Source organism: Melopsittacus undulatus, chromosome 13 (genome assembly GCF_012275295.1).
Source record: "Melopsittacus undulatus isolate bMelUnd1 chromosome 13, bMelUnd1.mat.Z, whole genome shotgun sequence".
NCBI classification, from domain to species: Eukaryota; Metazoa; Chordata; class Aves; order Psittaciformes; family Psittaculidae; genus Melopsittacus; species Melopsittacus undulatus.
The window spans coordinates 1,045,119-1,326,807 of record NC_047539.1 but is presented as its reverse complement, the minus strand read 5'-3'; the positions used below and the strand labels follow the sequence as shown (position 1 = coordinate 1,326,807).

Genomic DNA, 281,689 nt, shown 5'->3' with positions numbered 1-281,689 from the left:
TCCCACTGCCTGTGTTAGAGCAAAGCACAGTCACCTGTAATTTCAGAGCACTGAACGCTCTGTAGTGCTGTGACAGAGCATTTGATACGGCTCCGTGATGCTCCCAAAGAGACAGAAAACCACTTGAAGTCTTTTAAGCAGCTTTTAGCAGCCCTGCTCCCACCGACCCAGCTGGCTCCTAGAACCCCTGTCACTCACCAGGCCTGATCCTGCCCATGTGAAGTCAGAGTCGTTCCAAAGCCATCAGAGTTAGCACGAAGGAAGAAAGAAGGTGTTTGATTCACACTCTGCGGCTGCCTGGCCTCCAACTGGGGTTCAGTAGAGCAAGTTTTCCACAGTGGGAGTAAGGACCAGCCTATCTGCATCAAAAGGTGGGTGTCAGTCCTGCTTCTGCTCCTCCAATGCAGCCACTTCTTTCGAGCTGTGCCTTAGTTTCCCTCTCTGCAAATCAGAGCCCATTCATTGAGTATCGCTCCAGCTCCCTGGTGTGGCTGTGGTCCAGAGCCAAAGCACAGGCTCCAGGGCCTCTTTTCCCACTCCTCCTGAGAGCCCAAGTGGAGAGGCATGGCACGATGCTGGGCACACTGCCACACGTTAGAGCTTCTACCACATTTCCTCTCCAGCAAAGGTCAAACTGGGCTGTCAGGAGCTGGCTGGACTGGGGTGATGGCGTGAAAAGCTTTGCTAAGAACAAACAGGATAATAAACCCACCTTAATGCCTACAGAGGAACACAATCTGACCTTATCTATATGCAAATTGTGGTGCCTTCCTCCTCTTTGAGGGCAAGTGAGCTGCCTATAATGTGCTTGATAAGAGCAGTGCATTTGCATTCCACCAGACTGTCAGGAACTTCTCTTTGCTTTGTTCCTTGGCTTAGGCTGTATTTAAAATACATAAAATCCCTTCTGATTAGAAAGCAGCTCCATTTGGCTACCACCTGTTAGAGAATCACCAGAGCCTCAGGAAACTTTCAGACACCAGCTCCCATTCCCTTTGTCAGCACTGTTTGCCTCCTTGTTCTTTCTCATCAGGCTTTATTGGCATGGAAACCAGCCTCTGGTGCTGAGGAATCCATCTGTTCCTGCTGTTCCCTCCTCACCTGACATCACACAGTCTTACTTACAGCGGTCTGGGTGCCTGGGAGTTGAAAGGAACTAAGAAGTTAGAGACTGGGAGGAAAAGTGCAAGTGAAGAGCTGATGTTCTTCCATCACACAGTGAGCTCAGGATGGTACCATGCAGGACATCCCGAGTAGCCCAAAGGCAGTGTGCCACACTACTTTTCTTTCCAAACATAGAGGTGAAATCCAGCAGGAACTCAGTAGGATCTGCCCATATAAACTGTTCTCCAAGGTTTTGCAGAAAACAGATGCTCCTACAGGCAGATACACCCGAACCACAGTCAAATCCATACCCACCATAAATCTACACAACTCCTTTGTCCACTATCTCTTTCCTCATTTCCTTGGAGCTACTGCAGCTCCTGCTGAGGACCAGTTCCCCTGCCCAAAGGCCACCAGCAGTGTAATCCTTCTTGCTCCTATCTCAGCCAGTCTGCAGTTAGATGAAGTTGGGATGAACTTCCCAATCTGAGGCATTCTGCTCCCACATGGTCTGCTATTAGCCTTACACTCTGGTCCCCATCTTCCAGGGGGAGTAAGTAAGGAGAAAAATAAGTTGTATTTTTACAGGAAAAAAGAAAATTACCATCATATTTTTATGCAAATAGCCCTAAAATTTGGGTAGGGGCAAGGAAACAGACGGGGGAAGAAATACATTTAAAAAAAACCTTTTTACTTCTTTTCTCCTTTATGTTTTCAGTGTGGCTTTAGTGGCTCTTTAAAGATGCACTACAAAGCTTTTAATAAAAGCCAGAATGAAAGGCAGAATCCTCTTTAAGATCCTAAATCAGCCTTGCAATACGTGTCTAGACTCACACGTTACTAATACATTAACTTTTTAGAAGTGAGATATTGTAACACCCAGTAAGCCATTCAGCTCCTGCTAAATTCCCTGCCAAGGAGCCTGTGTGCTTCTGTTTAGATGGGAAGCAGCAACATTAACAATGACCCCTTCCGGAGAACGTTTAATAGGCAAGTAGAACACTCACAACACTTTGCATTCCTGCCTCTCATCCAGCCAGGAGTCCTTCCCACCTCAAGGTGAGCACTGAGGGTGTGATTGCTTTGCATTACACAGCTGCAGCACACACTGAATCCAATGAGGCAGGACTTAGGTCCTGGTGCTGAGTAATGTGCTGAGTTGGGCACTGAGCCCACCAATCTTTCAGCAATAGTCACCTCATCTCCACCCAGCAGCAGCAGTTTCCTCTGGCCACAACAACCGGTTTCTCTGCCCCAAGAATTCCATTTTCAGTGCTGCTGGCTTTCAAAAATGGAAGTTTTTATCAGTCACCAGGAGCATATTCTCCCATAATTCACAGTTCTGAGACATGGGATAATTTCTAGTTTGCTTCCAGGCCGAAATGCAGCATCTCTATCTATTGAGGCAAGGTAACTAGCAGCGTCTAAATGAAGTGTGGATTTGATTTTGTTTCAGTCACAAGCAGGGGCTATACTGCATCTGCTGCCAGTGCTGATGCTAACCTGCTGATTCTTTTGCTGGGGAATGCCAAGGGCAAAACAACAGGGCACAAACAAATCACCTGGTTTATCTGGAGCTCCAGAATGAAACTGGTTTGAAGTCAGAGCCCCTGAGAACCCAGCTCCATACCTGGCCTCCTCATACAACCACAGGCAAATCACTTCATCTCACCGAACTCCAGCTACCCAGCTGCGAAGAGAGGATAAGAAGAGCTTTGTTCATCCAGGCCCTTGTCTGAGTTCCCCGTGTAGCCTGCGAGCTCTGTGGGGCACACACAGACTCTTGCTCTTACTATGTAGAACAGCTTTGGTTTCACAACAACCACCAACAGCACAGTGTGAAGCCACGAGCCCCAAAGCCTGAAGTACCTGGAAACACAACAGAGCGAGCGCATTGCTCTCCTGCTCTGCCGCCAGCTTTTGGCTGCAGATTCAACTTCTAAGCTACACAATGCTTAGCACAATGCTCAGAGCCCCGGCAGCGACAAACCTCAGGAGCCCCAAGCAGGCTGCAGCTAAATTCAGCCCCTCTCTTCCGTGCTTCAGCTGGGATTTTGAGATTGATTTCCTTTCCAGTGCAGTCAGAGCTGCTCAGAGGGATCCCTTGTTTCTCTAGTCAGTTATTACCCTCCTGCAGGGAGAAGGGGTCCTGTTTGAACACCAGACAAGCTGTTCTGAGCAAAATGGGAAATGATGAGTCCCGTCATCAAAGCATCAAGGCTAGAAACACCCCTGTGTGACAGTGACTACAAGGAACCACATGAAACCATCACTTGTGCAGCTGCTGCCAAGGCAGCCTCCATGCCAAGCAACGTCAGGGCCTGAGAGGGCAAAACTCCCGATCCAGCAGTGAGAGAACGCCTCAGGAGCGCTGGGAAGCTTTGTGCCAAGTCCTGCTGTCTCCCATCCCTAAGGTCACACAAGCCATTCCTAACCCTCCACACACAAAACTCCAACGCTCCTCGAGGTTTGCCTGCAGCATCACTTTCTGTAGGACTCCAAATCATCAAACCAAACACTTGTCCCTTGCCAGATCAAAAGAAAGCTCAATGAAACTGAAACATCTTTGCCCTGGGGCCTCTTGATGCTTGCTTTAACTGCATCACTCCATTAAGGATGATACAATTTAAGTCTGACTGTCTGGTTTGCATTAAGATTAATAGCAGTTGGTTAGCCATATTCCTTGGATATTAACGGCAGAGCTTTTTCCTGGTGATTTCTCATTGCTCCTAACAAGATGAAGGACTCAGCCTCAGCAAGCAGCAAACTGAGCCTAACTATTCCCAGCAATTAAATGGTCAAAAAGCAGGAAAGATACCCCTGCCTCACTGTTAAGCAGGCAGATATCCGTTAGAGGCATCACCGTGCGCATCACTTTACCCAGGTTTCAACCTCAGCTGTGAAACAACATTTCAAAGGCAATTAAAACATCATAAGCAATCATGTGTGAATATTCCTGAATGCAGCTACTAAATAAGAAACAATGACAGATCAGCAAAGGAAGAAATCATGGTTTAATCTAACCTTTAATGGGTGTTTATTAACTAAATGATTCCCCCAATTTAGAACCAGCCACTTGTTACTGACTGAAGCTCTATCACAGCTTTTCCATGTGGAATCCAAGGCTCAATGGAGAGAGTGATCAACAGGTTTATGGGCAGTGAAAATGAGAACACTTCCAGCCTGAACACACTGATCCTGCTAGACCATCCTGTGTTGAGTAAGTGATCTGGACAGGGGGCCACTGTGCATACTGGAAACTGGGGCAGCAAAGCAAGGAGTCACTGTAAAAAGTGTGATTAATACCAGAGCACAGAAGGGAAGAAGCATCATCCAGCCCCAGGATGGCTGCAGAACAGGCAGAAGCATTTAAAGCAGCACTCCCTGCAGGAAGAACAGTGGCTGCCTCTGAGAAAAGACCAAGGGAACCACAGTCTCATGGATTGCTGGTGACAGGTTCAAGTTGCTCAGGCTGAGCAGAGTGGGGCAAGAACAAGTGGATGGAAGCTGGGCACATTCACTATGAGAAACAGTGACAAATGTTAACTGGTCATGGTTACCACCAGCACGAGCTGGTTTGGCTCTTCCCTGCAGCCTTCCCTTGCCCACCAAGCTCCAGGCTGGAAGAGCTGCAAACCCACATTGACCAGCACCAGCCAAGCATCTCTGACACACTCTTCCAGCCCCTGAGACAGCCATGGTAGCCTTCTTTGCCCTCAGATCTGTAAGCCCAAGGTCCTACTCAGCAATGGAGTTGATTAGCTTCAGTTTACGTGCAGCGAAGCCGTAAGCAGAGGAGCACAGCAACAGCTCCAGGAGGTCTGGCCAGCTCTGATTCTGCTCTCTAATTGTGGCCATGAGCACAGGGCTGGGAGAGAGGATACACAGCAATGCTTAACTTTGTATTAGGGTGGGTAAGAGCTGAACAGGAACGCTTCTGATCTTACATCCAAACACTGCAGTTTGGGGAGGAATTTAACTGAAGAGAAAGGGCAACGTTCAGCCACCTTTCACCCTCCTCTAATATGCTGTCTTCCCAAACAAGTAATTCTGTTCTCTCAGGGATAAGCCAACATGTTGCTCAGCTGTTTTTTCTCTCCTCAGCTGCCAGGGTGGACTCCTGGCTCTGCAGCCAGCTCCCCAGCAGCCTCAAACTCACTCAATTACTGAATGCTCAGGGCTGGGACTCTGTCACCTGCTTCTTCAGAGCTAACCCCATGGCTGCTCCCTCAGGGCCTCTGACCTAACACACACTTCTCCCTGCTGGAGCTCACTTCATTAACAGAGCAGTACCTCACTCTCATCACATCGCTTCAGTCTTCGCTTCTTTGGGTGTAAGCTTTTCTAGTGCTAAGGGTTTTATCAAAGCAGAGAGTCGCAGCTGATGCTAGTGCTACGACCAAACAGCCTACTAATTGCCCAGCCATCTGCAATTAAGCTTTTGGTCTCAGACCTGTCCAACAGTGTCTCTGCACAAGGCAAAGTCAGTTCCTTTGTGTCATTGTCTTGACATTGGCCCACGGTCTGAGATGGGGGGGCTCAGTCCTGTCCTCTGCTGATGGAAGAAAGGTAGAAAGGAGACACATCTCATTTGCATGAGTAACCACCCACCATGCCAGGCCAAATATTGTCTTTGTTTTCATTAGAAGATTAATCCGTGCTTGGGAAGAAAAGATTAAAGTGAGTTGTCTTTACTGCATAGACAGAGCAGGACAATTACATCTGCTGTGTCTTCAGCAATGGATTCACCCTCTTCATATCCCACTGGTACACCACTAATTCATGGTACTTGGCCACAAACAGGACACCCTGAGATAACAAACAGTCCCAGATGGTCTGCTGCTGCAATATAGCTCATGTCACAACTCCATGGCTTGTCTTCACATTTGTCTCCGAAAAGGACAATGGATGAAATACAGTATTTGGGGGCATTTTTTTACTTGAAGAAAAAATGGGTGATTTATATTAAGGGGAAAAGTCTGGAAGGGCACCAGCTTCTTTTTACAGTTCTCAGGGTCTTCCTGGAAGTGTTAGATGTGTGCTAAATAGCCCAGATGTTAACCCGGACAACAGCAAGCTCAGGATGTGAACTTGATTCAACTCACACGGGAAGTCAGCCTTGGAAGTAGAGGGAGATAAAGCAAAAGAGCCAATGAACTCTGAGCAGCTTGTGTTGCTAAGGAGACAAATTACAGCATCCTTCAGCTGGAATTTCCTAAGTGATGAAGGGCTCCCATGGCCAGGAACACCACTACACTACAGCTCAGCCCAAAGGGGATGGAGACACCAGTAACCAAGGTTGGGTCAGGCTGGGAGCTTTCCCATGGCCCCAGATCCAATCAGAAACATGAGTTTGTTACAGTCCCTCTGTGAGATGGCTTCAGAGAAGGATTTAGTGATATTACATCCTTTCAGCACTGAAGGTCAGGAGTTCAGTCCTCAGCACCTTGCTTACCTCACCTGGAGACAGAATAGAGATGATGGTAGCAGAAGGGGTGTGAAAAAGGCAGTGCTGGCCAGATGGTGGGCTGCTTTATGTGACATTTCTCCTGGCACAGCAAACTGAGGCTGTAAGGCTTCTTCCACCTCCTTAATGGCTATACAGGGCTGGTTATTAGTGCTGCTGCCAGACTGGCTTCTCAGAGGATTTGCTTATCCCCTGCAGTGGGTGCTTTGTGAAAGGCTGACAGCTCTTCGGATTGCTACTGGAGACTTCCAGGGAGAAGGCAAAAGGCAGAATCAAGCTAAGCCAAAGGGCATGAAGACTTCATCCCTTCCAGTTTCATCCCTCTCCCATATGCCTCTATCACTAACTTGCACAAGTAAAGAGAACTCAGCAACCCATGGGGCTCCCAGCTGCTGGGATCAGGGGGATCCCACATAAATGACTTTGGAAAAACAGTTTTAATGAGAAAAACCACACTCAGCATTCACCAGCATCAGTATTGCTGTGCTATTGGTTCCTGCTTCATCCATTATTCACAGGAAAAGATCTATTTGTGAAAAAAAAGAAGCCTTCTTCTGAACTCTTTCCAGGACTGACTCAGCAACTTCATCTTTGTGTGGCTACTTTTTGCTTCTCTTTATGGCTAATATTCTTAATTTTCCACTTAAAATCCTTATTGCATGACAGGTCTGTCCAGCCTTCAGCAGGTATTTCTTGTATCCTCTCTTATTTTTCTTAATTAAACCCCAGCTTTGAGTTCTTTCACTGAAGTATTCATCTCCCCATCATCCTCTCCCCCCAGAGATGCTCCCTCACTAATCCTGCCGGAGCTTTCTGCGATCTCAGCACATTGTGAGCACGAGAGGAAGCCTTCAGCATGGCAAAGCTGAGGCACACTCAGCCCTGGATGTCAACTGCTGACTTCCAAGCAGATCCTAGCAGCACACTGCCCACTCCCAGGGAAACCCTGCTTTGGCTGTGGACCTGCCCCAGGTCTCACTCCAGAGGGAGCAGTAGTTGTAGAGCGCTGGAGTAAACCACTTCAACATGCAACAAAATGAGCATTTCATGCTTGGAAAGCATTTTTTCCCTCTGCAGGATTAGGCAGGATGAGACCCTCTACACTTTACAGAGGAACAATTCGAACAGAAGGCAGGAGCCTGTCTGTTTGCACTATACATTCTGCCCTGGAACAGCCTTTTAGATGACTGGGAGGAAAGAAACCGCTGTCAAGATGCCTCACTTGGCATTTGCTAAGATCCTAATGAGACCCAGTTTCACACCTCCTCTGACACGGCCTTAAGCGTTGCTACAGAGACTGTTTGCAGAAGGGAGAGTGCAAATGCCTGGTGAAAACACGTGCAAGTGGAGATGCCAGCAGCTATGAATCAAACTGGCATGGATCTGGGTAATGTTCCTTATTGAGCGAGTTGCTCCCTGTTCACATTACAGTGAGTCACCCCAGGAGACAACTTGGAGAATTTTCCAGGGACTTACAGGAAAATGCAGACAGCATCTCCATTGCTAACTGCTTTCTTTGCTTAATTCTGTATTGCTCTAGAGCCCCACTGGAGCTTGGGGAAAGAAAGGGACAAATGGGTTACATTTCTCATGCACCAACTGAAGTATCAGTGGTGCTCCCTGCTCCTGCTCTTGAAATAGCTACTGTTTAGCAGTAACAGCAATAGTTTTCAGCTCAATTTACTGCTGGCAGGGCTATGCATGCATTGAGGTTACAGAATAACTGCAGTGTGGTGGGGAGGGAGACCCATGTTGGCTTCTATTATCTGTCATCTGTACCTTTATCATCCCAGACACACAGCCACGCAGGATAAACCTGAGCTTGCTTTTCCCAAGGAGCTCTGTAATTCCCCTGCTGCTGCAGTGAGACTTATTTCCATTAGAACACAGCAACAGGAAAACACACAGACATAAAGAGCAGTTGGGCCAGCCTAAACATCTGTGTAGCTATGTCTGACAGCAGCCAAAACCATGTACCTGGGGAAAGCACAAGGATTAAAAGCAAACATAGAATCTTTCCCCAGAGAGTCTCTCAGACTCCAATCCTGGTGTCTTAGGACAGTGCCTAGGACGTACTATCCCATAGCAGATTTCCATAATCCATGTCCCCTTGACATTGGATAAGCCATCCTGCAGCAAGGAGTTCCTCAGTTGAACTGCCACTGCAAGCACAACCTCCTTTGGTTTCTTCTGATCCTGCCACCTACAATAGGATGCTTTACCTGGTGCTTCCCACTTCCAGTGCACAACCAGGCCCTGCCCATCCTCTGCCAGTCTCTCACAACTCCATAGCCCTCTCATAGACACTTGCAAGCAGTGCTCTTTCAGATGGAGGAGTCAGAGCTGGGAAGACCAGAACTGTATAATGCAGGTGGGCTTGGACTTGGCAATACTTCCCACATCCCTGCTGTACACTGTGATCGTTTCTAGGGCACTGCTACAGCTCCTGACACAGAAGGGATGGAAGTGGAAGATGTATTTGATCTCTGCCAGTTGCTGCTATTCAGGAAAAGGGGGTTGGCAAGATCTTCCTTAGGCAAAGGCTAAAAAAACTGCCCCAGACGCTGCAATCCCAGGCCCATCCCCAGTCTCCATTATTTTGGGGCAGGAGAAAAGACAGAAAAGGATTAGCTATGCTTCACAGGGTAACTGCTGTGATCCAATTAGTGGCCTGTTCTAGGGACATGGCCACAGCTAAGAAGAGGTGAAGCCAATTGAATCCTGTCATCACTCTCCTTTTGCACTGGATGCCAAGTCTGGCCTGCTCAGCACAGCTGTCCATCACTTAGCTCCCCACCAGGCACATCCAAGCGTAAAATCTTGGCTAGGAGAACAGGAAGCTCCATCCCTCACCAAGGACCACAGGCAGCAAGAAGCAGATGGACAAAACCAAACCGTTCCCCCATCCCCTTTCCACAGGAGACTATTGAACACATCCTGACAGAGCCCATCACCTCCAGCTCCCCATTAGCACCGAGCCACCTTCGCAGCACTCTGGAAAGCTGGTTTATGGCCAACCAGAAGCGGCTCTCAGAAAGGAAGCAGCCCCACAGCATTATCAGCTGACATCCACAGTCTTATCTAGTCTCTTTGGAAAGCTCCTCAACGCAGGGCAGCCCCCACCTTTTTCATTTCTAAAAGGCTGATGCTAAGTAATTGTTTAATATCTCTGCAGCATTTGCTCCCCTTTATCTCGGGATCCCTGCTGTAATTCACTGACGGAGCCGTCTTTTCTCTTTCTCTATTCCACCGTGTACACACTTGAAAATGCTTCATTGGAGGCACAGATACTTGCTGCTAATTGATGCTTATTATTCCTTTTAAGCCTGTAATTGCTTTTTCTTGTCTAAATTTACTTCTTTCTCCTTTGCCCCAACTCGTCCTCAAATTGCTTTGGTTTTTTCTTCTGATCAACCCAAATCCTGGTGTTCCAAAGACGATCTGAACACGTGCCAGAGGTTTTGATGCGCTGGCTCTTCACATCTGGTGAGTTTACTTCAACTTCTCATGTATTTGCAGGCAAATTGGGTGGCCCTCAACTGTAATCTCTCAGCTGTCTTAATGAGGACAGATTTTAGGTGTCAGCTTCCACGCAGACTTTTGATTAGAAGGCTCCTCAGCTTATCTCATTTCTCTCTTACACAACACAGGATTTCCGAGTCAATTCTCTCTGTGGATAATGAAGCAAATGGAACAAGTGGAACCAAATGCAATGTTATTTGTAACTGAAAGAGAACCTGTTCTTTCTGATGCTTTTATTTCTTCCACAGGCCTTGACTGGACTGACACAAAGGAGCTTCCAACCCATCATTACAGCACTCCCCCTCACTGACACCTCCCCATCATATCCACCTTCACATTCACCAGGACCACAGCCTGGCTTGGGCACTAACCCCACACAGGGATGAAACCTGATCAGCCAGGAAACACGCCATGGACTCTGCCGTCTTGTGTCACTGCTGGCAGCTGATCCAAGGCACCACACGAAACAAACTCCTGCCAGCTGGAACCCACCTCCGCTGGGGAAGGCCTGTCACAGTTGGTTTGCTCAGCGCCAAGCAGCAGGGACTCATCCGAACCTGGCTGCATTGCCAAGGGAATACCTCACTTCAAGCTGTGATGCTGGGAACTTGAGAGGTCTTCTCACTTCTCAGCTGCATCCTGTGATGTCCAGAGAGGCCAAGCGGCCTCAGGATGGGGTGGCTGTAACACCAGCTCTGGTACTGACCATTGGTGTCATTCCTAGGAAGCATCTGTGCCTTCACTTCCTCTTTCCCTTCTGTCCTGCTGTGACTGCTCCAGATATGTTTATGCTCACTGACTTCTCTAAAGTTTTACAAACCCTATGGAGGTCTCCAGTTTCATTCCCCAGCACAGTTGTCATCCTGTATCTGCCTGATGTTTAAGGCTGACCTCAGCAGATGCTTTGAGGCACACAAGCCGCTCTTCCCAGCCTGTCTGATTCCCTGCAGCCAGCACAAGAGCTGTCCAGGCTGCCTGGACTGCCCATGAAGCAGAGCTTTCCCAGCAATGAGTCTCTGCTCTTCATCTGCGCTTCCCTCCAGGAACTGGAATAAGAGGAGGGGATGCAGAAGAGCCAGAAGGAACAGTGGAGCTGATAAGCACAGGAAACCTTCACTGGGTTTACAGGGATGAGTAAGCTCTAAACAACTCTCAACATGAATCTGGGACACAGCTAAACTCAGACACATTCAGGATTGCTTGCAGCTGCAATGAGAATGACTCCTGAGCACCTTCAATACTTCCACCTTGGAAACATCATCCATCACTTAGCTTATGTCCACACTGCAATCTGATGGCCAGTACAGCACAGCCCACCAGGTCTCCATGGCAGAGAAGCAGAGGGAACCACAGACTCATGCAGAACCTAGTGAGCAGCTGGATCTGTGCCATTTGAGACACTCAGCCATGAGCTAACACATCACATCAACATCCCCTGCACTGCAAGGTACCAAGGCAGAGCACAGAGGAACAGGAACAATTACTACCATACAGGAACATTTACTGTTGGGAGTTGGCTGCATTTCATTTAAACAAGTTTCTTTTGCAGCTCCAGTGACCTGAGGAACCAGGAATATGAACATTAACAAAAGCAACAAATAAATTACCTATTCCAATTACAGCTCTAATAAGATGCAGTGTGTTAGAAGTCCATGTGGATGCAACAGCAATTCCTAATTAAAAACATGCAATTAATTATTAACCTAAAAAAGTTCCAGTATTATACCAGTGTGTTCAAATCAGAGCGTGCTCTCAGAGTGAACTCAGGATTATGATTGTTAATGCTCAAGGTGTTCTTCTGTTTGCTTGTTTCTAATCTTAGCAAGGGAAAAGGCAGTTTTCCAGGCAGCAAATCTGTGCAGCCGATAGGAGACAATGAGAAGCTGTTCTGATGCTGCATCATCCTCACCCTTCTTTAAAGGACTAAGTCTGGCCTCTGCTTTCTTTAATCCTTCTCCAACACCTTTGTGAGCTGCAGTCAATGGCTCAAAGTCCCTGCTGGTGGAGGAAGCCCATTCAGTCTGAAGCATCCATTGACTGTATCAGAAGATGGACTCCAAAGTGTTGCTTGGGAACAGGAGCTCTTCCATACAGCAAAATGTAGGTCCAGCCTACAGCACCACGAACTAGGAGTTCATAAGAAGAGTGCATGGCAAGAGAGGTTGTTAACGGCATTGTGGGTCTGTTCTGCATCTCTAAGAGTTTCCTTGTTTCGGGAATGAGTGAGGAAATCTGTGGCCATTTACCACCAGAGTGAACTGGGCACACATCCAGCATGATCAACTTGCCACCTTCCAGCTGCCTTTGCATGGAACAGAATGATGCCACCAAATATAAACCAACCCAAATCCAGTACGATACAAACACCAGAGGTAAGGAAGAGGATCAGTTATGTAAGAGCACATAAATCTGTGATTTAGACACTTCCATGAAGCCTGCCCTTCCGTGAAGCCCAACAGTAATTAGAGTGTTTGCCCTTGGAGCAGGAATTTGACAGCAGACAAGCAAGTAGATACTCCTGACCATGTATAAAATGTGGTGCAAAAAATTAAACCCTAGTGGCTCTGGTCTGCTGGAATAGAAAGCACCCTCAGGAGAGGCCTGAGGCTCTAAAAGTTAGGAGCCAGACATCAAGAACTTCCAATGTCACTGCAGGGGGGCAGATTCAGCCCTCATGGCAGTGAGCAATTTCAAACTAGCAGACAGAATAGCTTGATGGATCAAAGATTCAGCTGAAGCTTAGGAAACCAAAGCTGATTTTTCAGCTCTCCCAAGTAATCTGGGCTTCGCTCTGTGCTTTTGCTTAAAGCTCAATGGAACAATAGTCCTCCTCCCTATGCACAAAGCAGAGCACCTGGCAGCTTGGCCCTACCATAACGCAGAGGATATTAATAGAGGAGCTGCACTTTCTGTATTTAGCTCCCTGTTTTGGATGAAGATGAAAATGAGCTGAACTGTGAATCCAGCTAACAATGGCCAAAAGCTCCCTGGGTGGAACAGAGTGATGACAATCCTCCAAACGCCTGGAGAGATCTCCTGCCAGCTGAACGGCTTTCCTGCAACTAAAAAGGACAGCTTTAGGGGAAAAAAGAGAAGCCTTAACAGGAAGAAAGGCTGGCAGCAAAGAGGTTGGAGAAGTAACTGAAGGAAGCACGGACAGAGACCAGCACGAGTCAATCAACAGCAACCAAGTCCCTGAATGTTCTCCCACATCACATGGAGTCCCAGGAGGACCAAACATGGAGTCAGCCTGGGAGGGTTGTGCCTCACTCAGGCTCATTCCTCAGTGAAGCCCCTGTAACACACAATGGATTGTACCAACTTCTCCATAGATTTGGCTGCTTTTCAATCATACTGTATATGTAGTATGGAATGTGGTCTGCACTTCCTGGGGACAGAAAGTTGTTATGGAGTTGGGAAGGCAAGTTTGAGTCCTGCTATCAATACTGGCTCTTGTACACACGTTTACTTGGGAATTCTCCTCTGAGTCACTCTATGCAGGGCACAAAAAATTATTTCCACACTCAATGGAAATAAATACACTTCAAGAAGTAGAATTATACAAGAAACTTGCCCTTTTGAGTATTTAAGAGCATGTAGAAACTTCTCCATTTCCATGAGACACACTAATAACCAGCAGTGCAGCACAGAACCTTGCAGCATCTCTAATGCGTTTTCCCCTCTCTGCCCCAGCCCTTTTCATTATGACCCATTTTCTTGCTTTTTCCTTCTCTTCTTCCAAGTCAAAGCGTTTCGACACCCTGCCCTTTGTGAACATTGTGTGTCAGAACATCTACAAGGATGGCAAATCGTGTTTTCCTCTGTCTAATCCATGCCGGCAGCTGGACCACTTTCATCCCTAACTGGGCGCCTCTGGGGTAGCACACCAGTGCTGGGTACCGCTGTAATGCAGCAAGGCCAGCACAACTAGTAGGCACATGCAGCTGTGACAGAGGAGCTGAACCTAGACCTTGGTGTATACATACCTAAAAAATAGGTAGAGATCAACGTGCACAGGCTGATTTAGCACCCGGGAGAGGCAAAATAAACCCCCCTTTGCTTTGAAGCCAGCAAACAAAAATCAGACTCTGTCAAAGAAGATGTAGAGATGCTGCAGGAGAGCAAAGCTAGATTTACAACCACAGGACAGAGTCTGTGCCCCTGCAATGTGTGTTTGCAGCAGGGCTATAGGTGTTAAATAGCAACTGGTTTGGTTGCTTGTTTTAAACATGTGTGTAATCACCTGCACAATTCTAATGTGGCAAATGAGACAAATCCAGATGTTTCCCCCTGTAAAAAGGGGAACACATGAAGCAAAGCACACACTGGCTTATATAAATCCTTCTCTTTAGATGCCTCAGATCTACACATTTGGGTTCTTTTTTTAAAGATAGTTTTCTTATTTAAAAAACCAGGTTTCTCCTCCCCATCCTTTCTCACCACAATGTAGCAACTGCTCAAAACCACGAGGGGAAAAAGCAGCTTTGTTGAACACAAAACAAACAAGCATTAGCATTTGCCAGTTCCCTTTGTACAAACCACGGTCTGTGTGGGATTTCAGAGGCAGGCAGGCGCTCAAAGCAGCACTAACGTGTTCTGACACCCTCGCTTCTGTCTCCCATATGACAGTCTTGTTTTACACTGAGATTTAAGCCATTCAGGCCTTCCCCCGCATGAAGGGACAGAAGCATCCATGGCTTCAGGGCTTCTCAAAGGCACCCGAGGTCCCTGCATAGAGGCAGCTCAACCACAATCAGGTCACTTGGGATCTACCACCCCAATCCAGGCAGGATGGGCTAAGTGGAAAGCAGTCCACATGTGCTGTGAGGGTGATGCAAACCAGGGGTTGAGCTTTGTTCCAGGTCCCCTTAGCTGGGGCATGAACCAAGGAGAAAATGATGGGAAGAAAGACAGGAAGGGCAGATTCCCACCTTGCTTTCCACCCCTAACATCTGCTCATCTTCTTGAGTTTGCTCCTGAATAGGACTGAAGGAGGCAGAAAGTAATCACAACCCACATGCATCAGAGCAAGAGGAACGCACAAGTCCAGGGTAAACTCATTACAACAGCCCTCATCACACAGCAGAGTTTTGTATTGCAAGTGCATAGATATATGAAATAAAAGCCTTTCTTCATACCTGCAGGCTCCATCATCCAATCAATCCCTCTTTTCCTGAGTACAGTGTTCTTAAGGCAGTTTAAACCCTTGTTATTTGTTATGCACCATAATAATTCCCTTCTTTAACTCTGCATTATTGGCAAGGATTTGAAGTCTGAACACGCAGCACAGACCTTGATGCCTTGCTGAGGCGTGTTGCTGCTTTCTAAGTAAAGAGGGCAGAGCTGCAGGGCCCAGAGCTGTCTGCGAGGATCCAGTCTGGTGCCCAGGACAGGAGACAGAGACCTGGAACCACATGTGATCCAAAGCAGCTGGAGACAACCCTTCCCATGGGACCACAGTGTCACCTCTCCTAGGAGATGATGTGGGCCCAGCTCTTAAGAGAGAATCCTGTTTGGTTATTAGTGAAAGTAAGGAATTTTTCCCAAGGAAGGACAAGCAAATTCCAGGGAGAAAACTGTTATTTTTTACCAAAAAAAGCCAAAACACAACACAAACAACACGAAACTTGGCTAAAGCCAAGCAAAATTTAGCTTTAAGAAAGCAAAACAGTCTGTGAAATTCTAAACATGTACAGGCAGAGGTGGAAGGATGGCATTTCTTCAACCAGGAGGTTTTTATAGAGGAATGTGTGAGAGCCTGCTCCTTGTCCCTGCTCACCCAACACTGGAACAAAACCCACTGACAAGCTGCCCTCTTGGGGTGAAAGAGGCCAGTTTCTCAAGGTAATGATGAGTGCAGGGCAAGTGTAGGAAGGGAACAGAGACCTGGCTGGTGCCCTGGGAGTGCACAGGAGCCTGCAGGGAGGCACTGTGGGAGGCTGACCTCCTCCTCAGCTGATCTGCTTTTGTGCTGCAGATAAAGGAGCAGGCATTGAGAGGTTTCAAAGGCCAAATGCTTGGAGCCCACGTCCTTCCCTGGCCTACAAGACTATTAATCTATTTCCATGTGTTGAAGAGTGCAGCCAGAGCCCCAGCTGCTGAAGATGTGCGTGCAGGGAGAGCTGTGGCCACCACACACTGCTGCACAGAAACAACAGAGAGCAAGTAAGAGACACAGCAGCCTTAGAGGAAGGAGAAAAGAGCCTGAGGTACCTCCAAGGAGTGTTTTTGAGCTCACCCCACTTTGTGTGCTCAGTAACAAGCCTCAGATGATTTTGGGCTAGATCCTTCTTTGTGATGGCCAACAAACTGCATGTCCCTGCTGGCTCCCACTGCAGAGATCATCAGAACATGGGAGAAAGGGCTGCAGGTTCCCTGTCCCTTGCCACTATAGCACTGCTTACCTCAGTACAGGGGTGCTCTGGACTCTAATGAGGAAGCAGCAAAAGGTCAGCTCAGCCAGCAGTGCGCCAGGGTTTTGGCTGCCAGCACTTAGAGATGCTCAGGTTTCTGGGGATCTGAGCAGGAAGAAGATACTGGCAATGGATGTGCAGTGAGCTCACCCACCATCCATCTCATCCCACCCCAACAAAACAAGCAATAAACCCACAATCCCTGTCAATCACAGGCGTTCCAGCCTGATGATGGGCACCAAACTACCAAACTCATAAGGAATTTGCACCTTGATCTGGAAACCCCACAGGAAATCTGTGCTCAGAAGGAGCACAGGACCAAGACGGGAGCTCCATTGCAGCACAGTGATGTCTGTGCCTCCCTTCTAGGCCTGAGGGGCCAAGAAAGGACAAACGCCAAAGGGATCTTAGTGCATTCCCACCCATCCTGATCTGATCTGGAAACTTGTGAAAGTCATTAATGGACAAACAGCAACGGTGAGTGTACCTGTGCAGACTGGCACAGGAAACAAACCACTGCTTCATTTTATTAGTAGCCTTTTTCCTTTTAATGAAAGCAAATACTCAGCACACACAAGCCCAAACAAACATCACGCTGGGCTCCCTGAGCCTTCAGAGACATGTGCACAGTCAGACTCACACTGTTGGCAGAGATGTTGGAATAGGAGTTTCCCCAAGAAGCTGCATGTGTTGTCTTTGATTCTGCATTTATGATCTATCCTCAAATTATCTATATGCTTTGCTAGGAAGAACTCAACCAACCTGCCACTGGTTATTTCTTGCTACCCTGATACTGTGATATGAGTGGATCTGACTCTGTAATCTCAGCACTGCTAATACTGATTAAAACCAAATTATTACATATTTATATCAACCCTGGCAGCAGAGTCTCCCTTGTCCTTCAGCATTAGCAAGTGCAGCTCTGAAGCAGCTGATGCCAAGAAAAGCAGATGATGTCCCTGGAGAACTGAAAGCAAAGCAGCCCCTTGAGAGGAGAGGGGAGAATCGCTCCTCAAGTCAGTGCTGTTTACAGGGTGGGCAGGGTCTGAACTTTTGCAGAGCTTATCCGTGCCTGTTGCTCACTCCTCTCCCAAGATGCTTTATCCTTTCGATGCAGACATCACTGGAGCACCCCAGGATCATGCACAGCGGATTACAGTCATTAAAAAGCCTGCCACACTCTTTGCTGGAGTAGGTGGCAAGGCACAGGGATGCTGTCACAGGCAATTCGGTCTCGAGCAAAGTGATTGCTGTCTACAAAACTAATAGAACAAGATGAAAGGTGCTTTGTACAGGCTGAGGATTATCTCCTGCCACCCAAATCCAGCACAAATTGTTCAAATCCCCTGCCCTTCTCTCCTTAGCATATCCTCAGCTATGTACATTATGCTCAGAAAAAGAACACATTCTTGGGAAAGCCAAATAAAATCCCAACTCTCCTGTAATTCCCAAAGTAGGTTGAAAACATAAATAAGGTTTATAGTTGTATCAGTGTGCCCTGGCCTTGACCACAGCCCTGTGGAGCCATGTGCTATTAAAACATGGAGTAAGACATCCTCTGCCTCAATGACACAGATGTCTCTCAGGTCTTCTAATCCTCTCTTTGATGAGACATGGTGCAGCCTGACAGGAAGCCTGATGATTTCAAGTCCTGCAGAGGGATCCAGGCAGTGAGAGGCAAGACAAGGCCCACAGATCTCTTCTAAGGTATTTTATTACTGAGGAAAGGCTGCTAAATTGGTTTCTTGAACTCATTTAAGATATTTCAAGTTTACAAAGGAAAAACAATTTTCAAAGACTAAAACTGCTGGGAAGTGATTTAATTGTTATTTTCCCAACCCAAAAGAGTCTGAGGAACCATCCAGACACATTGAATCCTACAGAAAAGGGTCATTTCTGCAGAACCATCATTTTTCTCCCTTGTGAAAGTCAGCATCTCCTGGGTAGTCACCATCTCCTGTCAATTGTTCACCAGTGAGATAAGAAGCATCAGAACTGATTGAAAGGTCAGAAACTGTGCTGCCAAGGGTTCCCCTGTCTTCCAGTGAATCTGTTTTAGGTTTCACACACTTCAAAGCTGGGAGCAGTTCTAATAACTTTTCCCCTGCTCTGTTTTGTTAAGTAGGTAATTCTTCAAGCCACTGACTCTTTTAGTCTATGTGTGGACTTTATCACAACAGAATCCCAATTTCCAACAGTGAGTTAATGTTCTGGAAGTAATTAGAAAAAGTCTTGTTTTCTAAAGCCCTGATTTAGTGTCGTGTGGTGCTGGAGATGTTTGAACTCCACCGAGAACTAACTCTGCATCTTATCCCTCAAAAAAAGCCCAATAGAAGTTTTTGTCCAACCCCAGGTCAATGCCTCTCACAGTACCAAAACCAGCAAGCCATGCAGTGATACAGCCAACCCACCCTACCACCACCCAAACGGCCTTGATGCTGACCAAAGGCACTGGTAGCCACCCCTTTCTGCAGCTGTGGAGAGAGAACTTCAATGCAAAATGCAAAGATAGCCTGTTCCACACTTATTCCTGACACAAACAGGAGACCTGCGCAGGACACTGCTCTTTTCCATGCTCTACCCACCCCGTGCCTCTCGCTTCTCCCCCTGGAGAGGGTTTTGCATCAATGGAAACACAACCTATGCTCCAGGTGAAATTGGAAGGTCTCATGCTCAGGTGGAACAAGAGCCAGCCCTCAAGATGCTTCTCTGCCATCAGGTCCTGTGAAGCAGCTCTCAGGCTGGCAAGGCACTTAGGACTCACAGGAGCAACACAGTTGATCAAGAACAAAGCAGCAACTGTTCTGAGAGGGATGGGAGATGAAGGGATCACTTTGTCTCCTAGTCCCTGGTGTTGTCAGCTCCGTGTTGGTACAGGGGCAGAGAGAAGGCTGCTCGGACACCATGACCTGGTGCTTTTGCTCATTCCCAGCCTTGCTGGCAGCTTTCCCAGCGAGCAGCACTCAGAGGTAGCACAGAAGAAAAGTGTAACTCAAAAACCAGGGAAAGGGCAGGGAAATCTAGTGGAAATGAAGAGGTCTGAGGAGGTGCCACGTTACTGACTCCTGTCGTGCCCACTCCAGGCAGAACAGCCTTTGACACATGATCTCTGGGCACCTCACTTGGTTGCCTTGACAAATGGCTCTCTGCGATTCTTAGAGGGGAAGAAAAAATACTACTCCCCCTTACCCTTGGGTCACGCTCCCCATCTGACTCACAGAAATCATTTATCACTTATCTGATAGCTTAAGCATATCTGCATAATGTCTTACACGCAGCTGAGAAGCTCTCTATATTTCACAAATCCTTAGCAATGCATTTTTAAATAGGAAACATCAATCCCAAGTAGCCCGAAGGAAGGATCCCTCTTTATCATTCACCACACTGAGGACTTTTAGACAAAGGCTCCACACTCCAAGTCACCTGTACCACGTAATAACACAGATGATTCCTGGATTCACAGGGAAAGGTGCAGTCTCCTTTTCAAAGCTGGACTGCAGATCCTGTGGTAATTGCTACAGGAAATTCCAGCTCCAGGAATACTCAGCCAGCCTTTACAATAAATGCTGTCTGATCTATTCCTGCTCAGCACTGAACTCTTTGTGGAGTATTTGTAAATGTAATGGGTACTTCATTTCCACCACTGCTCCTGAATAATTCATGCAGTGGAAGATCCTTCTATGGTTCTGTGAATGGAGAGACTTGGGGTATTTTGTTCTCTGTAGTTAATGGATTAAAAGAGGGTTTTTTTCAGCTATGAAACCAGGTAGTTTATCACCACAGAAAGAAGCCTGGCTCATACATCAGCAGCTCAACCTAGAAACACATCTGGGAGTACGGATAGCAGGACTTAACAACCCACAATTGCTAAATCATCCCATGTTATCTGAAAAGCCAACGGAGCTGCAAAAGGAAACACTGAAGAACTGCTTTGGAGCAATCACAATATTTGCCTTCCCTTTTCTCAGGCGTTTCCTTCAGACTGCACCATTTTTTCCCCCCCACAAAACAGTTCATTTGAAACATGAAAAAGAAATAAATCAAAACTCCTTCCCATTCACAAAATGTCATCACTGGGAGCTGCAGCACTTTCAAGCTATTCCTCCCCAGCTCCCTTCCAAGCAGAATTGTCAGACATGCTGAGACTTCTTGAGCACTTCCTATTGCATCAAAATGACATTTTTCAAGACAAAACTGTTGTGACAAAAAAAAAATCAAACCCAAATCTCAAGGAACTTGAACATCTCTGATCCAAGCATTTCCGACTAAAACAAGATGTCTCCAAGATGCCAAACCTTGCTTGCTTGCATCACCATTAAACACCCAGAGCAGCCTAAAGCCCACTGCAAGGTGGCCCCTCCACATGTCTGCACAATGAGACTGCTGCTAAGGAAAACATGCCAGGGCCAAAGGGATATCTCAGTCGCTGGAGTTCCCACCTGTGGCTGAACATCCACATCTGCTTCATCATGAACGAGAAACTGAAGATCTCTGCATACAAATGGCAAAGAATTCACTTTGGAAGCATGTGCTTCCTCGTGGTTGACAATTAGCCAAAAAGCAGAGTCATAAATAAAAATACCATAAACGTGTTGTTTCCTTATTGCAACTTAAAGTAGAAACTGTGTGGCACTCAACTCAAAACACAAGCATTTGTTGTGACACCTCCCGGTTCCGAGGGATGCTGGAGGAGACGTGTTTGCAGTCAATGTTTTGATTTTGACAAAAATGTTCAAGAAAAAAAAAGGAAAGAAAAGTTTTCCTGCAGTTTTCTCTGCCAGCTCCCAGAGGGATCAGGAAAAGCTTCCTGCAGCTCCAAGTCATTAGCAAGCTGTCACGGAGCTCAGACCCTAACATGCATCTGACACGTCAGATCACAGTTCTATCAGACCTGGCAAGCATGCCACTGCTGGATTTTCATGTGTAACTGTTGGATCAGACTCCTTTAGGATTCACTCACTTTTCTGGTTGAGCAAGAGAAAGGAAATTGGCCAAGTTCATCCTCCAGCCAAAAGGCTGGGTTCATCTGCTGTGCAGAAAGAGGAGTTTAAGGAGGATCTTGTTCCATTCCCACTGCATAAAAAGCACAGTTGCATATAGATATTCAGCATGATCATAGAATCCCAGACCGGCTTGGGTTGGAAGGGACCTTAAAGTTCATCCAGTTCCAACCCCCTGCCACCAGCAGGGGCACCTTCCACTAGAGCAGCTTGCTCCAAGTCTCATCCAACCTGGCCTTGAACACTGCCAGGGATGAGGCTGCCACAAAGAACTAAAACGCTTCTTGTTTTCAAGGTATAATTCACATAAATGATGCTTCTAAAGAGACAGGCTATCAGGGATCTCGTGGGCACATGCCTAAAGGGCCTCTACCTGATAATGTTGCCTCCTGAAGATCCTAAGTAGAAGCTGCAAAGTGCAAAACATGCTGGTTTAGGCAGAGCAAAGGCCTGGAGCTGACCCACCTGGCAGTTGACCTTGCACTTCCTACAGAGCTGAGCTATTTTCAGATCACAAACCTCTCCTGGCTCTTCCCTGAGTATCAAGATAATGACTTCCTGGGAAAAAGATTGTTCCTGCTCCAATAAGCAAACCCAAGCAAACCAGAACATGACCCCACACTCAGTTTTCTTGTTGCAGTTGAAATAAACATATGTTCCAACAGCCCTGATGCAAGCCGAAGTGCAGGTGGTCACACCAAGCTCCTGGTGCAGGCAGATGTCCCCATTTACACACAGGCAGGTTTAGGACATGTTTGCCTTGTTCAAAGTAACCCCAGCAGTGCTTTGTGTGGACTTCTCACTGCTCTCTTGGCTGTGATACGGAGCTTATCTGCACATAATGGAACTTTTGCCTGTATCTACCCCAGAACAGCACACACCTTATCCCAGCTTTTCTTTGCCTTCACTGATGGGCACAGGGATTCTCCCAAATGACAGTGGCCTCGCAGAGATCCATCCCCATGATATGCAAAAGGAAAAGCCTTCCAATTGCTGTGAAGTGGCACAACCCCCATGGCACATTTGCAGTGCTCAGGAGCATTGGGAGTCCAGCTAGATCCCCCTTTTATTGTTACTGCTGTGATCATCACAGAAAAGAGATTGGGGTTCTCAGACAGGAAGCATCCTAAGGGCATAATGTCCTATACCTGGGCCATTAGACTAAAAGCTCAGAGCTCCATCTCCCTGCACCAACCTTGCCCTCAGTGTGCTGGGGAAATCTGGGCTTTTTAGGGTGTAGGCTCCTGCATCCTCCCTGGAAGCATCCCACCTCCTTGTGTCCCACACTCAACTGAGACTGAAGCGTCTCATCCCAGACCTGACTAAAGCTCCTTCTTTTCCTGCAAGGACACTTACACTTTTCTTCCCTCCTAAAGAAACTTGTTCTCTATGAAGAAAACATGGAGTAAAACACAGAACTGACAAGCAGCAATACTAAAACATGCAGTGGAATCACCCAGACCCTCTGGATCATCATTAGCTATGAGAGTATTTCAGTCAAGTTTGCAAGGTGCTTTGTATCAGCCAGGAGAGACTTTCTAATCAGCAGAGCTTAAAGCCTTTTGGATTGGGAAGCACGTCCGTAGGAACCTGAGCCCAAGCCTAGATGTATAAAATTGTAGGTGATCAAAGGTAGAGCATCCAAGGCAGGATTAAAAGACGTTTAATACAGCTTTTCCCAATAAGCCTCAGAGATGAAAGAACTGCCACAAGGCCTTGCTGGAGGCTTAGAAATTGCTCTGTGAAATCAGCTGCAATTGGTAATTAAATGGAAACCTTGGGGGTGTTCTGAAGACTTTTTTCATAACCTGGTATAAGGGAACTCATCTTTAAATTACATAGACTTTTACCTTCACAGAGGTGAAAGTAAAACACCATCCTGCTGTTCCTACACATCCTGCCTGGCTTTATGCATGAGCAGAGGTGGCTCCTCAGACCTCTGTGTGAGAGGGCCAGGGTGCAGGATGCTCAGGAGCCCCTCAGGACACGCAGCTGTGAAGTGCATAACTCACCACTCACACCCACTCTGTAGTTGTGGTTTGGTGCTGCAATGACTGTGCCCCTGCCTCATACACACAATCAGCTGTGCTATGGAACACTCCCACTGGGTCCCAGAATCTCCTCCTTCTTGGAAGTACACACGGCTTCAACACAACTTCTTACAGCCTAAGTCTTTGCTCTCCTACAGGGAGAGCCCAAGGCTGGCAGGAGGTCCCCTGGAGATGTGGGGAGAGAAAGGAAAAGATTAAAGACAGCAGAATGACCGAAATGTTCTGAGCATGCACAATAAGATGAGGGAGGGAAACCAGACAGAGCACAGCCCTGTGAGCAGAGCATCCAAATGGACCTCAGCAGATTTTGCCTGGACTCTCAGCTCTGCTGTCACTTCCCTCACTTTGGCTGAGGCACAGCCCTTCTCATGGCCCACTTCCCTTCTCTGATAATAAAAAGAGGTCAGTCCTTTTTGATGTACTTGCAAGAATGGATTATTTACTGTTCACTTGCAGAGTTCCTCGGGTAACAAGAGCCATAAACAAAGTGAACCTTGCACTTTGGACTGTAGTTCCAGTGTTTTAAAATGCCTGGTTGATGCAAAGTGCTTTGTTTTTTTGTTGTAGCCTTTCCTTTCTATATGGCATCACACTGTGGCAAAGTACTAGAGAAAGCTGAACGTGCTGAGAAGCAGCCCTGGATATCCCATTCTCAGCAGAACAAGCAGCAGCAGGTGAGGGCAGCTCAACTCCAGACACTGCTCAGCTGCTGGGAAACAAACTAGGAGAAAACCTGTTTAAAACAGAACTAAAAGAAGGTTTCAATTTCAAAACAAAGTGCTAAATCTCCACTGAACACAAGTAGCCAGAAATAGCTGCCCTGGGAGAGACCGACAGCTGATATAAATAGGAGTGAGTCATTGTGTAATGGGGAGCCAGTTCAGGGGGAAACAAACTCCTATCAGATGCTCAGACAAAGCCCCCCCTACAGCAAACAACCCTGAAGGTGCAGGCCTAACTACTGCCAGGCATCTGGAAATACCGAGCTCAGGATAATATTGCACAGGCAGACAGGCCTTTGTGCTGGGGATGGCTTTGGTTGCTGGGGATGTTTTGGTTTGTGGTCCAGGACAGAAGGATTTATACAGAGTATCCCAGACAGATGTCCATGTATCAACTGTGTTCAGCTGCTGCTGCAACCTCTCCCCTGAGAGTTCCTCCTTGAGGACTTCACACACACATTCTTTTAGGTGAATGTGACCCACACACATATACAGGGTTTGGGAAACAAATAACTGTCATTTCCTAAGGACTACAGCTGGGAAGCAGAGCTCCAGGCCTTGCCACCCACTGGTTTGCAGGAGCTGCCTATCTTACACCAGCTAGCAAATGGCACTCACACACAGTGATTCTCAGTGCTGCCCACCTGCAGTCAGAGCCCATGCACAAAGTCAGACCAACCAGAGAGGAGGGAGATAACAGGGAAAGGTAGAATTATTCACAGAATCCCAGCCTGGTTTGTGCTGGAAGGGACCTTGAAGCTCATCCAGCTCCAACCCCTGCCATGGGCAGGGACCCCTTCCACTGGAGCAGCTGCTCCAAGCCCCTGTGTCCAACCTGGCCTTGAACACTGCCAGGGATGGGGCAGCCACAGCTTCTCTGGGCACCCTGTGCCAGCGCCTCAGCATCCTCACAGGGAACAGCTTCTGCCTAATATCTAATCTAAATCTACTGTCTTTGACTTTAAAGCCATTCCCCCCTGTCCTGTCACTACCTGCCCTTGTGAAAAGCCCCTCTCCAGCTTTTTTGTCTGCCACTTTAGGTATTGGAAGGCTGCTCTAAGGTCATCAAGAGCAGAAGACCATTCACACCTGGAAGGCATCCCCAGGATACCGGTGAAATGTTGACTATGTGGTACTTGTAATCCTTTACCTTCCTTTTACTTTCAGGACCCCAGTAGCTAGGCCTGGAGGAGATGCCAGCTCTCTGCATCCAGCACTTCCAGCCTCTGAAATTGCTTCTTGCCCTGTGCTGATGTTGAAGTCTATCCCACAGGCAGAGCAAGCCTGAGGAATAAGGGAGTAGGAGCCAGCGCAGGCAAGTCAGCAGCTGGGATATTGCACAGAAATGGCAGTCCCTGCAACACAGAGATGCTTTTAGTTCAGCTGCTTTAGTTTTTTTGCCCCTCCATATAATTCTGTAATAATCACCCTATTAACAATGTTCCATTTGCCACACAGCTCGGGATATTAATCCTATTAGTTCGTGCTAATCCTCTGCAAAACAAAATAGAAATATTCATTTTCTCAGGGTAAAAAAAAGAGGAGAGAAGGAGGTGGGGAAAGAGAAGACAAATTTGCTTGCAGAGCTTTGCTGTTCTGTAAGGAAATTGAATGGTACTAGGTCTCCTGTAGTCTTCATATAGGATTCCATTATCACATAATGGGGTGTCACATACAGCCTGTTGATAAGAGACAGTCTGTCAGATTATGCATTAACTATCATACTCGGAAACCAGGCCTTTTTCTACCCACTGGGGCATCAAAACACAATATCCCATTCCCTTTCCTTCCCCAACCCCTTCTTCCTTTATTACCCACTAATTAAAGAGCAGGGGGGAGACTGGGCTGTGCTGTGAGCCCAAGATAAACTTTGCTGAGGAGGGAAAAGAACTGAAGTGAGCATCCCAAAGAACAGAGGTTTTTCCTATAGGCTTTTGCTTTCCCTCCCACCCCCTCTGGTGCTGTATTCCTATCGCCATGCAGGATTGCTGGCAGCTTCCATTCTCCCCTGCTCCACAAGGTGAGACTGGCACCTACTGGAACCCGCCTGGAAAGGCTGAGCTATTTTCATCACCAGCTCCACATTATTTTCCCCCTCCATCAGACAAACAAGCAGCGCAGCAGACACAGCACCAGACAGCACACGCTGCATTAAGGGTTTGACACAGCTCTAGCTTTTTAAAGGTGCTCAATTTTTAAGCTGTTTTGTGGTATTCGGGGGTAACCATCATTAGTCCCTTCATTTGTGTCAGCCCATACGGAGGGAACCGCAGGCACAGGTCCTGATAAAGCTCCCAAGGTTATTCTGGGTCTTTGAGGCTATTCAACTCTGCTATGTCTGAGTACCTAATGGAAGCAAGAGCAAATATCCCTCCAGGTACAACATCCGGAGAACACATCCTGACTCCACCAGGATCATGCGAGGGAGCAGCTCTTTCACAACGGTTCCCTGCCAGTTTTGCTCTGTACTACACTGTGTATTTTATCATTTGCTTCAGTACACGGAGCAATGTGCCTCCCAAGTCACAGATCATCACACCAAAAGCCACAAGATAGGTGCCACAGATTACGCAAAGGCACGTGAAACAGGGGGAGGAAGGGCTGATGCCACAGCATGATCAAGGAAGAGTAAGAGAAGAGAAGTTGGAGAACAGAGCAAATCCAGCAGATTTTTACCCAGAGGCTTGCAACATCTCATGGACTGAAGGTGCCTCCATTATAGGGCTGCAGCTCTTGTTAAGGGGTGGTCCTCTCTCTGTTTACACTCTGTCTACCCTAAGGCTGCCAACCTGAGCACACACGACTTACTGCTATGAATAAAGCTGTCCCAGCACAGGGCACCAGACACCTCCTGATCAGTGAGGGCAATCCTCCCTCTCCAAACCCTGCATTAGGGAGCTCTGGCTCAACAGACTCCCCTTTTGTTTGAGAAGCAGGGGCCTTGTCAGAGACGTGTCAACACCGAGGGCTGAGACCTGACTCATATCCCCCAGCTGGGGATGTTTCAAATCCTCTGTCCTCAGGAGCACTGTGCCCTGCTTTGAAAAACACAGAGTTCAGGTGTGGTAATTGTTGTGGGCTGCACAAACACACACACAAACAGACGTTTGTTTGCACAACAGCTCTCCAGAGCAGCCTCCACAGTTGTGTGTGCACAAGGCAGGCTGAGATGCTCTTCCTCACCTCCCAAATTGATCTGCTCTCCGCTGGGAAGGAACCAGAGGTGCACAGCATGGAGCTGCTCAGCAGCCTCCTCCTGGGTGCAGCAGAAAGGAATAGAGACAACTCCTTCCAACAGAGCTTCAGTGTCCTGCTGCCTTCAGCAGCATACTGCACAATGACCAGGGATCAGACACATGCCAAAGAAAGGGCTCCATTACTCCGATGCAAGCTTGAAAGGGCTGTTAGAGCATCTGTGAAATTCCTCTGGATTTACAGGGGGGTAAACCACAGTCAGCACTCAGCTGCAGTGACCATTAGCACCTACAGCCACTGATGGGAACTGGACAAAGAGAAGGATTGGGTCTAGGAAAGTACATAAGTGTTCAGGCACCAGGCAGCTCATTGCCTGGCAGCAATTCATAGCCTGGTTCCGAGATCAATAGATGCTGAGAGTGCTCAGCAGACAGGCGAAGCCAGGTCTGTAATTTACTGCAATTCTCAGCTGCTAGATTACTTTCTTCAGGTTTTCCAAGAGGAACAGTTAGTCACAGTCCTGAGTTACTCTCCTTTGGAGGCTCAGTCTTCCTGACTGTCAGACCCCAACTTCCTTTCCACTCCTGGAAAGTAGAGTGTTTTCCAGCCTCCCATCGTGGCCTCTGTTACCTCAGTGCTGTCAGTCTGGGGGAAGTGAGAAGGCTTTGCTGGATATTAGAGTACAACTTACTCCCCAGCTTCATGGATGTCATTCCTTACACCATTCCTTACTCCAGCAGCTACACAGATCTCTGAAGAGGAGCCAGCTTTACTGATGCTTCCAGGAACAACTACATCCCAACCACTACCAGGCTTCCTGCAAGATCCCACAGCAGATAACACCAGAGGACCAAATACTCAAGCAGAGCATGTAGCGTCTTGGATTATCTCCTCACCTGTGTGTGACAGCACACACTTAAGAGACTCACCCATGTGTCCTGCGGCTTACGATAGACTCAATGGGACAATGGCATTCCCTTTCCAAATTCGGCATTTATTACTCCAAACACCAACCTATGTCACAGGCCCTCTCCTTTGCAAAAGACAATGTTTTATTCTCCTGAGAAGACTTTTCCACCAACTACCAGTACTGAGCTGTGACTCTCATTGCTTTAAAGATACTGCTTTGTGTAGCTGGTGACGGAGCCCACTGGGCTTCTTCTAGGAAGGAGAGCTATCCCCAGCACATCTATGAACTTGCACTGCCAGAAAACTGTAGCTGGCTCTCTCACTGTTAGGAACAGCCTGGGAAAGAGAGATTTTGACCTCTTTCATCTTGACTGGGTCAAGGGAACACTGACTCTGGTGATGGATGGTTTGACTGTAATTCCTGCCTACCCATTTAATCAGCGTGAGCAGACAGGAGCACGACCATGCTCAACAGGAAGCAGCAGGCAATGGTGGAAATCCCAGAGGCTCTGCAGTGCAGGGAGGTGTGAAGGGGAGGTGCTGGCAGGGGAGCAAGGAACTGGGGTATAGCTCTGAGACAAGAGACCACAGGGAAGGAACCTGGGGCTTCTCCTTGGATGAGCCCTGTAAACCTAAAATCCCCTCTGCTGGCTGTGCCACTTCAGAGGCTGAAACCATGCTGCAGTGAAAGAACAGCCCCGAGAGCAGCATAAACCACAGCATGGCTGCATCCTGCCTGCCCACGGGCAGCCTGCCTGCCATAAATACATGGGGGCACTCAAACATGGAGGAGAAAGGAGGGGGTTCAGCCATAACCAAAGCTACTTTTACACTCTCACGACATGAAAGGCAAATAAATCTGCTCTTAAGGGAGCCTCCCACCTATCAACAGCCAACACACAGAGTTCAAGGCCAGAACAGACCATGTGCTCTGATCTCCTGACTAAAAACGGATGACCAGTAAATTTTCTCTGTTTCCTGACCCCAGTAACACGCCCCAAAACCAAGAGCTCCCCACCTCCACCCTCAGCTGAGCAGCAGTGTGTCTGCAGGACCATGGAGCCATTAGAGCACGTTCAAATCAAACCCAGTGGTGTGGGGTAGGGGAACCTCCATGTGCTCCATGAAGCTGGCACTAACCTCAGCCCCCAGCCTGAGGGCCAGTGGGTCAGACACATTGGAGCACAGTGCTGGGTAGCCAATGAGGTGGAGAGAGGAGAGGCCAAAATGGCATTACTGCATTTCTGGCCCCCTGCACAAGCAGCAACAGTGAAGCAGCCACAGCCACTGAAGCAGGGGAGCAGCACGATGAACACATCCAGGTTGTGCTGTCTATGAACAGCCTGCTCGGAAAGAAGAGGGACGCATTGCGAAGGAAGGAAAGCCAGCCCTGAATGTCTACTTGTGATGTAGCAGGAGTACCCTCTAGTGGGAGAACAGCTCGGAGAAAGCCTTGAAAATCATTACATGCACACACAAATGCAGGATTTTACATCTCAAAGAAAAAAAATGCACTCAGATTGAGCACAAGACAAACAGAATGGGCTTGAAAACTGAGGGGAACACAGTATCATGGGAAACACAGGCATAAAGTCTGATTATCACAGTGTTATTTTTTACTTTGCAAGGAAAGACAGCTAAAAACATAGACAAAACCACTCCTGCAAGGATTTCTATGCCAGGAGAGCACTGGCTTGGAAACTAGATAGAAGAGTACTCATATTCATGAAGCCAGGCCAAGCCTATTTAAATACCCAAAGGTCACAGAAAAGCCCACGGCTGTGTGTCTTAATCCTGCTTACTGCCTGAAAGCTTCTGGGGGTGGAAGCAGTCTCTGTACTCGTGGCAGAAACCCAACACATTTCCTGAGGACATCAGAGCTGGTGAAGCTGCTTTACTTTGGCTCCTGGATGAAAGATGTTGCTGTTAGAGCAGGGGAGGAACCGGGCAATGACTGATGCATTGGACATAAAGAATGCAGAGGATGCTGTAAACTGTACACAGATGGGATCAATATGCTCCCTCCTGTGCCCTCTCTAATACCACACTGACACCACAGTGACAGGTGAGTATTAGAATCTCAGTAGAGTGGAATTATGTGGTATCTCCAGCACCCTTGCCATGCAAAAGCCTATCTACCCTCAATGGTATATATCTAGACATCCCTTCATCCACTATTGAAATGCACCTACCTCTAGGGAGACATTTGTGGTGTCTAAACCTCCAAATCTTCTGATTTGGGCAAAGAGAAATACAGCTGAGACTTCTGAGCTCTTGTTTTCAGATTCAAGATCTAAACATTGTTTTCTGCAAGACAGCAGTTGTAAAGGATTTAAAGAAACATAGCCCACTTTAGCAGCCAGGGATAGAAGGAAACTAAAGTCCATCCCAGACTCCACATAGTCTTTTCTATAGAAAGGTCAGTCACCCAGTTAAGCATCCCACAGAAACCTGTGCTGGCAGAAGTGCCATCAGGTGAAGCAGGAGTGAGAGCAGGGCATGGGGATGCTTCACAGGTCAATTTAGAAATGGTGGGAGAGGTGACAGGCGCAGGAAAGTCATGGGTTAAGCCCAGGATCCCTCCTGAGAGACATCACTGTGCTCCCTCTGCAGGGTGAGCCATGTGCAGCCCACAAGTTCCCTACTTCCTCCAAGCTTCAGTTACTCACAGAAAACATGGCTAAGTCAGAACCCCAGTTTCTGGTTGTAAGTATGAAATTCCCTTTTGGGCCCACCTTCAGTTCAAAGAGCCTCCTCTCTAAGAGGAGCTGCCCCACAGCAGAGCTCACTGCCACCTTCCTGCGCCAGATTCAACACCCACTTGGCTGCTTCAGCCCACCAGGACTTCCCAACCAAGCACTGACACAGCAAGGTACAATGTGACAACCACAGGAGCAGGAAAAGATGCCAGTCCTAGACACTGACTCCAGCTGGATCCTTCTTATTTCACTGGAAGCATCTGGGAAAAGATAATTACTCATCATAGAGAAGGGAGGAGCCTTGCCCAAGGTGACAGAGCTGCAGAGCTGGACCAAAGCCCAGACCTCTCCCAGAGGTTTTCCTCTTCCAGAGGCAGAGGGAGGGTTTGGCTCTGTGGAGGGTTACTTTGCCCTCCAGAGCAGAAGGCTGTGAATTCCCCATTCCCCACACTGCACACTCAGTTAAAGTGACAGATGACTCTGTGTGTGTGTGCATGAGCCTCCATCACTGTAGCAAGGAGAGTGCAGATGATTGCTCAGGGAGAATGGAAGAGAAAAAGAAAACAGATGAGAGAAATTTGATGGAGACTTCTGAAGAAAGAAGTGGAAGAGATCCCCTGGATGCAGAAGGTGCCACTGCAGAGCCAGGGACATGCAGTGGAAGAGAACCTCTGGATGCAGAAGGTGCCACTGCAGAGCCAGGGACATGCAGTGGAAGAGAACCTCTGGATGCAGAAGATGCATCTGCAGAGCCAGGGACATGCCAAGGAAAATCCATGAAAAGTTTAAACTTTAAAGGAAAAGCAAAGCAAAAAAAAAAAGGAAGAGAAAGGATCCTATTAAGATTAATGCTTTTTGGCTTTCCATCTCCCTCCAGCATGGCTCTTCCATTTCCATAAACCCATTATCCTCACTGCTGTTTCACTTAATTGGAAAATGCCTATTGCAACCGAGCATGTTCCAAGACAAACCTTGGATGTATATAGAACAGGCACTTAAAAGCTTTCAAATATTTCAGATTTGCTCAACACAATTATGTTAACAAAAGCCCTGTGGGACTTTGGTTTGGGTTTTTTTAAGCAAAACAAAACCCACCAAAAAGAACAACCCCCACAACAGTCATAAAGCATGTGTTCACAGGGCTACAAACACCATTACACTGCTCCTGATTAGCATTCACTAAGCTTTTATGTGCACACACAGTTATTGCCAGGGTAGGGAAGAGGGGAAAGGAGGAAATGACAGTAAATTATTTGGCTGGTGAAGGTCAGGGAACTCAAACAAGGATATTAGTTTCACAGCAGTGGCACGGTGTCAGCACAGGGAGGTCATGCTCCAAGTCCCCTTTGAGCTGTACCCTCATGGGAAGGCCCCAGGCTGAGCCTGGGGAAGGCAGAAGGGAACTGGGCAGCGTTAGGGGCAGTGAGTAGAGCTCCAAGTGGCTGCTTAGGAGCTAATTTGGAGGAACTGGGCCTTCCTGGTGGTTCCTGTCAGTTCCACAACTCTCATCAGAAGCAGATAAACTCCTTTACCCCCCACTCCTCCTGATGTCTTCCTTCCCCCCATCCCCACCAACCTCTCACAGCAGCACTACTTTGGGGCGAGCAAGGCATCAAGACACTTTACATGCATTCAGATGTTCACTGTGGGAGCTGGTACAACGCATTACCTGGCTGCATGACAGAGGAGTTGTAGGAATCAGGTCAAGAATGCAGTATTTTCCTACCCTGTAAATAGTGGCTCTACTGGTTTTTAGCTGGTAAGGACCTCAGCAGAATATTCTGAAGCAGACTTGTGTGCACATATGCATGGAACAAGCTTAGGGCTTCCTTTAGAAGATAATGGCTAATTTTTCTATTGTCACATGTCCAGCTAGTCTCATCATGGTCGTATTACTTTGAAAATGAATAAACTCTTGCTACCCTTGTTTTGTACAACCGCCTCCATCCCATCACACCACAAGTGCACATCACTATTTAAGTGACAAGAATGACACAGATTTCAGTGAGTTTTATAGAGCCCTTTGGGGTTTGAACCCCACAGTACTCAAGGTAAGTGCCAGCCCTGGCCTCAAGAGCTGGGTTAGGGAACAAATCTCTCCGATATTTGCTCTGCTCTCCTCTCCAACACATCCAGGCTGCTGTCCACAGACATTATTCTCCTGCTGACATGCCCACTGTGTAATGATATTACACCATTTCAAAGTATGAGATTTCCCCTCGCTATCTGTGCATCTGGCTCAGCCCAGCAATACTGTGAAGAGAATGCCAGAAATGTTTCCCATCTACACGAACTGCAGAAAATCCCCTTGACAGTGTCCCTGATTGCACCAAGAGTGATGCTCCTGGCTCTGCACCTTCATCCTGCCCATTATACAGAGCTGAACATGCCAGGGTTTCTACTAAGTATATCACAGCATCTTCACCTCCAGCCTTCTCCCTCCTCATCCACACCAATCAACACCTCTCCTCAGACCTACCTTTGCCTTTTTGGGGAATACCAAGAGCTATGGCACAGGCTGAAAGTGGAGGCAAACCGTTATCTGGCAGCAGCATAGAGGCAGCAGTAACCAAGCTGCACGCTGCAGAATGGCATTGCCTGTGCCAGGGCTGGGCTCTGTGTCCTCAGCTGGACATTTCCTGAGACAGAGCTGCTCCTCTTCCCACACTGTTTGACAGGCACTAATCCTGCCTGTACAAAGTGTCTGTGCTGTGTTTTGGGCTTTGCAACATGGGGAATCTGCAAGCTCCTAAAGTCTTTTTGCAAGAGTTATTAGGCCCAGTGAATGAATGAATGAAATAGCAGCAGCAGTGATGGAGATGGTGGTGGAGGCCACTCAAAGCAGTACCTTTAAGGTGGCTGCAGTTGGGTTTGTAAATGAAACAACTGCACACCTTAGGTCTGTTGCACTGCAACTGAGTGAGAGGTTTGAGGTGAAGAGGTGACTACCCATTCTTGAGGTGTCCATGCTGAACTGGGAACCCCTCTTCTGTAAGAAAACAAAAAAATGAGGGTTGTCAAATGTAACTGTTGCTTTGGACTATTTCCAAGGCAGCACAACACCTGGAACTGGATGGTCTTAAGGTCCTTTCCAACCTAAACCATTCTGTGAGTCTATGATTCTATGAACCTAAGAAACAAGGATGTGTGCTTTAGAGGACCCAGTCCCAACTTCCATTCAGCCACAGCTATATGATCCTTTTTCTCCAGCTTTATTCTTGGCTAACACTGAGGCCTGATATGGCTGGTAGAAAGATAAACTCAGTGCCCGGCTAAGGAAATGCTCCTCTAACTTCTGCAGAGAACACAGGGCCACACTTCCTGTGGGAAGACCACAATTACTCAGCAGCCCTGTCATTCTGTGCCAACAGAAAGCACATGCAGGGTGATGGAAGGTACATACCAAAGGTAGTACAGAGACTGAAATATTGTCCCATTTTCCCTCCCCAAGCATCAGGTGCTGGCTAAAATCTGCCCCAGACAAGCAGGACACAGGAAAAAGGCACTTTGGGTTTATTGCTAATTCACACAGGGAAGAAGAGGTCTCAGTGACTCCCCAAAAAGCCAGGAAGGGAGGTGTAGAGAAGAGCAGCAAATCAAGAGAAGACAAACACGTATCTCCCCACAATTCAGAAACTCACCTCTTCCTTTCCCTCCACTGAAGTTCTGCTTAACCCAAGAGACAAATTTATTGCTCAGCACAAACGTCCAGACAGTCCAATTTATTGTGTCCAGACAGAGGCCAGAGATGACAGGTCACTACACCTACGTATTTATTTTAACGGCCAAGACAAAGGGTTATGCTACAGTCGTGCTGAGAGCATGAGGAGAGAGCAGGAAGAAACAGACATTTTGGAACACAACCAGAGAAAGCAGCAACTTCACTGACATCTGATGCTGCAGCATTAATGCTCTGCAGGGCTTTGCACTACAGCAGCAACTAATTTCCTCATTTAGCTACCTCTAACTCTTAGTCATACCTTCTCTTCTGCTAGTTTCAAAATCACTGCCCCACCTAACTGGTTTTCAAACATCTATTTCAGATACAAACATAACTGGGTTTCTTTTTAAGGCCAACACTACATTTTTCTGTGCAGAGATCCTATGCAGGTCTCCAGAATGACTAAGAGGAAGTGGAGGCTGACCTGCCTTGCTGCTGCACAGTGCAACATGCCTACAGCATATGAGGGCCCAAATTCAGTTGTGTTAGCTCAGCTGTTCTGCACTGCCTCCTCTAAGCCTGCTGGCCCATCACACTGACAGAACAGCAGCTCCACTGTCTCTTGCCCTCAGGCTGTTCTTCCCTTCCCTACCCTCCTCTGGGCCCAAACACCATTTTCCCGACATGATTTCCTCCACCACAAGAAGAAAAAAGCTTCCTCACTTTCTCCTCTAATGGAGGCTGCACTTGATGAAGCAGAGTTGTTATTAGGGGAATGGACTGTTAACAGCATTTGGGCATTTCTTGGTAATAGGGGTAGTGAGATGGAAGGGGGGAAGTAATCCAAAGACACGTACCAGATGAGCTATTTCAGGCACAGTTTTCTCCCTTAGCACCTGTGAAGGGCATTGGCTTTCAGCAGGGACACTTTCTGTAATGAAGTTAAACCCACAGAGCATGGTGGGACAATTCATGTCTCACACGGGAGGAGGGAAGGAAAAGCACTGTTCTCAGAGGAGTCTTCTGGCACTAAAGGGATTGTCCCCTGGCAAAACCCAAAGGGGCTGAGAGCCCCATTTCTCTATCTATTCCCACCACAAGCAGAGGCTGATTCAGTCTCCCCAACCTTGTCAATGCTTTTTCTGTTATGGGCAACCATTAAGGGGGACAAGAGAACAGATGGAAAAGCTCTAGGCAGCTGAACAACACAAAGCTGTACTGCATCTCAAGGCTGAGGGGCCAAAACCACAGCCCTAACACCAGGACATCACCTGCTGCATTAGTTCTAGTCCCACCATTCCCTCAGACTTTGCAGTGGAGAAACACATCCTTAGGACAGAATAGGGAAGAACTCTCCTTCACTTCAGAGAGGCTCAGAAGTGTAAACACAGGCCAGACCAAAGCCTTTCAATGTCTCCAGGAAGCCCACACACTGCTCTGGCAAAGCCACAGCTCCAACCACTTGTAGGGGATTGGAGGCCCTGTAAGGAGCTACTTAAGGGAAGTTGCTTCAGACAGCGAGAAGGGATGTCAGAACAGCAATGGATGCCTCTGAATATGGAGAGGGTTTGCAAAAAGATGCTTGCAAAAGGATGGAAAGTCCTGGGTGTGAGATGAGGATAGAATGCAGTGGGTTTCACAAGCAAAGATGTTCCATTATCTTTAAGCTGACACAGTGAAGATGGAACTTTAACATGTCTTCCATATATTGTGCTGCAACAACTCTTCCCCTGCCCAGATCTGTTTGAAAACCATCTCACAGAAGACAGAGGGTCTAAAGTAAAACAACAAAACCCAGCTCTCAGTGCACTATTTGTATGAAAGAGACAGCAGGAAATGGTAGGTAAAACCTGCCCAAGGCATTTGGCTTTGCAGGACAGCAAAAAATCCCAACCAACCGTGCTTGCATTCAGAGCAGGACGCAGCCACAGGCTGTCAGCACACAACTGATCACCAGAGGACTGCTGTATTGCTCAGCTTGTTTTGCATTCATACCGTGATAAATTAGCAGGAAATGGTGGTATCAGCTCTACCTCTTTTTAAAGGGGAATTTAAGGTGAAACTTGGGAAAAGGTTGGGGGTTGCTTTATTTATTTATTTGTATCCCCTCCCTGGTCCTGTTTGCTTTCTAGTCAAGAGCTCTGCTTCTTCAAGTGTGCATTCAATATTAAATTGCCTCTTAGTGTACTAACAGGCAGACTTCTCTTGAAGAATATGCTCCAGCATCAAGAACTCACAGCATTCGTCAAGGAGAAAAGGATTAAGTGAACAGGGACTCCAGCCAAGTTTGCTTGAGGTGTTTTTTTCCCCAGGTACTGGTAGATAAAACCCCCACACTGCCTGGATTGTTCATTTGTTTCTTTATCCTAAGCTACACAAGCACTTTTTTTGTGGACAAAACCACCTCAAGCTTTAATGTCAGCCACCCACAACACCAGCAGGACTCACCCAAGGTCACAGAGTCACAGGCAGGGAATCAGACTCCCTCTCCCAGATTTTAGCCTTACAGATCTGGCAAGGGACAGATTCATTGTCAGGAATATGTTGAGCTCACAGTCCTAAAGCTGAACTGGAAAGGAATGAGACACCACCCCGATGTTCAGAAACAAAGGGCTTTGCTCCTGGACTTCAGTTACAAGTACACGTCCAGGAGGGGCACCAGGATGGGCACTGCTGACAGCACCTCCAGTACTCAGCAGCACAAAGCCAGTTCTCAGCATGGAAGAAACTCATTTCTGATAGGGAAGGGAAGCGCCTCCCAAGCCTACAAAGACTGTCATCTCTGGGTGCACCTTGTGATAAAGAGGATATTTTCCTCCCTGTATTTCAGAGTCAGCAGTTGGGAACAGCTACCTTCAAACTAAGTTTTTAGACACACATGAGCACATCCAGAGGGAGGGATAATATGTGAATTCAGAAATACAACTCATCCTCTGCAATCACTCTTCATGGCCTTGACTCCTTAAAACACCACAGGCTCCAGCAGTGTTCCATGGACAATTCAATTGCTCTCCTGCAGCGCTCCACCGCCCACTTCCTGAGTTATGGAAGGGCTTAGCTATATTTCTAATGAGAGCTACATTAGCCAGTGGAATGATCATAGCTATAAGGATCCGCATTAATACTGCTCATTGTCCAAGAGGTCAAGATTCTCGGGATGAGGGCAGAAGAAGGTGAATCTTCCTCTAAAACCAATGCTGAAGGAAAAGATCTGGCAAGCTAGATACCGAATATCAAAGCAGAAATGGAGGAAGGATCTCCCTGCTCTGCAAAGCAGGCTCCTGCTTCCTTATCCATCCACAGAGTAAGGTTACCTGGAGGGCTGCAGAAGTCTGCAGAGGGAGAGGGACTGGTATTATGAAGACAAAACACCTGCTTAAAGCACACTGTTCCTCTGAACTAGGTCCCTCTTTTTTACCCAGGGATTTCTGCCCTCCCTGAGAGGGCAAAAACAATGAGAGGGCTCCGTTTGGAAACCCTAAAACTGCCTGCATGGAGAAACGGCACTGGAAAAGTCCAGATACGTTTATCCTCCCACATGTCATGTGGCTGCCCCTCAGGCAGGATAACAGCTAATCCTAGGTATGAATCCCCTTTCCCACTGATCCAACAACACTGTGCCAAAAGCCTCCCTGTTCCTATCCTCAGAGTAAGGAAAGCTTTAATCCTGATTAAAAAGCCTCCAAGGCAGCCCAGTTTCCCACCCAGCTTTTCCAGCAGCTACGCAAATCCCAAGTGCTTTTAACTCCATTGCACTATAAACATGCAAGCACTAAACAGTCCTGAGAAGCACATTTCTGAGTGAGCCTCAGGGACCTTGGGCAAAGCAAATAAAGTGGCAGAAAGCCTTTCCAGAGGTTTCATAGCCTCTGATTTCCTCACCCAAAGGTCACAAGTACAGCAGCTGTCACTTAAGGCTCTCAGCAATTCACACATCCCAATCCAGCTCTTGCTGTTCAGTGTTTGAGAAACACTCAAAGCCATCTCCTCAATGGTCTCCAGAGTAAATAACATAGCAGTGTGACAAGAAAATCAGAAGCTGCAAAGTCCCAAGAAGCAGTGGTAAGGTAAACTGCCTTGCCCAGTGCAAGGTGCATTAACTTACAGCCCCTTGTAAGTCATTTTGCCCTGCCTAGAGTTTTTGCTCAGAGCAGCTACCAGCTGAACAAAGCAAAGCGGATGGTGCTGCACTCCAAGGACAGAGCACTCAAGGGTCTAATAAGGGGATTTCTCCAGCCCAGAGAGAAGGAAAACAGAGGTGGCTCAAAGCGGAGTGCTGGAATGAAGGTCTGGACAGATGCTTAACTGGTGGGATGTGCCTATGGAAGGAGAGACTTTCAGACAAGTGGATAAACAATGCAAAAACCCACAAGCACAGAGATGGAGGAAGAGCATTAGTACTGAGACAAGGCCTTGATATACAGTAGAGGTAAAATGGGAAGAGGGACTACAAAGTTGTAGGAAGGGATAAAGGAGCAAATCAAGTGAAACAAAGGAAACAAGCAACACAGAGTGCCTGATCTCCACCATCATGGGCTGGGGGCCGGGAGTGATACTGCTTTTCAGGAGATCTAACCTGCTATTCTGTGCAGCACTCTTTCTTTGAGGGAAAGAAAGAAAGAAAAGTGAAGATGGAGAGGAATAAAGACAAGAAGTGAAGGAAGCCAAAGAAGGCAAGGAACCAGAAGCAAAAGGCTCCCAGGCATGCAGTGCTGTAAGGGAGCAGCCAGGCTGGAGGCAGGCAGCTGGGAGGGCTCCTGCCAGCAGCCCTGTGATCCACATGGGATCAAACAAAGATCGTTCTGTGGTATCAGAGGTGGTTTGCATTTCAGTTGTCACAATAGCACAAACAGGGCAGAAATAACTGGGTGACCCTGAGCACCCAAGACACAGAAATAAGATCAAATAGCCTAGAATGGAAGAGGTTTTGGCACACACTCACAGCCTGCAAACAACAGAGGATCTAGATGGGTTTGGAGACCCAGTCCTTCCAAGACCAGCCAAATGATGTGACAGGAGAAAGTGTGAGAGAGGCATTTCCACTAGAGAACGAGCAGCAGAGGACTCTCATCTCCTGCAGCCCTGTTGAAAGCCACAACATGCAGGCACAGAGGACCACCACGAGGATGTGCAGTAGAACAGAAGGCTGAACAAATGGAGGCTGAACTTTGCAGCATTTACAGGTAACTGCACACATTGCCCCGAGCTCCTCCACTCTCTCCCAGCCAGGCTGCCCAGGACCTGGAAAGCTGCACTGGCACAGTGCGAGGCCTGGCTCAACACACCTGCCCAGCAAATGGGCAAGAGGCTGAACTCTGGCAAAAGAGATGTGCCTTCAGTCATGCTTTGTGCCTGAGAAGCTTCTGGGCTCCTTTCCTAATGCAGAGACATGGCAGAAAAAATTGCAGCGTAAAAGTTGGGCTTTTAAAGGAAAAAGCTTTCTCTGCTATATCCATCATTACCCAACAATACAGAGTAGCTACTTAGAGTATCTCTAGGTTTGTTAAGAGACCTGATTTAAAAAGCCAGCCGCTCTATCCATGGTGCAATGTATCAAGTGCAAGCGGAATTGACACTTATGCAAGTCAAAGCAAATGTTTTTAAGATGTGACAGCAGAGCCATTACTAGCTTCATATATTTCATTCTACTTTTGTGCACACAACCAAGCATATTATTGGCTTTTTATTTCCCTTCTTGTTTGCTTCAGGATTCTGATTAAAGCAGGAACATATTTCATGAACTGCCAGGTTGTACTTAAACCATTAGGTCCATCTATGAGAAATATTTATTGTTTTAGGAAACGGGAGAAAAGGAAAGCTGCAGCCCTGGTGATACATCTCGTCCACTTAGAAAACAGAGCAAAAAGCTTTTCAGATCCTTGCTAGCCAAAGCTCGAGTTTGGGAGAGGCTGAACTTGGCTGCATATCAGAAGCTGTAATGGACAGATGATACAGAGCCCTGATCTGGTCTAAAGCTCCTGGATTTCTTCAGCTTTGCACTGAAAATGGTAATGATGATAACAGAATTTATGCTTGGTTAATGGCTTGTAATACAATCCCACAGGCTTCTGCGACAGTCCTTTTTACACTCTTCCCACTCCTGATGCTGTTTGGGGTCACTGTGCATGACTGCATGGCCGCTTAACCTTCAGACTGAAGCGCAGATTCTTCTCTGGCATGAGCCAGTGGTGTTTTACTGCTAGCACTGCTGAAAAATGCTTGCTTTACCTGACATGAGATGGCAGGAGGGCAAGCAAGGTCCCAGAGCCACAACCATCTGTGGTTTGTAGTACAAACACAAGCAGATTTGGGTGCAAGTGCTTGACCTGAAGGAGCTCCAGGGAAGAAGAGAGCAGGCAGTGCAGCAGTCCAGGACCAAATGACACTTGCACAGCAGCCCATCCCATGCTGGTACCACCAAGATCTTGTGCAGTGCTGTTCTGAAGCTCTGAAGAGGGGTCACCTGTGAACCAGGGACTCCCAGCAGGCACTAGGCAGTGCCAGAGCAATGTGCTCCACCTCCAAGAGCACTATTGCAGGCAGTCAAAATAGAGCAGGAAAGCAAAAGGCATGACCAGTAGATACTGTCCCAAGAAGTCCTACCATGCAAAGTTATCCAGTATGATTCAAGATGGAATGAGGTGCAGCATGCCAAAGGCTTGTGTTAGCACACAGTCACTACTGTACCACCTTGCAGTGGCTGTGCAACTGCTTTATTTGTACCCACATTCAGATTAACTGTGACATTACAACCTGAAGGACTTGTCCTCTAGACAGCTTAGCTAAACAGAAGTGGGGAATATGCACATTCTCTCATTGCCAGATATGAAATAAAGCAGAGAAGGGAGGCATATCATTTCTAGACTTGCTTGCGATAACAAGACATTCTGCTGGGTTCTTTTCCAGCCATGCTCTAATAAGAACCTGCAGAGTTTCACTGCATCTTAAAGTTGGGTGCAGTTTAAAACCTGAATAGCCACAATCAGCATAACCAGCTCAAGGGCAGGCAAAACCTACCCTTCCCTTTTCATTCTATAGGGCACAGCAGGAGCTGTTCTGCAATGAAGCTGGTGGACATCAATGCATGAAGTTTCTGTTGTTCAAGCTTCCCCAGGAGTGAGGGGGGAGTTAAGGGCTGAGGTTCCAGCATCTCCAGGGCAGGTACAGAGCTGAATGAGAAATGGACGGGGGGCAGAAGAGGAGGTGATTTATTTCAGAGGTTTCTAAACCAGTTCCTTGACCTTCTGACAGTGACTTAATCAGCACAAAACATTGTCTTGATTTGTCACCAGGGAACAGCAAAATATTCTCGGAAGAGCTTCATATTTTATCTTACGAATTATTTACATCAAGGAGGTTAAGACACAGCTTTAACAGCTCATATAGTGCAACCTTCGGAGCACAATCTGATTTGCTGTTCTTAACAAATGCTAACTGGGAACAAAGTCTTTCTTGTCTTGACTTGTATCTGCTTATCCACAAAGCAAAAAGTTCTGTGTTGCATCATTTTTATTCATAAAGATAAATCCATTGTGTATTTTTCTAACGATCTCTTAAGTCTGCAATTTGCACCATTTTACAGCACTAAAAGTTAGAGATGCAGTAAGCCATGTATTTAATGCTGGTAACTTAATAGAAATGGCATTAGCTACTATTTCAGATTTTTAGTTATGTCCCCTCCCCATCCTTTGTAATTACCTTGTTACTTACCAGCAGCATCAGCAATTTTATTGATGTGCTTTTAGCACAGGGCACTACCAGAGGACAAGCATGCTGGAGTATGGTACAGACTCCAGAGGAAGTTTTATCTCCTCTTCCTAAAAATATGAATTACCAGCCTTACATATCTGCGTGCACCACCCAGGCCTGCTTCACAGGCAGTCTTAGCCAGGCATTTTCTAAAAGATAAAAGATCCCTTTTATCCCCCAAATCAGAACCCATGTTATCACAAGAGATAGATTCATTGATTGATTGATGGCTTGGCTTTAGGAGCGAAGATTTGGGAAGGGCTTTAACCACGCTTACTACAAGCACGACGACCAAGGGCAAGTGGGATAGGCAAATCTGGTTGGAAAAATGATGCAACAGCACAACATCAAGTGTCTAGGTGGGATTCTGACTTAGAGGCGTTCAGTCATAAGCCCGCAGATGGTAGCCTTGCACCAGTGGCTCCTCAGCCAAGCACACGCACGAGGGTTCTGAACCTGCAGTTCCTCTCATACTGAGCAGGATTATTATTGCAACAACACATCATCAGTAGGGTGAATCTAACCTGCCTCACGACGGTCTAATCCCAGCACACGTTCCCTATTAGTGGGGTGAACAATCCAACGCTTGGTGAATTCTGCTTCACAATGATAGGAAGAGCTGACATGGAAGGATCAAAAAGCGACATTGCTATGAATGCTTGGCCTTGTGGCAGTCACAAGAGACAGTGTCCTTTAATAACCTGGCTTTCTCATTTCTCTGGCAACCTTTTGAGTTGAGGGATGGGGGAACTATGCAACCCCATTACGAGCAAGACTAATTCAGGATGTAAGTCCTTTTGACTAGATGAAAAAAAAAGTGAAGAAAGGCTTAACAAAAAGATCACGGTGATCCTTCACTTATATCTGGCCTGGGTGATAGGTGCCTGTGAACCCCAAAATGGCCCATGCTCACGTGCCCTGCTCCTCAGATGAAGGCTCGTGGGACTCCACATGAGCCTCCCACCCAGTGGCTAGGCCTCTTAACCAAGGAGACACCATGCCCACCAACAGCCCATGCCTGTCAGCACATGCTAGCACTCCTGCTCTGCTCATTTGCCTTCTCAGCCTGATGAGGCTGTCTTATAAACCAAATAATTCCACATCTGGCAGTGTTCAACCAGCATCCACCTTCATTACTGCATTTTCTGTACATCCCTACAGCTGCTAGGGAGAGCAAACACTGTCATCTAACAGGCTTTATATGACTGGCAACAGATCTGGGGAGCTGTATCCACTGTTCTATTGTGCACTTTGTCCTGTACACATGCAGCAGGAGAAGACAAAAGGTCTAGCACAGAGCTTATCAGCATATGGCAGGCATTTGAAGCCATCTAGCAAAGAATAAAACACCATTGTACATGTAAAAGAAGGAAATCCCTAATTGGAAACACAATTGTCTTGTAAGAAAGACTCCAAAATCAACAGCCACTCCAATCTATGTGGTGTTTTTATCAAGCCAAATAGCCCCAAGAGCTTTGCAAGATGAGACTCTAATAAGGCTTATAAAACTAACCCTCTATTATAGAGGCTGGGGTGTGGAAGGAGGGAGTTAAAGGCCTGGGAATTGTAACAAGAATGTAAGCCTGTCAAATCTTCAGCTAATAGAAGCTGAAGGAAGCTCAGTGGGGATATGCAATAGTTTCAAGTGCAGAAGTTCACAGGAACCGGCAGAGCAGCTGGGATCCAGCCACCTGGACTGGGCAGCCAGCGCAGGCTCTGACATGGGACCAGGCACCGCTCTCAGCTGTGTGACAGTCACTGGGTGGATCAATGCCACGTGTGCAGGACACTCACAGTCCACAGGTCATAGCATTGCTGGATCAGCTCAGAAGACACCCCTGTGAGGGGGTGAGAGATGTCCTGCCTCAACAGCACCAGCCTTCCCCCATGGTCTCTAAAAAGAAGCCATGGCCTTCATCCCAGGCACCAAGACATTTCACAAGAGAATGCAATTTTGTCTTTTTTATTTCCTCTTTCCCTCTCCACCCATGTAATAGAAGAGAGGGTGAAGGAAAAAGAGGGGACATTTTTATGTGAGCCTTTATGGTGCATTTGAAGGCAATGAAATATTGCAGCAGTGAGTGTGTGCTAAGGAACATGAACAAGACGAGGAGCACCAACTCTGAAATGTGCATGTATCATCAACCGCAGGAGCACGTCCTTTGAGTAGCATTGCTCCATCATCACTGTCCTATCCAAGTGATAATACACAAGTCAAACAAAGCAAAACCAGGCTGCATACAAGTCACACTCCACTGCACACTTCTGCAAACGACACTAAAAAACCCTCAGAGGAGAGAACCATTGCACAAGTAGTTTCAAGTCTAGTTTGAGTTGCACACTGGGGTTGTCAATACCTTGGTTTCTGGCAGGTCTACAGTGTTTACAGAAACACATAAATTAGCCATAGAAAGCCAAGACATATATTTGTTACAGAAAGAAACATCTCCATTTTGCAACAGAGAGGACAAGTGCTTTAATTCGGGTTACATTTTCTGGTTAATGCTGTTTTGTGAGCAAGTCTGTAATGGCAGCCCTGTGTTTTGTGGTGATGACTGAGGAAGGATGTACCCTGCCTGCTGTGAAGGTTGCACATGGCCTGGTTCCTAACCAACACATGCGTGTCTGCCACTCAGCTAACAGATTGACTGAGGCTGTCACTAGTTTCAGTGTCTTTAAGATCATTTTTCTGAAGTCAGTGGGGAGGGAAGGGGAATCTGCTTTAACATTGCCTTATACTTATAAAGAAGTGCTATATGAATATCACTGTGGTTCCAAGGCTACAAAGCATACCCATCCATAGGGAGATATCTGTATTACAGGAGCCACATGTCTGGGCTTCAAACTGCATCAACAGGCTCTACAGTCTTTCCCACACGTGCCTTTAGGAGTCCCCACAGCTCAAGACTGACTTCCAGACCTTGGCAGAGACTCTGACCAGCTGATAGAAGCAACAGGTATCACCACACCTGCCCAGCTGTTCTTGCTGAGGTACTGTGAGATTGCATTGCATGGCCGGAAGGCCATAGCCTCTGCTTGTCCCGCTCTCACCCTCAGCTCCTTGTTCATTCTCCCTTGTTGCTCCCTGACAAGAGAAGCCTGCAGTTATGCCTGGAGTTAGTAACATCAGCATTAGAAAGGAACAGAAGCAGCCAGACAGACAAGTAACTGGCCTAAATAGGAGACCAGCTTCCTCTGAAAAACACAACTCAGGTATGGCTAATGCACCAGAAAGCTCATGTCTCAAGTAATCCCCTGCTTAAGACTTTATCAATAATGCAAAATTGGATTGTGGAATACAAACCCCCTGAAACTTAACAGAAGAACTGGCTTAAGCACCACATTAACATCATTGAAATTGATGACTAAGGAGTGACAGTTACAAACAAATTACACCTTAGAGCCAGATAAGACCTAATCTCCAGGTGACTGGATGAAAGACAAGGAGCTCAGAATAGCTGTTCTCACATCCAGAGTGAAGAGGCTCTGAGTGGAAAACAACGGGTATACAAGTTAAACACACTTCCCAACCAGATCCTTCAGAACTGAAGGGTTATATAATTTGAAGGAGGGGGTGGTGTCTGTCTAATGCTGTTTTAGACATTCCAGTAATTGGCAAATATTCACCCAAACACAGGGGTGGGGATGTTGGTGCTGTGCTTGCATTGTGAAAGTCCCTGGAAGGGCCACAAATGTGGATGTCTTGCACTCAGGTCAGTTTCTCTTCACATCCGTAGATGCCTGTGCTAAAGTGTTTCTGCACAAACACCATGGGGCTGTCCTGGCACAGGCATGTGCTCAGTGTTGTTATGAGGGCAGCAATAGGGTCAGCCACAGCCCCACACGCGGACCCCAGACAGGCTTAGTCTGGCCCTGGAATGGACAAAGCTGCTGTAGGAGAACAGACTCTGGGGAAAACTGGGTAAAATCATCACAATGTAGCACACAGATAGGAACAGTAGCCACATGGGCTGAGAGAACAGGGAATGGACACCTGGAGCCAGAACTTCTGGACCAGCTGTGCATGGTGCAGAAGGGAGGGAAGAAAAGTTTAAGACCAGCTTACAAAAAGCTGAGAGAAACACAAGCCATCGATTCATGCAGACTGTGCAAGCAGTGAACTGCAGAGGTAAAGTGTGCATACTTACACTGCAAGACCTGCCAGCCAAAATCACAGTTTCTAAGGCTTATCCTGATCCTGACCTTCGGATTAAGGCTGTGCTGGATTCTCTGCTGTCATTTCAGTGAGAGGCTTCTTCAGTGAATATCAGCCTCCCTGGCTCACTGAAGCCCAGGCTAGAGTCTGGGTTGCCAACCCTGTACCCTTCCTTCTGACTCACAGAGCCCCTCCTGAAGTTGTACAGTGTTCTACAGTGTCCTCAGAAGACAGTGAAGGCATCAGCACTTCACATCAGCACCTACAGCTGGCATGCAGCAAGCTCCAACAGTACAAGCAGAGCACCAGAAGAGCCTGTCAGGAGGAATTAGCCCCACACGCCTCCCCCTGCTCAGGCACAGGCTAACAGGACAGCACGGACAAGCCCAGCACTTCTCATGAACACTTTACACATTGCAATCCAGGGAGAGAACATCTAGTCTGGAGCCAGGCTCCAACCCAGCTCCAAGTACCAACCACAGGGAGTAGCTGAAATTAACAGGAACACAATTTCAATATCCTCATAGAGGTAAATGTGCTCAGTTGCCTCAAGGCCTCTCTAATCATTAATTATTAACTTAATGTCTGTCTTCCCTGAGGTATCCATTATCCTGTGTATTAATGGCCCTTCCAATACGGCAGGGGGTAAACAGCTTTCAGATTACCTGAGAGTATTAATGAAAGCTTGCAAATTGATTTGGTTGGATTAGAAAGTGCTTGGCAGTTAACTGATCCCAGAATTTGGAAAAACAACACTGTACAATGCAAGATGTTTTCTTTCCTCTCAGCTTTTATCTGCTCAGAAAAGAAGAGGAGCCAGGAACGGCAGTGTTGGCTGTTCTTTTGGATGCTTCTCTTTCCAAAGTGTAATTAAGGGAAGCCTCAGGCAGAAAACTCAGCTGTAGCAAAAGGTAACACTAATGCTGCCATGTTCTAAACGCCCCTTCACAAAAGTCAGTCTTATTCCTAGGACCCAGGCATTTTCTCCAGGCTGCCATATTTCCACTGCCAAGCTACGGGATAGGCCTGAGGGGTCAGATTCACAATAGGATTTTAGTGAACAAACTCCAATCCAGTCCAACACAGATCCTCAAAGCTGCCTAATTCTTTAAATACCTCCAGATCCACAAACACAGAGGGCGACAGGCTGAGTGTACAGACAGTCACAATTCGCACTTTTTTCTTGCATAAGCTGCTGCTCAGCTTATTTCTGACTCCCAGAAAGCTGCTTTTATAACCCCCTGAAACATCTCATTTAACCAAAGGAGTATTTGTTCATTAGCGTTCCTTGCAGCGGGAGGCACATGTCAGCGTGGGAGTTCAATCCCTGAGGATATGACAATTCATACGCACAGACTCTTGAGATGCTTCTGTTCCAAGTTCACAGCTCAGCTCTCACCCCAGTTCCATGGGCTGCCACCTCCACCCTGGTCAAGGTATCACAGTCAATTCACAAGTAGGACAACCACATCTGCAGGCTGGTCAAGATAAGACTGACCAGCATCACGCCTTCAAAAGATAAGGCAAGCCTGAGCTGATTACCAGTGCTGTTTGTCATCCAGAATACCATATGCTTTTAACAGCCACATGCACAACAAGCAGCAGGCATATTTTCAATCTGCCATGCACATTGCTGGGCCCCTTCTGCTTGAAGAGAGATCTGGATTCTCTGATTCTATCTGAATGTCAGGGAGTAATTTAAAGTGAGAGCAAGTAATTGACTGCCATTATAGATTTTTGGATACGTTGCAGTTTGCTGGTTAGTCAGGTAGCATCTGTTTTCAAGCAGAGAAACATGATACTGCTCTTTCATGTAAATTTATGGAAGAAGATATGATTTTATCCTATATCCTAATAAGGATTCAGACTCAGTTTTTAAAAGGAGAACCTTGTTTGTGCTGGAGTTTTGTGCCTGTTATTTTATCATAATTTAAAATCAAACTAGTCAGACACTAAATTATTTCCTGCTGAGAAATGTGCAAAAACTCCTTTTATTCCTATATCCTCTTTACCGCTGGCATCTTGTATTTATAGAGTGTAGATGGAGAACTTAACATCCATGTTTTCTCCTTTTAAAGTCTCTCCTTTGATCTAGCCATCCATCCAGGAGATTGCTTTGATCCTTGCAGTTTTTGCTAATTCCAAATATGCAATTATGCTTATCTCATCCTGGAGGATCTGGGTGTTTAAAGCTGTTCCTCATACAGTGCAGTTTACCAATACACCACAGCTGTAATCAAAAAGAACCTGTTCTTGCCCAGAGCACTGCAGGCTACAGACTGCTCATGTGCCACCCTGGAAAATCTGGGAGAGCAGGTTCCTCCTTGCCTGCCTACATCACAGGGTAACAGGCCTCTTTATGGAAAGCACAATGGAGAACTGGCTGACCTACTGCCCATGAGAAAGGCATCTCATCGTGCTGAAAACTGAGGTTGGTGAGCAAGAAGAAGAGTTCCAAAATAAATGGTCATCATAAGGAACGGAGTTCTCGGCTCTCCAGACAGCTGCACCAGCAGGAAGCCTGTAAGGTCACGGGATCACACTGTCTTTCCCTCTCTCTTCCATCACTTTTCAGTCATTCAAAAGTCATTGCTTACATCTGAGGCCAGGAACCAGGGGTATGTGAGGAACTGGACATCATAGCCCATGAATGAACTGAAGTTAGCAGGGAAGGCAGCAAAAATGGCACAGAAGCAGTTCTCCAAAAGACAACCATACTCCCCCTCCTATCAACCACAATGAGAGTGGGCTGAGGCTCTGATTCCAGCCTGTTTATTGCTTGTTTCTAAGTATCTTCTCTCTTACAGTATCATTATGCCACATGAATGAAAACTATGGTTATCTAAAACTGCCTGATCTCTCCCCGGGGGAGCAGGGACGGAAGCAGAAGAGAAGGAATGCCATTATTTCATGATGGGATTTGAAGCAGTAGGAGATTTTGTTTCAGGTTCCAGAGGACTGAAACAAATTGAGATGTATCATCCTAATGCTTCATTGCTCACTTCATTTTGACTCTACATTGTTGCTTAACACCTGAAACTGATCTGATGGCAGAGGTGACCACAGCCATGCTTCCCTCTACCACTAACTTCTTACATGCCATTCCCCATTCTCCAAAAGAAACAAAAATATTTTCTAACATGTTAAAAAGTGATAGGAAAAACCTAAAAAAAGGAAGGAGAAGACAATGTGAAGAGACAGCGAGTGGCCACAACCGAGGTATAGCATTTAAATAATCTTCTTATGTGGGCCCAGCCAAGCCTGCTGGAACTGCATATTCCTCCCATCGGAAGATAAATGCAGGTTCCCTTCTCTTTTCTCCTTACACAAAGATTGACATTTCTGTTCTTGCAAACTGAAGGTTGAAATGGCAGTTTCTGTGCAAAGATTTCTCCTACCAACAGCACACGGAAGGAAAATTACCTCCTATGGCTTAGCACCACCCTGGTGCTACCAGCAGCTTTTTCAAGCGGCAGATAACACATGGAACGTAGGGAGGCAAGCTTCTAAATCACCCTCTTCTATCCAGCAACTCCATCAGCAGCAAGGCAAAACACATTTTTCAGGCTTTGCTTCAAAGACTGACAACACCAGAGTAGCCCCCACAACACCCTGTGTTTAATAAATCATCTGGGAGAGTAAAGAGGACTTTATTTTGCCAGTCAGCCCTAATGAGAACTACTTCTCAGCAGCTCTAGGTAGTTCAGACAGGTACACGACTGAGGACCAGTGTCTGCCCTTGCAGAGTGAATCCTGATGCCACAACAGAGTGCACAAAAGAGGCTTGCAAGTGGGAGAAGACAACTGTTAAGTGATGCCGCGTGCCCCATCCTGATACACTGCTCTAAAGAAAACCCTTCCAGGCAAGTTGGAGCAGTGGAAAATGAAAGTGGGTGGCTGACGATGGAGCTCTTCTGAAGTCATCTTTCCTTGCACACTGCAAAGCTCTCATGCAGGCAGTTTGCTGCCTCCAGAACTTCAGCAGCCACCAACACCTGAAGCTCCAGGCAGGGTCACTGAAATCACTCAGCAGAGTTGTGTTTTGCAGACTCACCACTTCAAACTGCAGCCTTCTTAACCAGCTCTTTCAAGCTCAATTTCCTGCCTGACATTTGATAAATCTCAGTGAACTCCCTTTCTTTGTAACGGAAAACCTCTAAAACTCATTCTTCCTTTTTCTTACAGAAATTCCCATCTAGTCCTCCTCCAGAAAAGCTTGACACTGTTTATGCTGCAACAGGGCTTCCTACCCCAACAGATTTTAGACTATCAGGTTCATCTTACTCTGAAGAAAAACCACTCACTAGGTGACTCCACAGACATTGAGCTCAAACATATTTAAAACCTGGAATTCTAGTACCTCACTTTTCTGTCCTCAAGACATCTGTCTGCATAGGTGGTTCACCTCTGGTGGCATGGGGTGAAAACAGAGAGAAAAATGGGAGTACGTGGAGGTCATGCATCTTGGAAAGAGGAAGGAGAAGAAAGTTCAAATCTCATTAATTTGCATTTAATATAACCATCAGCTATGTAACATAGCATGGTCCCAACTAAATGCAGGCACCTAACACACTCCATCTGCACATGCAGCAAACAATCCAACTGTAGCTTAGACGATAGATGTAGGATTGGCACGTATTTATCACTTCACTATCTGGAGATTGATCATAAGATAAGCAAGGAGACTGTTAAACAGCATCTGCTTCACAGCACAGAAATTTAGACACTCATACTCGGGAAGCTGCCCAGATTTGAAACCTGCTCTATTTGATTTTCATGCCTGTTTTAGCCATAAAAGATAGAAGGCTCAAAGACACCTGACATTTGTACTAGGAAGCCAGAGCAAACAAAGCTGGATTAGGGCTCCTCTGCTATGTGTGCTAACAAAGGAATGGACAAATATGTCAAGTCAAAAGCCAGAAACTCTGGGAAGACTGTTGGACAAGGCTGCATCTCTTCACAGATCCAGAGCGAAGGGCTGTAATAGTTTGATGTGCAGTGTGACAGTAGCAGTGAAGCAATTCTCATGGTTGCAGATGGCATTGGTTAAGACACCTCCTGTTTTAAGAAGGGATGTCTCTGGGGGATGAGGGATGGCTCTGAAGGAAAAGGACCATACAATAATAGAGAGAAAACTGGAAACTCGGCCTCCCACAGCATCTGCCTGCCCTGTGAGGATGAGATGTGATCCACACAGCTGCTCTACGCACAGTTACCCACCTACCAGCTCAGCAGCTTCCAAGCTTGGTTAGACTGCAGAGCTGGATAGCTTGGGGTTTACATTACACATCAGAGGCTTCTCACAGCTGGTTTAAAAATCAGTCTGACCTCTGTTCTAAAGCACTTTAGGGAATCTTTGTCCCAGAGCTTGAGAAAAAGGTTGAGCTATAAATTAAAATTGCATTAGGAGCTGCTTTGGTGGTGGCAGAGCAGGAAGGAGAGCAGGAGGGAAATACTTTTTGCATTTATAAAAAGTTATACCCCAAAATTAGACACAGTGCTTCAGCACAGCATCACAAACCTGCTCAACGGCAAAAATAAAGCATTGTATTGCTCAACAGAGGGGAAACGGCACCACTGAATGACCGAGAGCATTCACTGCCCTGTCTAACGTTCTCATAACCTTCTGTGTCTTTGATATCTACATAAAAACACAAACTCTGAAATAATTCTTTCTGTGCAGTTTCATATACATGAAATGTACAAAATTTGGACACTTTTACTTGCAGTTTGCACTATTTCCAGGTGATTTCTTGTTAGCTCTTAAAGAACTTTGATCTACCTTTAGCTAAACCTCGAGTTAGATTCCACACATTGATTTTATAGTTAAAGGGAGTCAGAAATTAATCCACAGACATACTATTTTATTGCTTTTGTACTGTATTTCCTGTTTTAATGCTAGATTTTTCTGATGGAAGGTGGCAATCATTTAAACATTAAGAACAGTCATCTTGGGGACACAGTTGTCAGATTTAAGGATCAGAAATTATACAGGCAGCTATAAAAGGGTAGGAAGTGAATAGATCAATATTATGAGGTCCAGTAATTCTTTGAAGTATTAAAATGAAATGGGAGAACTGTTTGCAAGGACAAGTTAATGATTTAAGTTATGCAGTAACTCCAGGGGCAAGTGAGAAAGCAGCAAGCAACCTCTGTAGGGTGTCCTGAAAGAGTTAAGGACATCTTTATCAGAAAGACTTTTGTGCTGAAGCAAGGGCAGGCTAAGTCAGACTTACAGTGTGACCCCACTTGGAAGGCTGGAAAACAGAAAGCCTTGACAATTTTAGTGCACACAACAGTGCTGGCAGCCACTCTATCTGCTGGAGAGTCACTGAGGGGGCATTTATAAAGAACAGATCTCTGCCATTACACACACCCTTTAGAGCATCCTCTCAGCACCCTCCAGATCACTATTTACATGCAGAAAGCAAGCAAGCCATCACTGAATTAACCTTCCATTTCCATCACAGAGACAGTGAAGCATGTTTATGAGGAAAGCCCTGAGCATGTAGTAACATACTGCTTGGTGCTGCCAATCCTAAGAGAACCTGGCATTGTTTGGAAGCATTTGGTCAATGAATTTTTAGTGCTGATTCTGCATGCATAGGAGGAATGTCCCATCATATTAACTAGAACGCAGGATCCCTCTAAGGATGCGGGTATTTGACAGAAAGGTAGGATACAGCAACCCCACCACTTTGAAGATCTACTCACATTAATTCAGGAAGAGTTACACAGCTCACATGGAAATGCACAGAGTCAGAGGAAACCAAAGCTCAGTTAAAAAGCTACACACAAAGCTGGGTATCCTATTCCACTCTGAATTTCAACCAGATACTTCTAAGTGTCATTTATCGTGCGGGAAAAGTGATCCAAGTCAGTCATTATTCATCCCATCTGAGTCTAAGCATGCAGTACAGGTGAGTTAAACTCTTAATCTAAAATGACTTGATGCATTTCAGTGGGATTTCAAAATTCACCCTGCACGCCTAAGCACTTCAGACGGGTCCAAAAAGCAGTTACTTGGTTTAGTGATTTTTCTAGGACACACACATTTAAGGCTGCAGCATGAAAGTTTGGAGCCTTTAGTAGTTTGGTGGTTCTCTGAACATCACAAAGCAATTCCCTCTTGCTGTGCAAGTCCAAACCAACAATCCAGATGTCTCTTCCAATCCCACCTGAGGATAAATCTAGGGGAACTCCCCTTTTTTCTGCCTTTAGAAGGTAACTTTCTATTAGGAAAAAAAAAAGAAAAGATTATGACAAAAGTAACTGCCTGTGGATCATTTTCCTGGTCCTGTTATTCCCAAACCTTTTCAAGTAAGTCTTTGTTGACACATCATAGCAGGGTTTGGCTTTGAAGAAGAAGCCAAAGTTTCAGCTCAGAGCACTCCTAAAAGAGGTGTTCCCAACCTGGCTCATTTGTACTGAGTAATGAGAGAGTACGCTGGCAGGTGGAGACCACTTTAAGTAACACACTTCCAGAGCAACAGTCACCCTGGTTATCCCACTCTAGTACAAAGGCAGAATCATTCACCTCCTGTGTTTAGGCATTCTCCCTTTCAGGCACATCTGAGATTCAAATTGGAAGCCTCTGATTTCAAGGTTTTGCCAATGACTTGGTCTGCAGTGGCATTAGCCCAGGCTTAAACAAAGATTAGCTACTCAAAATCTCTCAAAGGACATAATCCTTACAGGGAGTGGAAATTCTCCTATATTTTCTAGCAGCAAAATGGCAGAACCCTAAATCAGCAAAAGCAGGGCAAAGTGTGGAAGGTTCCCATGGGAGAAAGGTTAAGCCCCCTGTTTCAGATTGCAGCACCAGGCTAACCTCAGTGCCTGTACTTTCTACACAGTGAACTCAGCAACCATACCTGAACGACTCATTTCCAGTAATAACTCTGCTCATACACTGCATAATGAGGTTCCATCTATAGACCCAGAAGTTGTTTAACCCTCAAAAGTGACTTATTCCAGGCTATCAGCCAAGCAAATGCTTAAGTAGAATATATGTAGTGATGATCTTCACGGGCTGGTATTCATCTTGTCCCAGAAACTGTTTAGGGCAGAGAGGTTAAGAAGAATAGAGTGCAGGTTTGAAAAAGATTTGTTTCTAAGAGACACTTCACTAGATTCATTCAATTTAGTGAGGAAACTAAGGTTAGGAGAATGCCTTTTAGAAACTATTGTCTCAGTAATTTAATACATAGGTTTTCAGAAGCAGACAGAAAGCAGTTAAGAAATGGTGTTCTGTTTGGTAAGAAGCTATTTCACTAGTATGGATTAGATCTAAACACCTTAAGAATAGCTGTCAGCCCCCACACACAGCAAATCCTATACCACATCCTTTTAGACTCTACAGGCCAATCTACACAGAGAATTTAACGGGTCCTGTCATATCACAGACCAGTCTAAAAATAGTCTGGAAATTAAGGAGAAAAAGATACTGATCTAGATAAAGCAATTACACCTGCTTTAAGGAAAATTCACAGATCAGACAGGCATCTTTCTCAACTAGTGTTATAAAGCACAGCATCTCCTATCATAAGGGGAAGGACTCTTTAGAAAGACAGAAGAGGGAGTAAAACTCCTAGCTCCGAGCCTGAATGCAGCCCACACATCTCTCCCCAGGCAAAGAACTAGCAGAGCTGCTGCCTGGGGTTTTTGTAACAGTGTGAGGCCAGTTAATTGGGTTTCATCTGCAGCAGGTGGGTGCTTTCAAAACTGGGGGCATCTGCTCAGACAGTTAATGTGACCTTGTGTGTAAAGATAATGGTGGAATGGCAAGCCTACTCGCTTTCTCCACAATACCAACAGCAGATGATAAATAGAGATTTTTTATTTATTTATTTAGGTTTATTTATTTATTTATTTTATTTATTTATTTTTATTTATTTTTATAAATATATATTTATAAATAATAAATATATATATTTATTTTTTATTTATTTATTTAAATAGGTTTTTTTAATGTTGTTTTAAATGTATTTGCTTCAGTGTGCAGGTGTTTTCACTCTGTTTATTTCAATGAGATTCTAGATTTCAGGGAATGAAGGGGGCAAAAGTGGGAGCCAGGAAGGGACAGGATGAGACAGAGGGACAGGCCAAGCCTGTCCCTGATTTTCCAGGCCCCAGCCCTGCAGAGAAGGACCTGTGGCTCAGACAGCAAAAAAGAGAATGTGGAGTTATTTGGCAGGAGAGACATAGAAGCTAAATGAAAGCTCCTCAGCTCATCTTAAGTCATTTGCAAAGCCCTTCAGAAAGAAAGAAGAGTTGTGTTTCATTGAACGGGGAGGGATAAGATATCCCAGGCAGCAATAAACCCACATTCCCCAACATGCTCTGCAGATACACACAAACAAATAGCCCCAGAAGCAGCATTTGCAGATAGTTCAGAGGTTTTCCATTTGCTCTGCCTTTGTTTTTATCCCATTTCCCATGCCCCAGGGTTCTGTAAGTGAGGCAGAGGTACTGTGACAACACATCCCCTCTCCAGAGGGAAAATGAGGCTTTTGGCAATCATTACAATTCCCACTGTTCGGGCAGGAACCCCAAACCCCAAGTTCCAGCACTGACATCTGGGTGCAGAATCTATGCAGCAGAAGCAGCAGCAAACAGCCCATCCCTAGAGGACTATTCTCCCCATAAACAGCTGCATAAACAGCTCTGCAGTGGTAGTCACAGTCTGGCTCAGGAGACTTTTATGTCTCCAGTTTCTAATGAGGATCAGTTTAATACTTTTTTTAACATCCTGACTCCCTACTGAAAGTCAGCTCCAGTGTGGAACTGCCTTTAAGAATTGCAGTCCCCTGATCATAAATGCTTTCAAGAGATGTGGCATGGTGATCAAGACGAAGGTTGGATTAAGGTTTGGACTGCAGCTTTGGGGACTGATACAAGTCACTAAATACACATCCAGCCCTCAGCACAGCAATGTGTAACACCACATACTACTTTAGGGAAGATTCAAAGAGAAATAAAGCAGTTTAGCATTAAAGTAAGAAAGTTCCTTCTAACATTAAACACCAGAATTTCCCTCCAAGCAGAGGTCTGTCTATGCCTCCTTAGCAGGAGGCATCCTGAGGCCCTATTAAAGCCCAGAGATAACAACTCCTACACTTGCTGAACAGCAGAAGCCAAGAGCTGGCCTTTGTCACTTTGTACCTGAATTTCCATTTGCCTTCTGAAACATGGTCTTGTTTCAGAAGACCTAAAGAAAGCCTGAAGAGTGCTAATACTTCATATAGCTGAAGATATCCCACAGCCTCCTTGGGCAGGACAAAATGAAGCAACTCATTATTGCTACTCAGGTGTCAGAGTGAGATTAGATCTGCAGTCAGGCGTACTTCAGTCCCACATTGCTGGCAGCAGGGCACAATCTATACTGAATTTGTTTAGGAGTTTCTTTCATTTAACTGACTTGGCTTTGAATGTACAACACCCATACAGACCGGCTGTCAACTACAGACTTGACAGATGTGGCTTGAAAGAGCACAGGAAAGTGCACAGCAGCCTTGAGACTACTTTGTATTAAAGCAGAGAACACAGATTACCTGAGATGCAAAGAGAAGTTAAAACTGCCTTGGCCAAACCTGTTCTCTACTCGTACACAACTGCCACTTAGTATAATGAAGAAACGGAGAAGAGAAATTGGGAATGGGAAACCTGCAAGATTCCTGGCTTTTAAGATAATGAGTACACGTATGCTTTTAACACAACCAGCGCAGCTCTGATGGGGACAATGAAAGGGAGGCACCGATTAAATTGCACCATTCTCTTTCTGGTCACAAGTGTTACTTTGCAGGAGAACTATTCAGAAGTGTTTTAATAAAAAGTTGTTTGCATTCAAAACCAGCCTTTTTACCAGCAGCCTTAAAGACTTTTCAAATGAAAAAATAAAAAAGAAGTTTGAACTTTTCCAGCCTTTCTTAAAAACATTCCTGGTTTTCTAAACTCAACTGGAGATGTCTCAAAGAATGCAATCTAAATGATCTCCAGGTTTTAGCAACACTGATTCCCTAAGCAGATCAACTGCAACACCTTTCCACCATGGCTTCAATCTCAGTCTCAAGGATTTAAAACTAAAATTTTCCATTAAAATTTTGGGAAAAAAAAACCCTCCTCCAAGCATGCAGGAATGACAAAGGAATCTGGGAAAGGCTTTGAAACAAACAAACAAGCATCTGTCAAGAGATCTCCTTTCAGCTTTCCTTTGTTTTCCAAAAGTAGGTATCATCTTTCAATCAGCGCCAACATGTAGCATGAGATTTGTGTTCGCTATACCTGCATGGCTAATGATGCTGGTATAATTTGCAGCAGATGCACATTTGGGGAGAAATCATTTTCCTCAGATTCTATTTGTGTGGGAGGATGAAGTATGGTTGTAATGAAGGTGCTGTGGGAGCTGAATGACTTTGCATCTCAAGTACAGGTGCACTTGGGTGTAACTTAAACATAGTTTACAATCTCTCTAAATGGAGCATTTATAGCCAATTACACTTGTCATTCACCTTGCAAATACCTCTATCTAATTTAACAGCATATACAGTAAGCAGAAAAATAAAGGATATTCTATTAGCTGACAGCAGAATAGAGGTGTAGATATCAGCATCTGTATCTATCGCACATTTGGCAGATTTCTGAACCAAAATACGATGGATTCAAATAGTGCCTCCAATGCCCCTGTTCTCTCCGCATCAGAAGCCTCCTGTCAAATGTAATTTCCTCCAGGAAGACATGTATCTAGCTGAGACTTTCCAAAACCCATCCAAGTGATTTGGATGCTCACTTCTCATTAGCATTAACAGCAAATGGCCATAAACAGCCTTTGGAAATCTCTGACATGTTTTTTGTGGCCGTTAAATGACTCTTCTGGGCAACCTGCACAAGACATGACAAATCCCACATTTGTTTCCCTGTACTCACATATTCATAATGCCCATGTACCAAATGTCAAGATTTTCCCACAAAAAGACAGCTGAGATGGGATAAGACAGAGGGAAGAGTCAGACTTTCACTGTCTGGATTAAAGGACGAAGTTCACATTCCAGAACTGTCTCCTCATCAGAGGGCTGTATATACTCATTTCAGGACACTACCACAGTCCATGGCATCTTTTTGTCACTGCCCGAGGCAGGCACGTCACTGCAATGGGAACAGGGTTGCAGAGGAGTTACATGGCTGCATGTGTCATATGCACTGAATCACAAGCATCACCCTGGAGCACGCTGACGTGGAAGCAAAGGAAAGGTGAACTCCATCTGTACACCTGATAGTATGTCCCAAAGAAGGGAACAGCTACTCTTTTGAGGAACAAATTGTTAGCATTACACCTTAGGTCATATTAAGTCCCATTTACTGTTCCAGGAAGTACTCTCCCTGTCCATAAGAAGGAAACATGAACTGAAATTAACCAAACCCACTTGTAAACTAGTAAGAGATTATATTCTTCCCTTTCCCCACCAAACCAAGTGTCAGAAAGAGGCTTGTAAGAGATTTTATTCCTGTTATATCCGGCTTCCACTTTTCACACTCTAAGAAGCCAGAACGCCTTGTAAGCCACTTCTCAAACCAATCCTTTCAGACTGAACTGCCATCTACCACTCTACGCTTTACTTCACCATTAAGCTTGTGGTAGCTTTTCCTATCAAAACCCTAACAAAAGAAGTCTAACCAACAAATATATATGCAAATACATGAGAAATATTGAGCTTTACAACTCCCTTCCCGGCTTCTTGATGTTATTTAGCTGACATCACTTCCCCTTTTTTCTAATGTATTTCATGTATATATGTCTGTTTTCTATAATCTTCTGCATTTCTCTTATCTCTTCTATTTTAATAACCACATGTCCAGATTCAGTATCTTCTTTAGTAGCCAGGCAGGGAGATGGATTTGTTCATGGCAGTTATTAAAATTCTAAGTATCTCCCTCCCTTTATTTGATTTTACTGAGATTCTGGACATTTCCTCAACACCATGATGTGATTCATTGGAATCTAACTCTGAAATATGTCTTGCATCAAAACTTCAATTTTGGCTCAAAGCCCCAGCTATTTAAGATATCCCCAGATCTGAACAAGGTGAACCTTTTCATCTGGACTATTTGCAACACTATTTTAAGGAGAAGCAAAAAAGCATATTTAGTTTCATAACACTGAGAAAAAACCCACAAAGAAATCTTGAGATCATTATTCAGCTTTAATGTATATTTTAACTCCTGACAGGGCTCCAGATGACCACTTTGCTTAAGCACAGACTCAAACCTTTAAATCTGACTTTGGGGGCATTATCTTCCATGTATTAGTGGAATAAACTACTTAAATCACAGTTCTGCACCCATCTCTCATTGATGACTTTTACACACAGAGAGCATTATATTAAGAGGCTCATCTCAGCAATGCCAGTATTAGCTACCAAAAGAGACACCAGCAGTGATTCCTTGTTGATCCTTTGAGAAACAGCAGTGACTTGTCTCCTCATTTTCTCTCAGCTTTCTGTGAACCCAGTGTCCTGAGTTTTGTGGAGAGCCACTTGCTGCATATATCACTCTATTCACAGCTGTTTAAAGGTACATCTTGACTAAAGTGGGAGTTGGAGGAGTTTGTTCAAATAACACTGTAAAACCCACAGTAATTTTCATTCCTCCCCTTGCAAGCATACCTTCCCACCCAGAATAGGAAGTCCCACACTCACTGAAACTTCCCTATCACTTCCTAATGTACGCTAAAACCTGCCAGCTTCAAAAAGACCACAAGATGCAGTTTCAACTTTCCACCCATTCCCTTGAGGCCATAGTGGAAGGAAAGCAAAATAAATGCTCCAGGCTGAAGAGTCTTCAGTTACATTGCTCAAGAGAGCTGGCACTATGAGTGCCCCAGCTTTGCTGCTGTTACTACCAGACCTTTCAAAAGCAACCATCACTTGTGTCAGTCTCTCACTGAAAAAAAACAACCTGAAACGCACAGGTGCATTCTGCAACCACGACATCAAGTGATCAATCTCAGGCCTCAGCACAAGAGGCCCTTCATTTACCTGCCCATTTTAACACCCCCGCATCGAAGAGAGCCAAAAAGCAATTCAGCTCAGCGTAAGAGAAGCCTCTGAAACGCCCTCTGCAGGTTCACAGAGGCATTACCACAGATTATAACAGCCTCATCTAGATGATTTTGCTGACGTTTACCCAGTAAAAGTTAGGGAAGCAAATCCTACCGCTGCTCAGCTGCCTCATTTAAATCCAATAACGACGCACTGCAATGGGGGTAAGCCCTCCAGTCTATCTTTCCATCTCTTTTACCAGGCTCAAACATAGAATGAATGAGAGATCTCACCAAAGGCATGCTGTGAACACCGGGCTCTGCTCCCAGAGAGCTCTCCCTCAACATGACATCTTTTCCCGGATTTCATCATTTTCTTCCCCTGTAAGACGTCAGTGCTCATGCAAACTGGTGCCCCGGGCACTGCTGGTTCTGTAAATAACCTCCTCAGTGGGACATCTTCTCCAAAGCAATCTGAACGATTAAGAATGTAACCGCATTAAACGCGTACACTTACCTTTACGCCGCACATGTCAGATGCATGGTTTTGGAGCTGGATGTACACAGCCTCTTGGATCAGCGTTTTAAAACCGGAGCATAGGGCTGGTCCGGATACCTTCCACATGAAGTCAACAGCAGCCAAGAAATCCCTCATGAACCCCCTGAATCCTGCAGTTCCTCTTCTGTGACTCAAAGTCCCAGTTGGATTTGGCTGGGGGAGTTTGTTTCTGTTGTTCTGGGGTTTCCACTGCTTCTGCACCACGAGGGACAGGAAAGTGTGCTTCTGTTCTGGGACCATGGATTATTCAACTGTCCAAGAGCAAAGTACCACAATGTAAAGTACTGCAAACAAATGCAGACATGCTACTTTACAGCCAAATCCTATTGATCACAAATGCTTATCTCGTCGCCTTCATCCCAGTTTTGTGACCGGATGTGGCTGTGCTGCTCATCCACAGCTCCAAATACTGCGGCTTGTGTAGCTGGAGTTTGATGTGCTGACAAAAGGCACTGTAGCTTGCCTTACAACTAGTAGGTCAAAAACAGGTACACACCTGGTGAAGCAAATCCTATACGTTGTGCTTCATTCTGTATCTTATGCCTCATGCCCTTCCTCTGAGGTAGAGCAAAGCAGCTCAGGGACAGCCTGGCCATTACCACTCACAGCATCCTTTTGTTGGCCAAAGGCAGGAACCACTGCAGCTCCCTCAGCAGCCTCCTGGCACGGCACAAGCACACGTTCAGCCGAGGAACAGGGCAGACAGCACAGCTGCAGCACTGAGCCCACCTGCACTGATGAAGGGCTGGTTTGGGTGGGGGCTGAGGCACCTGAAGGGCCTGTGTGGGGAGGCCGCAGTGTGAAGCTCTGGTCAGGAGGCAGCGCACCCCTCAGTGCCTCAGACCCGCACTAACCCAGCTCCGCTGCCTCGGAAGGGCCGGTGCGGGAAGCCGGGGTCAGGATCACCCATCCCCGGCCCTGTCTGCCCTCACCAGCCCGGCTCCGGAGCCCGGACCGCGGCCTCGCCTCAGCCTCGGCAACGGGGCGTCGTCATCACCTCACGCATGCCGAAGGCGGGAAAGCGCTGCCCGGCGCCTGCGCACAGGCTTACGAGGCGGGCGCCAGCGTGGGGCGGAAGGGGCGGGGAGCGGGCCGGAAGCTCCGCGAGCCGCGTTTGAAGGCGCCGCGGCTGCGGCCTAACGGGGGGGCTGGGGGGGGGAGTGGGGGAACCAGCGGTGGTGGGGCCGGAACCGAGAGCGGGATGGCCGCGGTGTGAGCTCGGTGAGAGCCGGATGGCTGCGGTGTGAGCTCGGTGAGAGCCGGATGGCTGCGGTGTGAGAGAGAGCTCGGTGAGCGCTCCCTTCACCATGGGGCGGGCGTGGAGGTGGAAAGGGACCGGGGCCCGAGTGTGCTGAGGGAGACCGGGGCCTGAGGGTGCTGAGGGCTGTGGGGAGGCCGCCATGGGGCGGGTGTGGAGGGGGGTCGGGGCCTGAGGGTGCTGAGGGCTGTGGGGAGGCCGTTATGGGGTCGGTGTGGAGGGGGATTGGGGCCTGAGGGTGCTGAGGGCTGTGGGGAGGCCGCCATGGGGCGGGTGTGGAGGGGGGTCGGGGCCTGAGGGTGCTGAGGGCTGTGGGGAGGCCGCCATGGGGTGGGTCCGGGTGAGAGGGTGAGGGTCGGGGCTCCTCCGGGAGCCCTCAGTGTGGGCTCTCTCGTTTGCAGCACTCCCGGGGCAGGCTGCATGCCCACCGGCAGCAGGACGCTATCGCAGGCTGTGCGGGCGCTCGGCAGGGGCACGGAGCTGTTCTTCCACACACAGGTCTCCTTGGCAAGACCCTTCCTCTGCTGTGCGGGGCTCCCCGGGGCCAGCCTCAGGTGCTGGTACCAGCTGCTGTTACAGCCTGGATCCCTCCGCTCTGCAGGCAGAAACCAGCGTGGTGGTGCTGGGGCTTTCCACTTGTCCTTGCTTGTGAACACTTGGCCTCGGCAGGCCTGCACAGCTGTGGAAGCCATGGCAGAGCAGAGGTACTGCGTGGACTATGCCAAGCGCGGCACGGCAGGCTGCAAGAAGTGCAAGGAGAAGATCGTGAAGGGAATGGTGCGCATTGGGAAGATTGTTCCCAATCCTTTCACGGAGTCTGGCGGGGACATGAAGGAGTGGTACCATGTGAAGTGCATGTTTGAGAAGCTGGATAAGGCTCGGGCCACCACCAAGAAAATCGAAGACATCACGGATTTGGAAGGGTGGGAAGAGCTGCAAGATGTGGAGAAAGACTTAATCAACAAGCACATCTCAGGTGAGGTACAATCAGCACCTTACTCATTCTCAAGGTGTGGGCACCAATTGCCATGCTTTTACCATGAAATCCTTGCTGATGTGATGACAGCGGTATGACAGAGTGCTGCTCAAATATGTGTTTCACATAAGAATACTCAATTCTAAATTAATTTGTCACAACTTATTAAATCACTCAGACATTCTCCATAATTCCTAGGGAGATAAATCCCAGGAGGGCACGTCAGTTATTTCTTATTTTCCCTTTCAGCTTTTTTTCTGTGATCTTTACTTTTAACTTGAGATCTGAAAAAACATGTTCACTTTTTATCCTTCCTCACCAGCTCTTTTATGACTTACTTGTTGTAGTATCTCTTATGTAGTTTATTGAGTGATATATAAGGTTATTTGTGACTGCTGGTTTGAACCTTGCTGTTTTACAGAAGCGAATTCCAAGGCTGGAAGTACACCGAAGAAAAAAGTGATAGTCCAAGCTAAGCTCACTGCCACAGGACAACTAACTACAAAAGATCCGTTAGGTCTCAGCAATCCATCACCAAAGAAGTTCTCTGGCTTCACAGGTAAAAAGAATGCGATTCTGGGAAATCCTTCTCTTCTAATACCAGCATCAGAGGTGTTTAACTTGGCTCAGATAAGTAGTTTTTATCTAGCGAAGGCAGTTTAGTTTTAATACTGTTCTAAAATCTGTTTTGCAGAGATGGTTTGTGAGTTTGCTAGTCTTGAGTATGTAGTATTCCCAAGGGAACAAAGTTTATGCAGTAACCCACATTTTCAGGCTTAGTCCATTGGTCAGACTGTGAAAGTCCAGACTAAAGATACACCACACGGAGCTCAAAATCTGTAAAAACTTGGTTGTGAGGGTTCCCCAGCGGTGGTGTTCATGGAAGGAAAACCTATTATTCCTCAGCAGCTTGTCCTAAGAAACCGCTGTCAGCAGGACTATTGGTGTGTGAGCACTGCCTGACCTGACACAGACGTGTAGCTCTGAACCACCCACTTATCTCCCTGTACACAGCCAGAGCTGGGAACGTGCAAGGGTTTTGGTATTGTAACAGAAGAGGGGATGGGGACATTTTTTTTCCCCATTTAAGAAATACCTTGGAAAACACCTTGCTGTGAAGGGCAGAGGCCTATAAAACAGAAAGAAGACAAGCATCTGCCAGCAGGAATTCCTTTTCACCAAGGATTAATCATATTAGTTCAGTGGAGTTACAGTCCCAAAGATTCTGGTATACTGTGAAGATCAAACCTAATATAAAAATAGGTTAGGATATGTTTAAAGTCACAAATTTTGGCATATCAGAGGTCATTCTTCAGCTCTGAAGCTTTGCCAGCACACTGGGGTTGTTCTTTTCAGCTTGCCAAGCAGAGGTAGCTACAACTGCAAACTTTACACCATACTGTGCTTGTTAAAAAGGCAACTTCTCTTCTTGTCTTTGCAGCCAAGCCAAAGAATTCAGATGATATCTCTGCAAACTCTTCCCACAAGTCCAGCCTATCTGCAAAACAATGTGACCCAAAGCACAAAGACTGCTTGCTGCGTGAGTTCAGGAAGCTCTGTGCCATGGTAGCTGAAAAGCCCAGCTATAATGTGAAAACACAGATCATCCAGGATTTTCTGAAGAAGGGATCTGGAGGAGGTAGGATTCCTGCTTGGTGTTTTCAGCATATGAAAACCTCAAAATGAACCTCAAAGTATTACTTCAAAAGCAAGGATGACATAAAACCTGCTTGCTGTGTGTTGTGATCATTTCTGACCTATGGAGATAACATTTGCAAAGTGAACTGTTTATCTCCATAGCAAATGCAGACAAGAATGTCTCAGTCTGGAATTGCTGAGAACATTCTTCGGTGCTGCCAAACTTAGCACTGGGGTCATATCTGGAGGGCAGTTGTGAGTATGTCCCTTAAGGAATCTCTTAGGTGAAGCAGAGCAGCGTGGTGAAAAGAGGAAGCCCTGGCTGCAGGGTTTTAATCCCAGTGCCATCCTAATGGGCACAAACAGCCAGAGCCTGTGTGTGAAAACAAACTGCCAGTTTCCAATGCTGTGTGCTGGGTTCTTTTCCAGATGGCTTTCATGGTGATGTGTACCTGACCATTAAGCTGCTGTTACCAGGTGTCATTAAGGTTGTTTACAACCTGAACGATAAGCAGATTGTAAAGCTCTTCAGTAGAATTTTCAACTGCAACCAAGAAGAAATGATCCGTGACCTGGAGCAGGTGAGTCCAGACACCAGTTCTCTTCACTCCCTCAGTATGGCAGTGCTGTCATGGGGTTTTTAACGCCTACTTGAAGCACAGTTAGCTTGGCTGTTAGAATGGGAGTTAGCAATTTTGTGGTTTTGTCCCCTTGCATAGCACTTTTTGCCATTTGGAACCTTTAGAAAAGAATGCTTGAACAGGAAACAACATGAATTTACTTGCCCAACTTTAGAGAGCAAGACTGAAATATTTGGGCAATTTGGGCTGCATCTGCTTTGTCCAAACTGCTTTGTCGAGCATATTCCTGCATAACTGATTTATAGTACACTTTTTGTAACATCACTTATCAAAACCTATGATTCAACTAACAGATCTGTTCCTGTGAGCTTAATGTGGTTCATACAATTAATCTGCACTCATACAATTGCAAGTGCTCATGTGTGCATTTAATGCCTGTGCACAGGAGTTGGCAATGGACTCTGCACACTTCTGATTCATTGCAAGATGAAGAAAATGGGTGAATTAATGAAGTTAGTATTACACCTCTTTACTGGCGTGGTATATACTGTCTTCTAGTGACATCACTACACTGTTTCAGATCCTTGGATTTACAAGTGGATTCATCCTGAGGAAATAAATGGTCTGTGATGCCGCAGCAGTGAAAAATAGAGCAATGAGATAATACTGGTACTCTTACTTACCTTTCTTTTGCAAATGAAACAGCTGAGCAGCTTTATTCTGTGTCATGGCAGCTTTCTTCTAATGTTTGATTTAATTCCTTCATGCAATCCTAGCATCATTCTTGTGGTTTGTCCTACTTGTTGGAGCCATATTGAATCCCCAGTGACATCCCCATTCTGTAGCCATAGCCCTGATCCACACCCTTTCTTTCTGGAGACAGGGAGATGTTTCCGAGACCATACGCCTCTTCTTTGAACAGAGCAAGTGTTGTCCTCCAGCAGCCAAAAGTCTCCTGACCATCCAAGAGGTAGATGAATTCCTCATCCAGCTATCAAAGCTCACTAAGGAAGATGACCAGCAAAGTGTGCTGCAACATATCACCCGCAGGTGAGCAGAGTAATTGGCCTCTGAAGGTTTGCCCTAAAACTGGGAGTAGTTATCAACATATCACAAGCTGGAACAGGTGGAAAACTAATCATAGCCACAGAGACTGCACTTCATGTCTTCAAGCTGCTATTAGTGGTTTGATTAAGACACCCTGACTGCTGACCAGCAGTGGAGAACATGTTCGGCTCCTGTTCATGCCAGAGAATTTCATCCTGGCCTGACAAGCCACTGTTCAGTCAATACTAAACAAATAGCTTGCAAAACTACCTTAATGGGACTTCGCTGTTAATGAAGTTGCTGTACTTAATTTAGGTTGGAAAAAGCCTTCAAGCCATTTAGACAGATTGAAGGTTCTTGGTGTGGCTCAGTCTGTGTTGATCTGATTTGAGGATGTTCCTGTTGCTTCCTTCTGATGCATTCATTAAGTGAATGTTGGAAAGTGTGTCACCACTGAGGCAGAATTAATACAGGCATTCAAACATAGAGATGTTAAGAAGTTTTTTGGATATTTTGTGCCTCTGAGGTGTCACTGGTAACGTGTCCTTATTTAATTTGAAACCCTGCAGAAGGGGGGGACCTTTTTTGTCACTTTCCAGCTGGCAAGTAATTCAGTTAAATGTCTGCCACTTCTGAATCTTCTCTCCCATTTCAGATGTACAGGCAACGACCTGAAATGCATCATCAGGCTGATTAAGCATGACTTGAAAATGAATGCTGGAGCAAAGCATGTGTAAGTCTTACCATTCATTGTGAGAAACCCACCAGAAGTGAGCATTAGCCTCATAAGCCAGGAGCAGCAGAGCTGAGGTTAATCCATGCTTCCCCCTCTCCTCAATCTGTTGAAGGTTGGATGCTTTGGATCCCAATGCTTACGAGGCGTTCAAAGCATCGCGCAACCTCCAGGATGTGGTAGAGCGAGTCCTGAAGAACAAGCAGGAGGCTGAGAAGATGCCAGGTCTGAAGAGGACCCTCAGTGTGCAGGCCTCCCTGATGACCCCTGTGCAGCCCATGCTGGTAAGGTTGGCTTCCCTGCAATGAGCACCTTCAGCTGCTTGAGAGATGGGGTTCTCAAATGCACTGTCAGACCCCTCACCTTTAACAAGCAGTAGATGGATAAATGACTGTAGTGTGAGCTAATAGAGCATGCAGTGCTGATTTAATACTACTTTAGAAAGGTTTTCTACCAGGAGGCCAATATTCAGTGTACTTGCATCTTCAGTGCTGCTGCAGAAGTGAATATGTTGACTTGCTTTCAGTCCAGAAGTGACTTTTGTGTTTGCTGTCATTCCAGAAGTCCACTCTTTCTATAGAAATAGTGTAAGCTTTCAACTGCATTAGAGATTCAAATAAGTTTGAGGTTTTATTTGAACAGATTGAGTTAAATATTTACGTATGGGCTAAGCACACTCCTGCTAAAGACACAGTACTTACACCTTTAAGTATTTGGAGGAGATAAGCACTGAAAAGCTGTAATTATCTGGGTATGTGTAGATGATTCGAAGTAAATGAGTAATTAAGAAAAGGAAAACTTGGACTGGATATTAGAGATCCTGGACAAAAAGAGCTACAAAGCATTGTTAGTTCATGAACTTGACTAAAAGGAACTTCATCTGTTAACATATAATCTGAGTGAGTTTGGAATTTGTCTCTCTCCACCTTCCTAAGGCTGAAGCCTGCAAGTCTATTGAGTATGCCATGAAGAAGTGCCCCAATGGCATGTATGCAGAGATCAAATACGATGGTGAGCGGGTGCAGGTCCATAAAAATGGAGATCATTTCAGCTACTTCAGCAGAAGCCTCAAGCCTGTCCTCCCACATAAAGTAAGCACCTATTGACCCCTTGTCCTCTTGCACCGGCTCCTCTAGAAACATGACTGCATCTCACAACCGTGTCTGTAAGCAAGGGGAATACCTCTTGTTGTAGACCTTCCTAATTTATGTAGACATATGGAATCTGGAAAAGCAACCCTTAATAGAGTTGTAATTAATTAGTTCTGATGGGCATCCAGAGCTTGAGACTAAAGTTAAGCTCTCTGCTTTAGAGTCCTCTTACACAGTGCATTTCGGGAGGCCTGATACCAGCTGGGTGACTTGGTTATATTTGTTCAAGGCTCATTTTTCTCTTTGTGCACTGTACAGCGTATACCATAGTGGAAAGCAAAGCTAGTGTAGCTATACCTACACATGCCTCAGACGTGCTTCTGGGAGAACCATCTGCACTGGGGTGAGTCCCTCTCTTCAGCCAGTAGATCTGTTTTTCCTTCCTTTTCTCCAAGGTGGCCCATTTTAAGGACTTCATCCCTCAGGCTTTCCCTGGTGGGCAAAGCATGATCCTGGATTCAGAAGTTCTTCTGATTGACAACAAAACTGGCAAGCCCCTTCCTTTTGGGACTCTTGGCGTGCACAAGGTAAAGAAACTTTGCTGTGGTCGGAGGCTGCTGCTCTGCTGCCTTCAACCCACCAGCATGCGATCTGTTATCACAGGGAAGAGATCTGGGGAAAAAATCAGATCCCTGAGAAGGCTGATACTAAAGAAAAGGGACTGCTCTAATACAGCAGATTTGATATTAATCTTGCAGGACAGTAAGAACATTTCAGCTCAAGATAAACATTAAAACCCCTTCGAAAACCCTGCAGTTCTGTCATTGTTTGAGCAATGTGTGGCAGACTAGAACACCACAGTATGTCAAGAGCGTTTAGTCCATGTGAATGTTGTATAGTGTCTATATCTAGACTAAATGGTGGTGAGGAAGAGGACAGTAACGTGAAAATTAAGCTCTAAGGGCTTTAAGTTAAAGTAGCCATTCATCTGAAGTCTGGAATGGTGGTTGGGTTTTTGTTGCAGCAGTAGTGATGGATGGATGTTACACTGCCTGAAGTCATTACTGTTTGTAGTGATGTTTCCCTGTCACTAGGAAATGAGCATGTTTTAGTTTCTTTCTCTGTGCTTTGACATGTTCAGTCTAAATCTTAATTCTTAGAATAATTCTGTCTTTTAGAAGAGGCCTAAGCTGCTTATAACTAAAAGATTATGGAGATAAAAATACATCCTTTTGTTTCTGTCATCTTTCTAAACCTGCCTATTGCTGCTTGCTATGACTGCAGCTTTCTTTTAATTGCTCTTGATTGTCTTACAGAAAGCTGCTTTCCAAGATGCCAACGTTTGCTTGTTTGTGTTTGACTGTATCTACTTCAATGATGTCAGCCTGATGGACAGGTATGTGTCTGGCACAGTGTGAGAGTAGCCTGACCAGTTTCCCAGCATGAACTTGCCACAGGAGGAGAGGTTTATGTGGGCTGTTGAGCCTAGAAAATGCAGGCAGCATGGGAGGATCCTTGCTGTGCTGAGGAGTTTCACTGTGGAGCTCCAGCTTGCTTTGGAGTTCCAAAATACCAGGTTTGACTGTTTCAGTGAGCGTGGTTCAGTGCCCAGCTCATCTTCTGTCTGAAACAAAATGTCTGCTTAACATGGACCCTCTGTTTTATAACTCACTCCCTGGAGGAAAGTAAGAATTGATTGTCCTTTCTGGAACTGTAGGACACATCATTTAATTCTCTAAGTAGCTTTTCTCTATGTTCATATGTCTGCTACTTGCTTGTCCTTCATTCTCCAACCCTTCCTTCAGGCCTCTGTGTGAGCGTCGCAAGTTCCTCCACGATAACATGGTTGAAATCCCCAACCGGATCCTGTTCTCGGAGATGAAGCACGTCACGGTGAGTTCAGTGTTCACACTGCCTGGCTGGTGATCTCAGTGCTTGCACTCTGGACACCCCATTGCTCCTTTACCACAGGGCCTTCTGACTAAGGCTGCAAAGCCAGCAATCCCCTGCCTGTCAGGATGGCTCTGCTCTCTGCACAGGACTCCTTGAGCGGGTGGTGTTCTAGAGCACTGTGCCTGTGCTCCCATCTTGAGCAATGCAACCACTTTACATAGTTGAAACTTGCACATCTTTTTTTCCCTCTTGGCTTCTTAATGGTTTTGTATCCATCGTAACTTTATTGCTAGGAGGAGCTAAATCCTCTTGTAACTTGGTCTTTACTGGGCAATGCTGAGCTGTGGAGAAAGACTGGAATATGATTGAAGGGAGCTAGACTGCTTCTGGCAACTTCGAGTGCCACACAGCCCACGTACATCCCACGTGCTGAAAGGTGCATTTCCATAGCAGCACGCTTGGTTTCTCCTTTCATTGCTATGCACAAGGCCTATCTCCCATTATTTTTCCCCACTGCTACTGATTTCAGTAGCATCTTGGTTTTGGTGGAGAATGCTTGGGCATTTGGGGCAGAGGAAGCATTTTGGGAAGGAGCAAAGACGATGGGAACCAAGGCAGCTGGATAGAGCATTAAGCAGGCTGAGAAAATCTCATCTTGCAGATATAGGACATACCTGGGACACAACCAATGTGTGTCCTCATCTCTGAGGAGTATGTTTAACTAAGCACCCCTTCTCTTCCTGGGACATATTCCCATATTAGTTACTGGATGTGCAGCAAAGAGAACATGGTTTAGTGCACCACTGCTCCACACAGAAAGCCTGAAGACCGCAGCCCTTTGACACTCTTGAGCTAACCAGTGATGCCTTTTTATTTCAGAAAGCTTCAGATCTGGCAGATATGATCACCCGAGTCATTCGTGAGGGACTGGAAGGACTGGTGTTGAAAGATATAAAGGTAGGTTCATATTTACTCTTCACTGGGTATGCTGGGAGTTGGGGAATAACAGCGAACAGATCTGTGGATGAAGGACACAAAGCTGAGCATCCCTGAAACGTGTGGGTTCATGCTGATGCTGACATCCAATCCAAGTTGCTCCTTATAGATCTGAGCACTGCTGTGCTCTTACAGTGTTAAGCTGGATAAAAGCAAGGGCTGTTTGAGGGGACAGCTGTCCCCCAGATGATCTTTCTGACTGGGGGTCTTACCTTGTTCTGCACAGGGTAATTATGAACCAGGAAAGAGGCACTGGCTGAAAGTGAAGAAGGATTACCTAAATGAGGGTGCCATGGCTGACACGGCAGACCTGGTGGTGCTGGGAGCTTTCTATGGACAAGGCAGTAAAGGTGAGTCTGGGGTTGGCTTATGCTGATGCTGTGAAGCATCGCAAGTCCTTTGACACCCCAAGATGCAAAAGGGTTTTGGTTCATTACTTTGCTTTTGAAAAGCTGTGGCATGTCCTATGGAAGCTGTGAACCACCCTGCTCTCCCCCCTCCTGCAGGTGGGATGATGTCCATCTTCCTCATGGGCTGCTATGATCCCAAGAGTGAGAAATGGTGCACTGTGACCAAGTGTTCTGGTGGCCATGATGATGCCACCCTGGCACGTCTGCAAACGGAGCTGGATATGGTGAAGATCAGCAAGGTGAGAGGGGCTGTGGCATGGGGGTGATCAAGGACTGCTCAGCAAAGGGCTTGTAAATGCCACCTTCCTGCTGAGCTTACAGCTGGGTGCTGGCTTCCTGCAGAGCTCAAGTGCTCTGCTGGGAAGAGGCTCCATTAGTGGTAAAGCAGATAAATACCTCTGACAGCAGTGAGATGGAGGTGCAGCCACCTCCTGAGATGAGCCACTGCCTGAGATTAGACACTGAGTGGGAAGCCAGACACCATCTGTTTTCCTCCCAGGACCGAGTTTTATCAGGAGGAGCAGAGCAAGTGCCTTGCCTTTACTGCATATTGCATTGGCGAAGACAGTCACTAGATGGGGCTGCGGGAGCAATGCAGGTCAGGCTGGTTTGTGGCTGGACAACCTGACATGTTGGAGTGAGGAATCTTTATCTTTCAAGACTTAACAAATAGCTGAATTTTAGTATTTACTTGACATCCTGAAGGCCATTTGAATGTTAAAAAAGGGTGGGTTTATATGAATGACAGTTGGAGCACCAGTGTTAACATTCCCATATGGAATGTCAGCAATCAAGAGCTGCTACAGATAGTCTGTGTGATTCTCTGCATAAGATAAACTGCTGTAGATCAGTGCACCCTGCACTGCAGGCTGACAGGTTTTCTCCATACAAAGGTAATGTAATACCTGTGATAGACTAATCTACTTCTGGGTTATCTTTCAGCAAGTTCTGTAGAAGTAGGTTCATACATGCTCATCAATGCTGTCATTTTGGGTTTGTGCTTTTCGTTAATAGGATCCCAGTAAAATTCCAAAGTGGCTAAAAATTAACAAAATCTACTACCCAGACTTCATTGTCCCGGATCCAAAGGTAAGTCACAGCCATTTAACTGTTTTCCAGCCCTGATGCAGCAATTGCTACACGTGATTTCAATGTCCAAACTGTCTCTGTTACAATTAGTCTGCATAGCTGGAACAGGAAATTAAGTGTTTATTTCTGAATCTTGCAGGTGTATTTGAGGCTAAGAGCTCCCTGAAGAGATCGTACCTGCAGCACTTCTGGTACTTTTATGCATTAAATCCCTTCCAGAAGTGAACTCCCTTTAAATTTGAGGCATGAAAAATCTGACTTAAAACATTTGAAGCACAACTGTACCCCAAAAGTTGCTGGTTTACAGAATTCATCAGTGCAGCTGATTGATAGAAAAGCTGCTGTTTAGAAGTTGGCATTCTGTGTTATGACTATAGTGATAGGACCAGGGGTAATGGGTTAAAACTTAAACAGGGAAGATTTAGGTTAAGGCAGAAGCTGTTCCCTGTGAGGGTGCTGAGGCGCTGGCACAGGGTGCCCAGAGAAGCTGTGGCTGCCCCATCCCTGGCAGTGCTCAAGGCCAGGTTGGACACAGGGGCTTGGAGCAGCTGCTCCAGTGGAAGGGGTCCCTGCCCGTGGCAGGGGTTGGAGCTGGAGGAGCTTTAAGGTCCCTTCCAACCCAAACTACTCTGTCATTAGTTGAGGATCTTTGACTCACTGACAAAAGTTTGTCAAATGAAGGTGGCCAAGGTGAGTTTGTGGGTGTATGGAACTGGGTGCTGGGGTGGGGAAGTGGGCTTGTGGCAGGGGTAGAGGAATACAGACACATGGAGTTAGTCCATGAGAGCACAGCAATGTGACATGGCTTCCTCAATCCTGTGTTTAGAAAGCCCCAGTGTGGGAGATCACAGGGGCCGAGTTCTCTAAAGCTGAAGCCCACACTGCAGACGGGATCTCCATTCGCTTCCCTCGCTGTACCCGCATTCGAGATGACAAAGACTGGAAGACAGCCACCAACCTCCAGCAGCTCAAGGTGAGTTCCTGCACTGTCTGCAACGTGTTGGAGAAGAAGTTCTGACAAAGACAAATTTGGATAGCAGGGTATGCACTGAAGATGTCTGCTGGCTGGTGCCTGTTTAATCTAGGCTCAAGCTGCTTGCTGGGTTATGTTGATGTGAAGTTTAGTCTTTCATGGGGCCTCTTGAGTTGTGTTGTGCACTGTCAGGGAAGTCAGTGCTGGCAGGTGGTTGTATCAGCTCTTGTAACAGCCTTCATGGTGAGGCAGTTTCTTCCTGAAAGAGGTGCCCTTTATTCTCTTGTTTATGGTTATTCAGTCTCCCATTGCTGAGATTGCAGGAGGCATCTGGGAAGTGACATGGGGGAACCTGGCCATGTGGCAGGCAGCCAGGACCCCTGCACTGCATCCACCCCAGGCAGCTTCTGTACCTCCCGCACTGGGAAGCAGGCTGGCCTGCTGCCACCAGCTGCTCCTGAGCTCTCGTCTTAGGTCTCAGCCTAGTTATTGTCATTTGGGCTGTCTTCACACCGCCTACAGGCTTCCTGGCAGCAGACAGAAGCACTTGTTATGCCACTAAAGCAAGGAGGGATTCTGGCTCCCTATGCAGGTGAAGGAGAGAAAGGTGAAATACCTTCTTCAGACAGACTGTTCCTTGTGTGAGCAGTGGTGTTCCTTTCTCAGGCTAGGAAGCAGGCTCTGAAGAGGTAGTCTGTCTTGCTCTGTAGCAGATGTGAATGGCTTTTGGTAGCATGACTTCCCTTAACGCCAAGTGGCTGGGTGCAAAGCAGAGAGCTTGGACAGAGTAGGCAAGAAAATGGCTACAAAGAGGAAGAAAAAGTATTTGAACAAACACATTGGGGGAAACAAACTAGAGACGACTCCACATTACAGCTCTGATCTAATGCCAGAGGTTTCCCTGTGGTTAAAGGCAATGCTTTGTTTCTGATGGGCCAGGAGCTGTACCAACTCTCCAAAGAGAAGGCTGATTTCAATGTTACTGCTGGGGAGGAAGATGAGTCCACAGCTGGCAGCAGTGGAGAGAATGAGGGGGAATTCCAGGTCTTCCACACCACACAGCTCTATTAAAACTCCCCCAAGCAAGTCACCTGCAAAAGCCCCGAAGCCAGAAGGTAAGATGGTGCTTTTGGGAGGTGTGCTCTGTGCCTTTGGAAAGGCTGGCTCTGGATCTTTGCCTTCTGTCGAGTGCTTGAAGATCCTGTGGCAGCTTCCATGTGTATGTCAGGGATCAGGAGCAAAGCTGTGTTTACACCCTTGGTTTGGCCTGTGTTGCTTGAGCACAGACTCAACAGCCACAGCTCTGAGCTGGGAGTGAGAACAGATGGGAACAGCACTTGACGATGCTTTTTAGGCAACTCACTTGGACAATGAAAGCTCTCTGGGATTATATGCTGCTTGGAAGTGGGTATCTTGAACCTAGCAATCTGTTAGAATTCACACCAAAATGGCTTTGGAGTGATTCCTCTGGGGCTGCAATCCCTTTAATCTGACTAGCTCAGGGTCCTTAGCAGAAGGATTAAGACTGATCTGAACAGCAGATCTCATGTTCTCTGGTTAGGTGACCAGTATTTAGTTTCATTGGCTGAAATTCATGCATGTAACAGGGCACCTGGATGCAGGGGATTTCCAGATTGCAGAGCTGTGACATGAGTTTGCCTCAGCAGCACTTTGTCACTGGGGCAGAACTGAGGCAGTGCAGTGACAGCCAGGAAGGAAGCTCAACAGCTCAATGAGGGCAGGAACATGCCCCACAACCATTTTCAGTACAAAGGTCTTATTTAGTTACATTCTAATACCCAGGTTTTCCAGAAAGGGGGGGGGTGGGTGATGGAAATATTCCTTCTCTTCATTCCTCCCCCCTTTTTAATGCACAACCAGTATGTGGACAGAGCACAAATGAGACTTGGGTTTCGTTTCTAGAGAGCAAAGCAGTCATTGGATCCCCTCAAAAATCAGAAGAGAAACGAGGTGAGAAGAGGAAAGCATCTGAGATGGAAGACAATGGCAAAAAGGTATGGTCAGCTGGGCAGCAGCACTGGGTGGGAAGGAGCTGAGGCACCTTTGGTTGTCTCTTCACTTTTGCCTTCCACCAGGGAAGTTTGAAACCCTCCTAGAGCAGCACCCTAAGTTCAAATGCCACGTAAAGGCAGAAATAGCAGCAAGTCCCCTGTAAAGGCAGCAGATGGCTGAGCTCTCCTGTCTGCAGAGCTGATGTAACTGGGTTTGTCATGCTAAAGACCAACGTTCTCCTCACCCACCGACAGTGTCCTGCTCCATGAAGCATTGAGACTGCTGCATACGGCAGAGCTGGGAGGTGTAGAAGGGGAGAACTGTCCTTTCTAGCCCATTGGGCAGCAAATTGTGGGAGTGGAATAAGAGTCACTGAGCTGTAAATTTCCTGATGAGCCTGGAGTAGTTATTTTGATCTAAACAGCAAGTTCTTCCCCAGGGTTCTTATGTTCTCCTACTTTAAGAAGCATCAGCTTGTAAAGATGGAGACATTAAGATCATGTTTACTGGACCACATCAGCATCATCACTATGGGGAGTAATGGGATAATAATTCTCCTTAGCTGGGACAGTGCTGTTCAGCTGGAACATCTGGCTTGCAGAGGAAGCATGGGGGTGCTGCTCCTGTGTATGATTTAGGAGCAGTCCCATTATTAGGTGTGGGATTAGAATGAGGACTGTGGGAACTGCAAAGAGACTCGCTCATGCCTTCCAAGATCTTTAGTGTCATTTCCAGACCAGTTTAATGGCTTTTCCAACCTGTGCTTCTCTCTCACACTCTGCAGATACTGCTGGACATATTCACTGGTGTGAGGCTCTATCTGTCGCCCTCTGTGAAGGACTTTGACAAAATCCAGCGGTACTTTATAGCATATGATGGGGACCTTGTGACAGAGTCTGACACAGCCTCAGCAACCCACGTTATAGGGGACATTGATGACAATCCTGGTGCTAAGCGTGTGTCTCCCAAGTGGATCTGGGAGTGCATCCGGAAGCAGAGGCTGGTAGCCCCATGCTAGCAATGGGGGGCAGATGAGCAGTCCCCGACACAAGCTGAGAAGTAGGTGGAAGAAATAGTGAGGTTCCTCTGTGGAGACGTGGATAGAAATAAAGTGCCCAGGACCATCCGAGGTAGTTTTAAAGATCCATATGGCATCAATTAAAAGAGCTCTCTGAGGAAGTGTCACTGCTGGCTCTGTTTTTCTGCCCGTACTGTAGGCTGCTGCACTTCCCCTGGTGCTGCTTTAGTCTCTGGGTTTTTAAAGGTTGCCTATTTTTATAGATAAATAAAACTGAAGCAGTTGCTCCTTTGCTGTCAGGACTTATTTCCCAAAAGTTACTCTCTGCCAGGCCAGGAACACAGCCCATGAGTTCTGTGAAACCACCAGCTGTGAACTGCTGCATGGCTACAGCTCATGAAGGACACGTGTCCTTCTGCTTTGATGTTGCTTTCCTACCACTCAGCACAGGTCAGTATCTGGTGGCAGTGTGCACCTCTGCGGTGGGTTTCATACCAAAACTGGGGCACCAAATAATCTTCCATTGCAGCAACTGCTGTAGCATTGTCTGAGCATCCCCTTGGAGGGTTTGTTCTCTAGAATCTGCTGCTCTTGTTTCACCAAGTAAAAGCTGAGGCAAGAATTCTACCATCTGAGTAGTTGCGACACCTCCTTCTCTGAAGCTGTTCAAAACTACTGCAAGTACTTGAATATGAAGGAAATAAGGAAGATGGGGTTTAGGAACAGGGGTTCATTTTAATTATTATGCAAATACCACTGTGACTCTGCATGACATACTCATGACTGCGTGAGCAGGGCGGGTGCATGTGTACATGATGGAAGGAAAATCAAATTGACAAGTTTACTGGTCTCTTTAACCTCAAGGGTGCTCTCCCCTTTGTAATCTCCACACCATTAAGACTGCACTGCTGAAAGTTAGTGTGTGTTTGTTACCTTCAGTCCTTCAACCTCTCCTGTACTTGTCCCCCACCTCCTGCTGCTATTTAAGCGCCTGCTCTCCCAGGCCTTTCCAGGTGGAGGTTCAGAAGTAGCTGTAGCATCTCTGCTTTCTCCTGGCCTGTTGGTAACAGTCAGAAACCAAGGTTAACTAAATCACAGTTCAACTTTATTATAAAATTATAAACCAAACTTCTGTACCAAAAACTCGGAAGTTTCACCATCATCGTACCAGGATTTAACATGCCATTTCAAGTAGAATATGAACTTCTAAAGTATTTAAAGTATGTACAGTGGACATAAAGCACATAAATATTACCATTTATTAGTTCAGATCATTATATTCCTTTGGATCTTTAATCAGTTTCCTCCAGATTTGATTTTCCTTTACAAACAACTCAGCCATAAGTAGAAAATGATTTTTGCAAGGGAAACACTGGAGCCAGGAGACAAAAACGGAACCTCCTCCCTTCAGAAAGCACATTCCAGAGTCATGGGGAGGGGGGATCTTCTCATTCCTAAGGTTTCAAGCATTGATCCACAATTCGATTGATCTGCTGTAGAAAATAAGCCTACCCTCTCCAGGTACATCTGTCTGCAGGGGAATCATCATCTTCCTGCTTCCCCCCAGCCCTGAGTTTATTGAAAGCTATGACAACATGAATTTTCACAGTGAGTTTATGAATGAGGCTGTTCAGCACTTTGCATGTGTATTCCTGTACCTCTGAGAGGTCCCTGTGAACCTCCTGAAGAGTAAATACAGTGACTGCTTACCTGCCCTTTCTTTAACATGATACACGGAATCGTACCAGTGCTCACCTCCTGCTGGAAGCTGTTAAACCTTAAGCCAAATACTAAAGAACAACCTGAACAGAGAAAGAGGTAAAACTCTGAATTCTTAGTTCAGTAAACCTCAGTAGTGCAGCAGTTCTGCTACCAACTGAGACTTCTTTAGCTTAAGTGCTTTGCTAATAGTCAGAGAGACCCTCCACTCCATGCCAGTTGAGAAGCGAATTGCTACTCCTGCACTGCTCCATGGTAAAGATGACCCAAGTTTAACTCCCTGTTAACATACATAACCACTTACTGCAAAAGCAGATGTCTTTGGTGATGGTTTCTGTAACTGCACTTCTGCTGCTCCAGGAGCTGTAAGTGGACACTTGGGTTTGTGCTGTTCCTCTGCTGGCAGCTGTGCAGAGATGCAGCCTGAACACTTGAGTGATCTCTCCCCATGAAGGGAAAAGCTAGATGGGAAAGAACCTGCAGCAGAAGATACTCAGCAAATGACTTAAAATGAGCATACAGTCCTACGGTGGCTGAAAACTTAAGGCATCAAGATTCTGAAACTCAGGGAGAAATACGCCAGCTACAGCTCTCTCTAGCAAGGCTTCCAAATGACCATCCTGCTCCTGAGGGCTTGCATTTGTCATGAATCAGACCAGAGCCCCCTGTCCACCCTCACAAGCAGAAGGAGTGAAAATTGATTGCTTTGATAAGCAGTCTGCACGTACAGGAGTAAGGGTGAGTAAAGGGGAGGATGAGGGATGCCGTTTACTAAGCAGAAGCATCTGTAATGATTTGAGGGAGATAAAGCTTCCCTTCTTTCATGTCTCCTCTCTAAAAAGAAAGTCACCTGTACTTAAGTCTGACTGTGTAACAGTAGAACCCTTACTGCTCTGCAGCTGTGTCTTGGCCTCACTAAACCCTCTAAAAGACTCAAGCCTTAGATTCATAGCTCCTTAATCAAGTGAAATGAGTTCAGGTTTAAAACTGAAAGTCAAAGGGATCTCCCTGGTGTGTAAACCAACCCCACCACACGAGGTCAGGCTCCATGGGCCCCAGTCCTCACTCCTGTTCTGGTTTTCAATACTACAAAGCCCACCTTCAAATGAAAGCATACAATTGTCCACTGTTGCACTAGGCTAGACGTGTTTATTGTGCTGTGGAAGGGGGAGGCTGGCTGCCTGTCCTGCAAGCATAGGAACTGAACATTAAATTAAAGGTAAAAATTAACAAGTACAATAAGTTTTCATCTTTGAAAATAAAAGTTGTTGCTGAGCATTGAGCCTAAGCAGCAAAACAAAGGTCACTCTTTGAGATCCCACTGCGCTTCTGTTTACCAGTCAGGGGGGAAATATGAAGCCTCTGCATCTGAGCTTGGTGGTGGGAACCAAACATCCCTGGATCCCCACCTCTAATGGATCAAGTTATCCTAAAACATAGGTTAATAGTTTGTGTGTTTGCTGCTGGCAATGAGCTCCAAGGAGTCCAGGCACTGTGGTGTAAAGCACTATCATGGGAAGAGCACAGCCAGGCATGGCTTGGGTAAGAACAAGTTTTCTCAGGCTCCATCCTTCCCTCACCTTCAGCTTCCAGTGGGGTCCGTGTGCTAATCTCTGACCTAACTAGTAGCTATTTTGACCATTTTTCTCACAGCAGATGAGGCTTTAAGGCATTCCCAGTCTTCCTTCCACACACTTAGGACTTAAAGACATGGACAGCCCTTATCACATACTGCCGGCAGATGGGACACTCGCTCATCCGCTTCCCACACTTGGTACAAGTGACCATGTGGCCACATTCCAGCAGGACACAGTCAATGGGTGCATCCATGCAGATTTTGCAGAGGTTTTCCTCCATGCCTGGGAGCCCAGCACCACCTGTGGAAACAAGAGACCAGGGTTGGCAGGAGACAAGGAAACAGAAGGCAGGTACGTTATCTCTGACCAGTGTGTGAGTTGGCTTTATCCAGCTTCTCTGATGGACTGGTGCACACTGAAGGTCTGAAAAAGAAATGCTTGTGTCTGACTAAACTGATGTGGAGGTATCTGCTCCATCAAGGAGCAGGAAGTTTTAGCTTTTAGAGTCATTTGTGCAATGAAAACAGAACTACCACTGAGATTCTTAGCAACGAGGCAACGTGGATCTCTCTTCACTAAGTGACAAGTGATAGGACAAGAGAAAATGGCCTCAAGTTGTGCCAGGGGAGGTTTAAATTGGATGTTAGGAAAACTGTCTTCCCCAGAAGGGTTGCCAAGCACTGGAACAGGCTGCTAGGGAAATGATGGAGCCACCGTCCCTGGAGGTATTTGCCAGATGTGTAGATGTGGCACATGGGGACATGGTTCTGGCAGTGCTGGGTTAACAGTGGGACTTGATCTGAAAGGTCTTTTGCAACTCACGCAATTCTAGGATTAAGAATATCACTTACCAGTTTGATCATCAGTGTCAGAAACTGCAACAGAAGAAGAGAAAGTTACTTGGTGAGAATAAGGGAAGCTGGGGAAAAAACATGTTTCTCAAGCAGTATTATTAACAGGGAAGGAAAGCCTTGAAGGGAGATTACTCAAACCAAGACTGCCTTTTGCTGATCCCCATGCAGGGACTCAAGCCGAGGCTATGATCAAGATAGGTTCAACTGACAAGAACTTTCTCTTCTGCTGCGCTTGCACAACAGCCAACACTTCACAAAGCTCAGCAGCCACCTACAGTGATGTGTCAAAGCTTAACACAGAATCCATGTGGTGCTTGGTTTCCAAGAACTACACTTTCAGTTTCTTTGCTGTTTCACCATCTCACCAACATTGCTGAGCACAGCCGAGACAGGCAACAGGGACTGAGAGAAAAGGGCAGGTGCTGTCAAAAGCACAAGATCCAATGGAAGAAGAATATAAACCCAAAGCAGTTGTCTTAAATCTTGTTACCATGCAGAGAGGACAAAGCTTAGTTTTTAAGAAAACAAAGCTACAGGGACAAACAGTGAGAAATAAACCCCTCTATGAAATCAAAGTGTCCCAGTCCATTTCTCTTGGAAACCATTTACAAGTGTATGGCTCTTTTAACCCTAGAATTGCAGACTGGCACCTGCAAGTCAAGCAGGCACATTATGACCTCTAGCACATCACCATCCCTCCCTGGTCAGTGTGCAGGCCTGGCAGTGCACTGGAGGAATGCTCTTGTGACCAAGAGTCAAAGCACAGCTCCCTGTGGCTGGGCAGGAGTGGGAGCCAGCATCACCAGGCACATGCTCTGAAGTGCCTGGCTGCTTTTGGGTGGCATTTTCCTGCTCCCTTTGCCAGTCACCATGAATCGACAGATCAGAGCTCACCCAGAGCTTCCAGTCACCCCTCTGCAGTCACACATCAGCTGTTCTGTGGGTGATGCAGTGACTGCACGATCCGCCACAGATAAAGGGTGCAGAGCTCTCCTTTGTTGCTAACAGAGCTACCATAATGCTCTCCTCTTAAACAAGTACAAGCAGTGGTGAATTAAAGTTTAGCTACTTTCACTCCAACACATGTAACACTTTCTGCTCCCTTGCACAAAACAGAGACGTTAAGTTCCAGTTCCTTCTGCAACTGTCTGTAAAAAGGGAAAACCTGGGAAATGGGCACATGTTTGCTCAGTGCCTTACCTAGATGCTGAAGGTCCTTCTCTTTATAAAGCCGGGTCACCCTCTCCAGCAGCTCCCACTTTTCACAGCAGCCTTTGTAGTTGACAAAGTTGCGAGCAAGGATTTCCTTCAGCTGTCGCACAGAGAGCGCATTGATGTCTCCAATGCTTGTCAGATCAGACAGAGAAGCCTTCCTCCCCTGCACCAGGTTGTCTTCGGAGTCCGTAGACTGAAAGGGAACAAAGATGGAGTGATTCTTGCCCTCCACATGTAATACTACAGCTTAAATCAGCTTTCAGTGGGTGCGAGCAGGAATTCATGTTTGGATATAAATACATCCCTGATTCCTCTGTGAATTCATCTATCAGAAACACAAGTTCTAAGATAGAAATAAATCATTTCTATTAGCACAGTGACCAAGAACACCAGCTCTTTCCACATGTGGAGGACACGATGGTGCCAAAGAAAGGGGTTGAATGGGTCTGCCAGTGGGCAGCTTGAGTTACTGGTTAGCCCCCCCCCCCCTCTCTGTAGTAATGATTCTATGGCAGCAAATACAGCCTAGAAAACCTGGTATTCCTGGTTACTAATTCCAGGACACACAAACCTGAGTCTCCTCCTCTGTTGGCGCTTCAGCTGCAATCTCGACTCCTGTCAAACCAACTTGGCTTGGAGGCACATAACCATTTGCCTAGAAGAGGAAATAAAGCTTTCACTAACAGCATATCTGTGTGTCCAAAGTGAAATAAACTCAGTATTCATCATGACCCTGCCCATGGCCAGGGGTTGGAACCAGATGTTCTTTAAGGTCCCTTCCAACCCAAACCATTCAGTGATTCTATGATCATTCAGTAACTGCAAACCCTGCCCACTGGGAGCACAAACTGCAGCACAAGGTACAAGTGAGGCACACTCACAGGAAGCTCCTATGCCCCTGCCATGGTTCATTACAGACTGCAGAGGGAATAACACCCTCAGCTTTGTCTTCTGTTGGTCTGAGTGCAGAAGGCACCAAAAACCTCACCCCTACTGCAATCATCTCTCATCAGTGTCAGTTCCAAAATGGCTTTAAACTGTGCCTGTGTCTTGCACATGAATTAAACAAAAATAGTACCCAGTTCTTCTAACACTACAGACAACTGTCAGATCTGTGCACTGACACAGCCATCGGGTACCAAAGCAACCAGCCATGGAGGATCTAGTGGCAATGGCACATTTGGACCAGAGCACCAGAGGAAATGCATCTCAAAATAGTGGTGGAGTTCTCCAAGTGAAGGTTCAATATATTCAGCACTGCCCATCAAATTCCATAGTGTAGAATGGGAATAGCACATCAAAGCTGGTGGTGGCATGCTGAGGTTTTGGCTGGGATGGAGTTAATTTTCTTCCCAACAGTTGGTGCAGTGTTGTGGTTTGGATTTAGTGTGAGAACAATGCTGATAACACACTGATGTTTTAGTTGTTGCTAAGTAGCTCTTACCCAAAATCAATGACTTTAGTCTCCCCTGCTCTGCCAGTGAGGAGCTGCACACGAAGCCAGAAGGGAGCAGAGCCAGGACTGCTGACTTGAACTAGCCAAAGGGATATTCCATACTATAGAACATCAAACTCAGTATAGAAACTGTGGGGAGTTGGCTGGGGGCTGATCACTGCTTGGGGACAAGGTGGGCATCAGTCAGCGTGTGGTAAGCAATCATATTGCTCATCACTTGTCTGTCTTGAGTTTTATGCCTCTCTTTCTTATTATCATTGTTATTACATTCTACTTTATTTCAACCATTAAACTGTGCTTATCTCAACCCACAGGTTTTACCTTGCTCCCATTCCACTCCCCATCCCACCAGTGAGGGGCAGGGGCAGTCAGTGAGCAGCTGCTGGTACCTGATTGCCAGCTGGGGTTAAACCACGTCACAGCAATTCAGTTTACACACAGCAAGGCAGTGTAAACTAACTCATCGTGCTTCCTAATCACTCTGTGAGAAAGGGAGGCTCTCACTGAAAGCCAAAAACAAACCTAAGAAGAGCAAGGATAAAACACAGCTGAAGTATTTTGTCCTCTGTTCTATACAGAACCCTCCTTGTTTTTTAAGCAGGTATAACATAACACTTTTTCTAAGGTAACACTTTTCTTGGCACACACTTGGAAAACCTCATGCACCCTCAATAGCTAATCCAAAAATAGAGAGGAATGAGTTTGCAAAAGATGCTTCTGGCTGGAGACTGTACCTGTTCGTGTTCCTGAGCTAGTGAGCTTGAGACAGGATCTGCAGACCCTGGAGACGCATCATGTGAGGTAGAAGATGCTGGGCCGGTGGGTGGGAGAATCACAAAGTCTTGCTGTCCAGAGGCACTAGTATGAAATGAATTTGTTCTTATCTGATCCTCCTGGGTAATTACAGGCTGCTGGCCAAGAATGAGCAGGACCAGGTCCTCCTTTTCACGACACAACTCTGTGGATACCTCGTGGAGTGCCAAATAGTCTCGCAGATCCTTCACCTTCATCTTTATCAACTCCTCCCGCTGGAAAGCTGTGGCTCGGAACCGCTGGCAGAGGTGGCAGAGGAGGGGAGCACCGTCAGCCTGGCTGGAGCAGGACGTACAGAAGTTCTTCTTGCAGTCCAAGCAGACGTGCTGGTAATGAGAAGGGAACAAAATCAAACCCATCCGTGACCTGCAGCAGAGGCGCTCAACGCTCCCCTACCACCTGAAAGGCAAAGGAAGCAACAGCCGCTGATAAAGCATCACCAAAACCCTCCTGCTTTATGGAAAAGTGTCAAGTTTGTTACTCATGTTCCTAGATCAGGAAAACCCCCATTTACCCAGAATGAAAAGTTAGATTCTTAGCCTCTTCCCTCACATGACAGGCATGTTCTGTACCTTATTCAGGACCTGTTCATGCAGTTTAAACCACAGGTGAAAACAGGAGATACCTGTGAGGCAGCAGACTTTGAAGTAAATCACACCTAGTTGTGCACTGCTTCATAAAACAACCAAACCTCTGTGAACTGAGAAAGCCCTGGCACTGGAGGGAACTACTGAAAAACCCTTTCTCCATTTCATCAATGTAATACTTGCTATGAGTGACCTTCCCCCTTTTTCATCCTTCCTCAGCTTGCTGCAGTCACTGAATGAATGTTTTTTTGCCATAAGAGGGAAAGGAAACAGCAATGCTGAGTGTCTGACAGACATCAAAGAATCCAACATTTATTTATGCAACAAAAATAGCCAGCTTCTGTTGAAAATACCAGGCAGGCCATGGGCCAGCTAGGTGCCAGGCAGAAAGCGTTGGAAGGTTTGGAAACAGCAGGCCCCAGATGTTTAAATCTCTACAGATTCAGTTCTGTTGGTCAATGTCTGTTTTATCCTGTTCTGGTCTCCTCACTCAGAACTCCATTTCCAAGCACTCCCAGGCCATGGTGACTTCTGCAGACACTTGGCTGTTCAAGTGGGAAGTCAAAACCTCTGTTTTCCAATAGGAAGAGCAGCAGAACAGCCCCATTGCGTGCCTTTTAAAAAGTCCAGAGGGAAGCAAGAACTGTTTCAGTGCTGGTTAAAAATGCTAATTCACAGCCTTGGAGAAGGCAAGCACCTCTATGAAATGCTGACATCCTGAGCCATGCAAGGAAAACCACACATGTGTATTGTATGTGAGCGGAGAAGCAACAAATACAAACTCAGAGGCAAAAATACTGCTTCATGAATTGCTTCTCCTGATGAAAGAACATTTTGAACTTCACTGTCCAAAGCAAGCAGATGTTCCTAATGGTGGAAATAAGCTCCCTGTTTACATAAGCTCCTTCTGATCCCCTAACCCTAACCCTTGTCCCACACACCCCTTACAATTATAACCAACAGGCTTCTCCTTTAGACCCTGTAATAAACTTACAGTGACAGTGGAAAGAATCCCCATTTCCTGCCTCAGCACTTTAAGACATGCAAGTTTCTACCACAAAGAGAACCTCTGGTCAGGCAAGCTTGAAACCTCATCTCCAAATTGCTGTTTGGGGGCCTGCCAAGTAAAAGTGACACAGCAGGAAAGGAAGGGCAATTTCCACATACCCGTTTTGGGAAGTTTTCCATCACTTGGTCATTAGAATAAAACCCCATTAGTATCTGCCTGTCTTCTTTTGACCTGCAGGAGCACTCCAGCTTCTCAGGGTAGAGACAAGAACTACTGTCTAGAGCAGGGGAACAAACATTCCCCAAAGGCAGAGGAATGGGAATTAACCCCATTGACAACACTCACCCTCTCTCAACCATCCATCTGTGACAAGGGAGCTGAGGAAGAAAACAACCAAACCCCAAACAGCCCCGCTTTGGGCAGGGGGAAGCCTTCACCACACTCCAAAAGGAATCATTGTATGGCCAAGGACCTTCCAGCCAGATAACTCCTACTTATTTACACGGTTAGACATCACATAAGCAAGCCCAGCACAAGGGCTGCATTATCCAGCAGGGGGTTTGGAAGCAATTAACAGTAATAGCACATGTCTGCTTTAGTTATCAAATGATACAGTTGAGGAGTCAAAATAAAGCCAGGCCTGGCTCTGGCTTATCAGTTCACCACTAGGATTTATCTTCAGAGAAAAAAAAGCCTGTATCTAAGCATCAAGCATTTAAACGTGCACAGAAGCTGTTTGTAACCGTGTCAGCATTAAGCTGCTTTTACAGCTCTGAGATATTTGCTGCACTTTAAAGACATCAGTCTCTTCAGAATGATTACTTTCAAATGTTGCTGTAAATGAAAACCTGCTCTGAAAAGGTCAGGCCACTTCTGACTGATGCTCACCAACAGTCACAGAGTGGGCAAACACAAGTACAATACTTCAGCAGCCTGCCCAGAGTGGAAGCTGCTCCTGGTTGTTTGCTCTCACAGCCAGTCTCCCAGATACCAGGCTGGGGCTTTGATACACTTGGCTCTTGTCTGTAATGCAGAATAAAATGAAGGAATGCCAACATTCAAGCTCTCACTACAGCTCCTGTTGTTCAAGGGGTTTTTAACCTTACAGTCCAGCTTGCCAGAGCTTTTCCTGTAAGTATGCAAAGAAAAGCATCTTCCTGAAAATGTCAGCCAATTGAAGGCACTGAAATCAGAAAATGGGGGAGGAAGGACTAACAATGTGACATATCCACGGAGAATTCCTGCCACAGCCCTCTATCAGCAGAGAGGGAAGTGAAGGATGCTCGGTTTACATTGGAAAGATTTTGGGGAATCGGTTTGCTGCAGAAAACTAAGACCAAAAGTCAACAAAGAGAAGGAAAAGACCAAAAAAATAAGGGATTTTTGCCCCCACAATTAAGTTTACATCCTTTAACAATGCTCCAACAGTTACTTGAGAGTGTCTCATCAGTACATTCAACCGTCCCCTACCCTGACCCTTTTAGTAGGTGCCATGTTGTACAATAATTCCAATACAATTAGGATAAAAGGCCAGGTTCTCCACATGCCACCATCCTGCTTTGGGGCTGCAGGTTGGTTGTTGGTTTGGGTTTATTTTTAAGGGAATCTAGGTTATCCTTATGGTCACCAGAGCAGAAAGAATTCATTTTTATCCATTGTATTCCAGTAGAAACATTAACTGGACATTAGAGTTCAAAGTTATTGACTCTTCCTGGGACAGAATGCAGAGTTTTCAATGCTCTTGTTGCAGCAGAGTGAGATTTCATACACTTCTCAGTCCCGATCAACAGCATTAAAGAATTAACATGGCTACAAGCATGGCAGTGTTCTCTAAGTCCTGTATTCAGTTCCCTGCTGGAGACCAGGAAGGGGTGGATGAGCTTTAGCAGACTTCCCAGCAGCTGTTTAAGCTTTGCCACCCAGCTCAAGTCAGTCCCAGAGATCACTGCTCTGTGGTTGCGGTGGCACAAGGAAGGTGGAATGAAGGTTCAGGAGCCCCTCTTCACAATACTGAACCTAAGCCTCAAACTCATTTTCACTGATAGCCTGCCCTGAATGGGAGCAGCTGAGACACAAGCACACATTGTGCTCTGCTGCCCCAGTTATGCTGACAGCCAAGCTGCACAGAAGAACAGCGTCTGCTGGGGGCAGAATGTCTTGAACTGCTCCAGCAGATCCTCTACAATGCACATTTGTGCACCAGAGCTTTAGCTAGCCCCAGTCAGTCAGAATGTTCTCACATATCTGGAGCAGCAGTGATTGCTCCTACACAAGACATAGCTTCACAGACAGCTTACACAGAACATAGAATTTAGAAGATACAAGTCAAAATGGGACTATGGTTCCAGCACTGCTGCTGTATAATTCATACTTAACTGGGTGAATTGTTTGCATTCCAAAAGCAGAATCATCTACATCCACTATTTGCTGCTTTAACTATGCCTGCTAAGGGTGAAAGAATGAGTAAAGAGAAGCAAAGGCAAGCTGTCTTTTCCCATATGGAATGTCCTCGAATCAGAGGCTACTAATGTGTTAAGTGCAAGTCATATATCATACTGCCAGGGAAGACATTTGCAACTCACCTTCCTGGAGGAGCTGTCGAAGCGCATCCCGCAGGCTTTGCAGCTCTGTTCCAAAGCGGTTGGAGATGGGTAGGAGCTGTACCCAGGGTTGGAATAGGCTTGGGCTCTGGCTCCCTGCTCTGGCTGCGGCTGCATCTCTTCAGGTGAGCCATCCAGACAAAACCAATTACAGCAGCTTGCCCACATAGTAACTGAAAGAGGGAAAGAGTCACATTAGAAGGGACATGGGAAACAACCTGTCAGCTAAAGGGAGAGCAAAGCATAGAATGCCTGTTTGAATTTGCCACCATCAATTCGTTTCTGACAGTGTGTTTTTAAGTTTTGATCTTTAGCTTTCAAGCACATGCAAAAACCACACACCCAGTCCAGTATGGAAAGCCTTTGGTGAGAAAGGACAAATAAAGTTCAGGAATTATCACTGGAATTCCTTAGAGTTAAGAGATTACAGTGAAGATATGATCAATTTTATGTTCCAATTGGCTGTATGAGACTATGATCCAGTTTGCTGTAACAGGCTGTGTCTATTCCACATAAACCTTATACACTGACTTTGGTTTCTGTGCATTGGGAAAAGCAAGCAGAAGTTGTGTCTCATCCATTGTTTAAATAAGATCAGCAGCAAGATCGTGGGCAGTGTTCAGTTTTATTCTGAATCCTCTCCAGATTTACAGATACAAACCTAAAAGGATAAGAGACAAGGACAGTGGAGCCGCTGATTTAACATATGCCAGTTCTCAACTGAATTTGCAGCATTACAAGGCTAAACCCTCAGATAGTGAGTAAATGTCAGTAACATAAGAAAATCAAACATCAGCTTCTGGTAATTTACTTGGGAAAACAATTGCATTTGAGATAGAATCACTTGGGGGTTTATTGCAAGTCAAATAATGAGAGAGACAGAGAAAAGATACACACTTACCTAGAACCCTAACAGTCCAGTGCAAACTGCAGCTCTGGAGTCTTGGAAGACCACCCATGCAGCAGTATTCCAGAAATACACTGCTGCAAACTTGCTTTTGGGAGTTTGCACAGAAATGGGAATGCATCTGGGCATTCAGTTTCTAGAGCATACCCCATGTGTCATCACTTACTGGTAAAGAGAATACAAATTGCCTCCTCTGCGTTTCTGTGTTCACACTGGTGTTCCTGGACCATGTTTCTTTTATGTCTTAAAAATGAGCTCCATCACTGATAGCGTTCAGCAACTGCTTCGTTTTATAAGCTTCTGGAAATGAAATATCTCTCAGCTACACAGCCAATTCATTTCCTTCCCCTCAGTATTGCCACTGTAAAACTCCAGCTTCCTAAGGGATTGGGGCCGGTATGAGTCCTAAAGGTTATTTGGTATAATACAGCAACACACTGTTCTGTTGATTTCTCTTTTTTAAGCTGTGTTAAGTCTTTTGGGTTGATGGAGTTGAACTGGGAAGGGTCTGCAGTTTGGTGCTGTTCCAGTGTCTGCAGCTTTAGTGGCATCTTTAATCCTTTCAAAATGTAGCTGAATTTGGCTTGTCAAAGTTGCTGCTGTCATGGGAGTGGACATATGCCTTTGAAAGCCCACAGTGATGAGCTTACCAATGAACCTTACCCTGCAGGCTCAGCACATTTGAATGTTGAAGTGAAACTCTACAGATTCATTACATGACCAACAATTCCTCATGTAACTGATGTGCGCAGTGCTGCAGTCTAATCTGCACTTAGACTGGCAACTAGAGCTTAATACATGGAGAGAAGCCTTCCACAAACAGAAATAACCTCCCATGCATTTGTTCTCATTCTGCACTGCACCCAAAACACATACTTTAGATATTGTACAGAAAAGAATGACTCCTTTTCCTTCTGCACATTCATTTTCAAGCTCTCGGTCCCTACTCAGAACTTAATACGCCCTTTTCTATTGCAGAGATCCCGAATTTCTATTTAAAACTATGCTGTTTGGAGGTTTAACTTGTTCCTAGGAACTGCAAATCTAAACAACACGAAAGCTGCACAGTCAAGTATTCCCAACCTCCCCAGCAGTGGAAAACTGCATCCACAGTGAAGCTGCCTTCCTGTTTCAAGGACCCCTACAAACTGAAGGCCACCCACGATAACCGAATACGTAAATGCTGCTGCCTGCCCCTAAAACTTTGTTTTCCTAAAAAAAACAGCCCACTAATTCACTCTGGAACATTTCAACATGACAAACGTTGGGAAGAAAAACACAAGGGAGCACACAGACCAGCATAAAAGAAGCCAGAGCTCAGCATTCAGCTGGAGCTGTAGTTTTGTGTAATTGCCAGGAAATGAAAAGGTTGACAAAAGGCTCAGATGTTGCTTTAGAAGAACCTTAATCCTGCCCAGCTACAAAGACATGGAAGCGAAATGTCCATAAACAAACAACGAATAACCAGGTCAGGCCTCTGCTCTGTAATGCTTTCCCAAAGGTATCTCCCATCTTTAAGGGAAAGGAGCACCTGGAAACACGAACAGCCACTCACACAACTCAAACACCCCACTTCAGCCTGTGCCTGGGTGCACCACTTCTGGTCGTTTGAGGACCTCTGCATACAGGTGCAAGCTTCGGTTAGGGCTTATCTACATGCAGCATTTACACCAACAAAGATGCTCCACTGACAACTGCTTTGTGTTGATGCTGACAGACACACAGAAGCAGAGAGCTCTCGCTTCTCTTGCAGCATCTCAGGATGCTGGGCTCCTGCTGAGCATCCTTGCGCTGGGAGCAGGCATCCCACACTCCTTCTGTGCTACCACCAGCTCTTACACAAAGTGGGAATCTCTTCCAGGCACATGGAAAGGTGAGTGACCATCACCTCTCACCATGGCACACAGTGTGCTCCATAGCTTAGACTGTTCCAAGTGCAAGAAAAGCACTGCTAGGGTGGAATTTCCGAGACATCTCGACAATGTTTGCTACGGCCTAAATATTCCCTTATTTCTTTTGTTACCCATTCAGAGCTATGTGGGCAGCATCATCCAGAAGCTGGTAACTGCTGTAAGCAATGCTTTGACAGATGCGTGGTGGTTGTTACAGATACAGCAGAGTTTGAGCATCATGAGAAAGCACCTCCCTGTGTAAAGCCCGTCAGTCTTCTGCAGATGAACAGAGCCAGGAGCTCCATAGTTATGCTGAAGTGACAAATAAATGCCCAGCCAAAACAGTTCATCAGCAGACAGAGCTACTTCTTTGTTGTGCTCCAAGAGTTACCTGACTATTACTAACATGTTGGTTTGGAAAAGTTAACACCACCAGAGATTTCAGGAATTTTCAAGCAACTTCCTGAATAGAAGATGTTGACTTAGTGGTATGACTTAATGTTACAGGCATTACTGGTATCAGAAGTCTTCATTATTCTTGGACATCCTGCTCATACTGGCCAACAGCAGCCACAGAAAATCACTGTTCTCACTCTGAATGTGGGTTTGGGAAGCTGAAAGCTCAACGGCAGGCACTCAGCAGATAACTTCTGGCAGCCAAAGAGTACCTGCCCTAAATCCTAACTGCATGTTGTGCTTGCAGCATCTGCAAGAGCAAAGGGAGAAGGAGCTTCACCAAGGGTGGAGAGAGGAGATCAAACGCATCCACCCACATGGCAATCATCACACTGGGCTGGGGTTGGAGAAGCAAGACTTTTATCTTCTTATCGAGTCTCTTTAAGGAAAAGCCAGAAGAAATCCCATAAATACTTGGAGAGGCAGGGAGCTGCTTGCCACAGTCTGTGGGCAAAGCAGTGCTAGCTCTCTATCAAGCTCTGTGGCACTGCATTTTTCCCCTTTATTTCCAGTAAGAAGCTTGGAATGCTGTAACTCTCTTAGTGATTTTAACAGAAGAGTGAAAGTCTTTTTACCACCCATTTATTACCATCTATACATCACCTAGAGCTTTGTATCAATTTGCAAGTATGATTTCATTCTGCAGTGATATCAAAGTTCTCCTGTTGAAGATGGTATTCATAATGCAAGCCTGGAGCTTTAGACTTCCCATCTCCACTTTAAAAAGTCTTTGAGCTCAGCTTCTCACTGCATATGCAATATACAGTGAGAATAGCTGGAGTACCAAAGATTGCTGTCTACATACAGGATTTATTACATGTGCTTTGTGCACTTCTATCAAAGGGAAGGCTTTGGCTCTATAGGAAAACTGTGGCTTAGGTTTGAATATAAAATTTCCCTTGATTTTCCCAAGAGTACAAACAATCAGGGACTACAGCAAGCAAAAGAACATCTCTCAATCATGGAGCTTTCAGCTCTGCCTAACAAAGCTCTCAAGGACTGTGTCTGGCTTCTTTTCGTGACTGCTCAGGCATCTGGGGGCTGGAATGCAGTAGCACCAACAAGACACTTGAGTTAAGGGATCAAAAGGAACTGAGCTCCCACAGGCAGCTGACTTTGCTCCTACATGAGGACAACCCACAACAAGTTCTCCTCCTCCTCCTCCTGAGAGGCCTTCAACCACTGGAACACCAGGGCTGATGACCCTTGAGGCTACTGCAAATGGAGAAGGGTGCCAAAAAGGGAGGGAGATGCAAGACAAACAGCAGCTGTGCTAGGGCATGCTCCCCTACAAGAACACTTGCTCATTGGCTCCATCAGCTGCCCTTGCACCTCCCAGTTCGGAGGAAGACTGTTCACCACAAAGAGCTTCTTTTCTATTATCTCCCTGAACCATCACATTCCTCTTTCCAGATCATTCCACTGGCCATCCTCTTTGACTACCTTCTTACATTTCAGAACACCCCAATGATCCCAAACTGTCTTCTCCTTTTTCTCAGCAGTTTCCACATTACTGCAGAATGTCTCAGTCTTCTCTCCTTTTTCAAACACCAGGCAACCGCCAACCTGCAGACTCCAGGGAGGTTTGTGTGCTTCACATACAGATGCTACACAACAGCCCTTACCCAACCTGGTACCCACTGGGTGGCCTCCACATGAGCATGTTTGGTCAGAAATTAGTATTTACTCAATAACAGAGCTATAATCTGCTCCAATGACATCTATGCATGCAGCATTATTTGTATCAGCCCATGCCACAGGCACACAGACCTGAGCTGTGATAAATGGGAATAACCATATGTTGGGACAGGTGGAAGGCAGGAGGCAAGAGGAAGGAGGCAGGTTGCCAGTCTGAGCAGGACATTGGCACAGGTGGTGTCTGAACCAGATCAATGCATGAGAAAATGATGAGCAGGAACAAGCCCTGGCTGTCACAAAGCACATAAACCTTGCTTGCTGTATTGAGCACATAAGGATTTTATCTAGGGATAGAAAAAACAATGTGCTTATGATACTAGTTCACATGTGCCTAAGGTGACAGCACGCACAGACTGAAAACAGTAAATGAATAAATACCAGCACTGTATCACAGCTGGAAACACAAGTGAACAGGGGGGAAAAGAGAGGCTGACATTTTCCTTTGGAAAGAGGAGACATTTTGCCACTTTGTTTTGTGCCTTTGAGACATTTCTTGTCTCTCATCATCTAAGGATGCAATACCAGTAATCTCTACAAAGACAAATACATGATTGCTCACCAGTCTGATCAGCAACTTAGATGCCAGTCTAAAGATTTTCAGGCGAGAAACTGGCCAGCTATGAAGGCAGAGGACAGGGCATCCAGATAACCTGCACTGAGCTTAGTGAGAACCAGATATCCAAGTTAGCTTCTGTGGCTTCGGAGCATCCAGAAGTGCCTATGCTATCAGGCACATCAGGGCGAGCAGCTGTACTTGAATAGCATCTCCAAGCTCACATCCACTGGCTCCTTCCAATGGACAGGGGAGGCTGACACTGGCATCCCATGACCATACACTGCCTTAGACCTTCCCTGTTGCATGAAGACACTACGTGGCTCATAGTTCAGCTTGTGCCTTCCTGTAATCCATCTTCAGACCCTCTTTAACAGCATTACATAGTTGCATATGTGCTTCTCCACCTCAGAGATGCCTTCAAAAGCCTCTACGTGCAGGCACCAGGCATCCCAGAAGCCAGGAGTCGCAGTACATCCCAACACATCCAGATGCAGGAGCGTGACACACAGCTGGATTCAGCAGTGCGTGTGCTGCTCCTCCAATCGTGCGAGCTCAAAAGGGAGAGGATTTGGCTGCACACCAGCATTTTAATCAAGGAAGTGACATCCATTTCCCACAGAGCAGAAAGTAAACAGCATGGTCCGATGGGGCAGGGTGCAAAGCAGCGCAGGGAAAAGCTGGAATGGGGCCACAGCAGTTCAGCCACACACCACTGAACTGCTCTCGCCTTAAATCACTGCTGATTCCAAGAGGAGTACCAAGAGTAACTTTAGTTACATGCTAGAGAGGAAAGCATCATACAGACAAAGATCCTTTTATATTGCTGGAACCTGGTTGACATTGGAGTAAATCATTTACAAGGTAAGCCTTTAGAAAATGTGCTTAAATAAGAGGAAAATTAAGAACTGGAGTTCTTGAATACATGGAAAAAAATACAGTGAGTATTCCAGAACACTCTGCAGCTTTATCAGTGCTTATCAGCACACTGTTACAGTCATTTGCAAGCTTACTCACAGTTACACAGCATTACACTTGCTGATGTTCTGTTAGCTGGAAGATTTACACACAGATCTTCAGGGAACTCAGCCCATCAGCAAATCCCACCAATGTTACAAGCACAAAGGATCTAAACTTCAACTCTTCTTTAAAACCAGAGAGCTGCAGTTTTCATTGTAAACTGGAGACAGTGGTCTCAGAAAGTGATGTGATTATAGAGCATTGGAAGGGAAGCTCATTCCAAAGGCAGAGATCCTCGCACCTGAACTCAACACTCACCCACTTTGTCCTCTGTAGCACAAGTAAAACCAAGTGATTTTCCCCAGTTTCAACAAGAGAAGCTTGGACAGTTCTGTTTCAAACGGCGCTGGGTACCTGGCGTGTGCATTAGCTCAATACAAACTGTTTGTTTTGACCCCAAATTGCACTTTATATATTGAGAGATATTTAGATATCAGATTCTTCTGGCTACTAACTGTAATGAGGTCTGCAGGCATCTGCATTTTATTCCTATTCCCACCCTCCTAGCACCCTGCATGGATGTGTGAGTGTCTCTGTCTCACATCCCACACACCAAGTGGCAATACTTTAGCAATGAGCGATGCAGGAACCCTGGACTATCACTGTCCATTTCAATCCATCCCTTCCATTATGGGGAAAAAGGTCAATGCTGGCTTGCACCCAGGATTTCTTTCCTCTGTGCGTTCACACCATCACAAGTCTTGCTGGGATTTACTTTCAGCCAGATTATTCTGTCAGGCACAAGGCAGCTGCTAAAATTATCATTTGATAGGTGGCAATAAACTGCTAAATTAAAACCTGAAAGTGAAATCAGGATTTAAATAACATGTCACTTCCTTAACCAGCTCTACTCCAGGGAGGCCGTCACTCCATCCTCTCCAGACTTCATCTCAAACCCCACCTAGAACACCCTACTGTGACAGCTACGTGGCAATAGCTGGGGGAGGTTAGCTGGATCCGTGCCCACCTGAAAGCCAGAAATGGTCTCCAAAGGCTCAACATAAGCTTTTCAGTGAGTCCTCCTCCTCGTAACGACACAAATACCTCACTTTATTTGCAAGTTCTACATTGCCCAGAATAGAAGGTTGCTCAAACTGAGTTTCTGCTCTGCTGCAAAGAGCTGCTATGAAGTAAATGACTTCAGTATTCAGATATTACAAGCAAGCAGGAGCAGTTCCACAATTCCAGCAGGGACATCAGGGAACAGCTTTGAATTGCCTCAGTTTTCACCATGGAAGAAGGTAACCACTGTCAGATGGCTTTAATGATGCTTTTCACCTAAATGAGGGGAATGCAGGGAGCTGGAGAGAAAAGGGGAGGAGAAAGGATGTCAATTTGACATCACCTCGCTAGAGTTACCATTTCAGGTGGAAAGAGATCAAGATATTTCCATTTAAATCCTTGGCCCAAGAGGCCTATGAGCCAGCTGCACATCTTGTTTCATTGTGACAGAAGGTTTCTCTCCAACTGGATAACTTACATATTCAACAGTTCATCTTTGGAATGAAGCACAAGCATATGGGGCAGGTGAATGGAGGAGAAAGAGGCATTATCCCAGATACAGTTCCTCAAGCTTACAAAAACCCTTACCCTCAATCTACGGACTCAGGAAACAGGAGGCACCTCAACACAAATTGCAGCAACGGGCACAGAAACTCCTTATCCCACCTGGTGTACAAGGATTCAGGGAGATGAAGCACTCTAAAGCATTTATTCCTAAAATAGAGGCAGTTCTAAGTACAATCTTCAGTCTTGCAGTGTTACTCATCCAACAGCTGAGCTTGGGTTGGAGGTGGTACAGCATCAGTCAGAACCGCATTCAGTTTGGATGCGATGAGGACTGCAGTTGGCACTAATGCTTTAAAGCTATCGCTGTGTCTCAGACACCCAGAATTGAGTGTTTGCTGATAAGCTACAACACCAGTTGGAAATCCCATGGACTACTTTTTACGCCAAGCTTCAGGTTTATTTTTAACCAGTAAACGTCTCCTTTTTCTGTTTCCTTCTATTTTCCCCCAGAAATCAAAGACAGCCTCAAAATTCCTCACGCACAAAGCCTGTTCTTCCCTCCCTTATTTCAGGAGTTAATCTAAAATTCAACCTAAACCCCACGGAATTCATGCACATGGGAAAGTGCACGTGCAGCAAGACTGCACGCCACAAGGATGTGTGCAGACTGGTAGGCAACCTCTAACCTATTTAACTGCAGCCTGAAAAAAGGAGTGTTTTTATTTGGCTAGACTGAAAAGAGGTCTGAATGTATATAATTGAGGCACATCATAACAAGTACAAACACTGCAGACTCATTTCCTAGCTATGCCTATTCCAAATTAACCTGAATTCAAATCCAAACTCGGTGCTGAAATAGAATCAAATGCGACTGCATATCATCTCCTTTGGTAGACATGTACAAAGACCAGCACATACGTCACATCTGAACCAGCATGGAAAGCTCTCCTCTCCCAGACCACAGAAATACTTGGGAGTTTGTCAGCAGCTAAAGAAAGGTCTGAGATATTGAGTACAGCACTGAAAAGCAACAAACCTGAATAGCAGTTTTCTTACTGAGACAACAAAAGATACAGGAATAGAAAAGTCTGTTCATTCATGGCTTAGTCACATCATCTGAGGATGAGGAAAAATACCCCACCCTCATTTGAGGTAAGTTGGTACAGGTGAAACATTAAGAGACACTTTGAAGTTGCACTCCTAAAGCATTTCCATAAATATTAACTATTACTTTTATGCCAATCTCAATTTAGCACAAAAGCATTTGAAATTCAAAATCACTTGCATGGAAAAGAGCTGGAAAACTGAGGGAAAGTTCAAGCTTTGCCTTCTAGTGTCTGTCAGTAGGACTGGCATGAGCTACTTACAACATTCACAGGCTATGTTGTGGAAAAGCTCACTCCCGACCATCTACAGCAGTTGTTTCTAGGGAAGAAAGACTCAATGAATTGGTGATTTTACCACCACCTATGTTCGGTTGCCATGCCTCTTCTTCCAGCCTCAATCTCTACAGAACATCAAGGACCAGTAAACCCAAGCCAGTGCAGACTGGAATTTGGGCTGGGAATTTAAACTGGGACATGAACAAACCCAACAGCCATCTTGTCCCAGATTTTTGGCTATCAAGTTGAAGGGTAAGATACCGAGGAGATGCTGCAGGAGCTTACCTACATCATCAGTACAAACCAGACAAGTAAACATCTGTCTCTTGGAACAAAAACCAGGACCTCCCACAAAGGTAATTTTCCTTTATTGCCACATCTCTATACATATATTATGGCTGAATATTAGAATCCTTTGTCAATCATTTTAAGCACATGTGTGAATTGCCAACAGAGGCACAACAAGACACCGTTGAAGGCACAACTCACCTAAAACTGCTGCAGTTTATGGTGATCAAAGCAGAAAGTCAGGATTGATGAACATGGAGTCATTGTTGAGTCAACCTGTACAAAACAGTTAATGTTTAAAGACTGAGAGGATACAGGGTAAGGAAAGCTTCAAACAGCCCTTAAGGACCCACACCTTCTGGATTCCTCACTTTTGTCATGAAGAGGAAATTTCCCATATATGGCCCAAGCCAACAAGCAGAGCAGGGTCACATTTCAGTTCACGGCTGTTGGCAAGCCCAAGCATTCAGACATGGTGAGTCAGTGCTCCAGAATCATTGGGGTTTATAAACCAGTAAACCTGTTTCATTTGGGGTGCTTTTAGTTTGTTGGGTTTGCTGATTGTTTTCTCTCAATGTCTGCCATACAGCAGCAGCATCACCTTCTCATAAGGTATGAAGGAGGCAGCACACTATCACACTGCTGGTTAGAAAAGCATCTTGGATTATAGACGTCAAGTCTTTGGTGAATGTTGGAAAAATTCCCTTCTTTCAAAGCTCAGAAGGTTCAGTAAGTATGTTTGGACTGTTTCCTCCATCACCAAGGATTGAAGCTGATCACTCAAGCAGACAGTAACAGTTTACACCTTTCCCTCACATTTGCTTTGACTGGGGGAAGTTTTAGGAAATACTACCACATATCACAGATCTCATTTCAAGCTTGCATCTGTTATTCCAGACAGAGCAAGAAAAGCCTGAACTTGCATTATAAAGAGCCACATCCAGAGTAAGAAAACAAGCTTAGGCCTCCCTAACAATACCTTTCCAAGTTACTTAGGTTTAGAGCAGAACGCCAATTGGAAAATACTGATGAAGAGACAGGCCTCGTTCCAAGAATGATCATCTTACTCCACTTAGACAAAGTAAAGCCTTTCACGAGCTCAGCTTAGGTTTGGCCTATGCTCTGTTGCATGAAAAGGCTTCATTATATGCAGCTGAGCATGTTGTTTGAAAACGTGATCCAAATGGTATTTAACGCAGCAAAAGGTGAACAAGCTAAAAATGGTAAAACTGCATTAAATGGGGTACATATTACCTCTGAAATAGACACATTTGGAATATCCTGAAATAGGTTTTCACCCACAGAAGAGCTCAGAGATGGTAACAGCACCATTCCTGACTATCAGATAAAGCTATTTGCAGGTTTAAGTAGTCTCAGAAGGCAGCTAACAAGAAATGCTGCAAGTACTTTGTTTTTAACTGCTTTACGTTGCTAGATACAAGCAGTCACTTACTGGTGCTTTGAATTCCAACTGCATTCTTTAAGCACACTTTGTGGGCATTGCAATGCACTCCTGAAGCTCCAGCAGCAAGCTGAGCAACATATTTCAATTCATATCAGGAATGTCTTCCTTCACTTAGGGTGACATTCCTGATGTAGTTATTTCCATTGCACACTCTGTCTGTGATCTGTCTTCACATCAGAGAAGCAAGTTATAAATAACAACAGGAATAGAAAGAACAAGAAGTTTGTCAACAGGAAGGCTGAGGTTTGGGGCTTTTTAATCAAATACCTGCATTAACTCCCTCTCACTTCTGCGTAAGAGACAAGATCTAAACCGTCTCACCCAAGAGCCCTTTGCACAGAAGGATGCACAAGGACAGGCTCAATCTGACTAAGCCAACAAGGAAACACACATTCACACGCAACAACTGATAAACCTTTCAATCTGAGAAACAGAAGGTAGGAATTATGCAAGTTATCAGCCTCTGACTGGAAGAAACCTGCATTTCCGAGAGCATAAATCAGCCTCTATAGAAACACCAGCTTCAGTCCAAAGGGACTTTGAAATCTACGTGGAATCTGACAAATAAACTGTTTCCAAACTCTTCTGCAATGCTTGTGTAAGGGCCTCAAGGCAGGCAGTCATTAGACAGCTGTGCAACTGGCCACAGAAGCTGCATTCTAGAAATGCCCCCTCCTTGGAACAATTCAAACTCTCTCCAGGACGGAGGCTGCACACAGGGAGCAGTGTTTCCCTGCAAGCATACAACAGCTTCATTATTGTTTAACCCCCCCCAAAACCAGCTCCAACTATCTATCAAGCTTGATATTTTATCCGTCTCTGCTGCTAGCCAAGAATACAGGACACGTATAGGAAGAGGGTGCATGGATGCAGTTGGAAAAGTTAGTTTGTTAATCTAAACACGGAAACATTTTCCTTCTTTTAATGCTTAAGTTGCCATTTTAAAACCTGCTCAGCAAACCACAGGCCTGTTTGTCCTCCAGGTTATCAAATCCAAGGATCTATAAACAAATCTATGCCACCAGATGAATCACACTCCATTTTAACTCTAAGGCAACCCTATGGAGAAGGGATTCCTCACTGCACCAGAGCAGCAGCACCAGTTGCCCTTCCAGCTTAGCCATGGTTATTGTAACACCAGACTAGAGCAGAGGATGAACTTGCTGCTGTCCAACCCTCCATTCCCGGGAATGCCACTGCTCAGCAGTTTTCCAAGTAACTGAGAAGCACCAACACGTTCATGGAAGAAAACAGCTCAAAGCAATGGGTGAGTAAAACATGGAAGCCAGTAGTAACTGCATTCTGAGCAGTGTATTTTGACATCAACAAAGAGCAGAGGCACCTCAGTTTCAGTCTGGAATTCCATGGGGTGCAATATTACTGCTTCCAACTCATTTGGGGAACAAGCCAAACCAAAACAAGCTCAGGCACACTGTAAGTGGCACTGATTCAATGATGCCACTTGCCATACTGCAATTTGAAGTTACCCATGTGTACATGTAGAATACATAATGCCCAAAGGATATCCTTCTGTAGTAGAGGTTACTATGCAACAAGCTACTCCCATAAGAGACTACTGTAAATTTGCCTGTTTAAAGTCTCACTTAACATCTGTCTAGAGGCTAAACTGAAAGATCCAAAGCACATGATGCTTAGATTTATTCTTACAAGCATATCCCACAATCTCCTGAATGGAAACGAAAAGGTGGCAGCATAAAAAGAGCTGATGTTAGATTAATATTCTAGTCTCCACTGCAATACAATGTGGAAATTCCTATTCCAAGACTATGTGGCAGAGAAGCCGGAGGGCATTCAAGGAAGAAGCCTAATTAATATTGTGGAGTAAAGTGAAAACCTCAAGAGCAATTAACATGGAGAATTTGTAGATTTTATGGACACTCCGAGGAACAAACAGTGTCCCAGAAAACAACAATTCCTTTTTAAAGGGAGTCCCTTATGGGAACATAAATTGAGAAAGCCGAAAAGGGCTTTCAGAGCCATCTCTGTTCTGAGCTCTGGCTGAGAAAGAAGGGAGAAACTAATAGAGCATGTGAACTCTGGATCTGACAGACACACTCTTGCTTCTGAAAGACAAGCTTCGGTTTTCAACCTTGCAATGTTCTTTGGAGACTGCACAATAAACGTGGAGGGCCTGTACCATCAGGTGGGTTAGAAGACTTGGCACGCAGGTGAGTTCTGTTTCTGACATCAATTCAGTGCTGATGTAATTCTCCCCACCTGGGAAACAGAGACTGCACTTATTCACCCCTGCAAAGCATCCCATGCTTCCTGAATGCCAGTTAGTGGGAGTTCAAAGTACTAATTTCTGGCTTCTCATCATGACAGTCTCTGGGAAGCGGAGGAAAAACGAGCTCAATATGGGGAGACACTGATAGGTGCTACTATGAATAATGACTGGAATAACCCTGAGGAGCAGGAGACTGGCTGGAATTCTGCAATGGAAGTGGGCAGTCACAGGAGGGCTGGAGAAGCACTGGCACTGCGTGAATACCTATGGTGTACGCAAATCACAGCAGCACAGACCTTACCATAGCACTGACTCTAACACTTAGATCAATACTCAAGTATTTAGACCACACCAGCAGTATTCAGGTAGTTTAAAGCCATGCTATGCTCGTAGTCAGGGCTCAGCCTATGGAGAAGTAGTGAATTCCCTCAGGTTTTACTACCACATACCAAAAGGTCCTCTTGTCCTGGTCAGCATGGATTCATTCACACACAGTTGTGTCCAAACCAGTGCACACAACTAGCTGCATCTCACCTTATGCTTCTGCTGCAAAGGGGTTTGTTAAGCCCTGAGTTCTTGGTTGAATGTACTTTCTAATTCCTTATCTTTGGAACAGGCTCTGTATCCCTCAGGACTGGTCAAAGGCTTTAGAGAAGAGACACTGTGTATGAAAACTCACTCTTCCTGTAAGGGACAGGAAAGTCACCTAAACCTAATTAAACCCAGTTTTCCCTCTGTGTATTCCAGCAAACCCAACACACAGTAGCTGAAGACAGCATTTTACCTGGCTGGATGTGAGGACACAGAGCTGCAGTACCAGCTCTCACACAGCTTGTCCAGCTCCACAGCCTGCCTCCAACACAGGTCTAGGCTATTCAGGGGCAGACACACTGCTATAGGAACACCAGAGCAGATGACTGGGTGAAAATCTGCTTACACCCTTTCACCATTCAAAAGCTGGTTCAAAGTCTAAAGCACAGGTTTTAATAACCCTGCTATATATAGAACTGACAATTCAGCTCAAATCCTGCTCTACCAGGACGGAAGACTTTACAGTGCCAGTTGTTAGAAACAACAAACCCTGTATAGAAACAAAGGAAAATGACACAAGCTAAAAGCCGAATTAAAACACAACACTAAAGTCAACCCCAATAAAGACAAAACTGAAGGCCTGGAGAAAAGGGATTTCAGTCAGAAACACAACTGGTGACCACCAGCCCCACAATATAACTTCAATATACTGTTCCTTTGTGCTCTCACTGCAGAGTATTGCATTCAGCTGTGTTTGACTCCCAAGAGCCCAACCACATGTACCTGCCAACAAGAATGATGAAGCCTCACTGAAAGCCTACTTCTTCTACAATTAAACACAATACTTAAGTGATGGCTTTAAAGCTAATCCAATCCAGCATAAACTTGAGTAATGAAGCATTAAGCCATGAACGGCAATTTCAAGGCAATCAGCTTTTAATTAAAAGCTCCATTGCCACCAGCTGAGTGGATGTGCAAACACCATTGCTGCAGCCAGGAACCCTCCACCAGAGCTCCCACAGGCACAGAATTGTCCATAATGGAAAACACAGCAGTCACAGGAGATTATTTTGTTTCCTTAGACCCAAATGTCCTACCAAAAGCAATTATGTTTCCAAAGAATGAAAACAAGAGCCTGCTCCCCACCACTGGGAACACAAAATGTGCTGAGGAGATAAGAGGGTTTCCAGAGAATCCCAGACTGGTTCGGGTTGGAAGGGACCCTAAAGCTCATCCAGCTCTAACCACCTTCCCCCAGAGCAGATTGCTCCAAGCCCCTGTGTCCAACCTGGCTTTTTATGTGAGAGGTAGGTAAATACAAGGATCTGGAATTCATAAGAAGCTTTCCAAGATCCCAGCTTTCCGCTTGGCTTCTCAGCTCTGGAAAAACAAGGTAACAATGGAAACAACAAAAGGTTAATACTCTTTTGGGCTTTTTTCCATGTGCCTTAATGACCACTGATCTTAAAACGTGGGCTTCCGAGTTTTGAAATACAACCCACTATGATGTAAACACACCAAACCCACTGACTTACAGCACTGTCACTTCCCATCCTAGTGAATGGAGAACTTAACAAGCATTCTGCAAATCCACTAAGCTCTTTACCAACTCTGTAATCAGGTTAGAAAGGGCAGAAAGCTGCCACAAAACAGCTCTCCCAAGGCTGTGCTACCCATGGCAGACACGTTCTGCACCACAGAGGAGGAAGTGAGCTCAAACAAAACACATCCTTTCACATCTCACATTAAACATTGCTGAACATAACCAAAGAACCATACACCTCAAACATGCCTATCAATGCTTTAGTGTTACACTCACCTCCATGGTATCTCAGCAAGCCAGACCAGCCTCACAGTGCTTGAAACACCTGAAACTCCCAAGTGCAACACTTCATTTATCACACAGCCACTACATCAAGCACATTCACCCTTAGCTGGTTTGCCTGGGTATGAAAGCTCACCCTTCCTATAAGGGATAGGAAAGTCACCTAAACCTAATTAAACCCAGATTTCCCCCCGTGCATTCCAGCAACCCCAACACACCACACCTGAGGCCAGCACTGTACCTGGCTGGCCGTGAGGACACAGCTGCGGTACCAGCTCACACACAGCCTGTCTCACCCTGCAGAGGCTCAGCCTGCACCGTGTGCGGAGCTCACAGTTACCAACCTGCAGCCACACACTGAGCTCCCGGCCAGGCACCCGATGCGGCTGCGGCAGCCCCTGCTCCACGGGAAGCACCTTGCCCAGCTCCCAGGACAGTGTCCCACAGCACACCGCAGTGCTCCGGTGTTCCCAGCTCCTTTAGCCTTGCTCGGCGCAGGGAGGGCCGGCACATTAGGGACACCAAGGACTCACTACCCGCTGCCACCAAGGCACAGCACTTCAGACAGGCTGACACGCCAAGAGACAAGGATTTCAGCACAGAGCTCTGCCGAGGGCTGCTGCTTATCCAACCCCTCCGTCCTCAGAGCACTTCCAGCAGAACAACCTACTAAACCTCAGTGCCTTTGGGAGCGTTACTGGGAGAAGGAAGGAGTTTCTCAACCCCGCTCCTACATCAGAGGAAACAAGCTGCACCTGAGGCTCACTGGCCTCCATAGGGACCCCCTGCAAGCGCTTCCCATCAGGGAGCTCCTTCACCTCACCTCCCCCCCACCAAACCCCACTGCCTGCAGCCCCTTCCAGCCTTTCCCGGTCCAAGCGGCCCCATTCTCCCCCAAAACCCTGGCAACCCCCTTACCAACACCCCCAATCCACAGCCGTTACCCACAGCCCCCTCATAGCCCTCAGGGGCAACGCCATCACCTCACGGGCCCCACACCGGGGCAGCCCCACAGAGGCCTCACCCCACACACAACGGGCAGCCCCCCACAAGCCCCTCACCTGCAGCCCCGTCCCGGTAGAGGCCGATGGGGCCGGGTCGGGCCGCGGGTCAGCCCCGAGCCCCCCGCTCGGCACGGCGGCGGCGGCGGAGCTATGGCAACGGCCCACGGCGGCGGCGGGCGGCGGCCATAGAGCCGCGAGCTAGACAGCACCCGGCGGCCCGCCCCCGGAGGCCTCACTAGCGCCATCAGGAGGCCCAGAGGGTGGCGCTCACCCAGGGACCGCGGGTTCGAGACCCGGTCGGGGCAGGGATGTGGGGTGCGCTGTTCTCCGTAGGGTTTCTGCTGTGTGCACGGGGGCTTAGCGATATTAAACGGGAAACATACACAAGTACACCTATACAGAGAGATATACACACAGGCATATATGCATAGACCCCCATACATGCATACCTATAATAACATGGTAGGTATAAACATACACTTGTATATGTACACATACAAGTCTTCAGTGCCAAAAGGCATCCCCATTCCTTGGGACAAGGGGTGCCCTGTCAGCCCCAAGATGGGTTTTATCACACCTTTCCGGGCCTTTCCAGCTGATTTAGGCAATGGGAAGGAGCCAGGCCCCAGCTTACAAGGCTGCAGAAGTGCCTGCCTGGGCACAGGGAAAGGCTGGATGAGGACATTTAGGTCTAAAACTCTTTCCAGGCTCATTGTACTATGCAAATTTAGGGCAAATCAGCTGGGATCAACAGTCAAGTTCTTCCAGATCAGGTAATGGATTCTCACAGCCCAAACCCTTCTGCTGCACCCACACTGAGCCATGACCAGCACCCACAGCAGCACCTTCCCAGCGCCAGCACAGCCAGAATCCATCAGGACATCACTGTCACCATGCACGCTGCCTCTCTGCCTACCTCTGCAGCAAACCCAGGAGCCAACAGCCACTGCATGAGGCCCTGCCCCATATCACAGCATCCTCCCCAACCTGTCCCAAGAGGACACAAACCTGCAGCCACAACCAGCTGATTGCCAAGGAGAAAATGCCCCCGGGTCATGGCTGTGCCCCAGAGCTTGGGATGGGTGGCTCTAGAGGAGCACAGCCCACAAGGCAGTGACTTTCCCCAGTCTCTTGCCCACAGACCAGCACCATCCCCATTGAATCACAGCCCCATGACTCCCCCCTGATGACTAAGAGCATGAGTAAGTGATGCCTGTCACTTCCTGAGGCCATGGCAAAGATGCATGCTGGGCATGAAGCAGGGTTCAGAGCAGGCTGCTCCACTTCTCATCCTCTTGCTAGCTAGGGGAAGGAAACAACAAGAAATGCCCCTTGGTTCAAATCAAAGAGGTTTCTAGTTGGCTCTTCCCCTGCTCCATGCTCCACCACAAAGCTTTGCCTCCCCTACAGAACCTCAGGCAGAGAGGGGAAGTAGCAGCACAGTTTTGGTTGAAATTGGTGTGGACCAGCTCTTTATACACAGCTTCAAGAGACATAAAGTACATTCTGTGCTGGTGAGGACCAGCCGCATCAGCTCCAGCAGATGGGAAAGCCATCCTCCTCCTCCTCCTCACCCCAGCCAGGCTGCAACGGCTGCAGCCAAGCTTCCCCTCCCAAGCTCATAAACACAAACCAATGCACAGCTTTAAAATACATTTAATTTTACTGAAGCCTGTTGAATGGCACAGCCCACAGCTCACATTGCTTTGGCACTTTCCCCTCCTCAGACAGCCCTTTGAGCTGCCTCTTCGCTCCAGGAGCCATGTGCTCAGGAGCACAAGGCTGTCCACTGTTATATCTATCTCTGGAGAAATTAGCACCCAAACTGTGCCTAAATCAGCCTCCTCTTTGCCCAGCAGAGCCTTAGAAAGCTCCAGGAGCTCTACTGCTGTGTCAGTAGCTTGATGAGCATGCCCGGATGAGTCTCAGCCCCCACAGTGTACATCAGCAACCTTGGAAGTGCAAACCAGAGCTCAGCTCATCTGCCAAAGAGGCTTCTTATTAAGCAGTGAGATAAGGGTGTCTAAGATACCTGGGATCAAGAGGCCACATTCCATCACATCCTCCTGTCTCCTCCCCAGCACTGCACAAGCACCCACGAGGTTGCCCAGAGCAGGCAAGAGCAGCTGGAAAGCACTGGAGCAAAGAGAGATTGAACTTCACATGCAATTGAGTAGGAGCTTGAGCATGAGACAGGGCCAGCTGGTGCAGGCAGGACTCATCCACCCCAGCTGATGCAGACCATAAGCTTCAGCAGTTAACAGCAGTGCCCCCAAAACACCAGCAGCTCCCTCCAGGGCCTGGTGTTAGCCTGGGGAGAAGGTCAGATGAAGCATCTGGTTATGTCCCTGCCTGTCCCACCTTAGTCCTGCTGGGGACTAACCCTAATTGTACTGGTAACTGCTGTTAACTTCATTAACTGAACTCCAGCTCTCAACCACCACAGCAGTGTGCAACATCTTTCATTTGAGCCCAGACCACTGTGGGCTGCTCCCAAGGATGATCAGAGCTCTGGGACCAGAAGGCAGGGAGTTATGGGGGAAACAAAACCACCAGGAGCAGCCATGGGTTTGTGTAGGAACACGCCAGCTGGTCCCAAGCCAATACCTGAGGACAGGGCTGCAGCAGAAGAGACAACCTGGTTGTTGTGCTGCCCACACAGCCCAGCCACTGCAGGCAGCATCTGTTGAGGCAAGATCTCCAGGAAGCCTCACACTCTTTCTCCCCAGTGCAGAAGAGCTTCTTCACATTGGTCCTTCCCGGGGCTGCAGGCCTCAGTCAGTCTGTAAAGCCTCCAGTTTTGCAGCTCTTCTGGAACTTGTCATTTGGTTTTCCACCCACATTAGAGCCTCTCTGTGGGTGTCACATCAGCGCTTCCAATATCCAGCTCTGCCTGTATCCCAACTGGCTGCAAGGAGAAACAGAGAGGGCCTTAACCTCACTCTATCCATCACTGGCCCCAGAGCCAAGATCCCCAAATACATCCCCTTAAGCATTTCTCTCTGCTGGTGCCCTTCATTGGGTCTGCTGAATGCAGAGATACAGAGAATGCAATTTAGTAAAGAAAGAACAATTTGGCCTGAAATATCCCTAGACACACTTATTTAGCACATCCAGGATGCATTTCTCCAGATGCTCTTCTCTTCCACAGCACACAACCAGGCTGCATTTGCTCCCCTCCCATTGCCATGGGTCACCCATGAGACCTGATGCTGCCTGAGCCGCAGCAGGAGCCTCACCCTGCTCCAAAGCCAGGTCCAAGGCACACAGCATCACCTCCATACCTGAGGGACCAGCCCGGGGAGCCTCACCTGCCGGGGTGACTTAGCCAAGGAAGCGATGCGCTGAGTGGTGGCTTTCTGCAAGGTGACTTCTTTGCTCTCCAGCAACACCCGGGTGCTGGGCACGAAACTCCAGGAGCGGCCAAGGGCTGGCTTTGGTGGAGCGCTGCTGCTGTCCCTTGTCACCTGGTTGGTCACCTGCAGCACAACCAGGCTTATCAGTGCCCAGGATAAGCAGTGCCATGCAGTGTAATGAAACACCAGAGATTTCCAGGAGATAACGGCAGGTCTGCTACTTCTGTAGTGTTTTTAATTCTCCATCCTGTGCCCTCCCTTCTTGGCACACCCATGCTATCCCCTTTAAACACAGCCCAGGCAACTGCCCCAGGTGTACTGAGGTAGGAACTCACTTGTATCTGCAAGCTGCAGGGACTCCAGGTGCTGAAGGCACCTGCAAAGTTTAAACTTGGAGCTTCCCAGCATCCTTCCAGACAGCCCATCCTTGTCACTTCATTGCTGATCAAAGGGCAGGACTGTCTCAACACCTTCTAGTGCCAGGTTTAGCAGAACACTGCTTTCTGTTGTGGCCTTCCCAGTTCAAACACATTAACTGTGGTCCCAGCAACCTGTCTGGGTGCACTGAAGCAAATGTAATTGCTGGGCCAAGTGCTGGGGAAGACTACAGCAGGGCCCTTTCCAGTCCCTAGCTCCTTCTGGATGATGCAATGCCCTGCAGTTTCTCTAAGGTAACTGAGCAAGAGGTTACTTAGAAGCTGGCCAGTCTCTTAAATGAATAGTGTTATATCAAAAATAAATACAAACAACCTTTCAATCCATCTGTACTTCACTTTGCCTTGCTCAATCAAGTTAATGCCTTGCTGGCTGAGGACAGCAATATGAGCAGGCAGTAAATCAGCCCCATTGTTGCTCCACACTTGCTGGAACAAGCTGCAGAACACTGTGGGCACAGGCCTTTTTCTCCTGCTTATCTGGGACTGGGGTCCCCCCCTTCCCAGGACCCCTCACCATGGCACATGTCAGCATGTGAAGGACAGAGCACAGCAACACTCACCACAACAGCAAGGCTGAACTCCCTGGCCAGTGTCTTCAGCTCCCTGGCTAGCTGCATCATGATGGCCAAACCTGGAGGAGGACACAAAGGATTTGGGTGTTTCAGGACCAGCCCTCAAAGTGCTTCTTGGAAGCAGGTGACATCTATATTTGCATGAGCACAAGATTTAGTGCCAGTGCTGGTGCTCATAGACACAGCCTATTGCCATTACTAGCAACCACTGCACCTGCAAATACCAAGGCACTCTGGCCCAATGGATGTGACATGGACAGACCAATCCCAAAGTTGTCCCACCACCTCCTTTCCCACCCTAGAAGCCCTGAGGTCAAAAAATCCTATGAAAGCACCAGGAGCTCCAAAGCTGGCCAGGCTGATTTAACAGGTACAGGGCCCATCTCTCCAGCTCACAGCTTTATTTCCTACAGCCCACAGCTCCTGTGGTAGCACTGGCTGCCACCCAGGTCTGCAATACCCTCTGGAAGGTGTATGAGGGGTCTCCTTGGCACCTCAGCCAGCAGGAAGCCCCTCAATTCCTGATTTATGGTCCTTTCTGCAGAAAGGGCCCCAGGGAAGCATTGCAAACCATGCCAGCAACCACAATGTACTTGCGACACCGTAAGCAGAGGTTTCAATCCGTGGGCAAACAGCTCAGTGCCTCCTCTGTCCCCTGGTTGGGTTTCAGACCACCCACATGAGCTTGCATGGCCACAGCCAGCTGGAATGTTTGCTGATAGCACTGCAGACAGACTCCCCTTTCTATGCAGTAGCAAAGGAAAAGCTGGGAGCTGTGGCACCCGCATCCATCCTGCCCCAGCACAAGTGGAAGATGCTCTTCAGGATGAGCAGAGATCTGCAAGCCTATTGCACATCCCAATGAAGCAGCTCACCCTCTGACTGCTTCCCACCCAGCAGTGGGTAAATCACAGCCGAGACAGAGTCAATCACCACGATCTTGAGAGGATCCATGGAGCTCACAACCTGAAAGAAGGAGGCACCGTGTGCAATGTGCAATAACACATCCAGCAGCTCTGGAGCTCAGGAGCTGCACTCAGATGCCCCCAGCGCAGGGTGATGTGGTGTCACCAAGCACACAAGCCCTGCTGCTCCCAGTGCAGCTCTGGGGAAGGGAGAGGGGTCCAGTCCCTTGCTCCTACCTGCTGGGAGAGGCGCTCCCGCAGCTCCTGCAAGGCGCTCAGCATCTCATAGATGTCAAACACACGGACCACCTGGATCCGCTGCAGAGCCTCCAGCTGCAGCACAAAGCAGCATCACCAACAGCCTCATCCCACCAGGATTTGTTATATTCCTTCTGCCCCAGCTGCTACCAGCTCTTTGCATTTATACCATGGAGCCAGGAACCCTTATTTCTTCCACATCTGCCTCCACCCTATGAATACTCTTGTCCCCATTGCACCGATGGAAGAAGCAACATGGATTATGCTCAGGGAGTAAAAGTGTGAGCAACTACAGCAAGTTCTCTCCTTCTCCCCAAGAAAAGCACCTAAACTGCAGTGTCTGCCTGAGCACAGCACCCACTAAACCACAGGAAGAAGACTGTGGACCCAAAAAAGCCCATGGGGATGACAAAAGTAGAGCTGGACAGACAAACCATCTCTGGAAATTGTCTGCAAGCAAGAGCCAAGTGCGAGTGCAGGGCTCAGCTCAGGGGAACTTGCCTGCTCTTCCTCTTCCTCTGCCTGGGCTCGAAGCATCTGGTAGAGTCGAGAGGCAGTGAACCCCCCCGTGGAGTCGAGAAACAGGACGTGCTGCTTGAGGCCAAGAGACACACTGGCTGCAATGCCCAGGCACACCTGGAAAGGCAGGGAGCTCAGCCAGCCCTCCCAGGCCCCTCTGCTTCATGTGCCTGAAGGCATCATCTTCATCCTACAAGTCCTCTCCTCCATCCCACTCACCTGCGTCTTCCCACTGCCCGGTGCCCCCATGAGCTCCGTCACTTCCCCCGTGTACAGCCCGGAATCCAGCAGCTGGTCCAGGCTATGGGATAAAGGCAAGGTGGGATTATCAACTCCCCTTCAGCCACAATGGCAGAAGCAGCAGTCTCTGGGTGGTTGTCCCTAGAGCCTCCTTCCCAAATGCAGACAAGTGCCTCAGCCCCTGCTCCTTCCCAGGACATCACCACATTGAGATTCAAAGCCTGTGCTGGGGAACCTGTGCCTTCTGCAGCAAGCCCAGCCCTGGACAGACCCCCTGACCCACCAAGCAATGACCCACCTCGGGCTCCCAGTGGGCAGGATGGCCGTGGAGCTCTTGAGCTCCTCATAGAGGTCTGCTCCGTTGGTGGGGAAGGCAGAGAACTGGGCCAGGAGCACCCGTCTCACCGCAACCAGCGCCTGGTGGGCAGAGAGATGCCTGGAAACAGGACTAAAGAAGTCCAGGGACAACACCATGCTGCAGGAGGTGTCCCCAGGAAAACCCATCCAAGTAGGAGCTGAACAGCTCTGAGCTCCCCAGCAAACATACCAGCACTCAGGAATCACCCTTTACCTTGTAAGACAGGGAACACTTCTGGGCAATGTACTCCAGGTCTGATGCCACAAAGTCCACCACTGCAAGAACATGAGGAATGAGAAGCTGGCAGCCAAACCTGGACAGATTATGGACACTAGAAGATGGACAGCTTAGACAAACCTGCCTGCACCAACAGGCAAAACGTCTGCACCCTCTGGCAACGCTTCAAGTGGGCAAGTAGGATGCCCCCCACAATGTAAAACTGGAGACAGCCCACTGCCCATTGCAAAGCAGATAAGGGAGAGAAGGTGGTCAAAATCCTCCCTGTTCTGCTCAAGAGCTGCCCAGCACCATTTGATAGCTGGGGCCAACCAAAAGACTCCCCTTCTGCCAGTGTACCACAGCTGCAAGGGGCTACTGACTGACCCAAAGCACCAGGAAAGGCTAAAGCCACAGGGATTAGAACTGGTGCCCCCATCTCTGCTCTCAGGAGCCACTCTAATATCCCTTTTTTCCAGATAAATATGTTTTGCTATTGGTTTAGAACAAGTCAAAAGCAATTAGAGGAAAAGCAAGGATTACAGCATCCAGGGAGGCAGCAGCCATGGGAGCTCCCAGGCTCCAAATAACAAGAACAAAATGGTGTTTTCCCCAGCTCTAATGCAGTCAGAACAAGTAAAGAACTCACCCCAAATCTCTTCCTTCCCCTAAGGGCAGGAGGTGCCCAGGGTGCAGCCTGCCAGGAGATTGGCATTTTCCAGGGGGAAAAACACAAACCCTCCCAAAATACCTTCCAAAAGCCTCTACAAGAGCCCTACCACATCCTAACGCTCTCCTGCTTCTATGGAGAGGTCCTGAGTGCCCTGGCAGATGGGTCCTGCACAGAGGGAGAGCCCCGTGCCACCCCAGACGTGCTGGGGGTGACATTCCCCAACCCGAGACCCCACTGCCCCCCCTTGTTACCCGTTTGGATGCTGTTTGCCCTGAGAAGCTGGATCATCTCCTCGGTGAGACCAGGGCAGAGCCCGGCCCGCAGGACCACCATGTCCTCAGTCAGCCCAGCGGGGCCAGGAAAGGAGAGACCTGCGGAGGAGATGGGAGAGCAGATTTAGCACCTGAGCATAGCCGCTCCTGCAGCCGCAGGCGCTGGGGAGATGCTGCCTAGGCTGTGTCTGGGATGGGTGAGCACAATGAGTCTTCAGCATCCCTAAACACGGAGGAGGGCGAGCTCCTCCGCACCCCAAAGTACCTCCCGAACAGGGCTCCCGGTCCCTGCCCGTTCCCCTTCCTGCTTCCTGCCGGCAGCGGAAGAAGCCCCGTTGGCTTCTCCATATGGCGGCTGTGACCCACAGCTCCCCCGGCCCCGCACCGGGGTCCGGTCCCCTAAAAGCCAGCGGGTCTCCCGGTCCTTCGGCGCTGGTACCCAGGGATGCTCATAGAAGCGCACAGAAGGGTTTCTGCTCCTACCAGCGGGGAGCAGAACGCACCCAGAAGCTGAAAGAGCAGGAAACAGGAATATCCCCTTATCTATTGCAGTTCCCCCCTCCCCAGCTGCCTTTAAATGACCCTCAGCACAGGTGCCAGCAATGCTGCAGCCCCCCAGGCTCTATAAATAACAGCCCCACAGGCTGGGCTGGGTTATTTGGGGGAGGTGGTGCTGCTGGAGGAGGTAAAGTAAGTTAGTTTATGAATTGAGTAAGGCAGAAGTAGGAGGTAGAGGTGAAGCTGCTTCAGCTTTCTCTTACGGAGCTCTCAGTGTGGTTCATTTCACTTCTAAAGCTGTAGTTTGCGATTGGAGCTGGGTTCTCTGCAACTGGTGTGGCTGAGCAGAGCCATGAGCCCTGCAGAGCTGGTAGGGACCAAGTCCTTTAGGAGAATTGCTGATGTGAATAGGGGGAAAAGCTTTCATTACCATTTCAGCAGTTATTTCAGGCCTGAACCTGAGCTCTGTGCAAGCCACGAGTGGGGTTTCCAGTGGGATGGGCTCCCAAAGGCCCCATGAGGAGGCAGCAGTGCTGGGTGAGAGCTGGTTTTTCATCCCAGGGTGTTCTGGAAGGTGCTGGTGCTGCTGCAGCTGCTGGCATGGGGCCACTTGTTCTCAAGGCTCAGCTGTCTCATGCTTCCCTAAATAGAAAGGGAGAAGGGTCTGAGCACTGTGGTGGGGGTCAGCCCCTCCAGCTGTGGGTTTCTATGGCATGAACCCCCTATTCCTGCTCCCCACACTCTGTGCAGCTCTGCAGCTAGAGGGAAGCTGGGTTTGCTTGCAGAGATGGCAGAGGATCCCCTCTTTAGAGAGGGGCTGCCTGCTTGCATGCAGGGCTCCCCCCCCCCCCGAGCAGGGCTGCTGACAGGGGCCATTCCCAGGCAATATATAGCACAGGGGGACAGGCTGTGGTGACAGGTGACAGTGACAGGCAGCAGGAGCTGCCAGGTCCTGCCCAAACTCGGAGCAGGAGGCGAGCTCTTTGCTGGGACACACAGGCTCTCTGTGGCACTGGTGGATTACAGTTCTTTTTCTCTTATTAACTGAATCCTGAGGATCTACAACCTTCTGTGAAGCTACAGCCTTGACCTTAGGTCTTCACTTTCAAAGCTCTTCAGCCTGGTAAGCTGCTTTTATTAATGGGAGTGTTCATTATATGTCTGTCTTATGGTGGGGTCAGCAGGTAGCCCTGGTGACACAGGCAGTTGGAATGGGACACAAATCGATGTTTTTCCTTAGAGCTCTCCAAATGGAGGATCCCATCCAGCTGAAAGAGGAGGGCAATAAGTACTTTCAGGCCAATGACTACGAGAAAGCTGCTCAGAGCTACACTCAAGCCATAAAGCTCAACAAGGACAAGGCGCTGCAGGCGGTGCTGTACAGGAACAGGGCAGCGTGTTTCCTCAAGAAGGTGAGGAGAGCTCCTGGTTTGCCTGGGCTGTGCTCAAGGGGAGAAGAGCAGGGAGGCAGCCCAGGGTGCTCCCATGCTGTGAGCTGTGTGTTTTGTTCATTGATTGAATAGTGTGCTTCAACTGGCCTGAAGGGATTTGTTCTGGGCTTGGCCTGGGACTGTAAAGCTGCCTCCTTGCTTCAGTCCTGATGCTTGAGGTCAGAGATGGTCTCACATAATCACTTTGAAGCAAAAGCTTTTGGCAGCCGTGAGAGCATTGCTCTTGCCATCTGTCCCAGCACAAAAGAAGCACAAGTTGGTATTGAGCAAACTGAGTTATTGGTATCTGTACCAAAACTGTCTTGGCTCCCTGCAGTCAGCTTGTAGTGAGTGACCTGCTGTGGGTTTTTAGCACATCTCTTGCATGTGCTTGAGTTTATACTATCCCAGAAGAAACACCAACCCAGAACAAGCTGCAGACAGGCTGTTGTGAGTATCCCCTCTGCCCTCACTGCCCACTGTCTGCTGCAGCAGCATATGTTGTCTCACCCGCATCAGACCTTTTCTCTTCCATCAGTGATGAAAAGGTATCCAAGCCCCCATCTTTCCTGCTGTAACTGCTGCTGGCTTCACTGAGATGTCCTATAGGAACAGAGAGGTCACAGTGTGTCAGCAATAGGGACATGCCCTGCTATTCCACTGCTAACAGATCTCTCTCTTGCTGGTTTAACAGGAGGAATATGCCAAGGCAGCCTCAGATGCATCTAGAGGTAAGGAGGGGGCTGTTTTGAGAAGGAAGAGCTGCATTGCTGGCTGTGCATGCTTCAGCCTGCTCTCATATCTGCCTTTGGGGTGCTGTGGTGTTATTCCTTCATGTCCAGTAACATCCAAGTGCTGAGGCCACAAGGGAACTAAAGCAGGGGGTTGAAAAGAAGATGCACCAATTTGTTGTATTGGTGCTAATCCACAATAACTACATCTCAAAGAGCTATAGTCACTGTAAAGCAAATCACAGTTTACACAGGTTATTTCCAAGCAGCAGACTCTGATGACTGGTGTTTTGGATCATTCTCCCAGCTATTGACATCAATTCCTCGGATATCAAAGCCTTGTACCGGCGCAGTCAAGCTCTGGAGAAACTGGGAAAATTGGACCAAGCATTCAAAGATGCTCAGAAATGTGCCACCATTGAACCCCGCAACAAAAACTTCCAGGAGACCCTGAGGCGACTGGGAGCCAACATCCAGGAGAAGGTAAATGCCAGGGAAGCAGTCCTGGGTTCGCAGACCAGGCACGGAATGTTCTTTCTCTGGGTTACATTAATAGAGTATTGATCATACTGGAAACTCCTAACAACATACAGGCATAAATAGGCTGCATTTACTGGGAGTTCATATTTGGTACATGTAAATCTGAGGGTCAGATTGAGTTGTTAAGTTAAAAAGCAGCTCACTCCTCAGACTGGCCTGGTCCTGAGTGTTGTGGTAAGGTCCTGGCAAGGAACTGGAGCAGCTTTGGGCTGGATCTGGCAGTTGCCACTCTGACATCTTTACAGGATGCTGTGAAGAAGTCCCTGCATCACTAGGGATGGTTAGGTCTCAGAAATGATGGGTATGGGCTGGCTCTGCTTGTGCCTGCAAGTCTGAGATGGACAATAGGTGCCGGTTGCTGAGAAGTGATGCCTGTCTTAAACTGTCTGTGGTTTGAGAGGCTGTGCTGTCCTTGAAGTGATAAAGGCAAACAAACCTGCACCTCAGGCTTCTGCCTCTGATGCTCCATGCACTCTCTGTTGGCACAGCTGCGCATTCAGTTCTCCACGGACTTGAGGGTGCAGAAGATGTTTGAAATCCTGCTGGATGAGAACAGCGACAAAGAAAAACGGGAAAAGGTGAGAAGTGTCCTGGACTTGCCACAGTTGCTGTTTAATGTCAGAGCCTGTTCTGAGGAGCAGGAAAATGCATTCCCTTTCCCTCCTGCCCTAGGTGGAGGATGAGGAAAGGAGCTGGGAGGTGAACTGTGCTTGGAGAGGGGAAGTGTCCCAATGAGACATCACCCCTATGCTGAGGGGGAAGGTGGACTCGCCTCCCAGTATACCAAAGGTGGGATCGGACTGGACTTATTAGGCCCATCTCTGCCACCTTCCCCTATGTTCCTCTCCAACCCGTGACCCCTTTTAATGGGGCAGAGTGAAGCCAATCCCTCCATGTACCCGGAGAACTGTGTGGTGTGGTCTGAGCTCATTGTCTGTGTCTGCCACTGTGGGATGGCCACCAGAGATGTTCTGCAGGGCTGTGCCACTGACCCCTGGTCTGTCTCCCTGCCAGGCTGCAAACAACCTCATCATCCTGGGACGGGAGGAAGCGGGTGCTGAGAGGATCTTCCAGAACAACGGGGTCAGCCTCCTGCTGCAGCTGATAGAAACAAAAACCCAGAGCTGGTCCTGGCAGCCGTGAGGACGCTCTCAGAAATGTGCACAGGGCACAAGGCTCGGGTAAGCAGCCTTCGCTGCTACTGCCTGGCACTGGGGGGAGTGGAAAACTGCCATGGTTGGATGCTTGTGAGCAGTGGGCATTAAATCCTACAAGGAAGATTTGTTACACAATTGAAAATGCCCCTGATCTCTAGGGGTGAAAGCTGTACCTGTTCCCTTGGGTGCCTTCATGTGTGCTGGTGAAGTAGAGCTTAGGATGAGTTGTTCTCACAGGAGTTGTGAGCACGGTTGGGTCAAATCCATGTCCTTCATCACAGGCCTCAGAAAAGCAACAAGGAATAACTAACTTTAGGAAAGCTTTGTCTAAGGCTTCCAAGCCTAGCAATGCTCTTGACATCCTCTTTGGAAATAGACTGTTCATTACTGGCAACTCTAGATGTTAGCTGTTGCCTTATCAGACATGAAAATAAGGCTGAAAAGCAAAACTCTGCTTTCTACTGACTTGGGATTCACCCAGGAAAAGAGTTCCTTTGTACAAGCTGAGCCTGACCTTTCTAAAGCGTGCAGGAAGGAAAGGCCTTTGCTAATAGCTGCCCTGCTCTCTCCTTTCTGGTGCCAGGCCACTGCCATTCTCCATTACCTGGGTATTGACAGCATTTGTATGTGGATGTCTGTGGACAATGAGGAGATCTCCCTGGCTGTCTGCAGCCTCCTGCAAGCCATCACCGACTGCTTGCTGGGCCAGGGGAAAGAGGAGCATCACGGGAAGGAGGAGGCTGTAGTGCTCGGTAACACTGCATAACCTGGTGGTCCTGTGCTCTTGCTGTCAAAGAGGGGTGAGCAGAGAGGACTCTGCTCCTGGGATGCCCACCTTATTCCTTGTTCTTTGGGGAAGTGAGGACTTTACCCTCCAGCTGTCCAGGATGACAGCCTGCACGCAGCTCTTATGGTGTTAAACACCAAGATTCCATGCCTTTGAATGGGTTTCACTGAGTTCATCTGCTTTTGAAGATAATGTCTTGTAACTGGCTGCTGTTGTCTTGCTTCTGCATAGATACTAAGAAAGATTTGAGGATGATCACAATGCGTTTGCTGGATATGTTGGTCAGCAAGAAAGTGTCTGGGCAAGGACGAGACAGAGCTCTCAACCTCCTCAACAAGAATATACCAAGGAAGGAACTGAAAGACCATGACAACAGCAGGACCATCTTTGTCATCGACAATGGTACGTCATTCCCTTCCACCCTCTTCTGGTCTGGGAGATGTGGAGCTGTGTATTCTTGCCTGAGTACCTGTAGAACTGATCCTCTGTAGCTTTCTTTGGTGCATGCAAGCCTGGAGCAAGGTTAGATGTATTAGCAGGTAGCAGTATTAAGAGAGAAAAAAGTTGTGTATGAGAACAAGACTTTTACAGTTTCTAGAGGACTGATTTATCTGCTTCATTTATTCCAATGTATTTGCTAATGTTAGGAGGATTTGGCTTGGATAACCTGTGTACCTTCAGATGAGATGAGCACCTGATGAGCTTGCTGGATCCTTAATCTGGTCATTTCTAAAACTGGAAGGGGATAAGAAATTGGGGTGGGATGTGTTTTTATACTAATTCCAATGTGGTACCATTTTGGAAGGTATTAAATAACACTTCAGCAAAAGGAGGGTTAAGACATTGAGGATCCCTTGGAAGTCACTGACTTTTCCTTGGTCGGAGGCTCCAGCCTTGGAAGTCAGTAGGTTTAAAGCCTCCTGACAAAAATAACTGATCCAGGCAGGGACCAGATGCAGTTTTGCTTATCTCACTCTGAGAGCTGGATAAAAGCCTGATGCTGCAAACCTGCAGTCTCAGGAGCAGAAGCTCCTCTTCAATAAATATCTGAGCATCTTCTTTAAGACTTATGTGATTAAGCTGCAAAGTAATTGAAAACCATCCAAAGTGTCTATTTCACTGCAAGAAACTAAGAAATGGTATCTTGAGCTGTGTACAGACCCCTCCCCTCTAACAGCCACATGACCCCATTGTTTCCAGGCTTAAAGAAGATACTGAAAGTGGCAGGGCAGATTCCTGAGCTGCCTGACTGCCTGCCGCTGACAGAGAACACCCAGCTCAGTGCCTCTGTGCTCCTAAATAAGCTCTATGATGACCTGCGCTGCGACCCGGAGCGTGACAACTACCGGGTGATCTGTGAGGAGTACATCAAGTGAGTTGGGGCTGAGCTGGCACAGGAGGGGGAGGTCTTAAGGATGAGGTGGGGTTCTTGGAGTCCACTTAGATGCCAAACTGAGGACCTGGGAGATAATGATTGGGTTGAGATCCTCCTGGATCCTTCAGCTGGGATCCTCAGATCCTGGTATTGTACCTGCTGGATCACAGCCTTTGCCTGAGTTTAGGCTCAGTTTAGGCTCAGCTGTGTCCCATGTACCTACTGTCAGAGGAGCTCAGCTCCTGATCTGAGGGAGGATGCTCTCTATTCAAGGGAATGAGAACTTAAGCAACTGCTGTTCCACATGCCGTTCCCTCTGTCTATCCCATGCAGGAGCAAAGTTGACCCACAGGACATGGATAAAACACTCCATGCCATCCAGGTGGTATCTGGAGTTCTGCAAGGGCCCTTTGACTTGGGCAACAAGCTGCTTGGCATGAAGGGAGTCATGGAGATGATGGTGGCCCTGTGTGGGTCTGAGAGAGAGATTGACCAGCTGGTGGCTGTGGAAGCCCTCATCCATGCCTCCACCAAGCTGAGCAGGGCCACCTTCATCATCTCCAATGGAGTGGCACTCCTGAAGGAGATCTACAAGAAGACCAAGAATGAGAAGATCAAAATCCGAGCCCTGGTGGTAAGGATGGCAGGCCCTGCCACACTCATCAGCTTAAAGCCTGGACTTAGGAGAGGGGGAGAACCTGGGAACATGTTGGATTCAGCTGGGAAATGGTTTATGGTGCTTTCCTCACAAGGAAGTTTAAGATGGTAAACCTTGGTTCATCTTGCATTACGGACATCTGATAAGAGCACAAAACCTCACCTTGCTGTGCTACAACCTGAACAGTCTACTGGGTATTTCTTTTACATACTGCTTCCTCTGTTGGAACTGACTTCAAACTTCAGAAATGGGGTTAGGCTGGTTTGGGGCACCAATACTAGAGGATTATTGAACCTTTCTCATTGGTGTATCCTCTTCCTTCTCCTCAGGGTCTCTGCAAGCTGGGCTCAGCAGGAGGTACCGATTATGGACTGCGGCAGTTTGCTGAGGGGTCCACTGAGAAGTTAGCCAGGCAGTGCAGGAAGTGAGTGACCTTATTTTGTCCTTCTGTTGCTCTATACCTTCCAAAATACAGTATGATCCTTTCCCAAGAGATCCTGCTCACACATTGCCTTCATTTACTGGTGCTGCCTGAGAGCGGACAGGGCCCCCAGAGCCATTGCACTGGGAACTTTAAGCTCTTCTGTGCCTGATGCAACCATATGTTCCTCCTGCCTTAGTATCCAGAGAAGCCTTTCTCCCTCCTTGATTTCCTATGAGAGACACCAGACATGGTGCTTCCCTCTTTGCCAGAATGGTACAGACTAATTGAGTGCTATCTAGAATATGCACAAGTGTCTTTTGAAGGTGGGCGAAAAGAGAAGCTGGGATGAAGTTAGGAAGTGACTGAATGGGTGATCATTGCTCCTGACACTGGAGAGCAGGGCATCATGTGTTTGTGTGGTGGTGAAGGTAAAGCAGTGCTGAGTACCTGTCCTGGTCTATCTTTTCCTGTAGCATTTAGATCCCTCAAGCTGGGCCATGAGAGGAAGGTCATGTCTTGAGGGAAGCATCCCACAGCCTATAGGAGCTGCAGCAGTACCTGAGGACATGTTTGGGCCTGAAACAGTCTCAATGTTTTTCCTCCCTCTTCTCCTAGAGAAGTTACTCCTGGCTCCTGAGATAGAAACGTGGATGTTTTTGTCTTCCAGATGGTTGTGCAATGCCAGCATTGATGTCCGCACGAGGAGATGGGCTGTGGAAGGGATGTCTTATCTAACCCTTGATGCAGATGTGAAAGATGACTTTGTTGAAGATGAGCCAGCCCTGCAAGCTATGCTTGAATTAGCCAAGGTCTATCTCCTTACCTTGTTTCCTCAGTCCTCTAGTAGCATCATGTTCTCCCAGGTCTCCAGCCCCACACTGTCTCCCCAAGCAGGAGAAGCTGTGACCCCAACCTCTCTCCTCTAGTTCAGCAAAACATCAGCTTAGCCTGTGCAATGGAGACACCTCAAGGTTGTCATCATCCTGCTCTTCTCCCGAGGCTGAGGAAGGGTGCTCTTGCCTTTACTGTCAGCAACTGCATGAAAATCAAAGGCATCAAGGTGCTGACAGTGTCTGATGCCTGTTGGACCATAAGAACATTTGTTTTTCCCTGCCCTGTGCTATAAACCTGGGGCTAAGCCTAAGAACACCTCAGCTAGTGCAAATCACCACAATGGCAGTCCTAAGGGACCTGTTTCCCTGCAATGTTTTCCCTCACTCTCACATAAACTTTCCTTTTTCTGTGCAGACAAGTGACAAGACTATCTTGTATTCTGTGGCTTCTGTGCTGGTGAACTGTACCAACAGCTATGACACCAAGGAGCTGGTCCCAGAGCTGGTGCAACTGGCCAAGTTCTCCAAGCAGCACGTGCCTGAGGAGCATCCGAAGGTATCCAGGGAGCTGGGAGGAGATGCTCCAATCTTGAACACCTTCCCTGGTGTATCCATTGTCACAGATCTCTGCTCTCCTATCTCCAAGGCTGAAATTGCTTTGCTCTGCAACCAGGCTTGGCTGTAGTTAGCAGGATGGCAGCTGCTAAGGGGCTAACCCCTTTCCAATGTCCCCTCTCAGGACAAGAAGGATTTTGTGGTGAAGCGGGTGAAGCGGTTGCTGAAGGCTGGTGTTGTCTCTGCCCTGGCCTGCATGGTGAAGGCAGACAGTGCTGTACTGACAGACCAGAGCAAGGAGCTCATTGCCAGGTACCTCCACTGCTGTTGTAGGAGCTGGGAGTGCTGCCCAGCCCATGTGCCACTGAGATGGGCTCTTGGGCTGGCTCTCTGCTTGGTGGGGTGGTGCCCTCTGCCTGCTGGGGGGGGATGAAAGGGAGAGGGAGAAAAGATTTAACACCAAACCCACTTTCTGGCCCCCAAGCTGGCTTACAGGCCTGCTTTGCTGGGCTGCATCTTGAATATCCAGTCCTCTCTATTGATTTTGACTGGAATAGAGTTCATCTTACAGGTCTGAAAACTTATTGGGCCACTTGTGGTTTTCTCCTAGAGTGCTGTAGGGCACTGGGTTAAACATCTGGCATTAACTGGTGGATCTGGCACCCTTGCAAAACCTTAGGCTCCTTCCCTGGGAGATGTTGGCTATTCCCTTCCCCTGTGGCTGTTTCACTAAATGATTCTGTGCTTCTGCAGGGTGTTTCTTGCCTTGTGTGAAGACCCCAAGGACCGGGGGATCATTGTTGCTGAAGGCGGTGGAAAGGTGATTACTCATGTGTTTGCAGCCCAACCTGATGTGCAGTTTGTCTGCAAAGTGTCTGCAGTGAGGGAAGGTGCCAGAGAAGTGCAAGCTGTCTTGGTGTAGCCCCTGGGGCCCACACTGACACTGCAGTCCTATCCCTGGAGCCTCCAAAGAAGTAATCAAAACAACTGAATGAGCTACAAGCTCTGGTGTGGTGCCTGTCTGAGAACAAAAGACATCACTGGGCCACAGTGCAGGCCCATTTCTTCAACAGACACATCTTCAGGCATTTTTAAACTTATTTTAGTATATTAAGGCAATCCTGTAAATCTTCTCAGAGGCATCATATGCTTTCAAATGTGTCACTAGGCCCTGATACCTCTGGCTCTGGAAGGCACAGAAGTTGGCAAGATAAAGGCTTCTCATGCACTGGCAAAAATTGCTGCTATCTCCAATCCAGACATGGCATTCCCAGGGGAGAGGGTAAGCTTAAAAATACGCCTGGAATTAATCTTGACATTTCCTTTAGCAAATGAAAATTGCCGAGACCTGAGAGCTGGAAAAGCAGAGACATCCTTTCTCTTCTTAGGTGTACGAGGTGGTGAGGCCCCTTGTCAGCCTGCTGAACACGGAGAGAGATGGTCTCCAGAACTACGAGGCTCTGTTAGGTCTCACTAACTTTTCAGGAAGAAGTGATAAACTTCGGTGAGTTTAACTGGTTTCTGCCTCTCTGTCTTCCCGAGTACATGTGAATGTCAGTCAGACTCGTCAGTTTGAGATACCTTTGGCAGAGCTGCAAGTCTCAGAACTAGAAGATGAATGGGGAGAGTGGCACTTTTTCCTCTAGAAAGAGGAAAGATGTGAACATCGTAGTCTGCATTAGGTAGGGAATGAAGCACATCAGGAATTCCAGTGCTGTGGACGCTGATTGGTTTCAAGGCTTTCCCTTGTCTGCAGCTAATATGGTATAAGTTGGTCATTGCTTGTCTCATGATAGATTTTATTTGACTGCTCTTCATCACAGGATGAAGATAGTCAAAGAGAAGGCCCTGCCAGATATTGAAAATTACATGTTTGAGAATCACGACCAACTTCGACAGGCAGCCACAGAGTGCATGTGCAACCTAGTGCTCAACAAGGAGGTAACTCACTGGGCAGCTCAAACTAGACTGTGTTGCACTGGTTTGTGAGCCCCTGTGGTGAGGCATTCCTGAATGTATTATCCCTGGATAACATGGGTTTGGGCGCTTTTAGGTTCAAGAACGGTTTGTGGCTGATGGAAATGACCGGCTGAAGTTGGTGGTGTTACTGTGTGGTGAGGATGATGAGAAAGTCCAGGTTGCAGCAGCAGGAGCCCTGGCCATGCTTACAGCAGCACAAAAGAAGCTCTGCTCTAAAATGACTGAAGTGGTAAGACCCAAGGTCTGATTATTAGCAGTAGATATATCCTTGAAGGGGCCTGGCTCAGTCATGGAAACACCACTCAAAAGGAAGATGCAGCACAGCAGTTTGATAGTGAGGAACTTGGTGAAGTTAAGACCTGGCTGTACATGCTCCTAGTTCATCCCTGCATGAAGTAAACTAGCCTACTTTATAGAAGACTTCATTTTAGAGCTGAAACATTTCTATATATCCATTCCTTAAGCTAAGTCCAGGATGCTAACTGTCAAGCAAGGTTAGGAATGCAGGATATTATTCTATAGGCTCTTAAAGCTTTTGATAAATAACCTGAAATGCAAACCCTGTTTCGCTCAGACATGAGAAAAGCTTGATAGATAATGTATTAAGCTTTACAGATCCCCAAACATCTCAATTTCCTGCACAGATCTATAAGTCCTGAGGACTCAGACCCTGCATGGTTGAGTATCTCTGAAGGGCTGTGGTTAAGAACTAATGAACTCTGTTGTGTCGATGTTGGACACCGGGCCTTGTTAGAAGTGATGAATCAAGCCACAGAAGGGGCTCAGGAAGATCAGTGCAGGGGGAACAGGAATGGGTGGTCTGCTTCAGTTATCATTGTGTCAGTATTCTGATCAGAATCCTTGCACAGAGATTAAGGGGCAACCTAAACATGAAACGTGTTTCATGCAGTGCCAGTGCCTTTGATTCTGCCTAAGAAATACCTTTCCAAACTCGTGTTCTCAGTTGAGGTGTTCTTCAGATCAATACTAATGATCTCTCTCTCCCTCGAAGACCACCCAATGGCTTGAAATCCTGCAGAGGCTCTGCTTGCATGAGAACATGGAAGTACAGCACCGAGGACTGGTCATTGCTTTCAACTTAATCAATGCTGACAAAGACCTAGCCAAGAAGCTGGTGGAGACGGAGCTCCTAGAGATCCTGACCTACATCGGCAAGCAGGAAGACCCCAAGAAGCAGCACATCATTAATGTAGCACACGACTGCCTCACAAGGTGCATGGATTATGGGCTTATCAAACCCCTCTCTCAGGCATGAGGAAATGAAAAGCACCAAAGATAATGTGGATAGGAAAAAAGCCCCTGAGAAATGTGTAACAGTGAACAATGAGGGAAATCTAATGCCATTGTTAAGGCATGGAATCACCTGGGGATGATTTTGGAAGATCAGAAACAATATGAGGAAAAGAGGGACTGGGAAAGTTGGGAAAGTGTCCATCTGAGTAACTGGTGTTTTGTCCCTTTGATGAAGGCTTCAAGGTCCAACTGTAAAGAGTTGGTTGTGTTGCAGATGCACTGTGGATTGCAGAAGGAAACTCAATTGAGCTGCAATCTCTCCTGCAACCATCCTGGTTGTTGTGAATTCCTAGCAATGGTGGAACGGGGAGGGTTAAATGCCTTCTGTTCTGTAGTCAGAAAATAGGTTGGGTAATAGCTGTGTGCGTTGTTAAATTATGGTAGTTTTAGACAGCCTTAAGTGGTGGGTGAGCTCTTAATAAATTCACATCTTTGTTCCATGTGGAATTCCTCTTCTGTTTTTATTAAGTAAATGGAGAACTCCCACTTGCAGCCTTGTATTAGACCCAGGAGGCTGGAGTACTGGGTAGCACAGGCTGGATTCTCACCACCTGCACCCTTACCCAGTGCTGCTCAAATGAACAGGCCAAGTCAGTGGGAGAGGCTGCAGAAGCTTAATGGTTTAAGCTGGGGTTCACAGCAGGGAACAGTGTTTGGCTCAACAGGGAATGCTGAAAAGCGGTCATTGATGGAAGAGAAAACACACCAGTTGGTCAGTACATTCAACTTTATTATATAGATTTATATTGAAATCATGTCCATCTACAACTTGCAGCTGAAATAATTGTTATGGCTTAACCTGCCTCATAAGCTTTCCCCATGAAAGTGATCCAGTCTAGGGACCACTCTGGAACATCCTCAGTGTCACCTCCCTCCTTGAGGCCAAATTTCAGCCAAGGCACCGAGATTAGAGCAGTAATGGGAGGACTGCTCACAGCCCAGAAAGCAATCATATCCTGGGCTGCATCAACAGGAGCATGACCAGCAGGTCAAAGGAGGTGATCCTGCCCCTCTGCTCTGCTCTCGTGAGACCTCACTTGCAGCAATGTGTGCAGTTCTGGTGTCCTCAACATAAAAGGACATGGAACTGTTGGAACAAGTCCAGAGGAGGCCACGAGGATGATCAGGGGCTGAAGCACCTCCTGTATGAAGACAGGCTGAGAAAGTTGGGGCTGTTCAGCCTGGAGAAGGCAGCTGCCAGTGTCTGAAGGGAGGCCTTGGGTGCCATGGTTTAGTGTGAGGTGTCCCTGCCCATGGCAGGGGGGTTGGAACTGGATGATCTTAAGGTCCTTTCCAACCCAAACCATTCTATGACTGAGAGCAGGGAAGTGTTTGGGCTTCACTGCAAAGCCTTGAGAAGCCACTCACACCAGTGGAGGAGAATCGGTTTGAGAGAGGAGATGAGAGAAAATGAAACTGCAGGGGAAAAGAGCAAACAGGACGGGAAGGAAACAGAAACAGGCTCGGTCTGTGGGCAGGATTACAGCTTCATGTACAACATAATAGTGCTTTTAGCTTTTCATTCTGTACTGTGTGAAAGAGTCCCTTGCTCGACCCCCTTGGGGAACCAGTCTTAATCCTCCCCCCCCCCTTGCTTTGCCCCTTGTCTTCCTTTGCCTCTCTTCAGACTGCATTCTGGTGTCCTGGCCTTCATTCCTTACATCTGGCCTTAAACACGCATTTTATTCTAACTTGCACATTAAACCACGAAGTTTTTCCTTCCAAAGCCCCTCAATGATTGGAATATTTGTATTTACCTGTTTTTATTTCTCCACCATGGTTTAGTTCTTCCCTCCTCTCTCTCTTCCGATCCCTCTGAGGTGGAGCCGCCGCTACACAGTGTGGCACGGGACAGCCGGGCTCTGGGGCCTGGGCGGTGCTTGAGGCGGTCACTGAGCACCACCGCTCCGGTACCGGTACCGGTGCCGCGGACGAAGCGGAGCCCAACGTTAACGGGCAAGGGAAACGCCGCTGGCTCCTCCCGCCCCTTCCCGGCCCCTCAGGCCTCCTCACGGGGCTGGAAACGCTCGCACCGCCCTGACCGCCCCTAACGCGCCTTCCCATTGGTGCCCGCTCGACCACGCCGGCAGTGCCGCGCGCTGCCATTGGCTGTTGGCGACTGGGGGGGTGGGACAAAGGCAGCGTCGCCTCGGCGTGTCCGGGCCTGCGGGAGCGGCGTGAGGGGGACGCGATGGCGGCGGGGCCGGGACAAGGGGGATCAGGGTAAGGGGGCTGAGGGCTCGGGGTGCGGGACAGAGGCGGTGCGGAAGGGGCTGGGGGGCTGGCTGCGAGGGGGAGACCCCGATGGAGGAGGGGGGTGCAGGGGCCGGCTGGGGAAGGGGCACTGGAGGGTAGAGGAAGGGGGAGTGAAGAGCTGCAAGGGCCTGGGGAGCGAGTGCAAGGAAGGAGGTGGTTAGATGGAAACAGGGACCTCTGGACCCTCGGAGAGCCGCTGGGTTCGGCAGCGTTTGTAGGTACGGGGGGATTTTTCCTCTTGGGTTTGCCTCGTACTGGCTGTGCTGACCATGGAATCCTGTGACCTGTCTTCTCTAGCTCCAGTTCCATACATCAGCATGTCACCTTCCTCCCCTGCTAAATGGGCTTTCTCCCCTTGTTACCTATAACAGGAGGTCGTGAGAAGGAGAAAAATCATACCCTTAATTAATGGATGAGCTTAAAACTTTATCTGCTGCGTGCTTGCAGATCAGCTGAAGCTTTAATGAATGCTTACTTGGAGTTTCGTATGCCTTGTGGGGTGGCTTTGTGTGTAGGTGTGTCAGGAGGAAAGAGAGGAAGGGTGCTTGTTTAGCTAATGGTGTTTGGGAAGGGGAAATGGAGGAGTTTTGCCAGTGTTACTCCACCAACACGACTTTGTCATGCACAGGAGCTCTTCATGGAGAGACTACATCCATCCTGATGGTGCAGAGTACCACCTCCATCCTGCTGTGTGAAGACAGAAATAGCAGCTAGGGGCTCAGTTTCTTATAACAGCCATGCCTGTCTCATCTCCCAGGGGTTGCTGTTAACTTGGTGCGAACTCCATCCTGTAGAAAGCTGTGTGATCCTGAAGGGAATTAACCCAAACCCCAAATTAATCTGTGTTTGGGTGTGGGGAGATGTGTGTGTGTGTCTGTGTGTGCTTTTCCTTCAGGGAAAAAGCCTTTTCTGTTTCTGAGTTGGGAGCAAGCTTCTTATCGAATGGAAGTACACTTGCCCGAAGCAATGATGAGCGAAGTATAGTCTGAACTGGTATTGCTGAGACTGTGTGTCTTTGCTCTGACCAGGGCATGATCACGTAATCTTCTCTCTGAGCTTATTCAGGCTGAGCTCATCTGGAGTAAATAGCTTTGCTGCTTGAAACTTTTTGATGCACCCTAAAAAAAACCTGGGGGGGGGGAAAACCCAACAAACAAACCCAAACCCTAAGAATCTTAACATGTAAAATATTAAGAATTTGTAGCCATTTATTTTACTGGCAGAAAACAAACCCCTTGATTTGGTGAGTAGTGCAAACCCTTGTTTGGGTTTGTGCATCTTGCTGCAATGCTGGGTTTAGAACTGAGCTCGCAGCAAGGGAGGTTTGTTTTGTCTGTGTGCAGTATGGCACATGAAACTCCAGATGCTCTGCCACTGCATCTTCTCTGTTTGTAAAGGCAGTGCATTTTACTCTGTAAAATGGAGTTTGAGCTGTCTGTCCTGTAGGCACCTCATTAGCAGTTGGTTCAGCTGTACTCTCATCTAGTGACTGCTAGGAGGAATGGTTTTGGAGGAGAGTTCTGGTGTTGGGCCTGGCTCTGGTGCTCTGCTCTGGAGGAAGCGATGGGAAAGGCTGGGCTAATCAAGGAAGTACAGGAAAAGATCTGGAGCTATTCCCTAATCAAGTTTTCAATCTCTTCCAGGTCTTGATGATGGCTCTACATTCATTTCTCTTTTCCTGTGAAGAAGGAAGCTTCTACAGGGAGTATATACTGAGGAGTATAATTATGCGTGAAGCAATGTGGTTTCTGTAAGGAAGTGAGGAAAGCAACTCAGGTGCTCATGCAGTCACTTTCTAAGTGTCTGGACAAGTTGTGATTGTGGCTTAGCTTCATTAAATGCTTTTTAAAAGACTTCAGTCAAGTTCTGACAGTAACATATTGGGCAGCTCCAGTGCTGCTGTTAATGTTTGATGTAATTGTATTAAGCTATAGAGCAAAGCATCCTGAATGTATATATATGTGCCTGTATAGAAGTCACAAATCAGTATGTAAGTCTGAAGGATGGTTTAATAAAGTTGATGCAAAGACTTATTTAACAAAAAAGCCAACTCCCATAATTGCTGCTTTGCTCTGGTTCATCATTTTTCTCCCTTGTGCACAAATGTAATGTCTCTCTTACCTCCTTCATCAACTTCTCTTCCTTTAAAAAGTCAAACCCTTCAGTTAGAGCTGTCAGGGGAACTAGGGGGTTGATGGTCTCAATTCAAAGGCGAGTAGCGTGAAAAATCAGGGGGACCCCTGAAGAACAGCATGATCAGAGCAGGGGTTTGAGCCTGTCTCTACCTCTGAGACAAGCACTACTGCCAGAACTTGCCTTGGCAGTGCTGAGAAACTGCTGCAGGAGCACTAAGTCCCCTGGAGAAGTTTCCCTACCTCTTTAATTTACTGGCTCATGCCCTTGAGTGGGGAATTTGCCAGTGATTGTCTTTGATCTACATTCTTACCCAAATCAATATTTCTTCCCTTTCAGTTGGTCTTTGAAGGTGTTTGTGTGCTGGCTGACAGACCAGGGCTGTCCAGTCCCTCTGAAACTGTCACGGGATGTTTGAACAGTTAATAAAGGGGAGAACCTTACCAGAATTCACAAGAGCAGCAAAATTGATGTATCATCAAGTTCAAAGCAGCTTTAGAGCTCACTGATGAGCTGTAGTGGTCCAAAGTCTTATGGGACACAAGGAGGGGAGAATTCAGGATCAGTGCTACCCAGCTGCTAGGTGCAGGGATGGATCTCTCAGCTCTCAGGAGAGTACAGTTTGACGAGATGCTGCAGCTCTGTGGCATAGCCTGTGATGGGGCAGCACTGATGAGCCTTTACGTACCCATAAGCACAGCGGTAACAGAAGACAAAGCCAGATGTGGACAGGGCTGTGGCATTGACACGAGTTTTGTGGCACAGGGGACACACAGTTTTCAGTTTGGGTAGGAGAGTGGAGCTGGAGTCGAGGTGCACGGGGGGTGGAGGAGTTGGGAGCGCGGTCAAAGATTTGATGGTCTCCTGGTTTTCTGAGGAGTACCACCAGTCCAGGAACTGGAGGAAGAACACGCTGATAGACAGCCCAGTGGACAGGGAGAAGGCAATGGTGCCCAGGGCTTTCCTCACTGCTGACTGCACCTGGGTTTTAATGCTGTAGCAGAGAGAAGGTATTAAATATATTAATATTATTATAATAAATTTATAATATATATTATTATTATAAATAATATATAAATGTATTAAGGTATTATATAAAGAAAACTTTATGTATATATATATATACACACACATAACATATAAACCACAGCAGAAGGGATTGCTTTACACAGCTTCTTAACACTAAGTTGGTCAATGTATCCCATATTTATAGTAAGGCATCTGCTAGGATGTTTATCGTAGTATTTTAAGAAAGCTTCAAGTCCTGTTTTATCCAGAAATCTAAATTGGAAGAGTTTGGATTGAGTGGGCCTGGATCACAGAGCTTTTCACCCATGGATCATCATTTACAGGGCGTTAAGAGTGGTCATGGCTAGCTGCTGCTCAGAGGAATCAAAGAGCTAAGTTTTAGTCCTTTTAGCAAAAGTGTTGCAGTCTGATTCCCTCATTAGAAAAGTGCAGGTGAAGGCTGAACAGGATAAAGGCTGAAGTGCCAAAAAAGACCCCCATTTTATGACCACAAAATCTCGTGAAGCTGATCCCCACTACTTGATTCCTCATTCACACTCACAGCACAACATTTGGAGCACATTTTGCCAGAGTTAAACTTCATCCTGAAGAATTTGTGGAGAAGTTTTCAGTTTTACTTGCAGCATCACCTCTAAATTAACACCCCCATAGAACCCTCTTGAGAGCAGCTAAGCCATGTTCTGACATACCTGGGTGTAGGATATGAGGTGGCTCCCCCCAGTTTCTTCTCCAGGGCCAGGATATCCTCCGCAGTCAGTCTGACCAGGCGGACGCCAGCCAGGCGCAGCATGGGTGAATGATGCTGAGCCTTCCCCAGGATGTAGCACAGTTGCTGGGTAAGAAACCAGCCCTCCCAGGTCATGTTTACAAAGGGGTAGGCAGCTAGAAAGGCTCTGTAGAAGCGCTTCCATGATGACGAGGGAGGGTGGATGGAGTACTCATCCTCTTCCCTCAGTGTGGACACCAGTTTCTCCAGCTTTCCTTTCAGGTAAGGAACAAGAACCAGCAAGAGGAGAGACTTCCAGTGCTGCCTCTTTGGCAGGCCAGCAGTGGCCAATGGTTGCTGTTTGCAGTCTCCTATGGGGATCCTCTTTAAGCTGTAGAAGTTCTCAGAAAAGGAAGCACTGCACCTAGCCAGGTAGTGCTGCTGGAGCAGCACATCCAGAAGGACATAGATCTCATCAAACCAGTGCCAGAGGAAGCCGTATCGGCCAGGATTGGACTCGGCAAGCACCTGTTGAAAGGGATACAAAAGAGGAGGGCATAAAACGGAGTAGTGTGCTGAATAACAAGCACTAGCATAGAATAGTTTGGGTTGGAGGGGACCTTCACAGGTCATGCCTATGGCTCATAACACCATCTGGGGGGGTCAAAACCGTTGTGGTGGAGAGGGACTATTCATTAGGGACTGTAGTGACAGGACAAGGGGTAACGGGTTGAAACTTAAACAGCAGAGGTTTAGACTGGATATAAGGAAGAAATTCTTTACTGTGAGGGTGCTGAGGCACTGGAATGGGTTGCCCAGGGAGGTTGTTAATGCTCCATCCCTGGCAGTGTTCAGGGCCAGGTTGGATGAAACCTTGGGTGCCATGGTTTAGTGTGAGGTGTCCCTGCCCATGGCAGGGGTTGGAACTGGATGAACTTAAGGTCCTTTCCAACCCTACCTATTCTATGATTCTATGAGTGTGATAAATGCAGGTGATGAAGGGCTCAGCAACGCTATGCAGCGTCCCCCACAGCAGCCACCCTCAGGCACCGCTCACCTCAGCGCCCCTCTCCCTCAGGCCTGCGGTGATGAGGGACCTCCGCTCCCCTCCCTCACCCCACACCTCGCACGTACCTTCACCAGGTGCTGCAGGGCAGGTTTCACGGCGGCCATCAGGCTGTCCTGAGCCACCGCCTCGAAGATCGAGGGCCGGTCATCGCCGGCCGAGGCGGCCGTGAGGTGAGCGCCGAGCTCCGCCATGACACCGCCTGCGCTGCGCTCCGCCCCGCCCCGCCGCCAGGGGGCGCCCCCGCGCGGGCCCCTCCTAAGCGCCGCTCAGCACCTCCTCCCGGAAGCGCGGCGCGGCCGGCGCTCTGTCGCCGCCCGCTCTCCTCTATGGTGGCAGGGCGCGGCCGCTCTAGGCGCAGGAGGGTTTATTCTCGCTCCTCGCGAGTCCTCCCGGCCCCTCCGCTCCGCGCCGCTTCCGGTTCCGCCGCCGCCCCCACAGCGGTGTGTCCGTCCGGCCGCCGTGAGTGGGCACTGGGAGCACTGGGAGCGGTGGGGGGGGCACTGGTGAGGTACTGGAGGGGGGACTGGGAGGCTGTGGGGGCACTGGTGGGACACTGAGGGGGCATTGGGCGCTGGGAGGCGGTGAGGCCTTGGTGGGGTGACTGGGATGGGGTGGGAGGGGCACTGGGAGGACTGGGCAGGAGGGTGCTGGCCGTGGGGGCACTGGGTGGGAGGTGGGATGGGAATGGGGTAAGCGAGGTACTGGGATACAGGAGGGACTGGGCAGGCAGCGTGCGGGAGGCTGGGAGCGGTGGGGGATGCGGGTGGGCAGGGGGTGCAGGGGTACCGGGGGTGATGGGAAGCACAGTGCATTGGACAGTGGGGTGGGGATGGAAACAGTCACCTGCCCCTAGCACATGCTGTTAGGGCTGTGGGCTCAGAAGCTGAGCCTCTGTTTTCCCTTTGACATCCATGTTCTGTTCAGTCTCCTGGTGCTCTGGGGGCCCTGAGCCATGCTTGGGCTGTTGTGGGGCTGCTCAGTCAAAATGGGTTGCACCAGCTGGAGTGTTAACCAGGGATCACGTTACAGATGTAGGGGTGCAACACTGCGTCATTTCAGTGCTGGGGATTTTGGATCAATACTGAGGCCTTAAAGCTGCTGCCTTCCTCTTTATGGTGATGTGAAATCAGTGGGGGGAGCTGCTCAGGCTGTTGGAGTCATGCCTGGGGCAAAGCAGGTGTTGGTCAGGCACAGGATCTATTTTGCTGTGTGGTTGTGGGCTGAGGAAGCTTTATCCTGCAGGCTATGATGGTTCCTTACTCTTTAAATTTAATCGTATTTTTGGTTCAGTCTCCATTTAAATGTCAAGGCAGTGCTTATAGCATTAAACATTGCCAGAGCTTCTGGAGAAATTCCTCTCTTCCTGTTTGCAGGGCTTGGAACAGGAGCCTTTTGCTGTCAGCTAAAAGACCTCTTACGTGTTCCCACCTTGGACCCAGAGCAATAGTGAGGGCACAATCAGACATGGATTTTCCCCTAAAAATACAAGGATAATCATGATGATGTCAGAATTTATCTTGGCTCTCTTCAGTTCAGTTTTGTGTGCAAGGAGTTGGCATTTTCCTGAGTTATTTAAAACATAGCTATTTGTATGTCTGGGCTGGTTTGGGTTTGGCCTTCATCTGGGACTTGCTGGAAACCAAGCTGGGTTTGCTTAGTGGACGAGATAATAGCCAGTGCTGTCACTGAACAATGTGCAAAGCAATCATGAAGCAGCAGTCTGAGTGCTCATGAGAAGAGCTCTCTCCAGTGTTGCACTTGGAATATGGTAGCTTGCTTATTGACCTGTCCGATCTCATTTACAGCTATCAAAGCACAGTGTAAAGACATGCACTGTGCTTAGCCTTGACTGAGTGTGCCTAAGATTCATCATCTGAAGTTAGAAGAACAGCAAAATGGCCTGGTTTGGGGTTTAAAGATCATCTCTGAAATTCAGGAAGGTTTCATCCTCCTCCATGTAGCTTTATGCAACTGGGATGGATGATGTGTATGATGGTTTGTTGGGGTTTTCGCTCCTCAGTTTTCCCTCTTATCTGCTGCTCTGGCCACTGTTAAAACCAGTATCAGAGTAGCTCAGATGAGAGGTGTGACCCGGGTTGATAAATCCACATGCAGTGCAAACAAAGAGCAGCAAGGTTATGTTCAATGCCTTTTGCATAGCACTATACCAAACACTCTCGTAGAACAAAGTATTTTAGGTCATCTTTTAAGCTGGGCTCAAATCTCAAAGGCTGTGTCAGCAGTAGCATTGCACCTGAACATGGGGTCTGGTCTTAGTCCTAAACCAAGACCCACAACAGCTTCAGCTTTCAGGATGCTGTGATATCTTAGCTGGAAGGATTGCAGTGCTGTAATTCCTGCAGCTTTCCCAACCCCACCTCTGTTCTGGAAGGAGGGCAAACCTCTCCTGCAGGAGGAATGTGCTTCCAGACCTGTCCCCAGGCATGGGTTTGCTCTCCAGCTTGGCAGGAGCAGAAAGGGAGATGAAAATCAAACTAAACACAGTCATGCTGCCTCATTGGGATGAGGTGGTAACCACACAGGCACAGGGCAGGCTGGAGCTCTGGGGAGCTGGGCAAAGCAACAGGTTGTTTCTCATCTGGCTGCTTGGCAGTGGGACAAGATGACAACAGCTCTGCATGGCTGTAGAGTACATTGAAGGTGGTAGAAATTGTGGCATTCCCCCTCAGCTGCTGCTGCTGGGAATTGAACTGCTGGGGAATTGAACTGGTCAAGGGGGATAAGGGTGGACAAGAATGGCAGTGGGGCTGGTTAAAGGATGAGGAAGGAAAGTGTTAAGAAACAGCAAGCTGGTTGTGCTGCTGCTGGGCAGTGTCTTGGAGTTCAAAGCTGTGCTTGTCCTTCTGTGCTGAGCCAGCAAGAGCTGCAAGGTTTAGAGGCAGGACAGGCAGTGTTTAGGGAACAGATGACTTGCTGCTCTGCTGATAACGTTTAAGGCCATGGAAGGATGTACAAGAGAAGGGGAATTGGGAAAAGAGAAAAAGGAGGGAAGAGGTGGGAAAACCCTTTTCTGTGGACAGTTGTAGAGTCCTAGATTCTCAGTACTGATGCACTGTTCCACCAAAAGCACTAAAACTGCCCTCTCCTATGCTTGTTTTTCAGTTCAGCTGAAAATTGTTTGAGTCATGTTTGCCATGGAGCTGGCAATTGTAAGGATAAAATGATGACTATCCATGTACATTTGGGCAATCCCTGTGTTCTAAAGTATTAATAATTCAGTTCTCTGGGACAAGGAAAGTGCTGCTGAGACCATTCTCGTGACTCTCTTAAGCACTTGCTGGCCCAGCACTGTTTGTCAAGTCCTGTCCCCAGACCTGAAGTGCAGCACTGAAATAATCAGCTTGTGCGTGTGTCAGAGGTGGGATGTCAGCTCTTGGCAGAGAGAGGTTTCAATGTCAGGCTTGGGAGAACAGAAAAGTAATGGCTTTTCATTGCAAACAACTGCTTTGCATCTCTTGGGAACAAAAGGGAGGAAAGAAATGAAAGGGCCTCGGGGTGGGTGTTGCAAGTAGGGTTAATTGTTCCTTACATCAAGATGCAACACAGGGAAGTATCGTTAGGGGGAGTTGACAGTTTCCTTTGTCTGCATCATGGACTTCTCGCTTCCAGTGGAGATATGAAATGTGCAGTGCTTTTTATGGAAAGCGAAATGGTGAACCTGGGGGAAAGGCAAGTGCAGAACATGTCAGGATCTGCTGATTATAAGGAGTTAAAAACCCCCTTTCCCCTTCTGAGACTGAGAGTTTGAAAAGCTGGGCTGAGCATCACTGCTCTCCCAGCCTGCCCACCTCAGGCTGTGGTGTTCTCACTCACATTGTTCATCTGAGCCCTTTAAATCCCTGGGTTTGCCAAGTAATAGCAGCAGCAGGTGCAGAGTGAAGGTCGTGAAACTTGTGCCTGTGGATATAAAGTGTTTGCTGCTTCCCCTTGCGTTACACACTCACCAGCCATCCTTCCTCTGACTTCCTGCCTTGCAAACTGGGTGTTGTCAGCTTCCAACGCTCTCTGACTGCTTCTTCCTTTATTTCTTCTTCTCCCCAGGTGTTGTAAGGAGCTGGAACCATGACGGACTCCAAATACTTCACGACCAATAAAAAAGGTTAGTGTTAAGCTGCTGTGGTGGATTGGAGGTGGTGGGTGGCTATTTTTACCCAGCTTTCCTAACTGCATGCGGAAGAACTTGTGCTGTTCTGTCAGCTCTGTCCCTGTTTCTCATCTTAATCATCTAGGGAGAAACTTTGCAAGTAGGTCACATGGTGACAGAAGGCAAAACTGATGTATATATGGTTTTGTGATGCGCAAAATGACCCCAATTACTGCTTTATCAAGGATCAGAGAGCAAACCATTGGGATTTGAGTGCGGATCTGGTTAAAGTTTTAGTTATGTGCTTACACGTTCAAGGCTGAGGATGGTTTCTCTGTTGGGCATCACAGGATTAAGTCAATGACATTTAGTATTTAAGGTATAAGTGTATATCTCTACATTGAGCTGTTGCAGATAGTGGGATTTCCTATGACTGTTTCCTCCAAAGCTGCAGTGCTCTGACTTCCTCTTGCTTTGTCTCCTCACTTCAGGACAACCTTAAGAAGGGGTAGCCCATAAAGGATCTTTGAGGATGTTTTTACCCATCCACTTATTCCAGAGCAGGACTTGTTCTGCTGAATCTGTCCCAGGCAGATTTTATCTTCTAACCTGTTGTAAACAGCACACTGTTGCTGACTGCCATTTAAACCTGATGTTGCTCATCCTTCTCCAGCAGATGTGGAAAATGGTTCACATTTAGCCCTCCTTTTCAGAGCAGCTCAGTGTTCCTGGTGAATGCTTGCCAGTGAAAAAGCTACAGTGATGATCAATTTATATTTCATTAAGCTTCAGAATGCATTTGCTTAATTTATGAGTTCAATTCACATCTTTCTAAGGAATGATCCAATCTGTAAGTTGAGTCCTAAAGGTGGGTTTTCTGCCATGGCTGTAAGAGGCCAGCCTGCACTCTCTGAGCTTTAGTGGCACACTGCTGCTGGCTCAGCTCTGGCTGGGACATGATCTCAGTGTGAGTAATGCAAGTATCTCTGGCAGGCAGGAGGTATGATGAGTGCTCACTGCACTGTGTTCTCCAGAACAGTAACTCCTTTCTGAGGTACCTGTTAGTCCTTTTTTGTCAGGCTCTTCAGTAATCAGTGCAGCTGATGTGGCAAAGTGCCATTGGTGTGTAGGAATGGAAGGTTAGGGGCTTGAATGTGTTTTCTCAGAGAGATTTTGATATTTGTAATGTGTCTTCAGCCTGGGGCTTCCAGTGAGGAGTACTGCTCACCATCCTGCTTGAGGAAAGCTGTGAGACAGAAGCATTAGTCTTGTTGCATCACTTTATCTAGAACAGGCCTCATAAGCAGAGTTTTGCATGTGTTGCTTTATTTTGCAAGCTTGCTTTGCTGCTTTCATGATCCAGCCTGAACTGACATTCCATGCAGTATTATCTGGAAGAATTAGCATCATGGAAAAGGCAGCTCTGGCAGCATCAACCCAGGCAAGCTGTGTGACACCATTTTGTTAGTAGTAGCTCTCTCTAGCTTGGAAGGGGTTTATTCCACTGGAGTAAATTTGTGCATACCTGTTTCTGCTGCTGTGTATCACAGCGTTTGGGCTATACCACAGCCTGCTGTTTTCTCTTTGCCTTCACTGGAGGCAGGTGACGATGAGCTAAAGTTGAATGTCTGGGCAGAATTCCTAGCTTAGTTAGTTAGTTAGTTCTTGCAGGCACGAATCTGGTGTCTCCAAATATCTTTCCATCCCAGTTATATAATAGTTGCCTCTGAGAAACAGACGCTGCAGTGATGTGATTTAATGTTCTGGAAGTGGGAGAGCTGCAACATGCAGCGTGGTTCTTGTTAACTGCTTTTTCCTTAGCAAGGTGTTAGCCCATATCATTATCTTGAGTGTTGCAGCTTTGCTTCTCACTGAAGCATGTTCTCCATAAGGTCTGACAGATGCTGTGCTGGTTTTATGGGAACAAGAGGATGGGAAAGTAAAAAGTCACTTTTGATTTATCCATAAATCAAGACCCATTTCAGCTCCCAAAAGGCTCTGGCTGTTTTGTCTTCTGCCAGGGGAGATTTTTGAACTGAAGGCCGAACTCAATAATGAGAAGAAAGAGAAGAGGAAAGAAGCTGTGAAGAAGGTTATTGCAGCCATGACCGTGGGGAAGGATGTCAGGTAAACCCAACTTTTCTTGCACCTGTAGCAGCTCTGGTTGTCCTGGGACTTGGTTGGGTGTAGCAACACATCTCCATGGGGCACCTCTGAGCCTGTCATCTCAGTGGGGCTGGGTAGTGAGGCTGGCTGTGTCCTTGCCTGTGCTGTGCTTGAGCCATAGCTTCCTCAAGCTCCCTCCTGTTAACTGAGAGCAAAAGAAACAGCTGGTTTCAGTGCTGGTTTAGTGAGGTGCCAATAGCCCTTTTTGTTTAAAAACTCATCCAGGATTCATCCATTTTGTACATCACTTTAGGTGATGTTTTCTCACTTCTTAGTAGCTTGTGTTTTAGTGCTAGAAAGGCAGTTACAAGTGTTTTGCTTAGTCTTACTTATCATAGCATCAATTTAAGCTACATTCAACATAAGTGATTTTAAAACTGACCCTTTGCCTCGTGGCGACTCAAGGACACAGGCATTTACCTTCTGCAACACTGTCCCTAAGACTATCTGCCTTTGAGACAACCAGAAAAACTTGCTTTAGTCAATGCCTCTTCCTTCCAGCTTCTCCTGTTACTGGGGTCTACCCAGTCGCAGTAGTCCTGGATTCATGGCATTGTGCTCTGTTGCCACGGAAATAATAGGAGGCTGCAAATTTAGCATCATGACTTCATCGTAGAATGAAGGGGCAGATAAACTGCAGGAAAGATAATGTTTTTTGGCCAGCAGCACTTGCCCTTCACCTTTAGCTCTCTCCAGTGTACCTGAGAGCTGAGTTTTGCATGCATCTTGGCAGTGTTGAAGCTCCTAACCTCTGTAGCGTTCAGCAGGCTGAGGTTTGCAGGTTCTTTGCAGGTGTCCTGCCTTACCAGAATGTTTTTTAAGCATTTCTTTTCTAGTGGGTTCATTACCAGGCCTGGCATGGCAGAATGTTGTTGTTTGGTGAACTCCACAGTTAAAACAACTTCAGGAAATTGCATTAGTTTTCATTTGTTCCAGAACTGACCCATGTTAAGGCCTTAGAAAAGATTAAATGATTATTATAAAAGCCATTGCAAACTGGTGTGGGAGGAAGTTGACCTCTCATTGCACAGCAGGATACTTAAAGTGGAACTCCAGTTTTCCCAGCTTTCTTGATACTATTACTATCTATCCTCTATGCATACCATACAATGTCACTGCTTTTCTTAGTTTTGGGTGGGAGTGTTGATCTACTTGAGGGCAGGAAGGCTCTTCAGAAGGACCCTGGCAGAATGGATTGATGGGCTGTGGTGAATTTGTACAAGGTTCACCAAGGTTCAGTGCTGCACTTCAGTCACAACAACCCCGTGTACCACTGCAGACCTGGGGAAGACAGGGCAGCTGCCTGGTGGAAATGTCCTTGGGGTTTTGGTCACCAGGCAGCTGAGTGTAAGCCAGGACTGTGCCCATGTGGCCAAGAAGGCAAAGAGCATCCTGGCTTGTGTCAGCACCAGTGTGACCAGCAGGACTGGGGCAGTGATCATCCCCCCTGTGTACTGGGCATTGGTGAGTCTGCATCTCAAATCCTGTGTTCAGTTATGAGCTCTTCATTCCAACAGAGACATTGAGGTGCTGGAGGGGATCCAGAGAAGGGAATGAAGCTGGTGGAGGGTTCTAGAGCACAATGTGAGGTGCAGCTGAGGGAACTGGGGGTGTTCAGCCTGAAGAAAAGGAGGTTTGTGGGAGACCTGAAGGTGAGTCTCTTCTCCCAAGAAACAAGCGGTGGGAGAAGAGGAAATGGCCTTAAGTTGTGCCAGGGGAGGTTTAGACTCGATATTAGGAAAAGTATCTTCACCAGAAGAGTTGTCAGGCATTGGAACAGGCTGCTCAGGGAAGTGATAAGAGTCACCATCCATAGAGGTGTTTAACAGATGTATGGATGTGGCACTTAAGGACATGATTTAGTGATGGTGTTGGCAGCGCTGGGTTAATGGTTGGACTTGATGGTCTCTTCCAACTTAAGTTACTCTGATTCTGTTCTTGCTTTCTCTTGTCTGTGCAGCTCACTCTTTCCTGATGTTGTGAACTGCATGCAGACTGACAACCTGGAGTTAAAGAAGCTGGTCTACCTTTACCTGATGAACTACGCCAAAAGTCAGCCAGATATGGCCATCATGGCTGTCAACAGCTTTGTGAAGGTAAGGTGTTGACACTAGTCTGCACTAGCTGAGCACTTCACATGCGGTTCACAGTTCAAGGTGTTGAATGCACTGGTAAGATATGTCACTTTGTTTGCATGCTTGGAAAGTGAAGGTGATATTTCAGCTGTAGGGAACGTAGATAGCGGAAGGTAAATGCACCTTGTGCTTTTGTAGGTCATTCTGCAGCCATCCTTTTCTAGGCTGCTTTGGAGGAGCGTTACTCAGAGATGTAGGTGGGTTGGATGTATGGAAAATTATGTAGTCTTGAAGTATGAAGTGTTACATTCCCTTCTGCTTTTCCCTCATCAGAAAAGCACCTCTAGGCTAGCCTTTGTGTACTGCTTCATAGTTTGCAAGCTTAAGGGATGCTTATACCTAGAACTGATGGCCTGTGAGAAATAGCCCTTAATGGCTGTTGCATTGTGTTTAGTTGATTAATTTTCCCATAATCTTCTCTTGCTCCTTTAAATCAGTAAGGCTGGAAACCAGTGTGTTACTTTGACAGTTGCCTGTGGCTAGCTTTTGGGTGGTGAGAGCTAGCTCTCTAGCTTAGCTGTAGCTGCTAGATCATATTGAAAGAGGCTTTGCCTCAGAGAACCAAGGGACACAGTGATCACAAATTTACAAGCTACTATAACCTGACACCATCTTGAGGTAGTGTAGAATGTTCCTGTGAACCTGCAAGCTCCACCTTTTATCCCTGATCTGAAATAATTGCCTTGTTTTAGCATGTAATCGGAGAGAATGCCTTTTGGTTTTAAATAGGAACAGCCTGGTTCTGGCTGCAGGGAAGGTATCAGTGGCTAGTGCTGCAGATTTGCTTACTGTATTTCTGTTGTGTTGCAGGACTGTGAAGACCCAAACCCTCTGATCCGTGCCCTGGCCGTGCGTACAATGGGATGCATCAGGGTGGACAAGATCACAGAGTACTTGTGTGAGCCTCTTCGCAAGTGCCTGAAGGATGAAGACCCTTATGTACGGAAGACTGCAGCTGTCTGTGTGGCGAAGCTGCATGACATCAATGCCCAGATGGTGGAGGACCAAGGCTTTCTGGATTCCCTGCGTGACCTGATAGCAGACTCCAATCCCATGGTAATGTACATTTTCTTTCAGTGTGTTGCTTGAGTTCACAATGGGCAGATAATAAGAAATGTGAGGTCTTTTTTTGTTGCAACCGATGCACCATGATGTATGTGTTGGTTAGTGAACACTTGTTGCCTCAAAAACCAGGAAATGCTTTCTCTTCTTTGATCTCTTTGGGCTTTTGCCTGAATGCTGCAGTGAATGTTTAACTTCCTGGTCAGATAGTCAGAAGAGCAAGAAATACTTCATGCTGCTACCTTGGTGACAGCTCATAGTGATTGCTTTCCTGCAGGCTTTGGCTCTTTTTGGAGTAAGATTTGATGGATTAATTCATTCACTAATGCAGATAAATCCAGTGGCCTGTAATGAGTGGAGAAAAATCAATGCTCCTGTGTTTAATAAAGTTAAATGAGTCATGAGAAGTGGAGATCAAGACCAAGAACTTCACAGGAGTAAATTACCTACTAAATCAGTATTTCATTGTGGTTGAGGAAGGGTCCATTTCCATGCCAGGCATCTTCCACTATTATTTTGTAACTATAAGGTGGTGGCCAATGTATTAAAGTGCATTACTGCATAATCCTTTCATTCATTGTTTTTCCTGTGAGCTCCTGGAATCCAGTGAGCATATTGATACTGCTGTGTCCTAGCAGGGACTAGAACTTCTGCAGCTCAGTTTAACTCAGTTATAGGCGTGTGACTGCTTTAGAGCACAGATCTAAAGGAGCTAAAAGACTGCTTAAAGACATCATTTCACACTGTTGGGCAGGTCTGACTGCTCTTTGTGGTGCATGAATCAAACCACAGAAAGCAAATTGCTGCCCTGTTACAGGTGTCTTTGGGCAGGTTTGGATACATCAGGTGCAGGTGGTAAGGTACCATCTCCTTTAGTAGGAGAGAGAAGGCTGCTGACTGCTTTTCTTGCAGCTTTCTAGAGACAGGAAAACTAAAGGTGTCTGACTTCAGAGGCACAAGTCTGTGAGCGCTGGTATCTATCAGAAGATGCAGGCGCTGTTGCCTCTGATATCCTGTTCTTTCCTGTTCTTTTTGAATGCCTCCCTGATGTTTTTCTGTGCCAGGATTCTGCATGAATATTGATGACTACTTGAAGATGCTCTCTGTGGCTAGGCAATTTAGAGGCTAAGAGGAGATCACCTGCTTTTTTAATTCAGTGTTGAGGATGTCCTTGCAGCCTCTGAAAGCACTTGATGGGACTGAAAGCTGCTTCAGTTCTGCTTAAATGCTGGCCCCTGCCATTCACTGGCTCTCAGGCAGCAATGGTGTGTGCTCTGGACAGGGATATAACCTACTCTTCTCCTAGCCTTGGTTCCAGCTGTTTAATTTTCTTCTGCTGATTACAGCCACATGGAGATGAGCAGAGGATCTCAGGCTGAAAAGATGTGGTTCTTAAGAGAAATCAGTATGGTTTTGCTTGCTCCTTCTGCTCGTTGATCTCTATGGAATGAACTTCTGTAAATGAACTGTTGGCTGTTAGGAAAGCACCAATATCAAAAGTACATTAACTTAATACTGACTTCAATGAGAAGAAATATCAAAGGAGGAGAAATATCAAAGGGTGATGTATGCTCCGTTTGCTAAATAAACCACCCGTGGTAGCATAGGGATTCCTAGTAAAACAGCAGTGCAACTAATGAGCTCCTTGGTGGGAATGAGGATGGGCTGGGACAGCAAAAGCTTTGCAGCTCTACAGCTGCTGGAGCTGTGTGGGATCACAGTACCTGTCCCACATGGTACTTGCCTGCTCTTCCCAAAGCTGAGGATTCCCAGCAGGAACATGCAGTTTGGAGAAGTGATAGTGACAGAGAGACCTGTGGTTGTAGACAGGAAATCACACTTGTTGTCTGTTCTGAGAAGTGAGGATTTTGAGCTAAAAACCTCCTGTTGAAAAACAGTGTTTAAGAAGGGGTTTGTTATGGTTTTGTAATTGGCTGCCTCTAGCACATGAGCAAACACTAAGCATTCTAGCTGGGTAGAGTAACAGCTCCATGTGGGGCTTGCTAATTGCCTTGTAATTGTGCAGAGATCTGGATGCATGATTTCTAGCTGCTCAAACCACCCTCATCATAATGATGGTGAATGCTCCATCCCTTGCAGTGTTCAAGGCCAGGTTGGACAGGGCTTGGAGCAAGCTGCTCCAGTGGAAGGTGTCGCTACCCATGGCAGGGGGTTGGGACTTGATGATCTTAAGCTCCTTTCTAACCCCAACTGTTCTGTGATTCTGTGTCTAAGTTGGAGGTGACCTTGTCAGAAACAGTTTGGGTAGGTTTTTTTAATACATATATTCAGACTAATAGGTTATTAACATGGGATGTTCTGGAAGTCCTGGTGAGGTGCTGTGGGTGCACAGCCATGGCGCTTTCCCTCTTTATCTGGGCTTTTATTGTCAGGGTCTGTCCTTTGTTCAGATACAGTGGTGTTCTGCAGAGCTGAGGGGCTGTAGCTGAGCTGCAGTAGTTGTGATGAAAGGCTGGTAGCTTTGCAGTTTCTCTTGGATGAATTAATTCAAACTTCTAATTGCCTATCTATTGATACATGGCAAGTTCCCAAGTGGATTAGTGGCTTATTGCATTTCAGCTGAGTTATCTGAGGTATCTTATCTTTGGCAGGTAGTGGGCCAGTAACACGTACAAGGGCATGGTTCAGTTACTGGGAGGTTACACTGCACAAGTTTGATTATGGATGGAGTCTTTAATCTCATTTTACAGATGGGCCTAAAGTGCTTGTGGCTGCCCTTTGTCACTTGGGATCCTGGCAGTGAGTTTCCATTCATAGAGGGAACCCTCAGCTCTTCCCAGAGCTGTCTTAAGGCAAACCCTTCTTTGCTGTGCATTTCCTTGCATGAAGCTCATCAGGACCAGGTCTGGATGGATGCAAAGCTAGAGCCTGCTTTCTGCTGTCATTGTGCTGCTGCAAGTACTCAGTCTTTGGGACCTTTCTTGCTGGTAACTTTGGTGTGGTACAACTCAGAAAGGATGCCCTCCTGTGATCCTTGTGTTCCTACAAAACACAGTTTGTGTGACATCCCAGGGGTTTTGTGTACTCCTGGTTGCACACAGGTTACTGCACAACACTGTTTACAGCCAACAACAGCAGGAGATATCAGTGGGGTGGGAGAAGTAGGTCTGTTACACACCTACTGTTGGCCAGGGGCTCTCTGGAGTGTTGGACAAACCCTTATGCTTTGTAAGTTCTGTTGATCCTATCTTGGTCTGATACTTGTGACTCAGACCAAATCCCTGCTACTCGTTGGAGCATTGCAGGTGCTGAGCCCTGGTGATGAAGAGCAGGACCACGAGATGGCAGCAGCTTAAAGCAGGACCAGAGCTGTCCATAGACACCTTATTTTGTAACTAGTTCCCTCCTGGCTTTTTTCACTGCACTTGGTTTTCTCCAGAAATGTAAATATTGACAGAAAAACGTAGGAGGAAATTCATTTTAAGCCTTCCTGGTCTTTAATATTTGAACGGAATGACCTTTCTTTCCAAATATTTTCAATCCTTGACCTTCTGGAGTCTCTTTTAACTCATGGAATAGCTTTCTTGTCAATCTGCCTGTTATCCACTTGGCTTAAGTTAGGTTGATGTCACCTCCTTCCAGATCTTTTCTGGGTGGTGTTGGATTTTTATTTCTTTTTGGAGCATTTCTTCTTCCTTATGCTGTGTTTTGTCACTGTGATGTGCATAATCAAACCATTGCAGGACATCAGAGCAGGAGGTGTTTCAGTCTGCCACAGAGAGGCATTGTTCTGCAGTGCACAGCAGGAGCAGGGAAGTGCAGACACCAGTCAGGACAAGCACGCCGTGGGAAGCACAACACTTTGACTGTCCTCTCATTGTCACCTCCAGAAAAACTCATCCTACTTGCAAAAAGCAAGCTGGAGATCTTCCCCACTGAGGCAATATTCGGGACGTGATCAGGAACTGATCGTGTATCCACCAGTGCGGTTCCAGGCTTCTAGGTGCAAACCTCCTGCAATGGGATTAGTGGGAGATGAATGACTTACCCTGAGCTCTGGAAACCTGTCACAATGAAAGCTGAACAGGGGAGATGTTGCTTTGCATGACTACATAGACTGAGGATGTGTTAGTCTCGCAGAGCTTTAATTTAAGGCCATAGATAACGCATGCATTAATGTGTGAGAGGTTCTTACAGGCTCTCTGACTTGCCTGATTGGGCCATTTTAATTGTTTATAGACCACTTCCAGGGAAGTAAAGTAAAAGAGGCTTGTAGATGAAAGATGAAATGTGAACAGAAGCACGGGTCATGCATGGAAGGAGTGCTTCTGTGTTAGCACTTGTTAGGGACCTTTCAGGCACACAGCATTGTGTGGCCATGAAAACAAGCAGCCCTGTGAAGTACCCATCCGTGCGGATGCCCCTCATATCCCATCTGGGAGTCTGTGCTTAATGACACGACCACACCATGCAAGCTGAGAGTGCTCTTTGGAAATGTCAGCACCTCTGTGTTCTGGAAAACATCACATGGTGCTTGCCTCTCTTGAGGACAGAGCCTCCAGCTATGTGAGGAAGGCTGCCTCTCCTCAGCATCTTTACAGAGCGCCTTAATTTTGCCTCTTTTTCTTCATTTTCTCCTCATTTTAATTGCATGGTGAACCAGAGGTTCCTGCTTTAAACAGCAGAACATTGTATTTCATGAACTCCATTACACACTTGGTTTAATTTCCAATTAGTCTAGTATGCTAGCAAAATAACCTGATTGCTTTGTCTGTTGGGTGTTCTAGATCTGCCTAGCCTCCCTCCTGGCCCCCCACCCCCTGCAAAGCTTCTCCGTGTGGGTTGATAGGCAGACACTCAGGTTTTCACCCACCCCCTTTCCTCCTTGTGAATGTATCTTACACCATTTGCTCTGAGCTAAAGGTTTGAGCTGCCAGAAGGAATAACTGGCAAATCAGTGTGCCTGCCTCTGCAGCTCTCTGCAGGGTCGGATCTGGGCTCTCTGGCTGCAGAGGGGGATTGGCTGTAGGTGGGTTTAAAAATGTTGGGTTCTTGTTAAATCTGTAATGGAGCTTTAAGTGCAGGGTTTATTGTGTGTTTTTAATGAGACTTGGTTTATCTCAGTGATGCTTCTTTCAGAGTCCAAATTTATTGAGAAATTCCAGCCAGAAAGCAGGTTTATTGTCATTCAGCTCAACTGTGCTCTAACAGGATGCGACTGCACTTGAATACTGCTGAAATGTACCCGGGGTGAACTGATTTACATCAGCAAGCCAGGCACCTATTATTATTATTATTATTAAATCTACAGTCTGCTCTGTATTTGTACTTTCTAGGTGGTTTTTAGGCTGATTCTCAGTGCTTGGTAACTCTTAGCTTAAAGACAGTGGTGTTAATTGTGAGTCAAGTGAGGCATTCTGCTGCGGAGTTTACTTACAGGTTTAAGCTTTCCCTGTTCAGTAGTTGTTTGGGCTCACGTGTGTTTGGCTAGTGGGTTGGCCTCAATTTTCTTAGTTCTTTTTGAGCACTAAAGGCTATAGTAGGTGTTAGTTTCTTGTTCTTTAGTCTCCTTCATCTTTATCTGTGAAATAAGTTATGCAGCTCCTGCTTGGTTCCTCAACCAGATGTTTTGAAAAGCAGGGAATTCTTCATTTGCTGAAGAAGTTTGGTTTTTTTCCTCAGCAAAGTATGGAAGTGGTTGTGAAACATGTCCAGTTTCATGTAGGACTTTGTCCTGTACCCCTTGTAAAGCTTTAGCTTTATATTGATGTGTCTCCCAGCAAATATATCATCACTTATTCCTGTTTTTAAGGGTGAGAAAACCCAGCATGTTGTGTAAGTTGTTTTATCCATTTGTACCTTGTACTTGCTGCTCAGTGCAGCTGGACTTCACTATCTCATGTTCCTCTGGTAAGGAAGGAGCTGTCAGCAGAGTTGAAGAGCTAATGTACAACATCAAAGCTGAAGTTTTTCTTTGGCCACAAAGTATACACTAGGTTACCAGGTGAGATACTACTTGAAGTGGTGTTGACTTAATGGGCTTCTAACAGTGGTCAGTCAGGTGTGGGGAAAGTATCCCAAACTGTGGACAGTGCTTCAGTCTTTATTCCCATGTTGCCTGAGCCATCACTTAGGGAGAGCTGTCAGCAAAGTCGGAGTCGCTGGGTATTGGAATGAAGCCATGCAGTGCTGGCTTGTACTGCTCTATGTTCCTGTCTCCTAACGAAGCCAATGGCAATGCCAGTGAAGAGAGGTGAGCATGCATACTTGAACCAGTGTTTATGTTGGCCTGGTTCCTGCAATCTGTTTTCATTTCAACTGTGCTGCTGCTGTCTAAAAAGCCTTAAAGATGTTAATTATTTTTGTTGGCATACCATAACACATCAATATGTTCAGTGTGAACCGCCAGCAAGGACTTCTTTTTCCCTGTAATAAATGTTGCTTAAAGTTTGAAGATATTCCCTTATCCCCTTTTGCTTTATTTGTCTTGTCACCAAGTTGACAGCAGCACAGTTCTGCTAAGGCAGACGGTGAGGACTGGCTGTAATTGTGGGTTATAAGATTGTGGATCCCAGCTCATCTGGCAGAACTGAGCTACTGCCAAATGTTCCACAGCCTCATCCAGTCCTCTTTTCCTAACACCCAAGCAGACCACAGGCCATGCTCCTGAGTGCATCTTGCCATCTGATGCTCCTTCTTACGGATGCACTTCATCGGAATCTGATATCTAGTGGGTTACCATGTAGTGTCCCAACCTCAGCACTGATTTGGACACTTGCATTAATGCTGCCACCTTAGTTCCTGAAATTCAGCCCTAATTCAGAGTCAAGGTTCTGGGTTGGTGCTGCTGTGAAGATACCCAGGGTGGAAGTCTGGAGCCTGCAGGAGGGTGAGGTGTTCTTGTTCCATGTGGCTACCATTGATGTCAGGCAGCCAGTGGTGACAGCATTTCTGTGCATCCTTTGCCTGTGTCAAGCTCCATGCTAGATTTCACTTCCTCTGCAAGAAAGGAAACTTGAGTGCAGCTTCTTTGACTTGTACCTGCCCCAGGGTTTAGGATATGCACATGGCCCAGTTACTGCAGTGTAGTGCCTAGCAGTGTGAGTGCATTTGCCAGAGCTCAGCCCTGTCCCTTAGTACACCGGCCAGGTACATGTCTCTGTGATGCTTTGGCTCTGTAACTTTTTATGTGTTGATGGGTTTTTCAAAAGTTGTTTCATTCTAAGTGTTTTTCCATGATGATTTTGAACTTTTAACTTGCTTTGGTTTCTCTGCACTTACATACTTCCAAAATATAACGGAATTGAAGCAGTCTTTTACTTTCAGCTTTCTGCTGTGTCCCATTAACCGTTCAGGAGTTAGGCAAATGAAATGATGGGGGGAATAAGCAGCATCTCTTAATAAGCTGCTCATTAAAACAGTACAAGGAGACAGCAGTTCTGATTACTGCTGATTTTAGTGACAGAAGGCTCATTCGACTAATGAAATTCATAAAATCTTGGATCAGAATCCTATCTCTGACCTCTAGGTGTGAAATGCAAACCAATCAACATTACTGTGCTTGTGCAGTGACTCTGGAATAGATTGGTTTAATGACAGGCAGTGATGGGAATGATACAGAGAATTTTCTGGTCATGCTGTTCTTGTTTTCAGTGTACTGCATCAGAAGCATCTTTAGGCATCCGAAGAATCAGCTGATTTTAGATGTTTCTTTGCCTTACTCCCATAGAAAATAAAGCTATAAATCTTTGTTTTAGCAGGGGTGTGCAGTGAATTGGGCTGGACATGCCATCCATTGTAAAATAGCCTGAAAACGCCTTTGCGTAGGGTATAGCAAGTTGTGCATCAAACTCAGGTTTAAACCTCTTTTCTAGTGAATTAAACAAACAAAAGACTTTTGTCTCATCTACACATTTTCTATTTTTGGCTATTTGCAGCTCTTCTATTTTGAACATCTTCACATGGCATCTGTTAGAATAACTGTTGAATTTGAGTTATGGAACTCTGAATTTGTGTTGCTCTTGTCAAGCTGGACCCTGGACCCTCCTCTCTGTGCTTTCTGTCATCTATGCTTAGAGAAAACCTTGTATAGTCTTAAATGTAGCAGGAGTATTTTCAGTGTTGTGCTGCAGTGCTTGCCAACAGGACTCTAAGGCAGACAACTGGATGAGATGGGGACTATCTGGAATTGAAATAGGTGTTATTTATGAGTTGCCCATTTTAGGGAAATTGTGTTTGCTTTTAAACTGGGTGACCTGGCAGTGTTGCTGCAGAGCTGAAGGCACCTGACATCTCTTACCAAGGAGATGGTTGTTCTCATTTCTCAGATCACACTAAGCCAAGTGCTGTGGGCTGCTGAGGGGAGAGTAGGTAAGAGGTATGCATTCCTGAATAAGTAGGGCAATTAGAGGTTTTGGGACCTGGACTGTATCGGTTGAGCATCTCCTGGAAGTGAGGGTAGGTGATGTCTACTTGAAGCAAGCCAGGGTGGAAGTCTGGAGCCTGCAGAAAGGGGAGATGTTCTTGTTCCACATGGATGCTCTGCTGCCATGTCTAGCTCCCTTCCACGTAAAGTCTCTTGGGAGGTCGTGGTCCCAACTCTGCCTGGAGGTGACTTTAACTTTAGTTTATCTCCAACAAAACTACTTTCAAGTTGTAATTTCTCTAGCAAAATGCACCCAGCCTGGGCTTTTCATGTCCCTGTGTGTGTTGGCAGCCCTGTCCTGCTCTGTGCTGCTCTTCTTTCACTTCCTTCCCAGCAGACCCTTCAAATTTTGGCAAAGAGCAAGGTTACAGTCAAGCTTTGGGCTCCCCACGTTGGTTATGAGGTTGTATGGGCTTAGTTGACTGATGTGGTGGCTGCTGCCGAGCAGCTGATAGCACACACCAGGATCTCCGTGTTTGTTTGCTGTGTGGAACCCATGTAAAGCCAGGTTAATCCCTGCCAAGCCATTGATGGAATGCCAGCAAAGAACACCTCTCCTTGTCTCTTCTCCCAGGTGGTAGCGAACGCTGTGGCCGCCTTGTCGGAAATCAGTGAATCGCATCCCAACAGCAACCTGCTGGATTTGAACCCTCAGAACATCAATAAGCTACTGACAGCTTTAAACGAATGCACAGAGTGGGGCCAGATCTTCATCCTGGACTGTCTGTCCAACTACAACCCCAAGGATGATCGTGAAGCTCAGAGGTATGGTTCTTCATGCTCTTAGCACAAGCCATGTGGGGCTGTTTGGTCACTTGCAAGCTTCTGCAGTGTTAGAACTCTGAAAAGGGCTTGTGATAACAGGGCTTTTTGTTGAGATCTGTAGCAGCACAATTAAGACTTGAAGTAGAAGAGCTTTAAAAGGGAAGCGACTTCTGGTAGATTGGGCTGATGCTGAAAACCTGCTGTCCCCTTTGCAGAACCACTTTCCCTGCTTATCAGTAGCTTTTTTTTTTCCCTTTTCCCATTTGAAAGGCTAGTTCTTAGGGGAACTGGTGCTACTAAGAAGGGATCAGCCCAAGACCAAACCTGTAACGATGGCAACACTGTTTGGAGGATTTTCTGGTTTAAAGCAGAGCTCTCCAATCTGGTTTTGCTACTTTGAGAGACAAGAAGCCCTTACAAGTTTAGGGACTTGGAGAGTACTGTAGGTCTGAGGCTGTAATATGTTTTTTCCAGCTAAAAACTAGTCTGCGATAGAACTGAAAATCAGGGTAAGAAATGAATTTTCTTATCACTCCAAATGTATCCTTGTGCTTTTACCTTTAGCTGCAATGACTAAATCTAAACACAAAGAGCTTAGGGCTTAGGAACTAGAGTGTTAATTCGTGCACATCAAACCTACTCATCTTTGTCCAGAGTCATAAAAAGTCAGATTCTGTACCCAAGAGAACAAGGAACCAGCAAGAAAAAAATACTTGGAACAGGGATTCACTATTCTTCACCTATTTTGTGTGGGTGATGTGGGAATGGAGGGGGAAGAAGGGGCACAAGCACACATGCCAAATCTTGGGCAGGCCTTTTCAAATTTGACAGGTATCTTCATTAACTGTGGTTTTATAATCCACTTCTTTAGAAAAGCCTGCCAGTCTTGCTAGGTTTTCTTTCTTCCCACCTCCCTCCCCTTGTGTTCTGTTTCTGTGCCAGAAACAGCTATTAATGAGTGCTAGGAACCTGCAGAGATCTCCAGGGTGTCAGGCCAGTGTTATCCTGGCTTTGTCAGAAAGGGACCACCAGTCTGAACAGCTGTGAACATGTCCCAGTTCCTCATCAGTGATTCCTCTGAAGTGGTGTGTGAAACTGGATGGGCACTCACTACTTCTGCTGCTTTGTGTGGAGTTTGACTCTCAGAGCCTGCCTTTATTTCAGAGGAGGATGATAACACCTGGTTTTAAATAGCTTTCTCCTTTCCAGCAAGGCTGGTGTCATTACCCCTGTGCATGAAGGAACTGAGGCACAGAGAGGTGAAGCAGCTTTGCATGCCAGGAGACCTTAGGCAGAGGCAGATGGGGACTGCCCCCCCCTCTGACTTCAACTCCTCTGCTCTTCCTAGCTGTGCTGCTTCCCTTCCAGGGTGGCTGAAAGGAAATCTTTCAGGGGAAGAAACTTCAGGAGGCACAGATGGGAGTAAGATTGTTCTGGGTTAGCAATATGCAGGAGGGGGTGGGAAAGAAACTTGACAGATGCTGTAAGAAAGACCACATGAACCCGAACTTCCTTTCTGCTTGGGGTGGCTTGTTTAGGATGCTGTTGATGTATAGGATCCACTGAGGCAGGTGGTTGAAACTGAGACTTGGGGGGTGGTATTTAGGTCACTCTTTCCCTGTATCATCAGTGGAACAGAAACCTAGATTTGCAGAAATGAATAGTTGAAATGGCAGCAGCCCCTGAAGCAAACCAGAAGTGTGTAACACCTCTGGATCATTACAGGGGGGCTAAAGTGTTTTCCTGACATTAAGGTTGTGTTTGTGACAGGCAAGATTACAGAAAGAGAGAATACCACCAGGCAAAGGCAGAAAGCACTAATAATGGAACATGTGTTGGTTGGGACTGGAATGCTGAGAGCTGGAAGAGTTCTGAGCTTACTGTGGCAGGAGAGAAACCTGAAGCTGTGACACAAGTAGTTCTTTGCTTCCTGCTGTGTTCAGGAAAGCAGAACTTTGCTTGTTCTCTGCGAACAAAACCAAATCAAAGCAGTGTCTGAGAAGCTGCCCTCAGCCATGTACGGTCTTCCAAAGCCGGATAAGCTCTGAAATACCTGGCATGCTGAATTACATCTCTTACTCCTCTGTCTCCAGCATCTGTGAACGGGTGACCCCTCGGCTGTCTCACGCCAACTCCGCAGTGGTGCTCTCAGCAGTGAAGGTCCTGATGAAGTTCCTGGAACTTCTTCCCAAGGATTCTGACTATTACAACATGCTGCTGAAGAAACTCGCCCCTCCGCTGGTGACCCTGCTCTCTGGAGAGCCTGAAGTTCAGTATGTTGCCCTAAGGAACATCAACTTGATTGTGCAGAAAAGGTAAAGGCTTGTGGGGTGTTACCCCTGGGTTGCCAAAGGGCATCTGGTTATCTCAGACCTTCAGGTAGCTTCACATACACAGAACTTCGTTGAATTTAGTCTCAGATCCCTTGAGGGACGGATTAAACTGTTTCATGACTCTGATAGACTGAATTAATTCTTTCAGCAGCGTATATGTGATACCAGTATTGTGTAGTATTTCTTTATCTGCCCCTCTCATTACCACCTTTCTAAGAGCAGTAAGAACTGCCCTCTCATTAGCCTATAAACCAGACTGCAAATAGGAAAGAGGCTGTAACTGTACAGTTCGTGGTGACCTGCAGAAACTTAATGTGCTTATGCTATTATCAGCATAATAAGAAGAACCAGGCTGCTGTCATACTGATGTACAGTGGGTTGGGTTTTTCTTCCCCATCAGTTTACTCCCACGTGCATGTTTAAATACTGTTGTTCCTTGCTGGAAAGATGGAATGGGTTGAGTAGCACTTTGTGATTGTGTTCAGGGCAGAGTTACTGTGCACAGGCACCTGGCAAGTGAAAGCAGCAAATGAGTTTGTAGGTGGGTTTTGCATTAAGATAAGGATGTTATTCTTTTGCTGAAAGCACTGTCATCCACTGACTGACTGCAGTGGTTGGCTCAGTGGTTCAGATGGAGGAAGTAGAGATGCAGGCAGGCAGAGACTTGAATTCTGCATTTTGTACCTAACCAGTCTTTTGCTCCAGCCTTCTGACTTTATTCAGATTGTTGTTCTCATGTATTTACATGTGCTGGACACAAAGTGACACCATCCTGTTTCTCAGGAAATGCTTGGGTAGATGTCTAAACAACAGCTACCTGTGGTTAGGATAGAGCCCCTTGTTTTTATCAGTCTCGAGTCAAACAATGTTATGTTCCCTCCAGGCCTGAAATTCTGAAGCAAGAAATCAAGGTGTTCTTTGTGAAGTACAACGATCCCATCTATGTTAAACTGGAGAAACTGGACATCATGATCCGCCTGGCTTCTCAAGCAAACATTGCCCAGGTCAGCTGAGGAGATCCTCATGTGTTCTGCATACGTTCTGGGCTGGAAAACTCTCCTGTGGTCCTTGCATAAGGATGTATGCAACCGCCTTCTAGTGTGGTCCTGGCTTTTAGTCATCACTGCCCCTGGTGCAGTGCTCTTTGCAGCTACTTGAGGGAGGTGGTGGAATTTTCTCTGTAGTTAAGATGTTAATAGAATGGTATATCTTGCATCATGACTGTTAGGTAGATCTCGTTGTACAAGGAGAGCTGACTTCTCCTGTCAAATGAGTTTCTGTTAATGTTGAGGTTGGAGTGAGAGACTTCTTTCAAGTAAGAGGTGCACCTGTAACAGCGCCATTCACAATAGCTCAACATGACTGAAGTCTGAATTTCAAGGGTATTAAATTGTTAAACACTTGCACAGATGCTTGTCAGAGCTAAAATGAAGGTTATGTTGCTTCCAGAGTGGAAATAGAACAAGCTAAACTGAGTTGAGGGTACTTTACAGTATGTAGATTCTCCTTGGATTTGATGTAGGTTTAATCCAAATTCGTTTCTTAAAGGAACTGTTCTTGAGTGCAGCCCTGGCCACAAAACCTAACACTAATGCAGAATGATTAATGCCTGTGGTTAGTGCTATTATTGTTCTACCCTAATTGTCACAGAGCAATTTCATTTAATGTGACATTTTTAAGCAGCTCTTTCCTCTGCTGTTTCGTGGAACAGAGCGAGGTAATTCACACACACCTTTTGTGCTGGGGACATGGGAAACATCTTAAAAATCAGCTTCCATGAGAAATCTATTTGGCATTTTCTGGTTTTTCTTAGTAGGCTCCATAGCAATTTTAATGCATAATGTTTCAATAATGCAGGTTGTTTGGATGAAAGGCAGCAGTGTCTGGAGGGCAGAGTCTAGGACTGGTATCTGCAGATTAATGAATGAATCTCTTCCTGGTTCTAAAGAGGCATTCCTGAAGGCAGCCGAAGCTGCATCAGAAATATGCCCTGAAATGAGACCCAAGAAGAGCAGGCTTCTACCCACATCCTCCCTGTGCAGCTTGTCAAGGCTCTTCATCTCCTTGCCCATTCTAGACCAAGGCAGCAGACAAGTTGTATCCAAGTCATTCAGACCCAGGCAGTATTTGAAAAGCATAAGCTACTAAACCTGGCTGCTCTAAGTCCTGTGCAGCAGAGCTCAGCCAAGGAAATGAGAAACTTCAAAACATAGGTGTCCTGTCTATGATTGCATGTGCATTTGTCTGCAGTCTGGCCCCTCAAGGCCTCCTTATCTTGTCTTTGCTTGGGGCAATTTGCATTGACTATAGATTTTTTAACCAACTGTCCCAGTTTGTGCTGCTCACCTCTCCTTTGCAATCCATTTGTGACATCACAGTGAAATCCCTGATTTCGTGTTTGACTTAAGAAATGGACACAAATGAGATTTTAAGGGAATATAAATTGCATAGGGTCTTTTTTAAAACTCATTTGTTCTGTCCCAGCAGGTCCTGGCTTAAGCCTTTGTTCAGTTTCAGTTAGCAAAAAAAACCTTAAGAGGAGAAATAGCTGTTATTAATCTCTGTATAGGTGTTCCAGGGCATCATCAGATCTCCTCTGCATCCTTCTTTTGGATCCAGTAGGGATCCAGAGATTCATCTTGACACAGAAAAGATCAAAAATGGTTGTTGCTGAGAGCTTTGTGTACAGTGAATGTAGAACAATAAGTACAATAAACCAGGCATGAATCTACATGTATGGATGTGACCCCAACTTCGCTGTTATTTTCAGTGTAAGAAGGAATAGCAGCATTTAAGTTTGACAGGGCTTATTTTGTCCCCAGCTTTTAGTGCAGGGGTATTTGAATATAATCCAAACTGAGCCATCCTTTGACTCCAGATTGGTTTTGCTGCCTGATCCAGACCAATGGGTTTCAGAGACAGAGATTGATTGCAGAGTTTGACTGTGTTAGCTTTGGATGTGTGTGGTTAGATGTGGAAGTGTGCATCCTGCCTGTGTTCTCATATTCAAGCAGCATCGCTTGTCAGTGGGATGTTCTCTCTGTGTGACCCCAGGGACTCACATTGGTGCATTTGCTTTGCAGGTCCTGGCAGAGCTCAAGGAATACGCTACTGAGGTGGACGTTGACTTCGTGCGCAAGGCTGTCAGGGCAATAGGGCGCTGTGCCATCAAAGTTGAGGCAAGTATCTGAACCTTGAGGTTTTCTGTGGTTCTCTGACTTCAAAAGCAGTAATGGGCTTTGTCATCTCGTTTCCACATCACACAAAGTTTCTTTACTCCTGTGTTGGCAATCGAGTGACCAGGATGATGAGCACAGTGTCACGCTCATGTTGATCAGTAGCTGGTGAGCTCCAGTTGAGTTCCTTGCAGAACACAGAGTGACTCTGTCTGCTTATTTGGACCTGTACAGGTCCATATAGCTTGTAGCTTTGTTTAGAGTGTGCCTAGATGCTTATGCAAGTAAGTTCCCAAGAACCCCTACAGTTATCCGAAACAGTGGTCTGCAGCGTCCTCTGCCAGCTGAACATCCACCAAAATGCCGTAAGAGGATATTTTTTAGTGATATCCCTGTTAATCTCCCTGTCTGGTATGCCTGACAGGAGCTTGGAAAGCCTCTGAGAAGAGGGAAGACTTATGCTGTGGTGTTAGTGCTTTTCAGTAAACTGATAACCGAGTGGAAAATGTCACATAAGCCCTCTAATTTCAGCTGAGCTCATTTAGCTTTAGCTAAAGTGTGTTCCCAGGAGCATTGCCTGACAGCAAATTTGAATATAAGCCTCATCATGCCTGGCTGAGTTTGGTGTCAGTGCACAGGTTTCTCTGGTTCCAGCTAAGCTACAGGGAGTTTGTGTCAAGAGGACACTGACTGCTGACCTCTTGAGAGAATCGACTGCCTGTGCAGCCTTCTCTTCCTTCCTTCAGCTTCTAAAGGCTTATCACTGCCATGGGCTTTCTTTTAAGCATGGCCCAATGGCACAGGTGATCACTGCCTTTGTTTCATGCCTGCAGTTCAAACTACCAGAGTGCTGCTTCCATGTTGTATGCAGGCAGGAGGCTGACTGCATGGAGCCACAGGAGTCACAGTAGAAAATCCTCTTGAGCATGGTAGAGGACTACTGACAAGTTAGAAGAAGCTGGTGGCAGCTCTTCCTGCAGCAGTGCTTGTGCTGGGGACTGGAAGTTGGCTTCAGTTCTCAGTAGGGGCTTTCTTGCTAGGATTTGGTCATTGTGTCTCTCGTAGTTTCACATAAAAGATGGTGTATTCCCGCACTATCAAGGTGGGTTTAGAAGGTTTTACCCTTTCCTGCCCTCATTCCCTACATTCTTTCTTCCCATCCCTAGTACTATGACATTCAGATTCATTATGAAAAGGACTAATGATAATGTCCCATCAAATTTGCAGTGACCCTCTAACTATGTAATTGTTCTCTCAGTAGGTAGCGTTAACCTTGATGTTTAGCAGTGTTCCTTTGAAGACACTGCTGCTAAAAATGGGATCTGTTTACTCCTCTGACAAGAGCCAGATTTCAAGAGGGCAAATATAGACCAACGCATTACAGTGTCCTCAAGTCTGGGTTAATCCCTGTCCCCTGTGCATCTGTGTTTACCAGAGGCTGTTTGCACTGTGAGTTATGACTAATGGAAGAGCATCATCCTCTCAGCCATCAGTGTCCAAGTTCCCAAGGCTTCAAAATCTGCTTTTTGACATAGGGCACAGCTGGAGGGAGCTGTTGATGAATGAGCATTCACAGGAAACCTCAGCTCTGCTTCAGGGATCCTACCTTTTGTCTAATTGTCTCTCCTAGATGAGTAAGACATTGTGTCTGCTGTGATGTGAGCAAGGTGGCATTACCTTTGCTGCACACAACAGAGGCAGTGCCTGTTTGGGAAATAGAAGCAATATCTGTGCTGAATAGAAAGGTTGATTTTGCCCAGGCTTAAGTAGTCATATTGTCTTGGAGCATGTTGGAACAACATCATTTTGCATGGATAGACTAGCTCAGAGTTAGAGTATGTTTACAGCAGCCTGTGTGGTGTAGCTAGACTTGCATTGGTTTCCTCCATTGACAGCACTAGATGAAGTCGTCATCTGATGCTTTACTTGTAAGGAAACCAAGCATCACTCCTGTGGGAAAAGGAAATGAAGTGGATGCAGTAAGAATAGTGATTCTTCTGGAGCAAAGAAGCAGCAGAAGGAGCTATATTAGAGGGGGATTTGTCTCCATTCCAAGAGATTCTGCCAGCATTCCAGTTTTTAGAAATCATGGAGTCTGATGCCTGTGAGCATGGTGTGTGTCACTTCAGTGTTCTTTCTGGCTTTTAGTTGCTTTCTGCAGAAAAAACAAAGGAATTTAGACACTGGTTGGTTGTTCTTCCTCATTCCTACTTGAGAGCTGTTGTGGTTGGGGCACTCTTTCATCCGTGTGCACTGCAGTCCCTTGGGGTGTTGAACACCTTCAAACAGCAATGTATTTACAAGGGATGGGCTGAGCCGAGATGGATTTTGTTAGATGGACTGCTCTATGGTGTGTGTACCAGCATGGCTGCCCACTTCCCAAGGGACTCATGGGTTAAAAGTCAATCCCGCATATTTCCAAGTGGATGTCGTGCTCTTCCTGGAAAACTCACGCTTTGAAGTGCCTAAAGGAAAGAAAAATAAACCTTAATTTGCTTTTCCTTGACTTCTTAGGCTTTACTTGTAGACTGACAGGGCTGGACTGCTCATTGCAGCTGACCGCTGTGGGTTCTGCGGAGTGGAGTTGGCTTAGGACAGGTTTACCCCAAGCACCCCTTAAGGCCACTTGTTAAAACATGTAGTGAAAGTAGGTGAAGCTGATAAGAGATGAAATTACAAGCTCTGAAGCATCTGTCTTCAGGACTTTCGGTGGGGTTCACACTGTGAACAATGTCAGTGTGTGTGGAGCCAGGTCCATGGTCAGTGGAAGTCTTCCAAGTCCCAGGCCTCAAATCTCCTTTTGAGCAGAAGAGATCAGGGCAGGCCATTGTCAAATTGCCATTTCACTGCCTCTGGAGTGTCATAGGGCCTGTAAATCTGTGCTAAGGAGGCAGCAGAGGTATCATAAAATACATGATACCAATCATCATTTTATATGGTACGTTTCCCTACTCTGCAACCAATTGTATTGGGTTTGTTGCTGTCTGGTGTAAATTTCAGGGGAGATTCCTATGCACTTTAGTGCCATTTTGCAAAGACAGAGGGAATGCTGGTTTATGGTGTGTTCTGTCTTGGCTGCTCATTGCCACTGTTAGCACTTGTAGGCTATGTCTGTAAGACACCACAGCTAGAGTCACAAGGGCAAGCAAGCAGTCACCAAGAGGTTTTAGTCTCTGCTTGTCTCCAGTTCAGCTCTACAAGTCTTGAGGTTTGTCCCTGAGCTTTCTGCCCATTCTCAAAAAGCTGATTCCCGTGACTTAAATGCCATTTCATTCCTCCTCCTCCTGCCCAGCCTTCAAGTACTCTGAATGTGAAGGGGACTGTTGGCTCACTTGAACTGAAAAATCCACCTACGTTGCTATTGTCTGTGCCCTACGCTGTTTGTCTCGATGCTGAATGCTTGCTGAATGTTCTGATGGCAGCGTCATGAGCAGTCTGCTTCTCACATTAATCACCAGCTGTGTAATGAGGCTTCGTATGTGCTCTGTTAATAGCCAAAGTGCTGTCCTTATTCAAGACTCCTTGGTACTGGAGTTGGTTGCTCCTGTGATGTTCTGCCTCACTGTGCTCTTTGGAATTAGACCTCCGTGCATTACCTGCCTCTAACCCTGGTTCCTGGAGCATGCCAGTGTCTAGTCCTTGTTGTCTTACAGTGCCTGTGGCTGGGAATTTTGAACTAGTTAATGTAGAAGCTGCATTAGCAAGAGCTGGATTACTATTTATAGCTGTATCTTCACTTGCTGCTAGTGTCTTTACCCCAAAAACACTGATGCTTTTTGCTGCTGTTACTGCAGCGTGATTGACAGCATGGGTTTATCCTGCCTTCTAGCTTCCCCTGTTAAAGACACCTTCCCTGCCAAAACTCTCCCCGCTCTGGTTGCCACAGCTTGGGCAAGTCTAAGAGAGCTCATTTGGTTGCCTGTTTCAACTGCTAGCCAGCAAGAGGGTGTTATAAGTAGTAATGCAAGTGGTGTTCTTAAGGTCTTTTGTGTGGTGATCCAGCTATCTACTGACACAGTTGCTTCAGACATTCCTGTTGCAGGAGCTGGAGTCAGCTGGTTTCTCCAGTGTAATACACAAGCACTTGTCAACCTGCAGGTTTCTCCTGAACAAGTATACTGAGTTGAAACCTGTTTCCACCCGTGGGCCTTTTCTCCTATGCATGCATTGTTCCTTAGCATGTGCTGTGGTGTTTCTTCAGCTTGTTTTAATTGTCTTGTTCTGTTCTCTCTAGCAATCTGCCGAGCGCTGCGTAAGCACACTGCTAGACCTCATCCAGACCAAGGTCAACTATGTGGTCCAGGAAGCCATTGTTGTCATCAGAGACATCTTCCGCAAGTACCCCAACAAGTAGGTGGAAGTACTATAAGGTTTTTGGAAGCCCTTGTTGCTAACATCAATATGGAGCAATGTAAAACCCACTCAGCATAGCTTACCAGGGCTCTGAAGCAGAGGTGGCCATTGTTCTGAAAAGCTGTGTCCATTCTGATTCTAGCTCCTACTAAAGCAGGACTCAGATGTTAGCTCTAAATGAGGTATCAGCCTGGCACACTATTAGTTTGAATCAAAAGCTTTTCCTTCCCCACCATTCCATATTCAGGCTGAATATAAGCCTTAATCAAAAGCTGCAAAGCTCTTACAGAGAATGCCAAAAGGAAAATTAGACCAAGTTTACAGCATTGGGCATCTGGTTTTGCTCATCTCCTCTGGAAGGTTTTTATATGCAAGGCCATGAAAGTTCATGGTTTTCATGGGCTGATTGTGCTGGTCAGATTGTGCTGAGCAAAACACATAGTTTTCAGCATCAGGAGCTCTCTCTGGCTTGGGCAGTACTCAGCTCTTCTTCAGCTGTTTGTACAGTAAGGTTTTGTCTCTTAGCTGCAGAACAGCAGTGTCTTTCAGCAGATACTTCATGATCACCTAAAAAGAAATATGGGACCTCTGCAGGCCTCTCTGGCAATTACTGCTGTCAGCTACAAGACAGATTACCTGCTTATTGACTGGGATACCCACACACAGGAATAGGGGAAGCTAAATAGTCAGTGTGAGGTTTAGTCTGTTTTACAGCAAAGCCTTTGGGGAAGTGTAATATCCAGTTTAGAGTTACCTGTCTGGAGATGCCAGTGAGGCTGCAGGATCTGATACAGACTCACGGTTTGAACTGTTGGATCAAATGTTCCTTTTAGCAAAACGGAGAGGGAGGGAGAATTCCACACCTGGGTGGTCTTGTTGAATAACGAAACTGCAAAGCGCTTGAGGACCATGTGAGCTTGGGAAAAGGAAAAGGCTAGGAATATCTTCTGTAGCTGAGTGAAAAAGCTGCTTGTTGCCTACAAGACATTGTCATTCAGTGCAGGATTCTCTGCAGAATGATGTGGGCAGAGATGGAGAAACACAAGTGGAATTCACCCCAGTAATCCACCTGTACTCTGACAAACCAGGTATGAAAGCATCATTGCCACTCTGTGCGAGAACCTTGATTCCCTGGATGAACCAGATGCTAGAGCTGCGATGATCTGGATAGTGGGCGAATATGCAGAAAGGATTGACAATGCAGATGAGCTGTTGGAGAGTTTCTTGGAGGGCTTCCATGATGAAAGCACTCAGGTAAAATTGTGTTGTGCATCTTATCTATAGTGTTTCATAGTGGAATGGGTTGCCCAGGGAGGTTGTGAATGCTCAGCACAGCACTCGAGGTCCGTATCAGTAAAGGATGTTGAGACTTGGGAGGCATTGCTACAGCATGGATGAATTTTCTAATCTCTTCAATGTCTGCTTCCCTTAGGTGCAGCTCACCCTACTGACTGCTATAGTGAAGCTGTTCTTAAAAAAGCCTTCTGAGACACAGGAGCTGGTTCAGCAGGTCCTCAGCCTGGCCACACAGGTAAGCCAAGGTATTGAGAGAACCAGAGCCCTCCAGACACCATGCTGGCCTGCTGTGTGGTATCTCCCATCTGCGAGGCAAATCAGCTTTGCAGTAAATAGGATTCAAGCATGTTCCCCTCTCTCCCAAACACACTCCATTTAAGAGCTGCTCTGTGCCTGTTACCATGCCATCTGGCATCTGCTCTCTCCTTCCTAGCTCTTGCTTCATCCTAATTCCCTCCCGTTCCCAAACCAAATGAAAAGCTAGGGACAGGGAGGAGTTATGAAGAAACCAAAATGCTTTCTCTTTGAAGATGGCTTGCAGTTAAAACATCTGGAGCTATGACAGAGGGAAAGGGTCTGGCAAAGACTTGGTTCTGTGAACAGCAAAGCTTAAGCAGTGCTATGAAAAAGAAAGAACTGAGGTTTGGGTTTTTTCCTTTGTACTTGGATGCTGTCAGCCAATGTGACGGCTTTGCTGGAGGCTTTAACAGTGGGTTAAGATCCTGGATTCATTATGCATGAGGTGCTGAGTTATGAGCTCAAATCACTGCAGGCAGGACTGGGCTTGAGCTGGTAGACAGAAGTGAAGATGTCATAGTGGCTAGAGTGGGTAGGACATGAGCTGATCCTCTTACAGTCCCTGGCTGCAATGACTGGGGTAAATGTGTGATGGCATAGCCCAAAAAGAGCACATCTGTTCCAGATCTGCTGTGTCAAGTGATGAAAATAGTCTCTCAGCTGCTCTGAATGGGCCGCTGTTGTTTCTGAGCAGAAAACCTGGAGTCTATCATTAGCTGGCCTTTTTGGTCCTCTTTGCTGCAACAAGCCATGGCCATGGACTTATGAGTACTTAAAACTTTTATTCATCCCTTTGGGGGTGTTGCATTGGTCGGAAGCAAGAAATCTGTGGTCTGCTTTTCTTCCTTCAAAACCTGCTGTTAGGCAGGCTCCCAGCAACTCTTTAGAGGAACTGGGCCAAGGGCATGCTTTATCATTTGTCTAAGCTAACAGAAGAAAGGTACTAAGTGTTAAAACCCACTATGCTGAGTCACAAAACACTTAATGGTACCCTAGGAATATAATAGGCGTCTGTTTTTTCTCTGTTTGCCACAAATGTTGATTCAGTCTGGCTGGTATTTTATATGAATAATAAGTCAAAGTAGGATAACTGGCTGTGAAACACTAAAAAATCCTATGCTTCAAGGCCTGATTTCTAGGTAGAGATACTGTTTTTCCACTTGAGTGGGAGAATAATTACATGTGTATTTCTTTCCCCAGCTTAGGTATTGTTGCACTTGGAGTTTCTCTTAGGGTATATCAGCACAGCAAACTGCTGGTGTGGTTGTAGAAGAAGCCAGCTTAATCCAGCCAGCCCTGGTAAAAATAGGCATGAAACAGCTGGGGATGGGAGGGACACAGATGTGTAGCTGCAGTCAGGGTCCCTGGCAAGCCCGTAGCCTAATGGATGGCACAGAGCCATTGCTCTTGTCTGGCACAGGTGGGTAATTAGGCTAGCATGGGTTCATTGGTATGCACCACAGGTGTGCATGAGAGCAGAGAATTGGGAGAACTGTGGAAAAGGGAGATGTGAGCCTCCTGTTCCGGTAGATTTACTGAAGCTTCAAGTCTGTTTATTTGGCAGTGGGAAGAAACAGTCAGTCTTGAATCTCTATGTGCCTGCAAGTAGATAGGAGCATATGGTCTTTCATGTCTGCCCTTGCAGAAGCCCTGTCTCCTCCTGAACTGCCTCTGCAGGCAGGATATGGAGAGTCTTGTAGGAATTATTAAGGGTGAAAAGTGTAAAGAGTCCACGACTCCACCATCAAACTGAAAACCAGCACTGCAGAGGAATCAATCTGTTGTCCCAGATGTTGTATCTAGGTCCTTACAACAAAATGAGCTTAGCATGGTCAGTGTCATTACAAAGAGAGGTTTTGCTGTGTGCCTGTGAATGCTTTGAGACCAACAGCAGAGAGGCAGGTGATAGGAGGTCAGCAGCAGTGGGAATAACATCATGGAGGAGGAAAAGTACTACCAAGTAGGCAGGCTAATGAGGTGTATGATGTGTTGCCAGATTCTAACGGGGGGGAAGCTTCAAAAACCTTTACCCTGTTATTCTGCTGACGTGGGGATTAAAAATCCCAGTTCTTGTTTCCATGAACAGTTCAAACATGTTGCACTACAACACAACACCACAACACCTCCCTCTCCCTAGAACGTTAGCTGCCAACTATCACCATTCACTTCTACTGCTCTGGGCAGAGCTGTTGGAAAAGCAGAGAAATAATTAGCACTTCATGCAGAGGCAGAACTGTCTGCAGTGAAACAAGGCTATTATTGACAGCTGGAGAACTGATGAAGGATCCTAACTGGGTGTCATTAGCATCTTTACATACTTCATTAGATAACTAAAAGGCGGGATTAATAAGATCTCTTTTTGGTATGAAGAATATGGCTTATTAAGATCCATTCTGTAGCTCTGCAGTGTATTTTTGTCCAGCAGTGTCCTTGGGTAAGTAGTATATTTCCAGGAATCTTGGATCATTCTGTTCCCATATGCATTATTGTATGTCTACTCTTACTATGTGACAGAGTCATTTTGACCTATGTTCTTTTCTCCTATCAACAACCCTTGGAGTTCTCCTGATATTTACTGTTAATGTCAAGTGGCAGGAGAGTTTGGAAAGCAGTTGAAGCCTTAAAGGGACCTCAAAGCTCCTCCAGTTCCAACCCCTGTAACACCTTCCATAGAGCAGCTGCTCCAAGCCCCTGTGTCCAACCTGGCCTTGAGCACTGCCAGGGATGGGGCAACCACAGCTTCTCTGGCCACCCTGTGCCAGCGCCTCAGCACCCTCACAGGGAAGAGCTTGTGCCTAAGAGCTCATCTCAGTCTCCCCTCTGACAGGTTAAAGCCATTCCCCTTGTCCTGTCCCTACAGGCCTTTGTCAAAAGCCCCTTTCCAGTTTTCTCAGGGGTTTTTTGCTTCCTGAGCAGGATGCTAGGCATTAATACTTTGGTTCTTATTTCTCACTTTGGGATGTTCATCACAACAAGCAGCTCATACCATCATTCTGAAGTTGGTGACTGGATGGTTGGGGTTTTTTAATCCAGAAGACGAAGTGATGGCAGGCATTAATCTGCTTCAGACCAGTGACTGATATATTGCTTTGCCTCAGGATTCCGACAACCCAGACCTGCGGGATCGGGGCTACATCTACTGGCGCCTTCTTTCCACGGATCCAGTGACTGCCAAAGAAGTGGTCCTATCGGAAAAGCCACTTATTTCTGAAGAGACTGATCTGATTGAACCCACCCTGCTAGATGAGTTGATCTGCCATATCGGGTCTCTGGCTTCTGTGTACCACAAGCCACCCAATGCTTTTGTGGAGGGGAGCCATGGGATCCACCGCAAACACTTGCCAATTCACCATGGAAGGTAAGCTGGGGGCAAGTGTGGTGATAATGGGCAGGATTGGTTGTTTCTTTCTAGCAAATAGTCCAAAAGATGCAAAGATCTTTTTTAACCCTGTAGTGGGGTTTTTTACTGCTATTGTAAGGGCTGGCAGGTCATTCATTGTAAACTTTAATCCTGGGTATGTAGCTTCTGAGTTCCTGGGTCAGAAGACAGGGGAAGTATCCAAGTTCTTGTGTGAGGAGAAGCTGTGATGTTTTTTGGGAAGACAGTGGCTATAAGCCCTTTTGGCAGGAGAGTTTGAATAAAAAAGCAGAAACTTTGGATAACTGGCTCAAGTGTCTCCTCCAGTTGTTAAAACCCAGCATCTTTCAGAAGGATGCACTTCACTGATTTTCTAAGAGCTTTTACTTCAGCTACAGCATAGCTTTACAAGCCTCAGTTGTGTAGAGTAATACTAGTTCCCTGCAACAGGCAAGTACAGGGCTCCTTTGCTGTTGGAATATAAAATGGGGAAGGACTGGTAAAACTACCTTTCTCTAGGTGCCTATAAAGCAAGGGAAGTCTAAAAGCCATCTAAGCCCCATCATTGAAAACTGTTCGGGCTTAAAAGATGTCTAGACTGACGTGGTTCTGTCTAACCTTTGTGAGGAAGATGCTTTGGCTTTTTGTCTGGAGCTTTAATGATTCCCCATGATCACAGTCCCAGTGGGTTAGATCTGAAGAGCAGGCAGTGCAGTAGTCCTGGGCTGCAGTGATGCTGCTGTTGAGCCTGTTCCCATGGTTCCTCATTCAGGTAGACAGTGCTATTTGCACTAATGGCATTAAATACAAATGTAAGTGTGCTTTACAGCAGGAGGCAAAGTATCCAGGCTTACTTCTTAATATTCCCAAAGTGACATTTGGAGTGCTATTTTTTGCTGTTGTGCTGATAAATCAGTGTGCAATGCTGCTCCTTTTCTATTTTCTGACACCACTTCTCTGCTATTCTTAGCAACTAAAGCTATTTCTGTAATGACTAGCTTTGGGAGGCCGAATTGTTTTCTCCCTGCCTATGAAATCAAGTCTGACTTCACTGAGACCCAGGACCAGCAAGCACAACTCTACCAGTTGGACAATAAAGGCAGTGGATGCTTTCCATGACTGCCTCTTGTAGTCAAAGAGTTGGCTTCAATAGCAAAATGAGCTGGGATAGGGGTAGCTTTGGTATTAGCAGCCTTCCTGTACACTCTTGTTTCAGGTCACTACACAAGCTAATGTTTTAGGGGGGTTTAGTCAGCTCAAGGAGCTTTTGCAAATAGCAGTCTTTCTACAAGCTTCTTGCTTATGCTGTGTACGTGGTTTGACTCTCGTAGTTCATGCTCAGACAGTCTGATGACCTTAAATCTTTTCTGACTGTAGCAGTATTGTACACTGCCCTGGTGGTGTTTACTACTAAATTACCCATTACTTCAACATAAAACCTTCAGGCCTCAGTCAGCAGTGGCAAGCTGGGAAGGGCCTGGAAGGTGCTCAGTGGAGCATGCTGCATACTGATGCAGTGCTCTAGCCTGTTTGGAAAGTTAAAGACTGGTGTTACTTAATGGCTCACCTCATAAAGAGACCCCTGTTGTGGTTTTCTGCTTTACTATTAGCAAAAAGTCAGTAAAACTTTACAGGCTGATGCCAAGCTGGTGTTATGACCTCTGTACACCAAACTGCCCCTTTCAGCCATGAGAACTACAGTGAGCAGCTCCACAGGAGCGTGGTTGTGGGAGCCTGAATTTGGGCACCCAGTATGATTTTACTGAATACTGTGTTGAGTCGATGGGCAGAAGTAGCTACTGGGTATAAACCTAGGAGGAGTTAGTTAAGGTTCGCAGGATACTACATACGCTGTATTTTGATTTCATTTCATTTTCATTCAGTGTAGGACAGGTTCCTTTCAGCTTATGTGAAGACCCACTGAGCAGCTCACAGGGGTGAGATGTTCCTGTCAAGTGTCATAGAGCTGCAGATGAATCCTAAAGCTGGGGGAGAAATCTGATTGCTTGGCAGTGTTTTTTCATGTGATGGCCCCCACTGCCCCTGCTCTGTAATGCAGCTGAGAAGTCTGGGGAGATGTCTACAGGGCTCCTGGGAGAGGAGGAGGCTTGGGTAGGAGTCCCCATTCCCACATAGGCTATTTTGGATTCTGGTTAGGCTGTGATACCCAACATCTGGAAACCTCTGGAGGCTGAACTCATAGGAGAGCCCAATCTCCAGCTCATGTGGGTAAACCCAGCTGCTAGCCACTGCCCAAGATTATAAGGAAGAAATACCAAGTCTTTTTACCCTTTACAACCTATATATTCTTTATTCATTTTTTTTCTCTCAAAGGAAATGCAAAGTTGTTCATACAAATCTCTTTGAAGAACAGTGAAAGGCTTTTGGTGCTTTTGTTTTTTTAATACAAACTGACTTAGCTTTGTCCTTTCCTAATTTCTTGTTGGGCTTCGGGGCAGCTGCAGTTACACAAGACCTTGAAGGATTACTTTATCTCCATCAGAAGGATGAGTAAGTGTTGAAGAGGTGTAGTGTTAAAGGGATTATATACTGGGAACGAACCAAGTGTGTGCACTACCGGCTTGTAATGTGCCTCTGCTCATACATGCTGTTCTTCCCTGTTCTCAGGTTGGGGGTGGGAGTGCATCACGGTAACCACTTGCTCTTCAAAACTATTTTAGCTGTTGAGCATCCTCAGAAGTCTCCCTGCTGAAGGCAGAAGCAGGAAAGACAACTAATATTAGTCCTGTTAGGGGTCTAGAGCTTTTAATGCAAAGAAGCTCTAGACCCTTTCCATCGCTGTCTGGTAGCTAATTCATTCTGCAGTACTTTTGCTCTTTGCACTGAAGTTGGGAGCAGTTTATATGCTATGTCCTGGGTTCAGCTACTAAAAAGGAGACAAATAGCTGCTACAGCTGAACCCAGGGCATGTTGCTAAAGCTTTCCCCTCAGTAACTGAATAAGGACAAGGAAGAGAGTTGTGGCTACTCCAAATCAGGAGCTGCAATCCTTAACAAAAGAACCCCAGCATTAAACACCTTGTCAGGACACTCTTTCCCTTGGCATTTATGTGTAATTACCTGTTGGCTGCATCTGCAGTAACATGAGCTAGAAATAATTTTGTCAGTTACTGCTGGAAACAGGAAGAAAAATAGATTTTAAGGGAGCTAAAATATTAGTGTCTCTGGATTTAAAGAATAAATACATTGTAATGAGATCTCCAGGAGCTGCAGTCAGTCATAGTTGGGATTTTTTGTCTCCTTGTTGTAAAATTCAGTGGCAAGTGAATATAAGAGGTAACCAGACTGCCCATGATGAGTTTTGGAAGCTGTATCTTGAGCATTCCTAGGCTGGCAATCAGCGTGGCTGCTAACTCAAAGGGAATTATTGCTAGAAGGGAGGAATCTGGTTTAGATTGAGATCTTGAGTTAGAAAAGAGTTGTGGAGTTTGGTGCTGGTTAATCCAGACTTGTGGGGAATGCTTGATTTTGCACTGGTTTGAGTGAGGGCTCAAGGGTTTCTTAGTGCTATGTCTCAGAGGAAATCTGTATTTCTTCCTCCCCCCCCCCATGTTTACATGCAGTTCTCCAAGCCCAGTGGGCTGAAAATCATCTCTATAGGTTTCTTCTGAGCTGGGAAACCATCATTTTCAGTGCTGTAGTCCATGTAGTACTCACAGCTCACTGTTCTGGAGGGGTCTGTGATGCCCAAGGTGGACAAACGTCATGCCTTTGTGAAGAATCACATGCCAAAACACACTGCCTTGTACATGGCAGTGGTCAGAGCAGCTGCTAGGATAAGGGTTTTTTAGATGGCTTCTGCTTATGAGCCACATTTTGCTGTTTTCCCATGCTGGGAATCTGAAGCTGGAGACTGAAGGTCACTAATGTTCCTCTTTTGCTTCTTGTTCCTCCCTCCCATAGCACTGATGCAGGTGATAGCCCTGTGGGCACAACAGCCACTACAAACCTGGAGCAGCCACAAGTCATTCCATCCCAGGGCGACCTTCTGGGTGACCTTCTCAACCTGGACCTGGGACCTCCAGTGAATGTTCCCCAAGTGTCCTCCATGCAGATGGGTGCTGTGGACCTCCTGGGAGGAGGGCTGGACAGCTTGGTAAGCAGCATCCTCTTTAGCTTCAGCTGATGTGAAATAATTGGAGCTGTGCTTATCTCTGCAAAGCCGTGATCATTTGTGCCTGTAATGTTTGGATCACTGAGTTCCCAGTGCTGAGTCCTAAAACTCCAAGGGGATTTAACCAGTGTGGCTGTCCCAGCTTTCAGCAGGTTTTTCCTGCTATAAAACAAATGGTGGTGCATGCTGTAGCATCCCCACGGTCAACAGATGTGTTTGTCCCATGCTTTTGCTGTCTGTGGAAGAAAACCAAGAAGTTGTTTTAAGGATGTGAAGTGTTCCACTGCTTTGTAATAGATTCAGGAACGTGTTTGTTCCACACTGTTCCCACCCCTACTGAATCTCAGTGCAAAGCTCTCAGGGCTGCAGGCTACAGTTGTCCCCTTGTCATCCCATTTGTATATTCTCCAGAGTCTGCCATGGTTTAATATCGGTGACATTTTAATTGCAGTTAGGTCAAGAGAGAAGCACTCCGAGTAGTCCTCCCCATGCCATAGCTGCTCATAAGGATGTATTCTAGTGCTGACAGGGTCAGCCTCTGGAGTATGAGTAATCACACGTTGCTTCTGCTCTGGCATGTGAGCTGGGCATGAGCTGCAATGAGAGAGTCACTTAGCAAGGAGACCATGGCAGTGGGGAGAGCTTGGTGCTTTGATCTAATGCTGCAGGCATTGAGGAGTGGTGAGTGCAGTTATCAGCCTGAGAGTTGTTCCCATGGTGGGGAGCACAGCATGCAGACCCCTAACACTCTGGAGACTTGCCTGCAGGGGTAAAAAACAGCCTAGGTATACTTGCACCAAGGAATCTGAGTAAGACTTACCCCAATGAACATAGCTGGGTGATTTTCAGACCTACAGGCTTGCTTTGGTTTGAGGCTTGGCTTGTAATGAGCTGGCTTGGGTTATCTGTGTGCCTGGTTTAGGTGCATCTTCAGTTCTGAGTCAAACTCTGAATAATAGAGGTAGGAGGCAGCTGGATGAACCCCAATGCAGCAGATCCTTATTTGTCAAAGATTTTTATTTTAAACTGCCATAATCTTATTAAAGGCAGACATTAACACATTTCCAGCTCCAGCACTTCATGAGCTAATGAACTGGAAACTAACTTACTGGTGTTGGCATTCACAGAGGTCAGATGTGCTTTAGCCCCTCTGCCATCTAAACAGCAGTTTGCTTATCTAGCAGGGAGACTTCTTTTGCTGGGGAGGTAGGGAATTAGGGCAATGGATTAAGCTGGAGATGCTGGGAAAGCAGACAGTGAGCCCAGAGCAGTGACCTTTGCAGCCTTTGCTCTGCATCCCAAGATGTGCCACTAAGGAACTGATATTTTTAACTGTGTTAAGGCATTGCAGCAAATGGTGCTATCTGTGGCAGCTCAAAATGCTTAGGAGTTAAATTCCTCTGCCTAAACCATCTTCCAGGCCACTTACAGTAAACCTTTGTGTCTCATTAGTGTCAGAGACTAATAAATGGCCACAGCAGGAGGGCTGAAACTTGGTTTTGGGAAGAGTTCTCTCACAGTTGGCATTAATGGGCTTAATTTAGTGCCCTGCTTTGGCAGCAGAGCTGACAGCTGATACAGTACAAAGCTTTTACTTAGTATTTTCCTCAAGCCTTAAGTAAATCCATGGGGCTGTGAAGTGTGATCGCTCGTGGCTGGATGGGGAGGAGCTGTGCCTCTGGCTGCTTGGGCCAGTGCTGTCTCAGCTGAGTTACTAGATGGGGTGAGCACTAAAAGGAAAGTGTCTGAATGGTGTTGGGTTTGGTTTCCCCTTGACTTCTTCCTGTTGAAGTGCTGTAGCATCAAATGTCTTCTCTCCTGATCCCTCACATGTAGAAGTGAATCTTTCTCTGGTAAATCTCTGTGCTTCTCTGGCTTTTCCTTCCTTAACACAGACATTGCAGGTGACACCAAGTTGGACAAGAGTGTTGATCTGCTTGAGGGCAGGAAGGTTCTACAGAGGTATCTAGACAGGCTGGATTGATGGGCCAAGGTAAACCGTATGCAGTTCAGCAAGGTTCTCTGCATTGTGCATCTGGCATTAACTCTCAGCCTGAGCAGGGACATAAGTTGCTTTAATGCCAAAGCAGAAGAACCTCAAACCCCACTTCCACTTTCCAAGCAACCTTTTGATATGTCAAAAAGCCTAAATAAGCCTCCCTGTTACGGTGGAAGATAAGGGTTTAGGATGGGCTTGAGCTGATGCACAAAGTCATGGTCTGTTGCTGTGGTGGTGAGATTGCATCAGTACTGCCAGTGTCTCAAAGGCAGCTGAAGGTCTTGGAAGAAGCTGCTGCCAGGATCTGAGCCAGGTTGTCACATTCACTCACTATTATGTGTTGAACCCCTTGGAGACTTGTAGCTCTTGTGTGTTTGTTAAGGTCTCCTTTCCTTTGCAGGGTGTCTGTCTTCAGAGGGATGCTCTTTCAGTGAGAGTCCCAACAGGACTAAGCAAGAAACACCAGCAGCATTCACTTCCATTGCAAATGTCAGCCTGCATCTCCTAAACTGGGGTTTTTTAAATCCAGGCATTTATATGGAGACTGCATGTTATAAAACTGGATAAACACCAAATTAATAGTGTTCATTGGAGTTTTTCTCAGCCTTGCTAGATATTTATCCCCATGACCAGTGAGAATCCAGCTTTTTGTAAGGTTCATTTCTTTAGTAACTGTTTCATTGCCTTAGTAAGTCCTGTAATTGGTATCAATGTAACATGCATATTGTGCATGCACAGATGCTGAGCATGTGGTAGTAAAAAAGGGGAGGGGGAAGCCTTTAGTTAGAAGTTGATATGCTTTGCCTATAGCCAGAGCTGTATGCCTTACAGAGAGCTGTTCTCCAGTGACCAGAGCCAGCAGTGAGCCTGCTCTGGGTTGTGCCCCTCTTTGCCACCCTGGGCAGACCTCTGCTTTGCTATCTTGTCGGTGAAACAGTGACTAAGCCCATTGTTACAAAGCTGTCGAGGTCTCCACAGTGTAAAGTAGTGATGTGGGAGAAGAAAAACTTGCTTGGACAGCAGAATGCCGGGTGCAGAGTTGTGCATGCTGAGAGCTGATGCTTTATCCCCTTAAAGCCACTTCATCAGTGCCTAAACTTAATTCAGATCATAGACAGCCCTCCAACTCCTGGTTTAGTGTTGAGGCAGCGCGGTGTAAGCTGTCTTTCTGTGCTCTAATGAGTCAGGGTCACTTTGCCTTTAAACCTTTCTGTGTGTTCATTTGCTCTGAAGATCCACTGGGTATGAGAGCTCGGGCTGGGAGCCAGGGAGGCTGGCTCTAAACCTGGGGGCAGAGCAGTAAATCTGTAGGAATGGACATGCTTGGATTGTCTCTTATGTAAGGATTTTATTTAATACTCTAGCCACTCATCTACAAGACTGTTATTGATTCAAGGCTGGCAGCTGATCAGACTGATTTAGTCCTGCATTGTAAAGCTGGTTGATAAACACTGCAGTTTCCTGTAATACCTGGGCTGATTTCTGCTGTTCCAGGTGGAACTGTGCCCCTCTATGGAATCAGGTTGGATATAAAGGGGGGGGGCTGACCCTAGAGGTCTCCTTTGCATGATTCAGGGCTGTGTCCTGCTGTTGTGCTTGCTCTGAAGTGTGGTGGAGGCCAGGGACATGAGCTCTAGCTTACTCTCTCCTATGGGGTGTCCAGGGCTCTGGATGCCTGTAGGCTTGGCAGCCTGGGAAGAAGCTCCTGTTCCAGCAGTGGTGAGTGCCTGCCTGATCCAGAAGGATTCCAGAAGGATGGTCACTCCTCCCTCGCTGATGCTCTCAAGTGGAGAGTTCAAAGTGTGGCCTCAGTGGACAGTACCCTGGCTTGTTGAGGTTGGTCAGGGACTCACCAGTGGTGTATAAAAGGAAAACTTACACAGAGTTATTTCCCATGCTCAGAGTAGGAAGCCTCCCATAGTTGTTGAAGCCCAAAAGTGCCAACTTCCTCTCCTGGCTCTGCAGATGACTTGCTGTGTATAATCCTAGGAAAGTTACTTCATTTACCTTTTCCTGGAGCTACAGCGTGAGTGTGCCTATACCACATCAGCCCCAGCATCCATTTATGCAGTGGATGGGATGCTTCCACAGCCTCTGACAAGGCGCTGAGCATCTCCTTTCATCTGGGCTGTTCTGGTTTGATGATCTACAGAGGACATTGGTTAGGATTTCTGACAAAGGGCAGGTGTCCATTGCTGGAGCAGTGCTGATATGGAAAAGGAGCTCTTCTGGTGGGTCACTCATTCATGTCTGATTTAAGGCTTTTGTTGCTGCAACGGTGATAGGACTGCCAGAGCTTTGCAGAGCTGCTTTTTTGCACGTCAGAAATGGAGATGTTAGCACTTAGTTTTATTTGCTGATGGAAATCATTCAGCAAGGTAAAGTGCTAGTGAAACTAGTGGCTATGGTATTGGCAGCATAACCCATCCTCTGCCACCTTTGTCACAGCTCACCTTGGTTTGGATGGTAGCCTGGCTTGGTAGTAAGAAAACAGTCACATAAAATAGGCAGCAAATGAGGAACTGAAAATGCCTCAGTGTGAGCCACAGTGGCATTGCAATGAGATGCCTACAGCCCATCAGGAAGTCAGCAGATGAAGTGGCCTGCTAGCAACCCTGCTCTCACCATTTCCTTCAGCCCCATTGCCTGATTGTTGTTAAATGGCAGCTGTGTTACTGAGGGCATGCTCCCATCTAGCTCCTTGGCATGCTTAACTCTTGGTTTGGGATCTGAGGGAGAGGGGAGGCAGCATTTGTCCCCCATTAAGCCATGAATGATGGCTCTGTATAATGCATCGCTGCTCTGAAAGCCCTGGAGATGCGATGGACGCAAGGCAAAGTGGTTATTGAGCAGTGGTTGTTGCAGCTTCTGTCCCTGGCTCCACCCTCCTGGTTATGTTTTGGAGCTCCAAATGCCTCACGTCACATTGCAGAAGTGATTGTAACCCCTCCAGATCACATGGACACTTCAGCAGAGTCACTTCATTACAAGCTGCTGTTAAGATGCAAATAAACCCTGCTAATGCAGTAACTCCAGCACTGCTGCACTTCATAAGTCAGCATAACTGCTTACACCGAGCTGGGATTGCAGGGCAGATGCTCTTCCACTGCAGAGCAACACCGTCCAAGCCAACTAATACAAAGTAAAGATACCAGTGCAGTTTGGGAAGAGGTTTTATTGATACAGGGTTGAGCCTAGCTTCTTCTTTAAACCCATGTGGCTGCTTGAGTGCTGTTATAACGGGATGGGTTTGGAGGGATAAAGAGAGTTCAGGAACTTTGTGTGTTTGGTGGCCAAGGCTCCCTGTTCATCCCCTGAAGCCATCAGCTCTTCACATTGGGTAGAGGCTTTATGCTCTTCAGGAAGAGGCAAACTTGTCAACTTTGGGCTCAGGATCAGGGCTCTGCAGTGCTTTGAGTTCCCCTTGGCCATCAAGTGGCAGCTCTCATCCACTCCACCTTCACAGCAAGTCTGAGGAGTGCTCACAGTGCCATTAGCCTGGTCCTTTCCTCCATGGGGCTGTTGCCTGCTCTCCTGTAATGCAGGTTTATGTTGTCCTCCCAGCAGGAGTGGCTGCCCACCCCTGAGATGAATGGAAATGGTTAACCAGAGCAGCCAGCCCTGGGGAATTGGTTCAGCAGCACTTCATGCCTGACTAATATCTGCTTCTTTCCTTCTGCACTCTGCCTGTCACTCCAGATGGGAGAGGATTGTCTGTGGGTAATTGGTTCCTGTTCCCTCTGCCTTCCTCCTTCCCTCTTAATCACACACATTGCTGTTACCGTCTCTGCCATCCTTTTGAGTCTGGAATAAAGTTAGGTCTTGGGCATCTTGCAGGGGGACTGGGTAAACCAGGCCTGTAGTTTCTGAATGGGGAAAGCATTGGTGCTGTAGGAGGGTGACAGGAAAGAGAAACAGAGAAAGGGATTTCTGTGCTGCTGCAGTGGGTTGTGCACCCCAGATCTGATGTGGAACTGATTGGTTGTTTACTAACTTCCCCCCTTTCATTTCTGTTGAAGTATATGTGTTGTCACTTCTCTTTTCACTATGTAGGTAGAACCATCTCTGGCTCTAGGGACCTGGCGAAGCTGCCAGCTCCTTGAAGCTTGCTCTGAAGCTTTGCAGCACATCTGCAGCACTTACTCCCAAGCTGGGAGCCAGAAGAGTGGCAGCCTGCTGTGTGCAGACCCCTTCTGTGACTGAAGCAGGGCTTCAGGAGGAGCAGGTCACAGCTTCCTGGCATTGAAGAGATCCTTCCTCCCACAGAGGAATTAGGTGCAATCTAGAAATCTAATGGTAAATTCTCTGAGCCAGTGAGGTTTTTCTTCTCTGCCTTGTAGGGGGTGAGAGCTGGAATCTTGGCTCAAGACAGGCAATAACTCCAAATTCTGCTTTTCCCCCAAGGCCTGACAATTAGGGAAAATGGAAGGCTTGCTGATAGCTTGAGGAGCCCCAATATGTTATTCCTCACAGTGAATGCATGCAGATACCAGTGTATGGGTTTCTCTGAGGTTGGATTCCTAGCCTGCAGCTTCTTATGATGAGCGTAGTAGGAAGTGGTACAATAGTTAACATCTGGCTTCATTATGCAGAATTATTCAGTCATTTCCATAATACCCTTTGTAAAATGCTTGCTGCTTGATAAACCAGTCTTTCTCCTGCTTCAGACAACAGTACCAGAAATCCTCCATGCATACAGTAATATCTGGAGATGAAGTTGATTCTTTGCCTTTTTCCTGTTTCCTCTGGACTTCACTGCCTGTCAGTATAAAGTGTAAAGTTCATCTGCATGCAAGACTACGAATAGGGATGAGGTGTAATAGTTGCATTTATTACTCCTCAGTGAGCCAGTAACAAGATGTAAATGATCTGATATATTAATCTAAAACATGGCTTGGCTTAAAGAGCAGGCTATAGCACAAAACTGTGCTCTGCCAGGCTGTTTCAGAGGGGAAGACCTGACAGTGTAATAAATGCTATTTTATAAGCTTAGTATTAATTGGATTTGCATCCTCTGGCTGGCTTCCTTCAGTCTGTGCCTGATCTTTCTTTTGACTTTGGAGTTGCTCAGTTTAATCTGTTATCTCTTCAGTAAGCTGGGCTTGCACTGAGCACTGCCATGGGCAGCAAGAGGATGGGTTTGCTCTATGAAGAGGTGGCTGTTGCAGAAGATGAGGGATGTCCTATAACTTTCTGCCGTGACCTCAAGTAGGGATAAACTGAGCTTCACACAGGATAAAAAGAGCTCTTAAGGCTTCTTAACAAAAGGCAAATTGTGTGTGATTTGTACTTCTCTGACACCTACTCATGGTAGCTAATGTTGCATTGGGTGACTCCTGTGGGGACCAGGGGAAGGAGAGGATAGAATGGGGATGCAGAACAGCACAGGGATTTGTCAGATTTTAGTATTGTTGGAGGGTAGTTATCATCTGTAAATCACTGTCTTGCAATTCACTGCTGTTCTCAAGGCATTTTATCCTTTTTATCTGTGCTCTGAGGGAGATAATTACGAAGCTTTATGGTATCTCTTGACCAGCATAGAGTACATTTGCCATGAGATCTCCCGGGGAACAGGCTATTGGGGACCAGAACACAGTTGAGGTTCCAAATCTTTTGTGTAGAGAGAAAAGGTTGGAGCCGTCTTGGCTTTAAGCACAGACTTACCTGGAAGCTTCTACTTCACCTATATTGTGTATCTTTTTCAATATCTTAACATATCAGCATACATTTGAATACTGTACCTAGAGCCTTTGTTGACCCAGTTTGTCAAATGCTTTTTAAAGCAGATAGACCTCCCCAAACCCTGATCAAATGGAAGAGCAAAGACATCTGCATCTGTGTTGTTCTGGTCTGCTAGTCCAGCCTTTTCCCCATGGGGGCTGGCTTCTACCTCACCCCTGCACTTGCCTCATCCTCCATGCACATTGCTGGGGCATGATCCGTGTCTGAATGTGACCAAAAAGAGACCCTGCAGTAGGAGAAAGCTACCATGGTCTTCTGAAAACAAAAGCCTGGGACACAGATATGCCTGGAGATGTCTCTGTAGTGAATACCCAGTGCAGACCTATGCTTATTTCCTCCTGGCTATCAGCATCTATCAGGTGGTTTATAAATATTCACAGGAGTGATGTACTTGCACACAGCACTTGTAGCCAGCTTTGGAGTCTGTCCTGATCACTGAGTTCTCTGAAGCATGTAGAATGGTATGGATGTTTAAAAACGGGGCTTTATCACTGAGGAAGTGGTCTGGATGCTTTGTAAAGGGAGTTCATGGCAGGACAGCTCCTAGGTGGGCTGCAGGATGGTTTGGCAGAAGGGCTCCAGAGAGGGTTTAGTGTTTATGGAGGGTTGCGCGGGTGGTACACAGTGGCTATTTCAGTCGCTTCAAGCTGTAGCTGTGTAGCTTGGCAGAGATCATTGCTGAAACATTCTAGTGCACTGTAAGGTCTCTTTACTATTTGAGTGGCCCATTAGATCATGAAGCTGATTTATTCCTGTCTAAGGGAGGGGAGCATCTTCAAAAGGAAGAAAAGCCCACCTATCTGAGCTGTTATAATAGCCCGTTCTCTTTCTTCCTCCTTATTGAATAGAGCCGCATGTCAGAGGAACATAGCCAAGATGCTTTGTGTTTTCCTGTTGTTCATAGCTGTTCCCTAGAAAACCAAAGCTTTCAGGAAGTGAGCTTCCTGTCAGCTTTATTTTTATGCCATTTCACAGCTACCCCACTGGGTTTTGTGGAGCTGCTCAGGGCTGCAGGCAGCCAGCATGGTGGGGTGAAGGGAAAGCACTGGTGCATGAAGCACAAAGAACTGGACAGGGATTTGGTGCAGATGACAGGCGCAAGAAGGGATGAGCTTTTGTTCTTATTAACCTGCAAAAACACTCCTGTCCACTGTAGGTGTGGGGGGTAGTTCTGCAACAGCTCTGCTCCCACAACAGCAAAAAACCCCTCTGTTCCCTGTGCTTTCATTGCGTTTCTGTCTGTCCTATGCGCGGCAAGCGAGGGAGCAGTGCAGGCAGCCCAGCTCCACTCCAGCCTGCTGACACTTGGCTTAAATGAACTCGGTCTTTCTCTCCTCTTTCTCCTTCTCTCTTTCAGCTTGGCAGTGACCTTGGCGGGGGCATTGGAGGAAGCCCGGCAGTAAGTGCCATTCCTTTTTTTTCCCCAATTTAAAAAGCTGCTCAAAGCTCAGGGTGTTCCAGTACAACCTCACCCATTGTGTGTGCTGCTCAAAGCTCAGGGTGTTCCAGTACAACCTCACCCATTGTGTGTGCTGCTCAAAGCTCAGGGTGTTCCAGTACAACCTCACCCATTGTGTGTGCTGCTCAAAGCTCAGGGTGTTCCAGTACAACCTCACCCATTGTGTGTGCTGCTCAAAGCTCAGGGTGTTCCAGTACAACCTCACCCATTGTGTGTGCTGCTCAAAGCTCAGGGTGTTCCAGTACAACCTCACCCATTGTGTGTGCTGGAAGATGCTTTAAAATCCCTCAAGATGTTTGGAAATGGACAAATGCAACTGAAACACATGGGTCCCCATCTGTGTTGCTTTGAGTCCCGGTGTCACCTGGGCTTTCCTAAGAGCAGCCAGAGCTGTTGACTATCTGCTTAGCTCTTCTATCTCAGAGCTTTTGGGTTGAGCACCAGCATTACCACTGGCAGTACCCCAGTCCTTGTGCAGCTGCTTTGGGAGCTGAAAGGCCAAGGTGCTTACATCTCTACTCACAAAGCCTGCTCTGCTGTAACCCTAACCTAGTGTCACCATGGGCTTGTCTGAACTCAGCTTTTCTCCTCCCAAATGCCACATAAGGTTTTTCCTGAACATCAGGAAGAGGTGGTCCGAGCTTTCCTCATGCATGTAGTCAGTGCTGAACCCTGCCGGCCACTGGCCTCCTCCTCTGTGCCTGTGCTCTGTGAGTGTCCTAGTGCCTAGAGTGCCTGCCAGGACATGGGAGACTTTCAGGCTGCTTCCACAGCACCCTTGACTTCAAACACATACCAGCTTCTTCCAATAAAGCATGGGAAAAGGATGCAAAGTGACTGGGAGATGCAGTGAGCAGGAGGGAGTGTGTCTCCAACCCACAGCCAAAAGCAGTCTCCTGGAGAAAGCTCCAGTCCCTCTTCCCAGGACTGTGTAGGCAGTAATTCAGTGAGGAAAGCATACTCAGTTCTGGAATGGGGGCTTTTCAGAGACCCTTGTTCTGGCTGCAGTCATTCTCTCTCCTTCTTTTCCTGTGACTCCTGCATTCCTTTCTAACCTCAGCACCAGGGCAGAGGAGAGCTGGTGGCACAGTGTACCTGTAGCCCCAGGCCGTACAGACCAGCATGTGGGAGATATTTACTCTACAGAGATTGTACTTCCAAAGCCAGGCCTCTGCCTTCCTGTGCCATCACAAACCCACCAAGCAGTTGTGTAAAAGCACCAGTCCTCCCTGTCCAAGGGGTTGATTGAACACCACATCTCAAGTGGCTTCCTGAGCAACAGAACAGCAGTGAGACTTCATACCTGTCATCACTATCCTATTGCCTGCCTTAGCCCTTCTGCCTGTCCCTGGGCTGCTGACTGGTGAATCCTCTTCTCAAGCACATAATTCTTCCTGCTCAGAGTAAAGGAGAACATGGGAGTCTAACTAGAGGGTGACTGTCCCAACTGGAGCTGGGCACCTAAAGGTTAATCCTCCAGGTTTGGTGCCCTTGTTTAAATCCTGAGAGGGAAGGATTGCCCTTGTTGCAGAAAGATTGTCCTGTGGCAGAGACAACTAGTTCTGCTTCATGTAATGAACCTTTTGGACCATAGTGCTGAGAATGCAGAGCTCTGGCTTTGGGTGGGAGCACACAATACGGTCATGATTCCCTTGCTATCTCTGGATATGCAAAATCAGGAAGGTTCCTGAAGAGTGCCATAGTTGGGGGAAGATTTGAAGCACAGTTTTCTTTCCCTGGGTTTGTATAGGGTAGATCCACAAAGCATATTGTTATTTTGAGGGGGAGAGATGGAGAAGAAAGATTCCTCTACCGTGGGATTAGGTAACTGGAGCTATAAGAAATGATGTGAAAGCTATTGCATGGTTGAGGCAATAGCTGAGTGTAGGGATTAGTTGCCAGGAGCTTTGGGGCTCAAATGCATTATTTAGCACTATTGATAATTCAAGAGGGAAGCTGCAAACGGCTTTAAAATATTGAGTATATTGCCTGAATTCGTGCTTTATTTAATAAGTAGTGCTCTTCATACGTGATGTTAACCAGTGCTTGTTCTTTCTACCTCCTCCAGGTGGGGCAGACCTACATTCCCTCCTCTGTGCCAGCCACCTTTGCCCCTTCACCCACCCCGGCCGTGGTGAGCAGTGGACTCAATGATCTCTTCGAGCTCTCCTCTGGTATAGGCATGGCTCCTGGAGGATATGTGGCTCCAAAGTCTGTACGTAAGGAAAAAGAATCATCCCCAGTGTATTGCTTTACCTTGGGCTACAAGAAGTTAGAGGTTGCTCGCTTGTCCCCTTTATTGTGGGTCTCTTGTGCTATTGAGGCACACAGTTCAACTCAGTCCCATTAGGGATGCTCAGGCAGAGTAACTGTGTTGGAGACCATGCTAATTGTAAGTTACATACTTCTGTCTTTAGCAGTTCCCTCATTTTGCCTGTAATAATATTACTCCAAAGAACAGCCCTTGTAAGATAAAAGAAGCCCAATTTTGTGTAAGCAGCACGTTGCTGGAGACCTGCTTCTTAGTAAGCTTCCCCAGGAAACTGAGGGCGGGATGCAATTTGCTCCAGCTTTCATAGAAGATATGTTTATTTGGAGTAATCCAGTATGACAGTGAAGGTAAAACCACGTGATGGATGAGCACACTGCAGCGTAATGCAGAGAAATGCTCTCTTAGTGACAGAGATCACAGATGCAGTGACTGAAGTGTGCTTAGTCTGAAGGGCTTGTGAGATGCAGAACGTGGTTCTGGTAACAGGCTGTGGGGGAGCTCACATTCAGCCTTTCATGCCTGAAAGGGAATAAACAAAACTCTGATTAAACACTCAATGGATGAGTAAACCAAAGTCATCCTATGAAATCTAGGGTCTCAAGGCACTGCAGAGCATACTCAAAGCTTTTGGTCTTTAGCTTGCTAGTAAATAGTACACCGTATGTAAGACCAGGTACAGAAGACCCCAGTAATTTTGAGCTAAGAAGTACTTCATCTTGCACCACTCAAATTTGGGTCTGGGTTTTTCCCATAAAGATGATTTGGGACTTCAGAACCCAGGCAGGTAGTAGTATGAGCCCTATGATTTTATTTGGTTCAAACTTTAGTGTTGTCCTGCCTCTAATAGCCCAACATGTCCTTGGAGAAGCCTGTCCACCAGCAGACTTGGTAAGTCTTGCGTTAGTGTGATGGACACAAGCTTTCCCTGTTTCTTGTGCACACTAATGCTATAGTATATTTGAATTCTTATGTGAGTACTGTGGGCAAATACAGATGGGGAGCAGTGAGCTTATTACTCATTGGTGAGCTTGATCCTTTCAAGACCCCATGTTGTGTCTTCCCTGTAGAGTTTCTTTAGCATTTGTGGGCTGAATGTGTCAATGTAGCTGAATTTCCAGACTCAGGACTTCTCTGTTGCTTGGAAAACTGTACTTGTTTGTTGTCTTCAGGCCAGACTTATGCTGAATGACATCTTTTGTGTTCAAGGTTTGGTTGCCTGCAGTGAAAGCTAAAGGACTGGAGATCTCAGGCACATTCAGTCACAGGCAGGGACACATCTACATGGAGATGAACTTTACCAACAAGGCTTTGCAGCACATGACTGACTTTGCCATTCAGTTCAATAAGAACAGGTAAGGAATCAATCCACTTCCTCTTAAAAAGATTGCATGCTCCTATGAAAGGAGTCTATGTCTACATGGATAGATACACGGAGGACTTTTATATAGGTATATGATGCAATTATGGAAACAGCTGTATGATGCAGCCTGAATTCTCCATCACACCCCAGTTGTGTGAAATGGCTGGGAATACAGACTGATAAATCTGTGAGGCAATGGGCAGCAGATGGTCTCCTAGCTCAGAAACAGCATCTGCCCCATTTAATCTCTGCAGAGTTTTAAAGCAGCCTCATGAGTTGTTAGGCAGGTTAGTGGTTTTATAGCCAGTAAGAGCCCCGAGGAAAGCAAGAGTGTAAACAGGCACACATTTGAGCTGCACAAGTATCAGTCTGTAATGCCTTCACCTCCTGACTTAATTGCTGTGCTGTCCCTCAGCCTGTCTGGAAGTACAGGTCTCATTAATAAAGCTATTTGTCACTGAAGAAGTTGCAAGTTAAGAGCCTGTGACACATGTTTTCCCTCTCATTGGCAGCAAAAGGATTTTGTCAGAAGGAGCAGCCACTTGAGTGTTTGGAGCACACAGATTGTTCCCTGAAACCCATCCCAGCCAAAAGACATGACATGGCAGAACAGCCATGGTGTCTTCCCACAAATAAGCCTTCCTAGTCAGCTTATTGTGTGGCTTGCTCTATGTTATCTTGAGCAAGGATCAGGCTGCTTCTTGTTAAGACTGTGAAGGGTATCTTGTGACTGAAGTGTTCCCCATATTTCTTAATATCCTTTTGCTGGAAAAGGGTTCTCTATACTGCAGATCCACTGAAGCTGTCTCTTTAATATCACTGTTAGCCTTGCAAATGTGGGATTTCTTGGGATGAAGAAGATTTACTTACAAAAGTCATTATGCTAACTAAGTCTTAGTAAATGTTCTCCCTGGACTGCTGTATTTCTGGAGAGTTTTGCCTAAGCTGCTATGTGCAAATATTTCATGCAAATTGGCCTGAAAAAAGCTGGTTTGCTTGTGATTTTTTTTTCCCCATACATCAAGCTGTGTTCTAGCCACACCTCCATGGTACTTCTCAAGGATGCAGGTACTTCTCAAGGATGCAGGAAGTTTCAATACAGTAAACCAGCAGCTTCTCCCTTTGCTGCATCTCAGCACACATTCTGTATACAACCTACTACTATTTACTCTTCTACAAATACTGTTCTCCTGCCCCAGCTTTCCACTGTGGCTGGTGCATTGGAAAGAGCTGCAGTGGGCTGGCAGTTTGGGTCTGAATATTAAGGCTTGTGAGTGGAAGGTTTCTATTGCTTTTCCCCCTCTCCTGCTGCTACTAATCACAGTCACTGCAGTCTAGGGATAAAGCACTAAAAAAAGGAAAGAAAGCTAAAGCTCGAGTGTGCTGGAATACCAACCACTTAGTAGCAAAATACAACTTTGTTTTCCCTCTGAGTCCTAGGGAAAACACTAGGGCTTATATCCCCCGAGGTGAAATGGCTGCAGAAGGCAAACCATGTGGGTAGGCCCTTGCTGAGAATATTCTTGTTTCAGCTCCTTATGGCTGAAAACTAAAGAGAACAAAGAATGGGCATCTCCTGGTTCCTTGAGGAGTGACAAACCCCATGCACGGGCACTGTGCAGAGGCAGCCTCAGTGCCGTAGTGCGTAAAATAAAAGTACACACCTATGTTTTTGTTGATGTAAATATCACTTCTGAGCTCATGTGAATGCTGCTAAAGAGAAACAGTTGTGAGTGGACAGGACTGTTATGAATCCGTGCTTGCATCTGGTTTTGAAACGAAGCCAGTACATAGTACAGAGGTGTTATGGTAAATGTTAGCTGCTTCCCTCTTCTCCGCACGAAGTAGAGATGCCTGTGGAATTAAATGCCTCTTGGACTGAAGGGCAAGTGAACCATTTGCTTTTCTATGGTGGTATACAGCCCCAGCTGAAGGAGCCTCAAACCAAACAACAGAGCCAGACGCTGTCATCTGGGACCAGACAGCTGGCTGTGTTGATTCATTTGTTCTACAGCTCTGTGCTACAAACCACGTACCCATCCTTGGCTATTTGTTCTGTGTTGGCTTCAGTTCCTTCTTCCAGAGCTCCCAAAGATACAACAGCCATGAAGTGTGTGTGATACACACTATTTGCAGCGCTCTACAGCTCTGTAAGAGTAAGCCAAGAGGCCTGAGTTTGAGGTCAGGGGCTGCTCCTTGCACAGCACATAGACCAGTATGATGTGGATAATGGATGATGGAATGAAGCTCCCAGATGATGGTCCCGTGGGCAGGATGGTGCATGTTGCAGTGATGCTGACCTGATTGAGTTTCCTGTGCTTTGTCCTACTTTGAGTGCTGTTTTGAGCTGTGTTCCTCCCTTTGAGTAACAGCAGGGGCAGCTCAGGAGTAATGGAAGGTGAGTCAGCTTGTGCTTGGCAAAAGGGGAGTAGGTGCTGGTCAGTGCAGTACTGCTCTCATTGCCTCTCTTTTTCTCTTGCCCAGCTTCGGGGTCATCCCAAGCACCCCACTGGCCATTCACACACCTCTGATGCCAAACCAAAGTATTGATGTCTCCCTGCCCCTCAACACTTTGGGACCAGTCATGAAAATGGAGCCTCTGAACAACCTCCAGGTAAGGATTGGCTCATTCTGTACAGGGGGGGAAAGCAGCAGGTGCTCAGCCCAGCTTGTTTGGCCCAGTGTGTAGGGTAACCAGGCACTTATGAACTGGTCTGAGCAGAGAAAGTCCATGCCTGTGGTGGAGGAGGCAGCAAGAGCTGTCACCAAGAATTGAGGCAATTAAAGGAATTGCAGGAAAGATGGCAGCTACTGAGTGATTAATACTTCTTTAGTGCTCTTAACTTGAGGGTGCTTTACAAAGAATTTGGCACATCCCTGCCCCAGATAGCTTAATCCAAGGCAAACAAGATGTTCCAGGAAAGGCAGAGGAGAAATGACGTGAGCAGCTAATGTTTCATTAATGAGGTTGTTGCTGCATGTCAGGGACAGCATTCCCTAGATGAGGCTTTTTATCAGGCTGGGCTGCCAATCTGATAAATAAACCCACAACAGATCCAGGGAGATGCTCCCCTCTGGTTTTGACCAGAGATTGTCTCCAGCAGACCTGATGTGCCTCAAGGGCACTGGTCTTGAAGTACTTCTCAGGCAGGCAGTTCTACCTCCCATGTGCAGCCACTGTGGAGTGGAGCTCAGTGAGGGACTCCTGCCTCTCTTCTCTGTGTAGCTGGGTCCTCCAGGATGATTTTCCTAGTATTCCAAAGATGTGGTTAACTTGCTCTGAAGCACGCCTTGCTTGCCTCCAGTCTCCAGGGGATGGAACTAGGTTGTGTTCCTGTAGCGTAGCAGCCCATAGAGGGGAATATTGTGAAGTAGCTCATTCTCTTTTTAGATTAAGAGAATGCAATGAAGTTACTATTTATTCTGCTTGAGCAACTGGGGTTTTTTTCCCTTCTTTTGACTTCCATTCTGGGGCTTATGACTTATTGATGAGTCTTTGGGCAAACAGCTCGAAATAGCTTCTCTGGCACTCAAACGAGCAGTCCTACACTCGGGCTCTGAGCTCAGTCATGCGATGGAGCATGTGGACAGTGAATGAATTACATGTGCTTGTCTTCCACAGAGGGCCCTTCCAGCTTGTGGAAAAGCTGGATTCCCTCTGTATCCAGGTCATGTGGATGAGTTTGTATCACTGCATTTGGGTCAGATGTGGTAAAACCTGCCTCCTGCTCTGAAGGAAGTTTGGAAGGCTCTAGGAGGTGACAGTTGTCATCTGTCATAACACTGGGACTCTCATAGAGGCACTCTCAAGTTGCTGCTTCCTTTGATCAGGAAGGAAGTGAAATATTTGGATTAGTCAATCTCCAGAGGAATCAGAACACAGTTTGTTTCATGCAGCATCTTCTGCTAGAACAAAGCAAAGAGAAAACATGTGAGGAAACCTCCAGCTACCTTATATTGAGACAGCAGAGCATTCATTAGTGCCAGACTTCGTTGCAAATTTGCTAGCTCTCATTGCCATAGAAGTTGGCTGCCCTTTTACAATTGGGGAAGCTGCCATATGGAGTAATAGTATATTTCTCTGCAAAGAGTTGAATCATGATAGCAGATGCCAAGTTAAAAAGAGCACTCCCCTTACTTTTTTTGACAGCAGTGGGTTTGATGGAGATCTGTCATTGTCCTGACAGCCAAGGCTCTGGTTTTGTTTTGTGAGTTCACATAGGAATTATCTGTCTTAAAACATTCAGAAATCGTTTTGGTGACCTACTTAGGGAACAATTTATAGCATAATATAGGAGTAGAGAATACAAATGTTCCTGTATTCATTGAAGAACCAAAACACTCATCAAGTTGAATTTGCTTAATGTGGTTTTTTCTGAGCTGGGGAACATTGAAGTAGATGCAGGGCTGGTTTGAACCTCAGGACCTTATGTTCATCTGTTCTGGTGGGGTTTTTGTTGTTCTAGTAACAAGAAAAATAACTCCTGAAGTAACTAAACGGATAGCTTTCAACTTTTGTCATGTAAATTAGAAACTTCAAAGCCTACTTGTACATCCTTAGGCTACTGTTTCAAAAGTAATGAATTCAAGTCTTGTTCAGGTTATTTTTATTACCATTTCTACTCTTTTGCCCAATAGAGCTGGTTTAATCTTAACATTTGTAATCATGGAAAGAGACTGAAATATGTGACAAGTTAACAAAAAGCCATGTTACAAGAAGATGAGGAAGACTGAAATATCTTCAGAGGCTTACTTGGGTAAAATACAACTGAAGTCTTCTGCTCACCAGTCACCTTGCATCTTGTGATGCTGAATAGCAGGCTTCTCCCTCCCATCCTAAAGGAGAGATGATAATTTTCTTGACCTGTTGACTCAGATTCAACCCCCAGTCAAGTAGTGATTTATTAAGAGGGTAGAATTAGACTGGACAGAGCATTGTAGGGGCTGAATGAACCCTTCCAGCCTCTGCTTTCTGGCTCATCATTTTTTGCCTCTTACAGATTTAAAAGCTGCTGGTGGATGCCTTTAGAGTGCACCTGTTGCCAAAGGAAATCTGACTTAGTTATTTGTGCACTGCTGACTTCTGCTTGGGATGCTCTTGCAGTGCCCTTTCAGCACTTTGGAGGCTACTTGGCACTTGTACGTGCTGTGGTTCCCCTACCCAAAGCTGTCTCTGCAGAGCACATTGCTTCTAAATAACAAGTTCTTGCCCAAGGTGTACAAGAGACTGCCTTGAGCTCTGTATTTGATAGCCAAGGAGGTGACTATTAGTTATACAGGGGCCTGTAGTTGCCTTTTTGACAATGAAAGCAGTGATACCCCTCTGATGACATGTAGTCAGGGTTGTACCTAGTGAAGCAGATGGGGTGGGTGAGGTATCTTTGAGACCTTGAGCTCTCACACATATGGTGGCAAAGAGGAAAATGGGATCTGAAACAGGGATTTGTATTGGTGGGGAACATTAACCCCTTCCAGATACATCGAGTCAAATTTGGAATAAGAAAATGCCTGAGAGGATAGCCCTTCTGTGCTAAAGAAAACCTCTGCTCCTAATAAATGGGCTTCCAAGGGTTGTGAAATCAGAATACCTGATTTGTTCATTTGGGTACATGAGAATTGCTCCCTTGACCCTGGAAATGGGTGAGGACCCAGCCTGCTGTGAGAGCTTCAGAGCTCAGGCCAGGCCTGTCATGGCACAAATATGATATCAGTTCTGTGAGGTGGTAACCACTTGCAGGAGGCAATACAATTGAAAACAAGCCTCAGGGACTCCCAGAGCAGTAGCGAGTCTGAGCCTGGAGCATTGCCATTCTCTTGGGATCCACATTCAGAACTGACAACCAGTGTGTTACATTCCCAGCATTACCTGCTGTCAACTGGCAGGGCTCTTTGTTGCAGCTACTGAGCATGCAACTGAAAGAAGCAGAGCTTCAGTTTTCCAAAATGCCTGTAAAATGATCTGGTGAGTATTGAAAGGGGAGGATCTGCCAGCTGCACTTTCTCCTCCAAAGTGACACTTGGAAACACAGACCTTTCCCTTGCTGCTAGCAGTGTGAACACTTGTTTCTTCCAGTGAGTTTGGCAAAACCTCTTATAAAGGCAGATGAAGTTGCATTTCTTCATTGAGAAAAGATCAGTCTTGCTAATGTGATATCATATTTCCTCTTCCATGCTCGGTTCTGCTGTAACTCATCACCTGCACTGCTCCACTCTTCAGTGTCTGGCTTGCAATGCAGAACCACTGGAGCTTTCATTCATCAGAAGTGTTAATGTACTTCAGGTCACAAATACAGAGCTCTCAGTACTGGGAAAACAGATTCCACACAGTCATCTCTCCATGAAAGCAAGGCTGAGAATAGGCGTGAGCAGCAAGTCCAGCCAGCAGATGTTCTCCCTTCTGAGCCTACTTAATAAATGGCATGCTATGAGCCTGTGTGTGAGCTGAGTCAGAATGACTGGACCAACCACCACAGAGCAGCCTTGGGTAGCTAGATGTGGAAGGTGCTTTCTTGGGTTTGTTGCCTAGGTTGCTTTTTAACAGGCTTTACTTGTAAGGGTCTGATTCCAGCAGAGAGCCCCTCCTGGGAACACCCTGAATGGAGGACTTGGATCACAGCTTGGCATCTGCGGCCAGTTCCTCGCCCAGCTGGGGAAGGCTGTGAGCTTGCTGATGAAGGGTATGTCTGCCACATGGTACAGCACATTTGATAGAGTGTACATTTTGAACCTCAAGCACAGCCAGGCACACATGGGAGCATAACCCTCCCAGTAACTCGCTGTTCCCTGACCATTGACGTAAGCAGCGTGCCTGGAGATGGCAGGCTCAGCACCCACCCTCGCTCTCTGTGCACAGCACCAATGCCCAGGCTTAACACTTGTGCCTTTAGGTAGAGCAGCAACTGTCAAGCACCCCTAGGATCCTGAGAACTCTACCTGTCAAACAAACTGAAGTCACTGGCACTCCCTGGGGGCATCTGACAGCCAGAGCAGCAAACTGTCACAGAATAAACCATGACTTCGTGCTGGCAGAGGTATAAAAGTCTCTGCAGAGGAGAGTTGTTCTCTCTTTAACAGTTTGGCTGTTACCAGGCTCTAAAGCAAAACCCAACTTGAAGTAAATCCTTAATTTAGTGTAGGTGCTAATGGGATTCCAAGTGGGTATGTTGTCTGCTTGCTGCTGATGGAAAGCATCTGTGTTGCTTTCAGACTTGACTTTGAAAGTCAGTTCTTATGCTCAAGTCTGGGATTTAAAGCATCAGAAACCCACACTATTGAAGAAAATAACTCATGAGGTGCCTCTACCCCAAAATACCATGTGTTGGCTATCAGAGGGTTGCACAGCAAGAAAGGACAACAGAAGGGTGCTCATGCTGCAAGATGAGCAAGTGTGTCCCAGGGATTATTTCTAGAAGTGCTGCTTCCTCTAGGCAGATCATGAACAAGACGTAAGTGATTGAGAACCCGGTGCTCACACCTCTTTAGCAGTGAAGCATCACAGGAAAATCTGGCACCTTTTGACTTTTATCCCTCAGCAGCTTTGTAGTCTGCATGACTGAATTCACAAGGTAGTAATATTTTGTTCCTCCTTTCAGAAGGCTCACAGATGGAAAACCATTTTTGTTGGAAATGCTTCCGTTTGAACTCTCAAATGTCTGAAGCTGAAGGTCAAGCTAAAGATTGAGTAGTTCATGGCTGGGTCAGCAGGTTAAAGCTGCAGAGACACAGGCAAAGTTAGTCTGGACTGGAGAGTTTATTGAATGCAAGTGGAGGTTCCTTACAAACACATCCAACCTGGAGAGAGTTCTTGGCTACAGGTATCACTTGGAATGTCATTGATTGTCTGGGGCTGATGTTCCCATGTGAGGAGCACTGATTTTTTTTGGCAAGTCACTGTTATTAGCTACTCAGTTTCTCACAGACATCTGCTCTCTGCCTGTCAGATGGCATTGGATGCTCCTCATGTGATAGTGCAGAGGTTAAAGCATGACCTTGGGAAACTGTTACCAGCTGATAGGGCCTCTTAGCTTTCCTCTTGCTGCAAGTTTGCCCATCCAGGTATCTGCAGCTGCTTTATCTTGGGGACCACAGAATGAACCATGCATGCCTGGCTGTTCAGGGGCAGTATGTGGTGGGGAATGAAAAGCTTCCTAGTTTTGTCCTAGTGCTGTAGGTTTAAGGAGACTGTAGCTTTTTCCTTTCCTGTTTGCAAATGCTGTTTGTAACAGCTGGTTTCTGCATCATTACAGACGTTTGCAAGGTGACACGTGATGTCATTCCTGAACCCAGTGATGATGCAGTCTGGGAGGAAGGCTGGCACGTGGCTTGCTGTTCTTTGCTGGGAAGAAATTGCGTTTCAGAGCATCTTAATCGGGTAGCTCTCCAGAGTATAACCAAAGCAGCTTACTCAGTATGTTTCTGCAGAGTTGAGAAGCAGGTCAGCAGATACCTTTTTATAGCATCCTTATAACTGCAGGGACAGGGTTAGCATTTTAATTTGGAGTGTGCCTCTAGAACTGTGACTGGAGAGAAAGCTCTGCTTTCCAGCCCCTCTTGTAAGGAACTGCTGTTGTATGGCAACAACAATTAGCTACAAAAGCTAATTCTAAGGCAAGGCAATTAATCATTAAATCAGAGTTGGAAAGGATCTTGGGTCATGCAGTGTAGTCCCTGCTATGCTTTGTTGTTTTCCTACAGATCCTCTTACTGAGAGCATTGTCAAGGTTGATTTTAAATACTCCCAAGTACTGGAGCTCCTCACTTCCTCAAGAGTGTTTTGTGCTGCTTAGTAATTCTCACTGCTGAGTTTTCCCAGGTGTTTAGCCTAGATTTTCCCTCTTCTGGCTCATCTCCATGCCTTACATCTGAGCATAGCTATGGAATGGCTACACTGCTGTCTCTCCCAGACTGAGAGGTGCGTTTTTGGCTGCTCAGCCTGTTTGATCACATTTTGCAGAGGTGAATCACTGAAGACCATCCACCAAATCTGCTTTTACCCCTCTGGCTTTGGTGCCTAGAGCTCAAACACTGGACACTCCAGCTTGCAGGTACAACTCCAGCAATCAAAGCACATTACAGCTCCCTGTTTCAGAAGAGTTTCCCTTTTTTTTCTTCTAGGTTGCTCCATCATTGACATGGTTTTAGAGGGCTTTAAATTAATCCCTTCTTAAGCTGGTTTGCACTGTGGGAATTAAATATAAGCCTCTACCTTTGGTGATGGCTGAAAGCAGAAGCCCCACAGACTGTCACAACTGCCTTTCTGCTGTTCTTTGCCTTTCTGGGGCCTTCCCAAGCGCTATAAGAGTTTGTTCAGGAGCTTGATCTCCTACCCCTTACCCTCTGGCTTGCATGCATGTCTAATCAGCTGACTTGGGTTTGAATTCTCTGGTTTATTCCCCTCCCTTGTCTATCTGCAGCTGTTTTTGCAGACATCTGGGGATGCCTTTCTAAACCTGCTCCTATAGACAATAGGATTTCTCAGCAGGGCACAAATATATGTAATTATTAATGTGACTGGAGTTTGTCTTGGCATACCCCTATTGTAGCAGCAGATTTATTTCTTTGGCTCAGCATTTAGCATGGTCTGGTTTGTGTTTCAGCTGGCTGACGAATCAGAGAACTCCTTCTGGGGTTTTTCAAAGGCAGTAAGAGCTCAAGCAGCTCCTGAAATTCAGGGCTCCCCACACAACTTCCATTCGCAATCTCTTACAGGCAAAGTTTCCCTCATTGCAAGCAATGGCAGGTGTCTGCTGAACTCTGTTCCCATGACAGGCTATGGCTGTGTGGGATGATGTGAGGAGAGCGTGAGAGGCATAGAAATAAAGCCCAGAGCTCCCTTTTTCTGTGCTATGTTATGACAGTGCACTTCCTCAGACCTTCAGTTTGCTCCTGCTGAACCATCAGCACTCAGTGAACATAAGGTTGCTCCCTGTGTTAGGAGGGATTAGTGGGCAATGTGGCAAGCATGTGTGATAAAAGGCATTGCAGTGGATCTCCCTGGCTGGTGGAGTTTAATGACACTGAGAATTAAGTCTTATGTCAAGGGATCTTTTTTTACCTGCCCTGATTGCTCTGTAGCAGGGCTTTCCTCCAGGAATCAACGCCCAGCACACATTCACTGCATCGCTTTCACTAAGGTAAAGGCAGGAGACTTGGGAGGTGCTAGAAGGAAGGTGCAGGCAATGGACCCACTTCAAGCTCTCTGGAAAGTGTCTGGGCTGAGACAAGACTAATCAAGGAGGTGGGAAATGAAGAAATGGGGGTGAAAACAAAGAACACACAGGATTGGAGCCAGGGACTTGCAAGAGTGAGGTGGCAAAGAGGGGTGGTGGGGAAGCTCATGTGCAGTATGACAGACATGGTTGTAGCTATGTGCAGCTGAGAGGTATGTGTGCAGCTCAGAGGTGGAAGAAGCACAGGGAGGGAGAGGCTGAAGAAGAGCAGAAAAGAGCAAGGATGTGACTCCATCAGTGCAATTGGCTCTGAAGCAGCGTGCTGAAGAGCTCACAGGAGAGGATTGAGCAGCTTTTAGTGAAAATGGGGTTAGGGGGTGAGCAGAGTGAGGGACTGAGCCTTATCTGAAACTAAGCAGAAGCTCAATAACATCTCTCCAGGTAATCTCAACGTTCAGAGCTGGCTTCTGCTCAGAGAGCACTGCAGGATGCATGGGCAGGTGATGAGGCTGCTCGGAATCTTGGGATCCCTTTAGATTTCCAGCTGACAGAGCTACATTAACCCCTTGTTTCCTTCTGTAACAGGTGGCTGTGAAAAACAACATTGATGTCTTTTACTTCAGCTGCCTAATTCCTCTCAACGTGCTTTTTGTAGAGGATGGCAAAATGGGTGAGTGCCTTTAGGTCTGTGATCAGCATCCTCCAGCCAGACTGTGCTTGCAGCACCTGCCTGGCTGAGATTCATGTGTGCTTGGCCATGACCTTCATGCTGGTGCATCTCAGCAGCCTGAATTGATCTGGTTTGGTAGCCTGGCCCCATTGTGCTGCAACTCCAGTAGCTGCAGAAACCCATGTCCTCAGCTCAGACTCTTTCTGCCAAATAAGGGGTGAATCTGATTTTTTTGAGACTGATTTTTGGGGTGTTTGTTTTGTTTTGGGGGTTTTATGGTTTGGGGTGTTGAGATTTTAATCCACTTAAATGGGTTTAGAATTTGCCTCCATACCACTTCCACTATAATTGATGTTTTCCTCATCACCTACATTAAACTGTTTGAAGTGGCTGGGAAAAAGCAGCTTTCACTGATGTCATCCTAAATGTGTGCATCTCCTTTTTGTCAAATCCTGTCTGTTCTTTGTGAACAGTTCATATGGTAAAGACTGCCTCTGGTTTAGGGGTTTCAGAATCCATCCAAACTTTGCTGCTCTTACAGTGAGACTGAGGTTGTTATAGGAGCAAATTCTGGACCTGTCCGTGGCAAGACAAAATGTGACCCAAACCTCTTCTTTTGTGCCTACCTTGTAACATTCTATAGTGAATTAATGAATGCTCCAGTCCTGTGAGGATCCAGGAGGACTCATTGTCTGTCTTGTTTCTAGAGCGCCAGGTCTTCCTTGCAACATGGAAAGATATTCCAAATGAAAATGAGCTTCAGTTCCAGATTAAAGACTGTCACCTGAATGCTGGTGAGTAGCTTAATTCTGCCACACTGAGAGCACTTCTGATATGTGGTCACTAGGCATCACCTTATTAATAGCTATGGCTAATGGATAGATGGGTATTGCACTTCTGAACAGAACAGCCTTGGCTTATGAAGAGAACAGCCTTGGATCCTAGGGCTTGTGTCAGTCAAAAACTTTAGTTGGGTCCCTATAAAAGAATATCTAAAATCCTTTTAGATATCCTTTAGATGCTGGTTTTAGATTTTACCTGTCTCTTCCTTTCATTCTGGACCCTGGTATTCTTGTTTTCTCTTTTATACTTTGCTTCCCTGCAAAGCTGCTCTTTTAAATAGACCTGAATATGGTGCTGGAGGCTGTTCAGCAATCCTGTCCTGCTGCTGTGTGTTCCAGCCCTGACTTTAACCTACTGCATAATCCTGGGCCGATCACTTCACCTTTTAGCATCTGCTTTGTTCTTTCTGTTGTGAAAGACTAGAAAATGGTTTGACATGTATGGGGGACGGAAGAGCTTTGGTCTGCTGTTGTCAGCTGATATATTGATGCATTTTGATCATACTCTGTCCCGTTCCCCTCTGTGCTTAGCTGTTTAGTTGCCTCTGAGCATCCTACTTGTACGTATGACCTTACTACTGCTGAAGGATGAGGGAGTGTAAAAAAGTGGAATGGGGCCAGTGTAGCAGCTTTGTTCCTGTTCAAGAGGTTCTGGGCAGGAGCCAAGTGATTCTACCAAAAGCTGCTCTGTATCACAGAGGAAAAGAACTGTCCCTATTGATTACAAACCCCATAACCTTTTCATTTGCTCCTGCCTATTACACAATAAATATCCTCTTACTTCAATTGCAGACAGAAACTATGGGTCTCTTTGTACTCATAATTATTACTATTTTGGAATATAAAAGATGGAGGCTGTGAGAGGGGAAAGAATAGCAGCTGTTGGACCTTATGACTTGATTTCACTGTGGGGTTTCAAATGAGAGCAACCTCTGCGCCTCCCCCAGTCCTCTCTTCTTCTGACGAGCTTGGCATAGCTTCTCCCCTGCACTGCAGTACTGCTGCTGGTAGTGCCTCCTGCCCTGGCCATGCCCTGCCTGTGCCGTCTGGGGCTCTTTGGATCTCAAATTGGAACTGTTGGTGACTTGCAGTGTTTGGCACTGGGCTGTTGCAGTGCTGGCTAGTGGAGGGTTTAACTGGGAGGGAGAAAGTGGGGTGTGCATGGCTGGGAAGATGAGCACTGTGATCTGCAGCCTGGCCTGAGCCCCCTTCTCCCTCTGAGACCATTCAGGGAGGGTTTGCCAGCTCAAGACCAGGCTGCTTGCCCAGGCCTGCCTGAATTGGTGATGCTCAGTGGAGAACATGTTACTAGCTTGCAGGGAGAGCACAGGAATGCCGGGTGGTTCTCTGCAGTGCTATCTGCAGCCATTGCCAGGGCTCAGGTGGGAAGAGGCTTCTCTCAGTGCTTTAGCAAGAGCCCTGGATGCAGTGCCTCTCCTGAGCACAGTCCATCACCCGGGATGCTCGGGGGTGTGCAGGACCTGCCAGCCTCTTTGGCTTATGTACGAGAGAAAGTGGGTCATGTCTCATAAACAGATTTCAAACCCTTCCATCTGCTGAGGCTTTTGGGTTTGTGTTTCCGCTTCAGGCATCTTCTCCCTTTTGCAACTACACGTCCATTTCCTTCCTTGGCCACCTGGGCTTCAACACAGAGCAGGCCAATAGCTTGCAGGAGGGAAAACTAGGAAGGTCTTGTGTGCTTTGTCTTGGTCCCTAGTGCAACCCTGCCTGAGTCTGCTGCTTACCTTGATTTCATTTAAGCATAACCTCCTCTAGTGCGGACCATCCTAAGAGCATCAAACCTTGCCTGGAAAGAGATCACCCCAAACCCTATGGAGTGCTGGGCTTCCAGCATCCTCAGGGTTGGAGACTTCTCAGTGTAACAAGTGGCTGGTGGTGCATACCAGGGCAGAGGCACAGACAACCTGAATGAGCTGTTTATACCAGAGCAAGGGTGCGTGTCTGGCCATGTGCTGCAGTAGGGCAATGGTCTTTCAAGATTCACGATCTTGATCACTTAAAGCCAGTGAAAATAGTCTTAAGACATCTCCTTTCTTCCCAGAATAGTAACTCTGGGTATAAAATCTTTCATCTTTGTGGGGGAAAGACTGGTTCATTTTCAAAAGACTGTCTCGTAGGAGATGCTTAACCAGAATAAGGCTCTCAGCTTGGGCTGGTGGCAGTTCTGTTGTGCACTGATGAAATACCACCGCGTGCAGCTCTCACATCACCACATAAAACAAGGTACACACAAGGGCTGCCGTGGCAGAGCTGCGCAGAACAAAGCCTGCAGATTTCAATGGCTCCTGACTAAACCTTGGGAGACACTGGGTTTTTTGCAGCCCTTCAGCACAGGCAGAGAGCTCCCAAGCACTGCCAGCCCTGCAGAGGTGTGCAGCCACCATGTGAGTTGTTATCCCTGCTCTCGTATCCGCTGGGATAACTAATTCATGCTGAGCGTGAGCCCACCCACTTGGTGGCGAGTGGAGGCTCGAGGACACACCACACCATTCATGCTTCAGTCTGATTCCAGCTCAGTGACGTGAATTAAGCTGGGAGCTGAAAATACCTCTGCTCCCAGCTGATGTGCCCTGATCGCAGCTCTACCAACCACTGCAAGAGAGCTGCGTGGCAGCAGCAGGTGATGGATAGGCAGTGCCAAACAACATGTGTCTGCTCCTGGGCAGAGGGCTAAGCAGAACTGTGGTCCCTGCACCCTCAGTGCCTGCTTTTCTAACTGGAAAGAGCCTCCTCTTTCCTGAGTGCTCAGGTCTGTGCTGTTCGTGTGCCATATGAGAAGTGGGGCTGAAGTTACATGTAGACATGCAGGAGGCCCTGCTGAGCAGCTAAATGGGGGATGCTGGTTTATTCAATGGAGAAACTGGAATTTGAATCCCTTTTTCTTTAGACTAAAGTGAAAGGGGCTCGGAACAGGGATTTTAGCTGTCAAGAAAAGCAGCTTGTGTGTTTTGTGTACACCCAGAGCTGTCTGTCACGGTGCAACAGTCACCTTATAGCACTCCTGTGTGTACTGCAGGCTTTTCCCCTGATTCCTTTCTTTGTTCCTTCAAGCAAAAAGGAGATAAACACAGACCATCAGTGGAGATGCTTGTCTGTGAATCAGTGCTCCCAAGCCTTTGCAGGTAAAAGATCCGTCCTGTGCCCGCAAGCCAAGACAAATAAGGTTGACTCAAGCTTTGATGGTTTACAATGGGGATGGCAGAGAAAGCTCCAGGCCCTGGCAGCTCACCCCGTAACAGGGCACAGAACAGCCAGAAAATCTTGGTTGCTGCAGGTTGAAGCCTTAAGGTGCCAGGCTCTGGAGCCTTTCAGTGGTGAGGGCTCTCCACTCTTGATCCCAGCCTCCAGCATGTTGGTTTCCAAACAAAAAGCAAATCCTGAACCCTTGAAGGTATTCCCACAGTTCCCAGTGACCCAGTGAGAGAGGAGTGCTTACTGGGACTCAGGTTCCCAGCAGTGAGAGCTGGCACTGGCCTGAGGCTGTTCTTCAGGGCTGGAGCTGGATGGCTGTGGAGGAGCAAGTCTCTCTGGAGTTGTATATCATGGGGTCAAGGTGCACTTAGGATGCACTGTACATCTTGAATTCATTGGAGCTCTTTCATGTGTCTGTCTCTTAGGAAGAGGTTGTGATAGTTCCATGGAGCAAACCATGTTCAGAAATAGAACTTCTAATGGAAACACCAGGTCAGGGTTCTACCCAAATACTCCCATCTCTTACAAATCGAGTGCAGAGTTAGTTGAATTGGGGTGGGCTTAATGAAAATAGAAGAATCTAGTGCATGAGAATAGATCCCAAGACTGTTATATCTCAACTAATCTGGGTGCAGTTGGTGTCACTACGCCAGCTGAGGTTTCCCTACGACTGAGCATGCCTTAGAGCTCGCTTTGCCTGTTGACACATGCTAAGTTTGATTGAATCTGAAAGGATTTAAAATACACAAACCAGATTAACTAAATGTTTTCGTTTCTCTAAATCCTGCTTACCCAAACCCATGGAGTGAAGGAGGACGAGCTGACAGGAGGCAATTAGTTGCAGTAGCTCTAAGAGCTTTGGGTTTGCTTGTTCTGCCCCACAATTTGGTGTCAAACAACAGTTATTAGTGTTTGGAATTCATTATGGCTTTATTGGAATGCAGTGGTCACTTTGGTTCCCCAAGTAATTGCTAATGCTAGAACAAAGAGAAGTTGGATATTCCTGCTGGAACCTGAAGGACAATTACACACAAGCTTCTCTGGTATCATTTTGTTGTGTATGTGCAAATCTAGTAACCTGAGCACTTCATAAATTACAGAACTCGTGTATATTCCATGTCTTGGAGATGAATGTACTGTCATAATATTGACCAAAGTGCCTCCCCACTAGATCAGAGTCTGCAGATGCATTTGGTGTTTAATGCAGCTCTTGGCTGGATGCTCAGAACCATTCCGTTGTTGCTGGGAATGGTGTGGGGATGTTTCCAGCTACCACAACATAAAATACAGTCATTACATTTGACTTCCTAATATCCAGGGCTTGTGCAGAACACCACAAAAGGCCCAAGTTCAAAAGAAGCTGCATTGTTGGTGTTGATCCTGAGCTGTGCAAGCCCTCTGTGAAAGCTCCTGTTGGTGCATCTTGGCTCTTTGAGTTTGGAAGTGCTTGACCCAGAAGGAAAGTGTAGTTGGAAAGAATTGGCTTAGTTCAGTGCAAAGGAGTAGCCCTTATCCAGCTTTCTTCCCTGTGTGCCTGTGTTTCCATGTGTGCTGTTCAGTTGTTGGGCTGAGGCAAGGGAAAGAATTCTGTTTTAAAAGCAAAAGAAAAGGAAAACAACCAAAAAACCAACCCTAAAAGATGGATTGATGTTGGAGGCTTCCTTGGCCTTGGGGATGGGGAAGTCTTTCTGTATCCTTACCTTGCTCTTCAAGGTTTTGAGAACATTGAGCCAAAAGAAGCAGCCCTGCAGGAAGTTGCTTAGCAAGGTCAGGCACAAACTGTGCTGACTTGCAGGAGGACTCATGTGGCTCTGGTTTGCAGTCACCAGACCCCACATGTGGGGGGGGACACATAGCAGCACAGCTCAGCCCTCCTGCTGCCTGTGCTGGGCACTGACCAGGGCTCTGGTGGGTGCTGTGCTCTCACTGAGGGAGCAGCAGAGCTGGGCTCAGTGCTGTGCTCCCAGCAAATAGCTGCCTTTTTAAATGTATTTATCTTTTAAGGCTGTGCTGTCACATGGCATTAGTGGTCCTGCCTTCAGCCAGGCACAGCCTGGCACTGTTGCTTAGCAACTCTGCCCCATCTCCAAAATCCCAAATCCTGGCACTCTGGGAGCACAGGAGGGATGGGAGCTGCTAACGGGGAGAAGAAGGGGTAGGATCTCACCAGTCTCCACAACTGTGCTGAGAGAGGGGCAGGAGGAGCCAGGCAAGCCAAGCACCAGCACTTGAGCCTGCTCACCATTGCTGTGGGTGCCTGCCTAAGACAGGGTATGTTTTGAGAGGGTTTCTTGCCCTCTTCAGAGGTAACTGAGGTCAGACAGGGAGGTGGAAAACAGGCTTTCCTAGGAGTGTCTTGCCTCAGTTTCCCTCCCTGTATCCCCCTACAAGCATGTTCCTGCTTGGAAATCTGCTCTCCAGCAAAGGCAGGGCTGTTTAAGTGCAGGAGGTGCCATCAGTTGAAGACTTTGGCATAAGAGTAGTTACTCCTCAGCCCCATCTCACCCAGTGTGCCCCCAGAGCACAGCTCCCCTGGCCAGCAGGAGCACTCACTTCCTCTGCTGTGTAATGGGATAGCAGCTCCACAGCTGCCAGAATTACAGCTTCCCAACTGCAGCCTTGCTTCCAACCTGCACCCATGCTCCCTGGGGCATGCCTTTGCTGTGACAGCAGATGGGTAGATAGCTGCCAGCAGGTATAAGGATGACTGGAGAAAGTCTGAAACCCTTTCCAGCAGTTCCACTTGCAGGATATGTGTCCAGAGAGACTTCAGACTGGTAAGGTTTAACCACAGCCTGTTAAAACTAGGCAAACAGAATCACAGTTAATACCACCATCCCTTGCAAACAAGGACAGTCTCTGGGCCAGTGCTTGTTGAAAACACTGCCTTTTAAAAGCCCTGGAGGCTGCTCTCATTGGCTTGGGGGGACTCAAAGAGGTGGGATTTGGGGCTTTATCCCTGGTGGGTGATGTCTCTCCCAGCCATGCTCCGTGTGAGCAGAAGACTGCTCTGCATTCCCCATTTCCCAAATCTGGATGAGTTTGTTGTATAGAGGAGGAGTAGAGGTGGGAGGAGGAGACAGAGGGAATGAGGGTTTTTAAGCAAAGGATCTCATCAGTTACTTATATCTGCCAGTTTCCATAGTAACTGGGGAAGAGAGAAAACCTAAATCTGAGTGTATCTGGGTGGCTGGATGCCTGAACCCTCCTCGACCTGCATATAGCTGCTCTGAAGCCTGGGGACCAAAGAGGTTCAGCCCAACTGCAGGCAAAGGGTCCACGCTGCCTGTGGAGCTGCTCTGCAGCTCTGGTTCTCAACGCTGCCCTGGGGAGAAGCAGCAGGTCCATGTCTCTGCACCAGTGTATAGATTCACGAGGCTCTTTCTTTCCTGCTTCTACCATTCCCTGGCACATGTTCCCTCTCTCATCCTTCCATATACTAGCACAGACTTGTGTCCGTTCTCAAATCTAGCACTGATGCTGGCAGATCTTGGTGGTGTTAGATGCAGGGATGGATTAGAGCTGCACGGTCACTTTGTGCTGCTTCTCTGCTGCTGTCCTGCTCCTCGTGCTCCTTGAAATGGATCCCACGTTTCCAGTCTCTTGGCTTTCAGCACAAATTGGTTTAGGGCCACTTCTCCTGCTTGCTTTCTTTCAGAAGTGCACAACCTCCTGATAATGGCCCAGCACAGACAGGACATTCCATCCTGCCCTAGCAGAGAGCTTGAATGGGTTCAGTTTCTCCTGTTGGACACTAGGAATGGGAATTTGCCAGGGGGGGAGTCCTCCTCCCTCAGGCTACCACCCAGAGTGGGAATGTGCCCCTGTTACTGGCATCCAGAGGCTGAGGTTTGCTCTATGCTATGTTGAGAAGCTGCCCCTCGGCATCCAGAGGCCACTGATTTGGGTCTTTGTGTTCTGCATATTTGCCTCTGTCCTTGTTTCTTTGAAAGACCCCTTAGAAATAATGTGTCGTGCTCGCATCCATGCAGGTCTCCAGGTGAAATCACACATCCGTGAGTGCTGAGGTCGTGCAGTGTGTAAAAGCTGTATCACATTCCTGGGGTGTCTAGAGGCAGATGTCTGTGGGGTTTTACACTTTCAAGTAATGGCCTTAAAAGAAAAGGGAGGATTTTTACTACCTTGTAGGACATGGGTTTGGTCAGAAGTGTCTGTGTGTGGCGGAAGCAGGAGGGAGTTGTCATGGCTGGGACAGGACCTTAGAACCAGGTTCCCAAGTGAGCCTCAGGCAGTGATCTTTATTCTTCTCCGTCTTCATCTTCTGGCTGCCTCCAGGTTCCCTTGCCTGGGGCTGGTTGGGGGCTATAGATAAAGCAGAGTCCTTCCACCCTCTGAGCTGCAGCCTCACGTTGATGAAGGCAGTAAATCCTGAGCAGCCCAGAGCAATGAGCAGTAAGTGAGAGCCCTACAAGATGGGCTAATCCATCACAAGGGTTAACAGCCTGAAAGGAATGAACTGGGATTTTGTTCTCCTTGTGTCATGTCTGCTCCTGTCCCCAGGGAAAACCCTGGGACAAAAGTCAGTGTTTCCTTGTGCACTTGCATCCTGGGAATGCTCCTTTGGGCTCTCCTGTCTCTGCAGATGATGAATCTGAATTAACAGATGTGTTTTTCCTCTGTCTCTGAAGACACTGTCTCCAGCAAACTGCAGAATAACAATGTCTACACCATTGCCAAGAGGAACGTGGAGGGTCAGGACATGCTCTACCAGTCTCTGAAGCTCACCAACGGCATCTGGATCTTGGCTGAGCTTCGCATTCAACCGGGGAACCCAAACTACACGGTGAGGTGCTGGTCTGCAGTGGGGACATGATGCAGGCTGAGATCTGTCTAACTCACATCACACACACAGAGTGGTTTCTTCTAATGTGTTTGTTTTATTGGGGGCATCCTATTAATGACGGGGGGAGGTTAGGAATGCCCATTGAACTGGGGAAAACAAGTGAGAAACAACAGAATTCCACACTGCTCTGTTACCAGTGAGCTGGGATAATGCCCGCTCAGCAATGAGCAGCTACTTGCCAAGGTTACCCAGAGATAAAGCCAAGAGACATTAGCGAGGAAGCATTGCCAGGATTCCCTTCCCCCTCTCCCAAACAAGGACATATTTATGCCCTGCCGCGTTCCCGCAGCGCAGACCGGCTGTCTGGATGTCACAGCCTCTTTGGCCTTGTGCTGCCATCAGCCTAAGGGTGCGCTCTGCTCCGGGCACCTGCATGTCTGAGCATCCTGGTGCTAAAGGATTTAGGCTCCCGTTGGAAGCTGTTCCAGGAGTTTCAAGAGGAACCCATGGTCTGAGAACCTGGGTGGAAATGAGCGTTGGAAGGTGATTTAAAGTGTTTTGCACAAGGATTGATGCTGCAAGCCTGCTCTCGGCCTGATCCTTGCCTTAGAGAGGGCTGACAGCAGCCAACTTGGTGTCCATCACGACTGAGCCTCCGGGTTTAGTGCTGTGACTTTATGACATGAAAGCAAACAAGTCCTTTGTCTCAGATCTGAGGCACCATCTCCTTCCTTCATGTGTGCAGAGGCACATACATTTGTTAAGGAATTTGGGAAGCCCACAGTGGCAGTTTGCTTCCATGTACCTCCTGCTTGTAGCAGGCTCTGAAAAGGCAGTGTGGTGATGAAGCAGAAATAGGTTGACTGCCATCAGCCCCATCCGTGATGTGTGCAACCCATGCTGGAGGTCAGATGCTTCCAGTTGCCTTCCTGGAGATGGGAGGAAGCTCCTGCCTGCCCGTGCACCACCACTAACCTCTCCTCTCCTCTTTGCAGCTCTCCCTGAAGTGCCGAGCTCCCGAAGTGTCCCAGTACATCTACCAGGCCTACGATGCCATCTTGAAAAACTAACAGGAGCTCAGCCTGTGCCTCACCCTGCGGAAGGAGGCCGGGAGAAAGGGGTCCCCACATCCTCCTTCACCACTAGCGCAGGGGAAAGCACTCTGTAACTGGAAGCAGCTGTATTCATGTGTAGGATGTCAGTCAAAGGCACTGATTCAAGGTAGCAATTAGTATCCACGTGCTAATGATGATAGGGAACAAACCCCTTTGGTATTTTTAGCGTCCATGGAGTTTGTAACCACTGCTTCGATGACTCCCACGTCCCCCTCGCCCCTCACTCCTTGTCTGTTCTCGTGGGCTTCTCCATTTTGTGCCAATGTCCAGTGTTTTCTAAATGGCTTTAGGCGTAGTTCCAGTTTTGTAAACTCATTGGGGAAACAAAGGAACAAGCAGAAACCCATCCGTCGGCTCATTAAAACAAGGTGAAAAGTGTCGGAAACGTTAACACTGCACTTTATTTTCTATTTTTATACTTTTGGGTTGGTTTTTGAGTTTTTCTATTGGAATTGGCTTAAAGGGAAGGTGATTGCAAGGAAGTAATGGGGGAGCTTTGCAGGGATGTCAGGCTCTAGCAAGGTGAGCACAGCCTCGGGGCGTTAGGAGCAGAGCCATCAGTGTGGTGGATGGAGCCCTACAGAGGGGTTTTTATTACACTCGTGCTGACAGCTTCAGCTCTGCTTTTGATGGTGTTTTCACTCCAACCATCTCCCTGGCTCATTAGCTGCTGATTGGAGGAGTGAGGCTGCTTTTGTGTGGGGAGAAGCTGCAGACCTGGATTGATAACAGGACAGCGATGGATGAAATGAAGGAAAAGAGCCCGCTCTGAGAGCAAAAGGCTCCAGGTATGCGCTCTGCATCCTCACCCAGCTGCAGCCCCTCTCCTTGTGCTTTCCGTGCCTGCTATGGCCAAACTGCCTTCTCTAACCCCTGAGGCTCGTGGTGGTAAATCCAACTGTGCCCCTGCACAGGGGGGTTGCTGCTGGCAGTGTCTCGGGTGCCAAAGGGAGCGGAGCTCCTTCTCCCTGTGCTGTCCCCCAAAACCCAGGCCATGGTGTGATGGGAGATGCTTTGGGCTTATGGGGTTTGCTCCCTGCCTTCAAGCTGGGCTGAGAGTCCAGCAGATGATGGAAGTGTTTCTTCCATGTGCAGCTTGACTCTTTGTGCCCAGAGGCCGTTTTGGTTCCTGCTCTCACCCCTGTCCTGAGCAGCCCCATGCCCTGGTCCTTCTTTTCCAGTCTCTCCTTAGGGCCAGGACTGCTTCTATTTCCAGTCCATGGCTGTGGACTCACCACATTGCAACCACTAAGTGCTGCAGTAACAGCAGTGAAAGCAAAGCCTCTTGCATGTCCTTGCTCCATCCATAGCTTGTCCTGCTTAAACCAAGCCACTAACCAGAGCGGCTTTGCCCTCCCCAGCATGCATTGATTCCATCTGCTCCCCAGCAAGCAAAGCTCTTACGCATAGCAACCCCCATGTTGTCTTTTTAGATGCCACATTCAAAGTCAATACATGGTTTATGGTGGGAGATAGTCCATCAGGGCTTGGGCATTGTCTGCAACCAAGAAATCAGTGCTGGGAGAAGGTCACAGTGCCAGAAGAGACTCCAGCAGGGAGCTGAGTAGCTCCAGTTGGAGCTGCAGGACCCCAAGGAAGGTGATGTCCCTGTGTTAGGAACCCCTGTGCTCTGGCTGAGGGAAAAGTGGGGCAGAGCTGGAGCAATCCAGCCCTTGAGCCCTGCCTCTGTGTGTGCTGGAGGTGATTTGCAGAGCATCCTGCAGCAATGGTTCATAGAGCAAGTGAGGAAGCAGTGGTGGCACCGCGTGTGATGCTGTGTTGGGGCAGGGAGGAAGGTGTAGCTTTGATGCAAGCAGGGGTTGCTGAGCACCCCCTTCTCTTGTCTGATTCCCTGGCTTTTGGGTGCATGCATGGGTGTCTGCACTGCAGGGCAGAGCCTGGGCTCCCTCAGTGGTGGTTGCCCTCTCCCACCGCACTGCTCATCCAAGCATTGGCCGTGTGGTTGTGTTGCTCTTCAGGCTTTACCTGCCCTCCGTGTCAATAAACTCATTTCCACGATGCTGTGGCTCTGCGTGGCTCTGTGGGGCTGGGATGAGGACCCACATCCTGTGCTTTGGCACTGCCTATGGGAGGTGAGGAGGCTGTTTGTTCCCTGGGGCCTTTCACCCTCACTGCAGCAGCCATTTCTATGGATACCCCCCCCCCAGAAACGGGGCTTTCAGGGCAAGGAGGATGCAATCATCCTCTGCCTCTGGCTGCTGCTCTCTTCCCATCTCAAAAGGCAGCAGGGAAGGGGCACTTGCTTGCAGGGGGCAGTGGCACCATCACCTCTGACAGGGAGCAGGAGATGGATGTCCCCCTTTAGCCCTTGCTGGGCCCCAGGTGGGCTGTGTGTAATGGACCTGCTTTCCCTGCAGTGAGACGATGGAATCGGGACAGCCCGTGATGGATTCAGACTGCTCTGGCCTGGTGCTGGTGTTCTCCAGAGAGTTTTCCCTTTGTTGGTGCTGTCATGGGCTGCAAAACCTCTGCATGGGGCCAGAGCCAAGCTCTGGCCTGCAATGCAACAACACAAGCAGCAGAGCAGCTCCATCCCTTGCCCTGCCCAGCCTGGGATGCTCTGTGTTGGGATGGTTTTGTGTTAGAAGCTGGTGTGTGTCTGTAGCAGCAGTGAGAGGCTGGTCTGGGGGCACTGGTGGTGCTGTTGTGTCCCTTCCTGCATCCCTTGTGTGCCTGGGGTGGGATGGGGTGGTCGTTGCCTGCTGTGGGTCTGCTCCTTGCTGTGGTGTTGGGGCAGCATTTGGCCCAGTTAAAGCTGGTACAAGATGCTGAGGTCTGTGCTGTGCTGGCCACTGTTCCCTTCACAGCCCATGGCAAAGGGAAAGGTTTTTGGCTCCTTGGGGAGGGATTGGTCTTTCCTGCAGCTCTGGGTTCGCAGCAGGCTCCTGGCCTATAAACAGGGACACACCAGCCCCAGGCCATCCTGTACCTTGCTCACTGGGTTTGCTCCATTAACAGCATGAGCCTGTGGTGCTGGGAGCTCAGGGGACATCAGAGCTCCCTGGGCTGGGAACTGCCACAGGGATGGATGGTCCTGGTCCCCACAGCCTTCCTGAGGCCCACGCAGTGGGGCAGGGACCCCTGAGTGCTCTGGATGGAGATGCTGTGCTGGATGCTCTCCCCCAACCCCTGCTGCTCCTTGCACCCATCCTGCTCCATGCTGGTGCTGAGCACCCCCAGGACCGGGTGACGGCAGATCCCCGAGCTCATGATGCAGCACGGGGAGAGGATTTTAGGGCTGACCACGTGCCGGGACACGGGAGCTCTCTGATGGATGGGTTCAGGTTTGCGTGGATGAAGCCGGCAGCCAGTGGGGATGTGCTGGGATCCAGGACCCAGCCCCGCTCCCCTCCCCCTTGCCTCCTATATTAGATTTCACACAAACCTGCAAGTGAAGAGCATCTCGGAGGGAACTGCTAAAAATAACCCGAGGCTGGAGCCTGGATTGTGCAGGAGGGCTCATGTGCAGCCGATCCCTGCCCTCTCCCAGCAGCGTTCCAGGGCTGCTTCATGGTGATGCAGAGGGGAAGCAGAGCAGCACCTAGAGCTGGTGATAACCCCAGGGACACATCAGTGCCTCCCCAGCTGTGAGCATCAGGCACCTCCACAGGGAAATAAGCCCCGAATGAAGAGCCTGGGTGTAATGTGCGGCACAAGGACTCTGACTCCCTGTGAGGTGTGGGGTGGCACAAAGGGTGTCCTGGGGCTGTGTGTGCTGTCCCCGCGCCCCCAGGAAGGCTATGGCAGTGTGTTCCCCTCCTCACCCTGGAGGTGATGTTATTGCCGGTGCTGATGAGGCTGGAGGGAGCCCAGCGGTGCTGGGGCTCAGCCAAGCCTGTGTGCCCGCAGCCAGACCCGTGGGGACACACTGGTGCTTGGTGGTGTCAGGGGGTTCAGAGAGCTGCAGGGAGCCCCCCGGCAGCGTGTCCTGAGGGCCTGCACTGTGCTCCCAGAGCTGTGACCAGCATCTTCCTCACTGCAGGTAAAGGTGTGGGGTGTCCCAGAACTGCAGCACAAGTGTCCTGCCCTTGGTGGGGCTGGCAGCACCCAGGGGCCTGGCACAGCGGGGATGAGGGGATGTGCCCGAGGGCACGGGCAGCAGCGGGGTCGGAGGAGGGAAAGGCTCCTCAGAGGGGTCCTATTCCATCCTCAGAGGAGTCTGGCCCTGGGGGGGTGTCCCACGGATCGGACATGAGGGCACAGACACTGCTGGGCGCCGGGGAGGGCAAGGCTGAGGGTGTTGCACCCAGCACACTGCAGGGGGGACATGGGAGGGTCTTTTCCCATCGGCACCTCCCCAGAGCCCCGGGAGAAGCCGCTGTGTCCCTGTCGCCTTCCTGCCACTCGGTCTGGGCATTCCCTGCCTCCTCTCCCGGCGCTGCCTCCTTCCCTGCCTGCCCGCTGCCTGCATCCCTCCCCGGGCATCCCCTGCATCCTCCCTTCGCTGCTCGGGCTCTGCCTGCATCACTCCCGAGCATCGCCGCCTGCATCCCTGCCTGAGCGGTGCCTGCCTCCCCCCGGGCGCTGCCTCCATCGCCGCCCCGTGCCCCGGCCGGGCTCCCCCGCAGCCCCTCGGTACCTCCGGCCCGGGGCTCTGCAGCGGGGCCGCCCGCCCCGCTCCGGGCTCGCCGCATGGCTCCGCCGCCCGCCCGGGCGCCGCCGGCCCGGGCAGCCGCTGCCAGGTAAGGGGGGACCCACCGGGAACGGGGGGGGACAGGGGCAAAGTTACCGCTGGGCAGGGCCGGGGGGAGCCGGGTCCGGAGGGGGGGGGTCCCCAGCGAAAGTTGAGCTCCGGTGCTCCCCGTTCCCCACCCCCGCCGGCCTCGGGGGTGCGTTCGTCCCCGGTAGCTCCCGAGCTCCTCCAGCCCCGGTGCTGCGCATCCCCCGGCTGCGGGGTCAGGGCCAAGGGGGGCAGCGCTTGGCCAAGGTCGTGCCGGGGCCGGGGCCCCCCCCACCGGGGCAGCCTCCCCCATCGCAGCCCGCTCCCATCGCGTCCCCGCTCCGCTCCTCGGCTCCCCATGGAGCCCGGCGGGTCGGGATGCGATGCTTCAGGGTCCAAACGTGTCCTGGGGCCGGCTTGGCTCATGCATGGCCCCCGGGTGCCAGCCAGGAGGGGGACGGGGGGTTTGGGGTGGCTCAGCCCGCTCCGGGGCGCGGGGTCTCGGCTGTGTCTCCATCGCCCTCCAGCCCCACACTGGAGCCGGGTTCTGTGGGGTTGTCCCTGCAGCAGAGTGGCTCCCAGGGACTTGCAATGACAGTGCTTTCTGCGGGTGGAGAGAGGCCCCAGCGGGGCCGGTGTGGGGGCTCCTGCACCCCAGTGTCCCTATGGGACCACTCCTGGGGCTGGGGGGAGCGGGTCCCCGAGGGCAGCAGCACCCAGGGGATGTTCCCAGCACCATGTGCCATGCATGTGCTGTGGTGCCCAGCCCGGGACACAGACCTGCTGCTGCCCTGGGGCTGGGTCAGGCCCTGCCAGCCCCAAGCCTTGCTGTGGGGATGGTGAGGGATGGTGAGGACCATGGTCCAGCTTGGGGCACCCAGCACCCAGCAGCCAGGACATCCATGTCCAAGCTCTCCTGGGGCAAACACCTCCATGAAGCAGTCAGGACAGGGTGGTTTGAACCTGCCAGCTCAGGGACCACTGCCCTCTGCTTTGGGGATGGTTTTCAGAGCATCACACGTTGCTAAAGCATCCACACTCTGGGATTCAGCACAAGCTGCTTCCTAAGGACAGGAGCAAGCAAAAGCAGGACCCAGCCCCTCACCCTCATTGTTTCCATCATAGCCCTTGGTTAGGAACCTGGGGCCAGCGGGTGTTTGGGCTCCTTGACCCTGCTCCTTCATCCTTAGGTGTGGGCCATCACCCTGTGTCCCCCCCATGCCTGTGTGGCCCTGCCCTGGGTTTCTCTGGCCTCAACACATGTGCCAGCAGCCCCTGGGCTCACCCCATCAGCTGGCTCAGAAATTAGCCTCCATCAAGTTAATTGCCAAACTGCTCAAAGCCTGGAATTAAACATTAAAGCTGTTGCAGCACAGAGAGATCTCCCCCCTGCCCCCCAGCAAAAGGCAATTCCAGCTCTCCAAGGGGAGCGAAGATGGATTCCCTGGCTTGGGGCAGCACTGGGATGGAGCAGCCAGTGATGGTCCCCATGGATGCTGTGGGATGAGCCCCCAGTGCTGCAAACCTGAGCCACACAGACCCTTTCCTAGAGGTTTCCTTGCTCTGGTACCAGAACAGCTGCATAATGGAGCTGCTTCCTGGGGTGGAAATCACCCGGATCCTTGGCTGTGCAAGGTGGGAGCCCCCAAAGGGGACATTAGAGCATCAAAGCCCCTACTGGGAACATTGCCCATCCCTGGGGATGCTCCTGCTCCCCAAGGACAGACCAACCCTTCCCATTGGGAACCCATCACCTGCAGGTGTGCCCATGTCACCTCCGGGATCTGACCACGTCCTCCTTGGCCTGGCAGTGACAGGGGGAATGCATCCTGAATGGGGCTGAGCCCCCTGCGTGGGACTATGCAGCGTGGGGGCAGCAGCCGGGCAGCACCGCGGCGGCAGCGGCATGGTGGCGACGGTGAAGATCGCGGTGCTGGGGGCGCAGGGCGTGGGCAAGAGTGCCATAGTGCGGCAGTTCCTCTACAACGAGTTCAGTGAGGTCTGTGCACCCACCACCGCCCGGCGCGTCTACCTGCCTGCCGTCGTCATGAACGGCCACGTCCACGACCTGCAGATCATGGACTTCCCTCCCATCACTGCCTTCCCCGTCAACACCCTGCAGGTAGGGATGCACCTCCATGGGGATCCCGGGGCCTTATGGTCAAGGGATGCTTGTCCCCGTGGTTGTCGGTGGGAGGGATCGCGGCCCTGTGGCTGTTGGCTGAGTGGGCCTGGATGATGTGTGTGTGTTAAGGCTTTGTCACCTAAAATGATGGTGACTGTGGGAGGGATGGTGCTTCTCCAACGGTGCTCATGGTCCCGTCCTGCTGGGTGATGAATCCCGGGCAGAGCTGGCACCCGCAAAGGGCTGGGGGAGCATGGACAGGGAAGAACCAGGGGTTCCTGGTGATCCAGACCCCGATGCATGCACTGCCCATGGCAGTTGGAGCAGGGCTCACATCCCCTCCTGGTGTGGTTGTCATCTCCCCTTATTTATGAGCACTGAGCCCACCAGCATCTCCTCCAGCCCCCCCCAGGTGCTTCCAGAACAGCCCCAAAAGGCAGCATGGGGTCATAAAGCATTGCCACCAGTGCTGCTTTGAAGGGGTTTAATGGGAAGAAGGGGATTTTAGGCTCAAGCCATAGTGCTGAAGTTGTGCCACTGCTGTGGGGAAAGCAGCTGTGGCTGGAGGGCAATGGGCCACCTCCATAGGAGCTAGGCTCTCTTATATCTAATCAGGATGATGATATCACTCTGGTGCCCTATGGACGGGGTTATGGGGCCTTGTAGTGCTCCTGCCCTGTGCTGCCAGGCAGGAGGTGATGTGGGAGCTCCAGGGGTGAGGAAGAGCTTTAGGATTAATCAGTGTGTGCAGGGAATGAAAGGTCAGTGCAAGAGACAGCCCAGAACAGCCAAGGGTGATGCACTGACAGGGCAGTGATGCTGCCACACTCCATTAACCCCCTGCCTTGCTGTGCTCCAGAGGACGCAGCCGGTGGGAACAGATGGAGGTTTCCTGGGAAGAGAGGCTGGGCACAGGGATGGCTCCGAGGGGACTGTGGTGTGGGATACAGCTCTGTGTGCTGGGAGGCTCCATGGCCAGGAGCAGCATCCCTGCTGCTGGCTTCCCAACACCCCTTCCCACATGGGACCCTTCTCCAGCCTTGAGCATCCCGGAAAACCTGCCCACACATGGAAAACCGTCCTGACATCACAGCACTGGAGTGGTGGAATAGCTGCAGTTTATGGATCTCCCAGGTGTACCAGGACTGGGAGACGCTGCTGCCCCATCCGCCTGCATCGCTGTGGCACCGAGGGGCTGCACAGCATCTCCTGCCCTCCGTGTCCCAGCTCCTTCCCTGCTGCAGTCTGGGATGGAGACCAACCTGCACCCAACACTTTCCTCTCCCCCGTTCCCTTCAGTCCTAGCTCCTGCCTTGCATCATCCCCATGATGAACTCAGCAAGGGATGCTCCATGGCACCCAAGAGGTTCGCTCAGAAGTGATGCCTTTCCTCCTCGGTGCATCTCCAGTGGTGCTCAGGAGGGTCTGTGGTGCTGTCAGCATCGGCTGCCGTTCCAGGCACTGCTGCTGCACTGGGAAAGTGGCTGGAACTGGGACAGATCCTATAGCATGGAAAAAATAATCCTGCTATTTCTGGAAGCCCAAAGCTTCCCTGACACAGTGTGTTCCTTACAGCTCCACATTGTGGCTGTGGAGAGGCCATCCCTGCCTGCCTCTGCCCCGGATCCCACCCCACAGACCCCACAGCAGCCACTGCTCTTCTCCTGTCCCTGTGTCCCCTCCAACAGCCCTGCTGTCACCTTCCCCTCTGACCCACAGGGATTGGGATGCATCCTCAGCATCCTCCTCTCCTGCCCTGTCTGCAAGCCAGGGAGCATCCCTGCTTATGAACTACAGCTCTGGAGGATGAAGCTTTTACATCCAGGTGCATTCAGCCCAGCTCCCAGCTCACCCCTGACCACTGGGCACTGATCCTCACCCAAGGGAGGAACTGGGGCTGAAAATCCCATTTGCTCTCCTATGGATTACTGAGGGGAAGAAGGGATCTCTGGAGATGGGGTGGCTGAAGGGCTGTGGGGGCAGGTGAAGCATGGCAGGGATGGGTGAGGGCAGAGCTGGAGAGTGTGCACCCAGTGCAGGGCATCCCCCAGGCACAGCACCAGGGCTGAGCCAGGATTGATCCCTCTCTGCACCTTGCAGGAGTGGGCGGACGTGTGTTGCAGGGGGCTCCGGAGCGTCCATGCCTACATCCTGGTCTATGACATCTGTTGCTTTGACAGCTTCGAGTACATCAAAACCATCCGCCAGCAGATCCTGGAGACGAGGTAGGGATGCATCCCCCGCAGCACAGTGCTTCCCTGCTCTTGGCACTGGGGATGGGGGCTACAGACTGGGACAGAGCCCCTCTGTGGGGCTGGGAGCCTTGAAGCAAAACTGGACCTGAGGGCAGAAGGAGCTGGATGAGGCTTGGAGCAAACTGGTCTAGTGGAAGGTGCCCCTGCCCATGGAACTGGATGAGCTTTAGGTCCCTTCCAACCCAAACCAGCCTGGGATTCTATGACCCCGGGCAGGTGTCACCTGTGGGTGAGGGCAGAAAGCAACAGGCTGGCCATGAAGAGGGATGAGACAAGAGGAGTCACATCCCTCTTTGCCAAGCCAAAGCCAAGAGCTGGTTTGGGATGGGTTGGGATCCGTGGGCCCATCATTACGCTGTGCCCTGTCCCCTTCCTGTGCTCCCTCCGCAGGGTCATCGGCACATCGGAGACCCCCATCATCATCGTGGGCAACAAGCGGGACCTGCAGCGGGGCCGGGTGATCCCGCGCTGGAACGTCTCCAACCTGGTGAAGAAGACATGGAAATGCGGCTACATCGAGTGCTCGGCCAAGTACAACTGGCACATCCTGCTGCTCTTCAGTGAGCTGCTCAAGAGCGTGGGCTGTGCCCGCTGCAAGCACGTCCACACCACCATCCGCTTCCAGGGCGCCCTGCGCAGGAACCGATGCACCATCATGTGAGCCCTATGGACCACACATCCTCATGGACCATGGCTCCCAGTGTCACCGCTCCATGGGGTGATGCTGTGCTGGAAGCGGTGCTGGAGGCACCTCGGGGTTTGCTCCCCCGCCAGCGCTGGTGCCCTGCAGTGATGCATGGGGACAGTCACCTTGGACAGGGTGATGCCATGGGCAGAGGGTGGCCGGGATGCCTGGAGAGAGCAAGGGGTGAGGGAGGACCATGGTTAAACTGAGCCCTCCCCAAGGCTCCAGCACTCGGGGTCAAAGCTGTCCTGGTGGGGGGTGGTTGTGTCTCTGCTGTACCTGATGTGCTGCATGGCACCGGGGGGTGAAGGAGATGCCTCCGGTGGTACCCAGAGGTTGCTGTTGGGTCCATCCTTCCCTGGCATCTGCTTCCTGCCATCACCTGCTCCTGGAAGGGAACTGTGTCCCAGTACGGCTCCATCCCTGGGGCACGGTGGAGCTGGGAGTCCCCCCTTCAGAACTGGGGTTTGTCTCCTTAGGGCAGAGCAGCCTCCAGCTCCAGGTCACAGGGGCTCTCTTCTGGCTCGGCTGGGTCAGATTTCCAGGTGGAATTTCTGGATGAAAGCAAGAAACAGGAGGGGAGGAAACAACCTCCAGCCCCATCCTGCCCCTTACATCCCATGGGTGCTGTGTGCTGCTTCCCCAGGCCTCGAGTCCCCCTTCTGCCCTGGTTCAGCCAAGGAAGGCTCCTCCTCCCCACGGCCTATGGAACACCAAATAACCCCGGAATGCTGCTTGCAGGCAGGTCACCCCTCCGCTACCTCGTGTCCCGGGCTCAGCGGGATCCAACCCCCCCTCGGTGTCCCCAGGGCAGCCCCTCACTGCATCACCCACACCGGCTTTCCCATCGGGATGCTCGCCTCCATCCATGTGAGATGGCAGCAGAGCAAAGGCATCTCCAAAGCAATAGGGACCCGGACTGTGATTTCCAGTCGCGTTCCTTGTTTTTCCTGTCTATCCCTAATTGGAAATTGAGGCCTCGTTACTGGGTTTTAATCTTCCAGCTTGTTCTACACCAGGTTGAAGCTCATCCTTGTCTTGTCCTGCACAAGGTGCCACGGGCAGCTCCTGTTAGGGAATGGTGCTGGGAGGATGTGCTGGGAGGTGTTGTGGTGCCTCCTCCTCGGCTGCTCCCTTTGAGACATGGAGAAGTGCATCCTCACCCCCCAAGGCAGGATGTGAGGCTGTGGTGTGATCCATGGATGTGATCCATGGATGTGATCCATGGATGTGATCCATGCCAGTGCTGTTCACGGCAGAGGACACCAGCTCCATCTCTTCCCCCACTCCAGGTTTCCATCCCACAGCAGCATCGCTGTGTTCTGGGGGGCCCTTTCCACTCATACCCCATGTGCTGCCCTGCAGCCCAGCGCTGTGGGGTTTGGGCTCACCCTGCTGCTCTTTCCCACCCCCAGCACCCAAACCCCATTCCCCTTGCTCCAAAATGGTCAAATAAGGGAAAACCAAGAGAAAAGGTGGTGGAGGAACACAGCAGCTCGAGAGCCCCGGCCGGAGGCAGGCAGTGGCACTCATCCCCATCCCTTGCCTTCATGGCAAACTGAGCGGGCTTCCTCACGGCCCCCGACCTCATCCCATCAGGATCTATGGACATGTGTAAGTCCATGTTATCGGTCTCTGGTTGGCTTCACCCCTCCAAATGGTTTGAGAAGGAAACTCCTTGGTAAATGCTAATAATAAAGCATTTCTGAAGTGCTCCAATGTACACATATCAACGACTGAACCAATACATTGTTTGTTACCACCCTGTAGCCTGCAGTTTATAGCACAATTAGTTACCGGTTTTTATAGCGTCTGTTTAGTATTTTGGAGAAAAAAAGAAAGAAAAAGAAAAAAGTGATAATTGTTATGTTCTATTGCACTTTATAGACAAGGTTACATTAGTAACAACTCCCTGCTCTGACAGCATTTCCCAGCTCCCCAGGAAACGAGGGCTACAAAGAGCTACTTTCCCAGGAGGACGTGGGGGTACCCACAGGGAAAGCAGGGCTGGGAGGGCTGGAGCATCCCAGGCTGGCAGGGATCAGAGCAGCAGCTACAAGAACCCTGCTCCTTGCTCTTTAACAAAGCCACCTTGGTCCTGCTTAAACCAACCTGCTCCTGAGCCTGCAGGGGCTGAGGCTGTCCCCAGGTGGGGATGGGTGCATGTGGTGCCTGGGGTTGGTCCAGCCCAGCAAGGATGCTTCTCTCTCCTCCTCCTCCTGTTCCGGTGAGTGTCCTGGTTGCCTGGACTTGGCTTTCCTTTCCCCCCCCGGACCTCTTATTGAGACCCCCGAGGTGTCTGCACCGCCTGTAACACCCTGCACCCCCTTATTTGAAATGGAATTAAAGTCAGGTCTGTCCCTTGTTCTGTACCCGCCTCGCTGCTCTTTGCCTGTGCCACCAGGTTCCGCTGTCACGGCTCTCATACGAGAGGCAATGGGCCGGGGAGGGGGAATCCCATTGGAAAGATCCATCCTCAGGACCCCAGTGCTCTCTTTGCTGCTCCTCTGCAGGGATGTGGGTCTGGGTTATTCCTCTCTTGGAACACGGGGCTCTTCTGGCCCCTGTGGGGCTCTCAGAGGGATGTTTGCTGCACACACACAGACCAGCAGCAGGAATTCCCTTTGCCATGACCCCCCATCAGGATCATCCTCCTTCCCTCCCCACCTGTATGGAAAAGATGCTGGAACAGAAGAGCTTTGGTATGTCTCTATTGCACAAACATGGCTGGTCCATGGCTGCAGGCGATGACCCTTGGTGACAGCCACCACACTGAGCATCACCACCAAAGTGACCGCTGCCCCTCTGGGTCTCCCACCATAAAGAAGCCCATGGGGCTCAGCAAGGGTCACTCCTCTGACCCCCCCCAATCCAGTCTTTAAGGCTTTAAGGCCTGCTGAGGAGGAGGATTAGGGTGGTCCAACAACCAACTCCATGGGAGAGGAGAGGATGCAGCTCCAAAAAGCAATGGGGGGATCCCTGGGGTGTCCTGGGAGCAAATCCATCCTTCCCACAGAACCTTGGGTACCACAGCTCCAGCTCCAGCATCACTTGGAGGGTCAGACCCACTCCTCCTCATCATCCTCAGTCAGCCAGGCGCCGCTGTCAGCCAGTGATGCCTTGGCCATGGGACGGGTGCTGCTGGCCTGGGGGTGCCGGGGGAGCCCCGTGGGGTGATGCTGCCCCCGGGGGGCTGGCGGCCGCTGCCCCATTGGGGTGGGGATGCGCGAGGGCCGCTTGCCTGGCCTGTGGTCCCTCCGGGGACGCACCTTGGGCCTCAGCTTCAGCTTGTAGATGGAGGGCACACGTTCAGGCTTCTTCAGGCACCGCCGGGGCTTGGGGACGCTGCTGGCCCTGGCTGCCCGTGGGGTCTGGGCCCCCATTCCTGACCCCTCTGCCTGCCCCCCATCCGGGGGCACTGTGGGCTCTGGGGTGGTTTGTGGGACCATGCTGGGGACCCAGCTCCCCGCAGGGCGCAGGGGTTGGTGCCCACGGGTGAGCTCCTCCACTACCTTGTCATAGCCTGGGGGCTGAGCATGCCTCTGGCATCCCTGCATCCGCTCACACCCCCCACCAGGACCACAGGCTCCCTGCGGTTCATCCACCAGCTCCTCAGCATCCCCAGCCCTTGGGCTTGGGGCTGGGGGGCACTGCTGGGGGGCACAGCCCTTGCACCCTGGTGTGGGGGGCCGGCAGGAGGCCGGGCTGGCTTTGGCAGGGGGGTTAACACTGCTGTCCTGTCTCGGATGCTGGCTGGAGGGGGTTCGGGGTGTCAAGGGGTGGCCCCTGCCAGGGGCTCCCCATCTCCCTTCCTGTGGGCTCTTGTGCAGGGAAGGGGCACAGACCTTGGTGGGGCTGCGGGCACAGGGGTGCACCACAGCAGGGACCCCCCCCTTCCTGCGGCCTGGCTGCCCCCAAGGACGGATTCCCCCCTTGCTGGGTGGGTTTTGGGGGTGCTGGTGCCAGCCGGGTGCTGGGTGCCCTGGGCCTGCCCCGTGCTGCTGCCATGGGGGTCTTCATTGGGGTGCTCCCATGCGGTGCCCTGGGCCCCCCCCCCGCCGCCCTGTGTGCTGGGGGGTACACGGGAAGGGGGGGGTGCCCTGCTGGGCAGCCTGCAGGCAGAGCTGGGGCGAGCGGGTGACCTGGATGGGGGCGGTGGCCGTCCCAAAGGGGGAGCTGATGGCTCTCGTGTCCTGCAAGAGGAAAGAGGGGAGAGGGGCTGGGGAGATGCTGTATCCCCCCCCCCAACCCCTCCATCCCACCTGGAGCTGGGCACTCCAGAAGGGAGAGGGAAAGGAACGCAGGGATGGGAGGAGAACTGCTCAAAGCAGATGGTTTGGGGCACGAAGCATCCCTGCATCACTCACCTGCCCGAAGGGGACCCTCTGGGGCTGCTCCCGACGGGCGCTGGCACCCACTGGGTGACCTGAGCCCTCCGGAGAAGGGGGATTCAGGCCGGGGGGCACTCGGGACCCCCATGTAACGGGGGGCAGGGGGCTCTGCGAGCGGCTGACCAGCACGGTGGGCTGGGGCTGGCCACGGCCCTTGGGTGCTGGGCACAGCCTGATCTCGTGCTGCACTTGCTGCTGCAGGCTCCTGCTCTTCAGGGCTTGTTTGTGAGCTGTGGGGCGAACACGGGGGGCTCAGCACCCACCCCAGCTGGGGCTCAGCATCCGGCCCCTCCGGGATGCTCCCTGCAAAGGGGCTTAGGGGACCGGCTCCATCCTTCAGCCTGCCGTGACCTCTAGCGGCCACCGGAGCCAACGGGAGGCCCCGCAACAAGGCAAAGCAACGGGGCAGGAATGAAGCTCCCCCTCCGTTAAACGGCCCCAGATACACGGCGGAACCCAAACCCCCCAACCCCATCGGCAGGTCTGGGGGTGCAGGGACTCACAGAGCGAGGTGCAGCGGCAAGGGTCGTGCTTGTCCAGGTAATGCTCCAGCGTGTCCCAGCCGCCCCCGACCCGCACCATGACGTGCTCCCGCAGGATCTGCATGGGATGCAGTGTGCTGTGAGAGCCGCTGGACCCACACCTCTATACAGAGCCTGCCGAGCCGGGCTCGAGGGCTCTGGGCTTGCTCTAAGGGCCACCGGGTCTCCCAAAGGATACGGCTTCATCCCTGTGCGCTCTGTGCGCTGAAGCAGGGGGGGGCTCAGCTCCCACTGCCATCCCAATGGGTGCATTTCATCACCCCGAGGAGACTGGGGAGCCTTGTGGAAAACTCTTCTCCACCATCATGTGCTGAGCCCTTTGGGATGGATCCAGGCAAGGATGGAGCATCCCAGTGTTCCCACCAGGTAAGACCTGGCTCTGGCTGGAATGGCAGGTTTAGCCCTGTACTCATGGGGGGCTACATCCATGCAAACACCTACAGCAGGGTGGAGCTTCCCTGCTGCCCAGCTTTGGGGATCACAGTCAAAACCCACACATTGACCCCATTTGGGGGTGGATTATGGAAGAGGCTTTGTGGCAGCAGAGCAAGAGTCCTGGTGCCTGCGCCCTAAAAGCATGGGACCAAGCAGACTCACCCGGACAAAGATGAGGGTGTCAGAGTCACCCACACGGTATTTCCCTTCGGATATCTTGATCATGGGGAACTGGACGGGGCAGGTACAGCGGCTCACCAGGTGCTGGACCTGCAGGCACCAGGGATAGGTCCTCATCATGGTCACTGGGAAAGGTCCTGGAGTGGATATCCCCGTCTGTCTCCAGCCCCATCCCCATTGCCATCCTCATCTCCACCTCCATCTCCATCTCCATCTATCTCCACCTCCATCTCCATCTCCACCCATCTCCATCTCCAACCCCATCCCACCCATCCATCTCCATCCCCATCCCCATCCCCTTTCCCATCCTCTTTCCCATCCATCTCCATCTCCATTTCCACCCATTTCCAACTCCATCTCCATTGCCATACCCTTCCCCACCCATCTCCATCTCCACTCATCTCTATCTCCATTCCCATCCCCATTGCCATCCCCTACCCAAATCATCTCCATCCCCATCCCCCTCACTATCTCCATCTCCATCACCATCTCCAGCTCCATCTCCACCCATCTCCATCCCCATCCCCATCCCGCTCCCTGCCCCTCCAGTACCATCTGGTCCAGGTTGTGGAGGTGCTGTGTTTTCCGGGGGGGGCCGGGGGGTGCCCGCAGGTGGCAGCTCCATCTCCTGCCGCAGCTCCTCCTCTATCTCCTGCTCCATCTGCACGAGGGTGGGGGCGCGCACCCCGAAGCGGGCAGCGCGGCGAGCCAGCTCCAGCAGGCACAGCACAAAGTTCTTCTCGTTCTTCCTCAGCACCAGGTCCTCAGTCTCGAACATCAGCACGTCTGGGGCAGGGCAGGCTGGGCTGAGCCGGGGCCGGCGCGTGGGGATGGGGACAAAGGGGGTATGGGGCACAGGTGGGGTCAAAATCCACCCGAAGGGATGTTATTCCCTGAAGCCATCCCTCTAGGAATGGTCCAATGAGAACTGGGGTAAAAAGCCTTCTCCTTGAGCATCCACAAGTGGAATCACTGCGGCCCTCTCATGGCACCCCAAAGCCACAGAACCTGGTGTGCAGAGGATGTGTCCTCCATGCCTATGCCCCTTTCCCAGGCATGCACCAGTGGTGGGGACCTTGTCTGAGCCAGGACTGCTCCTGATGGGATCATGGTTGGGATCATGCCATAGCACGCACCCTTCACAATTCCACCCTTCACAATTCCACCCTTCCAGCACACCCAAGCAAACACACCATCTGAGTGCCAGCACCCTGCTGCCAAGGCTTGCGCAAGGAATCCCAGCTTTAGGACGTGTGCCCACGGTGCTGGGCGGCACTGGCTTTCGGGATGCACAGGAACACACACAGGGTGATGCCAGGAGCAGCCAGAGGGGAATCGCACCCTGAGTCACGGTCAGCCTTGTGCCTTACCTTTAATATCCATCTCCTTCCTGCACCACTGAATGAAGTTGGAGACGTTGTCCCTGGCCTGGAACGTGCCAGGCTGTGCTGCCAGGTTACAGGCGACCCCGGCTGCAGGCAGGTGGAGGTGCTGGGCTGCACTGGGACAGGCACGGGAGAACTCCTCTGCCACGTGGGTGATGTTGTTGGCATGGGAGCAGAGCACGGAGCCTGTCTCCAGCACCTCCACGAAGGTGCTCACCTCGATGTCCAGCTCATAGAGCTCCTTCAGCCACTCGGCCAGGTCCTCCTTCATGGCATAGAGGTACTGCTCGCTGGACCGGTAGGGACGGATGCTCCGCACCGCCGGGCACGGCGGCCCCCACATCTTGCCATATGACTGGGAGGAGATGGAAGGGAAGGGGTGATGGGGGGTGTGGACACGGGTGATGGGGACGTGTCCCCAGCCCACCTCCCCACCGGCCACACTCACCCGGTGCCGCTTGCCCTCTGCCAGCCGGGATGGTGACGCCGTTGTCCCGGTGGTGCCAGGAGCCCTTCTGGGGGAAGGAGATCACCCTCCTGGGCAGTGGGTGTTTTGTTTCCTTCCCAAGTGCTGCTCCCTTCTCCTTGGTGACAAGGGACCGGCTGCAAACACTCCCCGTTAACCCTTCAGCGCCTGCTCCTTCTTCCCCAGCCACCCCAGGGCTGCATTTCCCCAGGTGCGGGGCAGGAGGCAGTCAGGGAGCAGCTCCTCAGCATCCCAAGATGCTCACAACCAAAAGAGGGGGTTCCCCCTTTGCACCCACCTCCAGGATTCATCTTCAGGGCTTCGTACCCTGAATTACAGCCCCAAGGCAGTCACACTTTTTGCACCCATTTCAGACTCCCAAACACACAGTGGTGAGGAGCCAGCCTAAACAGGGGACCAACAGCATGGGTGATGCTGAGCAGGACTCCCTCCTCTCTAGATGGGGTGCCCAGAGGCTGAGCTCTGTGCAGGTCCAGTGTGAGGACCTGATCACATCATGGGGTGATGCTCAGACCAATCCCTCTGCATCCCTCCTGTCTGGTCCATGCAGCACAGCAGCACCAGGAGCTGGAAAGCCAAACCCTGAAGCAAGAGCTTCCCAAAGCAGTGGGGATCAGGGCAGAGATGCCTTGGTCCTGATGGAGACACTACTGCCATGGATTGCTCTGTGCTTCCCACCAGGACATGGAGCAAGGACTGAGAGCTGAGCAGTCCCGGACCCCTCTGCTCCCCCTCCAGGCTGATCACAGCATCTTCACTTACCCCATCATTTCCTTTCAGCTCCTGATAAAAAGGCCAGTGGTTTTGTTCAAGTTTGGGTGCAAATCCCTGTAACTTGAACTCAGGATGATCCCTTGATCCCGCTGCAGGCCACAGACAGGCTGGGGACCAGAGCAGGTCCCTGCAAGGACCAGCTCCGTTTGCCTGAGGGCTCAGCCCTTTGTGGGAGCTGCAAACCCCAGCAGCATCAGCCCTCTGCCCCAGACCTCTTTCTGAAGAGCAGATCCATACAATGAGCATGAGGATGGGCTGTTTGCATCCCACCTTTAGGGTTTCTCTGCACTGTGATCCCTTGCAAACTCCATCCCAAACTGCCCATGACAGTGAGGTCTGAGGCAAAAGCCGAGCTCCTCCATGGATGGGGTGATTCCAAGAGCTGGGGCTTTAAGAGAATGGCTGCATGGATGAGTGGGCACTGCTGGGAATGTCGGAGACTCCCTCCCTAACCCAGAGCTGCCCAGCACCCAGGTACCTCTGCAAACAAACCCATTGAAATGGGATTGAAACGGAGCCCCTCATGGGCTTGGGGGCTTCTTGCTGTGTCCAGGGCCTGGAGGATGCTCACTGCAGACAGCTGTCCGTCCGGTGTCATTCTGGGGGAGGAAACGCAGGAATCCCAGCTATTCCTGCGGCCGGGAATGCAGGGAGGCCGGAGGAGTCTGTGCCTGACGTGTGCCAGGGCACCCAGCAGCAAAAAGGACTCTTGTGAAGCAGGGTTTTCAACCAGTGGGGCTGAGTGCATGGCTCAGGATGCGCATCCATCTCCCACAGGTCCCCCCGTCCTTGTGGGGTGACTGATGAAGCAGTCACCCCATTGCTCAGCATCACCTGTGACCACAAGGCATCCTGAGAGCACAGAGCCCCTGGAAACACTCAAGCAGGCAAGGGAAGGAAAGGGAACCCCAAAACCAGGAGAGCATCAGGATTCCTCGGGAAGCACCAGCCCGGTGCCAAAGCAGGGCACCCAGTGCTGGGACAGAGTCCCCATCAGTGAACCATCAGTGAACCATCAGTGAACCATCAGTGAACCATCAGTGAACCATCAGTGAACTATCAGTGAACCATCAGTGAACCATCAGTGAACCATCAGACCAGCATGGTGAAAATCCCTAAATCCCTCAAATCAAAGCACATCCTGCAGCTAAATCCTGTCCTGCTCAGCATCAATCTGAATTCAAGCCCTGGGGCCCTGGCACTCCCCCCACCAGAGAGTCATCTCCTATGGGAGACAATGGCCCTTTGCAGACATGCACAGGAGCCAGCAGCGTTTCCAGGTGGGGAACCTGCTTTGGGCAAGGAATGAGGACTATGCAGCCGAGCTGTCCTCACGAGCATGCACGGACACGTCCGTCTGTCCTCCTCCCCCAGTACTGTGTCAGGTACTCACATCCAACTGGGGCACAGGCCTCAAGAGCAGGTTGATCCTGTCTGCTGTAGATGGAGGACAGACACTTCCTCTGCACACCAGAACGGCTGCCAGGTCAGCACAGCCCTTATTAGACACCTGAGAACCCACCCATCATAAAGCCCAGCTGCAGTGCTCCTGCTGCTTGTGAGTGCCATGGTCAGCAGCTCAGCTCTCCCTTCCCCATAGAGGCTCTTATACCAAAACCCTCTTCACCCTAAAACCCCGCTGTGTTGTGTCTTCAGGGGGGATGTGAACCCCACACAGCACCACAGGGCTCATCCTCCATCCTGGGATGAAGCATGGAGGAGGCAGGAGCAGGGGCTCTGTGCACACATCAGGGCAAAGCTCAACACAGAGCCAGGGTTTTGTCCCATCCTCTCTTTTCTCTTTGGTTGTAACCAGGAAATGTTCTCAAGGCTCTTATTTAACCCCCCCAAGGCACAAGGCAAGCAATGGTGAGGCACTTCTTCACCTGGCCGTGGCTAAAGGATCCACAGCCCCCAGTCCCGGTGTGGAAGACAAATGCACAATGATCCCCCAACCATTCCCAGGAAGGAGCATCACAGTCTCATGGCTTACACCCTTGCTTTGCAGTCTTAGCATTGTCTCTCCAAGCCTCCAGCCTGTGTCCATGGCAGAGCCGCTGGGGCTGACGGCTCCATCCCCACTGCATCACACACAGCTCCAGTCACCTGCTGGTCCCTTTCCCATTCAGCCGCACGAGGAGGGATGCAGGCAGGGGCTCGGAGCCCGTGTTGTCGGGCTCAGAACAGGACGTGCCCACTGTTGCCATCCCAGCAGCCCATCCAGGGCAGCTCTGCCGCCCATTTGCCACTGGCCACCACCCGCAGCTGCCCGGGCTGGAAGCACCAGTACCGCTCATCCCTGAAGAAGTAGACGGAGCCGTCGCTGTGGGTGAGGGCACCCGCGGTGCCCGAGGGCAGCCCCTGCCAGTCCCGCAGGCTGCGGGGGTAATAGGGCTCCAGGGCGAGGGGCTCCTCGCCCAGCACATAGTACTTGGGTCCCTTGAAGAGCACCATGCGCCGGAGCTGCTGGAAGTGCAGGGCTGTGTCCGGGTGCCGCGGGAGCCCACGGGCACTGCACTTCAGTGGGGAAACCCGCATCCAACCTGGAGCCCATGTAGCGCCAGCATCTTCCTCCTAGGGAGAGATGGGGAGAGGTTAGAACCCGTCCCGGTGCGGTCTGACCGTGTGGAAGGTGCTCAGCCATTGGGCCTTGTGACATCCATCTGCACCCATGGAGCGGGATGTGGGGAAACTGAGGCACGGTGGCTTGGAGGCATGGAAAGGGACCCCTGGGACAGCCTGCTAGCCCATGCTGCTGCCTTGCAAGCCTGTTCCTGCAGAGACCCAGAGCAGGGCTGCAGCAGCAGGAACTGCAGCCGGGGCTGAGCACTCAGCCCTCCCCACAGAGCCTTACCCCACAAAGCAGGCAGACAAAAGGCTCTTTCTGCTCACAAGCTGCCTGCTCCCTGCATCGGGAGGGAGGAGGGCTGGGCAGGCACAGGGGCTTTTGGCTCTCTCCCAGCCACAGCAACAAAGCCCCTTTCTGACAAGCCAGCTCCTGGTTCCCATTCCAAGCTGTGGCTGACCCCACAGTGGGGCTGCCTGCCTTGACCTCCCTCTACCCAGGCAGCCTGAGGATGGCATCTGAGCTCCCCACAGCAGCTCAGCCCCTAGCGTGGCACAGGGAACCGTGTGTGCATTAAAGCACATGGCTCTAGCTCCCCTCTGCCCATGTGTTATGGACATGTTTTCCCTGAGACCCCAAAGGGTTTGATGCATCTGTTGAACACCAGCGAGCGCTGCTCTGCCGCATGGGTTAACGGAGGCTGCTGGGGTGACAGCAGCAAGGCCATGCACAGGGCTCCATGGGGTTCTACACACAGATGCTCCCTCCGTGCCTACCTTTGAAGAAGTAGAACTTGCCAGTGCTCTGGGACCAGGCAGAGGCATCGATCCCAGCAGGGAGGCCAGGCCAGCGCGTCTGCAGCGGCTGAGGGTCACTAGCATTGCCATGAACCGGCACCATCCAGTAGTGGTTGCCCTTGAAGATGTAGATGTTGTGATCCCCATCTGCAGGGAAGAGGGAGGAGTGAGGATGTCCCAGGTGAGAAACCTCATCCCGGCTCCCATGCACTGGTTCCCCTCTCCTCCCCATGCAGTGCTCTGGGGACACTCGGGGTTTGGATGCTCCATGCTGCCTTTCCAGCCCCACCTCCCTGCTTTCATTGTCTCCAGCCTGGAGGGGATAAAAGCTGAGCACAGCTCCTACACAAGGCTTGTGTTTCCCCATTGAGTTCCTGCAGTGAACAAGCCTTTGTCATGGCCAAGTGCTAGGATGTTTTCTCTCCTCCTAACACATCGAGCCATTGCTGCATCCTCACGATGGACTCTGGGGCAGTGATGTGCACCAGTGATGCTACCAGCCCCAGCATCAGCCAAACCCACCTTTCCCACCACTGTAGCTCAACAGAGCAAGGGGCAAGGGGTAAGGGTGCATGTTCTGGGGGAGTGTTGCAGCATCCAGCACTCACCAGCAGTTATGGCATCGAAGAAGGAGTGGCAGTAATAGGCACTGGGGCTCCTCTGCTGCCGGTCCCCACCATAAGGATCTGTGCTCCAGTCCTGGAAGTGAGTGAAGACCTTCCCTGGGAGCTGGATGGCCAAGCCCTTGGATGGCTTCCCTGGGATGGAGCAAGGGCTGTGAGTTGTGGAGAAGGGCATGGAACTGGCTTTCCCCAAAGCACTACCTGAGCACAAGGCTGGGCTCCAAACACTCCTTTATCCTCTCTCTGGTACCTGTCCCCCTCTATATAGTGGTGGAAAAGACCCCTTATTGCCCCCAAAGCATATGCACCATCCTTCCCCTGGTTGCAAACAAACACCAGGCAAGCCCAGCCTGCCCTGGAGCACCCGGTACCCATCCCACATACCCTACCGCATCCTCCTCCCCGGCTGCAAAGGGATGAGGCCCATCCCCACCATACCCCTTGCACGCAGCCCCCTTCCCTTGCTGCCATCCCTGCTCCTCACTCTGCACCGCAGGGATGCTCGGAGGAGCACTCACCATACAGGCTCTGCACGGCCAGGACATCATCCCAGCTGAGCACAAAGTCCTTGCCGAGCTTCTTGTAGTAGGGGGACATCAGAGCTCTCCTGACAGGGGAGTGCTGCAGCCCCAGCGTGTGCCCGACCTCATGGGCCACCACGATGAAGAGGTTTCTCCCTTTGCCGCTGTGCAGGGACCAGCGCTCGGCGCTGTCGAAGTGAGCTTCACCGCGCCGGGGGAAGAAGGCATGAGCCAGAGCACCTCCTGCGGACACAGGAGCCATCAGGGACCATGGGGCAGGATTGGGCCACGGACACAGACAGGGGCAGAGGGGCACATGCAGCTCCCGTGCTTAAATGTGCATTGGTTTTAGGTCTCTGGGAGCACAACAGCTTCCCATGACTGTTTCCAGCGGCACATCCAACCCAAACCTGTTTGCATGCTCTGTGGTTTGTGTATCTGGTTTCTTGCTGGGCTCGGGCCAGGGATTGAAGCCACCACAATGAGCCCTGTTGGGCAAAGGCTCAGGAAGAGAGAAGCTCTGGGTTTGTCTCATGGTGGGTAAGCAGAAAGGCAGGAATGAGCTCAGGTCTGGGGGATGCTGACGGGATGGGGAGAACACGATCCCATAACAAGCATCTCAGCTGCCTCGCTGGCAAGTTTGGTTGCAGAGCTGGGAGTGATGACCCCAGACTGGGTTATAGGCAGAGCCTTGTCTCCATCCCCCCCAACCGGGGAAGAGCTCACGTGGTAAGAGTGAAGCTTACACAGGGTAAGCGACCAGCACCTGGCCCATCGAAGGCATTGTTGAGCCCATCGTTGTGGTCCCCATGGAAGAAGGTGAGGCGGATGTCGGCCGGGCCATCCCGCACCTCCCAGAACACCAGGGAGGACACGTTGCTCCAGAGCTCGAAGGCGGCTCTGACGGCGAGACGGACCTTGTGCTGCGGCAGGTACTGGGGCCAGTTCACCACCCGGTACGTCAGGTGCCGCTTGTACCACCTCCCGCCTGCAAGAGGGATCAGATCAGCATCAGGGATGGGGACCTGGGCTTGTTTGTCCATCCCGGTGCTTTTCCAAGCTGAAGGTGAAAGTCAATCCAGGTGTGCCATCACCTGCACCAGGATCTAACCCATTAAACCCCTCTGAAGGTGTCACCACCGGATCCTACCCACGTTCCCATGGATGGAACTGCAACCAAACCCTAAGAGAGGGACTGAAACTGTTTGGTGAGAGGAGAAGATGGGGCACCCACTTTGAACCCCTCCTGCCTCACCATGGGCCCATCCAACATGGGTCCCTGACCTGCAGCTCTCTGATGCCAGCTTCATGCCCAGTCCAAGGACTGGATTCCAGGGAGAGAAAACAAAGCCACCTCTGCTACAAGGCAGATGCTGATCTCCATCACCCAGCCAGGGACCCCAGCCCAGCTTCAGCTGGCAGCAGACACATACCTGTGTGTGTGATGTGCACACAGCAGGCAGTGAGCCAGGAGGAGCAGGCAGGTCCCCAGGCTAGGGCTGTCTTTTCACTGGCATCCTGACCATTTCCACCTGCAGAAGTCATTGCCTGGAAGCCCAGCCAGGGGTATCCCAGTGGGAACAACCCACTGCTCACCATTCATTTTAACAGCATCGATTTACCAGCACTGCAGATCTTACTGCCCACAGCTTCCTTAGGAACCCTTTCAGGGCATTCAGACCTTGGATGCCACCAGGATCATGTCAATGAAGGGGATGAGCCTGTGAGATCCCTCCCACCACACAGGGGTGCAAACATGGGTGCTCATTCCCAGAGCATCACAGCTCCCTCCTCCTCTTCGGCAGCTGTGGGGACCCAGGGGCCCCCTTACGTGCATCCAGGGCTATCCAGGAGTGGGAAAGATGCCATGGGGCCGTGCTGGGGAGATGCAGGTGCCAGAGCCTGTGCTGAGGTGTGGGAGCAGGGACAGATCTCCAGTGCCTGCTCCAGATGTGCGGGGAACAGTGGGAATGGAGCCGGGAATCACTGCTGAGGGTCTGAGCTGTGCAAACCTGGTGGGCATCCATCCCATCCCATCCCATCCATCCCATCCCACCCTATCCCATCCCATCCCATCCTATCCCATCCCATCCTATCCTATTCCATCCCATCCCACCCCATCTCCCCCATGTCTGAGCAGCAGCCCTGGGCTGGTTGCTCTCCCTGGGGCAGAATCAATTCTTCCTGCTCATCATTGCAGCAGCAGCCTTCAATCAAAAGGGACACAGCTCTGCTTTCCAGGCAGGACAATCCCTGCATGGCAAAGGCTCAATACCTGCCTGGATGACTGCAGCCTAAAATACAGCCCCAGCATCCCATCCTTCCCTGCACAGGAGCAGAGCATCTCCTGCTGGAGAAGGATGGATGGCACCAGCGGGCAGGGGACAGGAGGCTCCAACCACAGCATCTCCTCTATAAGAGCACCAGCAGGCCAGGCTGGGGGAGGGACATGGGGCCAGCTCACAGCAAGAGGAAGGCTGGACACCACACACAGCCATTAAGCCCGGGATAATGACGGCAGGGATCTCCCCAAGGGGAAATCCAGGATGCTGGCTGCAGGACATGCTGCCTGGCCACGGTCCTGCTGCTCAGCAGAGCTCCTGCCCAGCTCCAGTGCCTGTAAAGCCCAGCAAGGCAGCTGGAAGCAAGTGTCCCCTTCCCAGTGCCCTGCACTGCAGACCCCAGTTTCCTGCTGGGAGATGGGTGGGTAACAAAGCACTTTGCTGGCTCAGCTGCATTGGCTTCCTGCTCCAAGCAGATAAACAGCCAGATTAGCACAAAGCCTCCGGCCTTCCTGGCCAGGGCCACCAGCCATGTGGGCACCAACACACTTGCTGCCTGTGGCACTGCCATGGCATCACTGCCATCCCTTTGCCTACAGGCATCACTCCCATCCCTCTGCCTGCAGTCACTGCCACCCGCAGTGGCACTGCCCCCCATCTTGCTGACACAGATCTGACACCACCAAAGCTTGTAAAGACCCCCCAGTCTCTGCCTCACCTCCCTGTCCTGGGCACAGCTGCCCCTCTGCCTGCAGGAGGGATGTTGTGTATCAGGGGATAGGAAGGAAAGCCAGAGGCAGGAGGAGGATGATGGGGATGTCTCCTGGGGCCATCCCTCGCCAGCCCTGCCAGATGCAGAGACTGCCTGACAAGGCACAGAGCCCTTTCTTAATCTCTCCTTCACTTTTCCCATGTCCTAAGCACAGCTGGCCCCAGCCCTCTTGCTCTCTAGGAATCCAGTTACTCAACCACCATCCCAGGAGGCAGCTTGTGGGAGACAAGAGGCCAAATCCTGGACACACAGCAACGAGAGAAGTTGCTTGGAGCAGAGTTAAACCCCTTAATGTGTCTGGAACACCTCCTTTGGCCAGGCAGCACCAGCACCAACAGGTTTTGTGGTTACTGCTGGATAACCAACACACATCCAGAGTGCCAAAGCTCATCAGAGAACCTCTCTGCCTGCCCCACAGCCTGTGCTCACCGTGCTGTGCAGTGCGCCTGTGACGCCGGGTGCTGGATGCCTGTTGTGTCCCTGTATCCCTCTCCCCATCACCGGTGCCACACCGCGGCAGAGCCATCTGATGGAGCGTGGGGGCATCCAGGACCCCGCTGAGCGGGAGGTGGGTCACCCGCTGGAAGTCCCTGGGAAAGGAAGGGAGACATCAGCACACAGGTCTGAGATCCCACAGCTGGGTTGGGTATGCTCATGTGTGACCTGATGAGCTTCATGCCCCTCCAACAGGATGCATCCAGGTGACAACAACCACATCTGACCAGGAGCCACCTCCTAGCAGGACAAAAGCAGACAGGAGAGCCTGAAAAATGCCTTTTCCAGCTTTTAGTTCCAGTTGTTTGACTTTGCACTGGACTTTGAGCAGGGTCAGGCCAGGGATGCTCCCAATGTGTTCCCATTAGGAGAAGCCCGAGCAGGCACTGTCAGCTCACCCCTGCCATCTCCCAGCCATCCCCAACCTTGGCCTCACTGCAGATATTATTGTATGGGGAGCACCAGGCCATAAAAGGGAAATAAAGCAGCAGAGCGAGGCCAGCAGCCAGCATCCAGCTGGGCACAGACCAGCTCCTCCAGAAGGGACTGGTTGTGCTTTACCATCAGACTGTGAGATGCCAGCAGCATCCATGCAGCCGGAGCTGCTGCGTTAGTGCTTGGGTTAAACACAGGCTCATACCTCAGTGCATCCGTGAACTCATCAGGGCTGTGTGTGCCAGGAGCCTGCTTCCCAAAGTAGCCATATTTCTCCAGGAATAGCTGCAAGAAGAGACATGGGAGAGGCAGAGCTCAGAGCAGGGGCAGGCGTTGGCTTAGGAATAAGGGAACACGGGAGATGGGGTGGGAAACAGCACTGCAAAGATGGGACTGGGCAGGAAAGCTTGGTTGTTTTTATTCCTGGCACCTCTGCACCCCAAACCTGCACTCACATGGGGTTATTTGTGTCTCCCCCCCAGTGTCTTTGGTTTCCTTGGTGTTTGGCTATGGTGTGATGGAGGCAGAGGAGGAAACACGGCTATCAACAGATGAGAAAGCTCTGCTGCCGTGTCATCCATGGGCAGAGCCACCAACCCCACGGCTTGAACCACCTCAGCTCAACACAATGACACTGTTCAAGTGCTGTGGACACAAAGAGTGGGGTGAGACAGGGTCAGGCTGCAGCCTCCCCCCATCCCCATGCAGGATGTGCTGCTGCGAAGCGGAGACGCTCCGGGGGCAATCGGCTCTTGCCAAACCATTCTTCTTCTTATCAGCCCTTGACATGGACGGAGGTTGTTGCTCTGAACTGGCTCCAACACCGAAATGGCACATTAAGGAAAACAAACGGCTTCCCTCTGCTCAGCCCGTGCCCCAGCTCCCGGAGGAGTGAATATCCTGGTCCCAGGAATGCCGCACACCCGCCAGGGCTATCGGCAAGGGACAAACGAGCTGCTCAGCATCCTGTGAGTGCAGAACTGGAGTTCAAGTAATGAGCAATAGAAAGGGAAAGTGGCTGCTTCATTTCCCACATCCCAAAGGAGACGTGGGCTGAGCACCGGGAATGCCGCAGGCTGCCCCAGGACAGCAGCACTGCAAAAACCTGGGCTTTTAAAGCCTCTTCCCTCCCTGCCTGCCTCAGGGCAGGGAAAAGCAAAGGGAATGGTGTTAACCTGCACTCGATGCTGTTCCTGACTGTCCATCTCCAGAGGGTGATTCAATCCCACTGCATCCCCCATCCAATCCTGGGCACATCCCTTTGCCTGGATTGGGAATGGTTTCTGGATACAGCAGCCCTGGGGTGCGCCAGGGCCTGTCCCTCTCCTCCTCCTGCCCAAACCCTTCCCTTGCTGTTAACAGTCATCCTCACGTCATCCCAAACACTCATCCCTGCACCCGCCAGCTCCCTGCAGGCAGGGCAGGCACCTTCCCTGTGCTCCTGCAGCCGCTGAGGCTGAGCTCCCCCTTTACACCCCCTTCTACCTGGAGCATCCCCTTCCATTAGCAAGGACCAGCACAGCCCCAGCCTGAAAACCGGCTGTGCTACCCACCAAACTCAGCTTGGAGCAGCATCAGGCTGCAGCAGTGAAAGCATTGGTGTCACCCAGACACTGCGCACCCAAACCACTGAGGTTAAATCGGGCATGACCTTGTTTGCTGGGTGAAGCTACACCTCTGCATGAGGATGGACCATAGAGTCTGGACACATCACCTCCACAGCCACAGGGGGATAAATCCCCCCTTTCCATGGGTACCAGGAGGCAAAATACAGCAGCAGCTGAGGATGCGCACACAGGGGAGGAGGATACAGGGATGGAGGAGCCTCATAGGGATGCATGGCAGGGAGGTCTGAAGAGTAGTCCAGGGAGGAGGAGGATGGGATGTGGCCTCTTTCTCTGCAGTTGTTTTCATAATGCTCTCCTCCGGTTAGAAAAGCACCAGCTACATATATGGATGTGGGGTGATAATCCCAGCACTTACATCACCGCAGATAAATGTGAGCTCCAAAGCACCCAGACAGAGCCCCAGTCTAAACCTTTCCTACCACAGTTTTGCATTCACTCATCGTCTAAAACATAACAATTTGAAGCTGTTTCCTCCCCTGTAACCTAACACAAGCATGAAAATGGGGTTTTCCCCACCATGATCTCATGAAGGCTTGAAACCCCATCCGGACCATCAGCATACATGGCAAACAGCACCGGCTGTCGTAGCAGCTGCTCCCGAGCAGCACCACGATGTACACAGACCACCGGGTTTATTGTATCTGTCCATGTCCCCCTGAGCTTTGCAAGTCCAACCAAAGCAGCAATTTCCCTGTAGCTTCTGGCCCCTGGGGGTCAGAGGCTTTGCAGGGCTATGGGGGAACCCAAGAGCCCCATAGCAGTGTCCTGGGCCCAAACTCCTGCTCAAGACCCCCTCCAGCACTGCCCATGCCCTGCACATCCCACTGGGAGCAGCCAGGCTTTGTTAAGGCTGTGTGGAAGCTGGCACATGCCATTAAACCTCTCCAGAGGCTGCAATGAAAGCTTGGCCATGCTGGGAAAACCCCCCTCCCTGCTGCCCCAGACAGGGAAATGCTCTTTTCCATACAATGGGGAAAGAAAAACAGCAGGAAACCAAGGGCTGAACATTAACATGAAATATGCCCAGCTGCCCCTCTGTACTAGGGAGGGGAAAGAGGAAAGATCCAACTGCCCAGGAGCCAGCGCCGGGGTGGAAAAGCCTTTGGAGCCACAGCAGGGAGAGCAGAAGAGTTTGGGAAAGGCAGAGGGACCCTTCCCAGCACAGGGCTCTGATGTGGGGCTGGGCACAGCCCTGGGAATCCTCTCTGCAGAGAGCTAAAGCCAAGGAAACACCTTGCCCCTGACCACAGGCATCCCAGTGGAGCACAGCCAGCAGTGAATACAATCAGACCTCCCTCCCTGGAAACCGGGATAACAACAGGGCAGAGGCAGCAGGCTCCGGTCCTGCATGCCCTCACTCCACACTCAGCTGCTGGTACCTTTCCATCACTTAAGTGGTGGAGAAACCTCACGTTGAGCTCTCTCTGTGCTCTGCATGGATATAACCCATCCCTCCCCTCCGTCCCTCAGCAGCAGAGGGAAGCGATCGCATCCTGCCGCAGGGTGGGCTGGAATTCCAAGCCATGGTTACACGATCTGGGGTTTAACCATGAGACAACAGCAGCCCAAAGGGGATCCTCAGCCCTGGTGCCCGTCAGCCCCAGGCTGCATCCCACATCACCACCAAGACAGAGGGGAAGCTGCAGCTCCTGCTTTGCTGCCTCAGTTTCCCTCAAGCACAGACACAAGCAGAGCTGACCCCAGCATCTCCTCCTGCCCATTGGGTTGCTGTCTGCGTGCGAGCTGCCTTTAGAAGATGCCGAGGCATTTAAACCCACTCTTTTGTCTCTTCTCTCCCAAACCACATTCCTGCAGCTGCAAACCCTTTGGCAGAGTCCTTGGGTCTTTTGTTTAAGTGTGTGTGTAAGTATCTGTATAAATATTGTATACAGAGACACACAAGAAGGGAGATTAGCAAGCTCAGAGCTTGGGCATCCTCCTGCCGGAAAGACAGCGAAACCTCGGCTAATTCTGCATGTTAATGACAGAGGGTGATTAAACCCAAGCCCCATCCGGCTGCTCCCCTCCTGTGCCATAGCCGGTTCTCCTCTCCCTCCTGAAGAGCTGCTTCAGCAGCAGTTTATCTCCTGGCCACTGAAGATGAGCAGCTGGGAGATGCTGCACCCAGGTTCTGTTGAGCTCCTTTTGTTTCCACACTTCTGGAGCTGAGAAGCAGGATTAAAACCCCTCCTGGTTTCACTAACCCGCATCTTCAGGATGCTGAACTCCCTGCTCCCCCCCTCCGCCTGGACATGAGGGATGCTTCGGGATAGGAACAGCAAACATCACTTAAAAGGAAAGAAGCACCATGAAATACACGGGGTTTGGTGTTCTCTGCCTGTCGGGGTGTAAATCACTGCTTGTGTGTGTGTTAAATAGAGGAGTATCTCATCAGCAATCACTGCAATTCACTCCTGCATTTGAAACGAGCTCCAGAGCCATGTGAACGCGACCCGAAGCACTTGGGCTTGGCCAAACCTCCCCTGCGAATACCAGAGCAGCCGACAAACCAGTCTGGTCACGCAGCCCGTTCTGCTTTCATGTCAGAGGAGAGAGGAAGCGAGAGGCTCCATCCTCGCCTCCATCGGGATGGGAACCCCCTGCCTGTAACAAGCAGGGATTGTCTGGGAATGGAGCTGGGAAGAAAGGAGGGTTGTTCACGCTGTGTGACTCAGGGGCTGCTCGGCACACGGGTGCCTTGGAATCACTTCCCACATCCACGCTCTCTCAGGAGCCTTGGGGTTTACATCCTCTCCCAGCAGAGCAGAGCCCGGCAGTGCCTCACAGGGGTGATGGCACCTGAGCATTTCCCCCTCCTCTCCTCCACTCTTTCCATTGCTGTGCAGAGGCTGAACTGCAGGAATCCTTCCCATGAAGGATTTCTTCCTCTTTGTGTCAATGTGGGGGTTCCCTGGAGCACACGGGGGTCCCAGCTGACCCCGAGCACCAGCATGTACCAGAGACCCTCGCTCCAGCATCCAGCATCCCGACTGGAAGCCTGCTCCATAAAGGAGCTCATCTGGACGCTGGAGCAATTCTAAGCCCAACTATGGCTCAGAGCCCAGGCTAAATGTGAGCCTTTGGGTCGCAAAGTCAGAGGTCACTTGTAGGGATAAGAGAGACAGGATAGGGAAAAGTAAGAAAGGGAGATGGAGGACAGGACAGGAAAGAAGATACTAATAGAAGATAAGGCAGAATGAGAATGTCTCAGTCCCTCAGTCTCGCTCCCTGTTCCCGTTCCCATTCCCATTCCCATTCCCAGCTTTTCTCATCACAACAGATTCCCATCACAACAGACCTGTATCTTCTCACACAAGGGGCTCTATGATCCTTTGTCCCCATCCCCACCAGTGCTCTGCCCTGCTCTTCACTCCCAAGCCAGGGTGAGCTCTCTTGTGCCATGTATTCCACACAATTCCTCTGGGATCCGGGAGACTCGAGCGTTACCACACACCCCAAACTGCCATCCAAGCACAGCCCAGGTCTGCCAAGCTATGCTGCTATCCTGCACCAGACCTGGAGCCTGCAGATAATGACAGGATTTAGCACACAAATGGTTCAGGTTGGATTTCCTAACTTCTTTTCTCTCTTGGAGCTGCAATCGATACAAAGAGCTGAAATCCAGGGCAGGAGCCAGGAACACAACTGGATGCTCTATCCCACTTTTACAACCCATCGCTGCAGACTTCGCCTGCTTTAAAAGCAATAGGATAAAGCCTTAGAAGCTAAGCCTGGCATTGGTCTGAAAGCCACAGGTCACCAGAACTGTTGGATGCTACGTGAGACATTCGGCTCCCTCTTTAAAAGCATCATTATCTGCTCGTTCGGTTAAACAAGCTTTGATAGCTGAGGTTCTGTTTCCACTGTGTACATGTTCCCTGGCCAGCACAGCACATCACACTGGGGAAGCTGAGGCAGGGAGATAGGAAGACATCAGCGAGGAACCCAAAGGCAGCTCTTGACCCCAGTGAGCTGTGTTTAGAGTGAACCTGAAGTTATATTCTGAGCATTAGAACTTTGCAAGGTTGGTTTTCTCCAGGGCACTCTGGGAGGAGCACATGGATAAATCCCCTCTTCGGAACAGCATCTCCCAGAGAAGCCTGCACATGAAAACCACCCTCCAAGCACTTATTGCATGTGAAATCCCAGTTAATGCACTAGGACTTGCTGGGGTTTCGGATCAAGCATCTGTGCAAACGTGCACTGGATTGGTGCCTAAACAAGAGAAAATCCCAACACAGCCTTTGTTCACCGGCCAAACCTCACACCTCATCCTCCCAACCCAAACAGGAACGGATGGGACAGGGATTAACAATGATGGGGGCAAAAAGAGGAAATCCAAACAGAGGCGATGGGACAGCCCTGGGGAGAGGCAGAGGAGGGGGAAGCCTGGCCTTTTGTCCATTGGGATTTGCCTGGAGAGGGGAAAGTTTGTGGCACAAGGGGCTCACCCTGCCACCCATGGATGTGACTGTGCAGGATACACACAACAGGCACTCACAGTACACAGGGATGCACACATGTATGTGAATGTACCTTAGGGACATGCCCATGTCTATGGCACAGGCACACACCTATGGTGCTTGCATGCCTATGGCATGGGCACACCTATGACATGCACATGCCTGTGACATTTATACACCCTTGGAACACACACACCTGTAGCATGGGCATACTTGGGGCCGGCAAACGCCTATGTTATGCACACACCCGTGACATATACACACCTATCACATAGGCATATCTGTGGCACACACACACCCCTATAGCACGGGTTCACACACACCTATAGCAAGGTTCATGCACCCCTATAGCACGGGCATACTGGCACTCACATCCATAGCCCGGGCTCACCGGGGCTCACACACATCCATAGCACGGACCCACAGGACCCCGGCCTCAGCACATGAGGACCCCGCTGCGGTCCCTCCGCTCCCCGGTCCTTACCTCCGCGTCCCTCCGCTGCCGAGGGGCCGGTCCCGGCTGCGCCGCCGCCAGCAGCCCCAGCGCCAGCGCTGCCCGCAGCGCCCCGGCCGCCCGCGGCCCCATGTCCGCTCCGCTCCCACCGGCCCCGCTCCCCTCTCCCCGCCCTGCCCCGGGGGCGGCCCCAGCCGAGGGCCGGGCCCTGCCGCTGGCTCCGCAGCCCCAGCACCGCCCTCGGGAGGGGGCTGAGCGCGTCCCCGTCCTGCGCGCACCCGGCTCCAGCAGCACCGGGGCCGGTCCTCGTCCGTCTCCTCTGTGCAGCATCACCAGCTCACACCAGCCATGGCAGAGACACACACGTGTGCGCTCCAGGAGGCATCCCATGGCATGGGGCTGTTGGTCCAGGGCAGCAGAGCATGGGCAGGTTTGGGTGCTGGGACAACCCCCCCACCATGGCAGCAAGGCTTGGGCTTGAAGCTGGGGGATAGAGGAGAAAGCAAGCCCAGCATTTCCTAAACCTGTGCTCAACTGTGGTCCTGACCCTGAGGATGCAGAGCAGCACAGGGCTCAGATGCAAGGCGTCCTGCTCCAACAGCACTAGCCACGACTGGACAAGCCCACATTAGAGCAGGGCCATTACAGCAGCAGTGAGGGGCCTGTTGCCACCGCAGCAACACAAACACCCACATCAGCACTGTGACCTGCACACAGCTCATGATCCCACAGCTTCCAGTGACAAGTGAACAGCTGTTTACTCCCTGCAGTGTTTTGTTTGACTGTTGTGTTTTAGTTTGACTAAAGCAAAGGATGTTTTGGTTCTGCTTCATTTCAGGGGGGGGGAATAGGATGTGACTTATATCTGCTTCTGTTTTCATGCCAGCTTCAACCACACACCTATTTTACAGCTCACAGGCCTCTTCCTCTTCTTTTTAATCATGCCAAAAGCTGAAGTTCCAGGAGCATCTGTTGAGTGCAGCTTGAAGAGACCCACAGGGATCCTAACACATTGCCCTCAGCTGCACAGGGATTAGCATGTCGGGAAGGAGGGAGGAAGAGATCTGCATAACATGGCAAAATAAGGCAGTTGTTGAGGGGAATAAAGAGATGGGAGAATGAGGAATGCTGAGGATGACCGATGGGATGCTGGCAGAGGATAGAGGGAGGCTGGTACGGGTGAGGGGCTGGTGTGAGGGCAGGACAGGGCTGCTCCTCGCCCAGGTCAGCCCCAATGCTTCCCTTCAAAACAAGAGCAGCTCTGTCTGCAAACGCATCCGTGTTTGGTTCGTATCTAGGAAGCGACGGATCCATCTGCTCTTCCACTTAAGTACATGGGTGATGAGAAAGTGACTGGCTCGGCTCCAGGAGGAGCAGGAAGCTCCTTCCTCTGCTCATTGTAATGCAGGGAAGCGTCTAGGAGGGCACCTGCAGCCCCTGGAGCTTCCCGACCTGGCATTGCCAGGGCTGCTGCTGTGGTCCTGAGGGGTTCAGCATTCAGATGGAGGAGAATCCAGACCAGCCTTGGGGATGCCAATCACAGCTCTGCACTGACTGCTGCTGGGGGATGAAGCTGTTCACCAGGTGCTGTAACCAGAGCAGTATCAGGAACAGAGAAGCTGTCTTGTGGGAAGGTGAACACGGTCCCAGCTCCTGCAGTGTCAGGTGAAAGCTCTGAAGTGGAGCAGAAGAAAGAGAATCCTCATAACTTGTACCCTAAAACTGAAGAAGTGAAACCTGTGGCAAAGGGCTGAGGAAGTTTTACTAACCAACAGTGGAGGAGGATGATAACCAGACCCATACAAGCTCCGGCTGCCTCAGCATTCCTCATTCCTCAGCTGTCTAGACAATATCCCATCTCCCTCAGGTTCGCACAGGTCTCACTGCAGGCAGGTAGCTTCATTTCCAAACCCTTCCCTAAATGCCTTCACAGCTTGAATTTGGAGGCACAGATGGTTCCTGATCTAATACCAGCAGTGTATTCACCTGAGAGCATCAGGGAGGACGTGCTGCCGGTCCCACAGCATGGGTCTGGAGCAAGGGAGCCCTGTCTGTCTGTATGGGTGCGGGGCAGAGCAATCAGGCACCATGGAGTGAATCACTGCCTGCTTCCGAGCAAGGTGAGCTCCATAAACACACATTATGAAACAGCAATCCAGTGACGTGAGGCTTCTTGGAAGGGCTCTGACTGTTTACCACAACTGACAAAGCAAATAGCAACACCCTCACTCCTCCGTGCCAGCTTCGACCCGGGACGGATGCGATGTGCAAGGGCTGCCAGGTAAGAGCCTCGAGTGCTTTGTGCTAAGAGCACGTTCAAGTTGTTCTGTTCCATCCACTCGAGACATTGCCCCTGCACAACAGCCATTCTTCACATGTTAGCTGCTCAGCAGTGCTTGCAGCAGCCGGGAGCTGTGGGATGGCCCCTGGGCAGCATCGGATGTACTCACCCTGCTGCTGAAAGCTCTTCAGCTACATCAGTTCAATGAGACGAGCACTTGTGGCTTCACCTGCCTGCTGTGGTCACCAACCCTCACCTGCAAGGGTCCGTTCTTCAAAGGCATGAGCAGCTTGGGGTCCCTGGCTTCAGCCATCACAAGGGTCAAGGCTTCCTGCTCAGACACAGTTTTCATGGGTACTTCCATCGTGGTGAGTACAAGTCGAAGGACTTGATGCATTCAGTGAGCCCACCCAGTCCAGGGTCCTGCCTTACCCAGAGCCAGGAGCAGATGCTGCTCAGAAAGGTGTTTAGGAAAGGAGAAAATGCAGGAGCTGTAGATGCTTCCCTTGGCTTTCCCTTTCCTGTGCAGGGATTCTGGGAGAGGCTGCACCCAGCCAACAGGTCCTGCTGCTAACACCAGTGTGAGTCCTACTGCAGGGGCTGGGGCAGCCTCAGCCTCCATGGTTATTAGCTCGGAGGACAGTTAAATCCATGCATCCCACTCTCTAGGAGCAGGGTGTTACACGAGAAGTGGATTTTTAAGCCCTTTCGCAAGGGTGGGTGCATTGTGACAGCTGTATTTCATTACAGCAGCATTAACACCACCATCTACTGGGGACAAGGTCACACGAGCTCTTTGTTAGCCTGGAAATGGGAATTATAACTTCTAGCTTAGGCAAAGCAGCACAGGCAGAACCCTGGCCTGAAAACCCCCAAGACCCAAGCTCTTGGCTTCAGTTACTGCTTCCATATCTCTTCTAGGACTGTGGTATTTGAGCAACTTAAGTTGCATTGCTTCTAAGGGTGAGGTGGGTTTGGCTGCATAGATCCAGCCTGGGAACTATTTGGCCGCCTCTTAGGTTGTTCAGCTATAATAGCTGCATTTCATCTCCACAGGGATCACATGCTCTTCCACACTGGCATCCCTCCGTTCCTCCATAGAGCTGTTGTTGAGCTTGGCAAGTGCAGGGTGTGTTTTATAAATACACCACCAGCATTCCATACAGGATTGATGTCCAAACCTAAACCCTCACTGCCTATAAAGTGAGTTGGGAGATAGACATAAGGAGAGATGAGGGAAGCAGAGTAAAGCTGTTCCCAGCTCAGACATCCCAAACTGCCCCTTCTACTGGGATAGCTGCTCCTGGGTTTCCATTGACATCCTTCCCTCTCCTTAGTCTGTAGTTTTACAAGATGAAATCCTCCTAAGCTCTCACAGGGGACTGCTTCTGGTACCTTTAAACCCCAAGCTTCTTGTGGAGAGCACTGACCATTAGTAAAGCACTTTGCTGGCACAGGATTATGTCCCTAAAACAGGAGCAGTGAATCTAACTAAACACAGGGATATCCCCAGCACGAGGTAAGGCCCCGTGTTTAACCAGAGGGCAGCAAGCTGTGAACTGCCATGGCAGGAAGAGCTAAAACTCATTCAATCCTCAAGACACTGGCTTCTTGGGAAGGTTTTTTGCTTTGCTTTTAGCCTCAGTGAAAACTTCTCCCATAGGCAGTGTGTGCAATGCAAAAGGACTCGGCAGATAGAGCTGGGAGGGCAATGGCATTGTTAAACCTTCACCTGGGTTTGCATCTACAGAACATCACCTCCCAGGCCCCTCTGAACTAAACCAACTAAAACACATGCATGTCACCAACCTGGTGTCACCCTTTCTCTGCCTTGCTAGCTTTCTATGAGGACACAGCAGCTGGTGAAGGTGTCTTCACAGTCATAAAAGCCATATAGAACACAGGTTGTGGTTGCCCCAGTGCAGAACAGAACATGAATAAAACAAAAGCCCAGTGTCTTTGCCAGGCTGGAAAAGCTCCAGCAGTTTTGTGGTTTACTTGCACACTGGTGTGGTCAGTGATCCAGCTGGGGAGTGATCCCTTGAGGACATAAATGCTTTTAGGCTGGGAGGGAAAACAGGGTTGGAAGTTGAGTCAGGATTAAAGGGAGCTAGAACTGTTGCTCCAGGTATTGAAAACCCCAGAGGGAAAAGGCAAGAGAGACAGCAGGGAACGTGCAGGACCAGAGTGCCTCTGCCCCATTGGGTTTGCTCTGCCCAGCCCTTCCCAACTCAGTGCGATGGGATCAAGGTGCAGCCCTAAGGAGGTGCCTGCAATTTGCCAGCACAACTGTGTTCCGCAGGCAGCCTCAGGCAGTGACACTTACCCTTCTGTCCTCAGCTGCATCACTGACTTCCTCCATCACCCAACCAGCAGCCACTGCTCCCTCGGATCTGAGGTGCGAGAGTATCCTCTAGCCTGCTTCCCTCAACCCATCACACCAGTTTAACCGGGATAAAACACTCCAGCTTATCCAGCCTGGCTCATTTTTGACAGTACCAAGTTAGGAGTACCAGGCCTCAGATCTTAAGGCTTAAGCAGAACAAGACACTGAATTTATTTGCCTTCCTGAAGGCCTCCCCCATCCATTACATTTTATAGCATCACTGACACACATACACCTCCAGTTCCAGTGTCAAGAACAAGTTGTCCATAGAATCATAGAATAGTTAGGGTTGGAAAGGACCTTAAGATCATCCAGTTCCAACCCCTGCCATGGGCAGGGACACCTCACACTAAACCATGGCACCCAAGGCTCTGTCCAACCTGGCCTTGAACACTGCCAGGGATGGAGCATTCACAACCTCCCTGGGCAACCCATTCCAGTACCTCAGTGCCCTCACAGGAAAGAATTTCTTCCATTATTTGTGACAATTGCACTTTCAAAGAGAAACCTTAAAATACTGCAAACCTTAAAATACTGCATTTACAGCCACGGGTGACTCCCAGTTTGAACATGGCATCACTGTCACTGCACACCAAGGCAAGCAGCTGGCTCACAAACATGAACAAAAGCTATTGTTAACCTGATGCTCTCTTGGAGGCTTGTGATGAAGAGGCAGCACTGGACACAAGCTGTGGCAGCTCCTCACCCATTCCCACCACCTCTCCTCTGCAGTGTGCACTGACCTAGTCCAAGCAGGAGCTCCTGCTGCTTGAAACCTTAGCTTCAGTGCTGAATCCCAAACGCTTACAATGTGCCTTCTGCATCTGTGTCACCTCCATCTTATCATAAAAGATGAGCGCAGCACTTGTTTGCATCACCCACGTTTCAAAAGCAGCCACTAAAAAGGACAGCAATCCATAGCAAATCGACTTTCTTTTTCTAACAGGCATCCCACTTTGGGTTTGGAGCCTGGGCTGGTCACAACATGCTCCTTGGCAGCATGAGAACACACTGCCATCTGCCTGCTCCTCCTGAAGGCTGCAGGGTGCACCAAAGCAAGCCTAGCAGGAAATGTAGGAAAGAAGGACTTCATCCTCAGAGGAAATGAGAACGGAGCCAAGGACAAGCCTGCAAGTCTGGGGTAGAAAGTATGGACAGCAAGTGGGCCCACACAGGATGCTGGAGAGGGGCTCTTCATCAGCGACTGTAGTGATAGCACAAGGGGTGATGGGGTCAAACTGAAACAGGGGAGGTTCAGGTTAGGGATAAGGCAGAAGCTGTTCCCTGTGAGGGTGCTGAGGCGCTGGCACAGGGTGCCCAGAGAAGCTGTGGCTGCCCCATCCCTGGCAGTGCTCAAGGCCAGGTTGGACACAGGGGCTTGGAGCAGCTGCTCCAGTGGAAGGGGTCCCTCCTGTGGCAGGGGTTGGAACTGGAGGAGCTTTAAGGTCCCTTCCAACCCAAACTATTCCACGACTCCATGATCCTATTTACTACTTAGGTCATAGACAGGAACCAGGGAGTACATAAGGAAACATGCAACTGAATGAACTTGCACCAGTGAGATTTCACAAATAAAACAATCAGCATTTATTGTTGTATTACAAAACACTTCATATTTTGGCAATATTTTACAGTTTATCCTTTTTCTTCTCAGGGGCCTGTTGAAAAGGTGTTGGGGGGGAAGAAAAGAGGAGAATGTTGAAATCAAGATTAAATTTCCATGTCTTGCTTAAAAAAAAAGAAAAGAAAAAGTCCTCCCAAACCAGCCCAATCCCTCCCACCAAAATAAAACTCTAGTTTCACTCAATTCCACTATCCAAAGAGGCCATGGGTGAAGCTGCAGGCAAAACTCTGGCAATTTCACTATCAAACGCATCAAGAAGACAAACAAAACATTCACAGTGGTCTTCAGTATGGTCTGTTGCGTTGATCGTTTCTGAAGTCATTTCTGAAAGGGAAATGCAAAGTTATCAGGAATCCCCTTCAGCAAACAACAAACAGGAATCCCCTTCAGCAAACAACAAACAGGGTTTTTGGTCAGACCTCCCCACATCAACTTCTGCCTATCCTATGCTTGGATAGCTTCATCCAAGAGCATGCACAGAACACACTCACACAGAACACACTCAACTGACTTCCTTCCTCTGCAAGCTCCCATGTGGAGTCGGTATTTTCACAGCACAGGGTGCATGCACATAAACAACATTCCTTTCCCACATCCCTATCGATTCCACAGCCCGCCTGGCTCCAGCACCACGCAAGGACAAAGCAAGTGCTTACCTTCCTCCCATTTTACCCCCATAGCCACCTCCCCGGTCGCCGCCTCTGCCCCCGCGCCCTCGGTATCCTCTTTCTCCTCCATAGCCACCTCTCCCACGGAAATCTGGAGGGGATGCAAAGCAACACGTCAGCCAGGTTAGCCAAAAGGCTGCAGGGGACAGGAGCGCTTTAAATGCTTCAGAAGAGAGACAGCTGCTCCCTACACACCTCCTGATGGACGGGAATCTTCTGGTCTGGGCTCACCACACTGGTTGCAGGAATTCCTGCGAGCGAAGTTCATGTTGCCGCATCCCCTGGGAAAGACAAGGATTCCCCAGATTCAGCTGCTAAGAAACTCGGAGAGCATCCATGAAACACCACTGCCCGACTGAAATGACACTTACGGGTTAGGACAAACCCAATCACCGTTTTTGGGTTCCCCACTTCTACCCTGGAAGCCTCCACCTCTTCCATATCCACCTCGTGAACCTGCAGACAAAATTACAGTCAGAATAAAGGAGGGGAAGTGTCTTTGATCTATACATCAGAAACATTTATTAAGGGCTGTCACTGGCTTCAGGACCTGAGTGATGGATTTTACAGGTTGAAGAAGTGTTTAATGTAAATATATAGTCCCTCTAGACAAGCCACATTAGGAATTCTGGAAGCAGCAGGGAGTGCCAAGGACAGTAAATGGTACCAATTATTATACCAATTGAAGTTCTTGAAGAATCACTTTTGTACCAGCCTACAAAACTGATTTAAGAACTAAGAGTAGTTGAGAGCCACCACACAAAGCATGCTTCCTGTAAAATGGTACTTAATATCCAATGGGTTACTCACAGAACTGTGTTATGCAGAGAATCAGGGAGATAAACATCCATGTAACTGAAGGAGTCAGACATCCAACTGCTGCTCTAAGTCAGTAGCAGCTGAATAATTTACCTTGCCTGATACCACCTGGAAACATCAGAGTATCAAGGCTTTGCTGTGTAATGAGTAAATATACTCACTGGGAATTCACACCTATATATGTGCAACGTGCACAGCCTCAACATCCCTGTTACACTATCTCTTTCAAAGCAATGCTGAGGCATGATCTGGAGACTCTCCAGCTCAAAAGGGAAGTGTAAATTTTGTGCTGTGTATAAGAGATTACAGATTTCAGTTTAGTGTGCTTGGTTCAAGCATTATTATTCCCTTTCATGGCAGAATCCCAGAGGCCCCTATGCTTGATGAATCACTGCTTCAAAGTCAACTTCTATAAACTAAGAATAGCTAAAAAGCTTTTAACTATTAAAAAACAAGGATTCCACAGATTTCAGTTCCCACCTCGACGTCCACCACCTCCACCTCCTCTCATGAATTCAGGCCTTCTAGTTGCGAAAGAAACTTTGATAACATTGCCATTGAATTCTTTCCCTGTGGAAAGACAGGAAATGAGAGAAAGATCAATACAACTCCCAATGGCACAGCAGCAAGTTCAAAAGCACAGAAGCGATTTGTACATACAGAATGAATACAAAGCTTGTACGACCCTCCTCAAGTTTACTACTATCGAAGAGTATAGCTCCAGCTGCTGACAGATCACAGCTCTGCTGCTCTGAACAACAAGTGACATGATGCCACCTCTCACACTTGTGCAGGGATGACTGAGGTACAGCAGCAAATCTTAACAGTTTCATTATAGATTTTTGGTCAATCACAAGCTGCTGTTCCAGCAAATGAGAAAGTCAGCACACAGAGAATAATAAAAGGCACACGACAACCAGCACAGGGTTCCCAATGAGGTTACTGATTTGCTTCTTCAGCTGCATGTTACATCCATAAATAACCAGAAGAACAGGTACTCTCACCTACCATCAAACCAGTCAATCGCTGCTTTAGCAGAAGGAGGGTCATCAAAAGATACTGTTGCTTCTCCCTTTGGTTTGCCCGTATCCTTATCTGTATAAAGGTTTATCATAGGTTTGCCAGTCTTTTTGTTGGTCTGAAAAGAAAGGTTGTACACTTGACATAGGAGAAATACTGGTAAAGCTAGTTCAAAGCTAAGCATCACTAGAAGGAAGATTCTCCTGGAGCTAGCCTGCAGAAGCAGATGCTTCTGACTGAAGGATACTGACTGCCTGTTCTCCAGGATGTAATGATGGGCCCAGTTTTAAGAGAAAAAATAAGGTCAAGTGCAGGAAGCCCTAATTTAGAATCACAGAAACAGAAAAACCAGGCACAGAACACAGGAGCATTCATGCTGAAGTATGGGGGTGGTACAATGGATAGAGTGTCAGTGTTAAGGGTTATAAAGACTAAAGAGATGGGAAGCAATCTAAATGTCACTGGGAAAAAAAGGTGCTAGTGCTGCCAGCTTACAAATGAGCTGTCATCTGGGAACCCAGATAAAAATACTATCTACAACTGGGAGTCAGAGTGAGCATCTGCCTTGAATGATGCCAGTACTTTTCCAATACACTAGCTCTGCAAGTTCTCTTTCTTTTACCAATGATTTCTCATTTCACATACCTTTATGATACCAATTTGTTTGAAATAGTCTGCCACTTGATCTGTTGAAACATCCTCTCCGAGTCCTTGCACGAAGATGGTGTTGTTATCAGAGTTGTCAGACTCTGAATCTAGGACAAAATAAGCTACATTTACAATGCATTTCTGTGGCAGCAACAGAAGCAACATTTTAAGCTCAGGTTTATGCTGCCCAGGAGCAGACTCTTACATCTCAAAGACAACTTGCATGAAATAAAAGATGAGCTGAGAGCATCATTTTGAAGTTAACACTCTCAACTTCCAACACACATGCACAGCACCTACAGATGCCACACTACATCAGAGACAGAGTACATTCAATAGCTGACCAGCATAGCAGTCATTGCTACTGCTGAACCCAGGACAGCCACACACTCAACTTATCCATGGAGTTTAAATAACTCAAGTTCAGTGCAAGTGTTATGGCACTGAAAGCAGCTGCTGGCCTCAAAGGGATTCAAAGTTCATCAACAAATTCTTACTTGCTCCATGAAAAGGCATCCAATGTGCTTTATAAAGGCATCTACATGTGCTTTAATAAAACAGATATATATCTCTCAAGGAAGAGAAGCTTTAGCTAAGACTTCTTCTGAACCATGGGAACTGCAGCCACATCCATCTTTCTAGCACTACATTTTAAAAGCAACGACCTAAGAGCTACAATGTACTCCCACCCACTGCTTGTTCTCTTACCAGCATCTGATCTTGGTCCATAATCCCTCTGACCTATGAAAGGGGTTTAAGGGGGGGGGGGGGGAAGGAAAAAAAAGAAAAGGAAAAAAAAAAAAAGAAAGACTATTTTTAGCAAAACATTTTCAAGTGATTTTTTAGAAACAAGAAAATATTTAAAGCATGTATGTAACGCAGCTAAGATCTACAACATTAACCAGAGATTTAGAGGCCATTTAGCTTAAAACGTTCAACAGAAGGTGTCTGTGGGACGTTAACGTGTTCTTTAGCTTGCAGCACGTGGCAGTTGCCACACTGATGCTGTGCTGGTGTTCTCTTGCTGGTTGTCACATCACCAAGCAGTTTACCGCTTTAAGTTTTTACCTCTAGAACCTTTCTAAGAAGTGTTTGTAACGGAAAAAGAACAGAAACAAAAGAAAAGGAAAAAAAAAAGAAACAATCCGGTGAACGTCACTGTCTCCACAAATTCGTTCATGCAATTTGACAAAGGAGAAATGCAGTTTATGGCTAAGAGTTTGGCTATTTAAAGAGACTCATGAACACACCAGCCTCACCGAAACACCGTAATGCTTCTAGGAGCTAGTCACGAGATATTATTGGTGGCTTTTAGATTTATAAAGGATTTCCACTGAAACATTTTTGGATACTCGGCACTTACCACCGTAATTTTTGAAGCCACCACGGTCACCACCACTGCAGAGGAAAAATTGAAGAAATGATTTCTTCCTTAAGTCTCTATGTGCTAGAGCCCAAGGCTCAATCTACAGTTAACTGATCACAAGTTGAGTTACTGTCTGGCAGCTCAAGCACCACCTCTACGCTCTCCTCACCACTCATTCACGTTCAAAGCTTAAATTACATGAAAGGGAATACACTCACTGGAGGAGAGAAGCCCTGAAGAGGGTTTTAAACTAACCCACACACACATCGCTGCTTCAATATTTTCTCCCATCCCATAAGGCAAAAGGACTGCCATTAAAAGCTGGGGTTTCAAACAGACACATTATTTCATGAAGGTTAATGGGCTTTAACTGTTGGTGTAATTGCTGCTTTGGAATAATCAGTGCTTTAGGACTTCCCTCAAAGTAAAAAGAGCTGAAGTTAATTAACCTCCATTGTAATGCATTCATATACAAGGGGCAAATGATCAGCATCAGCCATTCTCTGAGACAGGGTCTGTGGGGACCTACTGTCCTACCAGCACTTGACATTACAGAGAAGGTGTGTGTATGTGAGCTTCAAAAGCAGAGGCCGTGAAGTTTTATTTCATTCATTCTGATACCTGTGGCACAAAATGTAGACCAAGTTAAGAGATTACACACATCACTTTGCAAAGGTTAGAAGGGGGTTTGAAACAGGAGTCATGCCTCGAATTACGCGCATGAAAATAAACCCTCACTCTTTTCAATGTCAGTGTTTGTACTAGCAGGACTTTCCACACCAGCATTTGTAAGTGCATCCATGTTATGAACATAATATAACCAGTATTCAAAGCCTTCAGGAAAAACACGACCACTGGGTTGTTTAGGAAGTCAAGAAACAAGCATCACAAAGTCTCATGCTGCTGTGTACAACAGCCCTGCTTACCCTCCTTCACACAGCGGGCATAGCTGCTACCTTAAGATTAGGCAGCTCACCTAAACCTGAGAGCCTTCACACTCAGCAGCTAAAATCAAGCCAGCTTAAGCTCAAACCATGATGTGGAGTTGCTAAGGAACTACTGTGCTAGCATGAGTAGCCTCTTCACCACTGTGCTTCACAACTAAGTCACTCCAGGCTTTGATTCAATCTATCTGCCAACACACCGGAGTGCAACCATGGGACAAGCATCCCGGCAAGAGGCAATGGTATAAAACTAGGGAATAACTTTTTGGCACTTTGTGCATCTGTTTTCTGTTACAGCACATGCAAAGTGATGAAGGGAAGGCATTGCTTGCTTAGCATTTATGAGGTAAAACCTGCCCCAAATGAGGCACAGAAAAGAAATAAGGTTTTAACAGCTATTATCAAAGCTGGATTAAGAGACACATTCTTTGAAGGGTGACTGACATTCTGTGGCAGTACATAAAAGGACTATTAGATGTTTGCCACAACAGGCTATCACTTTTACTGGGACTTCTCTTATGCAGTGTCATTTACTCCTATGTAACCCATTCTGCTCACTAAAGAGGTAAAATGACTGAATTCCACATGCAACATCAGAGCTGGTCTTTAGTCAAGGCTGGCTATTTTCAAGGACTGATGATATAAAACACAACAGTGATCATAAAATTGACTGTAAATACCTTTCTGCCACCTCCAATTCACTTCAGCTAAAAGAAAAACTTGATTATAACATAACAATTTTCAGTCAGATGCCTGTTCTTCTAGGATTTTAACTCAGAAATAACAGGAGTGAATACATCAACCATGAAAACGTCATCAAAGCTTTCCAGCCCTAGATTATGTCCCCAGGAGAGCATTATCCACAACATTTGTTTTCTGATTTCTAAGTATACAGCAGCAGAGCCATAAATTAGGACAAAATCCAACAATCTAAAACCATACAGAAAGGTTGTGATCAACACAGCCAGGACTCCACAGGGTTTTGCTGGGATGCTGGGGTAAAAATGCATGCACCACAATACTGAGAAGTAATACGGAGCTGGATATATGAAACGTAAAGGAGGTCACACCAATGCCTCATTTGTAACTTTGCAATCCAGCAGTTCTGTACCCCACACTAACAAGTGCAATCCACACTTTAATTAGGCTTTTTAATTAATGTCTGCAGAAACAGGGTTTTGCCCAAGTATGCTTCAGCATGGCATCTTCTGCTTAGTCTTGACCCACCAACCCAGCAAAAATCTGCATCAGTTCAGTGTCACATACCTCTGAGGACAAATTAATGCTTTCCCCCATTTTTAAGTCACATCCCATATGTGATTTATAAAGCTGTAGTGTGTTCCCTTCCCCAGCTTGCTGGGCAAAGCCCAAGATCCCCAGGAGGCCCCTGGATACGCTGCTGCAAGCAAACTCAAACACAGAAGCTGGCTGCAAGCATTCACCCCTGAGAGCCAAAATTCAAGTCTCAAGCTGACTGAATTAGTTCCCACATCATCATCACAGAATATGTGGAAAACCTAACATCAGTGCTCCACTGCTTTACCATAGACCAAATAGATGGGCAACCAACTGGAGCTTGAACACCTTATGTTAGAATCATGAACAGGCAGCTAAAATTCAGCAATGCCACCAATAAAGATAAGTGACTGCACTGCAAGCAGCCAGAGGGCCTGTGAGGCACCATTCATAGTGACAAAAACTTGCTGCTATGAAAGAAACACATTCAGATGTTCTTTTCCCCCTGTACTTGGTGATATATTTAAGCATCACCTACTTGACTGTAACTGGCGTGCATCTGAACATTGCTTACTTCAGCTGGGAATCACTCTTTCAGCTAAAGGCACAGTTACAAGGCGAGCTCAACACTACAGATACAAGCAATACCTTTTTTAAATGGCAGAAACAGCACCAAGAACTCAGGCACCAGATTTCAGCCTCCAACATGTATCTGTCTCGCCAAGCGTGTGGGAGCTACACGTAAGAATGTATTTTTGCAAACAAGAAAGGAATGCTCAGTGCACCCATAAAGTCACTGACAGATGGGGTTTCCCACCCCCCTGCCTGTATTTATTGCCTCTTTTCATGTTTTCCCAAAGTCTATCTAGAAAAGGCTGAGCTCAAGCATGAATATTACAAGTCAACATATTAATTCTGAACACAAACCACACTTGTAAAGAAACCCTCCACTTGCACTAAGCTGTAGTTTCCTTTTTATAACAATAAGCTTATTCCTATTCATCATAGCCAATACAACCGTTAAGGTGCACAGGTAACTGTGGTTTATAGCACATCAACATCAGTTCTGCATGAGAGAATAGAATCTGTGCTGAGCAAAGTTGGGATTTCTATGACAAACCCTGACACAAGAGTAAATCCTCTTCTGAACTGCATCTGTGTAGTTCCACCACACAGACTGCACAAGCTCATTCAAAGGCAGAGCTTCTCCCATTTAATCCCCAGACTCTAAGAGAAGGGCAGTGTCACAGGTACAGCTACAAGACAGTCCAAATGGCTTTCTCAACATGAAAGAGCACAAACCTGCTTTGTATTGCTGCTGTATTTCCCACTCAACTTGCTTAACCAAAACAACTGAGTCCCACAACCACAATAAACAATTGCTTATTTTTCAGACGAGGACTCCAACAACAAGGGAACTAACCCTACAAGGAAACTTGGAAGAATAACTGGGTGTAAAACTGCATTCTCCAGACCTGGTGTACCTGCTTTCTAACCAAAAGAGCTCAAAGATGAGACTCTTCTAGTGTGGGTTTAAAAACACAGAAGAGATGTTGCTTCTTAGCCAGAATACAAATGAGACCATGAATTTTTCAAGCTTCCCAATGAAAGGGTGACGAATTCTACTAAAGCCCCCAAAGATGTAATTCAAGGCCATTAATAAAATACAGGATTTTGAAACCCTGAGTCACTGAGATTAAAAAGTGAACATCTGACACAGAAGAAAATGATTGTTCTCTGTTGTAAGATCAGCTACAGACTCTGAACAGGAACTCCTCAAAAGGTACTTTCCTCTCAGTGCTGCCTGACTTTACACAGGCACAAAATGAGTGCTGAAAGCATGCATTACAGTACATAGTCAAATCATTCTGGTTTCTGGAATAACAATTCATAACTTAACATTGCCAACAGGGTTTTGAGGTACTTTTAGAAAGGTTATTCAAAGAAATTTAAGCTCTTAGAATTTGAAAATATGAACTGGATTTTGCTTCGAGTATTCCAGAATGATGTTTAGCACTTGCATACTGCTCTGAAGGTTCCGACGTGCAGGGTAGGTTTATACAGGCCACTGCATCCTGTGGGAAAACTGATGCTGCAGGCAAAGTCACTGTCTTGCAAGTGCAGGACGATGCTTGTAAGGGGGATGCAGCACCCAGCCCAACAGAGCAGGTTAGGCAATACAGCTGTAAGAACACCAACCACTGGGTACAGCTCTTACAATGTGCAACAAGCTGCAACGTGTTCTCCCTGTCCAGACTAAATCTTTCTTGCTTGCTAACACAAAGAGATTCCTTTGCTATGGTCTTGAGTTAGCTATTAATGGTTTTAGTAATGTCAAAGAACAACTTACTTCTGTGTGCGTGTTGATAGAACTCAGTTACACATTATTTTCTAAGCACTATGAAAGTCAAAGCCTGCATGGTTACAAGTATCTGTGTAGGCAAGATTTTTAGACAGATTATTTCCCAGTGGCTATGGATTCATTATAGTGTTAAGCATTAAAATGTGATCTGAAATGCTAACTAGTTATTGGAGATAGACTTGACATTCCTACACAAGCTTTTAGGGGAAGGGAAAAAAGAAAAACCCAGGGAAATAAACCCAAGGAACTACCCTGGAATCCCACATTTCACAGGATTAAACATGAATTCTTACCTTATTAAAAGTTATTTTCCTCTTGATTATACAAGTTTGGTATTTAACGTAAACTTTACCTTTTCCTATTAGGAATGACTTTGGTAAAACATGTCAGAAACAGAATTCTCCATCATAATTATGCAGAAAGACTGAATAAATATATATGACGCTGTAGTTTCAGAGAAATTTCACTACAACCAGCATTAAAGACTGCACCACTTAATAGAAGTGAACAGAATTCCTACCAAATACATTCCCACTTTGCTGTATTTTCTCCCACTTCTCCATTCATTTCCACTCTTTTCCACTGAAAAAGCCAAAAGGGGCTTTTGGTTTGACCAAAAGTGGTAATACATAACAACCCATGTATTACCTACATGGATGGGTGAACAAGATTTTCCTTACAATTTAGAAAAACATGGGAAGAGGCTTTATTTTCACAGGCATCAATTTCATTTACTTCAACTTGCAAAGACAGAAGTTTGTTTCAAAGTGATAAAATCTACCAAAAGTAGGTTTACTGAAGCTCATATTTGCAGCTTGTGTTGGAAAGGGCTCACTTAAAGATGCCTTTTTAAAGACCCAGATTTTACCATAGGAATACAGAAAACACACAGAAAAGCTGATTTAAAAGCAATTGTTCAGTTTTAACTGAAAATTAATTTAGAAATTACTTTGCTGGTTAAGTTTCTATTATATAAAACCCCAGCAAGCTCTAACATGAAGTAACATTAACACACACTTGTAATCATGCTACCACCCCTAATTAAGAGAGGTAGGGTCCACCTATGTCACTGAAGTGACAAGTTACAAAGTACAATTTGGGACCACTTTAGAAACAGGCAAATTCAAACTATGGCTTTAAAATCAAGACTTTAAAACCAACCAAGTCTTAACACACTGTTAGGTTCTTTTCTTTAGTTAAGGTCAGTTCAGTGCTGTACAATTAAGAGTTCTTTGTCTGGGGTTCTAGCAATAACCCACAACCGTGCAGCCTATTAAAGGGCAAGTGGTGTCAATAAGCAGCACTCCACAGCTCACTAAAAGCTCCCATATCCTTACTTTGCATCCATGAGCACTCTATACCTCCAACCACTTCAGAGGGAATGAAAGGGCAGCAAATTGTGACAGTTTATTAAGAAATATAAATGTCATCTGGCCTAATGCAACAGGATTTAAAGCAAAGGTCCCAAACTCTGGCCTACGCACGAGATCATGTGCATGCACTACATCAAATATGTGCATACATTTTCTTGACAGGAGCAAGGCCTAACACAATGGCAGAAGGGGTAACAGGGTTGTTAATATTTAAAATCTACTTAAAATAAATGTGTTGAAACTGACAGCTAAGCCAATTATACAAACTGTATTTTAAAGGAAGTTTAAACTGAAAACCACCCCGAACCACAAAACAACCCAGTAAAGAACAAGTAATGCTACTAGTAGGAAGCAGAAAGATACTTAACCACCCTTGGTGTAATGATTTGTCTCTGTAAAGTCAAAACTTCCCTGCTAAAATGTTAGCTACCTTAGCTATGAATTGTGTAAAACCTTCTCGGTCCCTGGCTGTTGGTTTTCTTCTAACTGAAAACAAACTGTTCCAGGTTTTACAATGTCTTATTTTAAGGGATGGGCTCAAGCAGTTTGTGTATTGCAACTCATGTAAATAAAACACAGCTACGTGCCATAATCTAAAAGCTTTTCCTAGGCAAATGTGTTTCTGTGCAGCACAGAAAGGTTTAATTTTAGAAACCTCCCATTTTTAGAAATCTAAATCTGAGCCACATTAGGAATAGACATAATAGACAAAATTTAAAGCCAGCTAAATAATAAGAAACAAGGGTAGGGAACTGCAGGCACAGGAATGAGATCACTTACCTATATCCAGACATATGACCTCTTCCATCCATGTCATATCCCCCTCTACCTCCTCCCTGTGACCCGCCATATCCTCTATTATCTTCTCCATACCTACTCTTTTCACGACGATCATCTGGAGGAATGAAGAGAGCAAAACATGAGTGAATTGTAGTGCAAACTGCAGTGAAAATTCCCATTCTACAGCTTTTCCTCCCCTGGTTTGCCATTTAAATCTGGAAAGCATCAACTCCTAAACCTCTTACGTTAACTACACCACAAAGTAATGGAGCAAAGTTTGGTTTTGTTCTGGTTCTCTCTCTTAGCTCCCAGAGCCACAGGATATCTCCAAACGTAAACACTGCTCCTCACACTCCATTTTCCAATGTTAAACGTATTGTCTAAAATACACTTTGCATTCTACTTCCATATCACCTTCCCAGTTTGCAAAAGGCATCACTGAAGACAGAACAAGGATAAAGAGTGTGGGTTGTGCCGCTGGTGTGAAGTTACTGCAAAGAGAAGGGTCAATCTTAAACTTCCCATGTCCTTCTATCCCAGAATTCACCTACACAGCTTAAAGCTGGAATGTGAAGTGCAAAAGCTCTTCATGACTGATCAAGACATGCCACCTCCATGTAGGAAAAAGGTTCAAAATGGCTTAGGAAGAAAATTCCATCTACATTTTGCAGAACTCAGGGATATGGACTCCGTGAGGCTGCCTCCGACAAATGCAACAGTTTTGGGGCCCCAAGTCTTTCCATCTCTGCATACTGTTTTGAAAGTCTTCACAAATAAAACATTCCCCAAAAACAACACCATGAAACAAGAGGTTTAACTATTCATAAAATCAACTGCCCATGGAATGGAATCCAACTATTTCACAGCATTTCTGCTCAATTTTACTAGCCAATATTGAACTTAACCTGTGAATTTTACCTTGGCTGTTGTGGCTATAGCTTCCCTTCTGAGACTGGTAGGATTGCTGAGAATGGCCATATGAGCTTTGGTGCTGGTTATAGCCTGACTTTTGGTCATATGAGCTCTGGTGGCCATAGCCCGACTGCTGGTCATAAGAGCCCTGGTGGCCATAGCCCGACTGCTGGTCATAAGAGCTTGACTGCTGGTCATAAGAGTCTTGGTTTTGTCCATAGCTTGACTGCTGGTCATAAGAGCTTTGGTGCTGACCATAGTTTGACTTTTGTTCATAAGAGCCTCTTCCACTTGAAATAAACAGAATTGGTATTAATAGCTAAATGTTCACAGAACAGAGAGCAAAATAATGGCTGAAAGTTCATGACATTGCTCAAACTTCCTAACCCCAGTTACCTCCCAGTCATTACTGGCATACAGATAGGAAAACACTGTGTTCCACCTCTGTTGGGATGTATTTGGCTTCTGATAAAAGCAAGGTAGAAAGCTGTACACTACCACTTCTTTCAAGACATTCTCCATTTCCACTGTAAATGTAACTTACAAGCATCACTTTGCTGTACATACCCCAGTACAACGCTTTCTCCCCTCTCCCAGTAGCACAGCTACTGATGGATAGCCCATGAGCTGCTGAACAACAAATCCTTCTCTGTAGAACTGCAGGGAACACGTTTGCTGCTCCTATTGTATTATGGAGCTCATACCTGCTGCTTATGAAACAAATCCCCCAATTTTGCTTTCACTGAATTGCAGCTTATCTTTTCCTGGGCCTTCTACCATTTGGCCAAGAACTTTTCTAACTCTTGTGATGTCTCCCATCATACTTGCAGTTCTCCTCACTTTAGTGTCATTTACATATACTATCCAACTAACTTCCATCAGAAACACTGACCAATATCACATCTAAGATATTCCAATACATTCCAATACATTCTAAGAGGGAGCTGTAACTCTTCTCTGATTAGTAACAACTTCAGAGCAACCCCAAAGAGATCTCACCTACACCATGCTTCCCTTGTGAACAGAAGCGTCATAAAAATCTAGAGAATAGCACCAGTTGGGTTACCCTTTCATAGCAAGACATTAGATAGGTTGATGAGAAACTGCATCCAGGAAACAATGGCTGTTACTCACACCTTTGTTTTCCCCCTGGGTATATAGCTGTGGCTTAACTGTATTGTTTTTTCAGTAACTGAAGTTAATCGCTAACCTCTGCCACCCTTTCTTCTCTTCCTCCTCCCTGCTCCCACCCTTTTCCAAAGGATGAGGCACTATGTTTGCCCCTCTCCAGTCTTTGGCAATCATACTTGCTAGCCAAAATGCCTCAGAAAAGCAAACAATAAAACCTAAGAGCATACAGGAAGTCTCCACTAGTTTTTCAAAGCACTCTAAAATGAAGTCCATTGGATTCAACACATCTCAAAATATCCCACTGGCATAAACAACCATCTAGTCTGCTCTGTCCCAGTCCTAGCCGAGATCTTAGTTTTAATATCATTAATCCCAGTGGCAAAGAGCTTGTGAAGACTTTTTGTTAATATCTTAAGAACAAGTAAGCTCCACTTTGTACCATCTGGAAAGAAGCATCATTGAGAGTATCCACTATTTGTGCTGGTTTTCCTTCCTTACCTCCCCTGGGAAGTGAGAGATACAACTTTGTGGCTATCCTCTTCAAAACTGTCACCATTTAATTTCACCACTTCCCCTTACTTGTTGCAACCATACATTGAAGAGTTCCTCTCCAAGGTCTCTTTTTTGTTTTCTGATCAAAACCAACTCGTTGAAGAATCTATACTGCATTTTTTCCCCACTGGATGTCAACACTTAAACCCCACGTTATTGCCTAGTCCTTTGTACAGCTCTAAAATGCTCAGAAAACAAAGCAAACCAAAACTTAACCATCTACCAGCCTTTGTTAGGGATGCATAAAAGACACAGGGAATGCCAGCACCTACCGCTGACAGATAAAGACCCTGCTTGTTCATATTAAGACATTTTGCAATGATAACTACAAAAGCAGAATCCCAGCACAGATTTGTTCAAGTCCAGACTGTTCTATCAGCCTGCAAAAATACACAGAAATATTTGGACCTTGAAAACAAGAATGAGGTTCAGTACAGACTGTAATTTAAAGGGCCACAAGATCCTTAATAAAGACATAATACAAGCAGCAACCTTGGGGTGTATGCACAAAGCTTGTAAGTTAGATAACAAAGGTATTCAAGCAAAATGTGGCCTTGTAAGTCGTTAGGGGCAGCTGGGTTGTACTTTCCAACACACTTTCAAATCTGTATCACTAGTCCTCCTGAAACTTACTGGAGGTACAATATCCCTTACAAGAAAAATACATTTGCAATAGTGTGAAGTACTGAATCAGAGTGCACATTTAAGTTACTGATGAGGATATAAGAACATTGTGCTTTGAGAATCCTACTTGGTGACATTTGTGAATCCTTTCCTCTTCCTTCAAAAAAAGGTATTCTAAGTCAAATAAGAAGTCTGCAAATCAAAGAACAGTTAAGAATTTCCTTGATGACAGCTTATTTGAAGTTAATAAAAGAGTATTTTAAGTTCATACAAAAGAACGTGACTGGAGGGGTACCTGATACATCCTTTTCCTCATCAAAATACTCTCTAGCATGTTCATTCCTCATTTTAGTCACTATCCAAAGACTTTCTGCAGTGTATCTCCCCACACTCCTTGACTTCAAAACAACTGTATCCCATCCTTCTTACACAAAGAAATATTCTTCCTTTCCTCCTGCTCTTTCAGGCATTAAAAATGTTTTAAGAATGTGGATTTTCAGATGTTTGTCCTTTTTTTAGCAATGAAATTTGCTATAGCTGTAGTTTAAAACATACAACTACCAGACTGGAAATAGATCCTGTTAAACTCAGCCTCCTTACCCTCTCGACGACCCTTTCTGCTGCCCCTGACTGCCATAAGACTGCTGGTTGTATGAGCTCTGATTCTGATTTTCATAACCGGATTCATCATCATATCCCTGGGAATCTTGTCCATAACCTGGGAATGGAGGAAGGAAATATTTAGTAAATATTCATCTTTTAATTCCTGCCAATGAATGTAACAAGCTAGCCAAACCTGTTTGATTCTGTCCATAGTTCCCATGATAGCTTCCATAGTTCTGTCCATAGGAGGAATTGTCTCCACTCTGCCCATAACCAGAATATCCCTGTAATTTCAAGAACATCCTCACATAAGTGTAACTTCCAGCAGCTAATTACAGTTGTTCTTTACTAGGCACAACTGCACACATCAAGCTGAGAATGGGATTCTTCCTGGCCCATACAGGGTCACTCAGGAACAATTAGTTTTACCCAAGGAACGTCTGCTATGAAAGACATGATGGGCTTTTTCACCTTACCTGTGCTTGGCCATAATTTTGACTGCTCTGATTGCCATAGGACGAATAGCTGTAAGAGAAAAATGCATTTAGTAAATGCTGACAGTGCCCTCCACGTGGGTTGGAAAGTAAAGGTATTATTGGTGTTAAGTTTCTTTCCATTCCAAACCAAGCGTTTAATCCAGGTACTGGAGTTGTAGGCATATTAGAACCACATCAATGAATTACTGGTTACTACAGTTGCCTGTCAGAAGGCAGAAAAGCTTATTCTAATTTCTGCTCTGTTTCAAGTATAAGTCTGAAGTACATAAAAGTTGGGATTACTGTCATCTGACATTCTTCAGAATCACAGAAACTGTGATGAAACCAAAGCATTTTAAGCTTTGCACTATACTCTTACAAAGTTAATTTTACTTTCATCAATTACTGTCAAGTTGGTATTTGTTGGACTATTCAGCAATATCATCATCAAAACCACACTCGAGATTATACTTACTTGTTGTTGTGCCACTTTAAGACTTCATGCACAGAGAGAACCACCATGTGCTGAAACTCATATCATATTCAGATATGAACTCGAGCTCACACAGTGCTATACACACAGAACCTTCTGAGTTTCATTAGCACAGTCAGTATTAGCCATGATTTTCATACATCCATAAAACTACTTTTGTTTCACCAATGAGAATACCATACCCCCCCAAACTTGAGCTATTTCATGAGCAGGCTTTTAAATTTCACAATGAACAGATGGAAAAGTGAAATTTCACTTCTATACCAGTATAGAAGTAAATATAGGAGGAAATACATATATATATTCTTTACATCTATACGGCCCATCATCTTTCCACTTACATAAGCTTTGGCTAAAATCTTGAATAGCTTAAGGCAGTTACATGGAAAATATTTCTCTATATTCATGCCATTTCCTAAGTTCTTTCAGTGTCATTCCAATATAAACCTGCTCATTGTCTTCTCTTCAGGAAGATTTTTAACCCTGGTTTATAAGACATATTAACAAAGGCCCAGGGCAGCAAGCTTTCTGCACCCATAACTCCAAGAACATACAAACACTTTGTTATGCCTGAAGAGTCAAACATCATGGTGGGAATACTAAACAGCCTTTTATCTTACAGATTTAACTGCTAACAGGAAAACACCCCCCCCTCCACACACACACATACCTCTGCTGGCCCCCAGACTGACTGTAACTTCCAGAATCTAGAAAAAGAATTAAGTCACATTGAGAACTTAAAATGAACATCTTCTGCTTCTACTTACTGTAAAAGGAAGGAATCTGGGGAGAAGGAAAAAGCTTCAAATACACTGGATAATGCAGCTGCTTTCCATGCAGAATGAGACAGCTTCCTCTTTGTTAGCAACTGCTAAGACTGGGAGAACAGGAGCACGGGGTGCAGGGAACATGACACAGGACTGGCCACTTTGGACTTTCTTTTTGAAGGATCTGAATTCCATTTTCAAGGAGTCTCTTCAAATATCCAGGCCTGTAAAACCCCCTCTAATGGCTATCACAGACAGTGCCATCACCAATGAACAGAAACAACGCAGCAGCTTTAGCAGTCAAGCAAAGCTAAGCAGGTCAGTCCCACCGAACCCCTTTTTAAGATGCCATAAGAAAACTCTGCCAAGCAAAGGGCAAAGAGACAAGCAGAATATGGAGATGTAAAATCAGGGATGCAGGAACCATGACATTTCCCATCCCTCGTACTGCAAAACCAGAAACATTACTGAGAGCTCAAATCGTGCATGATGAATACATTCATTCACACAACACAACATGCCAGGCAGGCATTACGGGTATTAATTCCAATATAAACATCAGTTATCAAGGATATTTATTCTGGAAACACACTGGAAAAATACGGATTTCAGATATGATCTTAAGTTAAAATAAAAATCACTGAAATGGTTTGACTGGTTGTATTTGAAGTACAGCAAACCCCAACTACCTGCTAGCTGGAATCCAGTAGGGTGTTTATCTTTACTCATCCGTGTCTGTTTATCATGCTGTTTCAGTTTGTTAATCTCAGAATGATGGATTTCCTCATATTTTCATGTCTGCATTTATCTAAACTTTGTAATGCAAATTCTTACAGTTTTGGGTTAAAAGCTCTGACTAACCACGGGAAAACACACATTCCTACCGGTTCAGCTTCCCAAACCAGCAAACAGATGCAGGCACCCAGAACACACACACACATTGCTCCATCAACCTCAGACCCTTCAGAATTCCAGCTGTTGGGAGCAGGCTCCATCTCTTCAGAGATACCCTCACACCCCCAAGCTGCTCAAGGCCCCACCAACTTCTTAACTACACAGATTCCATCCATCTGCTGCCTAGGGGGAGCCTCAATTCCTCTTGACATTCTTGCTTGAAATTCCCACCTTCTTGTCAAAACGCAGACAAGAAGGTGGGAATTTCCCTTTCTCTACCAGCCTGTCACTCTGGGTAACAGCCCTGCAATTTTTCTCTTCCTTTCAAATCACTTCAAGGACTTGTACAAATATTGTGGTGCTGTGGTCTAATAGGAACTGTGAGGAATGTCTCTGCTTTCAGCCCTGATTTCAGTCTTTCCCCAAAGCTCTGTCTTGAACCTCTTAAAACTGACTGAGAAGCTGAAACCAACAATTAATTACAATGCAAGATAACTGTCAGAAACTAGGAATGACTACGACCATTTTCCAATCAAAACACTGCTCAAATTGCTGAAAGCCTGTTCATTATAACCTCTGGTTATAAATCAAATCCTATTTACACATATACTTCAACACACATGGATGTAATTCCAAGACGAGGGTATCACCTAAGCTCTTCAGACATGAAGCAGCATTTTTAATGCTAAAGTATCTCCTCAAAGCAACACAAAGTAGCAAGTTCCATATTCTGCAAGTTTACTAAAAGCTAAGATGGGATGAAAGAATGTTTCATCCTATGGAGGAGTTTCACTCAGATGTGAAACATTCTCCTTCTGTACTGCTACACAAAGATTTTCATTGCCTTTTCACAATGAAAAGCAATTAAAAAGCCAACCTAAAAGCACAGCTCCAACACATTGAGTGTTCTTAATGAGATGAAGGTCAAATGTTGATGTTATTTCAATTTAAATGATCACAAAGATGAGTATTAAATAGGCAACCACCTTCAAACCTCTCGAAAACTTATATGCCATTAATGCCACTAATTAAAAGAAGGAATATTCATGGTTGTATCAGAAAGAATTCTTGACTAAGGATGCAATTAGCCATAAACTGAATGACTATATTTAATTTCCTTAGCTTCTCACTTCAACTTCTGCCAAGCCACAGCATTCGGGAAAAACTCTGGAAACAGGAGCCTGTAAAATAGGAACAGGCAGAATCAGAGGATTCTCCTTTATTTATACATCATTCACTGGATCTTTTAGCCTACAGGCTTCTGACTGGATTGCTTTCGGTGGGCTCCATGGGGATAAGAGACTGTTAAGAACCTCATGTTTGACCACCACCATGGAGTAAAACCAGAGGAGACACTCAGGTGCTTGACTGCAAAGTATCTGAAGGCTGGGAAGAAAGAGGTTTCAGTTTACTGCCAAACTTCACTCATTTAGTGAAGAACTCACGATCTGAACTCATTTTACAAAGTCTTTGGACAGGCTTTCTCCTAAAGAACTGTTCCTTGCATCAAAGGATGCCTTAAACATACCTTGCTTTGGTTTTGCTATCATTCATATATATGTGAGATGACACTAAGGTGGCTCAAGCCTAACAAAACACGGCTCACTCCACGAAGCACTTATGGCTCTGGGGAATTCCCTCTCCCATGCTGGGATACACTACCTACCCACAGCTTCGGGGGTCATCGCTGCTGCTGGGACCTCAAATGGGATGAAAACCAGCAACACAACGTTTCTCGCAGAAGGCCCAGGAAAAGCTGGGCTGCATCAAGTCATCTGGGACAGCAGAGCTGCTGTCTCCATACCCAGCTAAAGGTCTCCATTGGAGAATTACAGCCAATTTTAAGCCCACTGGGGGGAGGTGGAAGTGGAGCTACCCCATTCACTGTGCTGGTAGCCAAAGCAGAACATAGAGCTGATATACTGGAACACAAAGGTGGGTCCCATGCTTGGGGAGCAGGAAGGGGGTGTTTGCATTCCATATGGGAAGCACCCAAACCATGTGTGGGGAGTGGCATCACCGGAGGATGGGTCAACACAGGGGGAAGAACACACAACACAAAGGGGGACCATGACCCTAAAGGGGGGAGGGGTCATGAACCAAAATGGGGCTCACATCTCCCGTCCTGGGGAGGGAGGCACAACCCAAAGGGGGGTCCCACAGACTGGGGGGAACCCCCTTGGGATCCCCCACCCCGTTGCGACACGGGGGGGGCGTGGCCAGGCCGAAAAGGGGCGGCCTCGGCAGGGCTAGTGGAGGGGGGGGCTCCCGGGGAGGGGGCGTGGCCTCGATAAAGGGGGCGTGTCTCCCCTCCCCCCCTCCGGAGCGGGCGGTAACCGGGGGGAAGGGAAGGTGTGAGGGGCAGGGGGGTGGGGGAAGGAACAAACCGCGGCTCCCCATAACATGGCCGCGGCCTTCTCCACACCTGCGCCACATGGCGCTCGCCCACCCTTCTCCGCGCCCACACCGCCACACCCGCGCTCAGCGACAGGAAGCGGAGCCGCCACCAGCGCCCCCCAGTCCCAATCCCACAGGATGGGGGCTGGAAGCACCTACCCGAAGCCATGGCGGCGGCGGCCGGTAACGGGGCTGGAGGGGAGAGAACGACGGGAGCACCGAGCGCCGCGCACAGCCGCGCGCACACTGAGGCACCCGCAGCTCGCGCGGACTGCGGGGCCCCGCAGCCAATCGGAGGCCGCGGCGCCTACCACTCGGGTGGGGAAGTGGGGGTGGAGGGGAAGGGCCGTACCAAGTGAGCGCGGTGGGAGGGGGGGCCGGTGATGCAGGCGGTGTGCTCGGCGCTGTGCGGGGATGCGCGGGGAGGGAGGGATATTAAAATGGTTAAATGGGGTTAATTTACACGCAGGGTGATGAGAGGGATGTTTGCTGCCTGCTTGTGCGTCGCCATTTGGGGCAGGATGCGAAGGCAGTGAGAGGACAAGGGGTGATGGGTTTAAACTTAAACGGGAGATATAGGTTGGATCTAAGGCAGAAGCACTTCCCTGTGAGGGAGCCCAGAGAAGCTGTGGCTGCCCCATCCCTGGCAGTGCTCAAGGCCAGGTTGGACACAGGGCTTGGAGCAGCTGCTCCAGTGGAAGGGGTCCCAGCGGTTGGAGCTGGATGAGCTTTGAGGTCCCTTCAACACAAACCGGGTTGTGGTTCTATGGTAGAGTTAAAACATCCAAGATCTGGGTCCTAAAATAAGAAAGGTTCAGCAGAGTTTCTGACTGTCTGGAAAAGGCAAATGTTGACTTGGAGAGTGGCTTTGCAAGCAAAGGGGTCGTGGTGATCTTGGGAGCCACTTCTAGGAAAGGAGGGACATCAGAAAGGAAGATTAACGGGGAACGAACCAAAACAGCAGTGAAAGCAGCATTGATTATTCCATCCGGCTGGGGTTTGAGCCGTCCTGTCTCTCCTGTCAGTTCAAGCTGCCTTCCTGCGAGAGGGAGAGCCAACAGTTGCACACTTTCTGTCTGGTGGCAGCTTGCACATGCTTCAGCGAGGTTTTCCCCCGAATCTTTTACTTCTCAAGGCAGTGAAGGGTGTTCCCTGGTTTCAACTAATGGTTGAGCAGATTTGCAAGTAATATAGGCTGTTTCTTCCCCCCTGGGCATAGCAGCAGGAAGCAAATCCCACTGCCACAGCCTAAAATACGTTTCTGCAGAGCAAGCAGTGGCCAGAAGGATTACAACAGAAAAGGGGGTTGAGCTCTCTGCCCGGCTTTTGGTTTCTCCTTGAAAAGCTTCATCTCCTCCAGCCTCAACATCTCCTGCACCACTGGCCTTCAAGAACCTGGGACCCCTCAGCAGGATTAGGGCAGATCCCAAACAATGCTCCACAGCCAGGGGCAGGGTGGGTAGAGCCTCTCAGTGCCTTGGTGCTCCTCAGAGACTGAAGGATTCCCATGAATGGAAAATGGCATTAACTGAGATGGAGCCATGAGCTCCGGTGAGCCTGCTGACACAGCCGTGATGTGTTCTCCTGTTGCTCCCAGTCAAAAGCTTTGATGCTGGGAAGGGGAAAAGATGTCAGCCCCTCAGTGCTCTGCTCACCCCCTTGGCTGGAGGTGATCCCAGCCCCTTCAAACTCTTTCCCCATTTTGCAAATTCAGAGGGGGTATGGGAAGGTGAATCATAGAATGGGTTGGAAAGGACCTTAAGATCATCCAGTTCCAACCCCTGCCATGGGCAGGGACACCTCACACTAAACCATGGCACCCAAGGCTCTGTCCAACCTGGCCTTGAACACTGCCAGGGATGGAGCATTCACAACCTCCCTGGGCAACCCATTCCAGTGCCTCAGCACCCTCACAGTAAAGAATTTCTTCCTTAGATCTAGTCTAAACCTCCCCTGTTTCAGTTTGAACCCGTTACCCCTTGTCCTGTCACTACAGTCCCTAATGAAGAGTCCATCCCCTATAGGCCCCCTTCGGACACTGGAAGCTGCTCTGAGGTCTCCACGCAGCCTTCTCTTCTCCAGGCTGAACAGCCCCAGTGTTCTCAGCCTGGCTCCATACAGGAGCTGCTCCAGCCCCTGATCACCCTCATGGCCTCCTCTGGACTTGCTCCATCAGCTCCATTCCTTATGCTGAGGCTCCTTCCCATGTGGATGGGACCTCACTGTTCTCCCCTTAGGCATGAGCCAGCGTTTGGGGTCTCATCTGGACGAGGAGCTGGGGGCTGCAGTGTCTCTGCCTGTAGCTGCTCCACTCACTGCTGGGGCATCCCATTGCCACCGGAGCAAAGCCTCTCTTTCCCCTCCTCTCCTCTCTCCTCACTCAGGGGATTCATCCGAGCTCCCTCTCCAGGGGATGTTTTTCCTTTCTGGAAAACGGGAAAGGAAGGAATTAGGGAAAAAAATACTTAAAATTTAAAAGGAAGAAGAAAAAAAACACCCACCCCCCATCTCCATGGTAACGGCCTCCCGTTGCCACGGCAACGCTCCATGCCTTCCGGCGGCGGCCGGAAGCGGGGCGGTGCTTGGCACCATGGCCGCTCCGTGGGCTCCGGTGCCGGCCGCCGCTGCCCTCACGCTGCTGCTGTCTGTGTGTGCCTCGGTGCCCGGGTTGCTGTGGGCAGCTCCCGGTGCCCGCTCCGCTGCCGCGCTGCGGCCCGCGGCCCTGCGCGCCGGGGAAGGTGAGCAGGGCCCCTCCATGGCCCCGTCTCCGGTCCCCCATTCCAGGCCGTCCCTGGGTCCCCGCTCCGAGTCTTTGCTCCCGTTCTCTGTCAGAGCCCCCCCGGTCCGCCCTCCTCACCCCCTCTCTGTGGGCACCTCCTCAAGTCCCTCACCCCCGGCCTGCTCCCTCCATGGCTTCCCATGAGCCCCAGGTCCTTCCCTCAGCAGCCTGCTGCGCTCCCGGCTCAGCTCCCCTGTATCAGCCTGCTGCCCCCTCGGCCGTATCCCTGTGACACTGCAGTGTGGGTACAGTGCTAGGAGCTGGAGGGGTTGGCTTCCCTCCGTTTGCTTCCCTGTGCTATTCCCATTAGGATTTTTATCACTCTTTTAATTCCCATGTTCTTGCTTGCCCCCAGGGAGTGATCTCTTATAGCAGCACAATGCTCTGAGCCTACGGGTGCATTCTGCCATCTCCTCCCATGTGTCCGAGGGGTGCAGTTGGCTCGCACCAGGTTGTACTCACAACTGCTGTTTTGCTGGCTGTGGGACTGAGGGAGAGCTCTCTGGCTCCATCCTCCCTGGGTGCCCAGCTAACCCGAGGTTCCTTCTGCCACCTCCAGGCATTCTTTGGTGACAAAGCCAGCCTCCTAGCAGCTTAAGTAGTGTTTATCCTTTGAGCAAAATCCCAGCTACAACCCCAGTGGTTTTTATGTCTCCTGCCTTCTCTTTAAATGAGACTGAAATTTACTACGGATGCTGTTTCTTTTTTCCAGGCAACTTCCCAGGAAGCAGCAAGAGTCAGTCCCTATGTCTGCGATACCCAAGATAGAGCTTGTTTTAACTGATGATTTATGCCTGGTTTTAAAGCCCTCAAGTTCTCTTCTACACCGGGATAGAAATGAAAGCCATTAATCCTTGTAGGCTCACTCTCCCTCTTGCTCGAGCGTGGCATTGTAGTGCTTGCAAACAAATGCATTGCTGCCTGTGCCTATCTAAAGTGCTGGTGTGCTCAGTTTACAGGTTGATTACCTACATCTTTGTCTATGAAGACCTGATATCCCTGACCTGTGGTGCCATTATCATCTGGTATTTTGCGGGCAGCTTTGAGAAGAACGTGGGTACTGTGAAGCACTGCTTCCTCACCATCACCTTTGCTGTTGTCTCTGCTCTCCTTTACCTCTTACTCGAGCCCATTGTCTCGATGGTGTCAGAAGTGGAAGATGCTAAAGGATTCATGCCAGTAGCTTTTGCTACCCTGGGTGTCTCCACCACACGCTCACGGATGAAGAGAACTCTCTTTTTGGGGGTTAGAGTCCCAGTGGTGCTGGTGCCATGGACTATGCTCTGCATTGCATGGTTTATCCCTCATTCTTCTCTCTTGAGTAACCTGTGTGGGCTCTTAGCTGGGGAAGCCTGTATCCTTTCCAAGTGTGAAGCCCTGAACCAGAGTGGGATCGCTGGCTCACGATGGGGAGGACATCCTGCAGTTCTTACTGCCAAGAAGCACTGGCTTTAGGGTGTTTCCTGGGCTCTTGCTTTACATTAAGCTATCACTGGCTTTGCTGGTCCTCATCCCACCCAGTTCTGCATTTGGTTTTTGCCTCATGCTTCCAGTTCCCTGTGGCTTTGGTGCATGCATAGAAGGCTCTGGGTAGAACTGGGAGGATTCTCCAATGGAAGGTGGTTTGTGGCCAGAGGAGGATTGCATGTGACTGTGTTAGGAATGAGTGGGCTTTGTGGTCCTCCTTAACATGCTGCTGGCTTCAGATGGGCTTGGCTGCTGTTTCTGCTTGGATTTTCCAGAGTCAGTGGGCTCTAAGCTGGACCAGGTGTTCCCTTTCAGTCTGCTGAAGAGGATACCAGGGCTGAAATATATCCCAGGGTCCTCAGCAGAGAGAAGAGCCTTTGAAAGCAGCAAGTAAGTAGAGGAGTTCCTGTGAAAGATCTTATGATAGAGGGGAAATTTGAAGCCTCAGTAGAGGCATTAAGTTGCCTTTAAGAGCTGTGTGCTTGTTGTGTTCATATCTTAGGTCTTAGGAGGAACATACTGATGGTACACTTGTGACATTACTGTGGTGAATACATTATCCCACATTTACTCAACCAGGTCTTTCAGTGAAAGCTAAATTGAAGTGATCTACCTCTCACCTGCTGCAAGGGCAGTGTGTGCACATGCAGAGGTGTTGCAGCTGGGCTGACATGAAAGCTAAGTCGTGCAGTTCTGCCCCAGCATTAGGATTTACAGCAGGAGCTCTATGGCTCCCTCAGGCATGATCTTTATCTTTCTTTGCCCCACCTCTCCTCCCAGGAATGCTGCCATGTGAGTTGTGTCCAAACCTCTGCAAGAGCAGAGCATTATAAATAGAAGGTGTCATGAAGTTAAGTGTAAACTTTTCAATGCATTGTTTTGGTGTGGAAGCGAGATTGCATTAACAAAAGAAACCTTAGGGCCTGTGGCTGACGTTCAGGATTATGGCTTTAAGTTTGGGTGGATCACAAGCCATGTGAACACCCTTGTATTCTAAACCAGGTTGGAAATGTAGGTCAATTTTTCCCTATTCTAAGATGTGATTTCAGCTTTCTGTTAAAGGTTAAACTCTACATATTGTTTAAGCCATCGGCTCACTGTAAAGCTTTGTGATGGAAACATTCCCAAGTGTTTGCATCTGCCCTCAGCTGTGGGGAGACTGTAAAAGAAACCCTGCCTGCAGCAGGAGGGTACCCCAGATCCATTGGGGCACTCAGGCATGGGAGCACTTGCAGGGGAGGCCAGGCAGATCCAGCAGCATCTGTGGTTTCACTCTCTCCCTTCTGTGCAAGGGCTGCTTTTGGGAGGAGGGACTGTCTCCCTGCTGTGCTGTGTCTGCATCAGTCTCATGGTTCCGCTGCTGACTGTTGCACACAGCACCTCAGCCCTGTGTCTAAACCTGCTTGCCTCAGGTGAGGTGACATAAATAGACTGTTCTGCCTCAAAGGTATTTACGTAAACACTTCCATTCAAGCAGCTTGTGGGAAGGTGTTTTTAGGATTTTCCATTCCTGCAGCTGAATTTGCATGTCTCTGTGTCTTAGACACAAGTTCAATACGTACATCTGGGGCTTACTTTGTATTAGTTTGATTCTTATTCCCAAGCAAAAGCTCTTGATGGCTTTTGTTGGGTTTTTCTCTCTAAATTGTCCTAAGACTTCAGGTATCAACTTGGCACCAGACAGGAGATGCTTCCAGGAGGTCCAGGCTTTGGCATCACCATAAAAATGACCCGAAACCAAACCCACACCTCATATAAAATAAAATCCAACCCCCAGCATGAGCCACTCTGTTATTCCTGCTGGGAATCTGGCAGTCGTGTTCTTCATGAGTATTGTCTTGATTCAGTGGTGAGCGTGGGCTGAGCAGTACTCCTGAAGTCCCAGAGGCTTTGGCTTCCAGGCAGCTTGTCTCTCTTGATACTTCCATCGGGATGAGTCATGCCTGCTGCTGGCAAAGACTGTTTCTAGGCCTTGCTTCTGAATGATTAATTTTACTTGTAACTCTCTCTTCCTTCCCTTTTCACTCTATACCCTGGGCTCTTACTCACACCAAAGGCCTTTATGGCTTCTTGATAAATAACACTTGGCAGCTGTGGCTTCTCCTGATTAATAACTGAGCAGATGTGTTGTTCAGTGGAAGGCAGGGAGGATGTGTATGCTCATCTTCAAGCACATTGCAGTTTGGCTTGAGTATTCCTTGCAGAGAGACCAAGAATCCAGTTCCTTCAGTGGGTGTGCAATTGCTGTGGGTTGGAAGTGGGAACATCTGTCCTGGGAGGCTGGTAAACCTGTTTTTACTTGAGTGCTGCTTATAATTAGAGCTTCTCCTGTAATGAATCTCTGATGGATTGCAGTGACCTTTGTAAGCACTGGTCAGAAGGAATTCTACCCTCGGGGCAATTCCATCACTAGGCAATGCCAGTTCTGAGCACACTGTAACCTTCTGTTGTCTTCCTCCCCAGGGTTAACCCTTCACCAGGCACTTACCCAACCCAAAGCTACTACTGCACTTCGCCTCTGGCTTTTCCTGCTTTCCAGATGCAGCATCCCAGTGTTCAGAGCCAGGGGTTTCAACACAGCTGTGCTCCAGGCTATGGTGAGGGATCTCAGCACAGCCACACTGCAGGACACAGCCTCATGTCTTCCTCCTATCAAGCCAGAGGTGCCTTTGGAGGGTGCTACGTGCAGTCCCACACTGGAGCCTCGCCTGGACAGTGCTGCCAGTTCTCCCCTTCACCACAGACACTTGCAGGCCTGGTGCCCCCAGCTGGTGTTCAGCAAGCACTGGGGTATCCAGCACCCATGGGAGCTCCTGTTCCAGCTGAACTTTCAGGGGTCCAGGTGTACTGATGCTCCAGAAAGCAGCAGGACTCTCGTACCATGCAGGACCGCTGTGCAGCAGTGCATTGCTGGCCTCTGCTGTATCTGGGGTGACTGTGAATGGGCTGGTAGGTCCAGCATAGACCATTCCCCTGCTCCCTGGCACAGGAGGCTTTATTATGTTTCTTTAATAATTATTTTTTTAAACTCTTTTTTTACCTTTGGATATTGCTGGGGGTGGGACTCATTTCTGTGCTTCTCGTCCTTTTGGAGGCTTGTTTTCATTGCTGGGTTTAGCAGCTGCCTTTTTCCATGCTTCCACTCAAGCTGTAGTGCATCAGCTCCCTGACTCAAGCTAGGAAGTCAATCACCAAAACACTGGACTAATCTGGGGTTTAACTAGGCTGCAGTGTTAGGATGTGTTCCATCTCTTAGCCTTAACCTCCTATCTTGTTTACAGGACCCTAAAGAGGTTTTAAATCATAAAAGCCTTAGTTTATAACTCAATATTTGAGTCTTTTCTACTAGTGACTTCTCCACTACGAGTGTGCCTTGAAAGGGGCTTGTTAAACCAAGGTGGGCAAGAGGGCAGAATACAGAGCATCCCTTCCTGCCCCCCGAAACACAGCTCTGAAATGCTGAAGGTCCTTTTTAGCTGCAGCCTGTGCATGCATCAACCTGTTGCCTTCGTTTTCTGGCAGCCCTGTGCTAGCTCAGCCTCTGTGCCTCTTCAGTAAGGGATTTTGGGCATTTGTGTGGCAAATGCATATAAATCCAAGGAGCTGGGAGGGACCTTAACAGTGGGTGAGAAGAATTGACTGGAATGTGGCAATGCCATTGGGGGTGTTCACACAGCTCAGCGTTAGATGTTTCACCCACCAAAGGGCACACACTGGAAGTGAGTGGTACTGCACGTTGGAAAACGCCTCTGGAGCTGGAAACCGGTTGTTTTTCCTTCCTGACTCTTATCAGTTGATCTGGTAAGAGATCACTCTCCCCTGCAGAGCCAGCAAAGGGATGGCATCTTTCCAGCCTTCCAGTGGTCCAGGGAGCTCTGGCCTGTGAGAATCACCATAGCATCACTGGTCGCAGTGAGAACAGCCCCAGGCCTGGCTGCTGTGGGGAACAGACAGAAATCCTTTACCTCCCCAGCAGTGGGAGTATGTGCAGGGAGCAGGCACCAGCCACTGACCTTTCCGTGCTGGGACAAGGGGAGCCCAGGGAATGGGATGCAGTGGGATGGGCACAAAGGCACAGGTTGGGGTTTTCCCTTTGTGAGTTCCTGGTGACCCTGGCAGATCACTTGGGCTCTCTCTGATCTCTTCCACCATGTCCCTAAGGCTGTTCCACATCCAGCTGCACATCCAGCAGTTGTGGCTCCATGTACCCCTTCCTCAGTGGCCTTCAGATGGATGTTTGCAATGATCCCCCTTTCCCTGGTGTAGTCTGTTCCCTGCCTTTCCCGAGAGCCACTGCACGGTGAGATGCTTTTGTATCATCAGCCGAGGACCTTCTGCTCCTCCAGCAGTGGAGTCCCAGTGAATCCCAATTTCCCAGTGCTGGTGGCAAACTCGGAACTCCTCCCCCAGGGAAGGGAAGTTGCTGGATGAAAGGAAGAGGTCGGGATGAGACATTTGCAAACGTGTTTTAAGGCTGAAAAGAGGAATTCGGAAGAGAGGAAGGTAAAAAACATCAGCTCATTGGGCTTCGGTGTAACAGCTCGCATCGTTAGTGGCTGCATGTTGCAGTACCAGGTCATTGCCTTGGAGGGGAGACAGAGAATCAAAGTTCCTAAAACAGGGAAGGGGTGGGGGGAAGAAGGAAAGAAAGAAGGGGATAAAATAATGGCTAAATTCCCAGTTCAGCCTGGCCATGCTGTGCCTGGGGGGTTGTTACTGCTGTCACTGCCTGCATTCCCACTGCCGTCAACGCCAGGGTTGCATCCCCTCCGGAGGCAGGACAAGGGCCTGGGGACAGGCTGCATCCCCTCTGCTCTTCTGCACCCACATGGTGGGAGAGACAAGCAGTCAGGAAGGAGGAAAGCAGAGCTGACTTGGACCTGCACCACTGCCCCATGTGGGAGCACGGGGGAGCCTGGCATTGATGCTGGAGGAAAATCAGGTCTGTGTTCTCAGCTTTCCTGTTGCTCATCCACTTGTGGTGAAGACACCCACATGCAGATGGAGATGCAGGTACTTGTGCCGTGGCCAAGACACTGCCAAACATCACCTCTGTGCTGGCCCATGGGGTCCCACCTCGTTTGCCAGCACTGTGGGAGCTCCATGGGCAAAAGTGCAGCCCCAGCCTGTGCTGGAGATGGAGGAGAGCCAGAGAGGTGTGAGCAGGGCGTGTGGGACAAGTATGTGTGGAAACAAAGCACCCACCAAACAGGTCCCTGCGGGCTTCCCTGCCCTCTGGAGGGTTTGGACTGGGTGTGATGGGAGCCCAGCCCCCTCCTGGCAGGAATAGAATGGGATGGACTGTGCTGTGCTGCCTGTTCCCCCTCTGGGCACCTGATGGGCTGGGATAACCCCAAACCATGGAGCAGCTCTGTCCTGCTGTCCCCTCCGGGCTGCTGCAGGTGATCTTTAACCTGCGGCCATTCACCCCATGGGGGAGAGTCACAGATGGGAGTCTGTGACCCCACAGAACCTGTGGGGTCAGTCCCTGGGTCAATGTTCCCTGGGTGGTCCCCAGGCCCTCTTGGATGCTGTCCTGATCGGGCATCCCTGCTGCCCTGGGCATCGCTGCCCCAAAGCTGATGCTTTTTGGGTCCAAGCCCCCTCCTTTCCCCCCTCCTGCCCCCATCGGGTGCCTGCCAGCCCTGGCTCAGCCACCGCAGACTTTGCCCCTTCCATGAGGGTTTTATTGACTCTGAAGCCAGCGTCAACACAGCGATAGCGGCAGGACCAAGGCTCTGGATGTGCCTGCGACGGGACCCAACCCATGCACGATGCTGGGGCCTGGTGTGGGGCTGAGCTGGGCGCAACAGAGCCGTGATCCAGCAGCACAAAGGGGAGGGATACAGAACCTATCCCCAGGAGCTGCCTGTGCAAGCCCCGGGGCTGCAGCGGGAGGCGAGGCTGCCCCGGAGCATCCCACCCGTCCGGTTTGCGGCTCCATCCCCGGTGGGCTGGGATCTGCTGCTCTGCCAGGCGGAGCGGCCCCTCCATCCACAGGGGGTCCCACAGCACTACAGTGCGCAGCCAGGGGTCTGCCTGTGCCCAGCGCTGCTTCATACCCTGACCCTAAAACCAATCCCAAACCAAAGCTGACCTTAAATCAAAATAGACCTTAAATCAAACCTGACCCTAAAACCAGCTCCATACCAGACCTGACCCTAAACCAAACCTGGCCCCCACCCCTGCCCATACACACCCTAATCCCATTCCCGAGCCCTGACACCCCTAAACCCGCTCCGTACCCCTCCCCTTACCCGTTACCCCGCACGCTGCTCCCTGTCCCTTTAAGACGCCCATTACGCTGGGCGCCGTGGGACCGTACCAACCGCGCCGCCGCAGAGGTGGGAGGGGGGGGATCTCCACGGCCGGGAGCGCTCGCAGCCCATTGGCGGGCGGCGGGGGCGGAGCGTGCTCCCCTTCCCCTTCCGCGCGTGTGCCCGAGTGGTGCGATCCGGACGCAGCGGGGCTGCGGGCGCCGCCGACAGCGCCGGACGGGCCGCGGTGGGTGCTGTGGGGCCGGGGGCGGCTCTTGTGGGCATGGGGGGCCAGGCCTTGGGGGGGGGGATCTGGACCCCTTGATGGGGGGCACTGGGGTGAATGGGCCGCTGTTGCACGGGGTGGGAGCACTGGTGTGGTTGGCACGTGTTACTGGGATGACTGGGGTCCACTGTGGGGGGGGACTGGTGTGAGGGGCCGCTGGTTGTTTGGGGGGAGGTTCATGTGGCTGGACCCCTGTTATTGGGGGGGGTTGGATGAGGAGAACCTCTGTTATTGGTGGGGGTCTGGTGTGAATGGCTCCCTGTTACTGGGGGGGACTGGTGTGACTGGAGGCTGGCATGTGTGGGCCCCCTGTTGTTTGGGGTGGAGGGGGTGACCCTGTCTCCCCAGTGGCTATAGGGCCGGGGCTAGGTAGGGCTGATGAGATGCAGGGCAGGGATGTGCTCCAGGGTGATGCCCACCCTGCATCCACAGCACTGCTTGTGCCTACCCCATTCCAGGCAGTTGTGGGTTAAAAGCCTTAAATGAAGTTATTTCTTTGGCAGTTCCCTGCAATTCCTGGCCTCTCAGGGACACCTTTGCTGCACTGGGCTGGTTGGCTGCTGTGCTACCCAACTGCTGGGGTGTTGGGAAGGTTGCCCTGTCTTTTCCTGCTGGAATTGCTTTGCAGCACGAAGTTATTCCCTTAGGGAATGTGCTTGTCGAAGGACATAATGGAAACCCCCCTGTTTGGGAATGCTAAAGCTGGAGGGTATGGAGACACCTGCATCACAGTGCTGGCAGATAGTTATCAGCATGGGATGGGTTCTTAGGAAGTTATCTTGTCTGTGGGATAAGCAGCTTGGAGCTTGCTTTGCTCTGCATGCATCTCAACCATGGGTCAGCTTTCAGAGCCCAAAGGTGACAGTGGGAATAACATCCAGGCTGGAAAAGCACGAGGCAGGATCAGGTCTCTAACTTGTGGACAGTGCTGGTGGGGACATCCTCCTTCCACAGTGCTGATTGCTTTGTATGGATCAGGAGCAGTTCAGTGCTTGTCAGGGCAGAGCTGTGCGGAGCAGGGCACACTGCTGTACGCATCCCTTTGGATAGAAGGGGATGTGCTCTCTTCTGGTGTTCCCATAGCTCTGAGGAATCCCAATGAGCTGTTGTGCTCATGCAAAGCAGACCTGCAGGTTAACCAGGTGGTTGGGCTGGTAAGCCAGACCCCTCCTGGAGAGCATGGCATTGTCCCAGTGCAGCTCTCGGTCTTCCTTCGGGTGCATCTCGTGCTGGGTGGTTGCACTGAAACAGGATGTGCATGGCAAAGAGTGGATCTGGAGAACCCTCTGTGTTGCCTGTGGACATGGTGGTGCACAAGAGCTGTGTATGAAAAGGCAGGGAAGAAGCAGGGAGAACAGCAGTGCTGCAGGGAGAGAACACTGTCACAACTGAGCACTTCCATTTAACCTTGTGTGAAAGCCGTGGAGAAGAAAGGGCAGGAAGGATGAGGTAGTGTCAAACAGTTGTTTTAGCCCTCTGTTAGTCCTGCACTAATTGTGCATTGTAAAACCTCTCGTGTTGTCATTGCTTTGCAGGTACTGTTCACTAATCACTGGGGTGGTTCCTTTTGGGTAGCCAGCATTGAGCAAGTCAGTGCTTTCTGCAGCTCTGATTTCTGTTTCTCCCTAAGCAGCTGGAGGAGCTCAACGGGGCCACACAACCACAGCTCCTGGTCTTGAGGAGGCTTTCCCTGCTGCCACCACCCTTCGTGCTGGAGCTCACAGGTATAACCTCTTCCTTTGCAGCACTGCAGGTTGTGAAACATCTGTGGGTGCAGCTGGGTTCGGGGAGGGTGGTTGGGAGTGATGGGCTCTGTACCCAGGGCACCCACAGGATGCTCTCCTGATGGTCTCTTTCCAGAGATGGATTGATGGTCTCTTTCCAGTGCACCCACAGGAGAAGTGTGAGGAACCGTGTGTGAACTGAGATCCCCTTTGATCTTTACTCTCTCCTTTGGTTGTTGGGGTGCAGCCAAGATAAAGTGTTTGTTCAGTCCTGGAGCACTAGGGAAAAGGTTTCCCTGCTGGGATCTGCACTCCTGCCACCTTCCCCATCCCTTCCTGGGGTACAGAGGCAGGTACCTCTGCTGACTGGACTTTGTTCAGGTTCCTGATGTGGGCTCTCCTACCTTTAAAACCACAAGTCACAGACCTTGCATAAGTTGCTTTCCCAATGTGATCATTTGGTGCGAGGGGTGAGATTACTGTCTACGTGCCATTGTTGAGGTGAGTCATGAGCCCTGCAGTGTCAGGCACACCTCTGCCAACATTGGGGCTTTCTAGTCTGAAATTTCATCTATCAGAACAAATAATGACAGGCTGCTCCTTTCCCCAAGTAAACATTCAGGTCAGCTGTGGCTGCAGAGTGCCTGTGGAATCCAGAAGGATCGGAAGAGGAGCACTTGTGTGCTTTGCTCCAGTGGCTTCTCCCGGACCACAAGTCCAAAGAGTGGCTGTGCTTGACCTGGGGTGGCAGATTGCTTTAGTATTCCTGTTTAGTCATCAACCGTGTCTGCACCTCCAGTTATTCCTCTGCAAGGAACAGAGTTATTACTGATTTTCCTTTCCTTTCTCGCTGTATGGGGTAGGAGATGGAGGGGTTCAGAGTTGAAGATGAGGTTGGGTTTTCCTCCTTGGCAGATCTGGCCCTGCACTGTGTGCAAGCCTGCAGGAAAGGTTTAGTAACCAGCTCTGTCTGTGGTGGCTGGCAGGTAATGCTGGATCTTGCTGTGTGGTTGCTTGTGGATCATCCCATTGACTTGCTTTTGTGGGTCATTGCTAGCATCTCTTCCTTTTAACCAACTCCAAGCTTTGGAAGAGCGAGCTGATAAAATGCCTGCAAGGATTGTGCAAGCCCTGCTTGTGTAACAGGGCTGCGTGCAGAACTGCTGGAGGTAAGAGGAGCAGTCTGCCTTACAAAGGGAAAGGAAAAGCCTGTGTTGAGTATCTTCTGCCTGTGTTGACTGTAGTGGGGGTATGGAGTTGAAGAGCTGTGGCTTTTGCAATTCCAGGTCAGCCTTTCAGCCTGTGACCTTGCTTATTCCCTGCCTGACTTCTCCGTTGTCCTGTGGCCCGTGTCCCTTTCTGGCACAGGGACATCTGCTTTGGGTACAGGATTGATGTTCTGGTGCACCTGACTGGGTGTCATTGCAGGAGGCTGGGAGTTGTATGTCACAAATGGTCATAAAGGTGAAATGTAGCTTAGGTTGCCTTACCCATAAGCAGGCAGGGAGGTTCATAGGGGACTGCACTCCCTCCTAATAGGGTGGGCCAGATGTGGAGCCTGGGTCTGGGACCAAGAGGACAACCGTCTTACTGAGTTACTACATAACCCTTACATCTCGTAGTAACACCTCCTTCCTGCACAGCACCATAGGATACAGGCATGTAATGTCTGAAGAGCTCCTGCATCCTCAGTGGAAAGCTGCCTTACAAACACAGAGTGTCCTGGTTTTATACAAACAGTGCTTGGTTTTCTCTAGGTAAATCCCCAGCGCATGCTGTTCTCTCTGGAGATCTTTACAGTTAAATACCTTTGCATCTGTATTTAACCATGTCCCTCAGATGCTCTTCCAGCTCTGAGTTTCAAAGGAAACACCCAAAACCACAGCAGTATTAGGGGGTTTTGCTATCCAAACTCCTGATGCAAGAGGTCAAAGTCTGTGGCTACCAACCCTGAGCTGTCCCCTCCTGTAGTGCCTGCAGGCAAAGTCACAGCTTGGAGCCCTTAACACCTGCTTGGCCTTCTGAGTGGTTGCTTGGAGTATTGCCCATGGTAGTTGGCAACAGAGTGGTCTATAACTCCTGCAGCATTGTCCCAACTCCTGGGTATTGGTGATGTTGAGATCCTTGTTCCTCTTCCAAGTGATACCTGAAGCATGGAGCTCTTTGTCCCTCCCTGGGAGTAGAGGCTGGGAACAGCATTAGTGAGCAGGAGGTTCACTTTACCTGCTCTTCTCAGGTGTTGGTGGTTGTGCAACCCTGAACACTCGGTTTTCATTGCTGATCCGTGTGAAGAAAGGTGTTCAGGTGCCTAAGCTGGTGGGATGACCCACATCCTTGTTTGAAGGTAGAAAAGACAGGCTTTTATCTGGTGAAATGAAGTGTGCAAATGCAGTAATTCTGGGTTGCTTTCTTTTAAGGCAGCTTGGCAAGTTTGAATTCATTTTTGTGATGGATAATGCCTTAAGTCCTTTGATTGCGTGTACTGGGCTCTCTGCAATAGCCCCACCTGGACATACCCATAGAGCTGCTTTCTGCCTCAGTAAGATATTTCCTTGTTGTTCTCTCCCTTGCTCTTCCAGCTGCTCTGCTGTCCTTGAATCAGACCTCCTGGCCAGAAACCCTTCCATGTGTGACAGTAAAAGCTCAAATATGCAATATTTCAAGCTCCAGACTGACTGATGCACGCTCTGCATCTGTCTCCTGTCCAAAACAGACATTGTGCTGCTGTCTGAGCTGGTGTGTCAAGGTCTGCTTAGGAGAGGCCTTGCCCAGCAAGAGCAGTGGTGGTCTGTTTCACAGCCACTGTCCCCAGCTTTTGTGTTTGTTACCCTTGGGCTCAAGGTGCTGCTCTGTTTAGATTGGGGGTTCCGAGTTGGTGGAAGCATGGGGTGGAAAGGCACTTTCCTACTGTTGTGTGAGAGAGACTCTGCTGCTTTCCACCCTTTATTGAGCTGGTTAATGGGAACGTGTGGGATGTGCTGGGAAAGGAAGCGATGGGGAAGTGCGAGGTGTAGTGAGCCTTCATCCCTAGGGAAAGCCAAGGTTGTGGAAGTGAGCCCTGGGTCCCTTCTTGTTCTCACTGTGATGAGGAAAGCACTCTGTGCAATGGCCACCCTGCTTCACAGGGGTTGAACTGAGGCTGAGGAGGCCCTGAGGTCTCCTTCCGTGCCTGCCTCCCCCAGCACAGCCCCTCAGGGATGAGCCCACCCAAAGCAGGGAGCCTGCATGGACCACACAGAGCACAGCTGTATCTTACTGATGGGGAATGTGATCTCCGTGCAGAGAACAGGCTGATCCAAGGGCTGTTGGAGGCAATGTTAAACAGCCTGGACCTGAGTGCCTGCTTCAGCGGTCTGCTTTGGTTTGGAAAGGGCCACTCTTCTTGCCAGGTCTCCTTTTACTAAAAAGGAAGATTAAAAAGAGGTAATTTGAGGCTTGCCAAGGCTTGGACGGGCTGATATAAACAGCATTTTTATTCCAAACAGTTGCTTTCATACCCAAAGAGGAATGAGGGAAGATCTGTTTTGCTACAGGGGTCTCCTGGCCTAATACCATACAGGAAAGTCATCACTGCAATGGATCTGGAAGAGACAGAGCCCAGGCACCAGGGCAGAAATGCCATCTCCACCATCTCTTTGCTGCTGCTGCCTCTCCCCTTTCCTCATGGGCTTGTGGGGCTCCTCTTCCTGACACGTGTCAGTAACCTGCCTGCCTTGCATCTTTGGTGGGTGAAAGGAGGTGACCCTGTGCTGGTCACAAGATTGAGTTCCTCTTTGTAAGCAAGGCTCTTCCTTTTCCTGTGCTGCCACTGCTGTGCAGAGCACTGGGAGCTCACTGCAGGGCAGGGGTTGGAACTGGATGATCTTAAGGTCCTTTCCAACCTTAACCATGCTATGATTATGGTGCTGCTCTCCACAAGCATTGGAGGTGCTGTGAACAGGAGTAGAGAGCTGTGGGAGGGCTCAGGAGTGGTTTTCTTTTACCTTCCAGGTGTTTTAGTTCATTTCTATTACAGTCTTCTCATTTTGCCATGGTTTCTAAAGCTTGGGCTGCAGGTCAGTGCTGTACAAAGAGAAGGAGTTCCCGTTCTCATTGCCATTGGGTGTCTTCCCTCTGTCCCGAAGCTGGTTTAGGGGCTGTGCTGTGATGCCAGTGAAAAGAACTGATTGCTGGTTTAAAACTGGGCTTTCCTAAGGCTTCCTCTCATGCCCCTCATCTGTGTTGTGCCATGGTCCTGTGCAAGAACTGTCTGCACGAGAGGAGGGCTGATCCCTTGGGCAGACAAGGCACATGGTGGGAAGGGCAGGCTGGTTATGTCATCCATGTATATCTAGGGAATAGATAGATATAGGTCCTAAATAGATAGATTTGGTCCTAAAGGTGTCTGTGGCAGATCTCATGGTAATGCTGACATCCCCCAACCACACAGAGCTCCCAGTGCTGGCAACCGTGACAGTGATGCTCCTGCTTTGCTTGGTCAGTGCCATGAGGGTCATCGTCATGTGGCTGTGGAGAGCAAGAAGAGTGCCCTGCCAAGTCAGCTCTGTGCCCTTTGTCCCTTCCCTGGTGCCTTGTGCAGGATGCTGCTGGAAGTCCCCACCGGGGAAAGCCTGTCTGTTGGATGTGGTGGTGATGTGCATGGATCCCCGTTTACAAGGAGCTGGAAAGAGGTCCTTTGGGGAGTGTTGCTGCTGGGAGAGTGGCGAGAGACTGGGTGCTCTGTGCAGTGTGATGGGGTTGCTGTGAGACACAAGGGGAGCTCGTTGCTGCAGGCATGGTTTGGCTTCACAGCACCTATGTGGGTTTGTCACTCAGTTCATCACGGATATATCCCTGCACATATCACAAGATAGAGCTTGTGCCTGCAGCTCCTGTGTTTATCTACAGGTGTCCAAAGGGCGCTGATGCTGCTCAGTTCCTGTTGGGAAAACTGGCTGTCTGGATAAGCTCAGGAGCATAGGACATAGGGGTGCAGCCCCCGTGCTGCCCTCTGCCAGGGCAGGCAGCGTCCATAGGGCACAGTGTGACTCGTGCCTATCTCTGCATGTGTGGGTTCCTCTCAGTTCAACACTGGAGCTTCTTGGTGCTACAGACTGTGATCAGCAGGAGCCTGGGGATCAGTGAGCAGCCCTGGCTGTGCTTGGTCAGCAGTCTTCCTTCTCCTTTCCTCTTATGAGAGCAGGGTTATGGTGGCACAGGGCAGAGGAGAGTCAAGCGCAGAGCTTGGTCACCCAGTTTTAGAGCAAGAGTCACAGTCCTGGTGTGGAACTGGGAAGTGAAATTGTCCTGGGATACTTGAAACTCATCCCAGACGTGACGTCAAGCTCACAAAGTCCCAGCTTCACTTCAGAGCCAAGGCTGTTGGGGCAGTACAATGTGCCTGGCAGAGGGGGAGCCCTCCCAGCCCACGTTTTGTGTTGGTGATGCTGTGCTTTTTGGCCATATCTGCTGCCCTGTCTCCAGATGCTGCTGTCAGCTGTGTGCAGGAGAAGGGAAGAATAGAGCTCTTCATGTTGCTGACTGCTTGGCTCTTGGGGCACTCCTCATCCTGTCTTGTTTGTTGTAACGCTATATTCCTATTGTAATGTTTGTAACCCTGAGACCTGATAGCATCTTCAGGCTATGTGGAATTGGGGGATTTGAGGATGCCTGGCACTGCCAGTGCTTCCAGGCCTCCAAAGATGGGCATGGGAATTCGAAATGCCTGTTTTTCCTAGGAGAAGGGAGTGATGTGTTTGGTAGCACAGAGGTGTGCAGAGAGGGTCCCTGTGGTTTGAATGGCTGTG

At 48.4% G+C, this 281,689-nt stretch overlaps 11 protein-coding genes, 1 long non-coding RNA gene and 1 other non-coding gene across 24 annotated transcripts; 6 read left to right on the top strand and 7 right to left on the bottom strand.

The window, feature by feature from the left end:
* Nucleotides 1–62,422: 62,422 nt before the first annotated feature.
* On the top strand, nt 62,423–77,242 carry LIG3 (DNA ligase 3). The gene is given in 21 exon segments (XM_005154320.4): nt 62,423–62,531; nt 62,902–63,476; nt 63,898–64,035; nt 64,918–65,115; nt 65,544–65,695; nt 66,579–66,745; nt 67,398–67,475; nt 67,591–67,759; nt 68,411–68,566; nt 69,022–69,153; nt 69,883–69,962; nt 70,372–70,459; nt 71,339–71,416; nt 71,682–71,805; nt 71,962–72,104; nt 72,880–72,954; nt 73,781–73,927; nt 74,867–74,959; nt 74,961–75,042; nt 75,851–75,942; nt 76,725–77,242. Coding segments are annotated over 20 exon segments (2,982 nt in total). The 5' UTR covers nt 62,423–62,531; nt 62,902–62,920; the 3' UTR covers nt 76,959–77,242.
* A 799-nt stretch (nt 77,243–78,041) lies between these two features.
* Nucleotides 78,042–106,501, bottom strand: RFFL (ring finger and FYVE like domain containing E3 ubiquitin protein ligase). Of its 8 annotated transcripts, none has more exons than XM_034069090.1 (8): nt 106,483–106,501; nt 98,695–98,769; nt 88,771–88,961; nt 84,514–84,918; nt 82,895–82,978; nt 82,309–82,516; nt 81,106–81,129; nt 78,042–80,554 (listed from the first exon to the last, which is right to left on the bottom strand). In XM_034069090.1, the coding sequence occupies exons 3-8, from the start codon at nt 88,954–88,956 to the stop codon at nt 80,373–80,375; spliced, it is 1,089 nt and encodes a 362-aa protein (XP_033924981.1). In that variant the 5' UTR covers nt 88,957–88,961; nt 98,695–98,769; nt 106,483–106,501; the 3' UTR covers nt 78,042–80,372. The 8 variants fall into 8 exon arrangements, with proteins under 8 accessions (XP_033924981.1, XP_033924977.1, XP_033924979.1 ...); XM_034069086.1 differs by lacking the exon at nt 106,483–106,501 and adding an exon at nt 105,624–105,769; XM_034069088.1 differs by lacking the exon at nt 106,483–106,501 and adding an exon at nt 105,096–105,229.
* Nucleotides 106,502–108,356: 1,855 nt separating this feature from the next.
* On the bottom strand, nt 108,357–113,678 carry RAD51D (RAD51 paralog D). Its single transcript, XM_034069075.1, has 11 exons — nt 113,638–113,678; nt 113,352–113,471; nt 112,425–112,486; nt 112,152–112,270; nt 111,833–111,914; nt 111,596–111,730; nt 111,074–111,169; nt 110,807–110,897; nt 109,920–109,990; nt 108,878–109,045; nt 108,357–108,474 (listed from the first exon to the last, which is right to left on the bottom strand). Exons 2-11 carry the CDS (start codon nt 113,431–113,433, stop codon nt 108,409–108,411), a joined length of 972 nt encoding a protein of 323 aa, XP_033924966.1. The 5' UTR covers nt 113,434–113,471; nt 113,638–113,678; the 3' UTR covers nt 108,357–108,408.
* Nucleotides 113,679–114,285: 607 nt separating this feature from the next.
* LOC117436889 (uncharacterized) lies at nt 114,286–127,868 on the bottom strand. Its single transcript, XR_004550218.1, has 3 exons — nt 127,412–127,868; nt 117,008–117,113; nt 114,286–114,512 (listed from the first exon to the last, which is right to left on the bottom strand). It is a non-coding gene; the product is annotated as an uncharacterized lncRNA (long non-coding RNA).
* UNC45B (unc-45 myosin chaperone B) lies at nt 115,121–125,685 on the top strand. Its single transcript, XM_034068897.1, is given in 20 exon segments — nt 115,121–115,282; nt 115,995–116,031; nt 116,339–116,514; nt 117,060–117,149; nt 117,586–117,682; nt 117,685–117,752; nt 118,312–118,480; nt 118,747–118,917; nt 119,716–119,887; nt 120,224–120,524; nt 120,878–120,972; nt 121,640–121,781; nt 122,221–122,361; nt 122,545–122,672; nt 123,114–123,180; nt 123,529–123,642; nt 123,749–123,864; nt 124,184–124,301; nt 124,414–124,569; nt 125,353–125,685. Coding segments are annotated over 20 exon segments (2,784 nt in total). The 3' UTR covers nt 125,617–125,685.
* A 1,003-nt stretch (nt 127,869–128,871) lies between the features above and the next one.
* LOC115947348 (Z30 small nucleolar RNA) lies at nt 128,872–128,969 on the top strand. Its single transcript, XR_004081280.1, has one exon. It is a non-coding gene; the product is annotated as a Z30 small nucleolar RNA (small nucleolar RNA).
* A 932-nt stretch (nt 128,970–129,901) lies between these two features.
* PEX12 (peroxisomal biogenesis factor 12) lies at nt 129,902–133,052 on the bottom strand. Its single transcript, XM_034068898.1, has 3 exons — nt 132,913–133,052; nt 131,762–132,306; nt 129,902–131,037 (listed from the first exon to the last, which is right to left on the bottom strand). Exons 1-3 carry the CDS (start codon nt 133,036–133,038, stop codon nt 130,644–130,646), a joined length of 1,065 nt encoding a protein of 354 aa, XP_033924789.1. The 5' UTR covers nt 133,039–133,052; the 3' UTR covers nt 129,902–130,643.
* A 128-nt stretch (nt 133,053–133,180) lies between these two features.
* Nucleotides 133,181–206,077, top strand: AP2B1 (adaptor related protein complex 2 subunit beta 1). Of its 3 annotated transcripts, none has more exons than XM_034068689.1 (22): nt 133,181–133,306; nt 136,910–136,967; nt 138,974–139,079; nt 141,079–141,214; nt 142,064–142,309; nt 151,276–151,466; nt 153,560–153,781; nt 154,683–154,803; nt 156,883–156,978; nt 161,210–161,325; nt 162,417–162,582; nt 162,761–162,859; nt 166,020–166,279; nt 170,203–170,395; nt 179,512–179,553; nt 181,682–181,828; nt 183,092–183,237; nt 185,730–185,859; nt 194,000–194,084; nt 194,792–194,878; nt 202,789–202,943; nt 203,939–206,077. In XM_034068689.1, the coding sequence occupies exons 2-22, from the start codon at nt 136,931–136,933 to the stop codon at nt 204,011–204,013; spliced, it is 2,856 nt and encodes a 951-aa protein (XP_033924580.1). In that variant the 5' UTR covers nt 133,181–133,306; nt 136,910–136,930; the 3' UTR covers nt 204,014–206,077. The 3 variants fall into 3 exon arrangements, with proteins under 3 accessions (XP_033924580.1, XP_033924582.1, XP_033924581.1); XM_034068690.1 differs by lacking the exon at nt 133,181–133,306 and adding an exon at nt 133,332–133,350 and having other exon boundaries at nt 203,939–204,283; XM_034068691.1 differs by lacking the exon at nt 179,512–179,553 and having other exon boundaries at nt 133,182–133,306; nt 203,939–204,283.
* A 2,659-nt stretch (nt 206,078–208,736) lies between these two features.
* RASL10B (RAS like family 10 member B) lies at nt 208,737–214,033 on the top strand. The gene is made up of 4 exons (XM_034068934.1): nt 208,737–208,761; nt 210,551–210,861; nt 212,965–213,089; nt 213,510–214,033. Exons 2-4 carry the CDS (start codon nt 210,646–210,648, stop codon nt 213,778–213,780), a joined length of 612 nt encoding a protein of 203 aa, XP_033924825.1. The 5' UTR covers nt 208,737–208,761; nt 210,551–210,645; the 3' UTR covers nt 213,781–214,033.
* A 3,648-nt stretch (nt 214,034–217,681) lies between these two features.
* On the bottom strand, nt 217,682–221,082 carry GAS2L2 (growth arrest specific 2 like 2). Its single transcript, XM_034068920.1, is given in 7 exon segments — nt 217,682–217,997; nt 218,172–218,425; nt 218,699–218,795; nt 219,335–219,442; nt 219,905–219,944; nt 219,946–220,138; nt 220,723–221,082. Coding segments are annotated over 7 exon segments (1,227 nt in total). The 5' UTR covers nt 221,081–221,082; the 3' UTR covers nt 217,682–217,820.
* Nucleotides 221,083–223,726: 2,644 nt separating this feature from the next.
* Nucleotides 223,727–237,182, bottom strand: MMP28 (matrix metallopeptidase 28). The gene is given in 9 exon segments (XM_034068888.1): nt 223,727–224,518; nt 224,520–224,572; nt 225,341–225,508; nt 225,970–226,119; nt 226,503–226,748; nt 227,272–227,493; nt 229,989–230,149; nt 230,695–230,774; nt 237,065–237,182. Coding segments are annotated over 9 exon segments (1,524 nt in total). The 5' UTR covers nt 237,167–237,182; the 3' UTR covers nt 223,727–224,176.
* Nucleotides 237,183–243,264: 6,082 nt separating this feature from the next.
* TAF15 (TATA-box binding protein associated factor 15) lies at nt 243,265–263,672 on the bottom strand. Its single transcript, XM_034068740.1, has 16 exons — nt 263,550–263,672; nt 260,003–260,039; nt 258,840–258,888; nt 258,557–258,647; nt 258,361–258,478; nt 255,460–255,743; nt 254,542–254,656; nt 247,844–247,878; nt 247,189–247,221; nt 246,478–246,587; nt 245,821–245,950; nt 245,293–245,382; nt 244,365–244,449; nt 244,189–244,274; nt 243,982–244,084; nt 243,265–243,649 (listed from the first exon to the last, which is right to left on the bottom strand). The coding sequence occupies exons 1-16, from the start codon at nt 263,557–263,559 to the stop codon at nt 243,610–243,612; spliced, it is 1,416 nt and encodes a 471-aa protein (XP_033924631.1). The 5' UTR covers nt 263,560–263,672; the 3' UTR covers nt 243,265–243,609.
* A 2,292-nt stretch (nt 263,673–265,964) lies between these two features.
* Nucleotides 265,965–270,959, top strand: RHBDD2 (rhomboid domain containing 2). Of its 3 annotated transcripts, none has more exons than XM_034069073.1 (4): nt 265,965–266,128; nt 267,122–267,523; nt 267,876–268,026; nt 270,100–270,959. In XM_034069073.1, exons 1-4 carry the CDS (start codon nt 265,981–265,983, stop codon nt 270,485–270,487), a joined length of 1,089 nt encoding a protein of 362 aa, XP_033924964.1. In that variant the 5' UTR covers nt 265,965–265,980; the 3' UTR covers nt 270,488–270,959. The 3 variants fall into 3 exon arrangements, with proteins under 3 accessions (XP_033924964.1, XP_033924963.1, XP_030909637.2); XM_034069072.1 differs by having other exon boundaries at nt 266,024–266,128; nt 266,882–267,523; XM_031053777.2 differs by lacking the exon at nt 265,965–266,128 and adding an exon at nt 266,597–267,025.
* The last annotated feature ends 10,730 nt before the right edge of the window (nt 270,960–281,689 follow it).

What these genes read in the sequence shown, in the direction of transcription:
- RFFL (XM_034069090.1), bottom strand. Translation starts at nt 88,956, where the DNA reads ATGTGGGCAAGCTGCTGTAATTGGTTTTGTCTGGATGGCTCACCTGAA. An exon ending in GAAGGACCTTCAGCATCTAG is followed by an intron (nt 81,130 to 82,308) that starts GTAAGGCACTGA and finishes CTTCTGTTGCAG; the next exon opens with TTTCTGACACTGATGATCAA. An exon ending in TGACACTGATGATCAAACTG is followed by an intron (nt 80,555 to 81,105) that starts GTAAGTGATATT and finishes TTGTTTCCACAG; the next exon opens with GTGGTGCTGGGCTCCCAGGC.
- RAD51D (XM_034069075.1), bottom strand. Translation starts at nt 113,433, where the DNA reads ATGGTGGTCCTGCGGGCCGGGCTCTGCCCTGGTCTCACCGAGGAGATG. An exon ending in CGGGCAGTGGGAAGACGCAG is followed by an intron (nt 111,731 to 111,832) that starts GTGAGTGGGATG and finishes CTGCCTTTCCAG; the next exon opens with GTGTGCCTGGGCATTGCAGC. An exon ending in CAGAGGAAGAGGAAGAGCAG is followed by an intron (nt 111,170 to 111,595) that starts GCAAGTTCCCCT and finishes TTTGTGCTGCAG; the next exon opens with CTGGAGGCTCTGCAGCGGAT.
- PEX12 (XM_034068898.1), bottom strand. Translation starts at nt 133,038, where the DNA reads ATGGCGGAGCTCGGCGCTCACCTCACGGCCGCCTCGGCCGGCGATGAC. An exon ending in CCCTGCAGCACCTGGTGAAG is followed by an intron (nt 132,307 to 132,912) that starts GTACGTGCGAGG and finishes CCCTTTCAACAG; the next exon opens with GTGCTTGCCGAGTCCAATCC. An exon ending in ACCTCATATCCTACACCCAG is followed by an intron (nt 131,038 to 131,761) that starts GTATGTCAGAAC and finishes TCTCTGCTACAG; the next exon opens with CATTAAAACCCAGGTGCAGT.
- AP2B1 (XM_034068689.1), top strand. Translation starts at nt 136,931, where the DNA reads ATGACGGACTCCAAATACTTCACGACCAATAAAAAAG. An exon ending in TAGCAGACTCCAATCCCATG is followed by an intron (nt 142,310 to 151,275) that starts GTAATGTACATT and finishes CTCTTCTCCCAG; the next exon opens with GTGGTAGCGAACGCTGTGGC. An exon ending in GAGGAGGGCTGGACAGCTTG is followed by an intron (nt 170,396 to 179,511) that starts GTAAGCAGCATC and finishes TCTCTCTTTCAG; the next exon opens with CTTGGCAGTGACCTTGGCGG.
- RASL10B (XM_034068934.1), top strand. Translation starts at nt 210,646, where the DNA reads ATGGTGGCGACGGTGAAGATCGCGGTGCTGGGGGCGCAGGGCGTGGGC. An exon ending in TCCCCGTCAACACCCTGCAG is followed by an intron (nt 210,862 to 212,964) that starts GTAGGGATGCAC and finishes TGCACCTTGCAG; the next exon opens with GAGTGGGCGGACGTGTGTTG. An exon ending in CAGCAGATCCTGGAGACGAG is followed by an intron (nt 213,090 to 213,509) that starts GTAGGGATGCAT and finishes CTCCCTCCGCAG; the next exon opens with GGTCATCGGCACATCGGAGA.
- TAF15 (XM_034068740.1), bottom strand. An exon ending in CTATGGACAGAATCAAACAG is followed by an intron (nt 258,479 to 258,556) that starts GTTTGGCTAGCT and finishes CTCCATTCCCAG; the next exon opens with GTTATGGACAAGATTCCCAG. An exon ending in GGGGGTAAAATGGGAGGAAG is followed by an intron (nt 243,650 to 243,981) that starts GTAAGCACTTGC and finishes TTTCCCTTTCAG; the next exon opens with AAATGACTTCAGAAACGATC.
- RHBDD2 (XM_034069073.1), top strand. Translation starts at nt 265,981, where the DNA reads ATGGCCGCTCCGTGGGCTCCGGTGCCGGCCGCCGCTGCCCTCACGCTG. An exon ending in GGCCCTGCGCGCCGGGGAAG is followed by an intron (nt 266,129 to 267,121) that starts GTGAGCAGGGCC and finishes TGGTGTGCTCAG; the next exon opens with TTTACAGGTTGATTACCTAC. An exon ending in AGAGCCTTTGAAAGCAGCAA is followed by an intron (nt 268,027 to 270,099) that starts GTAAGTAGAGGA and finishes CTTCCTCCCCAG; the next exon opens with GGTTAACCCTTCACCAGGCA.